General features: G+C 38.3%; 5 protein-coding genes across 9 annotated transcripts; 2 read left to right on the forward strand and 3 right to left on the reverse strand.

The window, feature by feature from the left end:
* Window positions 1-2,622: 2,622 nt before the first annotated feature.
* On the reverse strand, window positions 2,623-49,463 carry LOC308565226 (uncharacterized protein). The gene is given in 18 exon segments (XM_081154145.1): window positions 2,623-3,827; window positions 6,219-6,357; window positions 7,199-7,334; window positions 10,095-10,355; window positions 12,267-12,486; window positions 12,582-12,669; window positions 14,341-14,479; window positions 16,062-16,163; window positions 18,378-18,410; window positions 18,414-18,525; window positions 33,979-34,117; window positions 36,969-37,104; window positions 38,528-38,788; window positions 43,241-43,457; window positions 43,556-43,643; window positions 43,956-44,094; window positions 44,961-45,062; window positions 49,373-49,463. Coding segments are annotated over 18 exon segments (2,355 nt in total). The 5' UTR covers window positions 49,391-49,463; the 3' UTR covers window positions 2,623-3,802.
* A 38,008-nt stretch (window positions 49,464-87,471) lies between these two features.
* On the forward strand, window positions 87,472-108,732 carry LOC308565296 (uncharacterized protein C4orf17; the record flags this gene model as incomplete). Its single annotated transcript, XM_081154269.1, has 8 exons — window positions 87,472-87,598; window positions 91,348-91,566; window positions 97,021-97,085; window positions 99,053-99,193; window positions 104,448-104,529; window positions 105,586-105,778; window positions 107,001-107,044; window positions 108,533-108,732. The coding sequence occupies 8 exons, from the start codon at window positions 87,472-87,474 to the stop codon at window positions 108,730-108,732; spliced, it is 1,071 nt and encodes a 356-aa protein (XP_081010395.1).
* Window positions 108,733-118,331: 9,599 nt separating this feature from the next.
* TRMT10A (tRNA methyltransferase 10A) lies at window positions 118,332-131,320 on the reverse strand. 3 transcript variants are annotated; one of them, XM_081147802.1, is made up of 8 exons: window positions 131,237-131,320; window positions 127,750-127,946; window positions 126,570-126,732; window positions 125,795-125,866; window positions 124,761-124,835; window positions 122,740-122,889; window positions 120,593-120,698; window positions 118,332-119,421 (listed from the first exon to the last, which is right to left on the reverse strand). In XM_081147802.1, the coding sequence occupies exons 2-8, from the start codon at window positions 127,932-127,934 to the stop codon at window positions 119,156-119,158; spliced, it is 1,017 nt and encodes a 338-aa protein (XP_081003928.1). In that variant the 5' UTR covers window positions 127,935-127,946; window positions 131,237-131,320; the 3' UTR covers window positions 118,332-119,155. The 3 variants fall into 3 exon arrangements, with proteins under 3 accessions (XP_081003928.1, XP_081003927.1, XP_081003929.1); XM_081147801.1 differs by lacking the exon at window positions 131,237-131,320 and adding an exon at window positions 129,949-131,003; XM_081147803.1 differs by lacking the exon at window positions 120,593-120,698.
* MTTP (microsomal triglyceride transfer protein) lies at window positions 131,088-186,207 on the forward strand. 3 transcript variants are annotated; one of them, XM_081147770.1, is made up of 20 exons: window positions 131,131-131,200; window positions 131,839-131,903; window positions 140,199-140,356; window positions 146,413-146,600; window positions 147,900-148,043; window positions 154,063-154,170; window positions 155,538-155,654; window positions 155,953-156,092; window positions 157,773-157,923; window positions 160,047-160,204; window positions 163,122-163,290; window positions 164,049-164,156; window positions 167,535-167,747; window positions 170,061-170,272; window positions 172,411-172,508; window positions 172,622-172,743; window positions 174,171-174,398; window positions 179,769-179,893; window positions 183,274-183,444; window positions 184,931-186,207. In XM_081147770.1, the coding sequence occupies exons 3-20, from the start codon at window positions 140,275-140,277 to the stop codon at window positions 185,106-185,108; spliced, it is 2,712 nt and encodes a 903-aa protein (XP_081003896.1). In that variant the 5' UTR covers window positions 131,131-131,200; window positions 131,839-131,903; window positions 140,199-140,274; the 3' UTR covers window positions 185,109-186,207. The 3 variants fall into 3 exon arrangements, with proteins under 3 accessions (XP_081003897.1, XP_081003896.1, XP_081003895.1); XM_081147769.1 differs by lacking the exon at window positions 131,131-131,200 and adding an exon at window positions 131,249-131,339; XM_081147771.1 differs by lacking the exon at window positions 131,839-131,903 and having other exon boundaries at window positions 131,088-131,339.
* Window positions 186,208-202,341: 16,134 nt separating this feature from the next.
* Window positions 202,342-220,634, reverse strand: LOC308565353 (uncharacterized protein C4orf54; the record flags this gene model as incomplete). Its single annotated transcript, XM_081154399.1, has 3 exons — window positions 202,342-206,820; window positions 214,275-219,699; window positions 220,525-220,634. The coding sequence occupies 2 exons, from the start codon at window positions 220,632-220,634 to the stop codon at window positions 214,311-214,313; spliced, it is 5,499 nt and encodes a 1,832-aa protein (XP_081010525.1). The 3' UTR covers window positions 202,342-206,820; window positions 214,275-214,310.
* Window positions 220,635-288,358: the final 67,724 nt, after the last annotated feature.

A 288,358-nucleotide genomic window follows, 5' to 3' on the forward strand; every position in this document is an offset into this window, starting at 1 on the left:
CAGTATCCTGTTTTTGAATGTCCCTGAAGGAGGGGAAGGAAGCAAATGAAAAATAAAGGGTTACTAACAGCTGTAAATAATTTCTGCTATTCATTATAGTTTGAAGATTTTGAAAAGATAAAACAAATGCCATAGTATTTCCTTCCATTAATGAAGGAATTTACTTTACTCCAGCTTTTTTTCACTTCTAATTTACTGAATTTGAATTGAAGTTCAAAAGAAGTACTCAATTGCCTAGTTATTTCCCAATTTCTTTCTCCTATCTGCTCTTGTAACCAGAACTAAGATTTGACTGCTTGCAGTTCTGAAAGCCAAACTCATAAGACAGATACTGGTGAAAAAGGAAAGTGGTTTATTCAAGTGCCAGACACCTGAGAAGATGGGTGACTTTTGTTGCAAAGCCCATCTCTACATCTCAGTGCAGGCAGAAGTTTTTATAAGGAGGGAGAGGGAAAGTAGAACAAAGAGATCAAGGGGAGGGAGCTGAAAAGTTCTCTATGTGCAGGCCAGCACAGTCCATCCCAATAAGAATCTTAAAACTGGTCAAGTGATGGTCTGGTGTATGTCATCCTGATCTTTGTCATCCTAGTTTTATGGTTGAAGGTCAGCAAATCTCCCAGAACTGGGATGACTGAAATGACTGAAGGTTGGAGTCTGCATCTTTAGTTCCTAGGATTCTTATACAAACAGGCTGTTTATCTACAAGTTACATATTAGTCAGAGTCAGTATTTACAGAAACAATGTCAAAAGAATGGTGGGGTGGGTTACAATTCCTCATTGTTATACTCTGAAATATGAAATTAGCTGGGGAATATTTATTATTTAAATTTAGAATGAACTAAAATTCTCCGTCTCAAAACTATATGATGACTCATCCTTAAAGCAACTAGATATCTCCAGAAACACTGTAAATGATTGGCTTCTGGGTAAGTGTAGTGTATAAACAGCATATTTAGATAAGTATTATCTGACAATCTCTCTGAGCTTGTTTTCTCTCAAAATAAATCTACTGACTTCTTTGTTGACACACCAGATACTTTAAAGAGCAAGCCTGGACAAAGAAACCAGATGTTTTATCTCTCTAGTTATCTTTTCTCCCGAGTTAGCTTTACTTGTGAATACTTAAGCAACTTCTGGGTTCTCTTGATGATTGTGACAGGGCTGTGTAGATGGGCTTCCAGACCCTGGGTCATGAATGAAAGGAGCTAACCAAGTCCACACATCTGACCATTAATCTCATGAATAGTGTTTGGCCTACACTATAGTGCCCCCATTCTATGTTTATTCTTGCCCCACTAATATTAATTTCTCTTTTTATGCAATGGCCCATTTCATGAAAATTGCTAGGTATTTGACAGACAAATAGAATTTAATGTCCTTCAGTAAAATTCTTACTTTAGAATTTTCATAGAATATGTATTGAGGTTATTTGTACAATATTCATTTGCTAACAGAATTAAGTAGTCAGGTATCTAAGAATGTAATTATTAAATACAGGGTTACTCTCACTCTACTTTAACTTCTAATTAATTTTCTAATGATTCTGTCACAATGACTTTCTAATCTTAGAGTAGCTTGTGTGATTTGTAAAGCAACAAAGGGTTAATTCCGAGTTCAATTATATTACCACTTTCTGTTTATTTACAATTTCTGGAGGAGCTAAGTCATTGTATTAGAGCTATTAGTTAAATCATCAACATGAAATTCTTTTTCTTCAAACTGAAAAATTTTTTTCATTTTGACTAAACTTTTTGCAGCTAGCTAAAACTGAGTGCAAGCCATGTACATTTATAGTTACATTTTTAAAAAAAGAAAACTAATAAACAAATATGGAAATTCTTGACTCTAGAATCAGAATTTTCATTGCTAGAGGCCAGCAGGACACCCTGACCATGTGCTCATTATAGGCCTATCAGGATACCAACCGCTCTGTAGTTCCATTTTTATATGTTGAGTTCAGCTGCCTCCTTCCTCACCAATGTCAATGGATACAGAGAGCCAGTGTTGGGTGCAGAAAGCATCCACCCTGAACCTCCACACACACCCTATGGAGGAGCACTGTGCCACTCTGTGACAGCACTGACATGCCCACCCACATCCTGCTCTCCACTTGCTCCCCGCAACCTGAGAGGAAGGAGAGATGAAGCTGGATTTAGGCCTTTGTGCAACCAGCAGAATTTTAGGCTCACTATTGTGACGTGAGTATTTAGAACCATCACCTTTTTCTCTCAGTCTCAAATCATCAGCACCAATATAAGAACACTGGAGCACCCAGCAGTATGGATCCATAGTGTTCCATGATGTTTTCATAGGGATATTCTGAAGCTGCCTGGGCAATTAATATCTCCTTCAGCCTCTTACCAAAACATTTAAGGGATTCCCTACATTTTCATGGCACTTCATAGTTGATAAATCCCTCTCACTAGCATCATCTCATCTAATCTTTCTGAAGCTGTAATGGGTTGGTAGGATAATTTTTTAAAACAAAGGATGAAATGGGCTCAGGGAGGTTGAGCAACTTACAGGAGGTCACAAATAAGTGGGACATCACTTGCTCTAAGTCTAGATTCCTTTCCACAATACCAAACAAATTATAGACATGGAAACAAAACACTTTTGGAGACAGCTAAAATTCCTTTAAAGGGATATGTTTTCATTACACATTTAGAGATAGAGCCAAAATGCAAATCTTTCCCTAATTGTGGGAAGGCATTAAGAAATGTACCACATGCTTTCACATATTTTAAAAAAACTAAACTAATTCCAGGGTTGTAGGCTTGATTTAAGACATGGTAGTTAATAGAAAAGTTCTAGATTGAAAATAATTTTTGCAAAAATGTACATTTGGATATGTATGTCTACTTAGAAAACATTCCTTTAGATGTTTGTGCCATTTCTTTGTTACCATTTTACAGGCTGTGTCCACATCTTCTTCATCCCTACACTTTAAGCCATAATAATACTTTTTAATTACCTATGACTTATTTTCAATTCATTGTAATAATCAAGGTGGTTTAACCAATAAAACACTTTCATGAGTAAAAATTCTAGATTTTAAAAATGTTTCCAGAAATAGTTCAGTTTTCACATTTTAATATTTGAACCTCTCATTTATCACAGGTAGCATGAAATTTTTTTTTTAAAAAAGGACAATTATATATTCAGTGCAAAGCATATAAGAGCAATAAATACACTTCCCTGCATCATATACAAATGTGTGTGCAACATTTCCCTAAGAAATTTCCTGCATTTAGGCATTCTGGACCTTCTTCACTTAAAAGTCTGAGTGTATCTTTTCCCAGACATAGTTTTTACTTTCAGGCTTTGGTACATTTCATAAAAAGGAAAATACAGATAGTGGAAGTAGAGGCAAAAGTAGAAGACTTCAAGCACAAGAGCAGCCCATCATGTGTATGTTGGAGACATGTATCATGAGTACCTCTCTCACTGGGCTTCAGTGACTAAGGGTGCCAAAGATACAAAAAGTGCAAGAAGTAAAAAGAAATACTTTTCCTTGAAGGGAAAGATCACATGATTCAATATGAGCAGAGTAATTAAGAAGGAATGTTTATTGGACTCAGTTACTTAGCTGGTGGTTCATCTAGCTTTCATTTGAATTTTAAACATTTGCTTGAAAAATGATTTCACATCAATTTTTGTTTCTTGCTTTCACATGAAAATCTCACATATGTAATTTATTGGTGGTATCTCTAAAGAACAGAATTATTGATGTTGTTTGGCTGATGCGCCAGATGATGAAGGAGCCAGAAGACTGCTGCAAGTGAAGGCATTTGTATGGTCTCAAAATGTCAGGATGGTACGGAAACTGAAACAGAAAATAAAAGATATTAATTGTTTTAATGTTTATGTAATTTGCACTTTTCCATGTGAGAGTCCAAGGAGCATTCCATGAGTCTCAGTGAATAGCTGTCCTTGTTTCCTGCCATTCTCTTCCCATCCCTATGCATTCAAGTAAAATCAGAGCTGTTCACCCTTTCCAGGTTCAGTCTTGTGCTTTCTCCAACCTTAAACCCAAGCATAATATCCTGAACATGCCTGTCATTTAGGCTTTATTATGTACTAGCATCCTCAAAAAACATTTTTGGGAGCCTACGTGCCTGGCATAATAATGAATTCAAAATAACAACAGGTAATAAGTTCTTGCTGTTTGTCACATATTCCATAGATGATTTTTGTGCATTTTATCATTTAATCTCAACTCAACAATGCTATGAGGCAGGTTCTAATGTTATTTCCATTTTAGAGATTAAAAATACTGAAGTTTTGCCCAGCCAGTGTGGCTCAGTGGTTGAGTGTTGAACTATGAACCAAGAGGTCACTGGTTTGATTCTCAGTCAGGGAACATGCCCAGGTTGCTGGCTTCATCCCGAGTAGGAGGCGTGCAGCTGATTGATATTTCTACTTCTCTACACCTCTCCCTTCCTCTCTCTCTAAAATCAATAAAAACATATTAAAAAAAAAATACTGAGGCTTAGAAAATATTGTAACTTGTTCTAAGTCACACATCTAGTGTGAAGTGCTGGGATTTAAGTCCAAAGATAAAATTGCACAAATGACAAGATGACAGACAACTTGCCTGAAGGAAGCAATGATGTAATAGTTAAGATTATGTTGAAGGCTTAATAGAGCTTTGATAAAGTGGTGCTTAAGGAGCCTTAAAAAGTAGATAGAGTTGATTTGTATTTAGAGGGACTCCATTCTTGGGAAAATCAGAAAGGTGACATTTACACTGGAACTCATGTTCCTTCTCAAAACCATCTTCTGATGGATAAACACTTTTAGAAAAAGAAGGTCTTTATGCCTTTAAAAATTATATATTTGTATCTATGTATATACAATAAAAATTTAGATAATTTAGAAACTCAAGGACAGTGTAAATAAAGTAAAAATAACCTGTCATCCCATAATTTAGAGATAATCACTGTTAATATTTTCTTGAATTTTGGTCAACTTTTCTCTAGACATATGTATTTTTTTTATTGTGCTTGTTGAGAACTCAGGATCATATTGTATATATAAGTTTATATTCTCTATTCTATAACATAAAATAATATCATGAGAACTTCTCAATTTAGTGAAATCATTTCTTTTTAATGACTTCATTGATTTCTAGTACATGGTTGGAATTTGAAACCATCTCCTTAATGTTGGACTTTTAGGATATTCCCAGTTTTTGACATTATAGATAATAGATGAACATGCTTAAATAGATGTGTTTGCATATCTGATTATTTCTGTAGAACTGATTCACAGAAATGGAATTTCTAGGACAAAGGATCTAAGGTGTTTTTTTCTGATACAAATTACCAAATTGCTTTCTAGAAAGGATATAATCTGGTGTTCTTTGCTGCTAGTTTCTTTCCTTCTTCAGGAATATTTATCAGATAAGTGTCTAGTATAATACGTTATGTGTGTGGGTGCTTAAGAAATTATTAAACTTTCAACTTGAAGTTGAAACCTCATGAGAAATATGAGAAAGCAGAAAAAGCATGGGCTGTGGAACTAGAAGATGGAAGTTAGATATAAGTGTCTATTACTAGTTGTGCCTCATCTACAAATGCAAATGACATAATTCTTCTTTTTAGGTGGTTGTAAAAGTTAAATGTTAGGGGTAGGAAATGAAATTGGCTTATTTTGCTAAGCTTTGAAGAAAATGTGAGACTTAAACATTTAAAACAGCATTCCCCTTTACAACCATTTTTATTTGTGAAATATTCTTTGTAAACTAAAAAAAATAAAAGAAATAATAGCAGTCAGCGTTTTAAAGGAAACAATAGTGATGTCTGTATAGAAAACAATCCCAAAGCACCTCCACCTACTCCCATATATAATTCAAATTTATAGCCATTAATGGTCAACCTTTTTAGGTGGCTGGGCAGAGGCTACAGTGACTCCATGTTATGATTATGATTGTGTGACTCTGATTCTTTTTGTTAGAAAGGGTGAGTGTTCTCTTGTAAATAAAGAATGGCTTTGATCATTTAGACTCATTGTAACAAACATATGTAATTTCATTACAGCAGAATAGGACGTGAAAAACAACTGTTCCTAGTTTCTCACAATATGATCTGAAGTGTTCTGCATGCAAAGACTGGACTAGTAATGGACAACCAAGGCACTCCAATGGTTTTCTCATACTTTCGCCTTTTTTCTCTGTTAACCAAACACCTACTATAAAAGGAAACTTAAAAACTACCTCTTTCCAGAGTGAAGTAGGTCAAATCCTTCATTTATTTTTTCAAAAGGTAAAACATCGCTTATTAATGGATCCAATGTAAACTTCTTAGCCATAAAATCATCCACAAGTTTGGGGACAGAATCTTTACTCTTAAAGCCTGAAAAGAAAATTACATCACTGTTAGATGCAGCCAGAGGCAGCAGAGTTGGAGAGGAGATTTTCTGAATAGAATGGAAAGGAAAGTTCTACAGTGGCACCTCGGTTTTCAAATGTAATCCATTCTGGAAGACCGTTTGAGTTCTGAAATGTTCAAAAACTGAGGTATCAATAGCGGACAGCTGGGCCTCAGGATCTTGCCCTCAGTGGAAGCTGTGTGGCATGTTCGACTTCCGAGGTGTGTTCAAAAACCGAAGCATTTACTTCTGGGTTTAAGGCATTAGTAAACCGAAATGTTCATCAATGGAGATGGTCGAAAACCAAGGCACCACTGTACTACTATTTACTACTCAGACGACCATTACTGAGGTTGATAAGAGACAGAGAGCTTCACTGTCCTCTTGCAGTGGTTAGACTTTTTTTTTTAACTTAAAAATTCTGCCCAGATAAACTAGGGTTCTTAGCTCTCTCACAGAGAAATTGTAGTATGGATGGCTATTCCTGAAGTAAAGGAGCAAATTGTGCAGCTGTTTAAATTTGGGCAATGAGAGCAGACATGAATTATTGCTCAGGATTCCTTGGGTCCTACTAGGTATATTCAATGCCTTGTGCAGTCACATGTATAAAAAGAAGTGGCGCTGAAAGAACCTAGTTTATGGGGACACCAGAAAAGTCTATCTTCAGAACTTGAGCATTAGTTCTACATCTAGTTGATTTGGAGTTTATAGATATAAAGGACTTTTATTTTAACCACGTGATTTTTAAAACCTGGCCTTGGCGAGTGATAAAAGGAAGAAATCCTGAGGTTAATAAGAATTCAGCCCCCAAGCCTAACTACATACCACCAAATATTGTTCCTTTCCAGGTACGTCCACTCAGTAACAGCATGGGGTTCATGGAGAGATTATGGGAACCAGGAGGCACTCCTACAATGACACTTATGCCATATGCCTCTTGACAGCATGCCAAAGCAGCCACCTGGAATAAAGTTAATAGATGGCATCATTAAAGTAGACTCTCTGATAGTCCTCACTCATGATATGTGGTATTATGTAATATTGATTGAGCTAGATTGTGAATGTGTGGAGGGAAGAGATTAGCTTCTTCATTCCCCATTACACCTAGGGTAGTGCTGTAGCTTTAGGAAATTCCCAGAAAATACTTTTTGAATGAGACAATAGATGAATACATTTGTGTACACTTAATTTTTCTTTGTAAAGCAATGAAGAGGCAAACATCATTACAAAGATATCTATATAAAGTCTGATTCCTCAAATAGAAGTAACATTTTGTCATCACATGACTCTCAGGCAATCTGTGAGTTGGTTAACTCATTTTTTCTTTGTTTATTAAATAGATATTTTGAATTCAGTGCTTTAATCCAGGTGTTTTGATGGTGAACAAGATATAAGGTCAATTATATCATCACAATTTGTCTCCTGTCTACTTGATGGTCTCCCTTTTTAATGGTTCCCTTTACTACTGTCCATTTATAATATGGACACTTTTTCTGATTTCTGTATTTTTTTCCAGCTTCGTTGAGGTATAATTTCCAAATAAAATTGTATAAACTTAGGTTATCCAATGTGATTTTTGAGTGTGCAATATGATGATTTAATATACATATGCAATATGAAATGATTATCACAATCAAGTTGACATGTCCATTACCTCAGATGGTTACCATTTTCTTTTTTTCAGTGAGAACACTTAAGATCTATTCCCTTAGCAAACTTGAAGTATAGAATACAATATTATTGACTGTAATCACTATGTTGTACATTAGATCCTCAGAATTTACTTATCTTATACTGAACGTTTGTACCCTTTACCAACATCTCCCCATTTCCTATCCTAACCCCAGCCCTGGCAACCAACCACCATTGTACTCAATGGTTCTAAGACTTCAACTTTATTTCACATATAAGGGAGGTCATAAAGTATTTGTATGTCTGTGTCTGGCTTATTTAACTTAGCATTATGTCCCCAGATTTATTTGTGTTGTTGCAAATGGCAGGATTTTCCTCTTTTTAATGGCTAAATAATATTCCACAATACATATCACAATTTCTATATTCAATCATCAGTTGCCAAACACTTAGACATAGGGGTGCAGATATCTATTTGAAGTAGTGATTTCATTTCCTTTGTATATATACCTAGAAGTGGGATTGCTAGATCATATAGCAGTTCTATTTTTAATTTTTAAAAACCCTCTATACTACTTTTCATAAAGCTTGAACCAATTTACATTCCCACCAACAGTGCACAAGTTGCCTTGTCTCCACACCCTTGCCAACACCATTTCTTCACCTTTTTATAGCAGACATCCTAACAGAAGTGGTGAGGTGTTATCATTGCCCTGATGATTAATGATGGTGAGCACCTTTTAACATACCTGCTGGACTGAAATGAACATGTTTTAAATGGGCTTTTGCCTCCCAAAAAGGTATATTGGTCTTACTTTAAACTATACCTATTATTCTGGAACTTCTAAAGAAAGCCTCCCCCTTCCAGTCAGGGTTTTAAAGATGTCTATAGGAGGGAATTTTTTTTTAGGATTCCCCAGCAATATGTAACGATTAGTCCTTTGATTTTGGAGTATGACATTTGGGAAACCAGATAACCTCAGAACCTGTGGCTATCAGACATTTGGTGTCTTCAAATAAAGTAACAATCCAATTCCACCTGAGGAACTGGAAGGAATATAGCAGGAGATGTCTTCTCCATGGTAATTAATAATGTTTGTAATTATTTGAAAGAATATTATGTATATTGTAGAGATGATGTAAGCACTGCATCAGTGGAAACAGTATTTCCTATCAGTAACACCAACTAATATTTATTAAGGGATTACTATTTGACAAGTGGCACTGTGCTAAGTATTTTACACTCATTATCTCATATAATCCATAATGTGAGATATATATCTCTTAAATTTCTTTGGTGGAAAAATCTGTTGACTTTTAAAAGTATTCAATCTAATGCATAGATTTGGGTGCTTAATATGTGTCCTAGGCACTGTGCTGTATGCTGTGATAAAATGTTTTTTGTTTTTTTAAAAAATATATCTTTATTGATTTCAGAGAGAGGAAAGGAGAGGGAGAGAGAGATAGAAACATCAATGATGAGAGAGTCATTGATCGGCTGCAGCCCGCAACCCGGGCATGTGCCCTGACCGGGAATCGAACCCTGATCGCCTGGATCCTAGGTTGACGCTTAACCGCTGAGCCACGCCCGGCCGGGCGGTAAAATGTTTTATGTGGTAACATGTTTTATGTTAATAAAATGATACTTACCTTAAAGTGCTCATTATTTCTTTTGACCAAATTAATGATTTATGAAAAGAATCAGAATTCATTAAAACATATAAAATTCTTAAACCATTTTGTTTAAAAAATGTGAGGGAAAAATGAAAAAATAAAACTTGCCATTTTGAGAACAGAATTTGTGTTATTTATATTTACTTGAGTTTGACTATTTTAACTAAAAATTAACTAAATTTTAATAGCTCAATACTCTAAAGGGAACATGTTAGTTGAGATAGGTTTGCTTAGCAGATGAAACGAGACCTTTCTTATAATAATAAATTAAATGATCTAGATATCAAGTAGGAGATGAATAATCACCATTCATAGTTTGAAAAATATTCTGTACATATAATACTTATATTCTGTTGCCTAAGAACATACTCTGGAGTGCAGAAACACACATTTCAAGGCATTTCGTGGTACATACCATGGTGTCAGGCCGACCAATGGCTTCAAATGAAAAATCCACACCTCCATTGCTCATTTCCTTCAGCACCTCGTGGATGGGTTTCTTGAAGTCCTGTGGGCTGATGCACTCAGTGGCACCCACTTCCTTAGCCTTCTTAAATTTGTCTTTGTTGATGTCAACCCCAATGATCCTCGCTGCTCCAGCTGCTTTACAGCCCATGACAACAGACAGGCCGACTCCTCCAAGGCCAAACACTGCACAGGTGGAGCCTGGGGTCACCTGTGTTTCAGAAAATGCAAAAATGGATGAAGTAATGATTGTTGGAAAGTGCCTAAGCTGTATAAAGTGCTATGCCTTATCTGTTATCAGGATTATTCAGACACTACATCTAACCTGTTGTCAAAGCCTGTTTTGGCTTCAGTTGCTTCATGTTTAAATTGAGGGGTTTGAACTGGATCAGTGGTTCTCAAGCTTTGTCAGACATTAGACTCACCTGGGGAGCTTTAAAACCTCTCAATGCCCAGGTCACAGCCTATAACCAATTATATGAGAATCTCTGCAGGTGGGACCCAGTTCCTAGGTGACTCCAATGGAAAACCCAGGCTGGGAGCGAGTGGATTGGATGGTCCCTGAGCTCTAAATGCCAATGACTCCCATTTTGATGAGAATCTAGTGGCTGAAATCCATTGACAAGCTTCAGTAAACTGCACAGACACAAAAGCAATTTTTGGGAAATAAAATAAGTGGAAGAGGTTATTCTAGGAGACCAAAAAATAATCCAATCAAATCCTCTAAAATTAACTCGTTTCATTAATTTTCAATAGTCATAACAAGTATATTGAGAGCAGAAATTAGCTGTGAGGCAGAAAAGAGTTATTCTCAGCTTAAAGTCAAACCTAACAATGAAGGAAATTTAACTGGAAACTTTAATACGTCTTGAGACCACTGTGATCTTAGTGGGTCTTTATTCTTGCTTTTAAAAATACACTAATGAACAATAATACAATAAAACGTTGGCCTACATTTTAATAATGGATGAAATTCATTATCATGAGCGCTCTTGGCTTCTGCTCTGTGTAGAGGCCCAGTTAGACCACCAGCTCAAACAGATGATGCAATTGCACAAGGGACTTCGTGCTAGAGTCACAGAAATTTGAAAAACATGTGCTTTCAGTTGTTGAAATTCGCTAAGGACTGTTTAATATTCCTAGTCAGCTATAAAAGTCAGCCTTCAGTGTGGGTAAAATATTCCTCCTGTCCCAATTAATCAATCATTCTCTGGGGTACAACATAACTTTTTATTTTACTTAGAAAAATGTGAGGCTTGTGACTGTGATTTTAAAATGCAGTAATTATATATTATGGTCTAAGATTCAGCAGGAGTTTTGAGAAAGACATGCTAGTCGCAGCCGTAAGATTTTGGGCGAATAGTGTATCTATCTGGGCCTACTAGATTTCCAACCTTTTGGGAAGAGAGGCCTTTAAAGAATTTCTCCTTCAAATCTACCACCTCTGAGGGTGTGTGTGTGTGTGTGTGAGTTCATGCAGGGGAGGAGATGCAGCAGTAAAATCCCCTAATTAGTGGAATAAATGCATACTGCATCACTGAAGCTTCATTGCTTTCCTCATAGGGTTCCACAGAGCAGGTATGTTGGTGAAGCTTGGTCTGGAGGTATATCAGGTAAGGCTTTGGAATCTACTGTTGATCCTAATTCTGGGAGTAGAGAATCTATGGGACAGATGCTCCTCAAAGGCAACTCTCTCATTTCGTTTACTTTTGCTGCCTCAGGACCTAGCAGAACTGACTGTGCCTGGTGCATGTTTGTGCTGACTCATGGTAGAATGAATGACTAAGTGAGGTCCTAGCTCTAAAATTTAGTAATTCCATGAAGAACGAATATAGAAAAATAATGATTGAAAATGACATCTTCACTTTTTCTCCCCACTAATTATCAACAGCTTTTTTACTTGTTATAAACAGATTAATTTTGTAGGATATGCTCCTAATTTTTTCTGAGGGCATTTTTCTACTCATAATCAGCAACCTAAATTCTATGGAGTCTATCAATGTTATTGTGATAGCAGGGGGAAAGCTACCAGTAAATCTATGAAGAATTACCTCTTATTCTTGAGAGAAATTGCTTTCCTTTTGGTGCAACTGGTTTTATCATCTATTATTATCATTCCTACCTTGGCAACTTTGACTGCAGAGCCATAACCAGTAGTGAATCCACAGCTAAGTAGACAGACTTTCTCCAGTGGTGATGCTGCATCGATTTTGGCCACTGCCATCTCGTCCACCACTGTGTACTCGGAGAAGGTACTGGTGCCAAGGAAGTGGTTGATGGGCTTCCCTCTGCAGGTGAACCTGGTGGTACCATCCTGCATGGTCCCCCGAAGCATGCTCAGACTGGCCAGTGCAAACACAGACACACAAGGGTATGAGACAGGGCACAAGGACTGTGCAAATTCATTGTCTGTGTAAGAAGAGTAAAGGAAACTTACTCATTTTTCAAGCAGAAGTTGGCTTCTGGGTGTTTACAAACTCTGCATTCTCCACACTGGGGAGTAAAGAGTGGGATGACTTTATCACCTGGAGAGAGATAAAGCAAATTCTTATTCAATTTCTACCAGGAATTAATAGAGTAAGAACTTAAAGCTTACCAGGATGTATTTGAGGTGGTTGTCTTTGAATGATTTCTAAGAAATAGGAACCAATCACCACGATGTCATTAGTCATTGCCTGGCAGCATTGCTATTGGTTTGGGTTTGTACGTGCCTGAAGATTGCCAAAGAAGAAATGCAAATGTGGGAAACAACATGGATTTTAAAGTATTTCCACTGCATTAATAGTTATTTTTTTATTCTGTGCCCTTTCTCTTGGTGGTTTTATAGATATCTCATTTAACCCTTAATAATTAAGCCTTAAATATTCTCACTGTAAGTATATATATATAAATTTTAGCTGTGAGTGACTGCTGTAGTTTCACTAGATGTTGGGGATAGCCAGAATTTTGTAATAGTTTGGGATACAGTAACAATGAGAATTTTGACAACCGTTTTTTGGCTTTTCAAAGTGACTTTATTTTTTCTATAAAATGAGTGCTTGTTTTTAAAATTTTAGGGTTTCTTTTTAAAAAAACAACAAAAATGTGACAAAAAAAGAATTAAACTCCTTTGAAAATCTCAATCCTCAACAATGAGGCACTTTCTTTGAGGATGAGAACTGACTTTCAAATGTTTTTAGCTGATAAATTAATTTGTGAATTTTTTATTTTTCCTGCTATGGTGGAGGGAGCCAGGGTGAAAAGTAAGGGTATCATTTATTATTAATTTATTTCTAAGTAAATAAATTTACTTATAATGAAGTTCACAACTTGGACACGCGCCCTGACCGAGAATCAAACCGAGACCCTGGTTCATAGGTCGATGCTCAACCACTGAGCCACAGCTGGCTGGGACATATTTTTTATTTTTTATTATCTATTATACCTATCCACAATACCCCTAAAAATGGTTGGACCCTAACATTTAATAGAGAAACTTTATATGGAGATGATGGCATGACAATTTTGTATTTATTCACTCTTTACCTCTAAAAATATTTATCTATATTAATGCACAATAAAATTAAGACAAAATAAATATTAAAGATAAACTAGTACTTTTTGGCAGGGTGCCTTTTGTTAGGTCTTTCCTTTCCTTCTAACTAGTCTGTTTCATTCACTCTGTGTTCAAGAAGGGAGGCCATTCAGGGAGAGAAAACAAGTGCATAGGTTCCACTTCCCACCTAAGAGGAGATCATGTTGGTTCAGTCAGAGCCTCAGGGTCCCCATCTTGTGAAGCCAGCACAGAACTGTTTCCATACACTGATCTATAGGCTCAGGACATAGACTTATGTTTTTTCCCATGTCCTGTTTAGAGAAGATAGTGCTCAGCAACACTAAAATGGAATTTATTTGATTATGAACTCAGGCAGTGGGTCTCTTTTGATCCTCATGTATCCCCAGGATCTAACCTGGTGTCTGACATCTAGTAGGTACTCAGCAAATACTTGCTGAAGGTGAGAACAGAGGAATGCATGAATGCGCTCATACCTGAGGCAGGCAGGGAGGCAAAACAGGAGGAGACCTCTGTTCAAGCCCTAGCTCTGCAGCTACCTTCAGCAAGGTCTTTCATCTCTCATTGCTTTAGTTTCATCATCCAGGCTGGATGAGCTTGGGGTCCGGAACAGAGGTACATTCTCCTAGTATGAATTCAGTACCTGGTTTTACTGTAGTCACCCCTTCTCCAATGCTCTCCACAATGCCGGCTGCCTCATGGCCTGGGATCACCGGAAGACGGATGCTGAAGTGTCCACTAACCATGTGGTCATCTGACCCACAGATTCCTGTGGCCACTATCTGCAGGGTAATGGGAAGATTATTAGATTCAGAAAAAATTATGGCCCTTAGATAGACTTCACATGCCCAATTTCCTGAAGTTGGACTTTTAAAGAGTTTTCAAGGGTTTTGCTAGTAATCTCTACTCTTCCCAAATACAAAAGATTTCGTTTGTCTTCAGTATTATTCAGTTTAAAAACCTCCTATACTTTCCTTCCCTGCCTTAAGCAATTTCGAATAATCTGTGAAATAATTGTTTCTCAAATATTTAAGTCTTACATAATAGACAAGAACGCACCCTTTTTGATAGAAGCAGAAGCTGCAGATTAGCACCAAGATTAAGTCAGTTAAGTTCCACCATCTAATGCTAATTGATTTTGAAATCTTGATTTTATATATATATATATATGTATGTATGCGTATATATATATATATATTTCTTTGCAATTTTTTCTGTATAAACACATTAATTCTTTTTTATTTTATTAGTGTGAAAGAATTTCAATCTAAAATGGAACCAGAGGATATAAAAGGGAAAATCTCACACATGTGCCATCAGGAAAACAAAACACAAGAACTGAGAAGCTGATTTCCTGTAAATGCCTGGTTTACAGAAAACTGATAATATTGGAATTTTCCTAAATGATAAAAAACTGGTCAGGAGTTGCCTCATATAACCATGGGAAATTTTGAACTAAAATGACTCCGATGGGATTCATCTCAGAAAATAAGCTGAATTGAGCTCTGTCTGTATGAGTGGACCGGTTTTGTCTCCACAGAGAATTTTCAAAGCTTATTTCTATTTGTTTTTATTTGAAAGATGAAAAAAATACTTGATGAAATAAAAACAATAGAACACATGGCTACAATATTATCATCAAATTTAGCAAAATTCAAGGCCCAAACTAGTTAAATAAGACAAAAAAGGAGTATTATATAATAAAACATACCATCATAAAAAATACAGGCATTTTAACAGACTGTAACTGAACTCTCCCCTCTTTAAATTTCCTGCCCATAAGAAGTCTACCCCAAACCCTCAAGGGACTGGCCTGCTGTAGCTTGCTACAATTTGCACATTCCAAATTGCAATTACTCAGTTATTCTTGAGCAAATTTATCTTTTTGACCATTTTGAGCTTGACTCAGTTTACCTCTTTATTTAGGTCAACATTAGGATTTTACTGTATATACTGTTTTTTCTATTTTAAAAATTTTAGCAATTTGTATTTACATCTTTCTTTCCTTGAGAAGATATGTAATTCCATTGTTTGTATTACCATATAAAATGCCCTTCTTGCCCTGGCTGGGTGGCTCAGTTGGTTGGAGCATAGTCCCGTACACCAAAAACTTGTGGGTTTGTGTCCGATCAGGGCACTTCCCTAGGTTTTGGGTTTGATGTTTCTCTCTCACATAGATGCTTCTCTCTCTCTCACTTTCTCTCTCTAAAATCAATTTAAAAAAAAAAAACTAAAACCAAAAACATATCCTTGGGTGAGGATTTAAAGAAAAATGCTTCTTAATGAATTTTTTGTTATTTACATTTGTACTATTCTCCGCATTTTTAAAACCTAAAATTCAATAGAAGTGGAAAAAAATTTCACCTTTATACGAATTTCATGAGCCTTCGGGGGTGCTACCTCCACCTCCTCAATGGAAAAGGGTTTCTTTATCTCCCATAGCACAGCTGCTTTGCATTTTATTACCTGGAAATTGAACAGAAAGATGACACCAGTGTTTACTCACTCTTGAAGTCAGGGATTGTGACTTTCATCTTTTTATGTGCAACATCTAGCCCCATGTCCAGAACCTAACAAATGTTGTGTAGAAATGGACAATTTCTGATTTGCAAAGAGAATAAAAATACCTTTAAAAAATGTGTAAAGCAATAACATAAGAAAAGAGAATTCGGATTAACTATAATGATACTTTGAGATAAAATGGAATATGTTCCTTTAAGCCATCCTTATGTTTCTTTTTCCAAGGGTTATTGTTTATTCCTGGTATTTCCTAATGCAGCCCTGAAGTTGGTTGTTTGCCCACAACTGTTGGCTTGCACATGAAGTTTAAATCACAGTCATTTCATGCTGATAGAGTTACTATCTGTTCATGTAAGATCTGCTCTCTGCTAAATTCTACGCTTAAGCCCCGAACGATCAGACTTTATGATTCCAGAGCGTACTTGCCTCGTGGCATAGGATGACTTCTCCTTCTCTTTGCCTGTCCTCCTTTGATTGTCTCCCCCCACTACTTCTGTGTGCTACTTGTTTGCATCACTCATTTGAAAGTGAGCTTGGCAGCTCAGTGTTCTTATATAATTTATGTGTAGCTATTCTTTCCAGATTAGATGTGAGCCAAAATTTGCAGAAGTTACAGCTGTGTGTACACACACACAGACATACACACACAAGTACACACATATGTATTTAAAAATGGGATAACTGAGTGTTTGACTTTTTAATCTAGCAGTTTACCCATAGATGTTCTTCAAAATTAAAGTTGAATACATATTTTTAGTACTTGAGAATGTAATATAAAATCTGTCTTCATTGTTAAAAAGCTTATACATTTGAGAGCTTTTTTCTACACAGACACTTCCAGAATAATTGTAATTATGAATTTACAATTCATAATTGTAGGTATGCTTTTAGAAATTCAATTGAAATTTATCCTTTTGCAAATTAATTTTTATTATTTATATGTCAAATTCTCCCACTTTGCTGAGTGTCTGTCATGGTCAGTATCACAATAAGTGTGAGAGTACTTAGAAATAATACATTAATATTATATAGGTCCTGATTATCAGGTGTTTATATAACGGGTAGGGACATTGTGGCCAGTGCTGAATGAGTTACATGCTTCATCTTTAAACCCCACATCACAGTATCATTAAGTTACTGGTCTATTTTACAGATGACAAAGTTGAAGCTCAATTGACTCAGTAACTGACTAATTTTTGCAAAATCCCAGAGTTGGCTGTCTAGAGAATTAAGATCAATTCAACTTTATATTTTCACCATCCATGGTAGTAAAAGATTAACCAAAGTTTAAATAACAACAACAACATAAATAGCAGTGACTAACATTTACTGAATCATTTCTATGTACCAGGCACTATCTCACAACTATCTTATGAAGTAGGTGTTATTATGATTGCCATTTAGCAATTGAGGGAAATATAATGCAGGAAGAATAAACAGATGAAGTGTTACCACAAAGCTGAAAGCTATTAATGTTGCCCTGGAGCGGGGAGAATCAAAAGATCTATGGAAGATGTAGAACCAAATACCCCTGTTTTTACTACTAATAATTTTTGATTCAAACTATATATGTATTAATTTTTGATAAAATCATGTTGAATTTTGTATGAAGAAGATATTTTTCTGTAAGATTTCTACGGAAATTTCCTGGATTGAGTCATAACAGGACCCTTTAAAATCAGAATTTGCATGTTGATGTTGGTTTGCTTAACCTTGATGATTATAATGCTTTGAGATCAATAAAACTTATGTCAGACTTCACTCTCCTCCCATGTTCATAAAAAAAGATGATTACAAAGAATAACATTTAAATTATTGTTTCTTAATGTAAAGATAAATTCTTGATTAAAAACATTTCTAATTTTATATTTTCAAATTACTCATGATTGGCTGTAACTACTGCACATTTATTTAATATAGGAAATAAAGACTTGAATAGGTACAGAAACTATATATTCTTTTAAAGACATTTAGGAACAGCCTAGTTCAAATCTGGTTCAGTATACATTGCATAATAAAGTGTATATTCTATGTTATATTTCAGTATATATTTTATCTAATTCAGTTATAAACTTTAAATTATTCATTAAATACTATATCTCTTTGTGTACTATATAATGAGAATATATTTTCAAAAGTAAAAAAAGAAAAATTGCTTACTTTTCCTGCTGTGCTCATGTTTCTGTTCTCTCTTCAGGCCAGGAGACAGGTCGATTCTTGCAGACTCTTATTTGCTTGAGTACATGAAGCAGGTACATTGCACAGATATTTTATTTGCTTGAGTAATGCCCAGTTCCACACATATGATCTAATGTTTTGAGCCACACCCATGAGCTTATTCTCAAACCATATCAAATCAGAAAGAAAAGGGCACTGATCCTGCACTCAAACCTGGATTTTGTTTGTAATACGCCAATTACAGATAACAGCTTGATTTTTTTGGTTAATATTTCTCTGCACATATATTTAATTTCTCTCTTTTTCCTGGATTCGATATTTATTCTCTACCAAATCTCCTGTTTTCCATTTGTGTGCACTAAACTCTGACTTTTAATCCACGTTGCAGTTAGAAAGAAGGAAGAGTAAGGAAGCAGCACAAATAACACAGGACAGAGGGAACTATGAGCCAGAGGAATGTTTTTGCTCCAGCACTCTCCTCTTCATAACAGAGAAGTCAGATACCAATCGGTCACAGCAAAAAACACCTCCTTATTCCAGGCATTCAGTTGGGTACAGTGGGGTGGCAATGAGGGACAAGAGATGGCCTCTACCTCTGCCAAGAGGCTGTATGAGACAATGCTTATGGCTTGGCCTTAGATTCAGGGCAGACCTCATCTTTACTAGCTGTGTGAATTTGCCCTTAGTTTGTTTATTTGTAAAATAATAGAATAATAGTACCATCTCAAACAGTTTGTTGAACAAATGAGTCAAGTCCTTTATTGCACTTACAAGGAATCCTGGCAAATAAGACAATCTTCAATAAATATTAGCTACAATGATTATCCATATAAGGAAGCTCCCAGTCTATGTTGAAAAAGACACAGACAAACAAGTCAGACCATCTCTCTGTGCTATTTCAAAGGGAGGGCATCTGATTGAAGTACTCAGAGGAGGCTTTGTAGAGAGAAGATATTTAAGTTAAAAATAATGATCTTTTTGGTGGAGTAAAAAACACACACAAAACCTTGTGCATTTCCAGTATCCTTTGGTCAGTGCCATGAATAAAAGAAAGAGAATATGAGTTTGAGTGTTTAAATAAATCTCAAGTCATATACCAACATTTGGAGAGCACAGTGCATTCAACTGTTTAATTAGATATAGTCTGTCAACATGTATACATTAATATAAAGGGTATATTTCCTTAAAATTGTCAGGGGAATGACACTGTTGTCTGTTTCCAACTTTACTTATACAGGTGTAGAGGGTCGTACTGGGCTATACCACATCCACCCAGAACAGAAGACACTGCTTGTAGAGAATGGTCACCACCCTGTTCTCCCTGCCAACCCACCTTCACTTGTGGAGAGCAGTGGGAAGAAAGGGAGTCTGACCACTTTTCAGACATTCTGAATGGCATTAAGGAGCTCATATAGCCTAATGAATTTGAAAGACATATTGGATTTGAATAAGTTCATAGAGTGATGGAGGGAAAAAGTATTAGGATTAATTTGAATTCAATTTATCTTAGTCCATTTGGGTTGCTGTAACAAAAATATCAGTTTAAACAACAAACTGGTTTATACAACAAACCTTTATTTCTCATAGTTCTGGAGACTGGGAAGTCTAACATCAAGGTACTGGTGGATTTAGTGTCTGGTGAGAGCCCAATTCCTGGTATATGGACAACCATCTCTCTGTGTTCTCACATGGTAGAAGGGGAAAGGGAGTTCTCTGGAGTCTCTTTTTATAAAGGTATTAATCTAATTTGTGAGGGTTCTACCCTATGATCTAATCACCTCCAAATACCATCACATTAGGGATTAGGTTTCCACATATGGATTTGAGAGGGCACAAAAATCTATAGCAGGTGTCCAACCATGAAACAATCAACTAAAACCAGACAGTTGAGGTCATGCAACTGGGGAGAGCTCCACATTCCCCACTGGTGTCATGAAGCTGAAAAGTGACAATGTCAGAATCCCATGCCACATCTGTGTAATCAGGAACCCATATTCTTTCCACTACTCTACAAAAATAGAGCAGGGAATAAGAGTTAGAGTAAGACATTCTGCTATCTACCCACAAAGTTAGCCCCCACCTTTTTACAAGGCCCAAGAAAGAACACTGCAACTAGCAAGGAACTCAGAAATTATTCAGTCCAAATTCCTTGTTTAATAGACCAAGTGACGTGGCAAAGCAATGTGGCTAATATTTCCTTAAAAAATACTTGGAAAGGAAAAAAGATGTAACTCTTCTCATGGGTGTATAAATAACCTAATATCTTTTAAATAGCATGGGGTTGATGCAGAGTAAGGAGGGAGGTTAATAATAGCCAAACACTTAATTTGCTAAATCAATATGTTTAATCTATCCAAATCCAACGTCATAAATTGTTTTTGGCAGTTTTTTTATGAGTGCCAAACTAAAATAATCTGAATGTTTAAGTGAAATATTGATAGGGGCACTTATAATTTCCAAAGATTGAGCACCTGAATTAATCTGAAATATAATTATATTACTTATAAAATTGTAGAACACATATACTTATGTAAGCAGGGATTTAAGTTTTTTTTCCCTTAGGCTTCTTTCTCCAAGGCCTTTGTACCCTACACTCCCCTTCAGTCTAAGACTGAAGCAGATAAGGAGGTGGCATAGCAACTGTGAACAATGGGTTAAGATATCACTTTATCAAGACACCCCCAGGCAACCAAGATTAAGAGAATGACTTCCAGGTCAGCAGGTAGCTGCATGTGGAAGGGACCATTCTATCCCTCAGGCCACTCCTTAAAACAGGTTTTGCATGCTCTATACTCCCTGTCTTCTTGGTTGGCTGACCTTCTCAATAAACACCTTATATGATTCAACCCTGGCTCTGTTGAATTGGATACAGCCACTGGCAGCCCTTAGCCCCTCCGGGGTTTCCCTGTGACAATATTATGGGTCAACTTGATAAAGAGCTATGCAAATGATCATTTTTGAGATGATGCAGAAAAAAAATATTGTATAATGATTTTAAAGTATGCAAATGGCATGAATTCCACAATTTTATTAATATAAAAATATCAGGGAAAGGTTGAGGCAGGAACCGCCGCCATTTTAGGAAGATTCCCCATCTCAGGTATCAGATTCCCTGCCTGAATGTACATCTAACCTTATCTGACCTCTGTAACCCCGCCCACTATTTTCACGCCACAAGCAGGCCCAACCTCTGACCCTTTAAAGCTGACCCAAGCCCTTTGTTCGGGGTCCAGAATTTGGAGATGCCTCCTCTGGGACCTCATGCGTTAATAAAGGTCTCCCTTTACCTCCTCCGGTGTACGGCCTGAGTCTTTTCCGCTACAAGGTGAGTAAAAAAGTGGTTCTATGGAAAGTAATCTCACATGTTGATCTGATCATAAATGCCTAAATGAGCAGGTCTTGGTTATTAGTTATGCCCAGGCATATAACTTTTTTAGTAAAAAGATTATCTTTGCCTTAGCAAGTTCTGTCCATTGTTTCAGTGCATCTAGGTTAACACCTCTTTGAAATGCCTCTTTTCAGATACCTCCTTCTAAAATGTGACCGACCTTAAGAGAACATATAATCTTGTTAACTGTCTTGTACTTCAATCCCTTCCTTGCTGTCTCTATGGAATACTATGTCCCCTTAAAAAGGAAGGATATTCTATCATATACAATATCATAGATGAATCTTGAGAATACTATGCTAAGTGAAAGAAGCCAGTCATAAAAGGACAAATACTGTTTGATTCTCCTTATATGAGGTATATAAAATAGTTAAATTCATAATAATAGAAAGTAGAGTGATGGTTACCAATGGGGGAAAAATTGTTACTTAATGGTTATAGGGTTTCAGATGAGCAAAATGAAAAAATTCTGGAGATCTGTTTACAACAATGTAAATATACCTAACACTACTGAACTGTACATTTAAAAATGGTTAAGATGATAAGTTTTATGATATGTGTTTTTTACCACATTAAAAATGATACAAGTCAAACTTTTAAACGTCTTGAATGAAAAACACACTGAATTGGATTAACAACAGATTAGATGTTGCAGAAGAAAAGGTTAATAAATTTGAAAAAAATAGAAACTATCCTAAATTAAGTAGGGAAAAGAAAATAAAGAAAGCATTAGTGAGAGGTGAGATAACTAAAAGAGATCTAAGCTATGTATAGTTATAGTCCCAGGAGAAATAAAAAGGGGGGGAGATATGATATTTGAAAACATAATGGCTGACAATTTTCCATATTTGATGAAAACTATAAACCCACAGATCCAAGAGGTTCAATAAAACCCAAGCACAAGAAACATGGAGAAAATTACTCCAAGGAAAATCACAGTTGCATTGCTCAAAACCAGTGATGAAAAAAATCTTAAAACATCTAAAGAATAGACTAGTCATGTTAAGAAGAACAAAGATAAGCAAGAAAGCAGATTTCTTGTTGGAAACAATACAAGAGAGAAGAAAGTAAAACAACATCTTTAAAATATTAAATAAAAAAACACTTTTCAATCTAGGATTCTAATAAACCAATGAAAATATCTTTCCGAAATGAAAGTGGAATAAAGATTATTCTCAGCAAAGAAAGGCTGAAAGAATTCAATACAATCATACCTCACAGTACAAAAAATATTAAAGAAAATCCTTCAAGCAGGAAGAAAATCTGTCAGGACAGAAACAAGATCACTAGTTGCATTGAGTAGGGGAAGAATGAAGGTGGGTTAGGAAAGGCCTCCTTTAGAGTATTCCATTTTCACATAGACTTGACAGAGCTGAGAGAGACATACATAAGCTGTCTGAGGGAATATCATTCCAGGAAAAAGGCACAGTAGAGGTGAAAGTCTGCCTGGATGACTTGCGGGTCAGTAAGGGAATCATGTGGACTGGGCATAGTGAACAAGACTGGAATAAAGAGGGGAGGTCAGAGAAGCAATGGGTGGCAAAGTCATGGGCGTGTTGAAACTGTTTTGGGAAGATTCCAGCTCTTGTTCTAACTGAGATCGAAAGCCACAGTAAGGTTTTGAGCAGAGACCTGCCCTGGTCTCACATATTTTATTATTTTTATTTTTAAATTAAATTTATTGGGGGTGACATTGGTTAAGAAGACGATGTAGGTTTCAAGTATACAGTTCTATGATACATGTTGTATTGTGTGCCTTGTCCAAAGTCAAGTCTTCAATCACCAGATATTTGACCACTTGTACCCTTTACTATAACCCACCTCTACCCCCTTCTTTCTAGTAACCACCATACTGTGGTCTGTGTCTATGAGTTTCAGTTTTATATCCCATATATGAGTGAAATCATATGGTTCTTAACTCTTTCTGTCTGGCTTATTTTGCCTAGCATATTCTCAAGGTCCAATCAAACTAAAAAGTTTGTGCACAGCAAAAGAAATCGCCAACAAAACGAAAAGGTAACCAATAGAATGGGAGGAGATATTTGCACATAACAGCTCTGACAAAAGGTTAATATCCAACATATATAAGGAACTTATACAACTCAACAGCAAACAAACGATCCAATTAAAAAATGGGCAGAAGACCTGAATAGACACTTCTTCCAAGAAGACATACAAATGATCTGATATATTTTAACAGGATCCATTTGTCTTTTGGTTGAAAATGGAGAATGCAATCTGGTGTAAGAGATGAGTTAGGAAACTTAAAACACAAGAGAGTTGGAGACTGTGACAACTCTGATTCCAATTTTGTGGAAACTCAGAAAAATGAGAAACAAATGTTAACTGGAATGTTCAAAGAGAAGCAGCTGGAGGGGTTGTGAAGAAACAGGGAGCTCTGGCTCTGCAAAGAGGAAACGGAGGAGAGATGAGGGGGCAGCAGAGAGGAACAGAGCATAAGTACTACTTTGACAGGTTGTGATAATCTCTCCCACACAAGGGCCTGCTCTGTGGCAGGCCCTCCTCTCAGCACCCTGCAGACATAATCTTTAATAGCCCACAAAGGTATTATTACCATATTTCATAAATGAGGAAATTCAGACTCAGTAAGGTTAAATAGTTGTTGGAAAAAACACACACACAAAAAAGGAGGACCTTTTCAGTTCCCTTATAGCTAGAAAATCATTACAATGCTTGATTGTAAAAAAATAATTTAAACCTATAACAAATTAAAATTAAATAATATTCTGCTTATTTCTAAATGTATGTTCCATTTGAGACAGCAGGAGAACTCACAGGACGTAGTCTTCGCTGGACCCCAAAGGCAGTGCTGGGATGTTTTGCCGTCTTGCAACTTCTCCACCTAGTCAGAGTGAATTAGTCAGTGATGAAATTGGGGCATTTACTCTGGAGAATAAAAGTGGGGAAGACAGTTTACAGGCACATGGAAAAAAAGATCAGACCTGTTTTCTAGAGCCTATGTGGCAGGGCCAGGGCAAAGCTAAGAGTGAGAAAGAGGCAGTTCAGCCTGATGAACAGCTTCCCTAGTCTGGCTGTTGAGCCGTGAAACACACTTATGAGCGGACCTGGACTGCAGATTGTGTAATTCCAGCAGACAATACAGCCCTTTGTTAAATCACAGTAATTTCGTTCACCTGACAAGTCAAGAAACTGTGACTATTCGGGGTGAGCAGAACTGTGATGAAAATTCTCGGTTCTGGCTTTACTGGGTTAGAAGTTCACCAACATAAAGAGCAATGGGAAGAATATAAATTGAAAATTTTAGCAACCACCAAAGAAAACACTTAGGGGGTCACTGAACTAAACCATTCTTTCAGCCTACGCTTATTTATTTAGAGCTATTACAGGCAAGGACTTGTGTGGGGAATTGGAGGTCTTGTCATGGGAGAATGAGATCAATTCGGTGGGATTAAAGACTAATAAATGTGAATTAAGTATGAACAGGAAGTCCTAAAGTCACAGCAGGGATATAAGCACTATCCCAATAATCCCACAGTCTATGAAGTGGTTTGTAAACTAGAGGCTGATTTGCACGCTGAGTAACAGCATTTCCTCCACATTTCTCTCTCCTTCCTAAAGCAGTTCTGGGTCATTCAAGACAAAAGTGGGGGGATGTGCTTTGTGTAAGTGGCATAGCTGTCCTCGAATGCAGGGTTAGGAGTCTCCCTCAAGCACAAAAATTTCAGCTGTGGCTTCATTTTCCTCAACTCTACTGTGAAAGAAACAAACAAGGCAGCAGGAAAAGGGTCGCAAGGCACATACTAAAGGGAGCAGTGATTTCTGATTCTCCTCCTGCCTATGAACTGGCTCATAACTTTTTGTCCTAGTTAAGTACTGCCATCTGCAGCCCTTTCTAAATCCTGAAGAGGAGACCAGTCCTCATAGGATCAAGAGTCTTTCATTTATGCATTTATTTCAGAAACACTATTGGACTTCTACTCTTGGTAGTCTCTCTGCCAGCAGCTGGAGATAGATGACTACACTCATGAGGAAACAAACATATGCAGAATACTGCAATATGGCATCCTGCACACAGTGACAGCATGATGCCAGGGCACTGAGAGCAGAGGGGCGCTGAGAGCAGAGGAGTAATCTTCTGGGGAGTAAGACTAAACTAAGTCCTAACAGACAAGCAGAAATTTCCTAAGACAAGGGACATGGTGGGAGAATAGTCTAGGAAGAGGAATAGCAAGAGAGAAAGCAAAGAAGAAAAAGAGACCCAGGCATTGTGGGTGCATCGGGAACGCAAGCATTTTTATGTTGCCTGAGCATGGTGGAGAGTGCAGGGTTCAATGGGAGGTCAGCTGGCCTGTGACAAAGGGCCTTTGATTCATCGTCATACCCTGGAGACAAAGTGGAGCCTTTGGACGATTTTTTTGACATGATCAGATTTGTTTTCAAGATGCCTCAACTGGGGACTGTGGAGGAGATAAGTCTGAAGGAAATAGGATGAGAGCATGGTACATGGAATTTTTCAAAGCTCTGTTGTAATTTCCTTGGAGGAAGTAATAGGATACCAAAACTTCTCCTTAAGTACTAACAATTTTCAAAAAAAAGGGGTGGTAGTGGTTTAAGTTATTTGTAAAGACTATGTTTTTGGTGATTAATGAGTAAACTTAAATTTAAAAACTCAGTAGATCTAAATACAAGAATTTTCTGATCCCCAAAGTGTTTGATTGGGGATCATAATTGATTGATGATCAATAGATTGATTCATATTTAAGAGGAAAAACCAAGAGGCCTTGATCATTCACTAGATGTGGAGCCTGGTGCAGAGGGAGGAATCCAGTGTGATGTTCAGCTTTCCAGTTTGAGTGGATAGTGAAATGGAGAACCCACAGGGCACACTGACTTTGGAGGCAGTGTAGTTTGGCCCTGTTAGTTTGAGTTACCTATGGAGCATCCAGGAAGTTATTCCCAGTAGTTGGAGAGTTAATCCATATGGGTAAGATCAAAACGCTAAGTTATTTTTAGGGCAAAGTAGTGGGGCGTGGACTCTGGGATATTTCTATTGTGTAAATTTTGAAGAGGAGAAAAATATTTTTGGTTAAATGTAGAGAGACCTCATATTAGCAATCTCCTAAGTTAGGTGGGGAGACGTTAGGCAATGATTAGATGTTTCCCCTTTTTAGGGACTCCTACTATTTCTACAAGTATTACCTAATGCACTGACATCAAAGGGACATGCCTGACCTCCTCTATAAAAATCAGTCCAGGGGCTAATTAAGCCTCTGAAATAGACCAGTTTTGGGACACAGCTCAATTTCTCCACTTCACCCTTTCTAAATTTAAAAGAAAAAATTTAGAGAAAATGAGAGATTTCCCATGGTTTAATCACTTAATAAAGCAACTGGAGTGAAGAAATGAGAATTTATCTTCAATAAGATAAACCTCAGAATATGGGGAAACTGGGTTTTAAAATAATAACAGACAGTATAATGGTAATTTTTTAAAGTTTCAAATGGACAATAAACCAACCTAGATTAGAATTCTGCCATACCAAGCATCCTAGAAGCAGGTAGGGCCTCCTGATAGTGTTAGAGCCTAGGTCTTAGAGCCCAGTCCTCTCTTTCTGAGTTAGTCCTTGATTAAGCTGACTGACATGAGAGTTTCTCTTGAGTTCAGCCAAGTGCTTCCCAGGACCTCGATAGCTTCCTGCCGAGAGCATATTTTTATGATTCTCATTTGCCAGAATGAAAGCTCTAGCATGGATCTCCAGTTTTGTGAAACTAAATTGTAAGTGCTTTAGCACTTTTCATTCCTAGGGAGACACTCTTCAGTCTTGTTTTCCGAAGTCAAGAGAGACCAAGTTGACAAACATCTCAAGATCTTCCATTCTAATTAGAGCCTTTGAAAGTTGGAGCTGGATGGGACCTCAGGAAACAGGTCCTGAGAGTTCTACGTGTTTTGTTTTTTTAATCCTCAGCTGAGGATATTTTTTCCATTGCTTTTCAGAGAGAGTGGAAGGGAGAGAGAGAGAGAGAATCATCAATGTGAGACAGACACATCGATTGGTTGCCTCCCTCAACTGCCCCAACCAGGGCCTGGGATTGAACCTGCAACTGAGGTACGTGCCCTTGGCCAGAATCGAACCTGGGACACTTCAGTTTACGGGCCGACCCTCTAACCAAGGAGCCAAACCGGCCAGGGCCAGGTGATGAGAGTTTTAAACACAGGCCTTCTGAGCCAGGCCACCATATCATGCTTTTGACGAAAGTTGTAATCCATAATCAGAGTCCAATATTTGCAGTTTATGGGTTTGTTCTTTTTGTAGGAAATTTTAACAAAGGCTCTGTTGAATGAATAGTACTACCTTTGGGGCATGGCAGTTAGTTATGTAAGCATATGATTCTTTGCCAAAACTTGCATTGACATTTATAAAATGCTAGCAAAGTTAAAACACTGTTTTTTCCAAACGTGCAATTGAATATTCACTAAATATTATTTTTCATTAAAATGTTGACTAGAATTTTAAGTGGAAGTCTTGTTTATTCACAGTAGAACAAAATAAATTAAATTTGAAATGAAATGTTGGATTAGCAGAAAGAGCAGTTCCCAAGAACATGCCATGCTGCCTCATTCAATTCTTTGGCTAACATGATGGCGTATTTTGTGCCCTGGACACCTGACACAGCCAGAAATATGCAGTCCTCTTAATTCAATCATTGAATCAGCCAAGAATGCTTGCCTAGTGTCCATTGAATACACATGTTCGACTTGGTACTGTTTTAAGAAAGAACTTGGGGCATAGTCCCTATCATCTGAAACTTCACGTGTAGAATGGGTTGAACTCTCCAGGAGGCAACAGTCACTTCTCTGTAGCCTGTGGGGTGACTGACAATGTCAGAAGAGAAGTGAAAAGAACTGTGGAACCTAAGGCTGGTTGCCTGGGGTAATGGGGATTTTCACTTTCCTTCTTGAAAGTAACCCAACACTATGAGGAACAAAAAGACATAGATGCCTTCTATGTACACAAAGAAGGCAAATACTATGCTCTAGTTTATGTGGCCTGAGTTAGCTAGTTCTTACAGAGAAATATAAAAAATTCTAGATAGAAAGAAGAGTGAGGAACAAGAAAGGAAATGCTGGTGGAAGGAACTTCTGCAGCCTGGAGTTGAGGTCACCAGGAAAGAGCATTCCGGGGAAAGCTCTATAGTATTTTTCTTCCTCTGGGTAAAACACATCTCATATCAGTGATTGAGCATTGACCTGTGATCCAGGAGATTGTGGTTTGGTTCCTGGTGGGGTCACATGCCTGGGTTTTGGGCTTGATCCCCAGTAGGGGGCATGCAGGAGGCAGCTGATCAATGACTCATCATTGCTGTTTCTGTCTCTCTCTCTCCTCCTTCCTTCCTCTCTCTGAAATCAATAAAGATATATTTTTAAAAAAATCATCTCATATCAGTCTTGGTGATAACTAAAGCATGTTCTTCTCTGGACAAGTGTCTGAGGAAGCTGACTATTGAGATAAATAAATACACCAAAATGTTCATAAGGAATTAGTATTTTTCAGCTTCAAGACCTAAACAATTTTATTAATGTTTCTAGGCAAATATTCTGGCCTTTGTATAATTCCCAGTAGGAGATGGTCAGCTTTTCCTAATTACTGGCCTTTGGGCACGTGGTTCCTTCAACTGGGATTTTGCCCCTCTCTTCCCTGAGTCTGCTCTAGCTCATCCTTCAGATGTGAGCTTGAATTGATCTTCTAAGTGGCCTTCCAAGGCACCTTAGAGAAAGATGAAAATGTCTTCCCTTTCTTGTGTTTTTTTCTCTAACAGTGTCTTGGTTCTTGCCCCATTTAACACATCACAAATTTAAGTGATATATATTTATGTTTATTTACTTTCTCATAAATGGATCTCTTAGAACACTGTATGCTCTGTAAAGAGAGGGAAATTCTCAGTTTTATTCACCACTGTGAGCTAGTGTTTTCACACTAGTGTTTCACACCAGTGTTTTCAGATGATCTGAAAAACTTCATAGGCAGGTTTCCTTGGCAAGATGGTTAAAGTTCTTTCTATTCATTATTTGACCATGACAAGCTCAGAAGTAAGAAATGATTCCACAAAGTTTCACAATAAATAGCAAATATGTAAAATTGTGACGTGTAACATTTATAAAATAGGATTTATAGGAAGCTCTAGGTATAAAGCGAGTTCATTTCCAAATCTGTGATCTCAGGATATAAATGTGAATTACTTCTTGGATTTATTTATTTGATGTAACTATATTTGTATATAATTTTAGATATCCTTATTTAATATGTTTTTTGAAATTTGAGACAAGAGACATAAACATGAATTCACTTTATATATTTTTCTAGTTAATAATGGTTTTTTGAGGGGCAGTTTTTCTGTCATTAATGAGATCCTAGGTCTGAACTATACATGTTGCTAACAAATAAGGGAAATGTCTCTCAATGGTTCTCAGGTGGAAGAGAATATATATGTGTACAAACACACACACATATACATATGTACATACATATATATAATTTATTTATATATGTATATATGTATATATTTATAAACTGTGACTATTTATTAGTGCTTTGAAGATTGCCATAGCTAAACCTATCTGATGTTGAAGGTACTTTACAAAAGTATTTGAGCTTTTTAAAAAATAGATGTAGATTAAGCCTAGATTAACAAACTGGTAATGGAAAAGTAACTTTTACTCATTGTGTTCAAGCCAATTTTCATTGGGAAATATTTGTTGTGCAAAATGACTTGTAGTTACCTGGACATTTTGCAATCTACCAAGGCAGGACTGCCCAGTCTATATTGCATCCTTATATTGAAACCCCCACTTCTGCTATGCTTACCTTGCTTGTTTCTCTTATAAAGTATTTCATATGTTTTTCAGGTGCTTTAATACTTTATCCATAGCCAATAAATGTCCAACAACAAAATGAAATCAACTCTTCAGGCAAAATATATCACCACAAAACATCTTGTAAAATACTTAAATTTTAGGAATTTCTAATATGTCATATATAGGTAGAATTGCCAGTGCAGTTGTACCAAATTGAAAACATTTTTGTTAAAAGGAGCCATTGCTAAGTAAACAGTCACTAAAGGATCTATAATTCTACTTTATTGAACTGAATATTAAAATATGTATTACAATTTGATTCTTGCTGCATTTTGATATTTAAGTGGTATTATAAAAGGTATGTTTTCTGAAATATTAATATAGGCTGGCAAAAAGATTCTCAGAGTCACCCAGTTATATAGTGATGATTCTTTTTTCTTTTTTTAATCTTTATTGATTTCAGAGAGGAAGGGAGAAGGAGAGAGAGATAAAAACGTCAATGATGAGAGAGTGGTCATTGATCAGCTGCCCCCTGCGCGCCCCCTGCTGGGGATGGAGCCCGAAACCTGGGCATGTTCCCCTACCGGAAATCGAACCTTGATCTCCTGGGTACTAGGTTGATGCTCAACCACTGAGCCATGCCTGGCTGGGCTATAATGATGATTCTTAAAGTTAATCATTAAAGAATTTCCCTAGTTCTTTCCCAATCTAATTAACTTATACCATGCAATGAATTGATTTTAAAACTAAATTCAAGTTAATTTATAACAAATTTTTTATTTTACATTTGAATCAAAAAGGGAATGTTTATAATATGTTAAAAATCATCCACAAAATGAATATTACTTTAGAAAATACATATGTCATCTTTACATACTAAATCTGCTCCAAGAGGTGGCAGCTGGTTAAAATTCTTCTTTAAAAAAATGTCTATTCCAATTTAAAAATGCAAGTATATTTTTTCAAAATATAAAATTACAGCCTTGGACAATGTAAATCTAAAATATTAATATCGTTGACCCAAATCTCCTGCTAATTCCCAGGTGCTCGGAAGACTCTAATATTTATTTTGTAAAGATTATGTATCTTCACCAAGTCCTCGACTTCTGCTTGTCTGTATGAAGCAGACCCACAACCTCAGCAGAGGGAAGTGTGAAAGGGAAGCTCCAGGTTACCATCACTCAGCGCAGACCTCTTGCCTCTTGGAATCTCAGAATGTCAGGATAGTTCGAATGCTGAAATGTAAAATGATCATTTTTAGTGATTTGTGCCCTTACCTTCCAAACAAGAACAGTTTAAGCAATTATCCTTCCAATCTCTTATAGGAAACTTCAGGTAAACTCTATTGTTGAAAATCCTTCTGGACCTGAGGTCCACACCAATGAATTTTCATTCCCCCAGGTCTCTGATAAGGGTATATGTGCTGAGTCTTAAAGCCTCAGCACAGCTGCAGGAGGCTGACCGGGGAGAGGGATTTTCTGGCTCTAGAGAAAGCATGAAGAAGGCTAGGAAGGAATGAACAGGAAAGGTAATCCATGGTGCTTAGACTTCTGGATGCATGAGAGACTGTGGAAATAGGTGAGACCTACCCCTTCACTTTATCCCCACAGCCTGGCACTGAGGCTGCAGTAGAGCAGGTGCTAAGTTCTTAGCTGTGGAATGACTGCATACATTAATAAATGAATAGTAAAAGCTTTCAAAATCATGAGAAAGCATTGATATTTTGGGCAACTTGAGCTTTAGCAGCTTGGTGAAGGCCTGACCACTATAGTAAAATACAGAAGGCAGGAGACCTGTTCTTACTCTACTGTGTTAACATGCCCAGGGGAGAGATGATTGGACTGAACGAGGTAATGCTCTGGGCAATGAGAGGCAAGCAAAAGAGACCCTGGAGGTGGCATCCTCTGGGCTCAGTGTCAGTTGGCACGTGGTGGGCAAGTGTGAAGAAGAAGCCAAATGTGACACTCCGGCTGCTAGTCTGTAAAAGCAGGGATGTGGCAATATTTGTTGAGATAAGAGGTACTGGTGGAAGGATTACTGGGGCCAAGTTGAAGCCATGCAGGAAGTAGTGAAAACGAAGAGCTTAGGTTTACAAAGGTCAACTGTGATATTGGAAGCAAAATTCCTGAGAGCAGAATTTATGTTTCTTTGGACAACAATTATGTTTCAAACTGGCCATATTAGGCTATTTGTTTTGCTTAACTGAGTAAAGGTTGTTCTGACAGTTTAACCCATTGTTTTCTTGCTTAAAAAGAGTTTGAATGTATGTTCATAATACAATGACCTGGTAGCTAGGCCAAGTGTGGAGACAAGAGACCACACTGAAAAAGCACTCAGGGGGAAATTTAGTGAATTTGGATCTCTGGTTAAGGTACAGTTAGTTCCTTTTGCTAATGAAACCCAAATCCTTGGAATATTGTGGATGCTCAATAAGTATTTACAGACCCAGTGAGTGAAACTGCACTTCATCTTGTAGACAGGCTCTCTGATTGCTGTTTCAAACATCCATGAGCAGACATCGTAGTTGACGCTTAAGTGAATTTTTCGTGTTCTACCTCTACCTTTTTCCAACCCTCAGAAGCAACAGAATAGCGACAAGAATGCTCATGTTTGCCTGGAGCTTGCCAGCTCTGTGGGAGGAATTCAAGGTGTGGTGAAGACAGCACAGGCATTGCATTGAGTTTGCATTCCAGTGCTGCCCCTACAAGGTCTGGCAAGTTTTTTATTTGTCTTTTTTTTACCTTAGTTCAACTGAAAATTGTTATAATTATATTTGACCTGCAAGTGTCTGAAGAAAGCACATTTGAAAAAGCACTTTGAAGGTGTAAAGCAAGAAGATGTGGCATTCCTTGAACAGTCTAGAATCTTTATGATGAAATAAAAATAGCCAGGATGAAATTAATCCAGTGTAGAAAAACCAAAGCCCAGAGGATTTTAAAAAATTGGTTAATACAGGACAATGATATATTAACTATGAAAAAGTAATCAGTTATATCAATCTTGTTAGTTTAAAAAATCAGAAAGAAAATATGAAAGAAACTGATATATTTATAAATATTAAATTTTAAAAGCAGCCTGTGGAATGGAGACAAGATCACCATATAAAAACCAAGTACCTGCCCATCTGGGCATGGCTCAGCGGTTGAGCATCGACCTAGGATCCAGGACATTTCAGTTTGATTCCTGGTCAGGGCACATGCCCAGGTTGCGGGCTCGATTCCTAGCAGGGGGCGTGCAGGAGGCAGCCGATCAATGACGATCCTCCCATCATTGATGTTTCTATCTCTCTGTCTCCCTCTCCCTTCCTCTCTCTGAAATCAATAAAGATATATTTTAAGAAACCGAAAAAACCCCAAGTACCTTTCCCCTGAATAGAGCAGTTCAAATCCTTCTTGGATTTTTTTAAACGGTAAAACATGAGTTATCAACTGGTCCAGGTCAAATTTCTTTGCAAGGAAATCAGTCACTAGTTTTGGAACATCATCTCTGCTTTTCCAACCTGTAAATAAGCACATATTTTCTCTTTAGACTTTGCAAAATAATATTTTATTATGTTTATATCTTGTCTCTTCTGCATTTTTACCACTTCCAATATTGAACTATTCTCAACTGCACAAAAATAAACTATTCTCTCAAAGGCCAACCCCCCCCCCCCAAAAAAAAACCTTTCATGACCCCACATCTCTTTGTAACTATCCCATATCTCTGTTCCTTATATAGAAAAATTTCTTTCCAAAAAAACTCATCTCCAATTCACGGTTTCCAGTCCCACTTCCTGTCCTGCCATCCTCTCCTGAGCCCACTCAGCTCCCTGCTCTTCAGCTCTTGTCAAGGTCACCCGTGACACAGACACGCTCAGTGTGAGGCCAAAGCTTGTTCTCTTCCCTCAACATTATCCGGAGCACAAAAATGAGGGGCTGCTTGGTACAAAGGCGGTTCTTTAGGGCTGGCTTCTTAGAGGAAAGAAGACTTGAACTGACAGACAAACAATAAGAGATTTAAGCTGAGCCTCCTCTCTTTGACTATTTGTGCAGTGTGGGGAGATTACAGATTTTTCAGGAATATTAAAAGTAAAATTCATTCATTCAGTAAGTATCTACTGGGCATAGTACCAGGCACCATTTCAGTGGCTGGAAATATAGAAGAGGCAAAATACACCATGTCCCTGCCCCCCAAGAAGCATGGGAACCCTCTCATTTTACTGCAGAGACTGACAACGAAAAAGCAGGGATGTGATCCAGTGACAGCAGGAGGAGAAAAAGAGAGTGAGGGCCAGAGGCAGTGCCGGAGGGACAGACAAGGTGGGGAGCGGGAGGGAATGCTGTTTTCTAAAGCTCAGGGAGGGCCTGCCTGATTAGGTGACATCGGGCAAAAACATAAAGGAAATGAGCCAGGCAGGAATCTCGGGAAAGAATATTCCAGGGAGAGGGCAGGGTAAATGCAAAGGTGTTAAAGTGGAGTGTTGGCAAGTGAGAAGAGGGAGGAGGCCAGTGTGGCTGGAGCAGAGTGAGAGCAGAAGAATAGTAGCAGCTGGGGTCGGGGGGCCAGATCATACAGAACCTTCTGGCCATTGCATGTTTGGGGCCTTTATTCTGAGGGAGAAAAGAAGCCATCAGAGCAGCGGTTTTCATCCCTTTTCGTCGCATGGCTCACATAAACTAATTATTAAAATTCTGTGGCACACCAAAAAATACATTGTGTTTTTTGTCAATCTGACAACAAAAATAGGTATAATTTTGATTGATTTACAGAAAAATAATAGGAGTAATTACCTACTCTTTTTGTTCCAAAGTGACTTTTTAAAAAAATCAGGTGCCTATACTTTTATATAAGGATTTCTGGTACCAAGAATTAGCCAATTGGATGCAACCTTATCATGGGACATGACCAAAAATATGCAACTCTATTAGAAGACCTACATATGTATGATTCAAGACAGGGCATTCACACTGATGGCTATTGTGTTGGCTGTTGTTATTTTTTAAATTTGACAATTTAAGGGAAAAGAGGTCAGTGCCCCTGACTAAACAGTCAGGTATGGCATGTTTTCAAAAATTCTTGTGGCACACCAGTGTGCCGCAGCACACCGGTTGAAAATCACTGCATTAGAGGGTTTTGAGAGAGGCATGACCAGATCTGACTTCCTTTTTAACAGTCACAGTCTGGTTGCTCTATGGAGAATGCTCTATATAGGGGCCAAGGGCAAGAGCAGGAAGACCATTTAAGAATGCCGAAAGTTGCTGATGGTGGCCTGGACAAGTGATGGCAAGAAATGGTCAGGTCCTGGGAATGCTTTGAAGCTAGAGGCTTCAGGATTTGCTGAAATATTCACTGCATGAGAGAAAATGTGTAATCCAAGGTTTGGGGCCTGATCAACAGGAATTATGGAGCCATCATTTACTGAGATGGGAAGACTGTGGGAAGAGTAGGTTGGGGACTATGGCGGAGGTAGTAGAATCAGGAATGGTTTGGGGCAGGTTAAGTTTTCATGTCTATCAAATATTCAAGTGGATATGTCAGGTAGGCAGTTGGGCATATGAGTCTGTAGCTCAGGTGGTGGTCTAGGCTGAAGATATAAACATAAAGCCATGAGACCAGAGGAGATTACCTTGGAAGTACCTGTAAATAAGGAAAAGGTCTGAGGACTGAGCCCTAGGGGACACCAAAGTTGGAGATCTGAGCATGTGGAGGCTCCAGCAAATATTTCTGGAAGGAGTGACCATTGAGGTAGGACGAGAGGAAACAGAACAAGAACAACAAAAAAAGTAATATCTAGAAGCCAAGTGGACAGAGTGTTGGGGAAAAGGGGAGGCATCAGCTTTATCAAATCCTGCTGATAGTTCACATAAGACCAGGACTGAAAATTGACCATTGTCTGTGTTTATTATTCTGGTATGAATCTCAGTTGTCCCTATAAAATGCACCAATCTCTTTTAGTTTATTTATTTTGGTTTTGGGTCCAGAATTTTTTGCTAATGCTACTGTGGATTGAATAAATTTTATTTTCCATACATCTTCTTGCATATATTTAGAATGATAGATATAATCAGCACTTTCTGTCCAATAAAATCATTCCCATAGAGAGACTGCTGGTGCCCCTCATTCAGGCCTTTGAGGAACCTGAGTTGCAAATGTTAATATTAAAAATGTGCCCACCAATATTAGCCTAAAATCAAGGTGAGGGATGAGCAATCATATTTTGTATCATTGTGGTCACACTCTCATGTCAGATCTCTTCATACCCATCTTTGGAACAGAGACCTTTAAGGTGAGACAGTAAGTTTCTCTCAACTATTAAAGCAACAGAGTTCAAGCCAACCCTCCCAGGCCAGAGGCTCTACTGTCCTTACCTCCAAAAATGCATCCTTTCCATGTGCGTCCAGTGAAGAGCAGCATAGGGTCGTAGGTGAGCATCTTGGCTGATGGAGGAGCACCTACCACCACACTGGTCCCATAGTTCATATGGCAGGATGCGAGGGCATCAACCTAAGTTTAAAATGAAGGAGGCTATTTGTTTGTCTCATAGTATCTTATGGGCTCATAAATGCCCTACATACTCTCACAGTTCTAGTAGTTAGTTCAAGTTTCCAAGTCACAACACTAAATTAGGTCCACATGCCATTTGTTTTCTGCTTGTGTTTTAAAATTCTCAACACAACTCTAGTCTTAATTTAGTCTTTATACATTTGCCCCTTAAGGCAGAAAGCAGAAATTATTGTGATTGGTGTTCATTGCATTTTCTGTGTGCTACGGATCAAAGCATGGGGGAAATTCCTGTGATATTTTCGACCAATATCACCATTTCAGATAAGCCTTGGAAAGTCATTTGACTAAACTAAATTGAATTAACCATACTAAATCAATTAGCTTATTTTTTAAGTTTAGTATGAAAATTAATTAAAATGCTAAAATGTGAGGTTAAAAAGTTTTGTGGGGTTTTTTTTGGTAGCATCCCTGAGACTAACCCCACATTTCCTGGTCATTCACCCATCCGGTTTTTCATTAATAGTTTTTTGAATAGATGCTAGATTGTAGCAATGGATGTTGGCATTTTTCAGAGATCAATGCTCATAAATGTATCATCTGGAAATCAACAGGCCCTAACAATATGTCCAATATTCTATGTTGTTTCTGTAAGCATACCACCTAGAATGATATTTGTTGCTATGGAGTAATTCTAAGTGGCCCTAGGAAAATAATGAGATGACAATGGTAAATTAAAGACTAATTATTAATAAATTACCAACATTTTTAAACTTAATTTATTTTACTACACAATCATGTGCAAGATTGGCTTTGTGTCATATTTCAGAGTCTCCTTACCCTGCCCCAGGCTGGGACTTCCTTACCCAGAAGCTCTGCACCTGTTTCTACATGGAGGGCTGGTGCTACTGGCTGCCACAATGGAGCCATGTTTGAGAAAGTTGAAGGTTCCTATTCTAAGGGAATTCAGATAAGGGAAAAGAAATCTCAGGTGTAAAGAGTAAGAAGTTGGATACATCATAGATTTGGGGGAAGAGACTGCCAAATTTGGAACAGTTCACTTATTTCCTTCTGGATCTCCTCATCTTTCTTCCAGGAGTCACTTTGTGTTGTTTGGCTTGCTGAAGTATAATGGATGGGATCACCTTTACCAATAAATCCACATATTCAAACTAGGAAGAGAACACAGGAATTTGTTTAGACGGTTGACTACCATGCACTCCAGTCACTTGAGAGTGGTGTGATGTGATACTTCAGTCATGCAGACCTGCTCATATGCTTATGGCTGTTTAAGAAAATTGCTTCATGGTTATCAGCTTTTACCTAACAAGTATTTCCATTGCCATTTGTTAATAAAGCTGTGGAAAATACCTTGTGCAATCAAATAGCTTGCGTATTGTGTGGCTCCCCTAATCTTGGCTCTTACCATCGTTTCAAGACGCCCAATAACTTCAAAACTGTAGCCCACAGTGTTGCCTGTCATTTCTGACAGCACCTCACTGATGGGCTTGGTAGAGTCCTTGGGGCTGATGCAGTCAGTGGCTCCTACAGCCTTGGCCTTCTCAAATTTGTCTTTGTTGAGGTCAATTCCAATGATCCTGGATGCACCAGCTGACTTACAGCCCATGATGACTGAAAGGCCAACTCCTCCCAGGCCAAAGACAGCACAAGTGGAACCTGGGGTGACCTGTGGAGAGAAAACTTCCTGTAAGTGCTAGAGGTAGGATAAAAAAGTTAAACCTATAAAGTATTTCCAGTATTAGGAACCCCAAATTCAGAGGGTGTTAGGTTTGGATCGCTTATTCTGATGATAATGCCACAAAGAGGACTAGAAATGGAAAGTCTGAGAACAGAAAAGGAACAAAAACAGCATTTGCCAAGTAAAATAAAAATCCTTTATAAAAGGTTACATCATACAAAAGGTTTTTGTTATAGGAGTTTTTGTAGCCTTCTAACCTCACCTAACCTCATAGCAGAATTAAATAAGCACTAAGATCTCTATTATTTCTTCTCCACAAAACTATGCTAAATCTGTTTGAGATTTAGGCATCACTAACATTTACTTAATAACCATAGCTCAGTCATCTTTAAATTAACTGGTTTTTCAAGGTCAAACCTTTATGTTTCAATAGATGATCCATGTGTAGCTCCAAGAAGGAAATGTACTTAAATCATTTTATTTTATTTTATTTTATTTTATATTTTTACCCTGTACTATGCTATATTAAAAGAGGTTCTGGCCAAAAGTAGTTTTCCTGCTAGAAGAGACCTAATCATCAGGTAGCAGGGAGACCCGAACACAGGGAAACCCACAGAATGGGTACAGCACTCATTGTGATAATTGCTTCTTCTTCCCTTTCTTCTGTCTTCTTCCCTTCCCCTTCCTTTCTTTGTTTCCTCCCCCCTCCCTCCCTTTTCTCTCCCCCTCTTTCTCTGCCCCCCATCTCTCTCTCCCTTCCTCTTTTTTCCTTTTTAACCTCCTGGTTCTTTGGCTTTATTGTCTCTTGTAGAATTACCTGAAGAAGTAGCTTTTGTGTGTATATGTATGTGTGTATTTTGAATGTTTGCCCCTATAAGCAGAGATTTATAGAGAACTGCAGATGTGTTGTACCCTCTCCATGAGTTTTAATTTCAGCTATAGAATCCTAATCCTTCAATTTAGTTACTGAATTTAGAGCTTTGAAATCAGTGCTGTCATTTTCTCAAATATCATTCATTCATTCATTCTCTACTCAACAAACTTTATTAATGGCTTCCTTGATGGTCAACATTTTACAATTTTACACCAGAAACTAAACCAGAATTCTCTGTCTTCCAGTTTATCTGTTAGCTTAATTATCTAGATTTGAGATGGAATTTTTTGTGGATGGTTGAATTTCAGGTTCTAGTTTTAGTTTACAGAGCTTATGATTCTGGCTTTGTTTGCTGGGAACTCATTCAGCCTTCCTTATTAAGTCTCTAGTAAGCCTTAGACTCTTGGTGGCCCTGAAGTATGATCTTTCTGATCATTAAGGTACTGTAGCACTAAACACTTCTCCCTAGGTCCTTGTTTCTTGACTCTCCTTGTCACCCTGCCCCTGAGCCTTTAGGTGGATCATGGTTCCAACCTCTGATAACTTCATATTGCTTCCTCTACACATCCCCCGCTCCCCCCAAAACACCCCCTAACAACTTCTCTCACTTTTCCAACTTTCCTGTTCTAAGGAATGGGAACTGGAGATTAATATTTATAGAAATTATCTACATCATTACTATGAAAGAAACCATAGGCTAAAATAAAAGTGTTAAATATACATAATTTTAAAATATTTTAGTAATTTAAAATATTATATGGTTCTACTTTTTGCTATTGTTTTTCTTCACTGCTCTGATCCCCTTAGTATTATTTAATAAAAATATGTATCTGACCATTCCAGAGGTCTTCAGGACTGGCTCTTGATCAGCTCCTGGGAGATAACTTTTGAATCTTTGGAATATCCTGCCTGATATGAGTGTCTTTGTACCTGAGACCTTGGGCTATGCCAGATAGTTTATGCTAACACTGTGGTTTATGGTAAATGCCTGTTTCTGAGTGCCTGGGGCTTTGAGCCATCAGCTTGACCTCTGGTGGTGCTGGAGTCTGAGTAGCTGAAGTTAGTCATTTGAGTGCTGCATGCCTATGTTCCCCAGTAGAAACCTGGACACCAAGACCTGAGTGAACTTCCCTGGTTGACACACTCATGTTGTCACAGATTGTTTCTGGGAGAATTAAGCTCTTGTCCATGGGACACCACTGGGAGAAGACAATCAGAATTTTGCACCTGGTCTTTATTGGACTCTGCCTTAGGTGCCTTTTTCTTTGCTGGTTTTAACCTGTATCCTTTCACTGTAATAATGTAAAACCGTAATAACTTTTCTGAGTTATGTAAATTCTTCTAGTGAATCATCAAACTAAAGGGAGACTTGGGGGACACTCAACACACCCTCATATTGTAAGTTTGACCTCTTTTCAAATAGGCAAAAGCAAGAACATATGTTCCTTCAAGTGATTTGACTTACTATATAGATTTCTAGGAAAAAAATATACTTAAAAGTAGAGAATGTCTTGGTTAATAGTATATTACCTAAGTAATAATGTGGTACTAATATATCAAGTGCTATAAAAAAGTTTTAAGTACTAATAGAAAACTATATCCAATGTCTCTCTTTTCACCTCTATCTTGGTATGAAATTCTTGAGAAAATTCTTCAGAAAAATTCTTAAGGAAAACCTCAAGGACACCCTTGGGAAAAAATGTCCTATCTCCAATATTTTCCAAGGAAATCTAGAAGCAAGTGGTAACTAAAATATGTCATTGATATGTACATGGATGCTAATTTATACATTCATAGACCTCAGACCCATCTTGAACCTGTGTCTGGGATAAATCTACCTCCCTGAAGTTTATCGTCCAATAAGTAAAACTAAAGACATAATGAGGCTTTGATATTTGGGACACACACTATTCATGAAGCAATTATACCCTTTAATAATGGGAAGGAGTTTCTGCTTAGATGGAATAGACAGGAAAACAAGAACTTCTCTGAGCAAGCAGATGATTTTAATCTGATGTTAAGGAACCATCCACATGAGGGCTCTGGAGATGCATGTTTCAGATAATCAGAATTGTATGTGTAAATGTCTCCATGTAGGAGCAGCTCAGCAAGCCTGAGGATCCTAAAAGAGGTAGGTGTGGCTGGGTCACAGTGAGTGAGATGAGATTGTTCCAAGTATGAAACCTACTGAAGGATTTTTGGCCAAAATTAATGTGGTCCAATTTACGTTTTATGAAATTACTCTGGCTTATAAAAGGAAATGGTCAAGAAGAGTAATGAGGACAACAGATGGAAGGCCATTACATCTGTCCAGTTGAGGTATAATGATGATAGTACATTGAAGAAAATGGAGAGACTTAAAATATACCTTGTATGTAAGTTAACAGGACTTGCTGTTGGATTTCATCTAAGCTGGTGGAGAGGGAAGATAAAGAATGAAGAAAATTGGAGTGGGAAAAATACGTTTGAGGGGCAGGGAGTAAGAAAATTAAGAATTTAGTTTTATACCTACTCAGTTTGAAATCCCCATGAGACATTTAAATGGAAATGTCAGGTAGGAAGTTGGATAAAAGAATTTGGAGAGAGTTTGAGTTATAAATTTGCACTTAATTGACATATATAGTTTTATTAAAGACCTTTGGAGTTGATGAGAACACCACAGTATGGGAGTTGCTTGGATTGCTTGTGGAATGGCTGTCCTATTATAAATTCATGTTATTCTACTTACTTCTTAGTCTCATTAAAGGTAACATAAATTTAGTTCAAATAAGCATACTTCAAAACTCACTTATATACAAAAAACCCAATAAACTGAAATTTTATTTTGCTGAGTTGTTCTAGAAAAAAAAAATCATTTTTGTTTTCATATTATATACCAGCTATTATGGATTGAATTGTGTTCCCTCCAAACTCGGATGTTGAAGTCTTAACCCCAGTACCTCAGAATGTTATCTTATTTGGAGATAGGGTCATTGCAGAGGTAACCAAGTTAAAATAAGCTCATTAGGATGGGCCCAAATCCAATATGACTTGTGTCTTTCTGAAAAAGGGGAAATTTGGGAGCAAAGACTGGCATAGGTAGAAGATGATATGAAGGCGACATAGTGAGAAGACAGCCAAGGAGAACTGCCTGGAACAGATCCTTCACTCACAGCCCTCAAAGAAATCCAACCCTGCCAGCACCTTGACTCTAGTCTCCAGAATGTGAGACAAATTTCTGCATAGGCCACCCAGTCGTTGGTACTTTGCTATGACAGCCCTAGCACACAAATAAACCAGCACCGATACCTATTTTGTGAAAGACAAAAAAATGAGTTTCAGAATCTAAATTTTAAAATTTAAAAGTAAACCTGAAGGAAATGTAGAGGAAACACAATTAAATCTAGAAATTTTATTTTCACTTATTTAGAAGTAAAATGTTTAATCTGAGTTTTTTATTTTTACTCCAGTTGATTCGGCATTGTGTAGAACTAACCTACATATGAAATGTTTTCAAAAATCTTTAGGATTCCAAGAAAATCATTAAAATATAAAAAAGGAAGAAATTAGCCCTTCCAGCTTCTTACCTTGCCAATTTTAATAGCAGCCCCATATCCCGTGGAAAATGCACATCCAATTAAACAGACTTTCTCCAGAGGAGCTGCGTCATCAATCTTAGCGACGGAAAATTCATTCACCACTGTGTACTCAGTAAACGTACTGGTGTTCAAGAAGTTGTAGACTGGTTTGCCCTTGCATGAAAATCTGGTAGTGCCATCATCCAATACTCCGCGACCAGTAATGCTATTTGATATATCAAATATACATGTCAGTTAATTCCATTAAACAATTAGCACAGGCACAATTTAAATGGCATTAGAGTAAAGATGACTGAAACCTACTCTATCTTAATGCAAAGGTTTCCATCTGGATTGCGGCAAGCATTGCATTCTCTACACTGAGGCAGAAAGAGGGGGATGACTTTGTCACCTAGGGGGAAAACATCATGATATGAGATGTTGGTCATTAACATTAAAATATGAAAAAACAAATGTGAATTGAACCCATGCCACATGCAAAAATTTCTCAAAAGTATTCTAAAGTTTATGAGCATCATAAAGTTTGTTTGCTAAAGGTTGAGACTGCCAAATTAAATTTCACTCTTTATCATCCATTCTCCTTCTACCCTTTTATTCTCCTACCTTGTGTTAAGACTCTCTCTATTAATCCTTAGTTGTGCTGTTTCCTGATAGGATAATTAGACCCTACTTATCTCAAACTTGTGACTGGACATCTGCACACCTGGTTTCACTGTAGTGACTCCTTCACCAATGCTCTCCACAATCCCAGCTGCTTCATGTCCCAAAATCACTGGAAACTTAGTCACCATCACTCCTTTAATCACATGGTCATCTGTGCGACAGACTCCTGTGGCCAAAATCTGTGCTCAAAGACAAGAACCAGCACACTGGTCACTTCACAGTTGGGAGGATATTTAACTCACTCTTGAAAAGATTATAATTGTTTATTCAGTGTGATTGCCTAATATAATGGTGTTGACTTGTGGGAGAGTCTGAGCCTAATATCAACCATCAGACGTGATCCCTTTCATCAAGGAATTTATAATATTGCTTCCTTTGGCCTTACTTTGAATCTCAGTGCCTGTCAATAGTAAATTGGTACTCTTATGAGGGGTGCAGATGTTACCACGTGGTTAGCACAAAAGTAGATTTTTATAGCCAGGCCCTCTTAGGACTCTTAATGAAAGGTAAAGGGAATAGCATGCATGAAGGTAAGTGAGGGGAAAAATCTTACTGTTACTATAATGCTTAGGTAACAGGAGAAGGCCAAAGAAAGACTGGCAGCAACACCTACTCAACAACCTGGTGTCCAAACCAATGGTTAGGCTCTGTCCAAAGGAATGGGGGAAACACTCCAGGCAGTTGTCATTTCTCTAGGCACAAATTAGTTTCTCATTCTTTGGAAACTACCTGACTTCCAAATGATTTTAAAAGAAGTCATTAGTCATGATTACTAACCATTTTTTAAAAGCAGAATAATGTCAATAAAAATTCAACAAATAAAAGTTTTAATAGAGCAGATTCGTAGTGTTATTTTTAATGAATAATTGCCATTAATTTCATATCCAGTATGACAAGATCTTTAACAATAAACAAGAACCAGTAAGAGAATTAATATACAACATTTAGGAAACATCTCCTTATTTAAGAATCCAACCTCACAGCAATGATTTACTCAATATAGGTGTGATAACGTTTTAGGCTTATGTACTCTAAGGCTCATTACCTTGATCCGAACTTCTTTAGCCTTTGGTGGGGCAACTTCTATTTCCTCAATGGAAAAGGGTTTGTTTGGCTCCCATAACACAGCTGCTTTGCATTTAATAACCTAAGAAATTAGTGAGAGTTATAATGGGTTGTAATTATGTCTATACATATATAGATTCCCCAAATAATAAAAATATGAACAAAAGATTTTATATAACATTTTAATTTGCCCAGGATGATTGTCATTGGAACTAGAATTGTAATTCTTAGAGATCACCTTGTGAGCACCTGTTTTGATGTATGAGAAATGTAGCCCACATGATGGATCCATGGCCACATAGCACATGAGAAGCAAGGCTGGACTAGATCTGAGCTACAGCCTCTCCAGCCCTTTGCTTTTTTTGCTTGTAGTCACATAATATTTCACTAAGTTAGATTCTTGTACTACAATTTCAAATTAACAAAATTGTCATCTTTGCTTCCCTTATCCACAAGGGAAATTTATAAAACAGAAATTGCTGCTGATTTCTCTGCAAGAATTTAAACTACTATTTAATTTCTCTATAGTCATGTAGCAATGGGGAAAAATTATAAAATTAGCATGGTAGAGATGAAGGGAACCACAGACATTGTGAAGTATATAGACTGTGAGTTCCTGGATGATTCAATCTGGGACTTAGTATCTCTGTACCCCTTTTTTTGCACCTAGCCCAGTTTTTGCATCTAATTGGATCTTAAATACTTAAAGCAAAAAATGACAATAGTAAATATTTTTGATGCATACAATGCTTAATCAAATTTATAAGAAAAGCATGAAGACATCCATCCACTCCTACTACTCCTGTCCTCCCACATGCCATACTCACATCCAGAGATATATGCAAAGGATGTAAGGAGGAAAATACAAGTTAATAAATATATTGTGCAGTATTTGATCTCCTCAGTTATAAAAAGGTTTTTATGTTAATAAAAATAATTAAATATAATTCTATTTTATTTCCATAATAACTTTTTATTTAATGAGAATACACAGTATTATAGAAGGGATGGCAAAATGGGCATTTCTTTTATGTCAACACCTTTGGAAAATAATATGTAGTACACATCAGGATATTTAAGAACTTTTTTCTTGTAGATGGTCACATTTTGCTTTTTGGCAATTTTATTGAGATATCTTTGACATATAAAAATGAAATATATTTAAGTACTATAACTTAATGTTATATGTATCACCACAGTCAAGCAAAGTGACTTATCCATTATCTCTACACAGTTACTAGGGTGTGTGTGTGTGTGTGTGTGTGTGTGTATGCGTTGAGAATATTTAAGATCTATCCTTTTAGAAAATTTCACCTATTCAGTGGAATATAGTTAACTATTATCACCGTGCTGTATGTTACATGTCCAGAACTTGTTCATCTTGCATAACCAAAACTTTGTACTCACTCTACTTAAGAGTATCTTGACCTTAGACACACAGAACTGACTGGTGGACACCAGAGGGGAAGGGGATTGGGGAATTGGATGAAAGAGGTGAAGGGATTAAAAAGTACAAATTGGTCATTACAAAATAGTCATAGGGATGTAAAGTACAGCATGGGAAATATAGTCAGTCATGCTGTGATGACTGTGTGTGGTGCCAGGTGGGGGCTGGTGGTGTTGCGGGGAACACTTTGTGAGGTATGTGACTGTATACTTGTGCTGTATACTGGAAACCAACAAGAAATAATGTTGAAGATAGACTGTAGTTGGACAAAAAAGAAACATTAGAATTCCTGATATATTAAGTATCAAGCCAAGTAGAAGACAATGACAATGGTCACCTCATTTCACTGACAAAAAGTGCTTCACTCTTTAATTGTTCTATACAGCACAGTTTTTGGAGTTCATCAATATCAGTTTCACTCATGAATTAAAGAACTATTTAAAGTTTATTTAAAAAAGGAGTTTCTTGACCTTTCACCCTATAATTTTATTTAAAAAATCTACCTTAAAAAGGCTAAATTCTACTCAGAATACTGCCTTTGAACTCCACTCAAGTTATTTTGTATATTATTAATTTGTCCCTTTTTACTGCTATTCCACGGTATGAATATACCACATTCTGTTTAAACATTCACCTACTGAGGAAGATTTGCCTCATTTCCAGTTATTCACTATTACCAGTAAATTCCCTTGATTCTTTTAAAAAAAAACAACTAAATTCAGAAAAAACTTAATATATATTAGAAGTTAATTACAGCACTGCTTATAAAGAGGACTATATAACCAATATATGTGAACAAACTATGTAAACAATAATGGAAAAATGATGAAATAGATTGTGATAAATTTAAAAATTAGAGTTGGAAATTTAAAACATGTTTACAAATTTAAGTAGGAACAATAGGATAAGATATTTGTAAATGGTGTGAGTACAACTACATAAAATATGGGTGAAAAATGTAAGGAGGGAAATGAAATCAGCCCTGGCAGGCGTGGCTCTGTGGGTTAGGAGTCGTCCTGTGCACTGAAAGGTTGATGATTTGATTCCCTGTCAGGGCACATGCCCAGGTTGTGGGCTCAATCCCCAGGAGGGGGCCTGCAGGAGGCAGCCTATCACGTTTCCCTCTCACACTGATGTTCCTCTCTCTCCTTCATATTAATCCAACATGACCAGTGTCTGTCTAAGGACACAGACATGTGCAGAGACAAGACCATGTGAAAACAGAAAGAAGATGGTCATTTACAAGATAAGGAGAGAGGCCTCAGAAGAAACCAACCTTGCTGACACCTTGATCTCAGACTTCTAGCTTGCAGAACTGTGAGAAAATAAATGTCCACTGTTTAAGCCACCCAGTCTGTGGTACTTGGCTATGGCAACCCTACCGAACTAAACACTTGGTATAAAAAGGGAAAAAGCGATCCCCAATGTAAAGGGAGCTCCTGCTCTCATGAGGTACACTGAAACACTGGAGCAACTTGGGATATATATGACCCTTATGCAAACCACACTGTTGCATAACTATCTCTAATCAGAATTACAAGTTTTATGCTATATCTTAAATTATACACTGTATTATTTATTATAATGAGAAAGTGCCCTCTTGAGCATGAGTTCTCCAGCACTGGAAATGTTGTAGCAATGGCTAGATATCTACTTTATAGAGGTGGCATAGCTAGAACTCGAGCGTCTGTTGGTTGGATGGAGTTACAAATTTTAAAGATACCTCCCAACCACAAAATTCATTAGAGTTACTAGCTTCTACAGTGCAAAATTAATTCCCCAATTAATCTAGTTGTGCTGGGTTCCTTACCCAAACTCGGATGCTTTCATTTTACTTCTATTCAATTCCAGAAATAGTGATTTCTAGTTCTAACAGCCTATGGCCTCCTCACTTGTCACACTACCCAGACTTCAAAGTCACCTTCATTTTTAGGAACCTTAAGTTAGGCTAAAGGCAGAGTTGTTTAAATAAAAGCAAACAAACAAATAAAACAAACAAAAGCACCTAACACTATAAACAATTGCCTACCATTTATTTTTTATTTTATTTTAAAAAAATAAATGTGAACTTTTTATATACTTTTGTTGATTTCAGAGAGAGGAAGGAAGAGGGAGAGAAATAGAAACATAAATGATGAGAGAGAGTCTTTGATTGGCTGCCTCCTGCACACCCCCTATTGGGGATCGAGACCGAAACCCAGGCATGTGCCCTGACCGGGAATCAAACCCTGACCTCCTGGTTCATAGGTCGATGCTCAGCCACTGAGCCACGCCAGCTGGCTGTCTACCATTTAAAGCAAGGAACTATACTGACCAATTTTGCAATGAAAAAAAAAATGCTAAAGCTATTTCTAAAGTTATTGTCAACTCTGTTTTTTAAATAATAAACATACTTTACTACAATGTATTCTTGTTTCTAAGGATTTTTTTAAACTTATATTTTGATGAAAACTACATCCCTAACAAATCTTAAAAGCATGATACTTTGTTGTCTACTTTGCATTCCAGAATTAGCATTTTTTCATAGTTAACAGCAGGAAAATCTTTTCCCAGCAGCTGAGAATGAGCCCTGGTCTTCCACTGAACCAGAGCTGAATTCAATGCATGTAAATGAGACTATGGAAAGTCTCTTTATGGAAACATTTTGTTTCCCAGGGCAAATGCCTAACTATCCTGAAATTAAGTTATTAATAATGTCAGTATAAGCCACAATATAAATCATTTCTCCATTTTCCATCAATGTCTTACTAAAAAGCTTTCCATATACTGTTTTATCACATTTTTATTGGCACTCTGGTACTCCCTTCCCAGTGTCTCCTCCCCAGGCATTTAATTCCTCAAGAAATATCCCCAAGTACTTAATTACTTTATGTATTCAAAGTTCAGAGTAATCAACCCCACATTATTAGACCAAGATCATGAGGATACAGAAAGGTTCTGCTTACTTTTCCAGAAGTGCCCATCCTGTCTTCCTCCTGGTTCTGTATTTCTGTAAATAGAGGCTATTTCTCACCTATGTTCTGCTCACTCTGCTGTAAATAACTGCATCTTTTACCCTCAGATAAATAGTCCAGCTCAAATCTGCCTTCAGCAGTATGACTCACATCCTCCAAGACTTTCCAATGGTCCATCAGCTCCACCCTTTGCAGAGCAAGTCATGAAAATAAATACAGCGAATTATGATCATACCAACGGTAGAGATCTAACAAAGACAGAGTAATCAAACCTACTGAAAAGGGCTGAAAGCATTCTTATTTGCCTTATAGTTGGGGATATAAAAACAGGTCAGGTTAGTTGAGTACAACACAATTCATTAAAAATGTGCATGTATATCTGTATTTGTGCTCTACTTCATTCTGCAAAAGCTTGATGTAGTTTGTGGACATAAATGACAATAGGGTCACAGATATGTAATAAAATTATGATAGAAGGTATGGGTTAGGAGAGTGGGGGCGTGCATAGAACATAAGATGTGGACAACTATGGCTTGTAGGTGTTTGGGGGGTAGAAAAAAGAGTACAGCTTGTTGCCCCTGCATGTAAACAGATTACAACCTGAACCCAAATCACTGTTATCCACAAAGTTGTCTCACTGGGTTGTATAGTTTGTGCAGGTCACAAGGGTACGCTGTGCGGGGCAGAAGGTAAGCTGAAACACAGCCTGCACGCTGGCTCTCAGAGGCCAAAGGGCTTTCACTTACTTAGGCAAGTGCTCAACTCTCTTGAAGTAGCTGTTTAACCATTTCACACCACTATTTCTTCATATAGATGCAATGACATTGGAATCTCCTAGATTTACTGACTGTATTGCTGGGAGAGTGTCCAAGGCAGATTTTATTAATTATAGTATTTGGATCACATTGGCTCACTCACCTCCAAGTAAATTCATTCTACACAAAGGAGATTTGACTCTTGTGGGTCGAAAGGACAGGAGAGGTTTTCTAAGTCTTCAGACAAAGCTGTTTCAACTAAAGTATTTTTCAGATAACAGCTATGAACAAGACTTTATTCTGAAAAATTATTATAAGCTTTACCTCAGAGATCCCTCTCAATGTATTATAGTAAGTATTGTAGGTCCAATTTAAAATATATTTATGCCAAATTCAGAATCAGCAATTAGGATGAGCCTCGTAGTCAAATTAAACCCACCAGGTAAAAGCCCCACCAGTCAATCAGGCTTGCGTGTGAGCCATTGTTTTAGCTGCAGACACTGAAGAAACCAGGCATGTCTTGCAGGTATCATCACACAAAGTTAAGCAGGTGTGGACAAAATGGGCTTTCTGAGTTTCAGCCTTCAAACCAAAGAAACCAAACTTTATCTCAGCAATGAAAGGTTGCTTACTCATGAACAAAGGCAAAGGATTACCAACATGGGTGGTGCCAGTTCAAATACAAAAATACTCATTTGGTAAACTCCCTCTTAAGGCCTTGGCACAACCTTATATGACATATTAATCTAAAAAACCCAAAATTTTATTTAAAAAAGTGTTATTGAGTGAAGTTTAATGTCTGTATAATCTTTATGGTCCTAATCCCTTCTCCAGGAGAACTGATTAGATGACAAAATGTCAAAAGCTGCAATGTGGAAGGTAACCTATTTAAAAAAAGTTGAGCTAAAAGAGTTCACAGTAGGCTTGGGTAATATAGCACATCAGTCCTAATTTTAGGTTTGGAGAAGTTGCAGCTGACTCTCTCCTGCAAACCTTTTCACAGTATTTCTGTGAAACTCTGGTGTCATATCTCTCAGGGTCCTGAATCTCCTAAATGCTGTGAGCCTCATGCTGCTCCAAGAGCCTCCAAAGAAACGTGTGTATCTCTAAGTACCCGTGCAACTCTAATTTTTTCAGGACAGAATATACCAGGAAGGACTTTGAGAAGTGTGCTGCAGGAGTAAGGGCTTTGGTGTCAGATACACCTGGTTGAGGACCTGGAGCCTTGCTGGAATGGGCACGACCTCGGCTATTACATTCCTAAAATTGGAATAACCATTAATACGTTGCAGGCCTGTCCTGGGGATCAGTGGGGAGGATTGTAAGGCACTTTCTATACTGCCCGGATCATAATCAGTAGCAAATGGGATTATTATCAGCTTGGTTCCCATTGGTAACCAAAGGTTTAGATTTTTAAAATACTTAAAATGTAACTACTTGGAACAAAATGACCTGGAGTCCAGGTTCAGTAAAACTGTCTTGCAGAAATCAACTGTGCGGACCCAGAAGCCTCCGCTGAGAGCTTGGAGCTCAGAATCTTCTCCTTCTGGAGGTGCTACCAGATATTCAGGTGGAATCAAGGGGGCAGAATATGACCCACATGTGTGTTTGCCCAGGACTGAGGGGGTTCCCAGGATGCAGGAAAGTTGGTGCTAACCCCAGGAGAGTCCCAGGCAAATGAGGGCTGTCACCTGTGCACACCCTGAATCACCTCAAGTCCATAAGTGTGTGGGGTCCACGAGGTCATGTCAGCTTCCGAGCGTCAGCCCTCCTCTCTAACAGCCCTGATCCTTCACCCTTCAGTGACAGCCTCTGTCATGGTCACCGACCAGGACTCTGATCACCCCAGTCTCAGAGGACAGCAGGGAAGAGAAAATGGTCACTGCAGTCAGAAGAAGTAGATGAAATACCAGCTCCAGCAGCGACTGGTAATTGCTAGTGCAACACACTCAATGCTCTGAACTTCACTTCAAGTTGTGTCGTGAACCTAAGTGAGGTTGTGTGTGGAAGTGTTTATTACACTGTCAAACACTCAGAAAACGAAAATCACAATAAGTAGTATCTCTAAGGCTGAGCAAGTAAGAGAAGGGCCTTTGTGTGCACGGGGAAATGGCCACTAGTTTTTTGCTGAATCATTCTTACTAGCAGAAATAGTTATGCAATTTTAACGTTGAGCAGCACTCAACTGCTATCATCAGGAATCACCATGAACACTAACTTGCTCTGCCTTAGCCAACGCCAAACATTCTGGGTGAGGTTTCATTTGTTCCTAAAGTTTTCCCTCGCCAACACTTCAACACAGGTGGCTGCAGGCTGGAACCCATCCTTTGATCCTTGAGCTCTGCCAAGCCCTGTGAGAACCAGGCCTTGCTGGAAAGCAGGGTCAGGTGGGGATTCCGCAGCTCTGCCCAGATTTGGCAAACCTTTTCCAGGCTCGTTGGGCCAGCTCCCAGAACTGCTGTGTGAGATGGTGCTGGGCAGTCTCAGAAATTTTCTTCTGCATGCACGCGTGCCCATGAAAAGAATCCAACGCAGATTTTTCATAAGGCAAGGGCTGCACCTCTGCTCCACATGAACTCTCCATTGTTCTGAGCTCACCAACGAACTACGCTGGCTGACCAGAGTTTCCATTCAAGGAGATCGGGAATTGTGCAAAAGTATCAATAAATAAATGAAAAAGCCCACAGAGAAATCGGTTGTGCCATGTGTCTGGCTGAGTACGACAGGAAAATAAGTCAGGGCACCAAGGCCTGGCCATCCTTCACCACACAGAGGAGCCCAGGGGCTGTTCCTCACAGAGACGGTCAGGCCACAAACTGTCCCAGCAACTGGAAGCGAGTGTGGCTGAGAACTGGAAGCAGAAGCCTTGGGGGGGAAGGAAGGCATGGCTCCGGAAGGCATTGCGTGCACAGTCAAGTTCAGGGATTTGTTCTCTCTCGGCATCTATATCCAGAGCTCCCCACAGGGCTTCTCAGTAAACACAGGAGGATTCCAGAATGTCAGCTCCAGAAGTGGCTGCAGACCTTCTCCACTGCAGAGTCCACTGCAGACGTCCCGGGGGCCAGGGCAGGCGGGTGAGGAGGCTCATCAGCCTCATGCCATCTCAACTCCCAGAGTCCTGCTTTAACCTGTTTTGTGTTGGCAAGCCTGTGGGGAAAAGTTTTCTCTGGGCCTGTGTGGGAGGGGGAAAGAACTGCCTTGTGTTTTCTAGAGCGCAGAAGTGAAACTCTTAAGACTGTTTGATCTCAGTCTAAGGAAGAATTTTCCAATATTTAATGGGTTAACTAAGTTTTTGAGCTGCTCACCATTAAAAGGGCAGAGACACCTGCAAGTAAGAGTACAGAGCAAACTCCTGCATTGTTGGGGAGGTCAGACTAGCCTTAGTATCATCTAAGACAGGAACATACGAACTGATCATGGGAAAGGCAAGGACCAGAAGAGACAGCACACTCGTGGGTGTGAGCCCATGGAGGTCACTGTGAACTCCTTCCTTCGCTCAATGCACTGCTGTTTCTGCTCCTGGAAATGGGAAGCCTAGCCTGAGTCAACATATCTCAGCAGGTAAACGGCAGGGCCGTTGGGGTCTAAGTCTTATAAAACAATCATATAATGTTAACCTTGAAATGTAGGCTTGTTTGCAAGGAGTGGTGAGGAAAGTGAGAGAGAGGAAGATGAAGTACAAACAAACTTAAATTGTATAAAAACAACACCACTCTTAAACTTCTCAGCTGTTTCTTTCATCTACCTGAACCAGTGAAAGCTTCTCCAGGTACAATGGGAATGCTGCTCTCACAGTGAATCAGCTATTTCTGTGTGTGCTGCTCCACCCAGCCCCTCCTTGTGTGTTATATTATCTTTAGATGGTTAGAGAGTAGATACAGGATAATGTTGAATCCCAGCTACATAGGATTCTGTAATAGGATGAGGTTATCTGGGGTCTAGAAATGTCTCTGCTTTGCAAGTTCAAGAACTTAATTTTATGAGTATGCCTAAATTTGATTAGATCCTGAAGGCTGATTCTCATGCATCACACTCATGAAAAATGGATAAACTAGATACCAATTTATTAATTTATAATTTACTAATTTATAATGCCTGGAACTATAACTTTGAACAGATTCTGCCCAAGGAACATGGTGGACAGATGTAACATTCAAAATATTTATCAGCCTGAAAGTCATGGGCATCCATTAATCAGAATGGATCCACAATTCATTGCAATAGATGTCAGTTGGTTTGTTATTTCAGGTCCTATTAGGGAGATGTTAGCCCTGGAAATGGGGGCAAGAGTTAATATTTGAGTAACTCTAATATCTGCCAGACATAAATATATAATCAATTTATAATTTTTCATTGAAAATTTACAATGACCCTTTGAGGAAGGCATTTAAGAAACTAGGGCCTAGAGACTTTAGAGAACGTGTCCTTGGTCCCACAGGTAGTAAATGTAGAGTCTGATTATTAAATGTAGGTTCATGTGGAGAGGAAAGTTCTCCCCTGGTAAAATCACATAGCAGACAAGTTTAGATCAGATGGTCAGCCAGTGTTGATATGATAAATACAAAGGATGCCATGATTTCTTAAAGGAACTCTTTAAATTCTTAAAGAATTTTTCTTATGAATGCCAAAACTATCACTAAAAAATAAGAGCTAGACAATTATTTTATTTTGGTAAGACTGGGCTCCAATGTCCAAGCTCCCTGGACCTTTAGGGTTATTCTTCATGTGGCAAAGCTGCCTGTTGGTCAGTGTTTGACAGACACAAAGTTGAAATAAAAGTGAGGCATTTTATTCTAGAGTGACGATTCTCAACTTTGGGTGCACATTAGGAATACCTGGGAAGCTTTTAAAAAACACGGTATCAGACCAACTGCCACATTCCCCCCCCCCCACTTCAATTAAAAACAATGTTGGGACATCTTCCCAGGTGATTCTAGTGTGAAGCCTGTATGGAACTACTATTCTACCAGTCTAGTGGTGCCACTCAATGTGTGGTCAATGTGCCGTCAATCCTCTGTCAGATGCTTGTCCATGATGAGATAAGTACCAACACTGAGAGTGTTTAGAAACTTTTATAGCAATCTGACAAATTGAGAATATGTCTGTTGAATCCAATAATAAAAAATATGGGCTAGTATATTTATGTTTTTGATATTTATTTTACTTTTTCTAGTAATTCATTTATATTTTACAAAAGCATCAGTCCATGATGGAGTTGGGGAGGGGAGAAAGAGATCTTCACCACAGATGGTTTGGGAAGCTCAGCTCAACACCAGGTATGAGGATTATCTTGCTTCATCCCAAAGACCACACTTTGTGGGAAATGCCACCTGGACTGCTTCCCTTTTAATGCTGCTACTGAACCCTTTATCATTTATTGTTTCATTATCAGGGTCAAATATAGCCTCTCAAGGGTTGGCTTCTCTGCCAGTTTTTCTCTGAGGACATAGTTGCAGCACTTTCTCACTTCTGTAATGTACCTGATAAAAATGGAAATGTGTGAGTGTAAAACACAAACTGCCTCTAAGTAAAAACTGTGACATGAAGAGCTCAATTGCACTTTGAGATGAAGAAGTGGGTGACTGACTTATAGTAAACACGAGGCTCCTCAGCCAAACACACTTCGGGGGAAAGAAGAGACTTGGGTGTTGTTGAAGACCTGTGGTATTGCAGAATTGTGGCCTTGCTTTTCTTTTCTGGTCCTAGGAATGAAGTTATCTGATAGGATCGAGCTGTATGGTGGTGTTCACAGAGAACAACACCTGGGATTGCATCACGTGGGAGAGCTAGTGTCTACATTGAGGGCTGAGTTATAATCCTGTAGGCGATGACTAAAAAAACAAGTCTATGACTTGTCCTGCATTACTTCAAAACAAAGAACTTCTAATTTTAAGAAAAGATTTGCTGGGTCGGCATGGTTCAGCTGTTGAGCATTGACCTATGATCCAGGAGATCACGGTTTGATTCCCAGTCAGGGCACATGCCGGGGTTGCGGGCTCGATCCCCAGTAGGGTGTATGTAGGAGGCAGCTGATCAACGACTCTCTCTTATCGCTGTTGTTTCTCTCTCTCTCTCCCCCTCTCTCTTCCTCTCTCTGAAATCAATTAAGACATATTTTAAAAAATTAATAAATAAGTAAAAATTTTAAAAAAGGTTTAATTATGCCTAAAATATAGTGAATTTATTTTCCTAATTAAAAACAATGGTTTTGATGTTGTTGGTGTCACTTCCTTTCAGATTTGACTTCATTTTGTGCATGTAATTTGGACATTCAAATGTTCGTGAAACATTTCAATGCCTCATGGAAAAAGTGGAACAGAATATTTTACATCAGAACATACTTGAAAATCAGAGATCTGGCCAGATTTATGCCCATTTGAAATGAGAGTAGATGGCCTCCTTCAGTCTGAAATTATGGGCTTTAATATGCTAGAAAATACCTTGGTCAAATCATGCTCTGAATCTTTTTCTTCGTAACTGAATTACTAGTAACTCATGTTTATTGGCTCATTAAATCATCTCATTCAATGGTCATAAAACCCTTGCAAAACAGATGATATTATGCCCACTTTAGAGATAACGGATGAAGGTACAATTTAAATAAACCTCAAAGGTAATCTCGAAAGGGAAATGATATGCTACTAGAGTGACATGAGAATTGAGTCACTTGTGGAAATGTTCATAAAATGGCTGAACAGAGGGGAGGAAGAAGAGAAGAAAAAACAGGGTAGGAAATGAGCTAGAGGCAGAGCAAGTGTTCTGCATCCTAACCAACTGTGTGTGCAGCTGTCATTAACGGCACGAAGTGCCCTATATGGCAATTCCCACGGCCCTAAATCCAAGGAGTGGAGAGTAGTATGAATCCTTAGTGTCTTGCCCCCACCCCCCACCCTCCAACACACAGAATCAGCCTCAAGAAGGAAAAAGGGGCTTGTGAACACAAAGCACCAGGCACAGCCAGGCTAGTGTGGATTGAACAAACTCTTGGGTAAACACACCAGCTTATTATCGTTTCTTCTTCCTTGTTTTTAATCAACTGGATCCTCAAAGAGCCAGCTACCTTCTTTGTTCCATTGCAATCATCACCCAAACTGCTCACAGGCAGGTGCTGTAAAAGAAATTTAGATTGAGGCCAAACAGACTAGGATTTGCATTTCAGATTTACTGGCTATGATGATTCAGGCAGGTGACTTAATTTCTTATATGCCCATGTTTCTCATCTGCCAACTGGCAATGATAACGTCTTTCTTCTAGGGAGACTATAATAAACAGGGTTTAAGGGTTCAATCTCTGGACTGTGACATCCATTTGAGAATGTTTTTACCACTGATAAATAACTAATTTCTACAAGCCTTAATTTCTTCATCTGTTACATAAGGATAACACTGATAGCACTTGTTTCACAGGATTGTTATGAGAATTGAATGAGATACTATATATTAAACACTTGGCATGTTCCCTGATAAATGATTAACAACTATTAGCTTTTATTACTATGACTGAAGATCAGTGATAAGCCTGGCCCATGTAGCTGCCCAATGCACTGTAACTACCCTTATTAGGGTCCGCATGGCAAGCTTTGAATAATTGATATGTAGATTATCTTCTCGGAGCTGCCACTCAAATGTGTACCTAATGATGAAAGGCTAGTTTCCTAGGTCTTGTCTTTTTAGATAAATAAGCCTCATGCAGAGATATAGGTTCAAAGTGTGGATAAAATCTCAAGCAAGCTTGAATGCTGCCTCAAGCTTTTGTAAAATCTAGCTGGGAAGAAAGGAGTGGGTTAACTGTTGCCCCTCAACAGTTAATGTCCAACAGAACCTCAAAATGTGACCTTATTTGAAAATAGGGTCTTTTCAGATGTGATGGACGTAGTTAATATTAGGTCATATTGGACAAGGGTGGGCCCTAAACCTAAAGACTAGTGTCCTCATACAAAGGCCATGTGAAGACACAGACACACAGAAGAGAATGCCATTTAACCACAGAGACAAAAATTGGAGTGATGCAACTACAAGCCAAGGAAATCCAGAGATTGCTGGCAATCGCCGGAAGCCATGAGAGAGGCATGGGACAGGTTTTGCCTCAGAGGCTCCAGGACTCAACCCTGACAATACTTTCTTTGATTTTGAACTTCTGGCATACAGAAACTGTGACATAATAAATGTCTGTTGTTTTAAGCTACCATGTTTGTGTAATTTGTTAGGGCAGCCCTAAGAAACTAAAACATGAAGGATCTCTAACCAAAAGGGAGTAAATGTTACAACAGCTCTCCTTTTCAGGCAGGGTCAGAAAAGAGGGGTGAAGATGTATGTATGATGTCCTGAACATATCTAAACATAGGACCTCAGTTGTTTACAGCAAGGGGGACAGCTGAAGGTAGTCCTGTATCATCAAGAGTAGGTGGCCAGGAAGGAAGAAGCAAGCGTAATTGCATTAAAAGGGACTAGATATGCAAACATTGGGCTGCTCAAGTGTTTTAAGAGTGACCACCAGACAGATTCAGGGTCTGGGGCACCCCAGGCGACACTAAGTCACAAATCGCTTTAAGTATATAGCCAAAAGCTGATTACCTTCTTATTAGGCAAAGACAACACTGATACTAAACTACTGTATTAAAGCAAGTTATGTCAGCCAGTTTTTTAAAATTGATTTTTAGAGAGAGAGGGGGAGGAAGAGAAAGAAACATCAATGTGAGAACAGCACATTGATCAGCTGCCTCCTACACGTTCTCTACCAAGGATTAAGCCCAAAACCCAGGTATGTGCTCTGAATGGAACTGAACCAGCAACCTTTTGATGCACAGGACTGAGCCACACCAACTGAGCCACACCAGCCAGAGCTATGCCAGCCAGTTTTATTTTATTTATTTATTTATTTATTTATTTATTTATTTATTTATTTATAATATATCTTTATTGATTTCAGAGAGAGGAAGGGAGAGGGAGAGAGAGATAGAAACATCAATGGTGAGAGTCATTGATTGGCTGCCTCCTGCATGCCCCTGACTGGGGATCCAGCCCGCAACCCCGGCATGTGCCTTGACCGGGAATCGAACCGTGATCTCCTGGATCCTAGGTCAATGCTCAACCTCTGAGCCACGCCTGGCTGGGCCAGCCAGTTTTAAATATAATATTTACAAATTTTAATGCAGGAATAGCCCAATAACAAAACATCTTTAGAACATTGTTTTTTTAAATGAAATGTTTTGCTTCAGATGTTCCAGGCCTCAGGATGGATATTGTCCAGAGACACCCTACCAAGACCTCATTTTAAGACCACCTGGGAAACCTTTCCTACCAAACTGAAATAGAAAATTTATTCAACAAGTAGCTCATCAAACAAGCATTGGAAAAGAGCTAAGTCATGGTGAGAGTGGAACTTCCCTCTGGCAGCAGGAAGCCAAAGTATGTGAACAACTACTTGCGTAGTTCTCCACTATCAAAGGTCACAATGTGACTAAGAAAGCTTGACTGGGTGTATGTAAAAGGAAATAACTGAATCCAATCAGAATCTGAGAACCTCAGTTCAACTGGATCTCCTAAAAATCACAAATGCTATTGTTGTCATAATTAGCTAGCTAATAATAACAGGAAGAGAGCAAAGGGGAAGCCAGACATTATAAGCATAGTCACCTGGGAAGCCTCACCAGAAAGCTACAACTTCACACAGCATTGTTCCTCCAAGGGGATTAACACACCTCCCTTCCCCAATCTGGTACTGAATTGTTGGGGGGGAGGGGGATTTGGATGCATGCGCAGTGAAGTTGGGGTAACATATGAAAGGTGCTTGCCTGTTAGTCTGACCTGGGAAAACAGTAATTGACTAGAGGGTTAGAGCCACTACAAGCATGTGAAACCCTGAAGGGTTAATTGGTTAAACTCTTAGTTATAATCCCCAAAGAGTTATCTTGCTCTTGTGTTCCTGTTTCTCGCTTGTTCCATGACCTGCACTTGCCCGAGTTCTAACCCTCGATGTGGCCTTAGGCGGCTGCATAGCGCATGGCATGTGGACCCCACATGTAACAGACTGCAGCTGGGAACACGGGCTGAGCTAGCCAGGCGCTGGACTGGATTGTACTTTAATATGGAGGGAAGACTCTGGGCAATGGCTTTAATTCTTGCCCTGCTGAAGACAAAATTGGACTTTTTCCACGATGCGAAGAAGGGAAATGTGACATTGAAAACCTAGCAGTTTAATTCCATAAAAATAAAAATTATTTATTCTTCCTTGTGAGACTCAGAAAATTCCTTTCCTTGAGACATCACACAAATTGCACTTCCACTGGTAACAGGTGGGGACATAGAGGGCACCCCACTGATAACATTACTAGTGTAAATGCTCATTCATTTATTCAATCACTCAGTGAATCTTCCATTCATTCAACAAGATTTTACCAGTTTCTACTATGGGTATAGGTGCTAGGATATTGGTGGTGAGGTCAGGCACTAAAATGACTATGAGGTAGCTTCTGTTACAAGAAACTTAGAATATAACAGATTCTCAGTAATCTTTTGTTTCAGCTAAACAACCCTAAATATGTTTTTGGTTGTTTGTTTTTTTTAAAGAAGGGTAAAGATAAAATATGGGCAACAAAGCATGGCCATCCTGTAATCATGTCTGGACATGGATTCACGTGGATGCACACATACACACACACCACACACCACACACCAAGAGCATTGTCCAAATAATAAAAAAGACCTAACGTCCTATTTTCTTAATGTGGTCATTTAAAAAATATGTCCTTAAATTTTTGGATACTCTTCCCTTGAGGGAGAGGGCTTCCCCTATCCTTTAGTGGGCTGGACTCACTGACTTGATCCTAAGAGAATAAGGTGGAGGTGATGATGCATAGTTCTGAGACTAGATCATAAAGTCATTGGAACTTATTTCTTCCATGTTCACTCTCTCTTGGATCAGTCACACTGAGATAAGTCATGTCCTGAACAGCTCTGGGGAGAAAACTGAAGACTTCTGCCAACAGCCATACAAGTGAGATTGAAAGTTGAACTTTGGCTCCAGCGTCTTTAGGCACTGCAGCCCTAGCTGACAGGTTGAATGAGTCCTCATGAGGGACCCTGAGCCAGAACCATCAACCTCAGCCTTCCTTGATTCATAACCCTCAAAAACTGTTCAAGATAAATAATAGTTGTTTTAAACTGCTAAATGCTGAGATGATTTGTCACACGGCAAAGATAACTGAGATATCCAGTAAAAATGGGACTCTACTGCTTCTTTACCAATTACAAGTTCATTTCTTTTTCTTCCTTGATAAATGTTATCTTGATATATATTATTCTTGACAAATGTTATTAAAATTTACAATCAGAATTGCCTCTGCTTCCTAACAGTGTTCAACCCAGAGCAAAGCCCCACTTCCTTAAACCCTCCCTTGACTCACCTAACACAAGAGCAAAGCTCCTAAATTTTTTCGACACCCTCTTTTTGAGTTGGCTCATGCTTCCTGATGTTGTGCTCTCTTGTTGCAACAGGAAAATAAACCCAAACTTTGATTACCCAGACTTAGACTGAAGGTGTCAACAATATTTTGAAGACGTATTGGGCAGTAGGCTTCCTGTACTGTGCATGGTTGAAAATAAATTTAAGTTGTCAATAGATATAATTATAAAAATATTAGCTAATATTTATTGAATGTTCACCACATGCCAGATATAGTGCTAAGTGCTTCACATATATCATTTTATTCTATTAAATTAACTTTATGAAGTGATTAATGTTATTATCTCCATATTAGAGATGAGTAAACTGAGATGTTGATAGGTTAAGTAAGTAACCCAATGTCTCACAGCTAGGAAGCAGTGAAATTTGAATGCAACTTCATCCAGACCAGCACTCCCATCATTCATGGATTACCCCAACCAATGTGAACCATAACATCTACTTAATTCTAAAAGCCAGTGATTCCAAATATCTCCTTCAGCCTGATTGTCAGCTATCCCACTAACTGGCACTGTGTCTAGAGTCTTACCTTTTCCAATCATCTAAAATCAGATTTCAAATACTCTTTATTAAGTCCTCTTAGAGACAGCCAAAGGGAAGCTGGGGGAGGGCGGGGGTTCCACGGCTTAAAGAAAATTTGGGAACCATGAATCTAACATTTTCTTCAATAATAGTCACAAACCTGGACACCAATTCCCCACGGAGTCTTATTCTTAGAAGATTTAAGGGCAAGAAAATGGTGCTTGGAAATAAAGTGAATGTTCTACTTTTTTCCAACCCAGTAAACTATTGGAAGAAGGAATAACAAGCACACTGAGAAATTTCTTAAGCAGTTATTCCCTGTTCTCCATCTGTTCCTATATATTGCTTCTCAGAAAGAAGAATAATTTTAGCCCAGCCGGCGTGGCTCAGCGGTTGAGCACTGACCTAGGATCCAGGAGATTGAGGCTCGATTCCTGGTCAGGGCACATGCTGGGGGCTGTGGGCTCCATCTCCAGTAGGGGGCACATGGGAGGCAGCCGATCAATGACTCTCTCATCATTGAGGTTTCTATCTCTCTCTCTCTCCCTTCGTCTCTCTGAAACCAATAAAGATATATATATTTTTTAAATAATAATTTTAGAGCTAGAAAAATAAAGTGTCAAGAGACCTGGGAATATTGGCATGACAGAGAAACAAGGAAAGATGGCAGCCTTGGAGTCAAGGAGGAGATGAGGTACTTCTAGTGAGTAGGCTCTGAGAATCACATGCATTTTGACCTAGAAAAGAAAACTAATAATTAGAGCTGTCTGGATGAGCAATCATTCTTAAAGGAGCTCAGAAGTGAGACACAATCACTGTCTCAGGCTCCCCTCACACCTCTGCCCTTGTCTGCAAAGACTCTTCACCTGTATCCCTTCACTTTGCTCACTCATTTAGGTGAATACTCTTAACATTGGCTCAGCATCAGACTACGTGCAAAATAAAAAACACATTTACAGTGTAGTAAAAAACATAAAGCATAGTCACATGAAAAGTTTGGTCAGAATATAAGCATCCACTGTTAAATTAAAGAAAGAGCATTGCATTAATCCAGAGGACAAGGGCATTGGAGTTCAGCATAAGCTTGGAGACAAGAAATCCCACAGAATGACCCTTGCCTGTGCCTCATTCCAGGTATAATTATGCATATTTAGTCATGAATCTCCTCTATTTCATCAGTGTTTGTTTTGTCTCCCCCCCAGATTGCCACACACAGCTCAGGGTCCCAAAAGTAGAGCTCCCTTCTTGAAATGTTTTTAGGTCTGGGCCTTTCCTACCTCCATCTCCCCAGACTTGTCCCCTTCTTTCTAGTCTGGCTTTGCTCTGTGGGAGGAGGGAGCTCACCAACCTAACTAGCTAATTTGGGCTCATAAATTAAAATGGTAGTATGCCTAGGAAATTTATCCCACCGCTGGGACTTTCAGAAAGGTATCAAGTCATTTTGGGGGCAGCCTGAGGCTCCATGATCATCCTATATTCTACCTATTTGGTTCCTTTTGGGACCTCAGCTTCAAGAACCCAACCTGAGTTCATGCTAAAATACAGCCACTGTGTAAATGCGGATTCTGTTCCTTCCCTCTGTCCACCCACTGTAGTGGAGATGTGAATGTCAATAAAACAAATTAGGAGAATCTAAAATTATTCATTAGGATAAATTATTAACTTTTTCAAGTGCTATTAGGTTGAAATAGTGCCTTTGAAGAGAAGAATGAGAGAAGACAGCAACAGAAATGTTTTGTTTATTTAAATAATTATTTTATTAAATACTAATGATTCATCTAAAAGTTAATAACCATGTTTTTTTCTTCCCACCATTTTAGGTAATTCTAGATAAAATGATTTGCTTAGTCATTTTCAGTTTGGTGCATTTTCAGTGTTTTATGGTGAAAAAATTTTTTTGCAGTTGAAGAGTCTCTTCTTGGCCAGGTACTTGCCATATATCTTGAACAAGTTCCTACATTTTTCAGAGCCTCAGTAAATGAGGCATGTCTTGAAGGGGTGTTTTAAAGATTAAATAAGATAATGTAATTAAAATACACATTGTAATAAGTATCTATTATGTTAGTTTTATTTATATGTGATTGTTAATCATTATTTTGGAGTTTAATACTCTTCCACTTTTCAACCCAAATGCCTACAGACATATTTTAAGTTCAAACTAGTCTTTTTAAATATCACTTGTTTACTCTCCAAGTTCTCCTTTCTACCTTGATCTGTCCCCAGGGGAGGCTACCTAGATGGAGTAGTCAATGGGTTGTCTTGCCCCCTGGCTGGGCTTTGGTCAAGGTGGGAAGGGTCACAGGCAGGGGATCAGGAGGCAGAAGAATGAGGTAAAGAGTCAGGTTGAGTATTTATTTCTGAGGTGCCTCTCTACGGGTCCCTCCACCAGAGGCCACAAATAGTCGCCATGAGGCTCTCCATGTAGCTCTCTCTTGGTTCCAGTAAATGCTTCCCTCTCCCACCACTTACAAGCTCCATGGCACTACACCACTTTTTGTTGCTTTTTAAAAATCTTGCCCACAACTTTATAAATAATCTATTAAAGTCCTCTCAGTAACTCAGCTTGGAGATGCCATCTATTTCCTGCTACAGCTAGAAATGACAAAAATTATTACACTTTCCAATACTATTGCTTCCAAACTTAAATTAGATTTTGTTTCAATGTCAGATTATATTTAGTTTAATCAGGTTCTTCCATGAGGCCTTCTATTATTGCTAACAGAAATGTGTGTTCTTGAGGGGGTTTGGCTGAAAAGAAGCTTTGGTTTTAAATAACTGGGTGTTGGTCATGACTGCCACTTCTAAGCTATGTGTCTATCCCAAACTTCTCTTTAAGCCTCAATTTTCTCATCTGTAAAACAAAGATAACAATAGTTCCTACCTCATAGGATGGTTGGAACACATGCATATACATTTCTTAGCCCAGTCTAGAACATGGTAATCATTCAATTAATGTTAGCTAATAATATATTATGCCAAGAACAAGTAAAGGATGCCTGTAAAGGCTGACCATAAATGAGCAGTTGAACTATCAAGTCTTCCTTCAATCCTATAACATTTCAGGCCATGGTGGAGATACTGAAAAAGCAGGCATCATGTAAACTCAGTGTGAAAGGGAACAGGGCAGCTAGGTGCTTTAGGCACAGTCAGCAACATGTGGCTGCAGAGCAAGTCTCAGGCTATAGAGCTGGAGGCCTGGCTCCACAGCTGTTTCTCTCAACACTGGCTCTACATCAACCTACCATGGCAGGTTTTTTAACACACAAATTGCAGGCCCTATTTCAGAGCGCCAGAATTTTTGCAAAGCTTCTCAGGTGTTTCTGATGCTCAGCCTGGGCCATGAGCCCTTACTCCTTTAGCTCTAGGGCACTGGTACCATCCTAGAAGATGTCGCCCTAAGCTTACACCTTGTGACAATCCTCTGGTTCATAGCCACACAGGGACCAATCACATCAGCTTTCAAAGAAAGCAAATACATTTAGAAAATCCTCGGAGTAGGCTGATGGCATTTATCCTATGGTTACCAGCCATAGATTAGAGATAGGAGCTGTCTCTTCAACTTGGGGATAGAGTCCTGGAAACAGGTATTAACTAACTTAGTATTCTCAGAGGGGAACCCTCAATCTGCGGAGTGCTGCACATGGTCTGTCAGGGTCCAGGTCCTTCAGGGTTAATGAAACTGCCCAACTTGCAACTTACCTGGAAGCACAGTGGCTATCACTGCAGGGAGCATCCATACACTTTCCCCCCACCAGCATATGGGCCAGCCAAAAGAGTCTGTCCCTGGGCAGCACCCCTCATCCTTGCTAACTCCATATTTGGCCCGTGACTTAATTCATTCATTAAGTATTTATTGAGCTATCACAGAGGGTGAATTCTACCCACATATGTGGAGCACCTACCAGAAAAAAACATCCCAAGTCATTCTTTGGCACAACCAGGATTGAGGATCATGCTTCTAAATACTGTCATCCTGGAATTATAGCTTCAGAGTCAGTGGAGACCTCTGGTCAAGGTGGCAGTGTAGGTAATCAAAATTATAACTAAGTGATAGAACAACCCTCAATGAGAACTGTTACAGGATAGTGAGAAGCTAGAAAAATTCCAAGACTGGAGGAATAGGGAAACTGAGACAAGAAAATTAAACAAGGCCAAACAATTTGGACAATTTACAACTGGCTTGTAAATAACAAGCCATTATCTTCCCCAAGCCAAGGACACTTGAGAGTAAATGGTTAAAAGCCCTCCTAAATAGGGAATACAGGAAAGGAGAGGGCCGGGGAAAGGAAAAAGGGTTAATTTTATTTTTCACTCCCTAAACAGAAAAGCCAGATCTGGGGCTTGGCAAGATAAAACTGCCAGGTGCTTCTCACAAATTCTGTGAAAGCCACCACAAAGTGAAAGGAGGACCTTAAAAATTAATCGGTACCAAGATATTCAGCAGAGGAATTTAAAAATCTATAGATAAAAGGGTATGTAAGGCAGAAGCCCTCCACCCCACTCGCTCTTCAGATTAGATGAGAGCCCATCAGTGCTTCATGAGCCAGATGGTAGAGTTGCTTGCTTTGCTCCTTTAATAAATTTGCATGTTTTACTTTCTTAATAAATTACTTTCTTAATAAACTCATTTTAACACAATACACTTATCTAGAGTCACTTATTAGAATTCATTCTACGAGTATGACAAGAATTGAGGTGGGGACAATCCTCTCCCTCGAACTCAAGAGGCTGTCCAATAATACCGCCTCTTTGGTTTCTGAAAAGTGCCTGTAATAGAACCACCTGAAATCTTATAACTGAACAGAATTCTTATAGCTGAACAGAATTTTTATAACTAAGGATATAAAGGAGAAGCCACATCGAGACTGGTAGGAAGGATGAAGCCACTGAATGGGCAAGTTCCACACCCATGGTGTGGCAATGAAAAAGTGGGAGGAATATCTTGGCTGCACAGGTCCCCCATAAGGGGGATAGAGAACTTGAATAGAACCTGTATGTCCAAAAAGGACATACAGATGGTCAATAGACACACAAAAATATGTACAATACCACTAATCATCAGTGGAATGCAAGTTAAAACCACAATGAGATGCCCCTCACACCTGTCAGAATGGCTGCCATCAATAAATCAATAAACAAGTGTTGGTGAGAGTGTGGAGTAAAGGGAGAAGCTTCAAGCACTTTTGGTGGGATTGCAAATTGGTGTAGTGGTTGTGGAAAACAGTATGGAGATTCCTCAAAAAATTAAACAATAGAACAAGCACATGACCCAGCAATTCCACTTCTGAATATTTATCCAAAGAAATCCATATGTGCACCCCTATGTTCATTAAAGCATTTATAATAGCCAAGGTAGGGAAGCAACCTAAGTGTCCATCGACAGATGAATGGATAAAAATGTGGTACATATATACAATGGAATATTATTTGGCTATAAAAAAGAGGAACCCTTACCATTTGCAACAACATGGATGGACCTAAAGGGTATTATGCTGAGTGGTATAAGACAGACAGAGAAAGAGAAACACCAGATGATTCTACTTATGTGTGGAACCTGAAAAACAAAAAAAAATGAACAAACAAAACAGAAACAGACTCATAGATACAGAGAGTAAACTGATGGTTGCCAGATGGGAGGGGTATGGAGGGTTGGTTAAAAGGGCAAAAGGAATTAAGAAGTACAAATTGTCAGTTATAAAAATAGTCATGGGGATGTAAAGTACAGCATAGAGAATATAATCAATGATATTGTACTATGCATGGTGTCAGATGGGGTGATCACTTCAATAAGATATATAAATGTCTAATCACTATGTTGTATCCTGAAACTAAAATAATATTATGTTATATATATGTTATAATATATTGTATGTTATATATATGTTGTTATATATATGTTATATATATTATACATTAACTGTAATTGAAAAATAAATTTAATAGTTAATGTTAGCCCATATTTCTCTAGCACACTTGAGTTTGTAAGGTGTATTTGTAGGAATTATTTTACTTGTTAACTCTGCTTATCTTGGGATGTAATATAACTATTTATAGCTCATTTGTAATGAAGAGAAAACTGAAGATTATTGTTAGTAAACGGCCATGTCAATTTGCAGAATATCAGTTCCACTAGTGAAAGAAACCTATTGAAGATGCTCAAATTTATCAAGAGTATCTTACTGAAAGGGCTCTACAATAAGCTTTCATTGATTTTTACTTTCTAATGGGTTTATTCGGTTTAAGAAACTGTCCAGGGTGCTGGGAGGCTGGGTTCTGCGACCAGCCCTGAGGGTGTCCTCCCGCCCTGAGCTCCCGGGTGCCAAGAGGCTGGGATCTGTGACCGGCCCTGAGGGGCCCCGTGGTGGCACGTGAAGCCGCTCCAACTTTGCTCAGACCAGAGGTGTGGAGAGCTGCGTGGAGCTGACTTTGGGTTCCCTCCCGCTGGGTGCCTTGGAGCAAAGGCGGCGGGATCTTGCAGGGAGGACTCTCTGCCTGTGTGTTACTTTGTGCTTTTGCGAGTTTGATTGCGGAACTGGTTCCTACCTTCCCGGCGTGCACCGCACAGACAGACCAGCAGAGGCTGCCACTGGGGTCTGCGCAGTAGACGGTCTGAGGGGCGGGACTAGTGCGAACAGCCAACCAGAGCTGAGCAGGGAGGGGCGGAGCTGGCCGGCCTCTCCTGCAGCCGGGAGCACCACCCCCAACAGGAAAGGGGTGGGTCCTGCTCACTGAAGCCCCAGACACACCCGAAGGGCACAGTCCTGAGGGGGAAGGGAGAGCAGCTCATAGGAGGACTCTGCAAGAATAAGACTCTTGGGGACTGTTGTTTGGGAGCTGGAGGAAATGCTGAAAACCCCTGCTGGGGGCTGGGCAGGCAAAGGGCCCACCAGAACGTGTTCTGAATCGAACCCACTGGGCCCTGGCTGCTGAAACGGCCCGGACAGAAGAGGCAACAGGCTGAAATCAATCTGAAGCTGAAGCAGGACAGAGCCTGGGGAACTAGAATCAGAGGACAGGGTAGGGACTGAGGAGCTGGCGGTGGAACAGAGACTAACTCCAGCACAGTGAGTGCCTGACAGTGACACCTCTAACGGGAGTGATACCCTGGACTACACTAGCCACCCTGTAACCTAAAGACTCTACAGAAGACTCTGGAGCAAGACCAGACAACTACAGGGTTGCAAAATAGCTGACAAGAGGAGGTGGCCCACGGAGAGCCTCAGATCAACCATCTACCTAAGGACACCAGAGCCAAACCTAGACGGCTCCTCACATTGGGTGATACACAAGTACCTCCCAGGAGAACTGAAACCACAAAAAACAGTGACCCTCAGACAACATAAGTTGCCCAGAAAAAACTCACCTGATTGACTACCTTTTTTCTCTGCTGAATTTTTGTTTTTTTTTTTGGTTTTTTTTTTTTTTTGGTTTTGGGTTTTTTTGTTTGTTTGTTTGTTTTTTGTTTGTGGGTTTATTTTTTCTCTTTTTTCCTTAGGAAGAAGAGAAAGGGGAGAAAATTTGTTTTTTCTTCTTTTTTAAATTTTATAAAAATCTTTTTTTTTTTTCTTTTTAAAATTTTTTTTAAACTTTTTTTTAACTAACTTTTTTTTTTTTATAAAATAATTTTGTCTTGCTTAGCTTGTTTTTGGTTTTGTTTTCATTATTTGCTTTGTTTTGTTTTATCCTTGCTTGTACTATAAAGACTTTCTTGATATCCCTGCTTAACGACTGGGACTTTATCATTATAACCAAGTTTACTGCTTTCCTCTATAGTTTCTCCCAAATCTCCTACCAGACTCCCTGCCTGCCTGGGCTTTATCTCTCTCTCCTCTCAATCCATTGGCATAACTTTTTTCTTCTTTTTCTTCTTTCTTTTTCTACTTTTCTATCATTCTTTCATTTTGCCCCCTTCAGTTTTCCTGTCCAATTGTTAGTTTCTCTTATTCTCTTTATTGTATTTTTGTTTTCTCATTTTCAACTATTATCCTATTCCTATTCTCTCCCTTAATTTTGTGCTGGCCCTTCTTTGAGAATCTTTTCTCCGCTTCTGTTATCTCCCAGTAGCTTCTCTATTTTTTATATTTTAGTTTATTATTATTTTCTAAATTTTCACCAGTATTAACAACAACATACACCTCTGGGCTCCACTGGACCCACAAGACAAAATCCCATGCCACAAGACTGGGACACAGCAAATATATCTAATATATAAATATAAGCACTAAGACCTACCAAAATGGGGAGACAAAGAAACAACCCCCAAATTAAAGAAAAGGAAACATCGCCAGGAAAAGACGTTGATGAGATGGAATTGATCAAGTTATCAGAAACGGAGTTCAGAGTATTGATGATGAAGATGTTCAAGGAACTTAAGAAGACTATAGATGATAAGATCGAGAACCTTAGTGAAAACATGAAAAAAGAGATACATACCATAAATACAACTCAGACAGAGATAAAGAATGCTGTATCTGATATTAAGAATGCACTGGAAGGAATTAAAAGCAGGCTCAATGAAGCAGAGGATAGAATAAGTGACTTGGAAGACAAAGTAGGGAAAATCACACAATCAGAGCAACAAAAAGAAAAAACACTTAAAAAGCATGAGGACAGTCTAAGGGAACTTTGGGACAACATGAAGTGAAACAACATTCGCATTATAGGAGTGCCAGAGGGGGAGGAAAGAGAGCAAGGGATAGAGAACTTGGTGGAAGAAATAATTATAGAAAACTTCTTTAGGCTGGTGAAGGAGAGAGCCACACAAGTTCAGGAAGCACAGAGGGTTCCAAACAAGAGGGACTCAAAGAGACCCACTCCGAGACACATCATAATTAAAATGGCAAATGTCAAGGACAAAGAGAAAATATTAAGGGCTGCAAGAGAGAGACAAGCAGTGACTTACAAGGGAACCCCATAAGGCAGACAGCAGATTTCTCAACAGAGACTCTTCAGGCCAGAAGGGAGTGGCATAAAGTTCTGCAAGTAATGAAGAGCAAGAACATGCAACCAAGATTGCTTTATCTAGCAAGGTTATCATTTAAATTTGAAGGTGGAATAAAGAGCTTCCCAGACAAAAAAAGACTAAAAGAGTTCAGTACCACCAAACCAGCATTGCAAGAAATGTTAAAAGGACTGCTTTAAGAAAAAAAAGGAATAGTGAGAGAAAGGTACATCAGCATAAAGGGGAAAAATGGCATTAAATAAGTTATCAATAGTAACTTTAAATGTAAATGGAATAAATGGGCCAATCAAAAGACAAAGCGTCACTGAATGGATAAGAAAACAGGACCCAAATATATGCTGTCTACAAGAGACCCACCTGAGAGCAAAAGACTCACACAGGCTAAAAGTGAAGGGGTGGAGTAAAATATTCCATGCAAATGGAAAGGAAAAGAAAGCTGGAGCAGCAATTCTTATTTCTGACAAAACAGACTTCAAAATAAAGACCATAATGAGAGACAAAGATGGTCACTACATATTACTAAAGGGATCAATCCAACAGGAGGAAATAACCCTTATGAACATTTATGTACCCAATACAGGAGCACCTAAATATATAAAAAATCTCTTGGGGGACTTCAAAGGGGAGATTGACAGCAACACAATCATAGTGGGGAACTTTAACACCTCACTGTCAGCATTGGACAGATCATCAAGACAAAAAATCAACAGGGAAACGCAGACCTTAAATGAATCACTAGACCTAATGGATTTAATTGACATTTACAGAACATTTCACCCCAAAGCAGCAGAATATACATTCTTCTCAAGTGCACATGGAACATTCTCAAAAATAGACCACATGTTAGGGCACAAGGCAAGCCTCTACAAATGTAAGAAGATTGAAATCATATCAAGCATCTTTTCAGATCACAATGCCATGAAACTAGAAATCAACCACTATAAAAAAACTCAAAAATATTCAAACACATGGAGGCTAAATAGCATGTTATTAAACAATGAATGGGTTACCAAGGAGATCAAGGAAGAAATCAAACACTTCATGGAAAGTAACGAAAATGAACAGACAACAACTCAAAACCTATGGGACACAGCGAAAGCAGTCTTGAGAGGAAAATTCATATCGTTACAGGCCTATCTCAAGAAACAAGAAAAAGATCTAATGAATCATCTAATACAACAACTAAAAGAACTAGAACAAGAACAGCAAGAAAAGCCCCGAGGAAGTAGAAGGAAGGAAATAATAAAAATCAGAGCAGAGATTAATGACATAGAAACTAAAGAAACAATACAAAAAATCAATGAAACCAAGAGCTGGTTCTTTGAAAAGGTAAATAAGATTGATGCACCTTTAGCCAGACTCACTAACAAACAAAGAGAGAGGACCCAAATAAATAAAATCAGAAATGAAAGAGGCGATATAACAACTGATCCAACAGAAATACAAAGGATTGTAAGAAAATATTATGAGCAACTGTATGCCAACAAATTGGACAACACAGGGGAAATGGACAAATTCCTAGAAGCATACAGCCTTCCAAAGCTGAATCAAGAAGAGGCAGAAAACCTGAATAGACTGATAACAACTAATGAAATTGAAGCAGTAATCAAAAAACTCCCAGCAAACAAAAGTCCTGGACCAGATGGATTTATAGGCGAGTTTTTCCAAACATTCAAAGAAGAATTAACACCTATTCTATTCAAACTATTCCAGAAAATTCAAGAGGAGGGAAAACTCCCAAACTCTTTTTATGAGGCCAGCATCACCCTAATCCCAAAACCAGATAAAGACACTACAAAGAAAGAAAATTACAGGCCAATATCCCTGATGAACATAGATGCTAAAATCCTCACTAAAATACTAGCAAATCGGATCCAGCAATACATTAAAAAGATCATACATCATGACCAAGTGGGATTTATTCCGGGGATGCAAGGCTGGTACAACATTCGCAAATCAATAAATGTGATACATCACATAAACAAAATGAAGGACAAAAATCATATGATCATATCAATAGATGCAGAAAAAGCATTTGAAAAAATCCAGCACCCATTTCTGATAAAAACTATCAGCAAAGTGGGAATAGAAGGATCATACCTCAACATAATAAAGGCCATATACAACAGACCTACAGCCACCATCATACTCAATGGGCAAAAACTAAAACCATTTCCATTAAAAACCGGAACAAGACACGGATGTCCACTTTCACCACTCTTATTCAACATAGTACTGGAAGTCCTCGCCATAGCCATCAGACAGGAGGAAAACATAAAAGGTATCCAAATTGGAAAGGAGAAAGTAAAACTGTCATTATTTGCAGATGACATGATACTGTACATAGAAAACCCTAAAGACTCCATCAAAGTACTACTAGATTTGATAAACGAATTTGGCAAGGTAGCTGGATACAAAATCAACATCTGGAAATCAATGGCATTCTTATACACCAACAATGAACTTTCAGAGAGAGAAACTAAAAAAGCAACACCATTTACCATTGCAACTAAAAAAATAAGATACCTAGGAATAAACTTAACCAAGGATGTAAAAGACCTGTACTCAGAAAACTACGTGACACTGAAAAAAGAAATAGAGGAAGATTTAAACAGGTGGAAGAAGATACCATGCTCATGGATTGGGAAAATTAATATCATTAAAATGTCCATACTACCCAAAGCAATTTATAAATTTAATGCAATTCCTATGAAAATACCAACAGCATATTTCACAGACCTAGAACAAACATTTTGAAAATTTATATGGAACCAAAAAAGACCCCAAATAGCTGCAGCCATCTTGAGAAAAAAGGAGGGAGTGGGAGGGATCACATTACCAGACTTCAAACTATATTACAAAGCCACTGTAATCAAAATGGCCTGGTATTGGTACAACAACAGGCTTATAGATCAATGGAACAGAACAGAGACCCCAGAAATAGACCCACGCCACTATGGTCAGTTAATATTTGACAAAGGAGGCAAGAGTATCCAATGGAGTAAGGACAGTCTCTTCAATAAGTGGTGCTGGGAAAATTGGACAGATACATGCAAAAAAAATGAAACTAGACCACCAACTTTCACCATACACAAAAATAAACTCAAAATGGATAAAAGACTTAAATGTAAGTCACGAAACCATAAAAATCCTGGAAGAAAACATAGGCAGTAAAGTCACAGACATCCCACGTAGTGGACTTTTCACTGATACATCTCCTAGGGCAAGAGAAACAAAGGAAAAAATAAACATATGGGACTACATCAAACTAAAAAGCTTCTTCACAGCAAAAGAAAACAGCCTCAAAATACAAAGGAACCTTATGGTCTGGGAAAACATATTTGTCAAGGATACATCTGATAAGGGGCTAATTTCCAAAGTGTACAAAGAACTCATAGCACTCAGCAAGAGGAAGACAAACAACCCAATTAAGAAATGGGCAAAGGACTTAAATAGACACTTCTCCAAAGAGGACATACGGATGGCCAAGAGACACATGAGAAAATGCTCCACGTCGCTAATCATCAGAGAGATGCAAACTAAAACCACAATGAGGTATCACTTCACACCTGTCAGAATGGCACCATCAATAAATCAACAAACAACATGTGCTGGCGAGGGTGTGGAGAAAGGGGAACCCTAGTACACTGCTGATGGGAGTGCAGACTGGTGCAACCACTATGGAAAACATTATGGAGGTTCCTCAAAAAGTTAAAAATGGAGCTGCCATTCGACCCAGTGATTCCACTCCTAGGACTGTATCCTAAGAATCCTGAAACATTCATCAGAAAGGATATATGTACCCCAACGTTCATAGCAGCACAGTTTACAATAGCTAAAATCTGGAAACAGCCCAAGTGCCCATCAGTAGATGAGTGGATAAAAAAGCTGTGGGACATTTACATCATGGAATACTACGCAGCTGTAAAGAAGAAGAATCTCGTACCCTTTGGGACAGTACGGATGGACCTGGAGAATATTATGCTAAATGAAATAAGCCAGGCAGCGAAAGACAAATATCACATGATCTCGCTTATCTGTGGAATCTAAAGAACTTAATAAACTGATGAACAGAATAGATTCAATGACATGGAAGCACAGATGAGACTGATGAATGTCAGAGGGATGTAGGAGGGTGGGTGGGTGGAGGGGGAGAGAGTAACCAAAGAACTTATACACATGTATGCACAACCCAAGGACATGAACAATGGTGGAGAGAGGGACTGGGGAGGGGGAAGGAACGGGGTGGAACGGGTCATTGGGGAGAAAAAGTGACATCTGTAATATTTTAAACAATAAATAAATAAGTAAATAAATAAATAAATAAATAAATAAATAAATAAATAAAACCACAAAAAAAGAAAGAAAAAAGAAAGAAACTGTCCATATAAGTTCCATCCTCCAAAGGCTCCTCCCTACCTCGGCTGAGCTGAGCACAGAAAGCCTGTGTATAGCATGTTGCTGCCACCTAGTGGTAAATATAACACTTAAACCTTGCAACTGGAATAAAAATCTCTGAGAGAACAGAAAGAAGTGGATTAGCAACATCAATTTGTAAACAATCTTGAATCCTCACTTACCCTACACACACACACCCCGGGTATATCCTTTTAACAAGATTAGATATTACATAATCAGCTATTTTTAACATGGGCATGCCAATGCTCCTTTTCTCTATTCATATCCTATGGTAGTTTTCCTTAAATTAAAATAATGAAAAGAACAGAAACAATCATTCCAACCTCTCAATATCTGAAATACCTAATGGATATGCAAATACAGAGAATGCTCTTTCAAGCTTTTTGAATGAACACTTAAACGTCAAACATAGAGCACTTCTCTCAGTGGGCAAAATATCTCTTCTCAGAGCCGGGAGAACAATTCGGAAGCCTCCACTCTAGGTTCTAATGGAGAAGAGTCGCAGTTAGAGAGGTCACATAATAGGAATGGATAGGAATTAGATCCACCACCTGGAAAAAGTAAATGTGTCAACTGCCCTTTTCTGTTTGCTGATTGGTGATCTTGCACATCAAATCAGCTATGGAAATTTTCAAAACAGGTATCTTCAAGTTCAAATGCTGTTTAAAAATCCTTGTTGTTAAGTGAAATAAGTCAGTCAGAGAAAGACAAATACCATATGATTTCACTTACGTGTGGAATCTAATGAACCTAATAAACAAACAGAATAGAAGCAGACTCATAGATACAGAAAACAGGCTGACAGCTGTCAGAGGGGAGGGGGAGGCTGGGTGAAAAAGGTGAAAGGATTAAGAAAAAAATTCATAGACACAGAAAACAATAGAATGGTTACTACAGGGAAAGGGGGTGGGGGAGGTAGAGCAGGGTAAAGGGAGGGTAAACGGTGACAAAGGAGACTTGACTTTGGGTGGTGAACGCACAATACAATATGCAGATGATGTACCATAGAATTGTACACTTGAAACCTATATACTTTTATTAACAAATGTCACCCCATTAAATTCAATAATTTTTTTAAAAAAATCCTGGAGCTATGGTTCAGGAAGATTTACCTGGTAATTAAGACTTTTCTGCATTCCAGACTTATCTTCCTTTTGTTTCCTAGGCGAGAAGATAAAAGGAGCATCTCAAGGTACTAAAGAAGTGAGTTACTAGAAGAGTATCTAAGCATTGTTTATGTAATTTTACGGTGCATGTGGAGAATGAAAATATATTCACCTGAAGAGGTATTACACTTGGATCCCTTAATTTGAACATTCTGTATTAGAAATACATAAATCCAGAGGAGATAGAAAAAAACTTTATTCAGGTATAAAATGGAAAGAAAACAGAAATAAGACACCACCACCCGGTCAACCCACAGAATCATGAAAAAAAAAAAAAGGCAAAAGAACCACTGTTTCTGTTTTAAGCCACTAAGCTTTAGGGCAGTTTGTTAAACAGCAGTAAATAACCAAAACATGTTATACCCCTAATAAGTGCAGGAAGCAGATTGCATAATATTGATAATATAATCCCCATTTATGGGGAAAGAGCATATTTTGTATATGTTTCAAGGAGCCAAGTGCATAGAAAAAATAGAGAATACCACTAAACCACTAATAGTCATGACACCTGGGAGGAGAGTGCCATGGTAGCCAGAAGAGTAATATTTATACCTGCACCATCCAACAAAAATATATGATCCACAAATCCAACCCTTGTCTTTAATCTGTAACTTTCTAGCAGCTGAATGAAGAAAAGTAAAAAGGAACAAGTGAAATTAATTTTAATAGTATGTTTAATCAAACGAGATATATAAAAAATATTATTTCAACATATAATTGAGATAAAGAACACTGTTAATCAGGTATTTTACATTACACTTACAATGGACTGTTTCAAGTGTGCAATAGCTACCCGTGGCTAGTTGCTACCACAATGGATAATCTCTATAGTTTCTATATACTCAATAGCCATTTCTGAAAGTTTTTTACAACTAAAATGCATTCTTATATTACTATTATAAATAAAAATAGTATAAATTGAAAAAGAAAAAGTGGTTTATGCTGTTCAATATGAAAATGAATTTTTAAAAACTATAATATACTCACTGAGGAAAGTTAAGAAATCAAAGACTAGAAGAAAAAAAAAATCAAGATCATCTGTCATTACTATATCCAGAAAAATACACTTTTAACATTTTGGAGACTTTTCTTACAGACCTTTCCCATAAGTTATAGGTTATGTGTAATATCAACTTTATTTTGAGGGGTTTTATTGCTTCCATTTGTAGGAAAGTGCTATATCTGTCTGTGTTATGTGTCCTTTGGTGCCCTGCCTTTAGAAAATTGGTTACAGAACTTTGAAGGTTGAAAGAAAACGATGAACTCAAGTTTCTCTGACTAGAAGAGATTTAGAAAGTATGTGTGAAAATGACCCTCTTTTGCTTTTCTCTGATTTTTAAGACATCAACATTGATTTTATGTTCCCCCTTGGACTGCTGATTGGTTATTTCCGTTCATTTAATTTTTAGGGGTGTGCTATTTAATAATTCTTAGGAGGACTGTTTAAACCACTGTACTGACATGTCATGGAGATGGGAGTTGAATAGGAATTCTCTGAACTTTGAGCGCAGCCTAGGGTGAAGGTGTGTGGGACTCACCACCAAAACCTCTCCTTCACTTTTCAGTGTTCTTCTGTTTGTTGTTTACTTTTTGTGAGGCAGAACTACGATATGCTTTTTGCAGAGACATTAATTATGCAGGGCTAGGTTCAGCAAATATTATTGTCTCCTGATGTCCTTACCTCAAAAACAAAAAGCCTTCCCATTTTTGTCCATAAAAGAGCAATATTGGATGAAATGAAACTCATGTTCCAAAAAGAACTGTTCCCAGCATCACATCACACATTTGCCACAACTCTTATTGCAGGATTCGGGGCAGAGAAGTTAAAGGCAGAGAAGGCAGGGAGACCCTTTCCTATAAAGACGGTATTTAAATAGGCGGTCAGGTTTGCTCCTTCGCTGAGAGCTCTGGCAACCCCCAGCCCCCAATTAAAACGACCTCGTTTTGTCAGGAAATTACTTACAAATAGAATAAATGTTCTATGCCTCTAAAAGATTCCCACGAAATTTCAGTGACTGAGTTCAAGTGCAGAGAAAAAGCACTTGGACAAAGAATCAAAAGGCAAAAGAAACCACAGAAATAAGGCTCACATTACCGAGGGAAGTGCTGGAAGTGCAAGTCCCTGAATAGGGACTGGAAGGTTTCTTTTTGCTTTTCCTTTGCTAATAGTTGCATCTTACAACCAGTTCAGAGAGCAATGAAGAGAACTACTTCTTTTGACTTAACTCTGGCTATATGAAAAGATTTTCTTGGGGTTATGGGTGTACAATGCAGTGTGCAGATAATGTTTTTTTAAAAATTTATTTTTATTGTTGAAAGTATAACACATGTTCCTTTTCCCAAATTGATCTCCTCCAACTGGCAACGTCCCTCCCCCCGCCCCCCAGGCCTTCTCCACACTATTGTCAGTGCTGAGTTGTACCCTTGGAACCTGTATGGTTTTGTGAGCCAATGTCACCCCAATAAATTCAATTAATTAATTAACTTTTAAAAATAAATAGGAAAAGTTATTTGGTGAGACAGTGATGAGAGAGAGTGACGGTACTTTCTTAGATGATTCCTTCCTTACCATCAAGAAAGTAACCATAAGCACAATTAGACTTCTATTCAAGCTTTAGAAGGGTTGATTTTATTTTAGATTTAAAAACAGTAAGTTAGAATCTATAACTATGTATCCCAAAAAAGAAGTTTAAGAGGGGAGGAATGCTTTAAATATAAACCTCTGACAGTGAAGTTCACAGTGAGCTTTGTGGGGGAGAGTGGGACGCGCACCTAATGGTTCCAAAGTGGGTGCACCGGGCTCCAAAAACTGCCTCGTCAGAGAACAGAACCACCAGTGAGAGGGGAGCCCTGCGAGCAAGGCAGTCGGAGAGAATCTCAGGGCTTACAAGACAGGGTCTCAGAGCTGAAGGTGAGAATATTAACTTGCGGCTTATTTAAAAATAAAAAAGCACTAAGGACTAATAAGCAGGTCTTTAATGTTTTGGTGCTGTATCTATGAGCCTGTTTCTGTTTTGTTGGTTAATTTATATTGTTCTTTAGATTCCACATACAAGTGAAATCACGTGGTATTTGTCTTTCTTTGACTGACTTATTTCACTGAGCATAATAACCTCTGGGTTCACAGGACCTTTCTTTCTTCTGTGTGTGCCTGGAAAGAGAGAGAGAGAGAAAGACAGAGAGAGATAGTGTTTCTTCCTCTTCTTATAAGGACACCAGTCCTATCAGATTAGGACCCACCCTTATGACCTCTTGGAACCTGAATTACCTCCTTCAGGTCCTATCTCAAAATACAGTCACATTTGGGGGTAAATGCTGCAACATATGAATTTGGAGGACACAATTCGGTCCATACAATAATCAAAATGCCTGTGGAAGATGAATAGCCTGTGGAGTGTCCTGCTTATAACTACCCAGTGTTTTAAAAATCACTAATTACCTTGATAAATTTATGCACATATTCTAAGAAATCTCTCCATCTATTTTCTATCTTTGCTAAAAATAAAAGTGTCTTGGGCTGGTAGTCTGTTACCAAGGCAACGAGGATACATGGGCTGCCCTGAGCAGTGCCCCAGAGCAACCTCTCTACCTTGTTTCTGACAGAATTACTGCAAACTCTGCCCAACCAAGCCAGTTGTATCATTTTCTTTTCTAGCAATGAGATGAGAAAGTCCCCCATAAGTTTTCATACAGTAAATATAACAAAACCGTAGCTGCACAGCCAGGGGTGTCTCTCTGTAACGGCTTCAGCCCTGTCTAAGGAAAGGTGCGACCACAGAGAGCGTAGGTGCCTCCTACACAGGGGTTAGGTACGAACGTCAGGATCTGCAGGAGGGACTGTTTAGAACCTAGTACATGTTTTCTCCCTCTTTGGTTAGTAACTACCCTCACCCCTACTCCCATGAGAAGGTACATTTTCTACCCTTCCTTGCTACAAGAAGAGACCAGTGCACCTAGATTACTGCCTGGGGCTCATGGAAATGGCATTATGGAGGCAGCACATGGCTAGCATGTGCCCTCATCTACCTCACCCCCTTTCCTCTCGTTTTCGGCCTGGATTATGGATTTGATGTCTGGAAATATAGCAGCCATTTGAATGACTAGAACTTCAAGAACCGCCTTGGGCAAGAGATAACTTCAAGAAGGGAAGCCACATATTAAGGAAGATGGAACTAAAATGTGGAACAAGCCTAGGTCCATAATGACTCCGCAGAGCTTCCATACCAACCCTGGGTTGCCGAACTCTTTCATGTGAGGGAGAAATAAGTCTCTTACTGGCTGTGTAAGACGAATTCCCAAGTGATACAAAGTGTAGAATAAAAATCTCAAAATGCCAAAATTCCCTTAGAAAATCCTTTAAATCCCCCATAAAATACAGTAGAGTGGCTTAGATCCTGAATGGGTTATAGACATGCATAGATCTTGAGCCTTTAATTCTTGGGGCCAGTCAAGAAAATAGACAGAGTCTATCCTTGCATTGTTTTAAATTAGTATTTGTCCATCAGAAATTATCTACATTGCTTTCAGAGACTGTAATTCAGAAATTAAAAATCATGTGTGGTCTGAAAAGAAAAATGTCGGGAAGCACCGGTATATATAATCCTGATAGCTGACAACATAATGTTTATGTACTATATGTGCGTGTATGTGCATATAAGGAATTACTATGTACGATCCCATCTTCACTTTTCACAGGCAATGTTATCACTTTAACTGTATTACTTAATGTTTATGACTTTTAATTAACATCTGTTTTTTTAAACCTGTTGAACAAGTCATCAGCATGGACATCCTGACTACTAGAGCAGGATGAATGGGATATCTTTAAAATCATTCATACTTTCTTGCCATAGGTTTTTGGAGGAAATAAGTTTGATTACATCTGCATGGTAGGTATGTGTTCTTTAAGCAGAATTGTGGGGAGAATTATCAATACAATTAAAATTGCTTTCTTTTCTCTTCTTTCTCTCTCCTGCATTTGATTCAACTCTATTACACGTCTAAAACCACTGCTGCCACGTGGTTTTGCCAAGCTGTGGGTAAACGGGGCTCTGAGAATGACAAATGCAGAAGTTCTGGAACTCAGATTTCTCTAAGGAATGTTATCATGTTGCTAAGCTATGTAGTGTATCTTAACAACCAGGGAGCCACGTAGGGTCCTTGGAGCAAGAGTGGGAGAAACTGAAGGGAGGTAGCTATATTCTCTTGGAAGCATTAGACATTAGGCTGTCTCTGCCAATTAAAAACTCCCAGCTCACGTGCAAACATTTAAGGAAATTAAGGACAACTCAGTATAGATCGATTATGAGGCTTCAAGGATATCAACAGCCTTGAGTTCCTGTCAACCAGACCACCTTCTTTTAAAACTGTTCTCAGGTACAATTTTAAATTCACTGTTTACAAATAATCTTCAAAAATTTTAGGTATTATTTAGTTAATGGACCTCAGGTTATTCTTCTTTTCAAGGCTATGTAAAAACCAAATAAGTCTGTTTTGAGGAAATAAGGTATTATCTTTGAAAGTAAACCACCTATTTTGAGGAGATCATACAAATAAAATATGTGGGATAAAGACACTTACTATGTGGGAAACATTTAACTTCATTTAATAAATACTTATTGAGCATCTACCACGTGATAGGTACTGGGAATAGAGGTGGAAAATTGGACTAGATCACTGCCTGCCTGATCTTCCTACTGAGAAAAGCAGAAAATAAATGAAGAAATGTAAAACAATGTCAGGGAGTGACACACTGTGAAGACAGCTTAAGGAGGGCCAGGATAGAGAGCGACTGAGGCTGGGATGATGGTGGGAGCTGCTTTAGAGGAGAGTAAGGAAGCCTGCGGAGAAAGTCTCCTTAGAGCAAAGGTTGAAGTGAGTGGGGAAGGGAGCCAAGGGAAGATCTCACTGGCCTGCATTCTAGGCTAGGGACCTGCAAATGCAAATGGTTCAGCTTTCACCACCCTATTAGTAATCTTTACATCCCTAGGCATTCATAGTAACTTTCTGCTGTTCATTGATCAGATATAGTATTCTCCTTTTGTAAGCATAATACTTACATATGTGCTATTTTGAACCTAGAATTTTAATATTTAATGCAGATTTGTGTGGTCTTTTTCTAAGTAACAATGGCTAGAGTTAGGACTAGAGTGATTAATAATGCTTCAAAAACCACCTATTTTGAGGATTTTGAAGTCTAAATAGAATTCAATAATTTACTAATAAATATATATGTATATATAGGTAAATTCAAGCGGCTATATGAAAGGAAATATTGCTTAGAGAAGCAGTTAAACAATTCTCTGAATGGTGAATGGCAATTTTAATTAGCTCTTGCCACAGAGTTACCTTTAAATAGGTTTTTCTTTTCCTCTTCAGAGTGAAAGCAGAGCGTTAGCATCACAATTAAAATAGAATTATAAATGGAACTCAGCTACTTTCACTCAGCAAATCTTCTGGATGTATTTTCGAAGTCAGGAGGTCTCAGCCTAGGTTTTGCAACACACAGGTAGAGAGCTGAGACTAGATATTTATTAATAATAACCAAAATATTTATGTTCACAATTTGTTTAGTTTTTAAAAGGAATTATTAATACAAAGAAGGGTAATTCTCTAAGAGTATCTTTGGCATTGGTTGCAATGCCATGTCTTACCTAATTGGAAAGATTGGAGTTAGAACCTACTTATACAGCTCTTCTGAGCAGCAGTTACGGACACACCAGAGTTGTGGTTGATTGAAACTTTGTTTTTAGTACTTTGCTTCCCCATAATTTTGGGATGTGTTCTTTAAAATCTGAACATGTGATGGGAATTTACCTTTTATGTGAACATCATCTGCTATGTTTATCATGGTGGGGAAAATAGGCTGAGAATTGTTGCTCTTTATTATAAAGCAAATGCCTATTAAGCTAAAATACTGGAAACAAGTGCACGTTTTTGGTTTTGTGTGTGTGTGTGTGTTTTAATATACCTATTGTTTATCACAAAACTGTCTTTGGGCCATCAAACTAAGCCATGGCCCATTTGTAGAAATAACTATAACTGATTTAGTCTGCAGAATCCATCCATAACATACACTGACCAATTTTGCACTGATGGGTTTCTCTAATTTGGTTTAGGAAAATTTTTAGTCACATCATTACAAAGTAAATAAGATTTCTGATTTGCCAATAAGGATAATATTTATCAATTAATAAATAATGTATTTTCTGGTATATACTTCTCTTAATTCTTTATTTTTAAATTATTTTTTATTTTAATAATATGTCCTTTTCATATTTCTTTTGTCTTTTGGGGAGAAAAGCTACCCTTCTGTATGAGAACAAATAATTCATTAATTTCTTCTGAGTTTATAAGTCATAAAAATTACAGTCTAAAATTAATGCTTGTTATACAGAGAAATCTAATTGAAAATATTATTCCATGGTAATTCATGGACTTTGTAAAGATATCCATGAAAAGCACTGGATAATAAATTATCAGTCAATTAAAGTGTTGAAATCAGTATAGGCAAGAGGTAAAAGAGAAAGATGTAGTCCATTATTAGTAGTAACCAAAATAGTTTTGCTTTTCTTCAGGCTGTGAAGATAGATTTTAAAAAAATCAATAGACTACTTTTTTAGAGTAGTTTTTAAGCTTATAGAAAAATTGAACAGATAGTATAAGGAGTTCCATATATGTATATATCCTCCTGCCCAGTTTCACCTATTATTAACATTTGCATTAGTGGGGTACATTTGTTACAATTGCTGAACCAATATTATTATTATTAACTAAAGTCCATAGTTTACATTAGAGTTCACTCTGTTTTGTTCTATGGATTTCAACAAATGCGTAATGTCCTATATCCACTATTACAGTATAGAACAGTATAGTATAGGTTAGTTTTACTGCCCAAAAAATCCCCTGTGCTCCACCTGTTCATTACTCACCCATTTCCTTTGGAACTCCTGGCAACCACGGAGATTTTTACACTCTCCATTGTTTTTTTTTTTTTTCCAGAATGTCACATAGTTGAAATCATACAGCAAGTAGCCTTTTCAAATTGGCTTCTTTCATTTAACAGTATGCCTTTAAGTTTCCTCCATGTCTTTTAATGGCTTCATAGCTCATTTCTTTGTAGCGCTGAATAGTATTCCATTGTGTGGATGTACCACAGTTTATTTATCCATTCACTGTTGAAGGACACCTTGGTTGCTTTCAATTTTGGCAATTAGGATTAAAATTCACATGTAGGATTCTGTGTGGACATAAGTTTTCAGCTCCTTTGGGTAGACACGATTGCTGGATTATATGGTAAAACTATGTTTAGCTTTGTAAGAAGCTGCCGATATGTCTCAAAGTGGCTGTGCCGTTTTACAATTCCCCTAACAATGAGTGCGAGTTCCCGATTCTCCACGTTCTGGCCAGCATTTGACGTTGTCAGTGTTTGGATTTTAGCCTTTCTGATAGGTATATAGTGGTATCTCTTGTTGTTTTAATTTTTTTATTCCCTAATGGCAAACGATGTTGAGTATCTTTTTCATATGCATGCATATTTGCCATCTGATGATTTTTGATGAGGTGTTTGTTCAGATCTTTGCCCAGTTTTTAATTGGGCTATGTGTTTTCTTATTGTTCAGTTTTAAGTGTTCTTTGTATACTTTGGATACAAGTCCTTTATCAGATATGTGTTCTGCAAATATTTCCTGGTCTGTGGCTTAATTTTCATTCTTTTAATGGTGTCTTCCACAGAGCAAAATGTAGTTTTGCTTTCCCTCAGGTTTGAGGTAGTTTCATTTTATTGTCATTATATCACTTTCTAGAACAAATCAAAGTACAACTTTGTCCTGAGTTATTCACTTACTTCACTTGTGAAAATTTAAGTTTAAATAAGACTTTCAATAGTACATAATGTATATTTTGGATTTTATAGACTTTTAAATGATGTATGAGAAAAAAATATTTATACATTGCCTTTATTCCTTTAACATTATTTTGAAGTTTTCAATAGAAACAATAAAAACAATAACATCAGATTGTTAAATTTTCCATAATCCAAGAGTAAGCACTGTACACCTTTGAAATATAAGAGCACAATGAATTTCAGACTCCACTGCCATTTTCATAAGAGGAGGAAGAATAATTTTCTGCATTGTTTGCTTGATGACCTTTTATACCAGAATTTAAGGTATTTCACAATCCTCCAAATAAACCTAAGAGAATTGATGTGGGAAAGACACACATAGTAGAATAGCTAAACATTCTAGCAGACATAGACTGACTGACAGGTTTCATAACAGCAAGCCAACATCTAGGACATTAAGCAATCCACCCATGGTCACTTTGCTCATTAATGGCAAAGTTGGGACCGTAAATCCCACTTTTAAATTCCAGTTCAACATCCTTTTCATTCTCCAAACTGCCTACTATACCATTTTCCCCTCAATACAAATGAAAAATTAATTCACTGACCTGATTGTGCAAAAGGGCTCACACAGAAAAATGAGAAAGTCTAAGGTCTGATTTTTGCAGATGTTAGGATTCTCTCCTATTTACTCATAAGGAACAGTAAGAAAATATATTTTATCATTAGATAATATTTTATGAATTTAAAATAGTAAAATAGATTTTATTCAGCTTAGAATAATTTTAGAATTTATGAAAATCAGATGTTTTGTGACAGCAGGGCTGGTAATTACTATACTGTACACTCTGAATATATAATTTGAAAAACTTGAATATAGATTGCTCTAGTCTAAAATATAGTCAATGAACTAAATATATCCGCCCCAACAAATTCTTGAAATCAATTTCTAGAATATGGAAATATTTTGACACTAGGAATTATTCTGACTAGAAAAACTCCCTGATGTGGTTAGAAATAAAATGTATATTTCCTAATACTGTTGTGATAAATAAGATTTCCATATAAGATAGAAAATATACAATAAATGCCAGGAAAAAATCCTTCTTAAATTTTAAGACCAGTATACCATCTTCAAGAAAGTTTATATGCTTTTCTATGTTCCTAATCCAGAAATTTTCTTTCCCAAATAATTGTGAATTCCCCAAGAGCCATAACATTATCTTTTATCCCTTAGGACTATGACATTGTAGGTGTCTAATAAGTGACTGCAGAGTGATTGAGGGAATATCATTAAATCTTGCTAAATATTGCAAATAATAACATGCCAAAGGTTCTCCAGCTTATCATCTGTAAATGTAATATCACTCTTTTGCTATTGGATGTTTTTTCATGTTCAGATTTTACCAACTTCTCAGAAGATGACACAAATTTAAGACGCTGATTTTATTAAAGTACAATAGGAAAGGTCCTTATTTAAAGTTAATTTAATGTAAAGCACATTTGTGGGTATTGTATTTTAAAGCTACCATTTTAATTTACTATATCAAAATTGATAATAACCATGTAATCTATTTTTATGTTGGAAAGCCAACAAAGTGACCTTAAATGCAATTAAATATAGAATATACTTTAAGTTTCTCACAAATGTTTTGATTTTCCCAAGGAAAAATATTTCTTCTCTGCTCAAGCCTAGATTGATTTCAATGTTTGCAAAAAATTTGATCTGAAAATAAAATACCCTCACACTGCTTTGATACGAGGAATAATTCAGCACAAACGAAGAAGTTGGAGAAATGTTCACTGTGCAAGGAAATGTCGAGAACCCCTTGTCAAACGATTGTCATTCTGTGATTTCAGGGTATGATCATCTCTGGAAGTGGGAGCCAGGCTAAGGAGGTAGACCCCAAGGCATTGTGTGGCAACAGTGGAGAGGGGCAAACCAACATTCTGTGAACATGAGCCTCAAATCCCCAACCTCTGCTCCTCAGCTTGAGAGCAAAGGCAGCCATAGTATGGCAAGAAATGGAAGTTGTTTTCTAGTCAGGCACACCCCTCACCCCAGAAGGGTCTGCCACATCAAAGGTAAGGTGACGCAAGGTCCTAGAAAGTGTCTCCTCTACACGGGCTACTCCACTATTCTGGTGGATGAACACAGGGGTGCTATTCAAAGGATTTGATCGCTGCTGAGGCACAGGCATTGACTATTGAGACCCAATGCCAGCACTGGAGTTAGAGCAGAGGCCAGCAGGCACCCCCTGTGCCAGGCATTCACGTTTGGATTACTCCATTGTTAGGAAGGGGGCCACTCAGGGAGCTCAGGGTAGCAATGGCCAAATGGTATGAAAATGTTTCAATATTTTAACAACTTGCACAGCTATGCTAGCATCTACATGCTAAATACCAGCCCCGGAGAAGCATGTATTTTACCCACCCCCACCCCTTCTCGCTCTCTCCTTTCTTCCCCCCTCCCTATCTTCCTCCTTCCAACTTCCTTCCTAAGTTCCGCCATCTCTTCTCCCATCTTTCCCTCTATTCTTTCTCTTTCTTTCTTTCTTTCTTTCTTTCTTTCTTTCTTTCTTTCTTTCTTTCTTTCTTTCTTTCTTTCTTTCTTTCTTTCTTTCTTTCTTTCTTTCTTTCTTTCTTCCTCCCTCCTCCCTCCCTCCCTCCCTCCCTCCCTCCCTCCCTCCCTCCCTCCCTCCCTCCCTCCCTCCCTCCCTCCCTCCCTCCCTTCTTTCTTTTTCTTTCTTCTCTCTCTTTCTTTCTTTCTTTCTTTCTTTCTTTCTTTCTTTCTTTCTTTCTTTCTTTCTTTCTTTCTTTCTTTCTTTCTTTCTCTTTCTTTCTTTCTTTCTTTCTTTCTTTCTTTCTTTCTTTCTTTCTCTCTTTCTCTCTTTCTCTCTTTCTCTCTTTCTCTCTTCTCTCTCTCTCTCTCTCTCTCTCTCTCTCTCTCTCTCTCTTCCTTCCTTCCTTCCTTCCTTCCTTCCTTCCTTCCTTCCTTCCTTCCTTCCTTCCTTCCTTCTTCTTTCTTCTCTCTCTCTCTCTTACATTTTTTAAAATTTAGTTTCTGTCACTCATCTATCCACCTGCCAGGTGTGTCAGCTACTGATGGCTTACACTGAGTCCCTCTCTGGCAATTGCTGTCAGCTGAAGGGAGGTCTCATGCACAATGGGAGTTTGAACAATGAGTGGTTGATGGGGGTTGGAAAGGCCTGACCCCCTTGCCTTGAGTTGAGACACGACTCCAGAGCCATCCATTGCTCCTTGTGGAACTGACTGAGGCCTCTATGGTATCTGTACTGCGGTTCATCTTTTGCCCAACTCTGCTTCTCTGGCTTTCTTATATGTTGTTCCCAAGAACACTCGCCAATAAATTTCCTTCACACAAATTTCCATCCCAGCTTCTATTTCCAGAGAATGTGATATAAGACAATTTCCCTAAAAGAAAATACAGAATAATATGAGAATATACCAACAGGAAGCCTAATTTAGATTTAGAATGTAGAGCCTGGAATGTCTCTCTTAATTATTGATTTTTTTTTTTTTTTGAGAGAGAAAAAAACATTGATTTGTTGTTCTACTTATTTATGCATTCATTGGTTGACTCTTGTATTTTCCCTGACCAGAGATTAAACCTGAACCTTGGCATATTGGGATGATGCTCTAAACAATGTCTCTTTTAAGTGACACTTAAACCAATACTTAAAAAACGAGAAACAGCAAGTAACGGGGGAGAGTTATTTTATGACTAGAGGTAATAGCACGTGTGAAAATTCAGAGGTGGGAAAGGTCTTGTTACATGTTCAAGGGATTTAGACAAATCCGGTGTGGCATATGTACAATGAGGGGTGGGAGGTTACTGATATGAGTATAAAGGCATCACTAGAGGGGAAGCTGGTCTTTCTTGGGCCTAAGACCTAATTCTCCTGTATATTCAAGGAAGTAAATGAAGCTCCCACTGAGACTGTTTTAACATCCTTCACTGCTGGATCGAATTTCACATTTCCATGACTAGCTTTAAATCATTTAATATTGTCCCATTGGACTCTGAAGCCACTTTAATGGCATTCCCTTTGACCCGTCACACATTTTTATATAATTCTTTCTTAACTCTTGGATAGATGCAATCTGAATTTTACACACACACACATACATCCCCCAAAATGTATACATACTTTAACAGCTGATAGCTCAATTTTGAAAATGAGATGTATTTTAATAAACACTGCCTTTATAATTATTTAAAGTGTATGTATACATTTTGGGGGGACACCCTGCATATATGTCTGTATGTATGTGTGTGTGTGTGTGTGTATATATACATATATATATATGACCCATAACACACACACATATATATGTATATGTGTATGGAAAAATGTATGAATGAACAAGAAAAACAAAACTGAAAAAATATAGGGATGGAAAGAAAAAAAGGCCCTCCAACACGCACACACACACACACACACACACACACACACACACACCACACACATCTTTTATAATTAAAAGAGGTAATAGAGAAAACAGAATTTTTTTCCATTAATTGTCTCTGTGTTAAGTGATATATTTCATTTGATAAGCAATTTTCCACTATGCACCTGGGCCAATCACTAACCCAGGTGTTTAAGATAAAATGATAAGTGATGCTGTCTTCAAAAATTTTATTCTCATTTCTATTTGGAACCAGTTACTATCAGCGAAGTTCAAAGTATTAGATTAAATAAAAGCTTTGTATTTGGCTATGTTATCCATTCACTTAACAAATAATCTTAGAGCACCTACTTTGTGCCAGGCAGTATTCCAGACACTGGGAGAAGGGCAGAAAATGAAATAGACAAAGTCCATGCTTCATGAAGTTGATATTCTGGGGCAGCTCAGTCTAGCAGAATGCAAAAAGATATGACAAGTGACAAATGCTATGGGAATAATAAAAGAGCACAAGGAGATAGAGAGTGATGGGCTGTATTTCAGAAAGGGTTGTCAGCAAAGACATTTTTTAGGTCATTTGAGCAGATAAATAAGAAGAGCATGGACCAATTGTACCAGAGGGAGATTCGGAAGAATGACAAATACGAAAAACACTATTGAGATGATTCCTGTGAAACAAAGCAGCCATCTATTGCTACCTCTCATAATTCACTGATTAACGTACAGCAATGCCCCACACGTCCCCATTTCCTAAGCTGTCCAATTCGACATGGCATAGCATTGCACTGAAAAAAACGACCTGTCTTAAATCAATATTTGAGCCAAAAGCAAATAGCTGAGAGGGAATGAACCCAGAACTGTGACATGACGAAGGAGGTTCTTTTGCATCACATTCCCCATCGTTCCTTCCCTCACAATCCACCTTATCCTGTCTCTATTTCTAGCTCCCACAGCTTTTCACCTTCTGCCAGTACAAAAGGAGAGTCAGTGAATGTCTTTTAGGATGCCTTTCTACATTGAGACATCCTAGATGCTTTCAAACAACCTCAATCTGGTATTCATGAAGAGGGCTAACATAATCCCTCTTAGTCATTATAGAAACTTGGGAAATGAGAGGTCTGTCTGGAACAGAGGCAGATCTACCCCACTTGGCTCTCAGACCAAGATCAAAGATGTGGATCTGGTTCTCAGGCTAACAAGATGGCAGAACATTTTAAGGAAGCATGTATTGCAAATATAATTTGCAACAGTGATTTTCAAGGACTAGCAAGGGTTCATACAGTTTGAAGTCAGACATCTTACCTGCACTTAAGAACATCTGGTTGGATGGAACATTGCTGATCACGCAAAGAAAACCTGCCCCAAACCTAATCTGGAGCTTCGATCTTTTTATCCTGACTACCTAGGTTTGAATAACATCCCGATCTGTACTGTGAATGATGATGATAACTCACTGGGAACGTTGTGGGATGTTGGCCAGTTCAACCACTCAGAGAGGGACGAAATACCATTTGCCAAATGCAGTCACCCGCCCAGCACCGCAGCCCTGGAGAGCCCAGTCAGAGGAGTCTCACCGGCTCCAAACAGTGTCCAAGGGCATCCCCCACCCCCGCGGCCTCATTCTGGTGAGTCCCACTCAGCTGATGAAACCTTTCCTGAGGCCTCCTGCAAACTATTGGGAATGGCGGGGGGTGGGGAAGTGGAAAGCTATATGATTGCTAATCCAGCTGCAGTGATTTTTAAATAGCCATGAAATTTTCTCACTGAGAAATAGGTTATTCATTATAAAAGTGTTTCACTCATCTAATTTTAATTCAGTAGTTCAAAAATGTTAACAAATATTATAATTATTATTAATTGTGTCCAAGACATATTTGGTGTGGTTCTAATCTCTAGTTCCTACAAAAGTAGCCTAAGAGATACCAAAAATGAATTGTTAGCAGCATTGATCGGGAAACTATTTCAGAAATAGAGTTGGAGAAATGCAATAGGCATGAAATTTCATGTTGACATCTTCCTCTCTGGATGGCAAAGACCTTAAGATCAGGGCTCTGTGTTTTTGCTATTCTTGATAGCTCCCCTGCTTCCAGCACAGTGCCTGGTCTTCTGTAAACAATTCAATGAATTAATGTTTACTGAATTGAAATGAAGTGAGACTAATAAAAAATACAGCATAGTTATAGTTAACAATACTATATTGTATATTTGAAAGTTAAGAGTTTAGATCTTCAAATTTCTCATGACAAAAAAATTTGTAACTGGCCCACCCAGGTGTGGCTCAGAGGTTGAGCATTGATGTAGGATCTTGGAGACTGAGGTTCGATTCCCAGTCAGGGCACATGCCTGGGCTGTGGGCTCAACTCCCAGTCGGGGGCGTGCAGGAGAGAGCCGATCAATGATGACTCTCTCATCACTGATGTTTCTCTCTCTCCCTCTCTCCCTTTTCTTTCCTCTCTCTGAAATCAATAAAGGTATATTTTTTTAAAAAGGAATTTGTAACTGTGAGGTGATGGATGTTAACTAAATCTATCATGATAATCATTTTGTAATATATGAGATCATTATGTTATACATTTTAAACTAATATGAGAAAAGCACAGTGTGGCAAAATCTAGAGATCAAGGTAAAATGGAAGGGATTCTGGATGGTAGAAATTATATTCTGTTCTCTTTATCCTGCCCTGTACAATTACATGCTGTTACAAAGAGTTTCAGGGCACATGAAAATTATTTTGGTATAATATGGTAAAATATATATCTTTCCAAAGATAATGAGGGATCACTAATAGAGCATTTACTATGTGATTCCATTCTAAGGTCTTCATACTTGTTAACTCATTTCATTTTTCATTTAGGAGTTCCTCTTCCCACCTTTCCACTGGCAATGAAGAATCAAAGCCCACTTATTCTACCTTCTTTCTGGTGTCCCTTCTTATACTGTAAAACATAGGAACTTAAAAATTACATTAGCAGGAGTCCTTTGAAGGGAATTGGGTGTTGCCATCTGGTAAAATTTATATCGCATATGTGGGGTCGAGGGCATCTTTTTGGTTGATGCTTACTATCAAGTGTGACTGGACACATGGGTCTTCTTAGTTTTTTGGCTACAACATCTCAGTGTTCAGATTCTGGATTTATAGGTGTCAAAAGGCAAAGTCAGCAGACATGAGGGCTCTTGTATTGCAGGGGCAATCCAGTGCCTAATCTTTAGCCTCATGGATGTTGTGACAGCACCTAAAGTGGCCATGACTTCCTGACTCCTTTCCGTCTGCTTGTGATAAAGGCTGTGCCCTCCTGTGTGGGCGGGGTACACGGTGTGGTTCTTGAAATGAAGAGTCAAGGCCAGAGTTCACTGTTCTAGCCCTTCCAATAATATTAGAAATATTTTTCCTTAGAATAACAACAGTGGTTTCTGTTTCCCACAAGCGTTCTCTTAATAGACTCACACCCATAACTTTGTTCTCCCTAAATAATGAATTCAGTTACTATTGGGTATATACGTGAAATTTTTTCACCTTCAAAAGAACTGTTGTGTTTACTGTGGCTTCAGTAAAAAAGGCAGCATCATTTAAACATTATATCTTTAATACAAAGAAAATTAATACAAAGAAAAATTAAGCAAATGTTTAAGTGGTTTTAGGGTAATTTAGGGGGATTTAGATACATGATTTTATGAAATGGGATGAAACAATAAATAAAATAAAGAGTGTAATTATAACTCAGCATACATCTTTGCTTTCTGTCCACAGAGCAAACAGCACACATAGTCTCTGTAATTAGAGAAAGTGACAGTTATGAGTAGGAACCAGAGAAAAACATGCTTACACCAGAATATGTACTTTTTAAAAGTTTACCACATCCAGAAAGCTCTTGCAGTGTTTTTAAAAATCATCTTTCTGGCCATATAATTTGTTTTGTAATATAAATATGCTTTTATTATGTTATTGTAGTACAATTCTTCCAGCAAGTTTCCTAATATTTATGAACAGATCACAGGCTTGGTTTTTTTAAAAAATTAATCTTTATTGTTGAAAGTATTACAGATGTCTCCTTTTCCCCCCCATTGATCCCCTCCACCCCGCATCCACCCCACTCCCAGGCCTTTCCCATTACAATGTTTGTGTCCATGGGTTATGCTTATAGACATATAAGTTCTTTGATTACTCTCTCCCTACCCACTCCCCCACCCCCCGCCTTTCTTCTGAGATCCCTCAGTCTGTTCCATGCTTCTATGTCTCTGGATCTATTTTGTTCATCACTTTATTTTGTTTATTATATTCCACATATAAGTGAGATCATGTGGTATCTGTGTTTCTCTGACTGGCTTATTTTGCTAAGCATAATACTCTCCAGTTCCCTCCATGCTGTCCCAAAGGATAAGTGATCCTTCTCTTTTATAGCTGCATAGTATTCCATGGTGTAAATGTACCACCAGAGCTTTTTTATCCACCATCTACTGATGTGAATTTGAGAAGAATGTATATTCTGCAGCTTTGGAGTGTAATGTTCTGTAAATGTCAATTAAATCAATATGACCTAGTGTGTCATTTAGGGTCACTGTTTCCTTGTTGATTTTTTGTCTGGAAGACTTATCCAGTGAAATCAGTGTGGTGTTAAAAGCCCCCTAGTATGACTGTCTTGCTGTCGATCTCTCCCTTAAAGTCCTCTAGAAGTTTTTTTTATAAATTTAGGTGCTCCTATATTGGGTGCATATATGTTTATCAGGTTATATCCTCTTGTTGGATATGTAGTGACCTTTCTTGTCTCTCGTTACGGTCTTTATTTTGACGTCTATTTTGTCTGATACCAGTATTGCTACCACAGCTTTTTTTTTTCATTTCCATTTGCATGGAAAATTTTTTTCCATCCCTTCACTCTCATCCTGTGTGAGTCTTTTGTTTTGAGGTGGGTTTCTTGTAGACAGCATATATTGGGGTCATGTTTTCTTATCCATTCAGCCACCCTATGTCTTTTTATTGGAGCATTTAATCCATTTACATTTAAGGTTATTATTGAGAGGTACTTATCTATTGCCATTTTAATTCTTTATGCCTATGTTTCTTTTTCTCTCTATTTCTACTTCTAATTATAGCAGTCTCTTTAACGTTTCCTGCAATGCTAGTTTGGCGGTGATAAACTCCTTTAGCCTTTTTTTTGGTCTGGGAAGCTCCTTATTTCACCATCTATCTTGAATGATAGTCTTGCTGGATAGAGTAATCTTGGTTTCAGATCCTTGTTTTGCATTACCTTGAATACTTCATATCATTTCCTTCTGGCCTGTACAGTTTCTGATGAGAAGTCAGCTGACAACCTTATGGGAGCTTCTTTGTAGGTAACAGATTGCTTTTCTCTAGCTGCCTTTAAGATTCTCTCTTTGTCTTGAATTCTTGGCATTTTAATTATGATGTGTCTGGGCATGGGACTCTTTGGATTCTTCTTGTTTGGGACTCTCTGTGCCTCCTGAACTTGTGTGACTTCTTCCTTCACCAGGTTAGGGAAGTTTTCTGCCGTTATTTCTTCAAACAGGTTCTTTAACCCTTGCTTACTTTTGACCTCTCCTAGTATTCCTAAAATGTGAATATTGTTACATTTTATGTTGTCCCACAGCTCCCTTAAAGTGTCCTCCTGTTTTTAAATTGTTTTTTCTCTTTGGATCCTTGATTAAGGAATTTTTTTCTATTCTGTCTTCTAATTGGCTGATCTGATCCTCAGCTTCCTCTAATCTGCTGTTTATTTCTTCCAATGTTTTCTTTATTTCTGCTATGTCATTCTTAGTTCCTTCATAGTTTCCATATATTTTTTCATGCTGTTGAGCATCCTTACAATCAGTATTCTGAACTCTATATCTGATAGATTGCTTATCTCCATTTCATTTAGCTCTTTTTCTGGAAACTTCTCTTGTTCTCTCATTTGGGGCTTATTTTTTTTGCCTCCCCATTTTGGCTGCCTGTTTGGGTTTGTTTTTATGTATTGGGTAGATCTGCTGGACTCTCAGTCTTTTTGGAGGGTCTCTGGTGCAGGACAATGCCAGACACAGTTTGTGATTGGCCTTGAGTACCATGTTTGGAGCTATCAACAACCCTCAGCTTGAGGTCTCCTCTGCTGGGGTTGGGTGCATTTGGAAAGGACCAAGATGCCCACCAAAGTCTGCTTTACCAAAGCCTAGGTCCAGAAGCAGATCAGGCAAAGACTGAAAGCACTCTGAGGTCTGCCTCTGCCTGCAAGCTGATTAATCTGATCTCTTAATGAGCCTCAGGCTCTAGAAACTCCACTGGGTAGGGCGAGAGGTTTTCCAGCAGGGTGGGGCAATTGCTTCCCTCCCCCAGGCATAAGTAGCAAATTGTCTGCCCGAGAAAAATGTCCTCTGCAGTACAGGAGAATGACTTGGTACAGAAATCCAGAGGGGTGCCCTCCTGAGCTCTATCTCCAGAGCCCACAACCCTAGGTTCTCCTCATACAACTCCAGTCCACTCTGCCCTCCCTCTACTGGATCCCAGTGTGAGTGGCTGCACACAAAACTTTGTGCATTGGCTCTTTAAGAGGGTGCCTGCATTCCCAACCTTCTCTCCCTGGCAGACAGAAACCCAGCTGCTTTTCATAGCCAGATGTTATGTGGGCACCTTTCTCAGTTCTGGTGCTCTGGGCTGGGGAACCCAGCCTGGGGTTTAGTCCCCAGAGTCCTCAGTGGGAACCCTCTACAGCTGAGATATCCCTCTGACCTTCAGCTGCTGTCCGTAGGAGCCCAGCCAGCCCTCTCGCACCTCAGCACTTCCTACCAGTCTATGCAGTCTCCACTTTTCCTCCTTATGAGGGTGCTCTCCTGCTAGTCTTCAGTTGCAGTTGATTATTCAGGATGGTTTTTCTATATTTTAGTTGTAATTCCAGTTTGGTCCCGGGAGATTGTCAGTGTAGCTTCCACTCAGTCCACTGCCATCTTTAATCTCATCTCTCACACCCCCAGGGTTGATCTTAACTGATATTCAAATGTACTCCCATCCGTTTCAGAAACCAATATACATGGCATGTGATAGACATTTTTTTTGTTTGATCTAAGTATATTTTTCCTCAATATCATTTCAGAGCCCTGTAGAAAAGTCAAGGAGTGCTTCAAAACTTCCAATGACAATCCCTTTGTAATTAAAAAGGTAAAGAAACAACTATTACAGCTACCTATTTAGTTTGACTTTTATCATTTCCTCTTCTCTTTCTTCTTCACATACTTTTCTGAAAAGATGCCATGTTTCACAATATTTTTTACAGTTTCATTTAAGTGCAATTAACATGATATAAAATGCACATACCAGGTGGGGCAAAAGTAGGTTTACAGTTATTCATATGGAAAATAATATAATAATTAATAAATAATAATCCAAGAATAAACTGTGTTTTGTGTACTCATAACTGTAAACCTACTTTTTCCTCATCTTGTACTTGAAGTGCAGAGTTTGACGAGTTTTGACAAATATATCTCCATACCATGGAAGCCTCCACAGAAATCAAGAAAATAAATATACCCATTACTTCTAAACGTTTTCTCATGATCCTGGTCCTCCCATAGGCAAACATTTATCTGCTGCCACTAAACATTTAGCATGCAATTTTCAGGAATTTATATAAATGAAACAATATAGCAAGTTCTCTTCTTTTAAATCTGGGATTTGTTAAACTCAGCATAATTATTTTAAGATTCATCCATGTTGTTATGTGCCAGTAAAAAGGGTAGTTCATTCCTTTTTGTTGCTGAGGAGTATTCCCACAATTTGTTTATCCATTCACCTGCTGGTAGACATTTAGCTTGTTTCCAATTTTTCACAAAGGTGATATGGACATTTGTGTACAAGCCTTTGTATAGAGATGCATTTTCTTTTCTCTTGGGTAAAAAAAATCTAGTAGTAGAATGATTCAGTCTTATAGTAGGTGAATGTTAAGTTTTTTAAGAAGCTGCCAAACTGTTTTTCAAAGTGGCTTTACCACTTTGTATTGCCTGCCAGCAGTGCATAAGACTTTCTTTTCCTCTACATCCTTAGTATGGTCAGTACTTTTATTTTAGCCAATCTAGTGGGTAGTAGTGGTTATTTCTTTGTGGTTTTAATGTACATTTCCCTAATGACTAATGAAGTTGACATGTTTTCATGTTCTTACTTGCCATACATATATCCTTGTATGAAAAGTATGTGTTCAAATCTTTTGCCCACATTTTAAATTGGGTTGTTTTATTATGAAGTTGTAAACATTTTTATATATTCTAGGTATAAATCTTTTGTCACATATCTATTTTGCAAATATTTACTTTCAGTCTGAGGCTTCTGTTTTTTTGTAGTTATATCTTTTGAAGAAGCAAAATTTATAATTTTGATAAAGCCAAAATTTAAAATTCTTCTATTATAGTTTCAAACGCACATGCTCTTTCTCTCTGTTATGCCTTATTGCAATGGCTAGGAACTCTAGTACAATGTTAAATGGAACTGATGAGAGCAGACATCTCTGACCTACTAAGTCACTGGGAGAAAGCATTCAGACTTTCGCCACTAAGTATGATGATAGTTTACTTTATTCATAAATGTCCTTTATATGGCTGAGGAGATTCTTTTTCATTCTTATTGTTCTGAGAGTCTTTCTTTTTTCTTTTCTTTTCTTTCTTTCTTTCTTTCTTTTTTTTAAATAGGTCTTTACTGATTTCAGTGAGAGGAAGGGAGAGGGAGAGAGAGAGAGAAACAGACACACCATAAAATCTCTTGGCTATCTTTTCTGATCATAAAAGAGAAATGTTCCCAACTCAACAGAAAATCTTATTATGTGTCATGAGTTGGTTCTTATCTGAAGCGGCAATGTAAGTAAAATTTACATATTAAACATCTAAAAATTATTATGCTGATGTTTAACCAAGGGTTTTAAATGGTTTCACAAAAGTAAATGATGTATTACTATTTGTTCTGTCTCCAAAAGCAAATATTTGAAAATTAGATATTTAAGGGAGGATTAAAACTAACCTTTTGCTTTTATGTATGTTTCTCATTTACCTACAGTATTTCTAATTCACTTTACATTGAATTTTTATACAAAATATAAGTGGATTCAAATGTATATTGATTATATTGTATCTCTGATTTAGGAAATTAAGGTAAAAAATCCACCCTCACCTCCAAAGGCATGCTCTACTGCGGGCTCTTGTTCTTCAGGGGTGATGAGTGCCAAGCCTAACGTCAAAAACAACACTGTATGCATACCAAACTACCTGGATCAGGAAATCAAAGTAAGGGGCATGTTTATTTAATCCATAACTTGGGTACAGCATGAACCGACAAACAAAAATTCATATTACTTAGGATCCTTGAAGTCTTACTTTTCTCTGGAATCTTGTCACTCTTTAAAAAACACAGCATTTGACAGCTATCAGTCTGTTTTCTTTCTCTATGAGGGTGTTTCTATTTTGTTTGTTTGCTTAAGGTGAAGGGATTAAAAAAGCCCCTCATAGACACAGACAACATCATGGAGATTACCAGAGGGAAAGGGGATAGAGGGAGTTAGAAGAAGGTAAGGGGCGGATAGTGACTGAAGGAGACTTGACTTTGAGTAGTGAACACACAATGCAATATACAGATGATGTATTATAGAATTGTACACCCGAAACCTATATAATTTTATTAACAAATGTCACCCCAACAAATTTAATGAAAATTAAAACAAAACAACAAAAATAACCCACAGTGTTTGGTTTAGACGCAATGAAAAGCTTGGCATTTGCCCAGCAACCTTGGCCCTATTTTTCCCATATCTTTCTTTATTATCTTCCTAATGCTTAAGAGGCACTATCTCCAAATTCTAACCTTTACCAATACATTTCCTTCACACATATATATATTTTGGAGGTTGGTTTACTTTATTATTTTTTCTCTCTAAAATTTATTATTATTTTTTAAATTTATCTTTATTGTTGAAAGTACTACAGCTGTCCTCATTTTTCCCCATTGACCCCTTCTTCCTCATACCCCCCACCTGGGCCTTCACCCCACTATTGTCTGTGTTCATGGGTTATGTATATATGCAAATAAATTCTTTGGTTAATCTCTGCCCCCCACCTTCACATATTTTAAAGCAGAGATTCCTCTAATCAACATTCATCTCTCTTTCTCTTATTTGTGGAAAACTGTTTCCTCAAACCTTTTCTTCCTGGGATTATAAACTGAGTTAAATTAATAGTAATATGTCATATCAGACTACTGGATAGTTCTCTCCAGCTACAGTTATTTCTGAGAATGACATATAACCAGGAATAAATCAATCAGCTGATATTTGTCATCTGCCATTCTTTGTTTACTTTCTTTAGATCCTTTTGGTAACCTCCACCTTGCCTCATTTTAAGACTCCCTACAGTGAATTAAGGGTCAAAATATTGTAATGATGACTGACAGAATTTTAAAATATCAGTAGTGGCAATTGCAAATAACAGAGCATGTTGTAAGGGTTGTTACTGAATAGTCCTCATAAGGAGCTGTGTTAAAAGTAAAGGATGACAGTTTTATTGGGCATAGTACTTAATGTTGATGATCAAATTGGGAGAGAGCATAAAAAGAAAGGAGGACAAGAAGGGAGAATATCTACAGATATGACTTGTGTTTACACATGATTTCCTGATGATTCTGGCTAAAGACTTTCTATTACAGAGTTTTCGAATCACTGTCTGCCTCAACCACTGCATTCTGACACCACTGATCTTTCTATAATTTTCTTATTCCTTCCATGAGGGGTTTTCCTCTGCTAGAAATTATCTTCTCTTTAATCATTTCAGTGGTCACCTTCTTCTCATTAAGGTTTTAGGTTAAACATCACTTACTCAGAAGTACTTTCCCTGACCATCCAATCGAAGGCAGCTACCCAGACACTCTCTATCCCATTAGCCTTTGTTTTTGTGTGTGATTTTTTTCTATAACACATGCCATATCTATTATGTTCATATTTATTTATTTTTCAATATTGTCTCTGCCTCCCTACCCCACTCACACTAAAATTTAAGTCTTATAAGATCTCATACTTATGTGTCTTGGTTATTGCTTTGTCTTCAATGCCTCGATAAGTGATAGGCACCTAGTAATTATTAAATAAGTATTTATTGAATGTTGAATATATAAATTAAAAAGAAAAGTTCTATCAAGGTCAAAGCGGAATTGTAGAAAATCAGCTAACCAAATAGGACCTCAGCTATACTAAACCATGAGCTGTGCACAGTTTTAGTGAGGCTATCTTGCTTCCGTGAGCACATCAATAGATCAGCATGATCCTATAAAACTGGCCTTGTGGGAATCTATTAAAGAACCCTTCTCTCAAAAACATCTTACACCTCACAGGTATTGACTTAACTGGACATCAATTGATACAAAATCCACTAAAATGTAAATTCTTTGACGGAGCGGATCTCATCCATCTTGTTCACAACAGATTCCTCAGCACTTACCAGCTTGCAAATTATTAACTGACCCACAGAGCATGGCATTTTAGCAAATAATTGTTGACTATTTGTTAAATAAATTAAAAGAAAAGGAGTAAAGTGAGAAAATAGGTCATTAAAATGTTTTGACTTGTTTCATAAGAACCCTAAAAAGAGAGTTCATCTTGGTGGTATCCCATCCTTCTGTGCCTTCTACAAAAAATCTGAACTATATTCCAATCTCCTACTATTTAGGCTGGTAAGTCTGAATGGGTTGTGAAATCAAGAAATGTCTGTGCAGGGGAGCATATGAAAAAGTATGTAGTTTCACAATTATTACTTTAAAGGAAAACAGAATTCTGTATCTATTAAGATCTTGTTTTTAGTGTTCCTCTCAAAGATCTTGAATTTATAGAAATAAATCTCTTTATTAATGACACCAAAAAGTCTGCCAAACACATTCACTTATTCTATACATATTTAATATCAAATGACAAAATATTATATATAGTTGGAAGATACAGTTGGTTCCTTCATTCACATAGCTTATGAGAGGGATTATACAAGTGTTGTAGGATCATATAGGAGGAAATTTTGGAGCTAAGAGAGCCTTCAAGGAGAAAAAAACCCTAAAGAATGTTTAGGTATAATTACAAGATAAAGAGAAGTAAGAAAATGGTTACTCCTAGCCAAGAGAACTTTTATGTAAAGGTTAAGAGGTGAGAGCATTGTTTATTCAAGAACTAAAAGCATCAATATGGCTATTGCAGAAAGTGAAGGGAAAACATTGCAAATGCTGGGGTTGGAGACTGAGCAGATACCAGGTAATAAAGTATTTTATAAGCTATCCCAAGGGCCGTGGGAAGTCGGTGAAGAATTTTAAGTAGTGAATGATACTGAATTACTTTGTAAGTACAAGAATTACATGATTAGAGTTGTACTTTAGAAAAATTACTCTAGATACAATATGTAGAATTAATTTGGGAGGAGGAAGCAAAATTGCAGGCAAGGTACCCTGCTTCCAAAATGGTAGATTAGGTTCAAGACTTATCCTCCTACTGTAAACAACCATATAACTGTGAAATATATACATAGAAACTGTTTTCAGGCACTGGAAAGCAGACAGTACAAATATACGACCACTGAGAAAAAAAGATAACAATTGGGATGATTTACATGTTTCTGTCTGGGGCACATTCCTAATCATGGTACAGAAAAGTAGAGCCCAAACAGAAAGTAACAACCTCACCAGGTAGAGAAAACGGAGTTCAGATTTTGGGGATGCTGAAGTGGCCAGAATTTGTAAATTTAGATTCTGAAGAAGAGGGATCTATGGAGAGAATGAGCTCCAAAAATCTGCACAGGGTTTCATGAATCTTTAGTCTAGTATAAGCTGCACATGGAGAGGATGAGATTCTGAGACCTGGCAGAAGGAAGCTAATGGAAGGTAGCACATTGCTTAGAGATGCTGGACTTCTGATCTGCCAGATTGAAGAGACCTTGTTGAACACACCAAGAATTCAGTTGAGACCCCAGAAAAGTCAAACTTTAAAAAAAAAGTGTAGGGTACTCTATAGGGGCTACTAGAGACCTATACTCCCAAATCCTAAAATCGAGTTTCAACAGATCAAACTCACCTGCCAATATATTGACTTCCTTCTGGAACAAAACTTAATGAAAAGAAGGGAGGGCATATTCTACTTCCTCTCACTAAAAGGATAATTATATTCTCTCAAAGCTGACCAATGAGTTATTTATGAGTTAAAGAAGCTGGAAGTAATGTGCAATCATCATATTGATGAAAATACCATTAGAGGCAAGAGTGGTCTAGAGAATACCAGAGGGTTCTTTTTCCCGTTTTTGCCATGGCCATTGATTTATTGTGAAATTAGGAGCATATTTAATTTGCTGTCTTCATGGTATGACATTATCAAGGGCAAGAATTTATAATATAACAAAGCTCAATATAGGGCAGAGGATTTTTCTGCCCTTTAATTTCAATTCTATATCTCCAGCATCTAGATCAATGACAGACAGAAATATTTTGTGAATTAATAGTATTTTAAGAAAAGGTTTCAGGCAGAGAGACTAGGAAAAAGATGCTGCAGTAGCTCAAAGAATTGATGATGGTTTAGACTGGGTCAAGGCTGTGCCAACAGAGAGAAATGGAGAGGTTTGAGAAATATTTAGAAGGAAGAATTTACTAAAGTTGTTGTTTGGCATTGTCTAGGACGAATCCTAGATTCTGGTTTGGACATACATTCATGTATGCTGGTGCTGTCCACTGAGACAGGGGAAGCAGGAAGAACAGCGAGTTTGGTGCAGTTTTAGTTTTAGATAGTTTGGTTCAAAGTAACTATAGTATATTTAAGTGGATACATCTAGAAGGCTGATGGTTATATAGGACTGAAGTTCAGGAGACAGGAATGAATTTCAGATATATCTAAATTCTAATAGCAGATAGAGTTAGGGTCAAACTGGAAACATCATGTGCTTAATACTTTGCACTTTAATGCTTATTAGAGTCCATTTTTATTATAACTAATTATTTCATATATTAATCTTCTCTATCATCCACACTTCAGGCCTTAGCTCCAGATAAAAATTCTCAAAGAAGGATTTTGATTGACAAATGAGAATTAGATTCCTATCCCATTGGGCTAATCACTACATTCAGAGAACTGAGGAACAATGAGGAATCCAGCTAGATTCACCCACTATAGAGGGGAGCAGTACAGATAGAGGGACAGTTCTGTGACAGGAAGATCTCCATTAGAACCCCATGGGACAGAGGGAAAGGATCAATTCCCTAAGAGAAGAAAAATTAATGGCTCCTCCAGATAATGTTGGTACTGAACAGACAAAACAAGAAAAACTGCATCGCCTAACCTAAACTATTACTACTTGCATTGGAGATATTTTTTTAAAGATTCCGCTGGCTCCCAAGCTAAAATCCCAATTGATTGAATTGTGCACTGTGTACAGGGTGCATTTGGGAAGATGAGACTGGAGAAAGTAAAGGGAACTTTATAGCCTTATACCACTTACTTGCTCACTATATAACTCCAATATTCTCTGTCAGATTCTGGAAAAACTCTGTAACATTTTACGTACTGATTCTCTGGCCGAAGTTCTACAGTGGCTGCTTCATGCAAGTTCAAAAGGTGAGATGAACACAGAGCCTGTTTCTTCCTTTGGTATGGATGGCAGGAGCTAGGCTTCCAAGTTCCAGATTCTAACAGCTCTGCCAATTCCCCACCAAAACCATCAACTCAGTCATCTCCTAGCCTCCTTTAGGCCCATCTTGGCCTGTTCCATGAAAATACATGCCAGTCTTAATGGGACAACCATAAAAAGCATAGAGCATCTATCCTTAAACCTAGCTGGTCATCAGACTGACAGAGGCCAGGCTTCTGGGGTGGGTGAAACCTGAGAATTTGCATCTCTAACAAGGCCCCAGATGCTGCTGATGATGCTGGTCTGAGACAACCCTTTGAGAACCATTGCACTAATCAAAGTTAGGAAATACCGATGTGCCAGGAATAGGCTAATGTTTTAAATGGGAGCATTTTGGAAACACATAGTTCCTTACCCCAGGAATTCTGGACTACTTGGCAGACAATTGAGGAAGTATTATTTTGGGGTGAGAAAACTTTATTCTCTAAATTTTTTCCTTTTTAAAAATATAACTTAAAAAAATTACACAAGAAATAAGTGCTTATTGTTGGAGGGTGGGGGGAGGGGGAGAACCAGAAAAAAATAAAAGAAGACCAATAACAATAAATAAAATGATCACAGACACCATTTCAGTGAATACTTTAGTGTATACTCTTCTAGATATGCTTGTAATTATTATTTAAGTATCAGTTTGTATTTAATAAGATCATATTGTACTTATTTTTTGTGGGTGTACTTTTTTTTCTTTTCTTTTTTCATTTGGCAGTGGCCTGTAAGGCTGAGTTTTGTTTTCAACATTTGAAAACAATTCCACTGCCATTCACGGACAAGTACCTCAGTGAGTTAGCTACTCTGGGCACTCTACAGTATCACAGGTCAACAGAAACTTTTCTGCAGAAACCTTGAGTCATACACAGGTGCCTACCCAGAAAACAGATTAGCAGCATTTTATACTGGAGTGCTGGGTAAAAAAACTAATTCAGTGTTTCCAGACAATGATAATTACAACCTTCATGCCCTTCCCACCCCTTTTGTTAAATCAGAAAAAGAATGGATCTCAGCTTTGATTCATGCTGAGCTGGCTGAGGTCAACATGTTGGCTCGCCCTTGGAGAAGCAGAGCCTCAGCAGAACCAGCAGCAGTGACTGGGAAGCCGACCAAAGTTAAATCGCCCTCATATTCACCCTCAAAATCAAAAGTGCTGACCAGACCTACAGAAGGACATCAACTGACTAGGTAATGAGACACCATGGCCACCTAGAGGGCATATGGTACATAAAGACTTCCAATTCTCTTCTCATTATCTTTCAAAACACTAATCATGCTGAGGTTTTTAAGTCTCCTCTTTACTCAATAAATGACAACAATGTGTATTTTTTAAAATTTTCATAAATGTAAGAGGATCACTCTAAATCTTATTTTTCAGAGCATTTTTGCAGGGGCTGTGTCCTCCTTACCCAATAACCTTTCTTTCTGAGGAAAGTTCCCTTTCCACTAAGGGCAAGAGAAGCCATCCAGAAATCTAAGAAAATATAGTGGTTTTAATTTTTTTTTACTTTACTTAAAAATAAAAGCTATAAAGGAAATCTAAATTGTATTGTTATTGTATATTTTGTTAAATGCATATCATAGAGGTATCACTTTTTTTTTTTGGTATAGAACAATGCAAGTTTAAGCTAAATTGCTCCACTTGATTATCTTTGACATACTCCTGGGGGTTGTCAGAGGGAAAAAACTATTAAGGGAATTGGGAAATATTTCAGTAGAAATTCTTCCTAAACCTTGTAATTTCAATGACAGAAGAAAATGCATATTTATGTATAAACAACGCGGTGAAAGAATGTGGTAAGATGATGTTTAAGCTGGGAGTTAAAAATCTTGTTGCTTTAAAATTAAAAGTTGAGTAAAGTTTAAATTAAGAGAAAATAAATATTCAAAACACATAATAGATAACTTTAAAAAGCATTAAGACAGTGGGTAATTTTGTAGTAGTGCAATTTGTCTCCACCTTAGAGTTTCCATAAAATTAGAAGTTGGCGTGCCCTAGCCAGTGTTCCTCAGTGGTTAGAGCATTGTCCTGTGCACCCAAGGGCCGAGGGTTTGATTCCTGGTGGAGTTTCTCTCTCTCCCTCTCTCTCCTTATCTCCCTTTCACTCTCTGTCTCATCAATGAAAAAAAACATATCCTTAGGTGAGGATTAAAAAAAAAAATTAGGATCTGGGAGGTAGTCAGGGTTGGTCTCTCTGCCCGAGTATAATGTACTGTTTAGATATTTACTCAAAGTCAGAAAAATTTTTCATTGGAAAATACATTTAATACACTCTATTTTGAAACACCAAGAATTTGAATAGGATATTTAAGACACACATATACTTAGTTTATATGATGATAATGCAGTCTATAGAAAATACTTGTTGGTATCTGTGAATTTAATTTTCTCTTTCTCCAATTGATTTAGAGTATCAAGTCAAGGATCTGAAGACAATAAAGCGGTACCAAAAGGTTAAGTACAGTTTGTGATAATTACTGAGTTGTTATAAGGAAACCAGTAAGTAACTAACTAGTTAGGGACACAGATATTAAGGATATCTGGTTTTAAATGCAGTAAAATGCAATAGTGATTTCCAGCTATTCTAAGGGGCAGCACCTGATGAATTTCTCATAGAGATACATTTGACAGAAATTTAACTTTGTATTGAAAAGTAAAGTGCCCCAGGGACAGACACTCTTTAGAAGCAAGACAGGAGGACACAGGGGGAACTATAGGTTTGGTCATGCCAGTTCAGTGACGGGAAACCCTGCATTGACTTAACAAAAAGACAATGATCTCAGAATTTTGGTTCTTCACAGTTTGTCATTGAGCCAGATAATTTTTACTAGAAACAAAGTCACCAGAGAAAATAATAAAATGTCAGCCAGCCAGCAGATGTCCCATGAGACATCTGAAATATGAAAGGGAGGAGCAGTTTTGTGTCCCTACCAGAAGCCCAGCCTCAGCCTATGATTTGGACCAAGAAGGATCAAGGATTGTGGAAAGTCTTACATTGCTGCAGAATAGCCCAACTGAAACATCCCTGTTGGACTGGGGGCCCCTAGCCTTAAACAAGCACAGCAACAATGACTATAGAGCAATGACTATAGAGCAACGACTATGAAGTATGTCTAGTAGCCTCAAACAAAAGCCTACCTTATTATTTCTACAAGTTCCCCTTATACCAGGAATGATACGGTAATCAATTAGAGTTCCTGGAGGTTACTCTAAACCCCAGCAGGGTCTGTTTGACTTAACCAACCCAAAAGGGGCTCTATCTGCTAATAGACAATAATAAGTGTAATTTAGAAATTAGAAAATATCCCCTTATTCTGACACTCCAAGGATTGTCTATTGCATCTGTCTTCTTCTACAAAACTCTTCACCCCAGGATTACAAAATCCTGACAGTGATGTTTCTATTACTCAATTTTATGTCTTACCTGTTGGCCCCAAATGTATTTTACCCCATCTAGATATTTGGAAAATTTTTGTATAAGAATCCCCAAATCATACCCCTTTGTCTCCAGTGTTGATATTTAGCATCTCCTCAAATCCGTATTCCTCCTTGGATGTGACCATGTAGGCCTTATGAAGGTCTCCTGAGTACAAATGACTTGTTTTAACCAGCTTGTCTATTTATTTTTTTGTCTATCAGGATCAGAGATCCTTCTCCTTTCTCTCACTGGCCTCACTGTGCCCTTCACCAGCCCTAATTCATTCTTACCAAAAACATTTGATTCCAAGAGTAAAGAACATCTATATGTTATAGAACAAATAACTCGTTAAGATGAGCAGATGACATGAAAGATGAGATTAGATTATTTTATGAATTTGGGGTGTATTTGGTTCACCTAAACTTCATGTTGTTTTTTTGTATGTAATTTGCTTCTAAAACATGACAGAAGTTATGTTCGATGCCTCAAATATGGCCTTATTTAGATTTTTTTTCTATTTCAGAGGCTGAGCACAAGCCTCCAATGTTTATAAGAAGAAATAAGATGACAATACCTGTTACAGAATATTTCAGCAAATCAAATTCTCCTCCTAGGCCTAAAACTCAGCAGAGCATATCAACAAAACCAATGTCAGCAAGGAGTATACAAGGATACAATCTCTCTCCCCAAAGAACATTTTCTCCTCTAACATACCAAAAGTAGAAAATCTAGACTGGGCTAATTTTCTCACAGACATGAGGTTCACTTGTTACATCAAATTATTATTTTTTATATATTTTGGTATCAAGGAATCAATAGGCCCTCGATCTGGTGGCACCTGTAAATCTCAAAGCTCCTGCATATAATGCTACCAAACAAATATTATTGGAGACAGTATTCCTATTTGTAGTTAATTTGAATGCCATGTGTAAAAAAATGTTTCTTTATATACTATACTTCAAATCTTTCATTATTAGTATTATTACATAAGTATAGGGCCCTGATACTAGAAAAATCATCCATAATCAGATTTAAGCAGTTATAATTCGATACCTGCTCAAAACTCTGACAGAGAAACAAACAGAATTTTAACACCTCACCTAATTTTCACAACCTACGGTGTTAAAATGTTGTTGGGATATTATGAAAAACATGCTCACCTCCCTCCAACAAAGAAAAGCTATAAAAATTATCCCTAACTTATGAGCCAGAAAGGAACTAGTTTCCACTCATTACTAATTGTGAATGATATTAACAAATTTCCTAATATTGAACATTTTGTATTTTTCCTTAAAATAAACCACTCTTGGGCCATGGCTATTATTCTTTCAGTGTACTGCTGGATTCTTTCTACCAATCAGCCAATCTTTTATCTAGGGTGTTTGCTCAATATTCAGAAGAGATGCTATAAATTGTGTGTTTGTGTGTGTACATGCGTGCACGCATATGTGCAATCTTAATAATATTTACATTGCACTTACTGTGTGTTAGGAATCATTCTAAACACTTTAGATATAGTAACATTTAATTTTCACAATAATTATTTGAGGTAGCTACTATTGTTATTCTCACTTATTTTTAAATAAGAAAACTGAGGAACAGAGAGTTCTACTCATTGGGATGGGATATGCAGTTGTAGCAAGTGTCATCTTTCATATACAATAGAAGTTTACATCTTACCTAAGAGTCCAAAGTGTGTGTTTTTAGTCAGCAGATGACTTTGGTTTATTCGTGATTCAGAGGCCTGGGATCCTTTCCTCTTGAATCTCAACCATTGCCTACGGTTTCATTGTCAACTACATCCTGCTGGCAAAAGAGGAAAAGGAGAGTGGAGGAAAGTTTTAATTTCCTAACGCTGCTGTAATACATTACCACAAACTTAGTGCCTTAACCAAACACAAATTTGATTTCTTACAATTCTGGGAGCAGAGGTCCGAAATGGGTCTCAATGGGCTAAAATCAAAGGGTTGGCAGGGTTACATTCCTTCTGGAGGCCTTAGGGGAGAATACGTTTTCTTTGCTTTTTCCAACTTCTAGAGGTTACCCACACTCCTTGGCTCATGGCTCCTTTCTATCTTTAATGCCGACAATGGCTGGTTGATTCTTCTCATAGCACATTGCTCTGACATTGACTCTTCTGCCCCCCTCTTCCTGTGATTACATTGGGCCTGAATGTTATCTAGGTTATCCAAGGTAATCTTATCTTAAGGTTGGATGGTTAGCAATTTAATTCTCCCTTACCAAGTAGCATCACAGGCTCCAGGGATTAGAATCTTTGGGGGATGTTATTCTGACTTCCACAATGAAAGTACCTCTGCTTAAAGTCTTGGCTTTGAAATGGTAAACATCACTTCTATTCATATTCTGTGATTAAGAAATAGTCTGGCTGCTAGGGGGTTGATAAAATTCTTAAGTAGCAATCATATTCCAGTACTACACTATATTCTATGGAAAGGAAAATTGGACTGTGGTGGACAGTTAACTCTTTCTGAGACAAAGGTTTAGTGAGTGGTTCAAAATGTGGCTGGAATCTATGTGCTTAACCACTAGTCACTACTGATGCATATCAAGACCATACCCCATAAAATTAATATCAAAGCTTTCTCCCTCTCCTTATCGTTTTCCTGTTATAGAGAGGTTGCAATAGCATTGCAGATCCCTTTTCTGTGAAAACTTGGTAAAATTCACCTATCAGACCATGTAGGTTGGATGTTTTAGGAAGCGCTAGCCCTTGGACAATGTTATTTCTTCTATGACAACTGACCTGTTTATATTTTATATATTTTAAAGGATCAATTTTGGAGATTTTTATTTTCTTAAAAATTAATTATTTTATCCAAGTTTCCAAATTTATTTTCATAGAATTGAGACAGATTTGTCCCACAATTCTCTAAATTCCTTTCTATGTTTATCCTGAAATCTTATTTTTATATATTTGTAATTTTTTTATTCATTTGGATAATAGCTTTTTACATTTTACTATCACCTTGAAAAACAGATCTTGTATAATCTTATTTTTTATTTCATTAATATTTCCTTTCACTCTAAATCTTTTAGTTTCTTTAGGTTCACTATTGTTCTAATGTCTTCAGTTGAATATTATTAATATAGTTATATTCAGTCATTTTTATTTATTAGCATAAGTTTTTAAGGTGGGATTTGTACCTGGATGTAATGACGGATGAATATATGAAAATCAGTCAATATAACACACCACATTAACAAAATGAATAACAAAAATCACACCATCATCTCAATCAATGCAGAAAAAGCATTTGACAAAATTCAACACCCTTTCAGGATAAAAATACTGAATAAACCAGAAATAGAAGGAAACGACCCCAGCATAATAAAAGCCATGTGTGAAAAACCCACAGCTAATATTGTATTCAACAAGGGAAAGACTGAAAGCTTGTCTTCTAAGATCAGGAACAAGGCAAAGATGCCCACTCTCACCACTTCTATTCAACAAAGTACTGGAAGTTCTAGCCAGAGCAGTCAGACAAGAAAAAAAGGCATACAAATTGGAGAAGGGAAAGAAAATAATTAGTGTCCATACTACCCAAAGAGATCTACAAATTCACTGTAATCCCTATCAAAATCCCAATGACATTTCTTGCAGAAATAGAAAAGCCATCGTAAAATTTGTATGGACTCTCAAGGGACAATGAATTAAAAAAATTTTTTGGAAGCTTCATACTCCCCAATTTCAAGACATACTATAAAGCAACAGTAATTAACATTGTGTGCTACTGTCATATAAACCTATAAGTCAATAGAACAGAATTGAGAGCCCAGAAATAAACTGTTGCATAGATGGCCAAATGATTTTCAACATGGGTGCCAAGACTACACAATGGAGAAAGAACACTCTTTTTCAACAGATGGTGCTGGAAAAACTGGATTCCATATGCAAAAGAATGAAGTTATCTTACATTATATACAAAATTAACTCAAACTTGATTACAGATCTAAATGTAAGACCTAAATATTAAATTCCTAGAAGAAAACATAGTGGAAAACTTCAGAACATTAAATTAGGCAGTGATTTCTTAGCTATGACACCAAAACACAAGCAAAAACAAAAAAAATAGATAAATGGGACTCTACAAAACTTTAAAACTTCCTGTCATACACACACACCACACAAAAACAAACTCACAATCAACATCGTGAAAAGGCAATCTATGGAATAGGAGAAAATTTGCAAATCTTATTATTTGACATCTAGAATATATAGTCAAACCTTGGTTCTTGAATGTCTCCCATCTTGAACAATTCAGTTCTCAACCAAGTTGTTCATGGAAAAAATGTCTTGGTTGTGGAACAAAACTTCAGTTCTTGACCCGACAACCCTTTCATGCTGATATATCAGCATTACAAAAAGCATCTCTCAGGCCACAAACAAAAAGAGAGAATGTGTCAGTATCAGTCAGTTTACAGCTAAACCTCGCTTTGTTAACAGCTCAGGAAATTGTGCTGTGAATGTTTTTGTGGGTTTCTTTCTGTTTTTTTTTTTTTTGATTTTGTTGCTGGTGAAATGGACAATTAGCACAATTTTAAAACATAAAAAGGCCAAGAGTGCTAATGTTGCAAAGGGTATAAAAGAAACAATGATCACAGGCAATTGAAGAGCAGAAAAACTGTTGTTGCTGGGGATAAACGAAAAGCAGCTGGTGATAATGAGAAAAGGCGAAGGTGTAGCATGCTGAATTCTGAAAGGCACCCCTGAAACAAGTGCTGACAATGATTCATTTAAGGCCAGTAGGGGGTGGTTTGATAAATTAAGAAGTGTTTGGTTATAGATTAAACACTACATTAGACTTGTACTGTATATAAGAAAGGTTAAAACAGGGAATCATTTTGGGGTCTGGAACACATTAATTCAACTTACATTATTTCTAATGGGAAAACATGATTCAGTTTTCAAACAAATCGATTCTTGAACAGCCTTCTGAAATGAATTAAGTTTGAGAACCACTGTAGAAGGTTCCACTGTATAAAAAACTTCCACAACTCAATGACAGAAAACAACCCAATTTAAAAACAACTTGAATAGACATTTCTACAAAGGAGACATACAAATAGCCAAGAAGCGCATAAGATGCTCGACACCACTAGTCACTAGGGAAATGCAATCAAAACCACAATGATATATCATTTCACACCCATTAGGATAGCCACTATCAAAAGAACAGAACATAATTGTTGGCAAGGATGTGAAGTTGAAGCCCCACTCATTTTTGGTGGGAATGTAAAATGGTACAGCCATTGTGAAAAACAGTATAGAGGTTCCACAAAAAATTAAAAATAGAATGCCCATATGATCCAGCAGTCCCACTTCTGGGTATATATCCAAAGGAACTGAAAGCAGGATCTCAGAAATATTTACACACCTGTGTCCACTGCAGCATTGTTAAAAATAGCCCAGAGGTTGAAGCATTCCAAATGTCCATGGACAGATGAATAAAGAAAGAAAATGTGGTATATACATACAATGGAATATTATGCAGCCTTAAAATAAAAGAAAAATCCCATCACATGCTAAAACATGGATGAAACTTGAGGATAATATGCTAAGAAGTAAGCCAGTCAGAAAAGAACAAATACTGTATGATTCCACCATATGAAATATCTAAAGTAGTCAAAATCACAGAAACAGAAAGTAGAACGGTGGTTACTAAGGGCTGGTGAGCGGGGGGAGGGGAATTAGTTTCATGGGTACAGAGTTTCCGTGCTGCATGATAAATGAGTTTTACATATCTGCTGTACAACAGTGTGAATAAATACACTTTGTACTACTGAACTGTACACTGAAAATGGTTAGGATGGTAAATTTAATGTTACATGATTTTTACGATAATTAACAAAACAAGAAACCACAAGTGGAAAAATATATGTGACTTGAATAGCACAGTTAATAAGCTTCATACAATAATGGCTCCCTCATTTTTAGTTCTCCACAAAGAGTCCGGGTAAAATAATTTATTTGCATTTGGTATGTCTCACAGATAGGCCCATAAGACATTTGGTCCCAGATTTTAAAATACTAAATCAATTTACTTAAGAGTTATAAAACTCTTTGGGGTTGTAAAGTTTTTTGAGTTTTTGGCAATTTTTATTTTTATAACTTAGTCATTTCATATAACCTTTCAAATGTGTTGACATATTATTTTATAGTATTCATTTGTTTCCAATTTAATATCTCCATTATTCATTTTTATATTATGGGCCCCCTCTCTCCCTTTTTTTCTTAATGTCTATTTTATTAGTGTTTTCGAATAGTCCATTTTTGCTCTGGTCCTCTTTACTGCATGTTCATTTTAGTTTTAATTATTGCTGCCGGTATTTCTCCTTCAACTTTGGATATACTGTTCTTTTCTTAACTTGTTAAATTAAATGGATAGTTCAATTATGCTAACCCCTTTTTTTCTAACTTAAACAATATAAGCTATAAAATTTCCTCTAGATGTTGCTTTAGCTATATTCTACAAGTTTTAATAGTTTCATTAAATTTACTTCTATATATTTTCTAATTTTCATTGTTTTCTTTTGTAACCCATAAGCTGTTTAGAAGAGGTTTTTAAAATTCCCAAATGTATGTTTTTCAAACATATTTTAAATGATTTATAATTTAATTGTATTGTAGCTGATGTGATCTGTAAAAATGACAAATCATTTGATTTTCTTGAGGAAGCTTTGAGGTTTAGCATATGGTAAATTTCATAAATGTTCCATATAATTCAAAAGAATGTAAATTTTAAAACTGTTGGACACAAAGTTGTAGATATATTAAAACTTGTGTTGCTCAAATCTTATATATTCTAATTTTTGCCCTTGAGATTGATTAATCAATTATAAAGGTGTGTACAAAATTTTTCCAACTATTATGATAAATGTGTTCAGTGATCTTTGTAATTTTGTCCATTTTTATTTATATATTTTGAAGTGATGTGTAAATATAGTTTAGAATTTTATAATTGTCATGACCAACTTTATCTCTAACAGTGCTTTTTACAACAGACATCTGACATTAAATAAAAAAGTTCTAGGTGGTAATGCTTTCCTCCTGTCCCACAAATTTTTTTCTATCTTAATGTATTATCATAGAAGCTACTTATATTATTTCTACTTCTGGAACTTATTTTCCATTGTGGAATACACATATACACATTTTTATGAACATTCTTTCGGCACTGGAAAACTACTTTTAGCCTATAGAACTTGATATGTATCAATTATATGTCTTATTAATTATAGCACTTACATCTCCCATATATTTATCTTTTGTCATGGGTTGGAAAGCATGAATCAGTTTCCTCATACTAATGCATTTCTTATTATTTCATATAATTCCTTAAGTTTTTCTTGAATTTGAATACTATGCTACCTGATGCATAGATACTCGTAACTGTCAGATCTTCACTAAGGATTGCTTTCTTGAATATTACATGCCTTTCTTTCCCGTTTGCAGTGTGAAAATTGTGACTTGTCTTTTTCTCTTGTTAGCCCAATATGCTTTTCTGTATTCTTTGATTTTCACAATTGCTGAGTAACTTTATTTAAAAATAGCATGTTTAGGCTTTGGGTATTTAAAATCCAATTTCAGTGATTTTAGAACATTTATACTTGCTGATTTGGCTTTGTGTGGTCGTGTTTTATCTTAGCATTTGGTTTTTATTGCTATTTAAAATGTTTCACTAAATGGTCTGTGATTTCCACATTTTATCCAATGAGCATTCATTCTGGTAATGTAGCAAGTTCACATTTTAAAAATTTCATCTAAGCCTGGGTTCCTCAAAAGGCAGAGCCTGAAATAAAGCATAGTACTATTTTTTTTTTTTTCAGTCAGGCAATGTCAAAAAGGAAGTGAGAAACAAGGGAAATGAGGCAAGTAAAGAAATGTCAATACAAAACTATTATTAAGTTAGCTGCTTGGTCTCAGACCAACTGATTTCTCAATCCTAAGAGAGGACAAATGGGATGGCATTCCCATTTTACAAATAAGGACTCTGAGACACACACAAGTTGAGAAAGTTGCCCCAAGTGACATGACTAACAAGCAGAGTGCCAAGATTTAAGACTACTCTTTCCACTAACAGTATTATCTTTTGATTCTGTCACTGGTTCCTTTCTTCACCTTTGTTAAGTGCCTACTCTCTGTGTCTGACAAGGTGCTAGGAAAAGATGAATATCTCTATGCTAATTTAATCGCTTTAATGAGCACAACAGGCCACTGCTGTCATTGGTTCTAACCCCTGCCATTCCTTTTTCCTTTTTCCAACTGCGGTCTGTACAAGTTCTCAGTGCTCTATGGACAACTCTTGCATTTTACCAATATAATCTATGACCCTTTCCACATATAAAGTGAAATGATACATCACTTTACTTTGTAATTGTCAGTAAAAAGCTCCCTTTAGAATTGCTTCCTGTTTTCCTTTTTCAGTTTCTACTATTTTCAAATGCTCCAAGATGGCAACACAGTGCTCTCTGGAGAATGTCTAAAGCAGTGATTTTCAACTGGCGTGCCATAGGAATTTTTAAAACATGCAATACCTACTATATTTAGTCAGGGGCACTGACCTCTTTTCCCTTAGATTGCCAAATAAAAAAAATGACAGCCAACATAACAATAGCTTTCTGGTGTGAATGAATCAAAATTATACTTTTTTTGGTCAGGTTGGCAAAAGTATTTTTTGGTGTGTCACAGAATTTTAGTAAGTAGTTTATGTGTCATGAGATGAAAAAGGTTGAAAAATCGCCGGTCTAAAGAATGTCCCTTCCCTTAAGAATGAGCTTGCTTTATGATGACCACAGATTTTTAAGACATGAAATGAGAGAAAATCATATTATTTCAGCAGACATATCTCCATTTGGCATATTTATTTAAATACTAACTGAATTTCCTACCTTCATTATGTTCCAATACAAGTGACTTTAATATTACTGAATTTTAATAAGCTACCTCAATAAACCAAAACAGTGTTGAGAGAATACATTAAGAAAAAAGATTACTATTACTTAAAAAACCAAAATTTTAAATATCTCAGAAGTTATTTCTAATTGCAATCTTCATCTTCTTGTCATGAACAGCCTAAATAAGATATGGCCTTGTAGTGGATAGAACTGTGTCCACCTGAAAGATGTGTTCAAGTCTTATATCTAATACTTGTGTATGTAACCTTATTTGGAAATAGGGTCTTTGTAGATGCAATCAAGTTAAGATGAGGTCATACTGAAGTAGGGTAAAACCTAATCCAATGATTGGTATCCTTACAAGAAGAGGGACACAGGCACAGGAGACAGAGGGTGAAAGGTCATGTGATGACAAAGCAGAGATTGGAGCGACACAGCTGCAAGCTGAGGAACACCAGAGATTGCTGACAACCAACACAAGCTAGGAACAGCTACAAATAATTCTTTAGCCTCCAGGACTGTAAGAGAATAAATTTCTGTTGTTTTAAGCCATCCAATTTGTGGAAATTTGTTATGGCAGTCATAGGAGACTAATATAGGGCTTTTACAATTAGTGAAAATTAAACTACATAGTGCCTGTAACAATTTTTCCCACCTTTCAAAATTAAACTGTGCCTATTCCCTATGGAACAATTTAAGTAAAAGGTATAGTATTTCATGCTACTAAACCCTATTTACTCAGAAAAACATGAACCTTTGAAAAATACAACTTAAGACATAAGCTTTGTTCTTCTAGAATTGTAGGAGCTTTTTATTTACATACCTTGCTCACAGACCTTACTTTAAATGGATAACTATAATAGATTACTAAGAATAAAGCAGCAAAAAATAAGGGACAGAGAACACCTATATTAAATCCAATAAACTTTCTACCAAATGTGTGCATAATTTAAGATGCCAATTAGTAAAAAGAACAGAAACTTCACTTATCCGCTCGAAGGCTTCTGACATCTTGCTACAGCTGTGGCAAAGAAGAATCACTTACTTTAAACATAACTGCTCTACAGGAAACTAAACATCTCATTCAGCCCCATATTCCCTTGCCAATGTCCTTATACAAATGTTTAATTATAGATTTTGCACTTTATGAAATTTAAATTCCTTAGTGTTGTTGAACACTACCATTCACACAAATAATACACATATACAGCAACTGAATCCTGCTTATTAAATAAGAATCACACATGATGTGGACACACATGTATCTACAGTTATATGCATATATTCATACATGCTTATATTATTTACAGAAATATACATTTACATTAGTTTGCTTATATGATAGGCAGATGCACATATAAAGTTAACTTTATTTACTTTAAGAACCAACTTTTTTTTTTTTTAAAAAATAAAAGCATATATGGAATGAAAAGATAGCTGCTGAGAGCTATTTCTTTCTAGGTAAAGACAAAATTGATCCTTCAACAGCCTTTTGAAATAATCTAGCCTGAAAAATTAAGTTTTGTAATTGAAATAATTTACCACCATTATTTGAATTAAGGAAATATATTTAAAAAAATAAAATAAAAATATATTAAAGAGATCAACTCTTCAGTGATTGCATTAGAACAACTAAAAGGCATCAAAAGGAGAAACAGACAGATCCATAGTCCAAAAGAAATAAGTTGCTGAGTTTATCAATCTGATACTTCTTCCTTAAATCACTATGTTCGTTCCTTTGAAGCTATTATATTGAATATAAAAGCTGCAAATAGAAGGTAACCTCCCATACTGAAAATTTTGGTACAGTTATAGGTGATTTATGAAATCTGCCTCCACAAATAAGTAGGCAATAAGTCAGAAAAACACTGATATAAACATAAAATAATAAAACTAAAGATTCAGAAGGCACACTCTGAAGTATATAACCCAGTAAATAAGACAATGAAGGTTTATTATTAAAGTAAAATTCCTCAAAAACTCTTATTTGAGGCTTAGAAAACTATTTTTAAAAATTACATATTGAAATCTTATGCAAAAACAGAAAGTGCTTTCTTACAAGGACTTTTTATTGCTGTATAAGTTTTAAAAAAAAATCATAAAAAGTAAAATAAAGTTTTCTTCCAACTTGAATATTCTATGAAGCACCTCATTTTCTCCTAGTTTTTCCTTAATCAAAAAAAACCACACACACTAAAAAACAACAAAACAAAAAACCCAGATGACATTACTATGGTATAGAGTTCACTGTAGACTCAGTGCTATTTTCTTTATCCTGCTTTTCTTCTTCAGGTGGTGAATCTAGTTCATTTCTGCTAGTTTCTTCCTCACTGGAATCACTGTCCAATCCACCTTCAACCCTGGAAGACTTCTTGTCATGGGCAGAACTTTCACTGGTTTTGTCTGTGGGAACAGCTCCTTTCCTTTGGGGTAAAACAGTAAAGAATGCTTCTTGCCAGTCTCTTGTGTCCAGGTATTCCAGAATAATCTCAAACACTGAAACAAAGAAAAACTCCATACATTTCTGAGCCAAGTTCATCACTATGTTGCATCCTATATTTTAAAATACATTGCTTTTGTGTTAGGAGTGCCAGTATGACCTTACCATTACTTTGTTCCTATCGCTTTCTTCTCCTATTCACTGTCAGAGCCAATTTGCTGCACAGCTCTCAAGCCTGTTACCCCTTCTTTAGCTTTTCCTCAATTGAGTTCTTAGGCACTCAGAAGTTTTCCATTATTCCTTGTTGATAATAATCAATAGACAGAGAATTGTTTTGCTTCCTTCCTATTTTTTATCCCTTTCACTTCTTTATCCTGTATGTGCTAATGTAAAACTAGAAGAAAACAAGGTTAGGAGTAATCTAAATTCTATCTTTCCTATAAAGAGCCACTCTGGGAAGCATCTTGCCTGCTTCCCCCCCCCCCCCCGAATTAGGAGTTAAAACTTAATACTGTCTCCAAAGTATCTTCACATTAATATATTGCTGATGGGTTAAGCTGGATTGCTTCATGAGAAAGTAATTTCCACCATCTATCAAAGGTCTTAGAAGTTCAGTCCTTGAATCAGTAAACTCATTTCTATAACTCCCTAGAGCCTACTATACAGAAAGTTCTTAGCACATAAAAAAGAGCCCAACAAACAGTTGTGTACCAACAAAAATCTCTACTAAAAAAACTCCAGGCAAATATTATAATGTTATTTACAAGGGCAAAAAAAAAAAATCAACAAGAAAATGGTTACATTACTGTATACTCAGGTGATGAAATATTACATAGCCATTAATTATAATTCAATGACATAGAAAAATGTAATTATAAATGAGGGGAAAACACCCAGATTGATAATATTTTATATAATAGAGTAAGAATCCAATTATGTCACAAATAATATTATATATGCATAGGAAACGAACTGGAAGGAAACACACAAAAAAGTTGATATTAAGTATCTCTGGGTAGTGAAATTACAGCTTATTTTTCTTTCTTTTTTTGCATTTTCAAAATATGCATGTATTATTTCTATATTAAAACAATTTATAAATCATTACATTTTATAATTCTGTCTTCAGCAAAGTCTACATTTTCTATTTGTCCAAAACGAAAATGTAATGTTATTCTTCACAATGTTCACTCAGGTATATTTTCAGTTCATCCCCTTATAGCTTACCATGATTAATTGCCAAAACTTTTCTACTATTCATCTTCACAAAATTTCCAAGGGGTAGCTGTGCATGATCAATTCCATGATCTGATGCTTGTTTATATGTGAGACCCTAAAACAAAGACACTATAACTTGGACTAGAACATTAAATTATTTTAACTTAAAGTCTACGACAGAACAAATCATTTTTAGGAAAGATTTTAGTTCAGAGAACATTATCTGAAGTGTGTGTGTTTGTGTGTGTGTGTGTGTTTAACAGCTAGTTTGGAAACATTCTCTTGACAATACGGATAGTCAGAATGTTTAGGGCATTTGTTTTAACCAATTTTAAAGTGAGGAAACCAAAGACATTCCTTCCCTGCTCTGTCACAAAGCTCCTCAGTGGCAAAACCATAGGAAAAACTTGGCCCATGCTTCAAAATACCTTTTCACCATTCCACACTGCCTCTCTCTTAGTTTAAAATACTCAAACAGAATTCCTAGAGAAGCACCATCACTCTTCCCATGAATACAAAAGACATATAGATAAAACTATGTTTCAATTACATAACACTAAGAGGCACAAATGACAAAAACAAATTCTATGAAAAGCTGAACTGAAAATATTTTGAAATTGCCTACAAATTTAATTTTTACCTTTCTGTCAATTTAAATAATACTGAATATGAATTTTCTCTCTTCTCAAAATTAAAATCCGTAAAGCCTGGGTCTAACCAGAACTAAAATAGCTAAAAGACAAAGTACAGGAGAAAGAAGACGTGAATTTCCCAACCAGTAGTTTGCATATTTTAGAGACAAATAATTAATGATTGAGGCGGGTGCTTTTGAAAACAAATTGTTTTAGTTCAAAGACACATGAAAGATAAAAATTTGGTTCTACATAAATAACAAAATAGAGTATTTCCACTAAGAAAACAATAAAAAGGCTAAAGATCATTCTGATAAAATTCTGTGATGTTATAGAGATGCACTGTTCAAGTAGAGCCACATGTGACTACTTAAATTGAAATTGATTATAATTTTTAAAAATTCTATTTCTCAATTATACTGTACACGTTTCATGTGCTCAGTGGCCACAGGGCTACCACACTGGACAGAATGATATAAATATTTCCAACATTAGAGAAAGTTCTACTGCACAGTGGTACTAAAAATAATGAATTTGTATCATTCTGTTGACAATATTTCCTCAGACACGTAGTAAACATGCTTTTTCTTTAGTTGGTTTGAATTTAGCATATTGCAAAGTAGCTGGCAAAGTAGAAAATTATGTTTTTGTTTTTTTAATATATCTTTATTGATTTCAGAGAGAGGAAAGGAGAGGGAGAGAGAGAGATAGAAACATCAATGAGGAGAGAGTCATTGATCAAGCCCGCAACCCGGGCATGTGCCCTGACTGGGAATCGAATCCTGATTGCCTGGATCCTAGGCCGACGCTTAACCACTGAGCCACGCCCACCTGGGCGAAAATTATGTTTTTTTGTTAGAAAGTCTATTTTGGTAATTTTTCATTTGAATGAGGATAAGGAGATGGAAAGAGACAAAAGGAGAAATTATAACATGAGAACAGAAAACACATCCCATGAAAATCACATAATTAATATATAAATTTATCAGTTTTGTTATAAATTTTACCAGTGGCCTAGAAACTGATTAGCAGCAGCATCTTCTATCAATACAGTATATTGTTTAAGCATCTGGGACCCAGAACAATCTGCCTGGTTTCAAGTATCTGCTTTACCTACTACTACTGATTTTAGACTTAGTTTCTCTAGGCTTCCAGTTCCTAAGCTCTAAAATGCAGATAATAATAGCAATGACCTCACTGGTTTATAGTGGGGATTAAGCCTACTAATATGCAGGATGGGGCAAAATCAGGTTTACAGTAGTGAGTAAGTGGAACACAGAGTTTATTCTTGTATTATAATTTATTATTGTATTATTTTCCATACGAACAACTGCAAAACTACTTTTGCCCCACCTTGTATGTGAAATGCTTTGCTTAGCTGGAAAGGTGACTGAGTTACAGCAGGTACTCAATAGAAATCAACTTTCATCAGCATTATTGCTACTCTCAAGAAGTGTTAGTTAATTGAGAAAACTGACATATCAATTTTAAGTACAAGCAAAAGCAAAAATAAAAACTTAGTACCTTGTGATGGTTGTGATCTACTAATCCTCCAATCACATAAGCCTTTGATTCATCTAAGTCCTTCAGTACATTAGGTGAATCTGACGTAAGATAAATCAGGTCTTCTTTCTTTATGAATTCAATATAGTGTTCTGGTTTAATGTGGATATCCTTTAAGACACATAGGGACAGATGTGATAAATTAATAAAATTTTGTGAAAATTGGCTAACAATCATTTTGAAAGGAAGTAAATCATATGGAAGGAAGTTTGAAAGAATGTTACAATGCATTATTTATAACCTACTACTTTAATTCCTTATCACCTCACACCTCAATTATTTAAGTGGCCTCTTAATGCTATTTCCATTTCTAGCCTCAGATCCCAATTTACTTCCATACACTAATGGCAGACTCATTTTCTAAAAACACTACTTTCAATGTTTATCTTCATTTGTAGGATAAAATTGAAACTCCTTACCTTAGTAACCTTTTCCTGAATATGGCACTAATCTACTCTTTCTAACTTTATCTCCGCTCCTACAAAACAAACACATTTTGTCACATATTTGCTCACACTGTTTTCTGGTTAAAGAATGTCTTCTCCAATTACCTCCTCTCTGTCTACATGAACTGTCAAAAGGAAATGGCTTATATAGTTAATAAATTCCATGCATCCATTTCTACAAAGATGCACATTTGAAATCTTCACCGAAATTGTTAGGTCACAGGCACAAAACTGAACATTTGGCAGTCAGAATTTTGCAAACTATATTGCTAGAATAAAAGAAAATACATCGCCAAGCTCAGGTGACATTCAACCAGTGATTTTTAAGGAAACCAAAAATGAAGCAGGACTTGTCTAACCTAAAATGTATAACCTACTGATTAATAAACAGCCACTTTTCTGGAAAATTTATATTATAAATTTGGCCCCTATGCTTAATAAGGGCCCCCAGGAGAACTTGAAATTAGAGACCAGTGAACTAACATTTTTCTGGAAAGTGGGTGGTATAAATAATAAATTTAACAAGGCACAAAATAACTGAATGTATGCCTACTCTAACTTATTACATTATTTCTTAGGAAAATAGGCACTATCATAAAATTTGGTATATTGTACTTTAAAACTTAAGCCTTTAAAAATGTTTTACACTATAGGCTATTAATTAAATAAATGCAATCATTATGGGATTAGTGAGTATAAGAGGAAAAGTATGTCACGGAGAGAACTGGCTTTGAGAAAGAGAAAAAATTCCGAAAAAAAGTTACTTCTCTGAATAAAATAGGATTCCTCATGGATTTGTACTAAACCCAATCTATTAGTCATTTTTGCAAATGACTGAGAATAGTTTAGTCCTATAAAAAATGTGAGCCACATATGTAATTTTAAATCTTCTAGTAGTCACATTAAAAAAAAGTGACAAGAAGTGAAATTAATTTCAATAATACATTGCATTGTATTGTGTTGCATTCAACACAATATACCCCAAATGTTATCATTTCAACATATGATATTTTTTAAAATTTCAAGGAGATATTTTATATTCTATCTTTTTTTGTTTTTGGTACTAAGTTTTTGAAATCCAATGTATATTTCACATTTATAGCACATATCAATTCAGACCAGTCACATTTCAAGAGTTCAATAGCCACATGTGGACATGGGAGAACACAGATTTAGAAGAAACAATGCAAATACATTTTTAAATTTTAGAGTGAATTCACTCTTATAAATAATGCACAGCCAGTTTGATAGGCAGAGATTGAATAAACACTTTAAAAATTTTTCCTTTTTTAAAAATATGTTTTAAAGTTGGAGGCAAAATAGCAAGTGAGATTTAATGAGAGCAAGTACAAACAGATATCTCAGTCTCTTTAGCGTCTCCCATTAGTACCCTTAAATTTGGGTACAGTGATACACAGGGTTTGGAGACTGGTGATTCTTGTATTTATTAACATTATGTAGAACTTAGATAAAAAATGTAGACCTTTAAGCTTAAAACTACTTGGAATTATGGGAGAGTTAATGTACTTTAATTACCTTCCAGTTGACCCATCCTTTGTCATTTTCATCCATGTTCTTTTTCAACTGGCCTCCATGGCTTGTCAAATAAAACTGATAAAGATTCATAGGCACAGAAAGAGAGAGTAAATGACTATTAAAATATAGTATTTTATTTTCTTCATACACTAACCAGATCATCAATGAAACACAAAATATTTTCATTCTAGTAAAAACTAAATTTTTAGCATGCTTTAAACATACAAGAATTAGTGGCAGAAATGACATATTTTGTGTATTTCATAACCCATTATCTTCCTTATTCCACCTAAATTTTTATCCCATTTTTTCGAGCAGTTATAATCTTTCACTTAATGATCACTTGTCTACAAACTCCCTGCTCCCATGTCAAGTTTCCATTCCCTTTCTTTTGCCACCACTGTTGTTTTTTACCAAACGAAAGTCTCCATAATTCTTTGATCCTAAAACCTGACACCTATTTCAAGTCTAAGCAAGGGTGAGAAGAATATAAAACGCATAAATATATAATTACTATCCCTTGATAAGAAGAAAATATCTAACCAAAAATACATTAAAAATTTCTAGTTCTCAATGTCAGTGAGCCAATGTTATTAGGTCACCTAGAATTCAAACAGCAGGCAACTCAGTATCAGGCAGCTAGTCTACAAAGCACTCCCTCCCTCTAGCTAAGGAAATACTTTTCAAAATTATCAGTGGCTCAAAATCTTTTAAGTAGAATAAACCTACCAAAAGGTAACACGGCACACATCGGTTCCCCCTACTCCCCAGAATGGAAGGATGAAAGCTAAGAAACTAGTAAGAAAATATGTGTATATCCTTGAATGAAGATGTTCAACTACACAGAAATGAGCAGATCAATGTGTACAAGACTGATGATGATTGGGCAGTGTATCTAAGAATGACACTTGAAAAAATGTTTGAAATATTTTACTTTATCTTTATAAAAACATGTTTCGAATAGGCATTTTGTTCTCTAAGAAGGAAAATATAAGAAAGGAAACTTAAGTCTCTTTTAAATCTCTTAAACATACCTGTACAGGATGCAGTGCTCGTCGATTTTCTGCATAACATCGTTGAATCTGCTTATGAAGTTTCTTAATGTCCTATAAAAGAGTGCAATTTTTAAAGCAGCATTTTCAAAATCATCCATGACCATTCCACAATCTTAGTGGAACAGAATAAGCAGAAGGGATGATTAGACAGGTTCATTTTTTTCTTTTGAAATACAAGTCCTTTCTGATAAATTCCATGCTATTTCCTTACATAACAAATAAAATAATTACTATAAGTAAAGTTAATACTCTGTAAGTGAACCATTATTTCACATTTTGTATCCATTTAGAATGCTGGTTTATGAAAACATTTACTTTCTTAAGAGTCAGCAAAAAACTCTTAGTGACATACTATTACTATTTTCATAATTTACCAATGGCTTAGAAATTAAAGCATGGTCTCTTTACTAGCATTGTTTAAACAGCCAGGCTTCTCAAACTATTAAGAAACAATTCTATTCAGACAATCATATTTCTTATTTTGTTAATTTTGATTAGGACAAATAAAAACAGATCTTTATGATTAATATGCAGTTATTGAGTTTTATAATCCAATCATGGTGTTTGTCTCTCCTTCTGTCAACACACATACATATACATAAAAGAAATTTTAATTTAGGGGGCATAGAGTTTGAAAAACTTGATTTAAGATGTATTTTAGTACATAAACATATCAAAGTGATATTACATATTAAAGCAAGAATTATTTAGCCTAGTTTACCTACAGGATTTCTCTGACAATGATTCATGATACCTTTAATATCATCAAGCTGTCAAAACTGCAATCAATGACAAGGCGAAGCGTGCTGTGAACAACACCTCTTCGAATTCGTTTTCTATCATTTCCATCCGAGTTTGATTCCAGTTGACACTGTCGCTCTAATTGCTTTCTCTTGCGTTTTTCCTTCCGCTTTTGTCTAAAATTAGTAATTGAAATAACTTTTTGTTGTTATTTATATACTCAGGTATTTACAAAACTCCTCTAAATAGACAAAGGAACAATTAGTTTTTTAAATCAGCCGGCTGAACAATAAGAAATTCCCACTTCCATGGATCAAAACTGGTCAAATATCAGCAATTTTACATAGTCCATCTAAAAGTTTTAGAAAGGAAGAAAAGGGTTTGTAAAAACAATATAATGCTTTTTACACAAATCCTAACTATACTGCTAATAAATTCATTTGTTGTTTTAGTATAATATTATAATAAAACTATAAATACTTAATTTGAGAGCTGTGATAAATTTTACTTTTATCATTCTTCCCCTACATGATTTTCAAGCAACATTTATATGGTGTAGGAAAAAAGCAAAGTAAAATTGTTAGTGGGAAAAAAAAAATCTTACATACTTTTTTCTCTAATCTGCATCAACTATAGTTTATTTTCTCCCAGTAAGTTTTGGTATTATACAGGGGTGGGAAAAAATAGGTTTACAATTGTAATACAAAAAAGACAATAATAAATAAATAATAATACAAGAATAAACTGTTTTGCATACTCACAACTGTAAACCTCCTTTTGCCCACCCCTGTACAAGAACAGCTTCAGTCTCTGTTCTCAACAAAACCTGCAATAGTTTTAGCAAAATCAACGTTAGGCCCAAATTTGATCTCTCCGAGGTGGTTATTTTTGCTTCATATCTAGGACATGGATGCTAATTATATCCCTTTCCTAACTTAGTTATTTCAGAAATTGTGCTGCTACTCACAATAGATTTTGGGTGAGGAAAAAGTGTGCAGTGTAAATTCATAAACATTGCTAAACAAAATAATTCAAAACATACAGTTTTAACAGCCAACTGACAGTATTAGCTAACAATATGCATAGCCCCAATTTTAATTAACACAATTACTTTTAATGCGTCAAAGGACTATGAAAGGTCCAACATTCCATATTTCTGAATAGGGGTAGAATACATGTATTTTGAAACATACTTGCGGAGTTCTCGCTGTTCTTCCCATTGTTTCTGTTTTATTAGCTTCTTCATTTGTCGTTTAGATATTTGTTCAAACTCTTCACCTAATCTTAGCTTCTTGCTCTCCTCCTGATCTTCACTTAAGTCTTGCTTGCTTTTAACATTAGAAGTCTCAACAAATGCTGGCACCATTTCAGATGACATTATTTGATGCCTCTGAAAAAGTAAAAAGCAACTTTTGACATAGATAATTCACACACAAAAAAGTAAACACCAAATGGCCAATAAATGTGATTAAAATTAAACCATATCAGAAATGAACAAAAATGAAAATTTAGCCCTGGCCGGGTGGCTCAGTTGGTTGAAGTGTCATCCCATACACCAAAAAGTTGCACGTTTGATTCTGGTCAGGGCATATACCTAGGTTGCAGGTTCGATCCAGGTTGAAGTGCATGGAAGGCAACCAATCAATGTTTCTCTCACCTCAGTTTTTTTCTCTCTCTTTCTCTTCCTCGCTCTAAAAATCAGTAAACATATCCTAGGGTGAGGATTAAAAAAAAATGAAAATTTAGACAATTAAATGTCACTTACTGGCAAAGAAAATATGATGAAAAGGGGTAATTTCAGATACTATTGGTAGTCATGGCACAATTTTTCCAGACGGCTATACAGATCTATGTTTCAAAAGCTTTAAAAGATTGATACCCTTGACTCAGTAATTTATTTCCTTAGAATAAATTCCTGTAAATGAATCATAAATATGCACAAAATTAATGCAAAAAGGTATGCAGTAGTTCCCCCTTATTTGCAATGGATACATTCTAAGATCCCCAGCAGATGCTGGAAAAAGGCAGATAGTACTGAACCCTATATATACTATGTTTTTTCCTATACATACATATACTAAAGTTTAATTTATAAATATTATACTTATAATATAAATATTATAATTAATACAAAAGCAAATAAAAATCTATGAAAAAGAACCGATTTAGAAACCAGGAAATGAAGATATAAAAATTTCAATAAGTGAGACAAACTCCAGATTACCTGGAGTCCAAGAGATAATTGATGGATTAGAAGACATCCTGACAATCTGACTCAGAATTCAGACAGAAATAGAATGAAAAAATATGTCAGAGCAGTTAAAAGACCTGAATTACAGAATGAGAGAAACAGAGGCCAAAAGGTAGAGATAAATGTATAACCTTGAGTGTATTCATTAGTATTTTTTTTAAAGCTGGAAAATAAAAGTAAGCATTCAACTTAAGAACTGAGAGAGGAAACTCAGTAAACCTGAAAATATTAGAAGATAATTTTAAAATAATGCGATCTTCAGGATCACTTTTATTTTACTTCTTGTAGGGTGGAGAAAAAAAAAGCTAAACCTGACCATTAAGCTAAACATGCAAACTTAAAAGCACAATTAAAATTCACAGGAAAGGAATTGCTCTCTTCATAAAACAATAATGAATATTTTAAGAGAGACTATTTCCATTATCATTGGCATTGTTTTTTGCTAGTTCTCTATTATGTTCAAAAACTGCAAGTGTTGATTGGCTCTATAATATGAAAATTTAAAAAGCAATTTATAACAATATTTTACAGTTCACGTACACCAGGGGGAGCTTTTGTCTTTCCTATCTAAGAAGTCTGAGTTAAATTTAACTATCACTGAATAGAAACATTTTTAAACACCCTGTCAAATACATAGGAAGATCATAAGCTAGTCAACATCATTATCATTATTATTCTTAAAGCTCTTCCCAATTAAGAAAATGCACTGTAGTAAGTGAATTTTTTATAGCTTTGAATAAGCTAGATACATTGTGGCATAGAATACAACCAAAATGCTGGCTTGAGATCCTGCATATTATTGCTTACAGCACACAGTGCAAACAAGGATATGAACCAACTCCCACTGCCTATACTTACAATAAGCAGTTCACTATGAACTAGCTTGTTCAGATTATATATTTTTTTCAATTTATCTTTATTGTTGATAATATTACAGATGCCCCCTTTCCCCCCCCCATTGGCCTCCTCCACATTGCAACCCCTTCCCCCAGGCCTCCCGGACTATTGTCTGTGTCCAGGGGTTATCCATATATGCATATAAATTCTTTGGTTAATCTCTTCCCGCCCCCCCTTCCCCCTTTCCCTCTGAGAGTTCAGTAAAATACAAGTATATGTTTACTAGGCACACGTGATTTCTTACTTTAGTTTTGTCTGCAGTTTATAAGCTCCATGGCAGAGTTCTGCATTCCTCCCGTGTTCAGTGATGCTCTGCTCTCACGGTACATTTTCATTAATTCAGCCACGTGCCACAAACATTTAAGAATGGTATTGTGTACCAATTATAGAAATATTTGTGTGAAATTCTGTTTAGCATACAATTTTCTTAAATTGTTCATTTATTTACAGAAATATATTATCAGGTGGTCTAATGAAACTAAGAACTGAATACATATGACTAAGGCCTTTGGTGTGGGATGAATACATAAAGTGTTTCAATATTTCTTGTATTTCTACTTCCTCAGCACAGGTTTCGGCAAGAACACATTAAAAAAAAAAAAAAAATCCAGTGAATGGCCAAAGTTTTTAAAAAACCTGCGTTCATGGATATTATTGATTGAGCTAAAATAAACTTCATAAATTATAACACAGGCTCCCCTCCTGAAAAATCCAAACGAATGCTGAAATAATTGCGGAATGGAGTTAACTGATCTGACAGCGACAGGGAAGGAAAACCCTTTGTAAAACGCGCGGGCCAAATCTGCAGCAGCCAAAGCGTTCAACTGTCAGGTGCCCTGGATGGGAGGTTGGGATGGGATGGGGAGCGGGGAGGATTTAGAAAACAAAAAGTGAGAAAATCGTCTGCGGCTATCCTCTCTACCTCTCTACAAAAGGGTCCGAATTTTAACACTTAAAATATTCCCGTGAAATCAAGTAACACCTCGGTCTTCTTAAAATCGTCCTGAGCGCACCACGATGGGGCCTAAAAGCACCTTCAACTTTCCCCGGGGCGCTCTACATTTCCGAGCGCTCTGCTACGTCAGCCTCTCACTGGAGAAATGCGGTAACTCGTTTTCCTGCCTTCAGGCTCCGGATTTCCCTCTCCCTTCGCTGTTTGGAAACTCACACTCTTCATAAACCAGGGATCGGATCCCGACCCCCAGACAGATACCGACAGCTGGCGCCCCACCGTGGGTGGACGGAGCCTCGCCCCACTCTCCCCTCCACGCCAGACGCCAACGGACACACTCCAGAGGCGGGATTAAGCTGAAACCAGCCAATCAGGAAGCTTCTTGGCGGGCCTCGGGGCGCGCTCTACCGACGTCACTTCCTTCGAGAACTGGGTCGCGGCAGCCACTTCCACAACCCCAATCCCCTCTTCCCCGGAAGCCCTTATTGCTAATGGAGGGCGGCATTGGCTTAGCGCCCCTTTTGTGTCCGGAGGCTACCAAAGGGTAGGGCAGCGCGAGTCTCAGTCCCAGGGGACTTACCGAGCTGAGGAGTTTTCGGGGAACCTGAGAGCACGCCCAGAAAGCCTTTCTGGAGTGGTCTTGATAACGCTCACAAGTCCTCCGGAAACTTCAACTCCCAGAGGTAGGGACGGTAGCTACACGTTGGAGGCTTCGGCGGTTACGTCTTACGTCATGTAACTGCGCCAACTCCGGACCGGCTATAGGAGAAAAGGGGAGGAGGGTGATGTGGGGCGGGGTCAGGAGTTAGGGTTTTCAGAGTGTCAGGTAGTCACAGTGATGCTTGTTTTTCCACTTAAAGGCACGTGTGTACGACCCACGAGCATGTATTCACTCATATTTTCTTGGGATTTTGGCGGCCGGGGGGGAGGCGGGGGGTGCTTAAGACAGTCCTACCCTTGAAAGTTAAATATGCGAAACAGTGACGAAGGGCTCTTCATTCTTTGTTGGATATGAGAGGAGAGCATCTCTTGCATAAACGAATCATAATTTATATAGAAGAAGGTTTTCAGTATCATATGATGGTACATAATTAAAATGGAAAATCAAATTTTAAAAGTGAGTCAAATTCCCAATAATACGCATTTAAAGCAGAATGTTTAGGCCGTTTCTCTTGCTTACAGCCGGAAATCCTACTACCCATTCATTCCTGGAGTTATTTTTCCTCTGCTGTTTCGCAAAACATCAGGTGACACTTCATTGTTTATAATTCTTGACCTTATGTAACCTTTTTGCTATATATAGACCAAGTCAACTGAGAGAGAACTGAAACATAATCCTGTAGATTGTTGTCTTCTGTTTAGTTGTTTTTATTTGCTCCTACTTTTAACGAGTGGTTATTGCAGAATTTGAAGTTAAGAATAAAGTTTGAATGAAATAGAAGGCTGCTATCAGTATGGGAACAATTCGGAAGTAAATTATCCTTGATACTTGAAAACATATCTGAACATGTTTAAAGGTTCCAGTGAATAAAAATCAAATTAAGAATTTGAGTTTTCTAAAAGAATTGAAATTTATCTAAATTTACAAAAGTGAGGTTTCCCTTGCTTTAAACCCTCAAATATTTCTTGAAAAACATGTCAGCTATAACACGGTTGTGGGTCACTCTGTGTTTCTTTCTCATCTCAAATCTAAAAGATCTCTTAATTGAGCGTTGGATCCATTTCTCATTTGTTAGTAGGGCATCTTTTTTCAGCTGCCTCCATATGAGGGCAAAGAGTAGCGGAGGGAGGATTAGTAATTGGATATGCAGCCCTTCACATGTAGGTCATTAAACTCAGGCTGGCTGATGTACCAGATCTTTTAACAGCTGCTCAGTTGTTCCTCAGGGATCTGTTTTATGAGTAATTATAATTTTTTTTTTTCTTCAAAATTAATACCTGGCATCCTTAGATATTTTAAAAAATTTGATACTTTAAAACCCCTCATACTTAATAGTGGAGTCAATAAGTTTTCTTTTGACAAAGCCATTTAACTTTATAGTCATGGTACAAAATTTCAAATGATTCTATTATCAATCCAAAGCAAGCACTAAAAAAAGTACCAGAAAAAAAAAAACCACACCAAAATACAATAAAGGAAATAATCTCATTTTTTATTGATTTGTAAAATTCATGTGTTTGACACATTTATTGAGTTCCATATTTTTTGTCTTGGTACCCTTGATACAAAGATAACTAAATCATGATTCGTATCCCTAAGGAATCCCTAGTCTAGTGAGAGAAACAGCATCAAATAAATACAATATAACATAATATACTTGAGATAGTTGTACATGGAAAGGAGCAACTAAATGCTCCTGGAAGCAGGAGATATAGTTTCCGTTGATTCAGTTTGTTCTATCTTGGAAAGTAACTAGGGATTTTCTAGATTTGAAGAAGAGAAAGGTATTTAAAATATTGGAAACTGTGAAAGCAAAGACATGTCATAGTTTGGTACTTGACTGAAAAGTTTTGGGTAGGGAGAGGAAGAAGGAAGAGAATAGCCCCAGGGTTTTTTATAATTTGGACAACTGTAGGAATGTAATTTTGTCAACTGGATCATTTAGAGATAGTAGAAGAAGAATAGGTTTTGAAAAAAAAGTGATTTTGAATATATGAGTTCTGGGGAGTCTGCAGCACATCTAAGTAGAAATAGATTTAGAAATCACATATTTGGTAATTGAAGCCAACATATTTGGTAGTTGAAGCCAATGCGATGAAATAAAAAAGATATTAGTCCATGGTTACAAACCTCTAAGGTTATGTGACCGAAAGGTAAGAAAGGAGGAGAGCTTTCTGGGAGACCAGTGTCAAACATGAGAGCACATTATTTAATCAGAGTACAAGTTCCAAGTAGGAATGTGGGCCTAATGACATCAGATATCAATTTTTTAAGAGCAGCTAGAAATCTGAACCTTTATGTGAAACCTGGTTTTTAAGTGTTGTCAACAATTTTTTCTTTTTAGTACTGAGTAGGCTAAACAAAACATGTCTGTGAAACCACATTCCAATAATTGGTAGCCAGTTTGTTAAATTGGACTGTAGATTGTAGAGTGAGAAGGGGGCTACAGATAGAACCAGAATTTTAAGACATGAAGACATAGTAATAAATACAGTTATGAGCTCCTCCAAATGTTTGGCCTGAGAACATTGGGTAATCATCACAAATTTCATTATTTTAAGCCTAATTCTGATATCCCATTAAGTTTGAGAGTACTCTGCAGCAAGTTGGGAGTAGAGAGGTGTGAGAATAGAGCAACACTTGTGATTACAGTCGACCCTGCAGATCAGCAGGTTTCGCATTCTCAGATTCAACCAATGGAGGGCTGAAAATATTTTGTTAAAAAAAGTTACATTGTTGCTGATGTGTCCTAGAAGGTGGGGTAAAAGGAGGTTTACAGTTGTGAGTATTTATTCTTGTATTATTTATTAATTGTATTTTTCATAGGTACAACTAAACCTACTATTGCCTCACCCTGTATGTAGTTAGACCTGTGATAGTTGTGCTGTGATAAACATGTACAGATTATTTTTCTTGTGATTATTCCCTAACAATACAGTATAACAACTATTTACATTATATTAGGTATAAATAATCTAGAGATGATTTAAAGTATATGGGAGGATGCGCATTGGTTATATGCAAATGCTACCTCATTTTACGTAAGGGACTTGAGTAACCTTGGATTTTGGTATCTGTGGAGTGCCCTGGAACTAATCCCCTATGGATACCAAGGGACAACTGTACATTAATTTCTAGCTAGGAAAACCAAATATAAACTAATTTTTAAAAATGACTTGAAAGGTATATAAAAACAGAATTAACCTATCATTTATAATTATTTCAACTTGCATTTTTGATTGACTTCAAAAGTATAGAAGTGTTTAAAATGTTTGTTTTTTAATTCACTCCCCTCCCAAGTAATATATGAATATTGGAGACTTTAGGAATGTGCCTATAGAGATGGTATAGTCTGAACCTCCTCATAAAAAGCTAGGATAGAAAAACAACACTAATGGCAACATGCTCAGATCATAGCTACAACATAACTACGTGAAAAAGAATTCTTATAAAGCTCAAAATGTGGGTGGGTGGGAACAAACCATCAACTCAGTATCAACATCTGTGTAGGAGAAAATAGTAGGAAGACAACATAGCATCTGAAGGATATGAGAATGGGAGGACCCCCAAACTGCCAACTGGTATTCACTGAAAAGCAAGGGAAACCAATGTGAAATCAGCAAAACTGGCAGACTGTAATTTCACGGTGAGAGCAAAGGGATGAGCAGGAAGATTTGAAAGTGCTTAGAAGGGTGTGTGGGGGTGAGGGGGCTATGGACTCTCAAAACTTAAACCTGAACTCCCTTCTTGGACAAAGCCCAACACTAAGGAAAAACTTCTGGGAGGAGAATTCAAATTGATCAGGACATGGACAATGGAGGCAAAGGAAAAAAAACAGGTCCAGATAAACATGGGAGAGAAGAGGAGACAGCTCAGAAATAACAGGAGAACGCCAGAAGAGGAAGCTCTACAACCATGAGACTAGAAAAGCTATTCTACTCATCCCTCCCTCTTAAAAGTACAGAATAACTTATTTAGCCTAAAAATATACCACGAAGTAGGATCATAGTTGAGTCTTACTAAAAGTTGTTATAATAGAAATGAATATGAAGCAGGAAAAAAAGATGAAAAGTATAACTCAGTATTTCAAAATGAGAATTTTTTTAAATGATAGAAAATGGAAAGAACAATGTAAAGCTGAAAAACTCATAAAGTAATTGGATTAAAGATTTGAAGAGAAGTGACAGAGCTCAGAAAAGTATATGACAAGTACACAAATATATTCAACATCACATTGGAAGTCCTGGCTAGTGCAATAAGACAAGAAAAGGAAATGAAAAGAAGTAAAACTGTTCTCAAATGACATGATTGTCTTAGTAAAAAAATTCCCCCAAATCAACAACAACAAATCCTTATGGAACGAATAAGTGATTATAGCAAGGTCATTGGATACAAGGTTAACATACAAAAGTCAATTCATCTCCTATCTACCATCAACGAACAATAGGAATTTGAAATAAAAAAAATTAGAACCCAAAATAGAAATACTTAGGTATAAATCTAACAAAATATATGCAGGGTCTTACAAGAGTGAAACTACGGAACTCTGATGTAGGAAATAAAGATCTAAATAAATGTAGAGATATCCTGTGTCCGTGGGTTGGAAGACCTGGTGTAGAAATAGCGCACTTTGTGCCCAGATCTTGGTTTCTAATACCAATTCTTCAATAAAAGGGGAAATAAAGTGAAAATGTACAAGATGAAATGAACATTTTGTAGTGCCAAAAATTAAGGAATTGCTTTCACACACACAAAACGGATGGGATATGTCAAAGGAACACAGGAGCCAACTGATAGAGCTCCCAATGACCAAAGCTGTAACAATTGTAGAAACATTAAATAAAGTAGTACTGAATTATAACCCAAAATGTAAAATAAATACAAATCCATACTAATAGAAATGATAAGTAAATGGAGGAGAAGAGACAAATCTGTCATGCAGAGAGGAATTCCAAATAATTTATATATAAAGATACTCCACCCTCAAGAAGGAGGAATATAACTCCCTAATCCTTAATATTGGCTGCACATAGTACTTCCTTCCAAAGAGTACAGTATCGAAAGAAAGTGAAAAATAGTAACTTTACAGTGGAGAAGGCTGACAACACTGCTTAGCCAGGTGATCAAGGTCAACATCAACAGTAATAAATCATGTTGATGGTATGCACCTTTTACAGGATGTGATGGAAATGGCACCTCTGTGGTCTTCCTCACCCAAACCTCTGAGCCCAGTCAAATCATGAGAAAAACATCCCACAAATTCCAGTAAAAGAGCATCCTACAAATAACTGTCAAAACCAAGAGGCAAATAAGGACATATGACAACTAAGTGTAGTGTTGTATTCTGGATGGGATCTTGGAAGAGGAAAAAAAGCATTAAATAAGAACTAAGGAAATCTAAGTAATATATAGATTTTAGTTAATAGATCGATATTGGTTTCTTAATAATGAATCTACTATGCTAATGTAAGATATTAATAATAAGGGTAACTGGGTGCAGGCTATATGGGAAATCTCTGGACTGTCTTTATACATAAAATTACTCTGATCAAAATTTAAATTTTGCTTTCTTTAACAAAACAGAGAAAGAGCCATCTTGTTCACCTACTGAAAGAGCCATCAATTCTCTCCTTTAAATGCTAGACATTCAGTTTTGTGTGGCTAAAGATAATATAAAGTTAGATTCTTTTTAGAGTGACTGTTATTGACCCATGAGATATTTTTGGTTGTTGGAAAAATGACTATCTTTTCTGGAGAGTCTTAGATTCCAAGTGTTTCAGATCTAAGTTCTTAAGTTCACCCTTGTTAAGGAAATGTATTTAGTGGGTATTTTCTCAAACAGAATTCTTAAACAATATTTTTAAAATAGTATGTGTATTCTATAACTTTGCCATGGTATAAAAGATTTCATCACATCATAAGAATATTCTTAGCCTAACACTTATTTTTTGCAGAATTCCTTAAAAATACTAACTTCCTCACTAAATTGAAACTAATAGATGTTGTTGAGACCACTTAAGGATAACTTGAAGTTCCCTTCTAAAGTTTTTTTTAATTGATTCTTCATAAGAACAAGGTGGTTCTGATGCTGTAAAGGCTTTTTATTACTGTATTACTGTCATACATCCTGACTTTATCTATATCTAGTTGGGTAATACATTTTCTTCCACCTTTAGTGGGGTGAAATTCATTTATCTTCTAATCAAGGAAAATGAGTTAACTCCTAACAACCTCTGATACTTGACAGAAATACAGCTGTACTTTGGAATTAGTCATCCATCTTTGTTTCATGGTCTCTTATTTATCACTGCAATATAGTAGTATAGCAGTATCCCACAGTCTCATGTACTACCAGTAGAATTTCACTGTAATAGCATTGTTTTATTTGATTTTGACCTGGCTAGCACAGATCAGTATTTTCCCTGTAATTTCAGCAAGGCCCATCTAACCACAGCAGCCAAGTGCTCTGTTAGCCTCCATACAAAATTGTGATGGACTTATTAAAGGACAGTCCCAATTAATAATTCTATGCCATCCATAAGAAATCAATTTTCTATTTTCTATCTCTAAGATTTTTAAGTAAAGGAGAATATTGGGCCTGGATTTCAAGGTTTGTTTCTCTATGCTCCTCAAATCACTTTACTAAATTAATCTGAGTCTCATTTTTCTAATCTGTAAAATGATTATTTTTAGGATATACTATAAGCAATGTAAAGCGCTTAGCATAGTGTATTCCATAGATGGCAGCTCTTGTTATTTTATTCTGTGCTGCGCTTCTGTATTGCTTCACATGCCATGTAAAATAGCTGATGTGTTTTGGGAGGTATCTCCCACATATATTGTTTAATGTTTGTTCTGCTTGATCAACAAGGCAACAGAGGAGAATGCCTCTTCTTTGATATATAAAATTCACTGAATATGGAAAGTGTGTGGCATTCTTATTTTTATTTCTGGTAAAATGATCCTAACTCAAGTGTCTTCGTAACTAGGAAAAGTTATAAGCAAAACATAAAAGGGTGATGTTATTTATCACCAACAGAGGCAGCCTGATTGGAGCAATCTTTGTTGAAATGACTAATACAGTGACTTACAGGAGCTTTCCAGTGGAAAGCTAATGCTCAAGTGAAACAGTATTAGGCAACAGTGATATGCCTTTTATTGGTTGGACTCTGGTACCTGACAACAAATGGTACTTTTACCCGAGAGACACGTGTCATGCACCACTTAGTCTAACCACAGACATTAGAGGTCCATGAAACTATGAGCCTCAAATGGAAATACAAAAGACAGTTCTCACAGAATCACATAAGATTCAAACTAGTTATTAATTCAAATAAATAAGAATGTAAAGTTTAAGTGACTATAATGGCTTCATATCCATATGTATGTAATGCAGAAATTGTGGAAACACATAGACATCTATTCAAATGTAAAGCAATAAAGGACTTGCACATTACCTTGTATTTGTAATACCTACTATTCATCAAAACTTGTATTTCTCCAACAAGGGTATTTTTCTAAGAATGGTCTCGTCTGTTTACCCCAGGAAGACTTACTATTTATAACTTTAACTTACTATTTTTAACTTTTATAACAACCAAACGTTTTATTTTTGTATAGGTACTTTAGCCATAATTTATATACAAAACTTATGATAGCAAATGATGTTCTAACCTCAATAGATGAGAAAGAGGAACAATTTTTAACTTTCAGTTTTTTATATAAACTTTGTAGATTTAAAATTTTATATTTTATTTTGTGACGCTATCAAGTTGGCTATCTTTAACCTGGGTTGTCTAAACTTAAGGTTAGGAATATAGAAAAGGGCTTTGAGAAAGATGAAGGTAGATTTAAGAACCCATTTTATAATTAAACATGGCCTTAAGTATTTTCAAGTTCATTCAAATAGCCTTTCACCAGTACTTTATTCCCCCTTTGCCAAAACCACCCTGCATGCCACCTAAACCACCTCATTTTAGTAGATTTGTCCATATCAGGTCTCTCTTGTGGGAGTTTCCAAGATAGAAGTTGGTTCAGTTAGTGTGGCCTTAGCCATACTAGGTATTTGCTTTGATTTTAAAGATGTTTCATAATTAATATTCTGTAGCAAAAGTGCTAAGGGCTGGAATTCCCCCTCTGAATTTCTTCCTAGAAATGAGATTCAGAAAGCATGAGGGGCTCCATCCAGCACATTTGGGGACTTGGACAACTAACTGTTTCTTGTCATAGCTAGAAGTCTACTATGATATATATAATCAATTGGCCTGCTAGCATGTTAATAATAGACAGTGCTGATTTACTACAACCCCATGTAGTTTCACACATAAGGAGAATTACCTAGGTTTCAGAAATGAAAGTTTTGTCTACTCTAACATTTTGAAGTGATTGGTGGTGGGTACATCTTCAAATTTTTTAATTTAAGCCCTAAAATTCAGAGTGATTTCTTCTAATAGCATGCACATATGTGGTATAAAATAATTCAAAGATGGACATACAACATAATAAAATTCAGTTAAGTTTGGCTGAGTTTGAGAATCCTCAATATCCTCCCACATAAAGTGGTAAAACATGAAGACAGGTATTTAATATCATAGGCATGATGATAATTATTGAGCAGAAAAGTACCACCACAATTTTTTCTCAAATGTGCCTAAGTGTTTCTGAACTTACAAGAAAATAGACTGGTTTAGTTTTCCTTTCAAAAGCGAAAATTTTCTTGATCTTCCTTATTGAGTAAAAAAATTAGAGTGGAAAAAAAACAGGCTGAAAACTACAGCCCACCTATGTTTAATCATTAATAGTGAGCCCTTTGGTGAACTTAGGTCCTGATTTTGGAGTTTGGAATCTGACCTTTCCCCAGAGATAAACATTATCATTGCAGGTTCTAAGGAGGGACGTTCCCTTGCTGCCATCAGAAGAGTCCACTTCTTAGCTACTCCTTGCTGGGTACTGGATGCATGAGAGGGTGGCTAGTCAATATGATTCTTCTTGCTGTGCTTTTTCTCTGCTTCATTTCCTCATATTCAGCTTCTGTTAAAGGTAAGTTTGTGTTGCCTTTTACTAAACTTTAATTTTAATCATTGAGGGGAAAGTGTGTGTGTGTGAGTGTGTGTCTGTGTGAATAGAGAAAGAGTTTCTAACTAAACCATCTTCAAAACCATGTAACTATGGGGTGTTTGTGAAGGCATAACTGGGTTAGAATGAAAACCAAATTCAAATTCCTCCATACATTAAGAAAACAGAGGTCCCTTTTAGTTTCAGTTCTTCAGATTAGTGTGGTGCTTGCTTCAATTTCTCATTCATGGTCGGTTTTTAAAAGGGAGAAGAAAGATGCCAGCTGTTGTTACCTGCTGCTGTTGGTCGCTCACTGAATGCAGCTCCTTCATTTGAATTGTAAAAGAGGATTTAAAATACACCACTTCTTAAATTTCCTTCTAGTTGCTTAGCAATGTGACATCAAGAAGAATTAGACCCAATGAAAAAGCATGCGATTTACCAAAGAATTGTGAATGAAATGCTAAAGCATGTATTTAATTTCATTACTCTTTAGAAGTGATAGGATTATCATAGTTGGTGGATTACAGAAAATAAAACTACATGATACAGGTTTAAGAAAGAGGACCTATTATTTTTGGAAGAATGATGTTGATAGTTATCATTTCTGCTTCAAGATAAAATTGATTTTTAAAAACACCTATGCATTGATACCCTTGAGAGAAAAAGAGCATGACCTTTAGTTTCAAAGAGAAGTATGAATTGTATTAATATAGAATCTTGTTTTAAATCAGCTAGTTCATACACTCCTTGGATTTCTAAATATTAGGCCTGTGAAATTATCACTTTTTTAGAGTCTCTTAAGAGGGTGCACTGTCAAAACTAATTGGCCTGACACACAACTTAGCTTGATAAGGTTCAATTTTAATAACTATGTACTCTAAGTAATTGGTATAAAACAGTTCATTTGCAAACTTCTAAAACACTTTTGGGATAACTGTGGCTTTTGATGATAAAATTTTTCTCAAGATTTTTTTATATGGAAAATTTCCTCATGAGGAAAAGACAATCTTTGTTATTGGAACAATAAATGGAGGGCTAAATTTAAATTATTTCACGTAAGCAAGTGACACTTTATGTTCTTGAACTAAAGACAGTATTTCTCACCAGTTTCTAATATGTTTGGTATTTAGAGATATGTCCTTACTTGGATGAAAAAAATTTTTTGAGAAAAAAGTAAAGGTTTGTAAATTATATCTAAGAATTTGAGCTTATTGTTTTATTATCTGTCAAGTAAACTCTTGTGTATTTGAAGTATGAGTGATTTTTACAACATAATATCAAACCTAATACCATGATTATTTTGAGAAAAATAATTGAGATATAGTAGTTATTGTGGGTTTCTCTTTTCCTCCCACCTAGTAAATAAGAAAATTGGATAACTTGATATTTTCAAATACATGCACTTATAAAGATTTAAAAATACACACAGGCAACAATAACATACAGGTTTAAGAGATGACAGAGAGCTACAAATTGTATACAAGTTCAGTGGTAAATCCAGATTTTTAGAACCTGAAGATATGCAACTTAGGGGCCGTCTTTGAGAAAAGATTGTAAAAATATCCTACTTTTGCAAATGTTACTAAAAAAAAAGATATGGCATGTGTACACATTGCTGAGGTACTTCCAAGATCTTGAAATGAACCTGGGCAAGTGAGTTCCCCAAATCTTAAGTGTCATTAGCTTCATGGTACAAGCTGCTTATGCCAAATATCATAAATAAAAAGTACAGGCCTTGACAGCTCTCTCTCTACCTAGATGTGATAACCTTTTGTATTATAGTACTATGATTTAATAATAAATTCCTTGCTCCCTGTAGTGATTTACATTTAACAAGCAAACTACTTGTGAAGAATTTACTTTAAAATCATACCATTATAAATTTTTGGGATCCCATGCATCACCTCAAAACTCATCTCAGATTTAATCGTCATTGCAGCTGTTCAGCAAATCCCCAGATTTGGGTGGATTTTGAGTGCAGGTTGGACGGACTGTGAGGGGAATAGAGGAGGGGATTCAGGTTAAAATGAAAGAGGGTCTCTTTAGAAGAGAGATGCTGAGTGTGAACATTCTGAAAACTCCAGTTTCCCTACTTCTTCTGAATCACTTTTTGTAATGGTGGATCTATTCTCAGTGCCTGCCTTGGGTTTTCTTTATAGTACTTTTACTTTCGATAACCCACACGTAAACTTTCTATTTAATCTCGTCACTCTAAACCTGAACTATTTCTTCACATCTGGTCTTTCTCTTAGTCCCTGACCTTACCCATACTTTTAATTCATGCACATTAATCATCTTCCATTTTCCTCTCCTTATCCTTCATCCTACTCTTACTTCCAGCCTTACAGTTTTCTGTTGGAATCCTGAATCCCATGACCTATCCTTATCACTATTGCATGTCTCTTCAAACCTCACCTTTATTTCTACTTTGTGTTCTTGCTTAAACCAATTATATTATGCTACTGTATTCATCTAAGTTTAATAAATGAGTATTTTGAGATATTTCCTAAAAGGTTTGAAACTAAGTTTTGTTGCTTTTAAGGCACTTGAAAATTCTAGATGCACTTGAAGGGGAACATTGAAGAGGCACTGACTCTCTCATCTGTGTTTAGCTAATCTCAGCTTCAAAAAATGCCATTTTGTATACTCTAAAGAGCAACACCTTAAGTAAGAAGTTAAGTCAACAATATAAGTAGAACATATCCGTATTGCCCAGTGTTGCCAGATCTCTGAACAAATAAACAGAGAAATATTTATCAAAGAGGAGAGGGTAGCAGGGACAACACTACAGCACAATGCACTTATTGCTTGAACCATTTTAGGTTTATCTCCTGTTGAAAGAGGTAGGAAAAAGTTCTAGGAGAACAAGGCTTGTTCTTTCCTGTGATTTATCTCTTCTGAGTCCTAGTCAAAAACTGATCTATTACATGTGATCCCTTTTCACATTCTATTGACCAGTAAAGTAAAAGTAAGAAAAAATGGTCAACATGATAGTTTGGAAAGCTTCAGAATTTAAGGGAGCCTCCCTTTCTACAAACTTTTCGCAGTAACAATCAGAAGACACCTTCATGTAGTCCACAAAACTTGGATCTCAATAAATATTAATGTCAATTTCCTCATTGTATCTGTATGTTGAGGTGAACGCAGAGCAGAGTCAGCTCTTTTTGGCTGTCATATAATGCTTATCTTTCAGAATTACTGTGAGGCCCGGCCGGGCGTGGCTTAGCTGTTGATAGTCGACCTAGGATCCAGGCCATCGGGGTTCGATTCCTGGTCAGGGCACATGCCTGGGTTGTGGGCTCGGTCAGTGACTCTCTCATCATTGATGTTTCTGTCTCTCTCTCTCCTTCTCCTTTCCCCTCTCTGAAATCAATAAAGACATATTTTAAAAACACACACACACAAAACAGAATTACTGTGAGGATTAGATAAGAAAACATTTATTTCCTTTATGCCTTATTTGGAATTCGATAGGTGTCATTAAAATAAGACCTCTTGGGCCAAAATATCTTTCCTGGCCACAAAACCAATGTTTGAACCTGCAACAGTGTCCTTAGTTAAAATATAAAAGAAGTGGAGGTAGGGGAGGCTAGGGAGTCGCATACTTCATTCATCTCCTTCAAGGCTTTTCCTGACCTTTTCTGCCTTCTGTATCTCATACCTGAGATTCTGCCTGGCTTGTTGCTTGGACACAGTCTGTTTCTGTGTTCATATGCTTGGATACCCACCTCCACGCTTCCTTCTCCTGGCTTTTCCAGATTCCTAGTTCTCAGTTCCTTATCCCCTTTCTTTGAAGGTTTGTCCAGTCATACAACTTTACCACACATCTACTTAGAGTCAGATTCTAAGTCTATGCAGAGGCCCCCCCAGGTCTCCCTGCTACCCATAGGTACCTATTTGACCTCACCTCCTTCTGCTGTCTTTCCCTTAACTCCAGCCTTTTTGGCCTCCCTGCTGTTCCTCCATTGTACCTGCATGAACTCTCCTCAGAGCGTTTGAACTTGCTATTCCTTCTGTAGGGATGCCTTTCCACTGATATCCATGTGGCTAGCCTAAAGCCTTTGCCCAGAATATTACCATCTCACAGAAGTCTCTCTCTCAGCATCTCCATTCCATTTTCTGTTCCATTTTTCTTTATATACGTATATAAGTATGTAAGCTTATTGCCCATCTCTTCCTCATGAACTCTACAAAGGTAGACATTTTGTCTACTTGTTAACTGGTATAGCCCCAGAGTCTAGAAAGGTGCCCACCACCCAGTGGGTGCTCAGTACATTCTTGTTGAGTGAATGAATGCATGCATGCATGAATGAATGAATGAATGAATGCATGAATGAATTCCAGCTCACTCCCTAGAAATAGAGAAGAGTTCAACCTAAAGGTGTAGATGTATATGGTACAGATAAGAGCATGATCTCTAAAGTCAGACAGCCTGGGTTCACATCCTGACAACACCACTAACTATCTGGGTGACCTTGTATAGTCTCTGTGCCCCTCAGTTTCCTTATCTGTGAAATGGGATTAATAATGATACCTACCCCATTAAGTTTTTGTGAGGATTAAATATAGGTGTCCCCAAAAATGTATACACACACTTTTGAATAATTATAAAGGCAGTGTTTATTAAAATACATTTCATTTTCAAAATTGAGCTATTAGCTGTTAAAGTATGTATACATTTTTGGGACACTCTGTATATTAATGAACATAAAACTCTTAGTTTATTAGAGAATATATTTTGACCATTTTTCCCTCTGGACAGTAGGTGCTGTGGTAGGTGATAGAAATAGTAGATGGTAAAGAATTTTCACAGGTTTTCTTAATATTTTGACTCTGCAAAGTAATTTTACTGTTTTTCTCAACTGTCTTACTTCTAGCCTACTCATCTCAACCTCCTTTCCTGACCTCCCTCATATGCATATTTCCTGAGGAGAGGAAAAGTTATGGTTGCCTATTATAGTTAAATAGGTAATACAGCTTCATGAGCACTGAAGAAAAATGTATATTGAAATATTTTTTTACTACCTCCTAAGAGCTAGAGATAGAAAATATGCAAAGAAAACAGTTTGCAAAACTGTAAACTTCAGGCCATCTCTAAGAAAGACTTGATCCCACTCCCATACATTTCTTTGGGTTAAATTGTATACTATTTGACATTAAGTTGCCCCTGTCAGATTAAAGACTGTGCTAAGGTTTTATGTAATGTAACATCATTTTATTCAGAAACAGCTAATTTAAACTTACATGGGTGTAACCTTGAAATGTACCTTTGTATTAAAAGTTTACTAATTAAATGAACAGAGTAAATTGCATTGGAGGGATATTCTTTAAATATTCAAAATACCCAATTTAAGGAACTGTCTTCTGACTCCTAAAATAACATTGGCAATGATCCATTGCATTTATTTACAATTTTTTTTTAAACACATCTTTATTGATTTCAGAGAGAGGAAAGGAGGGGGAGAGAGAGAGCTAGAAACATCAACGATGAGAGAGTCACTGATCGGCTGCCTCGCCCGCAACCCGGACATGTGCCCTGACCAGGAATCGAACCCGGAACTCCTGGATCCTAGGTCGATGCTCAACCTCTGAGCCACACCCGGCCGGGCTTTACAAATGTTTTTTATTAATTTTATAAAACAATTCCAGAGCTGAACCTCTACTTGAAATCATATTATACCTTAATAAAGCTGGGGTGGTGGGAGAGATTTATATAATTTAAAGTAACACAATGACATTTCTTTAACAATATTCTATAGTTCAACCAGGGCAATATTTAGATAATCTGATTATTGATTAGGGATACAAACTAAGGTTTATGACATGGAAGCTTATTTGTTTATTGTTTTTGTTATTGTTGTTCAAGCCAATGATTTTAGCAGATGAAGTAGAACTGTCTTTTACTTAGCAAATATTCACTGAACTTCCTCTGGGCACCACTCTGCTAGATCGGAATGCATCCATGTAAAGACAGCAAAATCCTGGCCTGATGGATGCTTTATGACTAATACGTGACTCGTGTCATTATCTTTATTCAGGTCACACAACTGGTCTCTCTTTAAATAATGACCGACTGTACAAACTCACATACTCCACTGAAGTTTATGTTAATCAGGGCAAAGGAAAACTCCAAGACAGTGTGGGTTACCGAATTTCATCCAATGTGGATGTCATCTTACTGTGGAGGAATCCGGACGGTGATGATGACCAGCTGATCCAAATCACGGTGGGCATTTTCTATCAGAGAGATGCAGACATCAGATGTCAGCAAAGTCTTTGAGAAGTGTACCATTTGATAGTGCTTGTTTTGTGTGCTTGGTTGTATAACCATGTAGTTTGTTTTCTATCACCAAAACATGTACATCTACAGTTTTGAAGTTTTTGCTAATCAAAAGCAATCTGAACCTTTCCAAATTGTTGAAGTAAGCAAAAAAAGGCCTATGCTGGTGAGTAACTGGAGTATGATGTCCAGTTCTATGTGTCGTATTAATAGACACATTAAACTAGAATCCATTTGAAATCTTCTGGGAGTCAGGGATCTAGAATTAGTATCATGTGAAAAACAATTGAGACTACTGTAACTGAAGGAGCAGATAAATTTGACCTCTCAGTTTTCCTGAGTTCCTTGATATAGCAGGTGGAATTACCAATGAGGGAATAAATCTATTGTGTGTTCTTTCTAAGGAAAAATCCAGGTGCTTCTCTGCATGGCAGTGTTTGGTCAATTATAATGCTTTAGATTTATGGTTTGAGAAAGGAGGTCAAGGTAGATAGTCTCTGGGGTTTCTCCCAGTTTTAATATATGGTGATTCCATATTTACTTTTCAAGGACCTAAAGGCAATAGATTTCTTTAGTAAAGTCAGCTAATACTTCACATGTTAATATGAAACAGATAAACACAACCAAAGTTTGCTTCATTGTAACTGATAAGTAGTTGCTGTTATACTTTACAATGAGGTGTCATTGCCATATATTTATTAAGTGATCTTTGCTTCTTTGGATGTCTCTAACAGCTGTTGTGTCTTCCAAGTTGGATCAAAACTTCATCATCCATCTCTGAGCCATTTCTCAATACAACAGTATTCTGCAGAAAATATTATGTACCTCTTGTTCAGCAATTACACTTTTCATCTTTAATTTTGTATATGCAGATGAAGTATAATGGGGCAGGACTCCTTCCAAACAGATGGTACAGGAAGTGAAAAGTTGGGGCAGATAACAACAGTTCAAAATGAATGAATGACAATGACATAAAAGACCGATCTTCTAGTCATAATTATTATGAACCTGAAGTCACAGATTTCTTTAAGTATTGGTATTTTTACCTAATTAAAAAACCTAATTGTTGAATACCTTCTCCATTGTTTTAAAGTTAATGGCTAGGTCCGATGAATCATGAATTGAAAAAACAACAGAAGAAATTATGGCCAACCCTATTTATTTCTTTACCATTTTATTTTCCAAGAGAATCTGATGAAAACAGATATAGAAAGTTTTCTAATAGGTTACTTTCCATGATTCCAGATTAAAGATGTAAATGTTGAAAATGTGAATCAGAAGAGGGGAGAGAAGAGCATTTTCAAAGGAAAAAATCCATCCAAAATCATAAGAAAAGGAAACTTGGAAGCTTTACAAAGACCTATGCTCCTTCATCTAGTCCATGGGAAGGTAAAAGTGATTTTGGGGGGGGTGTCCCCCATCTTTTCTCTCCAACTTCATATTTTTCTTCCCCTTTGTAGATACTATTCTTAGGTGATTATGGTGTCATTACTTTTATGGTAAATGAAATTTTTCAAGAAGTAATAAACAGGTTGCAAATTAAATGTTTCAGAAGTAAATCAAGGCATTGAATTCATTTATATTTTCTAGACATCTGTGTTCCCTATTTTATAAAAATCTTCATAGTTGAATCAAATACTTGTTTATTAATGAGAGATTATTTAAAGGTGCATTCTTTATTGCATTAAGGAAGATTAGAAAGATATTGTAATGCAGAAGTTCACAGATAGATTGAATAAATTCAAGAAAGTGGACAAATGAGAAAGAAGTGATCTAACTTAGATATGTGATATTAACTTGTTATGAGAATATCAATATCTGACTTAAGTACAAAATTGAAGCTTTTGAAAGGATATGGCATTTCTAAGGTAATGTTGATGATTATTTAAAAATTATGATTTTGAAAAGCAATTTATGTATAATGAATAGACACTATAATATCTATTTGAAAATTTGTTCAGATAATTTTGTAAGTATACATTACTTGTGGTTTGATTCTAGTGTATTAAAATGGTCTTAATATGTTTGGGATTGAGAACCAATTGTAATCAGTGAATTATTAGGGAATTCATGTGGGTTTATGAAAAGTATAGGTATTACATTGATGTGCATAAAAATGCATTAATAAAGATGAAAGCTCAATTTTAGGAACTAAAGTAGAAAAAATAGAAAAGAACCCTTATAGTTACAACTCTACACATCTCTAAAATTTCTCTAGATTCAAAATAAAGATGAAAACAAATACTTTAAAATATAAATTTTAGACATGCAATATTTTTCTAATCATGGTGCATGTTTTTATATAAAGTATTAAAAATGAACTCACAAGAAAGATTCTTGTATGGCCACCTCTCCTACAACCAAATGTGAATCAACATCTCAAGAAAGCTTCTCTTTCTTCTCCACTTGTTAAAATACTTAACCATGCTTAGGTTTTGCTCAGGGGCCTTTCTTTTATAAAGCCCACATAATTCTAGCCAGCTGGAAATAACCAGTCCTCTTTAGCATCCTCTTAGCACTTTGTAGCTCACTCATGGCTCTTATCACTTTCTTTGGGTCATTTGTGTTCATTGCTAGATTATGGGTTTTCGTAGAGAAAATTCCCATTCTTTACATTCCAGCCCTCTTCTCACCTTTGAGCCCTTTGACTCCCTTCTTCCAAGAAGCACCCAGAACCATGCCTTGCACTGACTGACTTGATGTTCCAGGAAGCCTTTCCCAACATTCTCTCAAACCCCCTTTTCCCCTGGGCTTATTTCTATGAAAACATTGATCACAGTGTATTCATTGTAATCCTCTCTTTATTTGTCTGCCATCCACATTAAGAGTAGGCTTCTTGTGGGCAGCATAAATGATGTCTTTATCTCTATATACCCAGTGCTTTGCTCATATTGGGAATGCAATAAATGCTTGTAAATTAAAGGAATGAACAAACCAGGTTATATGGGGCTAAAATGAGTCGGACTTTGAGCAAGGCTAAGCTTATTGTTTGCTTAATAATAGCTAAAAGTACTGAGCACTCAAAGCCTGCACTGGCTGAAGGCATTACATGAATTATCTCCTTTATCCTCAGGACAGCCCTAGGAAGCAGGTGCTGCTTTGCAATTCTCTTGTAATAGATGAGAAAACCAAAGTTAAGAGAAGTAAAGAAATTTGCCTAGGGTCACATAACTGGCAAATGGTGAAGCTGGAATTTAAAACAGAGGGTCTATTTTTATTTTTATTTTAAATATGTCTTTATTGATTTCAGAGAGAGGAAGGGAGAGAGAGATAGAAACATCAGTGATGAGAGATTTATTGATCGGCTGCCTCCTACATACCTCTTATTGAGGATTAAGCCCGCAACCCGGGCATGTGCCCTGACCGGAAATTGAACCCTAATCTCCTGGATCATAGGTCAATGCTCAACCGCTTAGCTATACCAGCTGGGCAGAGGGTCTATTTTTAGAATCTAAGCTGGGAACCACGGTGTTATACTATCTTCTAGCCTGGAAAACATTTGGGAAAATATCACCTGTTTTGTTGATTTGTAGCATTCCTATTGCATTCTTCATCGTATCTATTAACTCACTTGATTTTCACATACCACAACTTTGTTAGTAATATGAAATACTGTTATTTTCTTCTCTGGCCTTCCAATGTGGCAAAGCACTTGAACCCATAAAATATTAATTGCATTTTATAGTCTTAATGACAACCAATCATTTTATAGCCCCTTGGATAGCAGTTGAGTACAAAGTCTTTCGTTACACACAGGAAGGAACTCAGTGCTCTCACTGTTCAAAGGCTGGGATGGAGCTGCCACATCATTATTCCAGTGATTCCACCATGCCAGTTCTGTAGGAGCTATGACTTGGGATGATTTACTGTAGCCACAGGTTAAAGTACATTGTGCTATCTTTCAATTATAACGATAAAGTACTTACTGGGGGGAGAAAAACCCATGACCCTGAAGACGAGGAAGCTATGTGAAATTTTCAGTCACATCACTGTCAGAAAGATCATTATTTTAAATTCTCGCTTCAGCTTACTATGAGAGAAATTGTGAAAGGGAAGATTGAACTGTTGATTGACAGTTTTCTTAAAGAGTATTTTCTACCCCAGGCTCAAATTAAATTTTACTCTCTGAAATTTCTGTGATTTCAAGGATGCTCCTTAGTATGTATTTTTTGTCTTTCCTGAGCCCCCTGTTTGAAGCTCTCATGTTGACATTATATAAGAGAATCCTGGGGGTGGGGTGGATTCGGGGTGGAGGGGACCAATGCGGGAAAAGAGGGAGACATCTGTAATACTTTTAACAATAAAGATAAATAAAAAAAATAAAAAATAAAAGAGAGCTGATTAAAATACTTAGATACATATTTTTTGCACATCTTTTTTTCATGCCCAGTCATCTCATCTACGTAAGTGTTTGGGCATGACTCTAGTTTTGTCTACAAATCATAAATGAAGTTGGAAATATGATAGTTTTCTGGTTAACTTGATTAACAGTGATAAGCAAAAGATATCTCAAGTTATAGCACGGATTTTTTCTTTGCCTGAAATGCTAATCCAGTGAACTGGATAATTACCAAATTTCCATTTCTGGTTTTTGCTGTCAGTATTGATTAAATTAATCACGTGGCTGCTGAGTTGGCCCTTTATGTTGTGCTGTTTCTAGGCATCGACTAGCTCTCTGAAACTAGCAGTGTGGCTCTTGTACACACATTGAGCCTCTCAAATAAATTGACACCTTGAAAATCTAATTCTTCATATACTTCTTCACTTGTCCATTTTCCAATGTGCTGTTTCCTACTTATGCTCCATCTTAGATATATATCAAAGATATGTTTAGAGACGTAACTCCAGCTAAGTAGAAAAAATAAAATGACTAACCTCTGTTTCCTGGGGTCCTTTTTTAAAATTTTTGCTGGTTAGCCAATTAGTAGAATTTTGCTTTCTTTTATTTTTAAAGAATGTATAAATTAAAGGGATGTACAGAAGCATTTTTTTCCCCTAAGAAAAAAATATGAATAATCCTTACTGATTCCAAGGGAAAACTGACCCTCAAAATTTGTCAGGGAGAGGCACTTCATCTCCTCCCCAGACCCCCATATTTGGTTTCCTTGGGTTAAAGACTTAGTTTGTCACTAGACTGTGCCACTGCTGCCCTCTGGAAGCTCTGGGGACTGTGAATTTAGATAAGAGTCCTGTGCTCTCAGATTCTCAGAGCTCATTTCAAAACTGAGTGGAGAAATCAGTTTTATGGCCTGAATATAATAAAACCTGCTTAGTTCCTGCTGTGAAATAATAAATGTAAGATTACTGCTGTGATAGCCACATGGATTGAACTGCAAAGTTCTGACTTAATTACTTTTTTTAAAATTATCAAAACCTGCTTAATTCTGATAGTTTTGACATTTAGCTAGTGTGGATACCAGTGCTGTCTGTTTAGTCCTCAGTGGTCTGCACTAAGAGAACAGAATTTAGGCCCCCAAAGTAGCAGTCAGACAAGGAAAAAGAGACTTGACCACTTTTGTAGTAATAAAAAGTAAAAGAAAGAATTAAAAAAATACTCTCTATTCTCACAGTTTACATCATTTAGCCTTCCAGGAAAATAAAAATGTCTGCAACACCATTTTATTAGGGAGGTAGCCTACGGTCAAGATCAAATCTTGATACACAGAAGGGGGTTAGTAACAGAAGAGCACTTAACCTTATGCATAGTCCAGAGATTAAATCTGAGAACTGGGTTTCCTGGAATTTTAGGTCAAACTTTATAAATAGTTCAGGCACATTTTTTAGCCTGGAATGAAAGTGAGGCTACTGATGACAAGTAAAAGTACTTTTCCCACTTAATGGCTCCTCTTGCTTTCTAAAGTATTTAAAACTCAGGCCATAGGCGTGTGAGCATTGCCACCCAATGAGCCCTCTGACTGTATCTGGGCTCAAACAATCCAGTTATGAACCTATAGTAGTCATGATATCTGGCGATATCATACTCTGAAATATTTGAAAAGGAAGTTGCACTATAATTCTTAAAAATAAAAAAAGGTCCATTTACAAAATAGAACATCAGAAACTCAGCTTGGGTCCAAGAAATTGTCAGTGATTTGTTTGAGAATATGATACCACAGATTTTCAGACACCGAGGTCACTATTCCAGTTTCCTTTTAACCTGGACAAACACAATCCCCACACTTACAGGTTTGTCCATTGTAATGTCTAAAATTGATTATTAGTCAGATAAAGTACCTAGTAAATCTGTCACTAGGTGGAGTATATGTAGAAAATAACAGAGATTTGAGGCACTTGTTTGGCTAATTCTGGCAAAATATTCTCTTCTAAATTATGGAGATTTTCACATAGGCTGAATTGTTCAGATTGGATTCATTTCACTTGAGAAGTCATGGTTGGCTTTAAAGAAAAATAGAAAGGTATTCAGGATATATTTAGTAGAAGTTCTCAACTATAATTGCCATAGACCTTGGGAATTTTTACAGGGAAGCTATATCCATCCTCTAGTTCTAAATACTGTGAAATGTTTGGAGTAAATACAGGGTGAAAAATGACAGCCTGGTTTTCAGAAAGTTTTCTTTGTATTTCTATCCTTGTTTCTTAAACATGAGCTACATTATTGAAATGGTATGAGACATTGTCATCACCCCCATGCCTATAATATCAAGGATGAAACAAAGCTAAGTAAGCCATTCACTACTGCAGCCAAATCACAGTCCCTCTCCTCATGCCACGCTCTTTTCCCTGCCTTCTAAAGGGAAACTCAAAGCAGGGCCTGGAGCAGGCCATGCAGTAACAACAGTCTCAGCCTGAGATTTTCCAACCTTCTACATCTGCTTATTCTGAAGGCCAACGTAAATGCTGTGCAGGGCCAGGCAGAGAAACTCAGCCCTGTGGAATTTTGTCCATGGGTATTATGGCTCTGTCTGGCCCTTATCATAGCTCTTGGTGGCTGTGCTCTCTCAGTTGTCTCAAGAGCGGTGATTGCCATTCTCTTCTAAAAACCTATTTCTTTGCTGTTATTTTAACCTTGGTTAGTTTTTGTTTCAAGCAGAATTATGAGTAGAGAATATGTTGACATGTTCAAAGAGAATGTTCCTGATTCTTCTTCCTTGGGCACCCCTTGTTTTCACAGAAATCCCAGCCTGTATCTGCATTCTCTTTCCTTCTGCTATGCTATGCTTGTGTTCAGAGCCTTCATTATCAATCTCTTGCAAGTTCATATTCTGATGGTCTAGCTTCTTAGAAATTTAAATAGTTTCTTTTCACAACAAAAGAAATCCCAGTCATAGATCTTTTTCTCCTAGAATTTAGAGGTTTAAGAATCTGAACCTTTTCTTCCACTTATTTAACCAAGTATGATAAACAATGCATTTTTGCTTCATTTACATTTGTCCTTTTTCCCCCTTAGGTCAAAAACTTCTACTCATATGAAAATGAGCCAGTGGCCATAGAAAATCTCAAGAGAGGCCTGGCTAGCCTATTTCAGATGCAGTTAAGCTCTGGAACCACCAATGAGGTACTTACTAATATTATTAAAAATCCAGACTCTTTTTTTTTAAAATATATTTTTATTGATTTCAGAGAGAGGAAGAGAGAGGGAGAGAAGAGAGAGTCATTGATCAGCTGCCTCCTGCCCTGCCCCTGCTGGGGATCGAGCCCGCAACCCGGGCATGTGCCCTGACCGGAAATCAAACTTTGATCTCATGGATGTAGGCCGATGTTCAACCACTGAGCCATGCTGGCCAGGCAAAATCCAAACTCTTATTTGTCAGTGGAGTTGTCTAAATTGTTTGTATCAACTTCTATTTGTAGAAATTAATATGGTATTATTCAGAAAAGGTGAGCTGGGTGGTCAAGTCCTGTTTACATATGAAACAAATTGACATTTACACCTATGTGTGCTCAAATACAGGGTAAAGTAAATTCTATTCAGTTATACTAAAGAGACATAGAAAGACTGAAAGACAGATGCAGAAAAACTTGGGGAGCTGTTCTAGTGGTATCACTTTGTATCACTATCCTATGGGGAGCTTATTAAAAATATAGATTCTCAGGATTTACTGCAGAGATTCTGATTCACTAGATTACGGAGGACCTTAGCATGTATATTTTAACAATTTTCTCACATAATTTGAATGCACTGTCAGTTGGGGATCCACTGGTCTATACCAACCCCCTTCATTTTACAGATGAAGGAACTGAGATTAAACTGGAGAAGTTAAGTATCTTCCCCAATATCACACCTGGAGTCAAAAGCAGAGCTGAGTCCAAGTTTCCTACTCTGAATTCAGACAGCCCAGGAGTAAGTGAGAAAATCTGATGGCAGGGCTGGGCCAAGAGAATGTTGGTTTGTTAGAGTGGAGGCTGGATGTGGTGTTGGCAGAGGCCTTCTGAAAGGCCAAGAGACGCTAAAGAGTTTATATTGGAATATATTTGCCTATACTCAATTTGCTGATGTGACTTATAATGAATTGAATTAATCCAACAGGTTTTTAGAGATTTCTAATCATACTTAGCTGGTCAAAGGGCACACACACACACACACACACACACACACACACACAGCCTAGAGAAAACACTGAAATTCAGCTCCCCTTGCCACATAATTATCCATTTACCAGACACTGATTTTGACCAGGCCATTTGTCCAATTCTTATTAGACATTAGAGAGAAGTAGGAAATTCTTTATTATTCCTTGGGCATTAAGAAGGCACTAACAAGACTCGACCAAAGAGTTCTTCCTATCTTCCTAACTTGTTGACCTGGACAAAAAGGCAACCCCCCATGACATATTGGAGACCCCAGTTTTTAAGCCAATTCCCACTGGAATTCATATGGTCTATGTAAAAATCCTAAACACTGTATTTTGATTTTATTTTTAGGTAGATATCTCTGGGGATTGTAAAGTGACCTACCAGGGTCATCAAGACAAAGTGACCAAAATTAAGGCCTTGGATTCATGCAAAATAGAAAGGCCTGGATTTACAACCACAAACCAGGTATGATTGACACCACTTTTCTGAAGTATCTAAATAATTACATTTTTTAGAATTCAGTTTAAAATAATAGAAGAATAAGGTAATGATATAATTTGGGATCATTTATAATTTTTAGTTTAGGGTATAATTTTACATGTTATGAAATGAATAGTTTTATTTTAACATGTTTTCAGTTTTACTGATGGGGGAGGTGTGAAGGGGAAACTCCTTTGAAGATTAAAAGACAGTTTGGCATTTAATTTAATTCAAAGACAAAAAGCTGATTAAGTGTTGTAACTACAAATATTTACCTTTTTAGGTCTTGGGTGTCTCTTCGAAAGCCACATCAGTCACTACCTATAAGATAGAAGACAGCTTTGTTATAGCTGTGCTTGCAGAAGAGACACATGCTTTTGGGCTGAATTTTCTACGAACCATTGCAGGCAAAATAGTGTCAAAGTAAGACAATGCTGAAATTGTATATTTTCTTTATTCTTCTTTTATATGTTATTATACTTGATTTTCAAGTATATATAGTGCTTCCTTATTGACTGTGAGCTCCTGAAAATGGTAATTATATCTTGCACATATTTTATTTTTCACATTATCTACAATAATTATTGCATGTATTAAATACTATTTTAAAATAGAATTTCATTAAAAAATTAACTGTTTATTGAATTGAACTTTAATTTTACAGTCTGTTTGATTTATTCTAGTTTATTTTCTAGTTTCTCAGTCAAATGTCTTCAGTATTAGGATTAAAAAGATGGTGGCATTTGCATGTTCTCTCTTTAAGATTTTTTTTTCATTACTGATGTTAAGAAACACATAAGATTTTTCATAGTAAAGTGATGTGACAGAATTTTTTATATGATTTATGCTACTTACATATTCAAGCTTATTTCAGTTTGAGAAAAGTTCTGACCAGACAACTTAGGTCTTAAGAACTGGAATTTCAAACCTAAGAATATGTGTTATTTTCAAATTTTAATTTAGAAGAATATTATTTTAGCATTAAATGTATTATATTTTTTGCCATTGCTTCACAAATGTTTCCTTTAAAGTAGCCATCATGTCAGAGATGAATGGATGCAAAATCTTGGGAGTGGTGCCTCAAATTCTTGAAATTTTACTGATGTCTCTTCTGGAGTACAATTTTGCATATTATTGTTTTCATATCTTTTCATATAAATTAATATTTTAAATTACTAATCAGGTATATCAGGTTTCCATTACTTTATAATAAACGACCCCAAATTTAGTGGTGTAAAAAGCAACATTCATGTTATTATTCTCCCTAAGTCTGGGGCTTGCCTTGGCCCACTGGGCATGCCTTGCTTGGTGTCTGTTATGCAGGTGCAGATAGTCACTGACCAGAGGTGGTTCAAAGGTTGCGCTCTTCCCTCTCTAGTATCTGGGCTGGAAAGACACAAATTATTGAGGCTCCTCATGCATCTCTCTTTATCTCCATGTGACTTCTCAACATGGCAGCTTCAGGTAGACAGACTTCTCACATGGCAATTAAGTCTACAAAGGTACACATGCTGCTAGCATGCCAGACAAAAGCTGAATTCCCTTTTATGACTTAGTCTTAGTAGTCATGCACTATCACTTCTACTATTGTCTATTAGTTGGGACAGTCACAGACCCTGCCCAGACTCAAGGAGAGGGACGTAGACTCTACTTCTTGATGGGAGAGAGACAAGGTTCTGAAAGAGCATATTAGACAAAAATAGTATTGAGGCCATTTTTGGAAAATAAAGATTTCCTAATTGTCTAATAAATGACAAGTGGTTGTATTGAAGATACCATTTTCAGAAAGCTGGGCTAAATTCACAAGAGGTGACATTACATATCTTATTAAGTATCCATGTGAATTTTCTTCTCTGTATTCTCTTGTCATTATATTTTGAAAATCCACCCTTAAATTTTTCAATCCTTGAATAAAATTATTGCTCCGAAAGATTTCATAATTATCTTGAGGTTTGTGTTACTGCAAGAGACATTGCAGCTTGAAAGACATGGTCTTAGGCAACTTGAATAAATTATTATCTTGTGTGCCCCCCCAAATGGCAATTAGCTTGTTCACTCAAAAGAATTCTGCTAATGTGATATTTATCTTTCTTTGTTATTCAGGCAGAAATTAGAGCTGAAGACGACCGAAGCAGGCCCAAGATTAATGTCTGGAAAGCATGTAGCAGACATAATTAAAGCAGTTGATTCAAAGTACAAGGCTGTTCCCATTGTGGGGCAGGTCTTCCAGAGCGAGTGTAAAGGATGCCCTTCTGTAAGTGTGAGCAATTGCATTGTGCAGCCAAATATGGGAATAATCATGGCTTAAAATCCTATTTTACTTTTGTCTCTGATGGAAGCTTCAACTAATTTTGTGAAGAGAGTTATAAAGAACTACCAGCCACCACTGAGTTATAATGGCAGTAGTCTAATAATATGCATCTGAGATGATGCATAACACAATAATAACAAATAATTACCATCTACTCATCTCAAATAAAGAATGTTATGACCTAAGGACAGCTTCTTAAAAGTAACACCTAGTATTAAAGGGTAATAATGCCCTACTGAAGTTAGGGGCAAGCATATGGTATCAAGAGCATAGATGGGGTCTGAATCCTGAAAATCCTTCCACTTGGTAACAGTATGTCCACAGGTGAAATGTATTACTGAGTTAGTTCAATGTTCCAGGTATTGCTGTGAGGACAAAAAGAGGATACCTAGCCCTCTGCCCAAATTGAGGAATACTTCTTTACCACACTCCAGCCTCCCCTGCAATTACAGCCGGAAATGAGACAGCACATCCCCAAGGCAAAGGGTAGCTCATCCTGTAACATTTTTAAGTGAACAGAGAGAAATTTCATTTATTACATAAATTAGTTGTGGTGTATGGGCACAGAAGTGACTTTAAGGTCTAGCATTTCCTAACAACTTAACCTGCTGTCAGGAGAGCAAACCCTTGGCTTCAGGCTCTGTTCATAGGTTCCGCATGCTACACTTCCCTTGGATATTATTAGTGTTCAGTAAAGTAGACTCATCAAGAACTAATAAGATAATTCACTTAATTCACAAGACACCAATTCCTTACTAGTTTCTCCTATATCCCAAAGTTGAATAAAAGGAAAACAAAACAGAAAATCATCTCAAACTTTGTTTTTTCTTTTATTTGTTTTTCTTCCATATATCATTTACTGTTCCAGTGTAATTTTCTAATATCATATGAGATTAAAACTATTTAGGAAAGTGAGTAATGAAACCAATCAGTTTTTCTTATGTTGTGAGCTATTAGTTTCTCCCCCCTAGTTATCAAACATTATGAACCATCTAAGATTTTTGATAAGTATTTTTTCATTATTGTAGGAAAGATTTATGTCTTTGAGGCATTTGGTTTTCCAAATTCAGTATAATGTCACCATTGCAACTTTCTAAAGAAAAAAAAATCTGGCTTCACATTGACATGCTCTCTGCTCTCAGAAATGACCCAGTAAATCTTCAGCTAAGTACAGCTGGAATTTTTCTTTGCAATATTCTCTTAAGATTGGGTAACCAAGAGGGATTTGGAAAAGAGCAAAACATGTCTATTGCTTATTAGAAGGAATGAATAATTTAGAAACTGGAAGCATGCTGATTATCCCAGAGTTAGAGTTAAGGTCACTAATGGGATTTAACACATTCTTTACAACTAGGGGGGAAGTGGTAAACTATGAAAAATAAATTCTTTAGCTTATTTCAAAGTCAAATAATGTCATTAAATAAAATTCTTTACTGTTTTTAAAGCCACAGTAGCATAACAATAGTGTATGTAAAGGTAATGTGAGAATTAGCTTTATGTAAATACTAGTCTACTTACCGTAAATATGAGTAATGAACAGTTCAGACCTTAGCAGTAGTAAAATATGGCATTTCATACAAACAATAAAATAGAGATTAGGGAGCTCAAATTATTACAAAAACTGACTTTCAGTGAGGTCCCAGTATATAAGAGACCTGACACGATTCTTAAGCTCTAATATTTTTGCCCTCCAAAATATTCTGTTGTTAATGAAAATTCTGCTCTGTTTCACTGTGGTGGTCAAAGCCTGGCCTCAGCTATAAATCCTTTGTTGTAACAATGGAATGACCTATATGCCTAGAAGCCCAAGGTCCTTTGAGCTAAATTCTAACAGAAAAAAACAGTCCTCCTATAGGAAAACCACACACAAGGTCAGCAGACCTCTATATCTGCCTCTGAGTGTCACAGGAATGGGCCGGGGGCAATCAGGTATATTGAGGTAAGATACCAAATGCTTCTTTTGCTTGTCAGATACAAGGAAAAATTTATTTCTGGGGAGAACATCTCTTGTAAATGTGAATGTTCTAAATTATGAATGGGTATGAGCCTGCAGCCCTGTTTTGCAGCTCTCGGAGCACTGGCAGTCCATCAAAAACCACCTGGAGCCCGACAACCTTTCCAAGGCTGAGGCTATCAGGAACTTCCTGGTCTTCATTCAGCACCTCAGGACTGCGAAGAAAGAAGAGATCCTCCAGATCTTAAAGACGGAAAAGAAGGAAGTTCTGTAAGTTCCCTGAACGCTGTGTGAGGTTGTCTGTAGGAAAGTATTTCTGGGTTATTGTTTTTTTAATTAAGCAAGAAAAACCTCTTTAAAACCAACTGCCCCACCTCCAAATCAATTGTTTTGTTGTTTTGCATTTTCTTCGAACAGTTTTGCCACAATGCAGTAATTTAATGGTGACTTAACCAGAAATGCAATAACAATTTTTCAGCAGTGACTCAGAATGAACTTTTTCCCCCCTGAGTGTTTATGAGTAAATCAGGTCTAGATTGGTACATAGATAGGGGAGAGCAGGGGAGGTCATCATAACACCTGCTCCACATGTTGCCACACTGTTTTTGAAATTTTGTTCTGGGAGCCATTAATTTGCACTTGAAAAGATTTCAGAGTTGGTTATAAAAACATTAAAGTATGAATTTGTCCACTGAAAAATGTGCTTTTATTAAAGATACAGTGATCATCCCAGTCAAAGCCATGTTTTATATGGATTAGTGAAAACTGAGGTAAAAAGCTGAAAGAATCTAGAGAAAAGAAATGCATACATAATTTGGATATTTGATGCAAGAGTGATTCATTTTACATGCATAATTAAGAGAGTTGACTTAATTCTCAAATTTACTTGATCTATAAATACCAGTGTTTTTGGTAGGTAAGAGAATTTTTCTGTAAATACAAATTCAGCTGTATGATGCTAATTGTCCTAATAGAACATGGCTCAACTAATTCGACAAACATTGAAAACTAGCCATTAACATAATCAAAAGTGGAAATTGGCCAAGTTACACACATGCACAGAGAAGCAGTAGTCACTGAGTTCAAAGGACTCAAGAAGAAGGGAATTTAGCTTTTTTCCTGAGAAGTCTGTTTATTCTTGATTGTATATGTTATTTACTTGCCTTTAGGACATTAAAAAAAATTGATAGGAATTCCATATAACTAACCACAAGTTGGTTGCTGTTTTCAAAAATATTTAAAACAGAAGTTAAAAATATACAAAATCATAAATTTTCAGACTCTGTTTTAATGATAGAGCTTTAAAATATTTTGGCAGGGAATTTGTCTTTATATCAAAGACCAAAAATACTAACAAGAAAGTGCAAAATTAACTCTAACTTATAAAAGGGATTAAACTAAACCTTAACCTTATTTGTATCCTAAAAATCTTAAAGCAGCAATAATTTGGATGACTTCATAGTGCATTTTCTAAGTCATATTATTTACACAGTATTGTTCCATATCATATGTAACACACATGTAGCATAGGGTAGTAGAAAGGCATGAGGAAGAACTTCAATCAGAAGACCTGGTTTTAAATTTGACCTCTAACAGTGCATAACATTTAAGCAAGTCATTTACATTTAGACCCTCTGAGGCTCACTTTCAACATCAGTAAAAAACAGAGAATAATTCCTCTTATTTATTGTAACATAGTGAAAGGCAGGGTGGTGGAATGTAGCATTTCCCAAAGTGTCTATTGTATGGGTCTTGTAATTTGCACAATATTAACAACTTTGCCAAGAGAAAAGGATTCTGTGAGCAACTGAATTTGAAAAATTCTGGGTGAAACCAAGTCAAATGGTTCTCTTTGCTGCAGACATTTGTAACAATCTTCAATCTGATAATTTTATGTGTAAGCTTCCTTAAACATTTCTTAAACTTACATGACCTTGAAAATACCTTTTCTTAAAGCATTTTCTAGGACTAGTATTACATAGAAATCACTTTGGGAAACATCAATATAATTAAAGGACTGTGAATTCCAGAGTCCAAAAAACCTGAGTTCCAATCCTTCCTATAGGTTTATCAGCTTATTGAACAAATGACTTGATATCTCTAAGTCTGTTTCCTTATATATGAGGCGGAATATTAGAACTGAGTTGACAGAGGTATTCAGTGAGGTGATCATATTAATAAGAGCATGTGTTTATATAGCATTTATAATGTGCCAAGCACTATTCTAAGTGTTTTACATAGATTATGTAATTCAATCCTCCGAACAATCCTAAGGTAACTACTATTTTTAGCTCTGTGTTATAGATGAAGAAATTAAAGCAAAGAGAGGTTGCATATCTAAAACTTCTAGTGCAGTGCTTGTATAATAGACACTTAACAAGTATTTCTCTTTCAGCCTCTGCTTCATTCACTGGGTTTTTGTTGGGTTCAAAATGATATAGTATAAGTATGTCTTTTTTTTAAAGTATAAAGCAGTAAACACATGTATGGTGTGTTTATATAGATGTGGAATAAAATATTTACAAACTACTATGTTCATTAGTATGACAAGTTTCTGAAATTTTACCATCCCAGACTCAATAAACCAAAGATTCTTGATGGCTGGAATATGTAACTAGAACTTTCCTGTAGGACTTTTGCTCTGTACATACATGGTCATATGACTGAACACTGAACTATGCCATGAGGCTTTTTATATTTTAAAAAAATGAGGAAAACTTTCTCTCTTGGACATAAAAGAATTTCCAAGCTTTATAGTAAATAATTCTGCCATAGTTAAATTAGGTATTTGAAAAATGAGTATATTTACAAAGCTAATTAGAGAAAGAATCAGCTTTGGGGGATTTTATGTATTACTCATATAGAAAAGAATTTGAAACTAATTTATAATTTTATTTATTTAATTTTTATTTACAAATCTCCAAATTATATTTGGCTTAGGTTAAAATAGTAAAGTTGGTTTGTATTTTCTGAGTATACATTGAATGAGAGAGAGGGGAATTAAAAGAAAGGTTTAAAATAAAATGGGGGTGGTTTTTTTGAGATAGTTATTCTTTTGTTCAAGTAAAAAAAAAATTCACTTCTTTAGGAAATTCAAAACAATGGAGAGTCTGTAAATGGTAGCGATTTTAAATGGTTCCTTAAGCACCCTAAACATTGATATCCTAACTATGCCTTTTTTTAATAGACCTCAGCTGGTGGATGCTGTCACCTCTGCTCAGACCCCAGACTCATTAGATGCCATTTTGGACTTTTTGGATTTCAAAAGTGACAGTAGTGTTATCCTCCAGGAGAGGTTCCTGTATGCCTGTGGTTTTGCCTCCCATCCCGATGAAGAACTCCTGAGAACTCTCATTGTAAGTCAGATAGACACTGGGAAAATAGGGGCTCTCACCACTAAAAGGCTCTCAGGTATCTAAGCAGCAACTAGAAGTTGTTTGCATCAGAATGAAGGCTGACCAAGAGCCTTCTGATTATTTGTACTAGAATTCTATTTAACTTTTCCATCCATCAGTTATTAACCCTATAGTAAATTATTTCACATAGTGTCCTCTTTGCAATTCCTCTAAATAACAAAGTATACTTTACAGAAATTTAAAGATTGTGTTTACCTATCATATAATCACAAAGGACAAAATTTCAGAGGGGAGAAGTCTTGGTTATGTTTCAAAAGTTGATTTTAAAATATTTGTTTTGTTTTCAAAGATCTTCATGGTATTTAATACACTATGTTGAAGAGATACAGTTCTTCCAATATTAAACAATTTATATCGGAAACAAAAGCTAGACTTCTCTTGGGTCCAAGATTTTTTTTTTAAAAAGTACATTTATCCACTTATGATCTAATCAAAGAATTCATAATCTTCTTGGAAAGTGGGCCCCATACATAAAATTTTACAGAACCTTTTTTTTGGTTCACTGACCCAATGAATCCAATCCATAAACCTCTAGGGAGTTCATAGACCAATGTTAAGAATATCTGAAAACGGGAGTCTGCAATCTAGGAACATAACAGTTTCCTCGGGCACTGGTTACTTTGCTTCTTAATTTAAAAATACCCCCTGGAAACGTTTAAACAGTTTGGTAACTTATTTTATCCCTTATTGGCTAACAGAGTAAGTTCAGAGGTTCCTTTGCAAGCAATGACATCAGAGAATCTGTTATGATCATCATTGGGGCCCTTGTCAGGAAGCTGTGTCAGAACGAAGGCTGCAAACTCAAAGTAAGTGTGAATCCAATCTCATGTATTATATATGTAGTTCCAGACCATCCTATTTAACACTTACCATGCTGCCCATCACTGGTACTCCTAATCCCCCTAACCCTACTCTACTTTTTCTGTTTGCATAGCAATTATTGCCATCTAACATACTTTATAATTCAGTTATTCATTATGTTTATTGGTTACTTCTGCCTCCCACTGAAGTGTAAGCTCCATGCAGAATTGGATCTTCCTTTTTTCAACACCATTTGCTTAAAATGGTGTCTTGTACATAGATAATGTTCAATAAATGCTTGCTAAAAAGCAAATAGTTTATTAATCCCCTATCAATATATATTTATTCTGTGCCCACTGTGTACTCAGTTTTGAATGGTGTGTTTGGTTTAGTTCTAGTTATTAGAAAAATATTAGACTCTAGGGCTACCTCCTAGAGCAGACCTTCATCTACAGTGATTGTGGTTTGCAGTTTTGAGTTTTGATGGTGGAAATTATTTACTTCTTTTTACTTAGGACTTTACATTTTATTTTTAATTTCTTGTTCTCAAAGTTTCTCCACTTGCCTGAGTAGACAATCAATTTTAACATTTCTCATTAAAATAAAACACTTTGTAAGCTTAACTAAATATGGAAAATCTAAATGGATTAATGTCCATCATAACCCATCTGTCTGTAATTCCAATAGATTAAAGATGCTGAATACATAAAAACATAGTATTTTTTCTGTCCACATTTATTAGATAGCTTTCTGTCAGTATTTTCCTTCTATCTTCAGAAGATATCACTATATTATTTTGCTTGCTGAGTACTTGCTATTAAAAACAATAGAAAAAGAACCTTCTTGAAACCAAATAGTTCCAAAAGAGACAACTCATAACTAAAATGTAAACTAAGTATAAAAAAGATCACTAGCCCGGCAGGGAGTGGCTCAGCGGTTGAGCGTTAACCTAGGATCCAGGGGATCAGGGTTCGATTCCCGGTCAGGGCACATGCCCGGTTGCGGGCTTGATCAATGACTCTCTCATCATTGATGTTTCTGTCTCTCTCTCTACCTCTCCTCTCTCTGAAATCAATAAAGATATATTTAAAAAATAAATAAATAAAATAAAAAATAAAAAAGATCACTAAAAAATGGTGTTGAAAATGTTTGGTTATCAGCTTATTAAGACCTGGCAGAAATCAAATTTGTATAACTTTTACCGTATTAAAGAACTGTGACTTCTTGTATTACCATAATTATTTGAATAGCTGGTATACTTCAGCAATAATATATCACTTACCCTGTCTAAAGATAAAACTCACATATAAAAACATCCATTCAGCAGTTTTTGATGAGCACTCATTCCATGCTAGTCCCCTAATATAAAGATACATAAAATATTCTACCATTCTTAAAGAACTGGTTTGTTTATCAAACATAAGAAGATAAATACAAGAATATTGAAATATAGCCCCGCCGGGCGTGGCTCAGTGGTTGAACATCGACCTAGGATCCAGGCGATCAGGGTTCGATTCCCGGTCAGGGCACATGCCGAGTTGCGGGCTTGATCCCCAGTCGGGGGCGTGCAGGAGGCGGCCGATCAATGACTCTCTCATCATTGATGTTTCTGTCTTTCTCTCTTCCTCTCCTTTCCTCTCTCTGAAATCAATAAAGATATATTAAAAAAAAGAGAGAGAAAGAGATAAAAAGAGCGCTCTGAGGATACAGAAGATGTAGCAAACTATTCTGTTTGGGGTGCTGGGGAAGGTTCCACTGAAAAGGCAGTGTTTAAAGAAGAGCTTTGTAGGTGAAGAGATGATAGTATAGAATGAAGGACATTCTAGGAGGAATACAACAGTGTATGAAAAGGCCCAAAGTAAAAATGTGCCTGGTATGCTTGGAAACAGTGAGAATTCTGTGGAGCTGGAGCATAAAATATGTATGTTTCATCCCCTTCCACCCTTTCTCACCTACCTCTCTACCTAAGTAGTATCATTAGTTTTTTATTTCTCCTTCCTGTGTTTCTTTGTGCAACAGTAAGCAGATGTACATACACGTTCTTATTTCCTTTTTCTTGCACAAAATATAGCACTCTTATACACTTTCTTGTAGCTTATTATTTTTTGACTTAACAACATACCCTGAAAGCCACCCTATGCTGGTTTAGAGAGACCTTCCTCATTCTTTTTACAACTGACTAGCACACACTGTATTGATGTAGCACAGTTTATGCAGCGTCTCCTATGTGTGGTCATTAGGTGGTTTCCACTCTTTTGCAATTACAAATGATGTTAAAATGAATAATCTTAGGTACATTTTTTTCTTAGTGTTGGAGCTGTAGCTTCAGGGTTAGAGTTACTGGATCAAAATGCAGATTTGTTAGCTTTTTCCAAATTACCCTCCATAAGAATCATACTATTTTATGCTTCTACCAGCAAAGTATGAGAATACTTATTTCCCTATAACCTCAAAGTATGTTATCAAACTTGAATGTTTTTTATCAAACTGATACTTGGCACTATTAGAGAAAATAAAGTGTAGTATCTTTCCTTCTAGTCAGAAACCTTTCATATCTCCCCAACCCCTCACTTCCTGTCCCCACCCTGGTGTGTGTGTGTGTGTGTGTTTAGTGTGCCTGCAGCTTAATTTAGAGTTTACAATCCTATAGATGAAATAGATTTTAAGAATCTATTTTAATGATGAAACGGAAGCCCCTAAAACATATGTAGTGGCAAAGATAAAACCAGAACCCAGATGTCCCTATTTCTAATTTGTTTTTCCATTAAACTATTAACTTGTGCTTAATTCCTATTTTTCTAGGCCAGGAAAAAGGGAATTTTCTGATTAAAGAACATATTTGAAAAGTACCTGGCAAAATATATACCACATAGAAGGCATTCAATAAATATTTTTAACTGTATGGCAGCATTAATAAAATTTGAAATCAAGTGGAAACAAGCACTTTTTAAACATTTAGAAGACCTTAGGGTCAAGTTATACTTTGACCAATGTTGTTACTTAAAGAAAACTGTTACCACTTAGGGACCATCTAATTGTTACTTTAGAAATTCAATAAGTGGGCAGTTTTATGAATAATCAATCACAAGGGATTTTTTTAAAATGACTTTATACATTCAGAATGTGTTGAAAAGTGATTATGTACATAATTATACCCATTGCTTCCTAAAAATGTGTTAATGTATGCATTAAAAAAAACCTGCAGCACCTTCATCAAGCTTTACTTGTTCATTTTCATTGTGTGCCTCAGTCATGCAACGAATACAAAACTTTCTAAAACTTAACTTTGTTTTCTTGGGCCCAAGAGTGAAGCCAGTCATGCCCAAGCCTTGTTTAATGTATGGATATGCATATGTCTGAGGGAGTATGTGATTTATTTTTAGGCTGTGGTAGAAGCCAAGAAATTAATCCTGGGAGGACTTGAAAAAGCAGAGAAAAAAGAGGACGTCATGATGTACCTGCTGGCTCTGAAGAATGCCCTGCTTCCAGAAGGCATCCCACTCCTCCTGAAGTATGCAGAGACGGGAGAAGGGCCCATCAGCCACCTGGCTACCACCAGTCTCCAGAGATACGATGTCCCTTTCATAACAGATGAGGTAAATTCCCTGAGAATATTTGCAAAATTCACAAAAGGAAAAAAGCTAGCCTAAACATGAGTCAAATGCAAACGCCTTTGCCTGGCTGGGCGTGGCTCAGTGGTTGAGCATCGACCTAGGATCCAGGCGATCGGGATTCAATTCCTGGTCAGGGAACATGCCCCAGTTGCGGGCTCGATCCCCAGTAGGGGACGTGCAGGAGGCAGCCAATCAATGATGACTCTCTCATCATTGATGTTTCTGTCTCTCTCTCTCCCTCTCCTTTCCTCTCTCTGAAATCAATAAAGATATATTTTTTAAAAAATGCAAATGCCTTTGAAGTCATCCTATTTTTTTCTGAACTACTAATTTCTCTTTTCTGTTTAGAAATAACTCTTAATTGGACTTAAGGCTATTCTGAAACAGCCTCTCCTTTTGAATAGAAAATGCCCTATATCCTGAAGCATAAAGATGAAAGCATATTCTTTTACTTTAAGAAACAAAGTATTTCCCTGGGCAGGTGGCTCAGTTGGTTGAAGCATGGTCCCATGCACCAATAGATTGCTGGTTCAATCCCTGGTCAGGGCACATACAGGGGGCAATGCATCGATGTTTCTCTCTCATGTCTATGTTTCTCTCTCTCTCTCTCTCTCTCTCTCTGTTCCTGTCTCTCTGGAAATCAATAAAAAAAACATGTCCTCAGGTGAGGATTAAAAAAAGAAAGAAAAAGAAATAGAATATTTTCAGAAATATCTTTATTTCTATAAATTTTAAGATGCTGCTAAATTTTTTTACACTGAAATATCTTGGCTTGAGTATTACTGTATTGGTGTCTACAACTACATTTTCAGGAAGCTATTTCAATTAAGCTTTTATTAAGGCAAAGAATGTTTGTAAACCTCAAGCTAAACTGCCTGTTGAGAATGATGTTTCCAGTTTGCAGATAAACACCTTTCCATCGGTTTTGTGTCATAAGCTGCGAAAACATGATGGTTAGGGTCAGGGGCTTTTGAGACATGCAGGCCTACATATAAATTCTGGCTTTATCCATTCCCAGTCATTGGTGTTTAAGTGAGTCCCTTAACTCCTGTAGACCCAAGAGTAAGGGCAACATTTGGGGGAGATAGAAAAAGGCAGAAGGAAGTAGAAATGAAAGAAATATTTATAAATGCCTAGTACTGAACACCACACACAGTGTATTGTTGGGCAATGATTATAACCAATAGAATTATTGGTTGCTACAGAATGCATTTATATTGGCAAATTTTCTTTGGTGTTAATGTTTTACTTTTTTTTAAGTCCCCCAGTATAAGCTATGTACTTTCAGTGATAATGATGTTTCAATATAGGTTCATCAAATGTAACAAATGACCACTGAGCCATGCCTGGCTGGACTAAAATTGCTCTAAAAATAAACACTATTAATTTAAAAAAAGGAGAAGGGAAAATTCTAAGGTACTTCATTGTAAGGAAATACTGGTTCATATAGTCATCTCTCCCCAGAGCCCCATTGCCACATGGCAGTAGTATCTTTTAAAAATATCTGTATTACCCAGCCGGGTGTGGCTCAGCGGTTGAGCATCGACCTAGGATCCAGGTGATCAGGGTTCGATTCCCGGTCAGGGCACATGCCCGGGTTGCGGGCTGCAGCCGATCAATGACTCTCTCATCACTGATGTTTCTATCTCTCTCTCTCCCTCTCCTTTCCTCTCTCTGAAATCAATAAAGATATATTTAAAAAAATAAAAATAAAAATATCTGTATTAGTTAGGTGACATCATGATCTGCTACAATAACAAATGATCCTCGAAATCTCAGCTATTAAAAATGTATTTCTCACTTATGCTATGCCTAATGTATATAAGGGAAATTGTGGCCCTAAATTCACTACAGTAGTGAAAGAAAGAGATGGGGAATGCATACCAGTTATTAACCGCCTCAGCCCAGAAGCTACCCAAAGCAATTCTGTTTATGATTCATTAGCCAGAACTGTGGTCTCTACCTAATTGCAAACGAACCTGGAAAATAAAGGAATGTGTATTTTTTTTTAATTATTTTTAATCCTCACCCTAGGATATGTTTTTATTGATTTTAGAGAGAGAGGAAGGGAGAGGAAGAGAGAGAGAAACATTAATGTGAGGGAGAAACATTGATGGGCTGCCTCCCATACACACCCCAACCAGGGATCGGACCCACAACCCTTGGGGTACGGGAGGATGCTCCAACCAACTAAGCCACCCAGCAGGGCTAGGAATGTGTATTTTAAGAGCACTAACTATGTTTGCCACAATATTAATTTTAAAAATCTAACAAGTTTGAACATCTTATGAACAGGTGAAGAAGACTTTGAACAGGATATACCATCAGAATCGTAAAGTTCATGAAAAGACCGTGCGAACTACTGCAGCTACTATCATTTTAAATAACAATCCATCCTACATGGAAGTAAAAAACATCCTGCTCTCTATCGGGGAACTTCCCAAAGAAATGAATAAGTACATGCTTTCCATTATTCAAGACATCCTACGTTTTGAAATGCCTGCAAGGTATGTTACAGCGCACCTGTCTCTCTGCTTACTCAGGCTTACCTGTATATTTGTGTGGTACACATATGGATAATGATAATGGTGTGGTCACTATGCTGGGTTGTGTTACATAATCAAAGTGTCTGCCAAATTTCCCATAAGGGAACTGTTTAGTGGACCAACTGAAACAACTTTCCTTTGGCACTATGGTTTGGAATTCCTGGGTATAATTTTACTCTAGGTCTCCTGCTCAGTCTGATAACTATATATTGCCAAATGTTAGTCATGTTTTAAAGTCCAACTATATTCTCAATAGAACTCTTTTTTATAAATAGTACTACAAAAGGATGTTAAGCTCTCACAAAACGGTCTCTTATCTTAACTTTCTAAATGTTAGAAATCTTTGAAGCCTCCTAGCACAGATCAAAAGAATTTACCATTTAAATTTAAAACCTCAGGCATGGCCCATGTTTAAGGGCACTCCAGGCAACGAAGAAGTCAGCAGACTTCACAGCTCTCAGTACTCTCACTGGATTCATCTTCCTGCTGCCTCCCAAGTCTCTTGTGAATTCACTGATGTCCCTCTTCAAAGTGGCTCCCCCGAAACCCTCTCCACCTCCTCCCTAAAACAGAGGGCCAGAAAAGGAATTTCCATTTCCCCTGAGTTACATGCAGAGCACTGCCCCAGGAAAGAGCAAATCTGAGCATTACCAGTTGAAAGGGAAAACAGACATGGAGAGGGAGGAAAATAAAGAGAAATGGAAAAAAATAAAAAGGCAGTAAAAGACTGAAGGAAGGAAAAACAAGATCTAAGAAGGATGAGGGAAGAGAAACGGGGTAGAGTAGAACAGAGGAAAGAGCAGGACAAATAATAAGAGCCTGATTGGGAGGGAGGAGGCCAGGCATTACTGCAAGACCTGACGTCTCCTGTTGCTGTTTCCTCTTATGGGACTCATGGAAGAGATTCGGGGTGGAATTGCTGCCCTTGTCTTGTGAACCTCATGAGTCAGGGACAGTAAAGAGGAAGCAGTGGGGTGGAGAGCAGCCTAGGATAGGCGAGGAGGCCATCACAAACACCGCAGGTCAGATTCTCAGAACCAAACACATGGGAGTCGGAAGAGATATTAAAGGCTCTCTGCTTTTAAGGTGTCTCTCTCTAGTGTGGGGCCTGGCCTCCTGGCAGGTGGTGACCAGACTTTGCCTGCACCTCTCCAGTGGCGGGAGGATCACCTCCTCTGAGGGAACTTGTGTCATTGTTCAGAGACTCACCATTACTTTTTTGTATAACTGAAATCATCCTATTGGCCCTGGGCTTTATCCCTGGAGCAAAACAGAACAGGTCTAATAATTTATCCATATGCAGGCCCTTTGAATATTTGAGGAAAGCTGTCACGATCCTCCTCATCTTTCCTTTTCCAGGCTAAAATCTTATAACTTAGTGATTATTGGGGGAAAAAGACTATAAAGTAACCATTCTCTCCTCTCAATAATTTTCTACCTCAATTCTAGGTCCAGATCTCTGTAGTCGATTTTTTTTTTTCTGCATTGTTACAATTTTATAATTACTGATATGATTTGTACTAAGTAGATAAGAATGGAAAGATCTTAACACTAATTTGATAAGTAGACAAGTTAGAGGCATGGGGTAAGGTTCAAGACTTACTTTAGAGGAGACAATGGTTTATATATAGATGTAGCTGAGATTTTTAAAAATTGATAACTGCATAAATATGAAAGAAATTCCTGGAAGTTTACTATTATGTATATATATATATAATTAGTCACTGATAACATTAGAGGGTGCAGGAAAATGTTTAAGGAAATATTGGCAACCTCTCCAGTTCAGTACAGCTTTCTTTAAAAGTATATACTATTTAGCAGTGTGACCCAGATGATTGGAAGAACCTGTGTTTTCCACTCCTGAGGTGTGTCCATCAGCCAGCTCCAGCCAGCTCACAGCTGGTGTCCTCTTGCTGAGGAATAAAGGGGAAAGCCCTAATCCTGGCGCTGGCACTCCAGCTGGCACTGCCCAGTCCTAGAGTAGCATGAGGAAAATATGGCCCCCTGTTTTTTCACTGAGGATTTGGGTTTTTTCCAAATCTGGCTTGGGAAACAACCATTACAATGAATGTCCAACTTTTTCCTTTTACATGTTGCAGCAAAATGATCCGTCGAGTTCTGAAGGAAATGGTTGCTCATAATTACGACCGTTTCGCCAAGAGTGGATCCTCTTCCGCCTACACTGGCTACATAGATCGTATGTAACCCTAAAGGGCTGCTCCCTCCGTACCCCTCCCTAGCTTGGGTTTGCTGGAACTGTTATTAAATTACAGGGTTGGTTTTTATTTTTCTTTCTTTTTTTGCCATTAGGTAGTCCCCACTCGGCATCTACTTACAGTCTTGACATTCTTTACTCTGGTTCTGGCATTCTAAGGAGAAGTAACCTGAACATCTTTCAGCACATTGGGAAGGGTAGTCTTCATGGTAGCCAGGTAATTCATTTTCCATTAATTCTGCTGGATAAAGTATGTAAAAAATTAGTCTGGGGTAAAATAGGATATATACTGATGATAACACTATATAGAATGCAGAAGTTAAAGGTGGCTTCTGCCATATGCCACCCAAGATTCCATCATCTGCAAGAGGCTGTATGGTTTATAGTCCCAGAGAGAGTTTCAAACATGAACTTGAAATCTAAGTATTAGATTCACTGGGCTTGCCAAAAATCCATTTGTCTTTTCAAAGGTATATACATAAGCACAGAATTGAAATTGTGCCAATATTTCTCACATGTGTTTTTAAAAATATTTTATTTTTATTCATAGATATATTTCTTGGAGCTCCCGATATTTAATTCTAGAATATATTTTCCTTCTCTGGGTGTTTCTATGAAGAGATTCATCCTCCACAATAAAAATCTTTCATAGCAGAACATGGCTCTCTAGAGAGTCCATCTATGTTTTTCCAATACTGCTAGGAGAGAAAGGAAGAAAGTGCAGGCATCTGACAGCTGGCTGACTTTTATCCCTTTCGTTTTATCTAAAATTTGCTGACACTCTGTAAAGGCTTTCTAAATTTGAAATATGCTTTCTTTTTAGTTTTCACGCATATCAAATTATAACCTTCTAAATAAGATTATTTAGGCTTAAAAATGATCCAGTGCTATAAAAACTCGAGTTCCTATCAGTATTATATTACTACACCCTTTGATAGAGCTCTAGTCAGAATGCTATGCACTTCTGTCCTGAGGAATCACCATCTGTTTTCTGATATGCACTCTGAAATGCCAAATACCCCGTGGTAAAGGGGCTCGGTAGGGAGGAAAAGGCATATGTAGGATTCCTATGTATGATAGAGATCAGGATATGAGCCCCCTCATGGTGTTCATTGTGTTTCCTTTGAGTTAGATAGAAAAGCTTAAACCTGAAAGGCGTGAGTCATGGCCTAGAGAATTCCACATCCTCTCATAGAAGCAGGCGACTGTCCCAACACCTCTCTACATCCTTTCCGGGGCTCTACACAATGGCTGATCTCTTGTGTATGACAGTTCTGGAGAGACTAAGAGTCCCTGGGATGACACCATAAAATGGAAAGCTAATGGCCTTTGTAGTTAAGCAGAGGGGTTTGAATCCTGCCTCGGCCATTTGAGCATTTACTTTTTTGTCTCATCTACAAAATAGATCAAATCGTATGCACCTTGAAGGGTGGTTGTGAGGATTAAATGAAGAAAACTAACAAACCTTGTATTTAGGCATAAAGTGTTTTTTTGTTTTGTTTCTCCCTAGCTGCGGCAGATTTTTGAATTATTAACCCCTAGGAAAGTTCTAGCTGTAGCTCACCATCACAGAACAGGCAGGGAGCTTATATTATGTTATGTTTGTTATGTTATGTTATGAATGTTATATCCATTTCTCCCCAGGTGGTCATTGAAGCCCAAGGACTGGAGGCCTTAATTGCTGCCACTCCTGATGAGGGGGAGGAGAACCTTGACTCCTATGCTGGCCTGTCAGCCATTCTCTTTGATGTTCAGCTCAGACCTGTCACTTTTTTCAACGGATACAGTGATTTGATGTCCAAAATGCTGTCAGCATCTAGTGACCCTGTCAGTGTGGTGAAAGGACTTATTCTGCTGATAGATCATTCCCAGGTAATTCATTCATTCTGTAAATATTTATTGAATTCCTAAAATGTGCTCTGTGCTTGGAGAATGGAAGACAAAGTTCCCCACATCTTGGAGCTCACATGCTAGGCATTCAGCCTCTCGATATTGTTGCCCTTTCTCCTTTGCTATAGGTAAACAGGTTTTTCTTTTGCCTTTATTAGCTGATTAAGCTATCTCCTCACTGTTGAGGCAAAAGAGAAAATAGTATAATATGAGTATAGTATAATGTCAATTATATCACAATACAACTGAAAAAAAATATTGATGCTAACGTAGACAAGAAGTTATGGAGGAAATAGCCTAAGACAAAACAGAGCAGACATGGCATTATCTATTCACTTGGCTTTCCTGGGCATGAGGGCTTAGATATTTATTCTAAAGGCAGGAGCTAAACCACATGGCTTCATAAATTAACTGATGACATTTGTCATGACAACAGTTATCAAAAATCCATATAGTATATCATTTTGACCCTGCCAGATTAGTAGAGGCACCACCAATCATTGACACCAATCACGTTTCATGGAGACTTTTTGCCCCAAACTCTCATGTTCACAGAATCATACAAAGATCTAACCATTTATTAGTAGAGAATAGGAGAACTTTAATTCACTTGAACTGCATTCTTCAGAATGGTTTTCAATTTTCCTCACCCCCAAATCTTACATTACTGTGATGAGGAATGACAATACTCTCTTCTGTGCAGTAAGACTTAGGTGACCAAGATACTATGATCAGGTGTGGTCTGCCTCAGTGAATTTTCTGGAAAACAGAAGAGGGTTAATCTGAATAGCCTTTGAGTTCAAATGCTTGATGCTTAAAAAAAAAATAAATTTTTATTGGCTTGACTTATTTCCAGCCTTACTAATCATAGCAATGTAAAAACTGGGATATTTGTTAAATAAGGATACTATAGGAAATCCTTAAAGTGATCACTTACTACTCTCATACTTATGATATGAGGAGATTGGATTAAAATGTACAGACTATAAGACTTGCTTGGGAAGTTTGCTTTTGTGGTTTAGTAAATTCATGAGTAATAACCTAGATTTGAAATTTGCCCCTATTAGTTACTTTCTGTGTGCTCTTGGGCAGGTACTTAATAGCTTTAAACCAAGATTTCCTACTAATAAAGTAAGGCATTTGGAACAGATGATCCAAAGTTCTTACCAGCTTTGTTCTTTGCCAGATAATTTGAGGATTCTGATTTGTTGGTTCTGGTTATGGAATCACAGATTTTAAGACCTGGGAGAGACCTTGAATATCAGATTTTACTAAAACTACTTTAAAACATCATAGGTTAAAACTAAATGTTAATTTTCTATCTTTATTATTGCTCATAACAGTTCAGGATTGCTATTGTATATAACAAAAAATAATAATTTAGGATAGTATAGCCAAATAGTTTTATTTTTATCATGTAACAAATATTTAGAAGTAGAAATTCAGTAGGTAATGTGTTAATATAGAAATCCTAAGTTATTGTCAGGATCCAGGCTCTGTTTCCCTCAGCTCAGCCATTGTTACTTGTGGCTTTTAACTTCAGTCTTGTCACCTCATGATTATCAGATGGCTGCTGCCCTGCTAGCACTACTACCTCAATCCAAGAAGGAAGAAGAGAAGGGGAAAGGGGCAATAGAGTCTGACTCTTTTTCAGGAACTTTCCTGTAAGCCCTATCTATTCCTACAAAAGCTAAGTATCTACAAAAGGAAGCCCTTTTGTTATTGACCAAAAGTATATCATGTGGATGTCTCTAGCTGCAAGATAAACTGGTAATTACAGTTTTTCAGTGGTTTAATAGACACTCTGGACAAAAGTGTGCTTCTGTTAATATGAGTGTAAAGAAGGAAAACCAGCAGAGCTTCTCACATCCCTTAATCCTCAAGGTCACACGTGAAAAAACAATTCTCATCTTATGTCAGAATTATACACTGTACATTTCCTTTGCAGTATTACCTCTGGGAGATTCATTCTTAATGAAAGAATCTCTGAAGAAGGTGTAAGAGTGCTGAGGATGTAGTTTATATTTTAAGACACAGAAATAATAATAGTTCAATACCATCTCTGTGTTCTCAGCTACCCAGCAACAATGCCTAATGGTCTAAATCCAGATAATAAAACTTGATGTAAACATAAGTAGTAATCTAGATCAAGGTTGGCAAACTTTTTACGTAAACGACAGAAAGTAAATATTTTAAGCTTTGTGGACATGTGGTCTCTGTTGTAACCACTCAGCTCTGCCATTGTAGAGTGAAAATAGCTATCAGTGATATATTAACAAATGAGTGTAGCAGAGTTCCAAAAACTTTTATTTACAAAAAGCCAGTGGACCAAATTTGCCTGCAGGCCATAGTTCGCCAACTCTTGATCTAGATTATTTTATAAGGTTTAGGGCATCTAAGGCATATTCTAAGAGAAAGATCATCCCCAAGCTATTAAACCTAACCCAATGTCTATATATTTTAGATCGGAGTATTTGGCAGACTGTGGTTATTATACAAATAAACTATTTGTGACTCCCAGCTCTGCAAGGCACCCAGTAATGTCATCGCAGCTTCAGAGGCACATACCACTTTAGGTCAAGTGCTGACATTGAAGGAAATTTTGGCAGTGAGTGGCCTGTCACAGCCACCAGGGAAGATGGAATTACTCTGTGCTCACTCTCTGTTTTCAGCTAATTGAATTACCTTCAGAGAAGGATATCTGATAAAGTCAGCTTAATGGGGGGTGGAGAGGACCCTCTTTAGTTAGCAAAGAACATATTTTCCTGAATGGAAGCAGTAAAATAAATTGTGAAAATATCACTGTTTGAGCTATAAAAAAACCCTTTGGGACCAAAATTAAAAGATCAAGGGGGTCACATTAGCTACAAACCCAAAGCTTCAGTATCTTATTCCTCTAGTTCATAGGCAAAAATTTAAATAAATATGCACTCTGGGACAAACAAGGACATAAACCTATGCTCTAACATTTTTGGAGTATTTCTCACAACAGACTTCCTTGCACACCAGGAGACAAGACAGTTATGATTTTGTGATAGCCATCACGGGAGTAGAATAGACTCCCCAACTAGAGATAGGGTGCTCATTCTGGCTCCACATGTAGCCTCAAAGCCTGATTTTTCTTTTCAATCCTTAGATTTAATGCCTACCATGGAAGATTAGTATGGGAATTACATGAGATGTCAAATGTAGAGGTATTAGGACATGGTGCTTAAAAATTGTTAATTCCACTTATTTTATACCCCTCAAAAATGAGAACCACTGTACTATGTGGTTTAGTACCTTTCATGAAATAAAGAGTGGTTTGTCCTTCTACAGGGGTCAGTGGTATGTCCTTCTATGGGGTCCAAGAAAATTCCTCTGTGACTGCACATGAGTTCTTCCATGATCCCTTTACATGAGAGAAATGGAGCCTTCCCAAAGAGCCAAGGCACTCCTCAAAATCCACATTGCAATGGAAATGTTCTCTCCCCACAAAAGGCACATTGTCTAATCACTGTGAAATGTTCTTTTCTATGGCACTTGGTGTGTTTTGATATCTACCTAATGTATGGTCAGTAGGAAAGCCAAAGTCCACATCACAGACCTCTGCTGGGTTGGGTGGACTAACAAGATGGTAATTTTTCAAATTGATAACCAAGAAGAAAATAGAAAGAAAGAAATACTTCTGAAGCAGGGCACACAGTAGGGTTCATTTAGGAACAAACACAATTACAATGCAAATGCAGAACTCTGATATTTTGGTTCAGCAGTTCATAGGCATAGGTTCAACTTAGGACATAATTATTGTGGTTTTATCAGGGTAATTTCTGTTCCTTTATATTAGTGTTTTTAGCTCTATGTTGAGAATATCATTCTTTCGTCTAAGTGTCTTTCAGACTAAAGGTAGCTTCATGCCACAACCAGGAATTTTTAGTATACCTGGTTGTAAACCAAGTCCTTTCACTGATATTCCCTGACACATTTTTTGGAAAGTGGAGGTAATTCAGGGAGATCAACAGGATCCTTTCTAGAAAGCAAAATTATGTAATTTATAGTTGGTGGAAACACAGCTTGTTTGATCTCAGTAGGGCAATGACATAAAGTTGGTCATGCTGCCAGTTGCCATAAACCTAAGATTTTTTTTTTTTTTAAACATATCTTTATTGATTTCAGAGAGAGGAAAGGAGGGGGAGAAAGAGAGATAGAAACATCAATGATGAGAGAGTCACTGATTGGCTGCCCAGCCCGCAACCCGGGCATGTGCCCTGACCAGGAATCGAACCCCGATTGCCTGGATCCTAGGTCGATGCTCAACCGCTGAGCCACACCCAGCTGGGCAAACCTAAGATCTTTGAAGGAATATCAAAATTAAGGATACTGAACCTTTTCCCCCAAACCATTATTTCCAACACTGTCCCCAGGCAATCTGATTCCAATCCAGCTGAAGACGTTTTCAGCCAACATCACCAGAGCTAATGTAAACAGGAACTGCAAGACTTAAAGGCTAAATGCTGGCACAAACAGGACAAAACAATGAATTTTAGACAACTATAAAATCACTTAGGAGGGACTATGTTTGTCAATGAGTACTGTCCCTCTGGAATATGCTGTTGAGTTCATGTTGGACTCAACATGTTAATTTGATGCCATTCAAAAATGTCAAACAACAGGATATTAAGGCTTAGTTTAATTGCCTTCCCTTCCTTCCCAGCTTGATCTAGGCAATTCCTGAAACTTTAATATTGTACTGGCAGTTTTTGTCATGCTTCTCAAATTTGCCAGCAGGATGCAGTTGTCTATATTTTACACAACATATAACTAGAAAAGTGGTAAATGACTTAAAGAGATTATCTAGCCCAACCCCTCCCCCCCCCATCCCCCAAAGCCACAGCTGGATTCCTGATGGAGATGCCTTCGTTTTCCCTAATCTAGTGGTTCTCAAGTTTGAATGAATCAGAATCACATGAGGACTTATTACAACATAGATTGCAGGGCCCCACCCTCAGAGTTTCTAATTAAGTAGGTATGGAACTTGCATTTCTAACAAGTTTCTGGGATGCTGATGTTATTTGTCAGGAGATCACACTTTGAAAACTATTTCCCCTCCCAAATTGAGGCAGTGATTGAAAGAAAACACCCTTGTTAATTGTCACTTCCCTTTTCTAGTATTTTAATTGACTACATAATTTAGCAAAGCAATAATCTACTTCTGGTGATCAGAATTAGAATGTGTTTCCAAGCTTAGAGAAATACTCCAACATTAACACAGTTCAAATGGTATTATCTACAGCAAGAGATTGAATGTGCCTTTGGAAAGGAGTTGGCTAAATTGTGATTATTATCACTATTATTATATATCTTTGCTTCTAGGAGCTTCAACTGCAATCTGGAATGAAGGCCAATATAGACATCCAGGGTGGTCTAGCCATTGATATTTCGGGTGCAATGGAGTTTAGTCTGTGGTACCGTGAGTCAAAAACCCGAGTGAAAAATCTGTAAGTATATGTATAATACTCTATGGAAAGAACTTCAGAAATTAGTTTTTGGAATTGTTTAACCTTCTGACTTTTCAAGAATCTATACTTTCTTTTCCCCACTCTTATTTATTTATTTATTTATATATTGGGGTTACGTTGGTTAATAAAATTATGTAGGTTTCAGGTGTACAGTTCTATAATGCATCATCTGTATATTGGTTGTGTGTTCACCATCTCAAGTCAACACACATTTATCCCCCTTTACCCTCTTCTAAATTCCCCCGTTCCCCTTTCCCTCTAGTAATCAGCATACTGTTATCTGTGTCTATGAGTTGTTGTTGGTTTGTTGTTTTTTTGCGTAATCCCTTCACCGTTTTCACCTAGCCCCACCACCTCTCTCTCCTCTGACAGCTCTCAGTCTGTTCTCTAGTTATGAGTCTGTTTCTGTTTTGTTTGCTAGTTTATTTTGTTCATTACATTTCACAAATGAGTGAAGTTATATGGTGCTGATCTTTCTCTGACTGGCTTACTTCACTTAGTATAATGTTCTCCAAGTCCATCCAGCTGTCACAAAGGGTAAGGTTTTCTTCTTTTTTATGGCTGGGTAGTATTCCATTGTGTAAATGTACCACAGCTTTTTTATCCACTCCTCTACTGATGGGCACTTGGGCTGCTTTCAAGGGGACCACACTTGAAAACTATTTGTCCTCTTGGCTATTGTAAATAACACTGCAATAAATATAGGGGTGCATATATTCTTTCAAATTAGTGTTTCAGGTTTCTTCAGATATATTCCCAGAAATGGAATCGCTGGGTCATAAGGCAGCTCCATTTTTAATTTTTTGACGTAACTCCATATTGCTTTCCACAGTGGCTACATCAGTCTGCATTCCCTCTAGCAGTACACTAACGTTCCCTTTTCTCCGCACCCTCACCAACCCTTATTTATTGATTTATTGATGGCAGCCATTCTGACAGGTGTGAGGTGATATCTCATTGTGGTTTTAATTTGCATCTCCCTGATGATTATTTGACGTTGAGCATCTTTTCATATGTCTCTTGGCCATCTGTATGTCCTCTTTGGAGAAATGTATATTCAGGTTCTTTGCCCATTTTTAATTGGATTGTTTGTTTTTCTGGTGTTGAGTTATATAAGTTCTTTACAAATTTTGGATATTAACCCTTTATCAGATGTATCATTGACGAATATGTTATCCATTCGGTGGGTTGTCTTTTCATTTTGTTGATGGTTTTCTTTGCTGTGAAAAAAACATTGTAGTTGGATATAGTCCTGTTTATTTATCAAAATCTATACCTTCTATTTGTAATCATTAAATCATAGAGTAGGAAGTAACCATGGGAAGTAATTCTTTCCATAGCTTCTTATGCACAGGTCAGTACCTAATACAACTCAGCCAAGAATCTTGATTTTTAAAGACATCCATAGACAGCATGCCCAATGGATGAGAGGTTCATCTTCTCTTGGTATTCCACTTCAATAGCTGACAATGCTCTTAGGAAATTTTTCTCTAAGGCAAACTGTTTTAGTTTATCCCTCTACTTGGGATTTCACATCTTTTCTCTTTTGCTGTCTTCAGTGGAGAAAAATTTTAAAAAGGTCACTTTTATGCAGAATCTAACTATTAAACACTTAGTCCTTAAGTTTTCTGTTACTGTTCATTTTTCTAAACAAAATGTTCTCAGCTCCTTTAGTTTTTCTAATCTACCTGTCAGATTAAATGAAAATGTTTTATTTTGATTTTGATTATTTTAAATTTATCTTTATTGTTGAAAGTATTACTGATGTCCTCTTTTTCCCCCAACGACCCCTTTACCCCACCTGCCTCCCAGCCCACCCCCTACCCCCCACCCCTGGCCTTCACCACACTATTATCTGTGTCCATGGGTTATGCATATATGCATATAAGTTCTTTGGTTAATCTCTTCCCACCCACCCACCCAAAATGTTTTATTTTGAACATAAAACAGTGTCTCTGAGCCAGTGTAATAATCAAAAGAATTATTCTGTTTTTTATAACATTGAAGGGAAGGAAGTTGAAATGCAATTGATTTTTTTAATATATATTTAAAAAATGGTGAGGCATAAGTGAGATAGGAGTGATAAAGTTAAATTTTTTGGTTTATTTTGAACTACAGATGAAGGAATTGAGAACAATTAAAAGGTGGCACATTTGTGGCCTACAGTGTTACTAAAAGGAAGCAAAGAATGGGAAGTAGAGCAGGCCATCAGAGGGATCAGCAATATAGTTTAGGGCTTCCCATTGAATCAGTCATCTGTTTCCTCTTTCTGAAGTATTTCTAGATAGAAGTTTCCCCAAATTACACTGAACTGAATTTTTTGCAGAAAGAAATCAATAGCAACAACAACAACAAATTTGGATTTTTAAAAAGGACACTGTAACCCTAAGAACCTATCAGTATCCATGTTCCAGCCAATCTGTCTTCAGTTTTTCATTTAAAAAGTACCTCTTAAGCCTTTGTTGAGTGTAAGATATTAGAAGGTGCAGTGAGGTATTCAGGGATTTAAATGGAACACCTCTGACCTACTTTTACACTGACAGCAGCGGCAGCCAATGTGCTTTTAAGGTGCACAGCAAAAAAGAGTGCCTCCATCAGAAAAGCGTGGACACACAACTCTGATTTAATTGTGGGAGTAACTTCCCACAAGATCACTGAAAGTGTACGATTAAATAGTGTTCCTAGAGGTAAGCCTTCTACTGAGATTGTTTTTCCTCTTCATTTTCATCCAAGCCACTCTCCCTAGACAATCCAATGTGTCTATCTAGTCCTCTGGGTGTTTGTTGGTGAACCCACCATATCTGTCATTCCTGGGCCACCCATTGAACACGCCCCACTATAGGAATGGTTTTTTGTGACACAACATTTTTTCAAATAGATGTCTCTCTCTAGAGACCCTTTGGAGAAAGTAATAAAATGGAATTGAAATAGCTACATAGAAACCAACAGAGAAACCAAGAAAGTAAGAAAATGGTTTTAAACATCAGCTGCCTTCCTGCTGAGCCAATTCTTGTATTTCCGACTTCCTGACAAGACCAGGTTCCAGGCATATTTTCATCTTGTCCCTTGGCACACCCACACCAAACAGTAGTAGCTGATAGACATTTCATTCCCACATCTAGAATTGAAGGCTGGGGAAGGATTCAGGGGAAGAGCAAACCTTAACTGCTCAATCCCTGGGACCAACCGGGCCCTGGTTATCAACAAAATCCTAAACACATCTAGATTACGTATTAGCTCCCTAAGTGGTTCCTTATAGTCCTCAGCATCATATGTTCAGATCCTGTGAAATTACAGCTGTTAGTCCAGCTTAGTTAAATGTGATATTAATAGGTTTCTTTTCTCCCCCAAATCTTTAGGTTGGCTGTGGTAATATCTGGTGACATCACTGTGGACTCCTCTTTTGTGAAAGCTGGCCTGGAAATCAGTGCAGAAACAGAAGCCAGCATGGAGTTTATCTCCACGGTACAGTTTTCTCAGTACCCATTCTTAGTCTGCCTGCAGATGGACAAGGCCGAGGCTCCATTCAGGTAAGAAGCAGTGCTTGGGGAATGTTCCAAGGCCACCCCCAGTTCACCAGGAACTCACACCCAGTTTTGAACATTCAGTTTCAGAAATTAAAAGAAAATGGTAAAAATCCAGTGAAATGAATTATCTTTAAATTAGTAACAGAATTATTGATAAGGCTAAAAATTAAGTCAGTTCCTAGGATACCAATAAACTGTAATTACTAGTAGTTCATTTGATTCAGGAGATACCATATTCTACTTAGAAATAATTTATCAAGAAAACAAAGGGATTTGATTTACTCTAAGAGTTGCCCTGTAGTTTCAGCAAAAATACTGGATGCATATTTACTATCAGCTATCTTCACAGTTGTCTCCTGGACAGAGAGTTCAAAACAAAACATCTAATCATTTACCATGTTTTAGGAGCCCAAATGAGTTCACAGTATATAGGTAATCTATTCAATAGCAACTTGACTGTGTTTTGGCTAAAGCTTGAGAGTTTGAGATTTTGAATTCCTTTTTAATGTTTGTCAGTAGAATTTTTAGTGTCTCAAAAACCGAATTTATAATTGTCCATGTAACTTTCCCAGCACCTCTCCCACTCTAGAGATTCTCATTTACACTGGGTCCTTTGAATCTTGTAACCATATTTATAACAATACTATCATGTGGAAGTAGCATGCTTTTGGTCTAGGGTAATACTGTGAGTTGTAGAGGTTTCCTTGGCACACACTATTAACCATGAAAGCAATTTGTATGCTTAAAACAGCAAGCCATATCTTCCACCATCTCCTTTGATAAGTAGGCTAGAATTGAGAACCTTATTTATATTCCTGGCATTTCATGATCCATATAAAAATGCATAAATGATATAAGTATAAATATGGGTTGGTTATATTTTTGTAGAATAAAATATAGTGGATTATAGTCAGAATATTAAACTGTTGCTAATGTATACTAACTTATGTGTACAATAAATCTCCATTAATGCATTAAAAAATATCAACCTTCCAATGGGTAAAATGCAGTAACCACCAATCCAGGCACAGGGCTAACTGGTTTGGTTCCACATTTCATCTTGGCCACAGCTTTGGGAATGTTTACCTGTCAGCGTTCTCATCTTAAATCCAGTTAAACTTGCTACTTCCTCAAAAGAGAACTGAGCCCAAGGTGGGGCTCCTGGAATGCGGGGAGTGAGACATAGCAAGGTTTGCAAAGCTTAACAGCATCTCCAAAGAGCTGAGCGGAATTTAGTACTCCATTCCAGAAAAATGTCTGGCAGACTCCAGTATTCCAAGCATTTGAACTGTATCTGGTTGTGTAAAAAGAAAGGAGAAGAAAAAAAATCACCCATTCATGGGAATGGAAGCGGGTAGTCTTTGGCACTCAGATCCTTTCTCAAATTGCTTTGAAACAAAAACTTCAGGTGGACACTCATAGCTTGGCTCTTACAGGCTTGAGGTAACTTTAATATGTGTGTAATTTTGTTGTTTTTGTTGTTATGCAGGCAATTTGAGACAAAGTATGAAAGGCTGTCCACAGGCAGAGGATACGTCATGCGGAAAAGAAAAGAAAGGCTAGTACCAGGATCTGAATTTCCTCTCCACCCAGAGAACGCTGAGATGTGTAAGGTGGTGTTTCCCCCTCAGCCTGAGAGTGCTTCCAGCGGTGGTGGCTGGTTTTGAAACTGATTGATGTTTCACTTGAATTCATTTCCCCAGGAGGGATACAATGTGACATGCCTAAACTTGCTCTCTGAGAGCACAATGTTTACATATTTACCTGTATTTAAGATTTTTGTAAAAACCTATGAAAAACCTCAAATGATCAAATTTGGGCCTATTCACTCTGCTAACCACAGTGTCAATTTTGAGCCAAAATGTGTGATACTTTTATCAAATCCTATTTGATATAGTGAAAATTGTTCTTACCTAAAAAGAAACTATTGTTTATTAAAATAAAAACACACACACACAGAGAAGATCCCAATTTTGTTTCAGTAATTTTCAGTGTGTACATAGCCCTTGATGGTACCTGAAACATGGATTGTTTCTACCAAACATATTCCCCGATCAGGAAAAAACAGACCTTTTTCATGGGGGGTGGGGGTGGAGGGTTTAGGGGGGCAAGACTTTTTGAATACTTTTTTCAGCCAGCTTCATGAATTAATATTTATCTGTTCTGTTAGTTTTACTGAGCATTTAGGGAGAAGGCACATATTAAAATACCATCTCATCTTTCTGCTGACCATGTAGTCAGTCCTCTGCCTTCTGCCCTGCAAAAATGTTGGACTTAGCACATAAGAATTAGAAATATTAATTTCAGAAACTCCATTTGATTTTTTTGTGTGCTCTGTCTCTTTGAGACTGTAATGTGGTACACTGGCTTTCATAAGGGACCTTTTCATATAGTCATCATTTTATCTTTCATTCAGTTGTTTTTTGGTGAAAGTTCCAGTCTGTTTGACTACAGTCTGTGCAAAAGCCACAATGGCTGAGAGAATTTAATAGTGCTTTGAGAAACTGATGGATTTGACTTCTAAAATATAAAATCAAGAGAAGATTTTTACTTGTACAAATTAAAAGAGGCATGTTAAACATTTTAAAATATTTATTAATGAAACACATGTTTATAGTAATAAACCCAAAAGAGATAACAGATGTTCATTTGTCCATTAAATATACACAAATGCACACGCACACACACATGGAAGTTTATGTAGTCCATCACTGACTGTAAATTTGAAATGATGTGTGATGAAATAAATATGTGGAACTCCTATTGAATTCCTTTGGTCTTCTGTTACTTCAAACCCCATATTGCTCTGTTCTTGCCAATTTCTGAGCCCAGACACATACAAGAGTAGCCTTTGCAGCCGTGCAGAACAGGCCAGACTCTAAAGGGAGGTCAGAGCCCTTTGGAAAATGGGCTACTGAAAATAATAGCAGTCAGAACCTCTTGAGGACCTGTAATGTTGAAAACAAGCTATAAGCCCAGTTTTCTTTTCTTTTTTTCCTCCTTTTTTTTTTTTTATTGTTCAAAATATTACAGATGTTTCCTTTTCTCTGCATTGACCCCTGCTATCCACCACCCTCCCCAGTCCTTCTCCCCACCATTGTCTGTGTCCTTGGATTGTGCATATATGCATATAAATTCTTTGGTTAATCTCTCCCCACCCACCCATCCACCCCCACCTTCCCTCTTAGATTCGTCAGTCTGATCCATGCTTCCATGTCACTGCATCTGTTTTGTTCATGTTTATTAAGTTCTTTAGATTCCACATATAAGTGAGATCATATGATGTTTGTCTTTCTCTGCCTGGCTTATTTCGCTTAGCATAATATTCTCCAGGTCCATCCACACTGTCCCAAAGGGTAGGAGATCCTTTTTCTTTATGACTGCATAGTATTCCATGGTGTAAATGTCCCACAGCTTTTTTATCCACTCAGCTACTGATGGGCACTTGGGCTGTTTCCAGATCTTAGCTATTGTAAATTGCACTGCTATGAACATAAGGGTGCATATATTCTTTCTGATTAGTGTTTCAGGATTCTTAGGATACATTCCTAGAAGTGGGATCACTGGGTCAAAAGGCAGCTCCATTTTTAATTTTTTGAGGAACCTCCACACTGTTTCCCATAGTGGCTGCACCAGTCTGCATTCCCACCAGCAGTGTACCAGGGTTCCCCTTTCTCCACACCCTCGCCAGCACATGTCGTTTGTTGATTTGTTGATGGTGCCATTCTGACAGGTATGAAGTGATACCTCATTGTGGTTTTAATTTGCATTTCTCTGATGATTAGTGATGTTGAGCATTTTTTCATGTGTCTCTTGGCCATCTGTATGTCCTCTTTGGAGAAGTGTCTATTCAGGTCCTTTGCCCATTTTTTAATTGGATTGTTTGTCTTCCTCTTGTTGAGTTGTATGAGTTCTTCTCTCCATGCAGTACTTAGTGCCCATGACAAGTTGCTCCCTGCTTTTCTGAACCTAACACCTTTAAAATTTTTTTTAATGCTATACTTATTTAGTGTTCATTATAGGCCAGGTGTTTTAAAGGATGTTACTAAGCAATTTTATTAGTAATTAATAAAAATGAAAATAAATTAAAAATTAGTTATTTTATAATTTTATTTACTTAGTACTAAATACATTTAATAAAAAGGATTTTATTAAATAATTCTCACAACAATGGTATTTAACAGGTAGCATTATTATTTTCATGTTATAAATCAGCGCTGTGCATAGGAATGTAATGTGAGCCACATGGGTAATTTTAAATATCTAGTAGCTATAGTTATAAAAATAAACAGAAAAAAGTGAATTAAACTTTAATAATATATTTTTTAATTAAGTTATCCAAAATACTACCATATCATGTAATGAATGTAAAATTATTAATGGGATATTTTATTTTGGTGGGGGAGGATTGGGCCTTTGAAATATGATACATATTTTGCACATCTAGCACCTACCAGTTAGGATTAGCCACATTTCAAGTGTTCAATAGCCATATGTGGCTAGTGGTTACTAAACTAGAAAGCACAATTATAGATAGAGAAACTGGGGTACAGAAGACATTTAACTTACTCCACAGAAGACATTTTCTCAACTAGGAAGTGATAAAACTGGAATTCAAATCTGTTATCTGGGGAAACTGGTTCTTCAGTGGTGTCATGGGAAAAGAATTTCAGGGACACTCACTAGGAGGATTTTAAGTGATAGTGGCAAGATTTATCAGAGCAAAAAGCGATAGTACACTCTCAGAGAGGCAGAGAGCAGGCCGGCTAAGGGGCAGCACATGCCCTGAGGTCCTTGCCAAGCTTCCTATATTTCCTTGGCTTTGGGAAAGAGCAGGCTTGCTTTCAAACTATCCATTCTCTTTTCTGGATTTCCCAGGGCCTGTGCCCTTCCCCTATCTGATCTTTACCCCAGATTTTCCCAGGCTTTGCCTTCCCCCTTCTTATGGTCCCCATTTTGGCTCCTCCTGTGCATGACAATAGTTGTGCTTCATCATTTGGCTCCTACCTCCCATGTGCTCAGTAAAAGGAATCCGCCTCTCTGTTTTCCCCTCCACCCCACCCACGGAATGATGCTGGTTACCCCTCAGGGTGACTGTGAAGTTCACTTTCTTCTCGTTTGTTAATTATCTAAGTAACTGCCTACTTTAACAACCCCAGAAACTGCTTTCTGAATCTACTATTCTGTATTTTCCAGATCGTTTTGGTTTTAAAATTTTGTGGATAAAAGAATGCAGGCAGTAGTTATGAAAATGACAGACATGGGAAAGCAGCTATAAAGCTGTAAGCTATAATACAAATTTCTAAGAGTCATTGCCCTTTTTCTGTGATTCTTGTGTGTCTTTCTCTGGTAGTATGAGAAGACCTTGTCCACCTGTAGACCTCTCTTTTTTTCTTTGTCAAGTGTCCCTTCCTCCCTACATTCCTGGAGGCAGGTCTGAATGTGCAATAATAAATGTGCATTTTTTGTATAGTGGCTTTATTGAGATATAATTCACATATCACACATATCATATATTTCACCCATTTATAGCATAGAATCCAATTTTATATTATATATAAATATAGTACATACATTTACAAAGTTGTACAAGTATCATTTCAATTATTTGGAACATTTTCGTCATTATAAAAAGAAATCCATACCCTTTAGCTACTATCCCCAATCTCATCTCCCAGCCTGAGGCAATCACTAAGCCACTTGCTATCTCCATATATTTATTCATATAAATGGAATCATTTAATACGTGGTCTTTTGTGACTTACTTTTTTCTTTTAGCATTATGTTTTAAGGTTCATCCGTGTTGAAGCATGTATCAGTACTTCTTTTTTTCCATGGTTGAATAATATCCCATTACATAGATGGCCCATTCATCAGTTGACAGACATTTGGGTGCTTTCACCTTTGGCTATTATGAATAATTCTGCTATGATCTTTTGTGTATAAATTCTTGAGTGGGTATAATTTTCAATTCTCTTGGGGATATACCTAAGAGTAGAATTGCTGGTCAAATGGTGACTCTATGTTTAACTCTTCAAGAATTGCCAGATTGTTTTCCAAAGTCACTATACCGCTTTGCATTCCCACAAGCAGAGTATGACGGCTCTAATATTTCTACATTTTCTACAACACTTGTAATTACCTTTCTTTATGACTATAGCCAGTCTAGTGAACGTGGAGTGCTACTTTCATTATGGTGTGCGTTGCATTTCCCTAATCACTAGTAATGCTGAGTATCTTTCAAAGAACTTATTAGCCTTTGCATGTTATTGCATCTTCTTTATCTGTTTATTCAGATCTTTTGCTCTTTTAAAAATCAGGTTATTTTTCTTTTTATTAATGATTTGTAAGAATTCTTTATATGTTTTAGGTATAAACCCCTTATCAGATACATGATTTGCAAATATTTTATCCCATTCTGTGAGATATCTTTTAACCTTCTTGATAGTGTCCTTTGAAGCACAATAGTTTTTAATTTGGGCAAAATCCAATGTATCTATTTTTTCTTTTGTTGTTTGTACTTTTGCTGATATCTAAGAAGCCATTGCAAATCCAAGGACACACAAAAATTTACCCTTATATTTATCCAAAGAACTTTAGCTTTAAATTTATGTATTTGATACACTTTGAATTAATTTTGTATATTGTATGCAGTAGGGGTCTCAAATTTATTCCTTTGTACGTGAATATCTGACTGTTCCAGTAGCATTTGTTGAAAGATGATTCTTTCCCCATTAAGTTATTTTGGCACCCTATTGAAAATCAAATGACTATAAATGCGAAGATTCATTTCTGAATGACCAGTTTTATTCCATTAATCTATATGTCTATCTTTATGCTACTACCACACTGTATTAATTACTGTTGTTTTGTAATAAGTTTTGAAATTGGGAAGTGTGAATCTACCTTTTTCCCCCCTCCCAAGATTATTTTGGTTATTCTGAGTCCCTTGAGTTTTCTTGTAAATTTCAGGATTAGTTTGTCATTTTCTACAAAGCCACCTGGGATTCCAATAGGTATTGCATTGAACCTGTGCATCAGTATTAGGAATATTGCCATTTTAATATTAAGTCTCCTGATCCATAAACATGGGGCATCTTTCCACTTACTTAAATCTTCTTTACTTTCTTTCAATAATATTTTGTAATTTTCAGGTAAAAGTTTTGCACTTCTTTTTAAAAACTTATTCCAAGTGTTTCATTATGTTTGATGTTATTATAAATGAAGCTGTTCTCTTATTTTCATTTTTGGACTGTTCATTGTTGCAAGTGTATAGAAATATAATTGATTTTTGTATATTGATCAAGGATCCTGCAACCCCACTGAACTCATTTAATAGTGCTAATATCTTTTGGTAGATTCCTTAGGACTTTCTGTATAAACAATCATGTCACCAATAAACAGAGTTGTTTTACTTCTTCCTTTCCAATCTGAATGTATTTAATTTCATTTTATTGCTTAACTCCCTGGCTAGAACCTCTAGGACAATGTTCAGGAGGAGTGGTGAGAGTGGACTTAGCAAAGATAATGATGCTGGTGAAGATGGCTGTGAGGGTGATAGCAGTAATGGACAGTAATGACCACAGAACAAGAAAGGAAGGCTCAGATCATTTTTCCTTGGTTCTAGTTTTATTTTCACTAAGTAGCACACTTGAAAATTAATAAAATGTTATTTGAAAGCTTAAAACATTTAAACAGTCTAAATTCCCTCCTATGCAGGGAAGGGAAGGGGAATTTGAAGTGCCCATTCCAGCATTAAGAATCTGTTACTGATTCAGGTTGAAGCTTCCCTGCTCCTCATCAGTTTCATTGTCAAATAAGAGGCAGTGGGGAGCAGGTGACTGAGACAGGGAGGCCTGGCTTGGAATTCCAGTTCCACTGGGTACTGGTTGAATGATCTTGGGCATGTGAGTCAATCATCATCTCTAAAATTGGTATGATAGGAAGAAACAAGCTGGCTGCGTAGGTAACAGCCGCGCCCGCCGCCTCCCGCAACCACATCACAATGACAACTAAAATGCAGAACCACCATCACTCAGAGCCCCCTGAAATCTGGCTGCACAGAAGCCCCACAACCAGGGAACTCAAGAAGCACCGAGACCAGTAGGAGGGGCGGAGACGTGGGCGGATCGGGGCTGGATCACGGAGAAGGGGCCGCGGAGAAGGGGCCGCAGGCCCACACCTGGTGCACACATCTCCGAGGTGGAGGTTTCCCGGAGGAGCGAGGGGTCCCAGCCCCACATTGGGCTCCCAGCCCAGGGCTTCAGGGCCAGGAAGAGACGTCCCCACAACTTCGGGCTGTGAAACCAGCGGGGACTGTTGCTACGGGTCGCGGAGGGTGAGGAAGTCCCAGGCTCTCCTCTTAAAGGGCCCATGCACAGGCTCACTCAGACGTGCTCCCTCTGAGCCCCAGCACTGGGCTCAGCTTGAAAGGACCTGGGACACTTGGGGAGGAACTAACCTGCCTAAAATTGGGGTGACAGCTGGAGAGGCAGCTTCCTCCCAGACAGAAGAGCTGGCAGAGGCCATGGCTCCTTTGGTGAGTCCTCCCCACACAGCCGGCAGGCAGGCGCCATATTTGAACTTCCAGCACCTGACTCACACCTTTGGCCCCGCCCCGTGATTCCTGGAGGCCCCGCCCCTCCCCACCTGCAGGCTCATCCAGGCCATTTCCAGGGGCTTTTCTGTGCAAGTGGCCTCTTGAGCCTTATGCTTAGTACTTTCTTAAATCTCTCAAACAAACAGCAGCAGGCCCCATACGTCTTGATAAGGGGCCCCAGGCCTGGCACTAGCGGCAGCCTGCATTGCTTCATAGCTTGGCCTTTCCTGGACACCTCCAAGCCCAGCACAAGTAGCAACCAACTATGATTTGCTGTGTAGCTCATGCTGGGTGGCCCTGGGCAAGGCACTGGCAGAGGCTGACTTTGCACCTCCTGGGAGGCCCCAGAGACAGTGCATCCGATGGTCAGACTTGACCACGCTGGATTACAACCCTTCCACATCCATGAGTGACACACTCAAGGGGTGCACTTGGTGAACACCAAAGCCCCACTGAAGTAAATTCTGATCCATAAGGGTGTCTACAGCATAGCAGCTCTCTGGCTATAGTTGCAGCTGGTCCTCACAGCTGATTGGTCTGGGGGTCAATTCCTCCCAGTGATGCCAACAGCAACCAAAGCTCAACTACAACAGGACAGTGCACACAGCCCATACAGGGGAGCACCTAGAAGGCTCAGCTCAGGTCACTGGGGAGGCTGAGCCACTGGACCCTACAGGACACTTACTACACAAAGCCACTCTACCAATTCCAGGAGACATAGCAGCTCTACCTAATACATAGAAACAAACACTTGGAAGCAGCCAAAATGTGGAGGCAAAGAAACATGGCACAAAGGAAAGAACAGAAGAAATCTCTAGAAGAGGAACTAAATGAAATAGATCCAAACAAGCTAACAGATACAGAGTTCAGAATTTTTTTTATAAGGATGCTCAACCATATTAGTAAGAGTTTTACAAAAATAACTGAGAAAATTGATGACATAATGAAGTACCAATTTGAAATGAAGGCTACATGAACTGCAATGAAGAATCATTTACAGGGAATCAACAGTAGAGTAGAGGACACTGAGAATCAAATCAGCAATTTGGAACATGAGGAAACAAAAAACACCCAACTGGAAGAGCAAAAAGAAAAAAGAATCCAGAAATATGAAGATAGTATAAGTAGCCTCTGGGACAACTTCAAGAGGCCCAACATTAGTATTACTGGGGTGTCAGAAGGAGAAGAAAGAGACCAAGAAATTGAAAACCTATTATTTGAAAAAATAATTACAGAAAACTTCCCCTACCTGGAGAAAGAAATAGACTTTCAAGTCCAGGAAGCACAGAGGGTCCCAAACAAGAGGAACCCAAAGAGGCCCACAGCAAGAAACATCATAATTAAAATGCCAAAGGTTAAAGGCAAAGAGAGAATCTTAAAAGCAGCAAGAGAAAGGCAATTAGTTACCTACAAGGGAGCACCCATACGACTGTCAGCTGATTTCTCAACAGAAACTTTGCAGGCCAGAAGGGAGTGGCAAGAAATATATAAAGTGATGAAAAACATGGAACTACAACCAAGATAGCTCTACCCAGCAAAGCTATCATTTAGAATTGAAGGTCAGATAAAGAGCTTCTCAGACAAGGAAAAGCTAAGAGTTCATCACTACCAGACCAGCACTACATAAAATGTTGAAGCGTCTTCTTTAAGAAGAAGCTAATGAACAAAAAAATCTGATGAACTAAATAGATCCAGAGACATTGACACAGGCAACAGACAATCACATTTCAGAGGAAAGAGGGAAGGGGGGGTGCAGGATGGGAAGAGATTAACCAAAGAAGTTATATGCATATAAACATAACCCATGGACACAGTCAATAATGGGGTGAAGGCCTGGGGAGGGAGTAGGAGTGAGGTGGAGGGGGTCAATTGGGGGGGGGGGAAATAGGACACCTGTAATACTTCCAATAATAAAGAAAAATTAAAAATAAATAAATAAATAAATAAATAAATATAAGTCTGCTTCAATAGAAAAATAAAATAAAATAAAATTGGTATGATAATCTCTATTTCACTAGGTTGTTTTAAAGATTCATTGAGATAATCCATGTAAAGTACAATGCCAAAGCACACAGTATCTTTAATAAATGTTATTTCCGCCATCATTAATATTGTTCTCAATATTAGAGGTATAGTAAACAGTGTTCTTATTTATCAATGATCAGCTTTGATCTTATTTATCAGCAAAGAAGTTCTTTTGCATTTTTTTTCTACCTCTACTTTGCAACTAGTTGAAGAACACAGTGGCATTTCCTCTCTAACTCTCAGGCTTGGTACAGTATGACTTGGATATCTCAACCTTTCACACGTAGCCTGCAGGAAGGTGAGAAATGGGGGAGTACAACAGTGAGAACGATTTGGAGTAAGATACTCCTGCATATCTGAAATCTTATCTTGTCCACATATTGCTGCTATATAAACCTCCAAGCCTCTTTGTTTCCACAGCTATAAAATGAGCAGCCTGCATAGTGTTTTTGTGAGAATGGAGTTAGGTAATGGGCTAGTGCCTGGCACATAGCAAACACTTAATAAGTATTCACTAACAGGAGCATTTTATGTTTGGTCCTACAGAACTCCAGAATAAACCAACATTTCATGTTCTGACTTCATGGAGTGAATGTATTTTCTGGACTTTCACCCATGAGCACTATGGGTTTTAGGGAGATTACCAAGTTTGCTTAATTGCCTATCATAAAAATACTTTCACATTTTAAAAATTATTTTCATATTTTATAGAAACATGACTTTCACCCATTTCTCTATATCCCCAAGTTGACTTCAGATTTTACAAATCCTTTCTTTACCAAATTCCTTTGCATTTGTTCCTTGTAAATGTGATACTTATCAAGAAGAAAGAATAAATAGTTTCATGAGGAAGGATGGAATGAATTTAAAATTCAACCATAAAATAAGCAGTAGAAAGTCCTTGGAAAAAATAGTAAGAGGACTTCACATCATAAGTGAAATGGATAGCATTTTTAGAGGGAAGAAAATGCTTGAAGACTGCATCCCATCTCAGTAATTATCCTGCCTCAGGACTTGAGCAGAATATCATAGCTGTGTCTAAACTTCTGCCTCTTTCTTAGTCACCATCTTCCTCACTGTCAGATTCTCTTTCTTCATCAGGTTCCTGCAGGAAACAGGATCTCTGCATGAAACTGACAGCACATTGGAACTGGGTAATTTGAGAAGATCTTGCTCAATAAACATCATAAAGATAAGGGCATGATATAGGGAAACAGGGGTGGTGCAGCACCCTGAGACTCATAACAACAGGGAGACTAAAAGATCAAGGGAGAGAGTGACCGTTGGAAGCCAGAGAACATAAGCTCTGTGCAGCAATGGCCTTGGATCAAGGGACAAAGCAGCCCATAACACCTTCCCCTGGAGGGAACCATGGAAATAAACACCCTGACTTCACTTTCTTTTCTGCCTCTGATCATCTGTCTATGGTTCTTATTGATGGAAACCAACCAGAAGCCAGAGGGCAACAGTGCCTACTGATTCAGATTATCTACAGAGGTGGAAAGGGTAGTGAGGGGTTTGGAAGGGGGAATGGAAGAAACCCAACCCCAGCTTGTACGGTAAGTCCTCCCTTACAATTTATTAATTGATTTAATCAGTTATCTTACTCAACATGGGGGGTTAATTAGGATCAAGAAATGTACTAAGTTTAAAAAAAATAAGATAGATTATCTCCTCTCAAGAAACTCAGTGAAGCCCTGGCTGGGTAGCTCAGTTGGTTAGAGCATCCTCCTGAAGGTTTCCGGTTTGCTCTCCAGTCAGGGCACATAGAAGAAACAACCAATGAATGCATACATAAGTGGAACAACAAATCAGTGTCTCTCTCTCTCTCTCTCTCTCTCTCTCTCTCTCTCTCTCTCTCTCTCTCTCTCTCCCCCTTCTCTCTCTCTTAAATCAATCAATAAAAAGTGATAATTTAAAAAAAAGAATCTCAGTGAAGTGAGGGCAGCAATACAACAAAAAATAATTTTAGTACAATGATATAACTATTATAAAAAAATGTGTTTTAAAAAATCCTAAGAGGGCATAAAGGGGAGAAAGATAAAAAAAAAAAAAAATCTTCAAGGAGGTGAAATTTGAATTAGGCCACATGATTTTTTTACCTCTGTCTGAGTGACTATTTAACCAAAATTGGCCCCTTCCTTTGGCTGTGTAGCAGATTTCTTCACTATCTATTATCTTTAAAACCCCAAAGTGAAGTGTGGTTGGTTTGCCTTCAGCTTGAGTGTGCAGACAAATGATTCTCACTCTCAGAGAGCATCCTGCACAATAGGGTGTTCTATTTTATAAGATTATAAAATAACATAATAATGTAAATCAATAAGAAGTCCACCATCGGAGGTACATTAGCTAATCCTTTACCTTCCATAAAGGGATTGTGGTTAATCTAGAATGAATTAGCAATGCTTTGCTACCCTCCTATTAAAAAAAGTTTAATGTAGTCACAGTTGACTTGGAACATCACATAAACCTGAGAGCTATTTTCACCATTCTGTTTTTACTAGAAAGATTCCTGCCACAATCATCTAAGGTTACACGTAAAAGTTTGGATGTTCTCTTTCCAGAATAGGCTTTAGGTCTGAATTACCCGATTCTTTTTGTTAGCAAAAGTGACTCACCTCCATTGTTTTGATGTACCAATCACCACGTTTTTTATACTTCTCCCACTCACCTTGCCTGAATATTAAATATGTAAACATAGTCATGGAGTAAGATTTCAGTATGAGATGAATCTTTCAAATTATTGAGATGTGAAGAATGCTTAAGAGTGGAGGTGTTCTAATATATTTCTCAGTTAGGTTATTTATTAGAGCTAATTCATTAGCTCCTTAATGAAAACTGAGGGGTGTGTGGTGAATACAAAGCAGTTATTGAATGAACAGACAATTCCTAAGCTACAATTATTTACTCTTAACCAAAATCTTCCAAATTTTCCTCTACTTATATTACTTATCAGACACTTTATATCATACTTGTTAGGTGCCATGCACTTGCTCTAGTCACATCATGGGTATCCAGATATTTTGTTCTCCTAACAACTGTCTAAAAAGTCAGAACTATTACTATACACCCTTTGTAGTGACTTGTCCAAGATCTCACAGCTTGTGAAGGGCAGAGTTGGGATTTAACCCAGGAATCTTCCTCCAGAGTTCAAGAACCTAACCATTGCAGAGTAAGTCCTCACTTAACTTTGGATGATAGGTTCCTGGAAACTACAACTTGAAGTGAAAAAAATGTACAAAGAAACCAACAATACCACAGGCTAATTGATATAAACAAGAGTTAAGCTCATATGGCATATTTCTGATCACAAAATAATCACCAAGCTTCTAAATAAAGACCCAAAATATTTCCAATATTAAACATTGAAATAAATATGAGCTATACATACATTTAAGAAAGATTAATAAACACAACTAAGATTATTATTTTCCAACCAGCTTAGTCCAGTTCCAGGTGGTGAGTGGCTGGAGCCTCTGCAGGTAGCTCAGGGCACAAGGTGGGACCCACACTGGACAGGACTCCCTTCCATCTCAGGATGCTCCCCCCCCCCATTCACACTGGTAAGATCTAGACATGCCAACCTATCTTTGGGGTGTGGGAGGAAACCAGAGTCCCTGGAGAAAACTCATGCAGAGATGGGGAGACTGTTCAAACTCCAGACAGTGGTCCAGGCTGAAAATCAGGTTTTTCCCCCCATTATAACGAATCAACAGTGAATGAAAGGATGTTATTCAAGGACCTGCTGTACTCTGCTACCTATCCAAGATGAAGTCTGAGCTCCTAAATCTGGAAGTCAATGCCCTCTCCACACTCAGGTTCAACATTGCATCCCAGCCCCATGTGTGCTACTCTTCTCAAACAACATCCCTCCTGTCCTGGCAATATGCACTCTCCAAACACACCAACATTCGGCTTTCCAGTTTCTCTGCTCTCATTCTTCTTCCAGCCCTTCTGCCCAGAAGAACCTTACCAAGCCCAGCTCCCATTATATTTCTTGCACATAGAAGCTGCCAGCTACTGAGTGTACCTGCTTCCCAGGAAGCTTATTACATGCACCACCCACTTGGGAATTAACCATACTAACCTGGACGACTTTCTCCATTGCCTCATGTCATTATAAATTACTTTCATTATGTAAATAGCTCATCTTCCCAAATAAAGTGTGAGCTTCTCAAGCTCGGGACCATGTATATAGTCCTTAGTAGCCCCCACGCAGTGCATAGTTAGTGTCCAGTAACTATGGAGCTATTCCCTGTGGATGTCAGAGCACAGCTTTCAGGATGTCCTGGGAGCCATTTGAAGCAGACGGACCTCTGTCAGGGCCTCCATAGCAAAGCAGTTTACTCTCCCTCATGGCCCAGTGCTCTTACACTTCCCTCAAAAGAAAAAAAAGAAAAGCTAGATTAATTTTGCCAAAAAGGAAGGAAAGCAATATTTCTTAAGCACTCTTTTTAAAATGTTCACAAAACCCCTGAAACAAGCATTTTTTATTGTTGACAGTATTATAGATGTTCCCCAATTTCCCCCCATTAGTTCTGCTCCTCCCAGATGAAACAAGCATTTGTTGTCTCCATTAAAAAAAATCATCGAGGGAAATGAGGATCCGAAAGCAGATTTCTCACTGGGGACTGGTACTCTAACATGATGAGTCAAGAGCAAGAGTTCTCTACTCAGGAGCATCAGCCTTCTTGTTTCCCTCCAAGAAAGTGGTCACCTTGTGGTTGCTAGTGCTCTGTGGTCCAGAGCAGTGGTTCTCAAAATTGTGTCTGTGAGAATCACCTAGAGTGCTTTTTTAAACAGATGGCTGCAGCTCCCCTCCACTTTGGATTCAGCAGGCCTGAGGCGGGCTGAGGATTTGCACTGAAAACAGGTGAAGTTTCCCAGGTGAAGCCCGTGCAGTTGGTATGGGGACCACACTTGGAGAGTCTTGCCCTAGAGAAAAAGGAAGACACTCAGAAGACCATTGGTCTCTCCTGATGTTTGTAATCTCTCTCTCTCTCTATCTGTGTGTGTGTGTAAAGAGTTTGTACTTTCTGCAGTAAAATATGTATTCCAATAAATCACTAGGAGCCTCTTATTCCTCCATCTTCAGGATAATTTTAAACAAGTGCTAAACTATGATGTTTCTAAATAGTGTGTTTGCATGCGTGAGGGTGGCAGACTTGGGATATGGGAGGTAGGGAGATATCTCAAAATCTCATGTGTGAAAAGTTTTAAGAATGTTTATATCCTTTTACTCACTAATTCTACTTAGAGGCCTTTATCTCAAGGAAATACTCAGAGGTGCCTGGAAAGATTTGTGTTCAGAGATGCTTGTTGCAGCATTATTTTTATAGCCCCAAGTGATAAAAACTAAATACTTAAAAATATGAGATTGATTAAACATATTATGATACAACAATATGAGGAAATAAGATATAGCTGTTAAAATCATTCCTCTAAGACTATTGGAAGGGGGTAGGTTTACAACTTCATGAAGTAAATAAGTAGTCTGCAATGACAAGTATTTATTTTTAAAGGTAATTTGTTCAGTGGGTCCCTCTGGGTGATTAAGAATTTGCCCTACTTTTCAGTTTTTAGAATATTTTAACATTTCCTAAATTTCCTTCAAAGAACATGCCAATAAATGTATCTTTAAGCAACCTCTGTAACAGTGGATTTGAATTTTCAAGAAGTATAAATGCTGTAATGGAGAGGTAGTATAGGAATTACTATTTCTTAAATGCCAACTACAGGTCAAGGGTAATGTTATGATTCTTACATTATAATAATCCATATAGTATAATATTATTCTGCGATACTGTATCTAGTGTGCGTTTGTGTATATATGCGTATGTGTATAATAAAACCTGTCCTTCCTCTATCCAATAGTACTGAAGGTGTATAAACTTTCAGAGAACAATTCACTCAAGGGACAATCTGTTGATTAGTTGTAACTTCAAGGGGCAGAAAGAAATATCAGTTTTTTGCTACGTCTTTGATGACTGTCTTTTCACAACACTTCTGTTGGATAAACTTCTTATCAAAAGGCTTTGGCCATGCTTCTTCTGTCTACACTCCTCCCTTGTCATCCCTCTAGTAGCTCCCCTGCTCCCGGGACAACGAAACAGCTTCTTTACTTGCAGTGTCTTGCTTTTGTTCTGTCCTTCTGGGTTCTCTTCACACTTAGCCCTCTTTGCTCCCTGCCTGCCCCATGCTGGGTCATTGGCATGGATCCTTTCTTTGTGGCCATTAACCAGTTTCCTCTTGCAATCTCTGTGCCTTTGACAAGGCTTAGACTAGCCAGCTTCATCAGCATATCAGGCATTCTCACCACATTTAAAGACTTCCTGAAATCCTAACCTCTTCATGAATCAGAGCACCTGGCATATAGTAGGCTTTTTTAAAATTATTATTCCTAAAGGACATTGATATCTTTCATATTGGAAATACAAGAGTGATTTTTGCTCTATGAGACTCCAACATATGTCCAACATACAAAAAAAAGCATGCTCATCAAACCTTGTATACCTTAGATTTTTTTCCAGACTCTTTGACCGAGCCTACAGTAATCTAAGAATTGACTTTAAAATTCCTTTTAAAAAATGTAACTGTATAAAAACACCCCTTAATGAGGATGGTGGTTTTAAAATATGTCCCCAAATTATTTACAGTATTCCCACTGAGAGATGGGGTCTGTGTTCCTGCCCATTGAACCTGGATTCTGTGACTGCTTGTCAAATAGAGAATGGTGACAGTGATGCTGTGTCACTTTCTGAGCTAGGCCTTAAATAACTGGCAGCATTCACTTCCTGTCTCTTGGGATACTCATTGTTGGAACCCACCCACCATGTTTTGAGGAAGCCCAAGCAGTTGAAGAGAACTGAGGTCCCCAGCTGGCCTGGCTGATGGCTAACATTGGCTCTCCAGTCGTGTGAGTGAGCCATTTTGGAAGTAGCTTCCCCAGTCCCTTGTCAAGCTCATATGTGAAGCAGAGCCAAACCTTCTATGACAAGCCCTGTCCAACCTGCAGATTTATGAGCTAAACAAATAATTTTTGTGGCTTTTAAGCCACAAGTTTTGAGGTGGATTGTTCCTCAGCAGTACACAACTAGAACAATGGCCATGCTTGGTTATGAAGATGAGGTCTTCTGGACATAGTGTAGTGGGTCTGCATTAGCAAGGATTCATTAGGTGGCTAAATTGCCCTATGTAATAAATAGGAAATTAGAGGATCCTGAGCCAGCAAGCTATGGAATAGAGGAAGCAAAGGATGAAGAGAGGGAGAGGGCTCTAGCAATAGGGAGCGTGGCTGAAACACAAACGAACTCAACAACCAGTGAAAATTTTCTAGTGTCAGAGATGGCACAGGGCTATTTAAGGACAGGTATGTAAGTGGTTTAAATTTAAAGTTTGCTAATGTAGCTGGCTGCCATATGATGGAGCACCTGTAAACCTCTATCCCATGTACCCTAAACCTTCAGCAAAATCCTGCCACACATGAAGGCTTGAGTCAGGAATGCTTAGGGTTGGAAGGGTGTACTGCGATGAAGTCTGGCAGGGTAATGCAATGCAAAGTATAACAGCGCATGGTTGAGATAAGATGGAGAATGAAATATGAGAATTCACTGGAAACAAGAGCTGGAAGCCAGAGTTGACTTAGGAAAATATAAGGCCTGAGACTGCCCTCAATTTTCTTTCTTGCCTGATCACCCTTAACCCTGGACATATGTGAGGAATCCTGGAAGTCCCTCTTGGTGAAATGTGGGTTCAAGTCTTTTGGGGGCTTCAATCTTAAGGTCTGTAGTGACTTCAGTTAACTGTGGTTGACTTAAGGGACATGTTACACATTGATCCTCACTGTGCAGTAGGTCTCCAAAATGTGTGCCTCTTTTATTCAGGTTTTGAGGGGGAAAACTACAACTACTTTCCTGGGCCTCCAAGTGGGCCCTCAGGGACATTGTTGTTTAGGTTGCTCTTTGGTGCCAGCATCACACACCTTGGTAGGCACTCCTCGCAGGCAGTGAGATTCTTTGGGTTGGACAGGTGAAATACTATGGGTTCAGGGAAAGACCCATCCTAGACTCCTGACCTCCAGAACTACAAGATAATAAATGTGCTTCACCTTAAGCAGTTAAGTTTGCGGTTAATGCAACAATAGAAAACAAATACAACCTGGATGTGAAACATTAGAGTATTTTAGTTAAATGAAGGATTTAAGTTAGAAGAAAATGAAAATGTCCAAAGCTTATTTTTGAGTTAAAATAAAGACAAACAATGCATGTTTTCTTCGCAGTGACTTTTACTGGAAAAACAACACATTTTTTTTCAAGAGTCAAAATAAAAGAGCAATACACAAGATTGCACAATCACCTACAAATGCTGGCAATTAAGGTCAGTAAGCTAGCCTCACAGAGTCCTTGTCTAAGTAGTTTTCTCCATATGCAAATACACTATCATGTAATTCTCAGAGCTGTTGGGCTGGATTCAGTCCCACTGGCCAAGCTCAGTACATTCTATAACTGAGTCGTATCAGACCTAAGGTAGGAACTCTTCCACCAAGATTTCTATCTTGAAAGCAGTCCAAAATTTCACATTCTTTCCATTTACCACTGGCTTTTTTCATAGCCGAGGGTATCATTCAGCATTACCCAATGTCTTTCTTCATTCATCACACAATTTACTCTTCTCTTTTTGGGACATAACTTCCTCAGTCTTCACATTCTTTTCAACCACCACTGTCTTTACTGTACAATAATATGATTTAAATGTAAATATAGAAACTTACATCTTCAAAGGGGGAGGGGAAAAAAGGACCATCTACTAGAAAATAGATACAGGTACGATAGGTAATTCCAAAGAGCCCTGGAAATGACTTTTTGCCATTAACACTAGCTTGTAAAAAGCAATTATGAAACTTAAAAAAAGAAATCAAATTAGATGTGTTGTGTGTGTTTTATTCTGCACCATTGTGAATTAAACAGGAATAAATCTAGTAATATGCTCTAGTTGCAACACAAAACAAGAATATTAACAGCTTACTAATACTGCTGTGACCATTCAGTTCTCTTCTGAGACACGGGGCATACAAACAAGTCCATTTTTCAGAATCCTCCCCTGGGCCTTGTAATCACACGTGCCACAGATAAACCCGCTTCCCCCACCCCCACCCCAGAGTCTACAATTCTGATTAGATTCAAGTTCAAGGTATAATTTAGCAAGGTATAATAAAGCATGCTACATGCTTTATTAATGATTTTATGCACCTGTGAGGCCTACTGAGAACCCAGAAGTTAGTTAAGAATGTAGAAACAGTCTCTTGAAAATATATATCATATCTATATGTATATCTCCTTAGAAATTCTATAAAAGCCTAACATATTTTATGAATTTGATTTGTCTAAAACAAACCTATACATAATTTATAATTTCCCCCCTCAACAGTACTGATAAAGTACAGGGCACCTTTTTCTTTCAAGTATTTGGGTAAAATAGCATACCCTGAGAATTTGGGGTGCAAACCTACACCTTGTAAACTGTAGAATGAAACTCCTCAAGCACCACATAAGAAAAAGTATACCATGATAGTTTTTAAACACAGAGAATATCATTGAATATGTTTTCTCATGCACATATATATATTTGAATATATATATGTATCACAAGATTATAGTCAATCTACTTAAGAATCAATACTGTCCTGCAGTCCAAAGTATTATTTCAGGTAGCATGAGTATTCAATTTGTAGTAAACACATTGAGTATGAAAATAATTTAGCACATTAAATCTCTTTAAGAGGCAAAGATAAAGTCAAATCTGAAATTAAAGAACATTTATGTAACTAGGCATTTCCTAGTGATCTAAGGATGAATTTGAGATGTATGTTAACAATTGAGACTTATCATGGAGATTTCAAGATGTAATTAGTTTTAACTTATTTAGTCAATGATATACAGAGAGCCATAAACACAGAGACATATACAGACATATGCATATCTGGGCTTTACTCAACTCTGAGGGCAAGTTCAGTGAGTGATTTTTAAGAAAAAACATTCTGGTGAATTTAATTTTCATAATGGTTACAAATGTGTTCAGTTTTCCAAAAACAATTTAAATAGAGCATATTTCAACCTGACCATTTAACCAACAGGAAAAAAGAGGAAATGGGTCAAGATTTCTACACACAATGCACTGTGGTTCCTCTGGAAAACCAAGTCATACTTGTAACCTTAAGAGAAAATGATAAAAGCCAGACTCTGCAAATCTAATTAGATTTGAGCTCAAGGCACTATTTAGGAAATCTACATGCTTCACAAATAGTTTTGTGTATCAAAAGTAAGAGAGTAGTTCTGTGGCTAAAGGGATGGTGTTAGGGTGATAGTTTTATGGGTTGGAAGGTGCATAGGCTCTTCTTCTACTTAACTTTGGTTGAAAAAGGAAGGGCACCACCACTTCATTCAAACATCAATGCAACCTCAAGAAGTGATAAAACATTGCAACAAGGATTTAGATTTACCTCAAATCTTCTAAAATGTTCCTCACTATCATTTGAGGTAGTAAATGGCCTAGCAGCTTTGTGTGGTCTGAGGAAATAGAAAACCACAAAATTATCAATTGACAATGTCATATTCATAGAATATTATTTTAAAGTTACATTCTTAATCTCTTAGACATTTACTACAACTTTACAGCTCCTCAGAGGACTTGGCCTCTCTGATAGAACCAACAAATGCAAAGTTCTCCTTTCATTCCTAGTGTTGTCTTGGTTTACCTCAATGTGAGGATTTAAGGCTCAGATCTGCTGTTGATAAATCATGATAAGTAGCTTATGGGGCCCCAGACCCTTGGTAGATAAGAACTTGACCACATATTCTAGGAAAGAAGAGTCTTTCTGGAGAGCTGGCAAGCAGTTGACTAACTCAGCATGACCACTGGGTTTTCCTCAAAGTCACACATAGTTTAAAAAAAATCTTTAATCCAAAGTGACTTCATATCCAGCCAATCTCTATTGAAAATGAGGAAGGACTGACGCTGTAACTAGTTCCCCAGTGGTGAAAAAAATCAGTAAATTCTGGGGTGAATCTATTGATGACAAAGATGTAACACTTCCCCTAATATTGTACAAGGGCATCTTTCCCATACTCAGAGGCTGCTTCATGTTTCATGTTTCATGTCTCATAGAGCCTATAACTGCATTTCACAGCTCATCAGCCCAATGATTGACTGAATTGTGAGCAGAGCTGATTATTCCTCCCTCAAACCTTCCCTTTTATCCAACATATATATATTTTTTTTTGAAAAAATATCCCTTTAAGGAAGGCCTTGAAAGTGAAATTGAGTTATTTTTAAGAGTCTGAGATAGGAAGCCTAAGTACAAAATAATGAGATTACATGAATCATACAACAATCAGCCTCATCCTTTTTCACTCACACCTTCACTCAGGAATAGCATAAAATTATATGGCTTCAAGAAGCATCTTTAAGCAGAAACCAAATACTGATGACTTTTAAAATCAAAATAAGTCTTTTAAAAAAATTACCAGAATGCTTTATCTTTGAACAAATCAGTAAAGAAGAGGAGATTCTTTAAATTAGAAAGCCTGGGAAAACCTTCAAGGTATTCTTTTAAACAGTAATAAATATTCCAATGTAACATTTGTCGAATATATATTGACACACTTACTAATTCTGATCAATCAACTCTTCAAGACTCACTGTGAACACTCACTAAAATAACGTTCAGAACTGGGTTACAACTGAGGCAGTATTGAATGTTGATGAAAGATTCTGTGATTTGGACTCTCGTTGTCTCTTACAACCACAAAGAGCAAGCGATGTAACCCTAGGTCACTGCTCTTGGTATGGCTGGAGAGACTCAGAGCCACTGAATAGGAGCTTCCATTCTGCTCTATCACCCCAAACCGGTCACTCTTCGGACTCCAAACAATCCGTGAGAGCCAGGAGTATGCAACTATGGAGGGAATCATTGAAGAAGAAAAAAAAAAAAGGTAGGCACTCATAACAAAGTTTGGGTTACTAGAGAGAAAGAGATATTTTATACCTTCCTGAGACTAAGAACTTAATTTTAAATATAATCAATGGCTTTCAGTATTTTAAGCCATTCTATTTTAAGGCAACATATAGGGTCATGACATTGTACATGGGAAAATTAAAACAAAGCACAAAAGTTAAAACCACTATTTTTCACAATCACATCTGAAATCATGCTAAACCCAATAAAAGAACGTGTAGTTTATAACCAAGAGAATGACTAGGCATGACTGGTATATGATTCAAAGTGAGGAGCCATCATATTTAAAATCCAAGCATGTGCTGCAATTCTGCCAGCTAGTCCTCATGTATTCCAAGAACCTACAAGGAAATTTGGAATCCAAGTTATTGATTTACTGGTTTGGTTTACAACAGAACAAATACCATTCTCTTGTATGGTTTGAAATGTGAAAATACGTAAGGTATTTTTTTTTGTCTAGCCAAATGGAGGAAAAGGTAAATAGATAGCTTATGTCCTGTATTAAAGTATAAAAAGAAATAATTTTATAGGGGAAAAATGCAACCATTCAATCAGCCTAGTAAAACTAAAATAACACAAACTGTCTTAACAGGGTTGTTCAGGAAAATATAGAAACTTACACACTCGGTTTATAAGAGCAAAACTAAGAATAACACATGTAGAGGAAGTTTTCAGGTGAATTCTTAGTGCTGTTACAATGCAACCTTCATATTAAAGAATAGTCCATCTTTCTGTCTTGTTCCTATAAACAAGCATAGATAAGAACAGATGGTTAGTTCTAGAGGTAAAATTCACTTTTAAAGAAACAAGAAAATGTCAAAATACATTTCATTTAACTATTTGTCTGATTTCAATATTAATAATGATGAAGTTCACATTTCAAAATGTGTTTGACAAATGTGTTTCTGAACTTTCTAGACATTATACTCCCTTCAAGAAAGTACCCAAAGGGGAACGTCTCTTTGAAAATTGAATTAAATCCAATGAACTAAACAAAAAAAATTTTAGAGTGAAATGTTTGGTTTCATTGAAATCATTCACAGCTGAGATAAAACAGTGTAATAGATATGTTCCCAGAATATCATACATAAACTGAATTCATCACGAGTTAGTAATCTAGTTAAAAGAGTAAACTCTATACTGAGAATTTTTGTAAACAAATGATCACTACCTAAATTATGTGTAATTTCATCTAATACATTTTGTTTAAAATGAGATATACCAGTTAGAGCCTGTAACTTAGAATGGAGTTAAATCCATTCTAAAACAAGCAACTGACATGTTCAAAAGCTTACTGAAAATTATCCCTTTTTGTAGTGTATCTACCAGAACTTTGCCTAAAGAACTTTTTTAACATTTGAGAGTTGATATTTGAACATAATATTATGAAGACAGAAACAGAGTGGCCTACAGGTAATATTTAGAGGGATTAAGAAGGCTCTCGTGTGAAAGGTAACCTCCTAAAAGTATCAAATAACAGTTATCTAATCAATTAATGCAATCACACTAGCCATCAAGGGACATTTTAATCCTTCTATCTAGAAACTGACCTGTCAAATATATGCTTAAAAAAAGAAATCTGTATGAATAATTATGATTTCATATGTATAATATTTCATGTTTGAAAATTTTTATTCTTTTGTGTTTTATAATAGGGAATGGCCTTCAAGATGAAAGGGACCTTTGTGAATTTGGAGACTTTTCATTTGCTAAATTTAAGTTTTTCTACCTGACGACATATGAAGTAGCAACAAGAAAGGGAAATATAATTACAAAAGGAGAAGAAAATAGAAGACCCCAAAGAATCATTTCTATGGGAATCAAAGGGGACATGAGCACTCCAGAATATTGAGAAATAGAGGGAAACTCTGCTTATACAATCTACTGAGATGTTTTCAGGGATCCATAGTCCAGACACTGCCTTTTCATTCATTCATAACTCAAGAGGAATTTTATTAGAAATCTGAAAAGTAATAAAGATCTGATTCTTATTAAGGATAAAACAATAAAATCACCAGTTTAACTGCTCAGAAGATTGTGAAGAAGTCAGCAAAGATGAGAGGTGTGACTATACTGTGTTGACAGGCAGTTTGGCCTGGGTGACTCCCGTGATTATAGGACTAGAACACATGACAAGAGTTCAGAAGGGATGCTGGGTCAGAGTTTCCCTTGCTCCACACATTTGTGCCCAGACAGAGAGGAAAATCACCACCATGCAGCTGGCAATCTAGGCCCAGGGTTATATAACATTCTGGAAAGCTTGGGGCATACTAGAGTACCTTGACCCACAGCCAACTGACCTGTCCCAAGAGATCAGCCAGCTCTGACTGCAGAGCTGTGGACATTGCCTCCAGTTTGCAGAAATATAAAACAAGGGTAAGGCCAGATTTTTTGCTCCCATGAGTGCCCCTGAGAGATGAGGGGTCTCTAAGGCATTTGTGAGGTTACAATTTCCAAGGCAGCTAGAACTCCTGCTATATACCGTGAGCTATCTGATGTGTCCAGAGCAGTAAGAGTATTAGAATTAGCGCACAGGGCTCCAGGACTTCAAGGTGGATATACTTGGGCTTTAGTCAAACCACGCAGCTCCCCTCCAACTAAAATGCATGAACTCGTTGGCATCCATGGGTGATCCACTCTCAGGTGGACATCCCCCACCTGCCCCTCCCCACATACACACAGAATTATCCACCACTGAGATCCACAGCTCTTAGAAATGCTGACACTGGCTCAGATTCCTCGCTGGGGCATAAAAATAACAAAGGACAGCTAATTTTTTAATCAAAAGAATAATACACATGGAGGTTTGATATATGCTAGACATGAACAGATTCAGGGTCAATTTTTGACCTTTTTTTCTTTTTTTCTCAGATGACAAAAGAGGGACAATTCACAAGAAAGACCTGAGATCTGGAAGGCAGAAAGTTAGCGAAGGGCAAACAAGGGCCCACCTACAAGAACATGGCCATGAAGCATGAAAGGCCTGGGTTTCAACTGATCTGTTCATTTGAGACAAGCTATTTCTTCGTTTATCAAATAGAGATTAAAATAGTAAGTACTTGTTTTAATAATCAGACAGTGTGATGTTAAATGATTAAAACACATTAGCTATTACTTTTAATTTTTATTAACTTTATAGAAGGTAGAGAAGAAAATAAAAAGGGCAATAAAAATGTGGAGAGAGGCACAAAATTAAAAGCAAGAGGGAAGCTATAATCCAAGAAGAGAAAGGGAGAAAAGAAAGGAGCAAAAAAGACACTAAGAAGCTAATAAAATAAAACAACAGACATAATAATAATTGGGAGGGGAAGTCACAACCAAACCAGAGAAAAATACAAATAAACAAATTGATTCAGGAAGGTAATTATGGAGTGAAGTGAAAATGGAGTGTTGAGCTTGCAGCCGCCTGGCCCCCTGCAAAAGCTGCAAAGAATGTGCTGGTGAGGGAGCTGGCAGGGGGGCGCTGGCCCTTTAGGCTATTCAGTCTGGGTTTAAAAACAAATTACAAACAAAAATGTGAGAGGAGAAGAAGCAAGGTGAGGCATTAAACTAAATCAGCTTGAAGTGAATGGAAAGGAAAACCCACAATAAGGAATAAAATCACCCCCATCCCTGCAAAAAAAAAAAAAAAAAAAGGCAAAGAACAAAAAGTAAGTTCTCAAACAAATAACAAAGGAAAAAAGGAGGGAAAGTGAACTAGTGGGGCAGATGCCAGGAAGGAGGACCACCAAAGAAGAGTGCCCTTAGGGAGAAAAAGAGGAGGGGACTGAAGAGCAATAGGAAAGAAGTAAACTAAAAAAAAGGCTCTGGTATGGGGGCATTTGGTGTTTGGGTCTCAACTCTGCCCCAAAGGGATACTGTGACTGAAGAAGGGTCACTTAACCTCTCTGAAGCCCAATTTCCTCCTGCAATTTTAACACAAGGGGACAGGGTTTGATGATCTAAGGACCTCTCTAGGGCCTCCTTAGAACCCTCTACAAAAATAGCTCCCCTAAATCCAGCCCCTTTCTCTTTCCACTTCAGCTGCTGACCTGAGGGGCTCCACCCGGAGGGTAGAAATAACTCCGAGGAAGTGAAGAAAAAAGAAAGACCAACTTGTAGGAGCCACATAAGGCACAATCAGAAATGCAGAAGCAGTTTGACAGCTATAGAGGGGCAGGGGGAGGTGGGGACTGGATGAAAGAAAGTGAAGGGATTTAGCCAAAGAACACATATGCATAACCCATGGACACAGACAACAGTGTCGAGATGGCCAGAGGGGGGTGCTAGGTGGAGGGAGGCAAAAGGAGGGGGGGGGGAATGAGACATCTGTAATAGTGTCAACAATAAAAAGAAAGAAAAAAAAGAAATGAAGAAATAAATAGATAAAATCTTACAAAAAAAAAAAAGACATTCGAATATAACAAAATAAATGCAACGCCCAATGCATAGCAGATATAGTGCCAATTAAAATTTTCTTTTGATATATTACATATTTATTTTATCTTTATGCCCTTGCAAATGATATTTAGTATCAAGTCTCAATAAAAATTTAAAAACAAAAATATGGCATCTAAGTGGGTGGCCAGGAGAAAGCATGAGAGTGAACATGTCAGAGAAGGAAAAATACAGCTACGTGCCTCTAATGATAGAAAATGAAAAACAAAAATAACCTCATTGGAAAAGGCATCAAAGACCCTGTGGAACTGGGACTTAAAAAAAAAAAAAAATCAACAAACAACAAGGGTCTAAAAGAGAAAAGGGAGAAAGTAGTGAAGTTTTGCAACCGCTGTGCCTTGCATGCTGGTATGTTACAAGTTGGTTCCCATTGCAACTATCTGGCCACTGGGCTACCGGATATACACAGCTTCATCTATTTCTCACAATCTGTGATGCTATTACTATTTTAAATAATAATAAAATAAATAGCATTACTAATTATCTTCTTAGAAGTGGGAAAGACCCACCTATAAAAGCAAAACTAAAGAGAAATTCATAACAGAATAACTAGAAAGAAATAACAGCAGCTGGTTATGCTCAAATATATACAGGCAGAGAAAGCAAAGCTCCCTGTTACAATGTGCAGCTAAAAACAGATGGTGAAATTCTTATTATTTGAGCTGGAAGGCATCTTAAAGGTTAAGACAGGACTTGAAGCTGGTTTTGCAGTTCTGTGTGTCTGGTGTGTGTCCTGCTGGAGTGCAGGTTCTTGGCTGATGGAACCACACTAGGTCACATGGGGGTTCAGAGTCACCGCATAGTACATTGGCTGGTAGAGTGTAAACATATAATTCATGTTTGTTAAATGAATGAGGGTTTTAGTGCATTTCATTCAAACAATCATTTTGCAAATGTCCAGAGAGGCAGAGAGTAGGTCCCAGGTGTCCCTGCCAGTTCAGATCTCATTTCACTCTTTTGCCTCCGTTCCTTTGCTCCATGCCTCCAACCAAGGAGCAAACTCGCAGAGCAGCTCCTGGAAGAGCTGAACATAAGTGTGGTCCAGGGGCTAAGAGCCCTCCACAGGTCCTGGCTCTCTTACTCTCTTGAGACTTGAGCAAAACAAATTTTTTTCTAGGCCCCAGTTTTCTTCTCTGTGAAATGTTGTGATTGGATCAAATCATTTAAGATACTTCATTGAAAAGGGTACACAAAACCAAATCCTATCTCAAGGAAAATCTCTGGGACAAGGCTGGTTTTCAAAGGAAATCTTGAACTGAAACCAGCTTCCAAGACTTCTCACAAGGACCATTTCTATGAGCACCAGGTGATAAATTGGGTGTGTACAATGTAATTTTTGATATAGCTGAACAATGTTTAAATTTGTTTTACCCTAAGGAAAAGAACTACACATTTATGTGTCTGACTTTTCTTTTCAGAGTGGTATAGAACTCTCAGGAAGGTGAGTTTTGAAGGATTTTTGTTAGTTATCTGAATATTAATAATTAGATTTTTGCCTGTACACAGCAAAGCTAATTGTTAGTTCCTCACCAGTCTTCTTAAATGGTGAAGCCAGCTTTTGATTTCTGTCTATCTTCAGGGCTGTGAACTAACATAAATATTGTGCTTTCAAAAAGAAATAAATTTTCAAAATAATCATGTTCAAATCTTGAATACTAAAAACTCTGATTTATATTTGTGTCTGACAGAAACAACTCCAAACCTAACCTCTCTGGACTCAGCAGACAGGAGAAAGGCCAAAGGCAGCTGCCAAGGGGACTACAGGAGCATGTGTGCCTGGTTCCACCCTCTGCCCCTGTCCTCCCTTCCCCTTGGTTCTGCACCTCCACAGCTCACACAAAGGCCTTGCAGGATTAGCTGCTCCAAAATAGCCTTAGGTAAATGCACCACCTGTCCAGAAGATTAAAACGCTTTTGTCTAGAGGCTACTCTTTTCCTTCGGCAAAACTAACTCTCTAATTCTGAGTCTCCTCCACATGCATACTGAATTTTTCCTCCATTTTCTACATCAGACAAAAGATGCATCCTTTATCTTTAATCTTCCCCTTCCCTCTTTATTTATGATCATCACAGAGTGCCTGTTGCAAACTCTTGAAGAGAAAGATTTTGAATCATCTGTTTCCAGATTGCAAGTAAAATGAGGCTTGCATTTTCACCTTAATTCTTTGAGAAAGACCCAAGGATTTTTGAACAGTGGCCTAATGTTGTCTTGTGGTCCAATATATGTAATAACCCTGTACTTTGAAAGGATTTTTTTTAGTTTGCAATATGCTGTTGTATCATCTGACATTCAGATACGTTTATTGTATTTTTTCCATCACCATTTGTCCCCTCTATGCCCTCTTCCACCTCCACCCCCAACCCCGGCAATACATTTTGAGGAGTAGATGTTTTTGACACATGAGAGCCATGAGTGTGTGAGAGTTTGCAGCCCAAGAACACACAGCTGGTGAGAAGAAGCTGTGACTCTAATCTAATGATCCTACTTCTTAATTTAGGGCTCTTTCATTTCACTGCCCAATGAAACAAAGTTCTTCTGTTCTTTTTCAGTTCAGAAAAGAGAGAAATGGCTTATTTCTTTTATATACACACAGAAAGGGTTTCTCTCCTCTCCATTCCCTTTTTGGTTTGGTATAATCTTACCAAGGAGTGAAAGTTGAAGAAACATTTATAATGTCAACCCTTCCTAATCCGAAGAGAACAGGAGAATGAGGGGCAATTCGTCCCCACAGTGCTACCATCTCTGTGCTCCTATCTGAAGTTTGCCACTGTCTTTCTCATGTGTGTGACCTGAAGTGTCCTGATTCAGCCTCACTTTCCCTATCAAGTTTCCTGGACTGTATTTACAGCAAAGATTCCAGTCTATGAATTTGGATTAACATAGGTGTTAGGAATCTATCTGATTTCCTTTAGAGGGGGGCAAGTGGAAGGTGCTTCTTTTCTGAAGGGAAAGAAAGCAGATATGAAAATGAGCACCTTGTAGGACTGGCAGCTGAGACTAGTGGATTCAGTCTTAGCTACTGGATCAAACACAGCAGCCCCTCCAAGGAGCCACAGTTTGGTAATCTCCCCTCTCATAGAGGTCAAGTGTGTGTGTATGTGTGTGTGTGTGTGTGTGAGTGTGTGTAAGATAACTTAAAGACCTTGGATTCATCTAAGAAAAAGTATTCTGATTATCTGAAAACAGAAACACAAGCGCTTAAAAAATACAGCCTCTTTGTATAAGAAACTGCAAGAGAAAGATGTGAAGCAGGGAGAGTTTTCTGCAGATTTCAGAAAAACGCCTCGCAAGGAAACGTCAGCCTTTGACTCTCCTTACTTCTGAGGAGCAAGCCCATTAACAGTGCTCCCAATGATCTCTCAGGATGTTCTGCCTTCTGCCACTGGGGTTGCCAGGAATAGAGGCTCACTCCATGACACCTGGACCAGGTTTTTGTTTCTCTCCTCTGTCAACCTTCTCCAAAGGCTAACTTGACAGGTCCAAGGTTCACTTCCCTGCTACTCAGAGATGAGAAACACAAACACACACAGACAATTTGAAAAGGTCAAAGGGGAAAGGCCACAGAGACTGGAGAGTGTGGAGAGGAGGAAGCTTGGAAGACAATTAGCTCCTTAATAATTTGGGTGGGGTTTTGCTCTCTTCTCCCACAATGCCCACTTCTAGACAGCTTCCTTTACTGTAAACCTGCCACTTCAAACACCAAGAAACAGGGTTGCTCTTAATTCCTTAAACCTGATTATCAAAGTCACACTCACTCACCAGCAGTGTCTCCATCTGCTTCCTGGTGACTGTTCATCATCTGTGCTCCACCACAAAGCTCATGGTGGTGCCATCGAAGGAGGGTGGTGCAATGATCCTGGGCCCCAGGGGCTGGGAAGTGATGCTGATGACAGGTTTGCCGTGCAGCTGGGCAAAGCCCTTGGCCCCCACGAGCTGGGATGTGGCTGCTGGGGTGGAGGAGGAAGCCGAGGTGGGAGACTGACCAGAGGCCATAAAGTATGGGGCCTCGGTGAACTTGGCAGCTGCCTCTTTGCTGGGGGTCTCCGCCACCATCTGGGAGAGCTCACTGCCCCCTGGAGTGTGAGCAAGTGGCGGGGGCTGCAGGGCACTGGTAGGCAACACTGTGGGCAGAAACCCAGGGTAGATCATGTAGGTGGGTCCATAGGCCCCAGGACTCAGGGCCAAAGGAGGCACAGGGAGGGACATGGGAGCCACAGCTTGCTGCTGGGAGGTCATGGGCACATCCACATACTGCCCTGTCTCGGGGTCAAACAGTCTCCGGGTCATGGGCTGTACTGGTGTGTCCACCAGGTAGTACTGGCCAGTTGTCACATCCAGGAGCATCTTACGCTGGGTCTGCTGAGGCTGTGGCTGCTGGAAGGCATCTGTGGGGACTGGAGCTGAGCCTGCGGGTGTTGGGGCAGGCATGCCAGGTGGGGAGAAGCACAGGACCTGAGGCTGGGCCCCCTGCAGGGTGAAGGGTAGTGGCTGCTGGTGGTAGATGGCAGTGGGAGGATGCTCAGGGCTCTGGGGTCCGGCAGGGGCAGCAACTGCCTGCCGTGGGTTGTCAGGTTTGGTAGGCCAAGCCGGCCGGCTGGTACCGCTGACCTGGGAACCTTTGGGGCAACCAGGGACCTGACTGCGAGCGCTCAGCGGGGGCAAGCTGCAGAGAGTGGCCGCTGAGGAGGCTGCGGGACCCTCCCTCCCAGCCCCAGGCCTGCCTGGAAGCTCCCCAGCGGCAGAGCTTCCTTTAAGGGGGATGGTCAGGTAATTTTCACAGTCACTATTGCTCTTTTCCAGATTGCTGCCATTTTTCCTGTTGGTCACCTCATCAAGAGGTGCCCGGGTGGCTGGAGAGATCTTGAGGGAACGGAGTCCCTGAGACTTGCTGCCCTTTGCTGCTGAAGGGCTCTCTGGAGAAAGCCCTTGTGGGAACTTGCCAGCCACACCCCCAGTCTTCTGGGTGCTGCTGGCACTGACTGTGAACACCCTGCGGCTGCTGGGCAGCGGGGGGAGGGGCTGCAGGGGCTGGGCTCTCTCCGCATCTCTGTGGACGGGGGGAATGTAGAGGGACCGGGGCCTCTCCCTGGCCAGGCTCTCAAAGGCGGCTGCGCGGGCAGACACGCTCTCGGAGGTGGGGTTGGAGTTTCTCCGCTGCAGGCGCTCCAGGGGCGCCCCTCGCAGGACCACTCCGTCTCTGACTCCCGCGGCGCGCTCTCCCGCCTCACCCAGCCGTTTGGCCAGCTTCTCGGGGTCCCCCTCGGGCCCCCCGGCCCCTCCTCTCTCCTCGCTAGCAATGAGCGACAGGACGTGGCTGTCGGTCATCACGGGCAGGGGGTCGCTTTTGCGCTTCCACTCGTTCCTGTTGAAGCTGTACAGCTCCTCCATGGACCTCACGGCGGCCGTCAGCTTCTCCAGCGCGTTGCGCGACGGCCCCGCGCCTTTCCCCTCCTCCCTGACCTCGTCGTCCTTGGCCTTCTCCGGGGTCTTCTGAGCAGAAGCCTTGGAGATGATCTTGAGCACAGGCAGGTACGAACCCTGCTCGGGCTTATTGGGGGCGATGGTGGCCACGGGCAGCCTGCCAGATGCCCTGTGAACCAAGACCGTCCCTTCTGGCGAGGAGGGGTTCAAGCCGCTGCCGCCGCCGCCCCTGCCCACGCTCTCCCTCAGCTCTCCGTCCGCGCCGTCCTCCCTCTGGCTGACCAGGGCCTGGCACGTGATCACCATGGGGGACAGGGGTCTGGAGCCCCCCGCCGCAGCCGCCAGCTGCCTGGGTTTGGGGCCGCTCAGCCCCTGCTCCGGGGTCACACTGCCCTTGTCGCCGCTCTCGGCCGACCCTTTGATCAGCTTCCTGACGTCTCGCACCTGGTGGAGGGGGCCCTGCGCCTTGGACTTGTCTCTGACGTCCCGCACCTGGAACTGGGGCACCTTCTCCAGGCTGTCGCCGCGGAAGAGCTTCTGCTGCGCCCTGGCGCCGTCCTCCGCGGCCCTGAGCAGGCCGGAGGCGCTGCCGGCCGCCAGCTTGGGCGTGAGCAGCTTGGCGATGCTGAAGTCCGAGCTCGGCTGCTGCACGCTCCCCAGCCGGATCTTGATCTCCGGGGCCTTGGGCCGGATCACCGCCGTGGAGGTGGCCTGCGCCGCCGGGTACTTGGTGGCCTTCTTCCCCGGCTGCTTCTCCTTCGGAGTTTGCTGGATGTTGGGGACAAAGAGACGAGACATGATGGTGGACTTGCTGGCCGACACCTCCCCGAGATCAGCCCTCCAGTCACCGCCTTTGGGGAGTTTCAGCTTCCCAATGGGGGCTTTTTCTTCCCGCTTCTCGGCCTCTTTCTCCTTCCAGGACCGGAACGCGCTGTTCTGACTGCGGAGGAAGATGCCTTTGACGGTCTCCGAGGCGCTCTTTTTAATCTCACACACTTCCTCTGCGTGTCCGTCGGGGCCCGGGCGGCCGGAGCCCGCATGGCTCTCCCGGGGAGCGCTGGCTTTGAAGATTGGGGACCTGGACCCCACCACGGACCCTTCCCCGCCCGCATCCGACGCGCTGAGCACCGTGTACTCCGAGCTGGCCTCCGAGTGGCGCGAGCTCTGCCTCTGCAGGCCCCTCTCCCGCTGCCTGTCGCCCCCCGAGGGGCCCTCGGGCTCCCTGCTCGCGCTGGGGGGGTTGGGGTGCGAGGTGTCCGTGACCTCGCCCCTCTCCATTTTGAACTCATGCTCCCGCTGCATCTTCTTGGAGATGACATTTTTGAGCAGACTAGACGCAAACTTGGACTTCTTCTGGGGGGCAGGCTTGCTGCTCTCGGGGGCCTCGGAGCCGTCGTCGGTGTACACAGACCCCGGGCCCTTGCTGGAGCCTTTGGCGGCCCTGCAGGGCCCGGGGGTCGGGCTGGCTTTGCTCTCACTGCGTAAATTCAGAGGCTCGAGGAGGGTGACCACGCGGGAGCCTGTCTGAACCTGCTTCTGGAAACACAGGGGCGTCTCCACATGTTTGATCTCGCCCTCGACTTTGCTGACCACGAACTCCAAGGCCTTGGTCTGGGACCTCCTGGAGTGGATGCGGAGCTGGTCCGCGGCTGTCCTGGCCGCGCCGCCCTTCCTCAGGCCCGCCGCCACCGAGGCCGCGCTGCTGCGCAGCAGGCTCTGCTCCACCCTGGCTCCAACACCCCCGCATTTCAGGTCTAGGAATGTGGACCAGCGCCCGAAGCCGACTTCCGAGAGCGTGGAGGACTCCCGGGAGCTGATGTTCAGGGCCTCAAAGTAGGGGTACGCGAGGCTCCGGAAGGCGCGCGAGGTCAGGTTACCCACCTCTTTGTCCGCATCGTCCAGCTCGCTGACGGCGCTGGAGGCCCCGCTGGAGTGGTCCACCAGCTCCTTGGCGCGCACGGCCCCGCACCGCGTCTGCAGGCGAGCAGGCACAGCGATGAACTTCTTCGCAGGGTCCTGAGCCACGGCTGCAGCCGGGTCGCGCTCGAGCGAACCTGAGCTGTGTTCAGCAGCTGCGGAGACGCGGAGGCTCATGTCGCCTTCATGCTTGGCAGCGGAGAGAATGTTTTGCTTTGCACGCACGTTGCTAGGCTCCTTTATAGCTCGGGAGGCCGGGTTGATTGATAGGAGGATCTGGCTCGCTGCGCTCCCACAGCTGCTGGCGGCCGCGGCCCCCGGGGCTGCGTCCGGGGGCTCGGGCGAGGGCTCAGGCCCGGCGGCAGTGCCAGGCCTGGCGGGCGGGGGAGCGGGGCCGCCGTCAGCAGGGCCGCTGCCCACTTCCGTGCTGCTGGTGTCGCCGCCGCCCGCGCCGGGACGCGGGGGGTCGCTGCTGCAGGGGCTGGGCGTCCGCGTGGCGCTGGTGCTGGGAGTGGTGCTGAGGTAGCAGCTGTTGTCCTCCTCCTCGGTTGGGGTGCTGATGTCCCCAGGGGTCTCGTCACTGCCACCAAAGGAAGCGTAGTCCACGAATGAGTAGATCACGTTGTTGTCCTCGAAATCCCAGTGGGAGGCCAGCCCTACGTCAAAATCCATGTCCTGCTCCACCTCGCTCAGCTGGATCTCGTGGGTGGTGATGTAGTGAGCCTCCTCGCGTTTGGGGGGCCCCCTGCCGCCCTGAGACTTGGCAACGATGTCCCCGCAGTCGGTCCCGTCGCCTCCCCGCGCTGCCCCTCTCCCTGCCTGCGCCCCGCCTGCCCTCTCCTCTGCGCCTGCTCCCCCGGGCTGGCGGCTCGCTGCGCTCTCACCGCTGTCGCTCTCGAAGCCTAACGAAGACGACGAGGTGGCCGGAGCCCCTGGGGATGCGGTGGTTTCATCCAGCTTGAAGAGGCCACCTTCTGCTCCGTCCGCGGGCGAGGGGGCGGCGGAGGAGGAGTCGCCCTGCTCGGGGCCGGGGAGCCGGGCTGGGGCGCCCTCCAGAGAAGCAGGGTTCCCCCGGGGGGCCGGAGCCTGGCCCTCCTGGCTGCTGGCTTCACCTGGGGCTTTCTCCCCGGCAGCCCCGGAGGCCCTCTGACGCCCAGGTGAGCCCTCCAGAGTGAGCCCCGTGGCCCCGGGCCTCTCCCTCTGCGCTCCGGCTGAGGCGCACATCCCCGCATACTTCGCCTCTTGCTGGGAGGAGGCCGGCGGCTTGGGCAGCGGCCGCAGCTGCTGCCTGAGCTCCTGGCTGTCTGGGGCTGCGCTCGCCCCGTGCCCCACCTCCCTCGGCCTGGCCCGCGCGTTCGGCTCGGCGGCCGCGGCTTCCAGGCTGAGCCCTCGCCTAGACGTCAGCGACAAGGCGAGACAGCGGTGAGCGCCGGGGCCGCCCCGGGTCCCTGCCCGGCGCTGGAGAGGCCGCAGGGTGGCCCGAAGCAGGGTCCTGCGCGCCTGGACGGGGCCCCAGGCTGCGGACGCCGCCGCCCCCGTTGCCACCACCTCCCAGGTCTTCAGCCCCTGCGGCGGGGCCGGGGCAAGGCTGAAGGAGGCGGGAAGGCGCCCGGACGGGGCGGCAGGGGTGGCCCGGGGCTGGGGGGCTGCTGCCCTGGCCGAGACCGCGGCCGCCTGCCTGTGGCTGAGCCGTCCCGCCCAGCTGTTTGCCGGGCACCGTCGGCAGCTGGGAGTCCGGACGCCATCGGCCATGGACGGGCATGGAGCAGCATCCGTAGGTCGACCCTGGGACTCCCAGAAATGGAAGGAAAGTATGTGCTGTTTCTGGTGAAGGCTTCTCCTTTTCCTGGATGGGGCGAGAGTGGGTCACGTCATTCCAGAAATATTTTTAGTGTCTATTCCCTAGTCATAGTGAAGCCACACTTGAGGGTACAGAGGAGCCTCTAAGATGACAGGAGAAGGTTGAGGGTGGAGGAGGCAGGTGGGTTCTGATTCGAATCAACCAAATGTCCCACGCATCGGTTATAATGGTGTCTGAGAAGTGTGAAATTACTCTTCACTCGCTGCCACTTTCACTCCCGAGTCTGATTAAGTGGGATTTCCCCCTCACTCTTAAATAAAATCCAAATTCTGCATTGCATTTCAAATCCACTTAAGGACAATCCATAACAATTTCAAAATCTCCCTTGGACATATGGTAAGCTTTATGCTTGCCTCAAAAGCTAAGCATTTCCTTCTCTCTTACCTAAAGTCAGATGAATTCTGATAATAAAATTTTTTATAGGAATAAAACATTCTATCCCATTTTCCCCAAAGTTTCACTGCATGAAACCTAATCCGTTTGTTTCAAAATAGGAAGAGTCCCTTCTAGAATCCTCACTGAAAGGGCAATTTTCAAAGACTTAAAACATAATGCTTTAAATAAACTTTTAATTATAGTCACTAAAAAGGAGCACCTGGGATCAAAATTGACACTACTTCAATTCCCAACAATATCCAATCAATATTAAAAAAAAAAAAAGTTCTCTAAACTTCTAAAACCGTGACAAGACAATAAACCTCCAATTAAATATAGCCCGAGCTGCAGCCTCCTGATTCGGTTACGCTGGCTGAGTTCCAGACCTGCAGGGCACCGAGTCAAGAGGCGTGAAAGAAGAGCGAACACACTTACCCCTCATGAGTACAGTGCTGCCTGGAGGGAGGTTCAGGGAGGAAATGTGACCCACTGGCATGCCCCGTGGACACGAAGCCAAAAGCCAGTTCACTGGCTCCGAGGTCCATCCATGTCAAACAATTCGGTGGCTGTGCCGGTGAATTCGCCAGGCAGCCCACGATGGGGGCTCTGTGCTGGCCGTCCTCAGGAAGGTCCCTTGGGTGTTATCAGTGGAGATACATGACTCTTGGTTTTGGTGAGATCTGGCCCTCATCACCTGCCCAGTTCCACCACTATACATAGTCTATGTGTCACTTACGCCGATTGAATAAGCACTATTTTAAACATCCACATTTGTGGGGAACAAAAATAACACCATCAACCGTTCCCTTCCAACATGAAAGCCACCTCCACACAGAAAAATGTTCCTTCCTCTGTTAGGCATGGGGGGGTGTATGGAGTGGGAGCCCCTAACAACTGAAGCATTTACCTTCCCATACTTGAGATGTGGGCACCACAGCCCTGCCACTGTCCCCACAAAAACTCAGATCTGCCCACATCATAGGGAAAGACTGGAAATATCAAGTATCGCAATGTGGACATGCAGCCAGAGTACCAGGTGAAGAGAGGAAAAGAGAAGTCAAGAGAGAGAAACAGAGAGAGGGAGGGAGAAAGGGAATGAAAGAATAGAGAGAGAATTTGGCAAATTTGCAATCAACTTTTCCATTATAGAGAACCACATTTAGTGGGGCAAAATCCTAGATTCTTAATGATAGTAAAAATTTTAAAATAATAATTATAACTAAGACTTATATAGCACCTACTATATGCAAGGCACTATTTGAAGCACTTTTAAATGTGTATATTAATTTATTTAATTCTCATAACAACCTGGTGAGTTAGGTACAATGACTATAGTGATTTTATCGACAGGAATGCTGAGGCACAGAGATGTTAAGGAATTATGGAGCAGAATTCAAACACAGGCTCTAGAGGCTGAACCTTAAGCATTATGCTACAGAGCCTTGCTGACTTCCATGCTCAAATATTCTACATGGTGCCCCAATGCTCAGTTAGAAGGGAGCAACACATCCACTGGGCAATTTCATCTACATGACCATAGATAAATCATGTAACTGTATCTTGTTTTTGTTTTGTTTTTTTATATCATCAACCTGTGTACACATTATGTACTCAGGGATTAAGGAACCTGACACTATGAAAAAAATGAAATAAAATATAATTGGCTCCTTCAAGCAAACAGTATTTTTAGCATCCCATTTTAATTTTGTTTTGTGGCCTAAAACAATAAACCCTGAGCACTGCCTCAAGCACTGTGGGCCATACACATACCACAGCTGATGGAAGGCAGAGTTTCTGCCCATCAAGGCAATTATAGTCTAAGGAGGAATTTTTCCAGCACTTTCCATATGGCCCTGTCTGTCATGACAACTCGAACAGATTTCATTAGTTTCCCCCTGCATTTGGCAAAGTACAACACTGGAAGGTCAGACGCCCTGGGTATAATGCACACTTGCTTAATGCCCCAGTTCTGGAAACTTACTTCCAGAGTCTTGATTCTTCCAGAGTTCATAGCCCTAGCCAAAGCTCCCCAGGAGACAAAGAGAGAGGTTATTCTAAAAGAGCTACTTACCTCCAAATTACCTGTGTGGCTCCTTTTCTCTTCTCTGTCTCAATGAGTGCCAGTGTAGGAAAAAAATGTAGGGAAATCTTTTCCAGATAAAGTCAATTTTCAAAAAGCAGGATTTAATTCAAACCACAAATTCTATTTAAAAATCAAACAAGCAGAGCAGTTGGAGTAAGACAGAAGCTATTAAACTATATTTTTTTAAAAAAAGAAACTCATAAATGGAAAACAATGACTTATTGAAGGGTAAAGTAAGACAATTATCCAGACTGCCTGCCCTCTGGCATTTTCAGAGTCTGGGGCAGTATATGTTTCTATGAAATACTCTCAAATCTGTTGAAATAATTTGCAGTCATTTGGTAGCCATGGGGCCTTTTATTCCTTAACACTACTATAGTCATGTTTTTTTTTACAGATGAACTCAGTGATTGCCTACCTGATCTCAACTCTTGAGCAATTCACGGTGACTAATATCACAAGCATTAACCCATGTTAAGCAGGCACACTTGGTACCAGGCAAGGTATATTTGGTAGATAACTTTATATGGGAATTCGAAGAGCAATGAAGGAAATGACTTCGTATCATTATTTTTATCTGTGCAGAGCAAGTTTCTTAGCATTCTCTGAAAGTCTTGTGAGATGGAATCATAGTATGGAAAACTTTAACATGATTAAAGAAATTAAGAATGAAGGCCAGACTATCCACCAACTGGTAAAAGGGTATGGTTATATTTTAGGCCTCTGTCAGTGGCACAGTATAATAGACAAATATATCATTCAAAAGGAAGAACAGTTGATCAGAGGTAGACAACTAAACTAGAAATGAAGAGAGAGGTTTAAACTCTAACTCAAACTAGGAGTCAGACAAAAAACTGTACTAAACACAGACATTCTCAGGATTCTCTGGGGTGCAATCAAAGATATTCTCTGATTGCTTTAAGTTTTGTGTTAGGCTTTCCATAAACACCTGCACACCTATTTTTGCACACTGATGTGAAGGAGGCTTTTCTCTTGGCCCATGCTTAATGTTCAAGGCGTGGCCAACTACTTCTTAGGTAGACACACCTATGAATTACATCCAAAGGAAAGATGCCATATTATTTATGTTTTACTTGGGAGTGCCAAAGAGTGTCTGTTTAATTATTGAGGTAAATGTTTTAAATATTTTAGCTCATTTAATCTTCTCAAAAACACTTGAGAGAGCAATTATTATTCCCATTTTATAGATAACAAGTTGAGGTTAAGTGAAGACATGTACACTGCATGACTCTTCACAATTAATCAGTGCTGGAGCCCCGACCATCCAGCTCTGAGTGACTGAAGCCCACACTCCGGTGATGATTGAGCACTCAATCCATGAGGTGGAGGTCACAGGCTCATTCCTACTGCTGGCCAATTAGCTGTTCCACAGGCAGAACCAGCTGCCTGCACATGGGACCAGCTGGTCACCATGGAATCCAAGGAAACGGAGTGGCAGGATTAGTGTAAAACTATCCGTCAGTAGAAAACAGCATGAATCACGAAGACGAATAAGTAGCGCTATCTTCTTGTGCAAAGAAGAGCACGTTACTGTAGAACCGTGCCGTGGGTATTGCGGACACAGCCCCTTGGCTATGCCCTTAAAACTTGGAAGGACAGGAAGAAACTGTTCCCCACCAGAAATAAAACTTTGACTCTCAAGCCCGCACTCCGAGGGCAGAGGCGGTGCACCAAACTTTCTTTCCTTTTCCCCTGAAGTCGGGATGTGTGTGAAGGGGTTCCTCTCTCCAGTCTCCGTCCCTCCCTCTCTCCTTCTCTCATTGATTTCCTAGGCACTTTGCCCTTTCTTTCCCCATGGCCATCGCTCCTCTTGATTGTAGTTTTCACCTGGTTCTCTCTTGAGAGAGTGGTGGAGATTTTGGAGTTTCAGATTTTACTGGATAAAGGAAAATGATCTCTTCCAGGCCAGCCTCAAAGTGAAACACTGACCGAACAAATACATCTTCCTCTGTGGAATACTGCCAATTCCAAGAGCCTAATTGTAACTTTTGTTCCTCTCTCGCAAGCTGACTGTTATCCTACCTTGCAGGAGGCAGGGCCCCAAGAGGGGCGTGGGAAGGGTGCCTCCTGGGTCTGCGACAGCAGGCCAAGGAAGATGCCTCCATAGGCTTTAACAAGATACTGTAAGTTTTTCAAGGTTGGTATTGAAACAGAATTTAAATAACCAGCTGACTCAGCTGACTATTTACAGAATAACACGAATGAATTATTTCGGTGATTATAGAAGGAAATTTTTCCTTTGCCTTTTAATTCTTGATACTGCATTTGGGGGCTATAGTCATGTTTCTGTTTTGTTACTTGGGAAAATATTTCTTTTTCCCACATTTCTGATTTCAGACTTCAGTCATTTCAAATATAAGCCTTTTGGTTATACTCAATACTTTATTTTTCAGCTTTCTATTTTCTATGGATATTTGGAATCATTATGAAAAATGTTTAAGATCTCATTTCTATTCTTGCTTCAAATCTCACATTCAAATATGCTGAAAATTCAAGTATTAAGATGAAAGTTAAGCAACTTTTTAGAAAGCAATCAGTTTCTGTCTTGCATACAGAAAAAGAAAATTAGGGTTTACAATATATGTACAGGGATGTTCATTGCAGCATGTTGTGACAGCAAAAATTTAGAAACCACCCTGGCCTGAGTGGCTCGGTGGTTGAGAGTCATCTCATGCACCAAGAAGTCACTGGTTCTATTCCTGGTCAGGGCACATGCCTAGGTTGCAGGCTTGATTCCCAGTAGGGGGCATGCAGGAGGCAACCAACTGATGGCTCTCTCTCATCAAGATTTCTATCTCTTTCTCTCTCTCCTGCTTCCTCTCTCTCTCTAAAAAAAATAAAATAAAATAAAAATTCAATAAAAACATATTTAAAAAAATTAGAAACCACCTAAATATCAATCAAGAGAAATAGTTGATTGGTTACAGTGCATGGATGCTTTATCACTTCTGGCAGACATTAATTCTGCAGACATTAAATGAACAGGAACATATATTACAATATTGAAAGAATTCCCATGAAAAGAAAATTACAGAATAAAATGTATTAGTGTGATTGCATTTCAAAAACAACAATAATAAAGCTCATTAAGTCAACATATAATTGTATCAATAGAAAATATCTAGAAGTAGCAACACCAAACTAACATTGTTTTTGTATATGTGGGAAAGTAAGATCGAAGAATTATTATTAACTTTTCCTTTATGCACTTCAGTGTTGCTTGAACTGTTACAGTAAATATGTTTTTCTTTTATAATAGAAGCAATAATTTTATTTTGGAAAATTTTGTTTCCTCTATAAATTTTTCTTAAGTTAAGCAAATTCCACTTAGAATCGAAGCAAAGGGAACTCATACTGGGGCAGACCAAAGAGAACTTTGATCTTTTCTTCCTTATTTTATTAATGTGGGAAAGAGAGTTCAGAGAATTTCAGTGACTTACTGAAGGTCACACAGCTATGAGTACTGGAGGACTAGAATTCATTTCTCCTGACCCCCAGTTCAGTGCTGTGCCTGTGTTGCTCAAACTTTGTCATCAAAGTGACCAAAGGGAAAAGGAGACTAAATTGCTTTCTCAAAAACTGTGCATATATTCTCTAAAAAGGCAAATAATTTTGTCGTGGCATTATGTTTTACCTTAAAAACTAATATGACTTAAATAAACAAACTACAGACACATGCAACAATATAGATGAATCTCACAAATGTAATGTTTGGAAAAGAAGACAGCTGCAAAGAGAACATATTAAATAATTTTATTTATATGAAAATCTAAAACAGGACAAACTAATCATTAGTGTTGGAAGTCAGGAGAGTGGTTACTCTTGCTGATGGTATCAGAGATAGGGCAAATGGGGGCTCTGCAGTGCTGGAATGTTCTGCGTCTTCATCTCAGAGATGGTTACATGGATGTGTTCACTTTGTAAAAGTATGTTGAGCTTTATGCTTATGATTGTTCACTTTCTGAGTATCTGTTATAAAATATGCTCATTAAAAATTAATGTGTTTTTTTTTATAACCATGAATTCCTATGCCTATTTTCATATATATTTTTCTCAAATCTTGAAATAAAGTTGATAATATGCAACAGTTATTTTGTGACTTCACATCCCACTTGGTAAACTCCAGAGGTGTCCGTAGCCCTGTTTTTGACGAGAAGCTTGGTGCCATGGCCATCTCTGGCTGCAGCAGTAAGTCAGGATATTTCGAGGCTGTCAACAGAGCTTGGGCGCTGGAGTTACACTGCAGGAGGTTGAATAACGACTCCACTTTTCCTAGCTTTATAACTGAGGACAAGTAATTTAACTTCCCTTACTCCGGTAGGGTTCATCTCAACAGGGTTGTGAGGATTAAATTGGATAACCCATTTAAAGCACTTTGCACAGGGCCTGGCCCATTGTAAGCCAGGAATAAATGTTAATTATTGCTACCTATTGTTATTCTATGCGGAAATTTTAACCCTTTCCCCCTACACGTGCATCACACTTTCTACCACTGCAACTAGGATACCACACATTGTTTTATATGTATCAGATGCTCACTATTTTTAATTGAATTGAATCCAGTGATTCCTCATGGTCTCTAAGAGAAAGTCCAAGTCCTTAGTTTGAATTTAGGTTTGTCTTCCGTTTTAGTCCCCTCCTATTTTCCAGCTTCAGTTTCTTCACTGTTCTGCATTAATACCCATCCCAATCACACAAGTCCACAACCGTTTCCAAGCATGCCTCGCATGTTTCCTTCTCATAATGGTTCTTTGCTTATGTCGTGCACTCTCCCCACCTGCAGAAAATCTTTCCTCCTTCTCTGTACTTCCATAATTTAACCACTCTTTTTAAGGTCATGATTAAATCGATCTCCTATGGCAACATTTCTAATCTATTTTGATTCACAAAACCCTTTGAGAATTCAACAATTTCAATTTGACACTTTTCTCTCTTAGAAAAAAAAATAGATACAGATATGCAAACCATCCACTTTTGAAGGTTTCACAGTCTCCCTGGATCTTGGTCGGTCCCCCACCTACGGTCTTAAGCTACCATCACCTTGACAAAGCGACTCATTATCAATGCTCATAGTAATTCCTCTCTAGATTAGGAAAGTATTCCCCCACCTTTTTTTTTGACATTTACTTTCACTTACATGTGTCTTATCTCACACCCAGAATGTAAGTATCTTGAGAATAAAGGCTTTGACTTTATATGTCTGTTTGCCCGCAATGACTAAGCAGTATGCCTTGTACATTAGTGAGTCTACAATTTTTTAAAAAAGCGCTGTCCCCTTTCATCTAGTCTTTCCTCAGTCTGATCTCATCCTGGCCTATGGTTTTAAATGCTTTGCATTTGCTGGTGGTGTCAACATTACGTCTTCAGCCTAGACATTGTCCTTCAATTCCAGATTCAAGTATCCCATAGGCCTTATGACACTTTCATGTGGATGTCCAATAGACGTCACACATGTAACATGTCAAGAAGTGAACTCATGGTTGTTCACAACACCCTTTTCTTTCCCCAGCCAACCTTATTTCCATCCCAGTATTTTTTCCATCTCAATATTTGATCAATTGAGGCCTGTTTCTTCCCTTTTACTCTGCCCATTCCCATCCCATTCTTAAATAAGTCCTCTCAAATCAACCTCCAAAATATACTCGAAAGCCACTACCTACTCTTCATTTCCCAAGCCACCACTGGTTCAAATCCTCACCATTTTTACACAGCCTCCAAACTTCTTTCCTTGCTCCCTCTTTGCCTCTCTGCCATCCATTCTCCAGTTGTCAGAATGACTTTTTGCAAATACAAATTAGTGTTACCACTCCCTTTCTTAAAACCCTTCCCTTTGCACTTAGCATAAAGTTCAAATCATGGGTGACCTCCCTCTCACCAGTGACTCCAGGGCTGCTCACAGTAAACTCTGGTCTTAGCAGTTCTCTCTCTGTCTTTCTCTTTCTCTCAGCAAACTCTTCCTTACCTTGGGCTATCAATCTGTCTGAAAAACTCTTCCTCCCTTATCCCGGTTTATTATCCTTCCTCTTTTAGCTTAATCTGATTTCCTCAGGAGATCTTCCCTGACCACTCTGTCTAAAGTGGACCTCAGAATGACCATATACTCCATCACCCTGTATATTACTTTGTATTAGAATCCAATTACCTTTATAAAATTGTTTTCCTGATTTATTGCCCATCTTTACCACCAGAATTTAAACTCTCTGCAGGCAGGGGTCATGTCTGAGTTGTTTATTGTTTTAATTCCAACATCTAGGAAAATATAAGCTCTGTAAAAGCAGGAAAAATTTTTCTTTCTTTTTTTCTTCTTGTTCTCTGATATCACCCCCAGTACAAAAGGGCCTGCCACACAGTAGGCACACAACGAATCTTTGTTGACTATTGAATGAAGGGTAAGAACCCAGTAAATGCTATTTTGTCTATATTATTCAATCAATAGTTTAAATATTACTTTTGGATAACCAGAAAGAAGCTAGCAAATTTATTTAGGGAGAATTCTCTGTAAATGATAGCTAAAAATGATTTATAACTAATGCATCAAAGCATTGCAATCTATGAGTATTATTATTATATTGTTTATAAATAGTCATATCCAAAGTCCTTAGAAACACTTAGCACTCAAAACTTAACAAACCATTCCCCTGTTATCTCATTAACCTTACAAATTTGCTTAGTAACAAACTTAAAAATTAGCGCAAAGATAAACTTCAAAATACGTTGTTATAGAATAATACAAATTCAGAATGAATAAATCCTAAAACAATGACTTTTGCTTACAATTCCACTCAATAGTCAATGAGGTGAATTCAGAACAGGCCTCTTTGGCATATGCCACAGCATTTCATTAAATCAGTTACTGTCTCCACCACAACTCTTTGCTGTCTATAGATTGGCCCATTATATCATGCAAGAGCTTCCTGGGCCAAAAAAGAAGTCTCTGAATACATAGTCTTTTAAAGGTCTGGGGTCATTAGTCAATAAAGACTGTTTACTTTAAGCTCAGAAAGCTGACCAATTTTACTGGCAGCCATGGGTGACAAAGGGTGCAAGGACATCTGACTTTCATTGCTGAGCTTTTAGGCTTAGTGGGATTACAAAGGAAGGAGAAGTCAGGCAGATACATTTCAGGCCTGCAGACCCTTCTTATATTTACAACAAGATGTTTTCCTAGTAACAGTTTATTTTGCTGAAAACATTTAAATAAAAACTTCCAGAGCCTCTTTTGAATAGATGGGTTTGCATTCCCTAGTCAAACACCTGCCTGACTTTAATGTGCTTCTATTTTAGTCCCTGTAAAGATATATCCCCTTCCATTAAGACTTGTTCTCTGTATAATTAACACACACACAGCCTCTAAGAAGAGAGTAGGTACGGAGGACTTTTCTGGCTAACTCTGGTGATCTGTCCTCTCTGTATGCCCTCAGCAGCTAATGAAGCCAACTCATGGGCATGAAAACCATTTTTAACTCAGCACAACACACTTCTAATATGATAGCTCACCAAACACTTTCTCACTGACTTTAGAGTATGTTCCCCTAGTTTTGAAAGCTCTTCTCACCTAAGTTTTCTCCCAATTGTCTTAGTGTGACTAAAGCAACCTTTGGACAATTCTAGATGCTATAAAAAATGCTCCTGAGTCACTCTGACCTCATTTCCTTCTCTATTCCTGGTGAATTTCAGTATCTGACAGAGAGACTCCACCTTAGTAATAATCAGACCTGAATTAGTACTTGGAACCAGGAGACATTTATCCCATGGGCAGTTTTACTCATTGAGGGCCATTTTTAAAAAAATCTTTTCTCTTTTAATCTCTCCCCACCCACTCCCCCATCCCCACTTTCCCTCTGAGATCCCTCAGTCTGTTCAATTTGAGGGCCATTTTAATTCACATTGGACTCACAGGCTGGTTGGGTTTCTAAGACTGGGCTCAAGGCAAATGGCAAGTAAGGTCAAAATTATCCTTGGAAATCCCTTAAAATTGCCCATAAGTCTTATTTCAGGGTTTTGAGTATACAGCCCTGTATAATATGGCATGTGGATGTTTGTAATTATGTACAATATCTAATGTATAAGTGCACATGCTTATTCAGTATAAAATAAAGGACATATATGTAAAATAATATTTTGTAACATTTTATTTTCCAGTCTCCCATTCCCACAAACAGAGTGGTTAAATTGGCATTAACCAAATGCATTGGAAATCGAGGCTCTCTGCTTCAGAGGTGATAGGCACCACTTGGCCTCTAAGTTCTCTATTAAAACTTTGTTTCCTGTTCTATGCTTGAAACAAGCCCTTTTGAAACCAGTGTGTACCTTGGATATTGTTTCCATGGAAAAAACTTTAATGAATATTAATTGCCTTAATTAGATAAATAATCACAAGAAACCCATATCTAAGCACCCACCAATACATCTGATTATTTGGAAAGTCAGGTGGGTTTTTATTTTCTAGACAGAGCCCTGATCTTTCCAAATTTCTATCTGTTATTTGCTGCCTGCCTTCTCTAAAATGATTCATTCACCTGATTGATTTTTGGTGTGAGACTTGAGGTTTTTTAAAAAGCCAGTAAACATAAGAGATGTTCCATTTCTGATATTGTAGTATGCAATCAAACTGAAGATATTTAAAATGGCTGAAACAAATACCTTGTATATGTGTGTATTGTATGTGGGGTGGGCATGGAGGGTGGGGAGGACTGTATTTTAAGACTTCCAAGCAAAGCATTGTAACTCTCAAAATGTGCTTCTAGACCACATCACATGTTTACCCCTTTGATATGAACATTGTGTCTTACTCAGTTCTCACTTTGAAGAATTGCACTTTTTAAAGTTCAGCTCCTGCCTGGCCAGCATGGCTCAAAGGTTGAGCATTGACCTATGATCCAGGAGATCATAGTTTGATTCTTAGTCAGGGCACATGCCCAGTTGGGGGCATGCAAGAGGTAGCTGATCAATGACTCTCTCTCATCATTGATGTTTTTATTTCTCTCTCCCTCTCCCTTCCTCTCTCTGAAATCAATAAAATAATACTTAAATAAATAATAATAAATAAATAAAGTTCAGCTCCCACTGTTACTGGCAGGAAGAAGGCTGTGTTGATGACTCCATGGAGAAGGTAAGAATGCTCTCCCCCTTTCTGGTGAGTGGAGAATGTAGAGTACTCTTAATGAGGTACCAAGCAACGCTGTAAACTGGGAGAAACAATAGCTAATAGGGTTAAGGTAAGGATTAAAGGAGGTAAAACACATGAGTTGTTGAAAATGTTGCTCAGCGTTCAGGGAGCCCTCCATTGTTGTTGATAATGTTTTTAGTGCTGGTGTCATGACAAGAGGTATCCTGGAAATATATTTAGATAGATCTTTTTGGAACTATCTAGTGAAGTTTTTTGACTTCCTGACTGAAGATACTCCATAGGTATATAAAAGGCAGGTAGAGTCACCTTTAAGACTAGATAGTCATTTAGAAATAAAGGTTCAGCCAAGCTTTTCATCTTTAGTAGCTGTTGGAGGGGAAAAAGTGAGCTTATGAGTTCCCCAACAGAGAATAAATAGAAATCTGAAAGAAAAAAAAAGATGACTCTGTAAGTCATTTAGTTCAATCCAATTACTTTTTAAAAAAAATATATATCTTTATTGATTTCAGAGATAGGAAAGGAGAGGGAGAGAGAGAGAGATAGAAACACCAATGATGAAAGTCATTGATTGGCTGCCTCCTGCAGGCCCCCTGCTGGGGATCAAGCCTGAAACCCGGGCATGTGCCCTGACAGGGAATCGAACCCTGATCGCCTGGATCCTAGGTCGATGCTCAACCGCTGAGCCACGCCCGGCCGGGCTCAATCCAATTACTTTAAACTTGATAAAACTGAGAACAAAATGGAGGCACCATGGTAGCAGCTACTTGTCACTATTAGTAGGTCTATACTACAAGTAGGTCTTCTTTCTTAATTTGTCAAATTCCATTAAGAAAAGAAAACCAATTACATTTAATCATGAAATGGGAACATAACCTAGTCTTCTTTAAATAAAGAAACTCTATATAATTTTTAAAATTAATCCTATTATAGATATTTATTTAACTTGCCCAACAAAGCTATAGTTATATGTCTCTACAGATAGTTGAATAGTTGAACAATTTGTGCATTTTCACCTATCTGTAAAAAGAGTAAGCAATAGAAACATAAATATCCATCAAAATGAAATGTATTGGTAAAATTAGGCTTTAATTGACTGAGTAGTATGTGCTTCTATCATGTAACATGCTTGCTTTATTGTGGGCTATAGAAAAGGGAATGAACAATTAGAGAAATATGGATGTTGCAAAATTAAATAACGATTATTATAGATGTAATTATATGTGTGCAGGAAGAAGTAGAGGATAATCCCTGAGACCACTATATAGAATTGCAAAGGTTCTTTTACCTCATAACACATTTACCTGCAAATTGAAAACAAGGAGCTTTTTACCTTCTCCATCACCTTCATCCTCATCCTCATATCATCACTGTCATCATCATCATCATCATCATCATCATCACTAGTTTTTATGATCCAGAAATATGCTAAGTGCTTACATATACAGATATTATCTAATTAATCCTTATATCAGTCTTTTGGGTTGTTTTTATTATTATAATGATGCTGACAAGAAAACTGAGGTACATCTTTCCACAGGTGACACTGCTAATGAGTGGTGACAGGACAATGATTTAACTAAAGTCTGTTAACTCCAAAGTCCAGTTTCTGAATCACTAAGCTCTACCACTAAATGTTGAAAAATATCAAGGTAAAGGGGCAAAATGTCCAGAACTCTGGAAACATTTTCAAGTGGAAATTAAGTTGTGCATTGGGAGATCAGGTAGATGAAGTTGATTTTAGCACCATAGGATTTGAGGGAGAATAGTACCTTCAAAATTTCCATATGACACTGTATTTGCTACCAATTGCTGCATAACATATTACACTAAAACTTAAAATAAGAAACATTACTTCACACGATTTATGTGGGTCAAGAGTTTGGGAGGTGCTTAGTTAAAGGGCTCTGGCTCAAGAACGCTCATGAGGTTGCAGTGAAGATGTTAGAGGGGCTGAAGATACGTAAAGAATTAGATGGGGCTGGAGAATCTACTTTCGAAATGGCTTCCTCACTAGGTTCCTTACTGGAAGTTGGTAGGAGGCCTCAGCTCCTGACCATGTGGGCCTCGCCATAAGGCTGTTTGAGTGCCTTCCTAACATGACATCTGGCTTCCCCAGTGAGCGATCCAAGAAAGAGAGCATCACCAATCCAGGATGACTTTTATGACCTAGCTTTGAAAGTCACATATCATCATTTCTGCCTCATTCTATTGATCTCAATGGTGGGGGGCTGTAGGGGAGTGTGAATAAGGGAGAGATCATTGGGGGCATCTTGGAGGCTGGCTACCACAAACACTTTCCAAAATTCTCCATCTTTGTCAACTTAAGTAAATGGTAAAGTTTACACATAGTTTCTATGAGGATGCCTAACCTAATCACATGGTCATTCTAAAGCATTATTGCGTTTATTTTCAGGAAACTTTCATAAAATATTTAGACTACAGAACATGGACAGAGATAATTAATTTGAATTTTCTATGTGGATAGTATCCTTTAGCAATTATTATTCAACAACCTTCTATTCTTATCCCATTGTTCCTTTATTTTTTGCAATCTATTACCATCATCATCATTATGGCCCCAGGTTAGTATCAAATGGAGCCATAACATAAGGGTCAATATAAGTCCCTGAAGAATACTCCTTATCATGTTTATTTGGATGACAAATATCTATCAGGAATCCTCTGACCTTTATATCTGTGTGTTCCTAATATTCAGCATAGTCTGGCATATACTGATGCAAATAAGAGGAATATTAATGCATCTCTTGATAATAAGAACTTAGTGGAAGTTCACATACGGGATGATCTTTGAAAGAAAAAGTTCAAAAATAGCTTCAAAGGAATTCAGAAGAAGACAGGCTACTAGGGAGACAGAGCTCTTCATGAAAGTCACATGGTCACTAAGAGAAACTAGGTCTTCTGGTCAGCTCAAGAAATGAAGGGTCTCTGCCTCAGGAAAAAATGAAGAAGACTGAGTTAAGGGAAGAAAGAAACTTGGTAGGATCTGTGCACCAGGAAAGCTTTGCCAACCACCCAATCTGTGGTAAGCTTTTTGATACTTGTACCTGGTCCTTTCTAAAGCCAGGATAAATCCAGTAATAATAAACCATGAAGGTAATGTCAGAGTAGAAGGGGTCAGGGTAGGAGACAGCTGGAATGAATTTGTGTTTAAGGGATCTGAAGCAATGTGACTGGAACACATAGTTTTTTTTTAAGGAAGTCAAAGTTATAACCATGGAAATGGGGCCAAGAAACAAATCCAAACCTGATATGAAGATAGACATGAGAAAACTGCAAGGTAAAAATGCAGGACAGTAAGATGCAGGGCAAAAACAGGAATAGGTTGGGAAACATGGTTCTGAAACAGACTGCAAATGATTTAATCCGATCAAGCTTTACCCTCACCACGCCATCAAAACTACTCCTGTAAGAGTAACCAGTGAGTCCCTGGGATTAACCATAAGCTGTACATTGTTAAATACAAAGCCCAGTCCTCTACCTTTCTTCAGCAGTATTGGACACAGTTGGCCGTTCTTTCTTCCTTGACGGTAACTTTCCTCACGTGGCTTCCAGGAAACTACATTGCCTGGTGTTCCTCCTACCTCAGCGGTTGCTCCTTCATCAAGTGAGTACCTCTCTCACAAACTCAGATTCAAGTCTCTGTGGGATAGTTAATAAACACCTCAAACATCACACGTCCAGCCTCTAACTCTTTATCTTATCCCCAAATCTGTTTTATCTGCAGCCTTTCCCATTTTAGCTGATGGAAACTCTATCCTTCCAGATGCTCAGATCAAAATCCTTGATGTCAACTTTGAATCCTCTCATTTGTTCTCTCACCTCACGGTCAATCCATCAGCAAATCCTCTGGGCTTTGCCCTCAAAACATATCCAGAACCCTACCTCTCCTTATCACGTCACCTGCTTGTTCACTTCTTGCAATCCCCTCTTCTCCCTCATGGGCTACTGAGGCAGCCTCCCAGGCTTTCTTCCTGTTTCAACATTTCCCCCTACGGTCTATCCTCCACGCAGCAACCACATTGTTGTTTTTTTTTTATGTACAGTCATTCCAGTGCTCATGACCCATTTCCCACAGAGTAAAAACCAGATTCCTTAGGAAACCCAAACAAACTCTTCATGAGATGAACCCTCATTACTTCTCTGATTCATCCCTATTTCTCTCCCTTGCTCTCTGCTCCAACCAAAACGGCCTCTTTGCAGTTCCACTTTTGCTATTTACATTGGCTGTTCCCACTGCCTACAACACTCTTCCCCAATCATCCACATGGCTAACTGCTCCCACTTAAGTTTTTGCTTAAATGTCAATTCCTCAGTGAGGTCTACCTTGGCCCCCCCTATTTAAAGGTTCAACCTGCTCCCACTCCACTACTTCCTGTCTCTGCTCAATTAAAAAAACAAACAAACAATGCTTACCTCTTTCTAATATATTCTAAAACTTATTTACACTTATCATTACGTGACTGTCTCCTGCTACTAGAAAATAAGCTCAACAAAGACAGGGATTTCTGCCTGTTTTGTTGACTCACCTATTCCAGGTGTCTAGCAGAGTGCCTGACATACAGCAGGTGCCTGTAAATACATGTTAAGGAAAGAGTCATCATATTAAAGGGATACATCTTTATGTTCTGCTGAGAAAATACTACTATGGAAGGGTGAGAAGTGAAGCAAGAAGACCAGTTAGGAGCCTAGTGTTCCAGGTCAGGTGAGAGCTCATGGGGACTTGAAGTAGATAGTAGCAGCTGAGGAATCCTGTCTCTGGCCCCGCTGCCTTGTCTGAACAGAGGCGGGCTTGCTTTTTGGCAGTGTTAAACAATATGTCCCCATCCAGCCCTGGCTGTACTCCTAAATCTTGTTGGATAGTATCTCTTTAAAGCCCAGCTTAAAATTAATATCCATATGAAGCTGTAACAAACTTCTGCTCCACTCCAAATGTATTGCCCTGTCTCCTTGTTTCCACATCTTGCCCACATTTTTTATATAATACTTATCACCCTGTATGAAAATTAAAATATATATCTTTACATAGTCATGAATTTGTCCTTCACTTGCTAGACTGTGAGCCCCTGAGAACAGTGAATATGTTTTATTGGTCTTTATCTTTGTAACTAAACCTAGATTAATCCCTGCCCATGATAAACAGTGAGCAAATAAATAAATGACAATTGCTTTAGATCCAGCTTGATGAATTTCATTTTAAAGAGGGATATCTTTTTGTCTTAAACAGTTTTAATTTCATTATATAGTAACAACAGATGCAAAATAATTCTTCCTTAGAGAAGTCATGCATTTTAACAACAAAATTTTAAGTAAAAATAGGGATCGCCATTTTTAAATGCAGAACAGTTAACAATTAATAGCTTGTTTTGGGTTTTGCTTTTGCTTTTTTTTACCACCCCCCCCCCCCAAAAAAAAAATCAGCATTTCAGGCGATCACTCATGAAGCCCCAGGTTTCTGGCCTGGAAAGTTAAGCATGCCTTCAGCAGCTCTAAAGCAGATTAAACCAGTTGTGCTGTCAGCTTGAAGATTTGGCAGCTGGCCAGACTGCCTAAGAATCTGTTTTCCTTTTTATTTTCTTCCTTTCTGCCAGGCTCACTTGGTGAGTTTATTTGCAGAATCAAATGAAAATCAATCCCTTTTATGCAAACCTTCCTGAAGCAGCAGGGCTATGTTTGGTCACAAGAGCGGAGGTTCGTGCAGTGGAAGCCCTGGTGGTGATTTCTCCCTGCCCAGGGCTCGCCAGGGCCCTTTCCACCACGCAGCAGTGAAAGGGAGAATCAAACAGCTCCCTCAAAGCCAAGCTTCAACAGACTTGCCTTTTCTAAATATAGTGCACTTCAGTAAACACCGCTGTGAATCTGCAGCTTGCTGGCTTCGGAATATAGTGCCGCCTCCACCAAGATTTTATGCATGCATGTATATATGTAAGTCTTATTGGACCCCTTTATATCAACTAAAATACTAAGAAAATTCCCTTTTTATTTTAAAATTTGACATTCAATCAGTTTCTCCTCTGCACTTTAGATAAATTAACTTGAGGAAAGGGGTTCTGAATCAGAAAAGGTTGAATGAATGAAGTTTAACCAAAGACAAGGTTAAGGTCTCTGAAATTTTTGAAATTACCACCAGGCTGCTAAGGGCCACTGCCCTATGTCTGTGATGTGACACTGCCACCAGTTAAACAAAGACTAGGTTGATCAAATTAGGACAGCGCATTGCTTTAGACAAATTTTCCTGAGCAGTGTCTGCTGCTATAATTATAAAACTGTCTTCTGATTTATGTCTGAAAGACCCTGAAAGTGAAGGTGCTCTCCTGACTTTTGATTTATGTTCACCTTTGATCTTGATGGAAACGAAACATCTCTGTTGTGCAGCCAACACCTGATCCTTGGGCTTCTATTCACCCTCACCTAAAAAAAGATCAGGAGAGAGAGCACACAAAGTGTGCAAAGCTCAACGAAGATTAAGGACAGGAACCAAGAACATGATCTCCAGCGGGAGCCATGGAGATGTGAAGTTTCGAACTCACTTTGACCCACGAAACCCACGCACAGGTGGGAGAGACATGGAAACCTGAGTCACCACACACGGCAGAGCCCATTCTCTGGGGTAGCTCTGAGAGGCGAGACTTTCTGAGATCAGCTTCTCTCACCACTGAGGTCAACTGTTTCAGTTTTTACATAGAAGAAATCTGGGAGCCCCAATGATCGTGACTCTTTCCATCTATAGTTTTCCATACTTGTGGTTTTGTGGGGGAGGTTTTTCATTACTCTATAGACCAATTTCTACTAAAATTAGTTTATCAAGTTAACGCAACAAATTAGATTCCCAAATTTAGAAAATAAATCTTCCATTCCTGAATCAGACAGAGTAAACACATAAAACATTATATGATGCTAGCTAAATATGAGAGAAGTAGATTCTGACAGGACAAAAAAGAGGAAAAAATATATATGTTTTTTGCATACTGATTTTTTCTTTTTGTAGCCACCAGCCATTTGTGTATCTTTTTATGTGCCTCAGATACTCCATTTTCAAAATGAATGTGAACTAGGGATTTATGCATTTACAAAATGAGAGCCCCTCTCTAGGAATATCCAAAATATTACCCCAAAAAATGACTTACAAAATATACATTTAACATGGTTTTCTTTTTCACAAGAGGATTTCCTGGTAGGTTCCTTTAAATCAGATTTATGCAGACCAAAGCTTTTACAAGCAGCTATTAAGTAGTGGAAAGAACCAAAGATCTCAATTAATGTTCTAGCTACACTATTTATTATCTGTATGACCTTGAGCCCTTAAGTAAGTTAACCTTTTCGAGCTTCTGTTTTCTCCTCTATAAAACCAAGATCATAACACCTATTTCACAGATTTGCTAAGATCAAATGAGCTCATATGTATAGAAGAGCTTGGTTAACATAGCCCATTAATTTGTGATTTCAGTGAACATTCATAGAGCATCTACTATGTGCTAGGCACTGTTAGGCACTGATATTATGATCTGTGCAGCATGTGCTGCTTTCATTTGCAATTTTCATCTCTTAGAGACTTCCAATTTGTGTTTAAATGTGAGTGTATAGGGAAGGACAATTACACACGTTCATTTGCTTCATATATTTAATATGCACCATGAATTGTAAACAAAGGCTCTAGGAGACTGACCATCTTTATTGGCTAATGTGAAGCAAAGAACCGTGCATGAACCTCAGCCTTTCCCAAACATAGAATGGAAAGAAAATGCCTCTTGGTATGTGGGTGCAGATGCTACTGAGAGGCTTGGCACTGTAAACACTATTCCAAGTTCTTCTGCAGACCATACCCTGAGCCCTTGAATTGGGCATCATGGCCAGGTGTCCTTGGTGGGAATGGTTACTATGTTTCAGAGGTGTACCATACTGGTGGAAGTTCTTCCAGAGTCTGTTCTGATGCCAAGTGATTTGCATGACCTCCGTGAGTCCTTCCCCAACTGCCTGAGAGCCTCCCTGCCATCTCCACTCCTCTCCTCTCTCAGCACCTGTGTGAAGCAAAGACTGTGTCAGTCTTGCTAGATTCTAGAAGCTACCATTAGTAATCTTGCCCTACCATACCACTTCTATTTAGTGGGCTTAAATACCCCACATAACATTTCTCAAGAAGCTGTATAGACTATCTCTGGAAACTTTCGCTTGTGCAACCATAGGGAGCAGGATGCTAGCATTGCACATCTTGAAGGGGTTTCAGATACATTGCAGTCTATGTCAGTAGCATCTTCTGGAGTTGAGCTGATGCCATTAGCCCTGATAGGAAAACTAGAAGCTCTGGAATATTTCCTGAAGTTCATTCTGAGGCTTGATCACATGTGAAATCTGCACTCTCTTTTTTGCTCCCCAAATTGTTTTTGCCACTTTAATTTAGCTTTTTATTCAGCATTGAAAAGTGTTCTAAGTACAGGCATTCTTAATGCCTTGGAATCTTTGGTTTCCACTCTATCAAAATATGATAGACCAGAATCATGAAGGGTCTTATACCCAGCCCTCTATCATTTTTCTCCTGAATCACTGTAGCCACCTCCTATTCGGTCTTCCTACTTTCAGTCCAAACTCTCACTACCTTCCCTTTTCTAGGGTTGAGAGGACGACCCCTTTAAATCACAAATATGGTCATATCATTACCCTGCTTGCAATCCTTTAACAACTTTCCATTGCCTTCAGGATAACATCCAGACTCATTAGCATGGGTATGAGACCCTTCATGATTCTGGTCCCTGATCACACCGTCTCCCTCTGATACATTGTACCAGTTCAAGCCAAGTCAAGGCCTTTGCATTTGAGATTCACTCTGCCTACAATGCCTTCCATTCCTCTTCCCCTTCTCCTGACCAAACCCAGCTGAGATGTTACCTCCCCTGGGAACAATTTGAAGGCAAATGAGGGGGCTATGTACTTAGCAATGAAAATTGCTAAACAATAAAAATCTTTGGTCCACAAAGTGTTGAACAGTAACAGTCTTGAAGAAAGGTCAGAAAGAAAGTCATGCCTGGCACACCTCTTACTGATTCACAGGGATTCGATGCTGGTGTCTACAAGTTCAGGAAGCTCTACAGAGAGTAAGGGCCACAGTGAACATGTTCCAATATGTTCCTTCCTGGCCTCTGGGCTGTGACACAGGTATAATCAGATGGCAGAAAGGCCCCAAGAGGGGCATCCTCAAGTTGCCTGGGAAGTAAAAGACAGAAAATGTAGCAAAAAAGTTTAAGCTTAGGAATCAAAAAAACTAAGTTCTGGTTATAATATCTTTAGATATCAGCTTATCATTTTATTATGCAAGGACTGGATTCTATCAGAGATTTTCATATTGTGTTTCACACAGCCCAAGGCATTCCAGATGTTCTTCAAGAGCCACCTCAGGGGAAGAGGAAGACTATAGAGGGGATGAATCCCCCAGATTAATAAACAGCAGGTGTTCCATGAACTGACCTATGCTTCACCTTCTTCCAGAATTAAGAACTGTTGACCGATGCCATCGGTGGCTAAATGGGCATTTCTTATGGCTGCTTCCCCAGTCACCTATCTCCCCAGTCACCTCCCTCCCTCAGGTCTCTCTAGCTGACCTGATCACTGTCCAAGGATCATTTGGATTTTGTCCCCAAACCAGTCAATTCCAGTTGTACTTGTTATTTTGATTACATTCTTTTAATTACATATTATATAAGCCAGTGAAATACAGCAAAATGAGAGTCTTTTCTTTCTATGACTACTACAGAGAATGCTTTGTAAAGACAATAAAAAGAAGTCACTAAAAATATTGCTGTGAGATTATGTATGGCTGAATTAACTCTTTAGGGAAAGATTAAAAATCTAACTAGGATCTACGCTCTCATTGTTTCAGAAGTATCTTGGAGTTCTAATTCCCCTTTAAAGGAATCTAACCTGGAAATTGTACATAGTGTGTCAGAAAGTGTGGTTCACCCCAAAGAGGCAACAACACAATTCCAGTGTGCCCACACTCACAGTAAGCCTTGGCCCTTCATTAGGCATTGGAAAATAGGTGTTTATGTTTTCAGATAAAACAAAATATTTAAATACATGTTATTTTTAAGATTCCCCACTTGACTTTTTCAATTAACTGCTAGTTTAACCATCAACATGTTTATGTGAGTGTGTATATATAGACAGGCCAAAAACTATTTTTTCTGCAAAAACAAACAAGACTGCAGCAACAGCCCAGGATCTGAGGTTCTGCTGGCATTTTTCTTCCTAACAGAGAAGGCGCTTATATCGAAGTGGACCTGACTGGGTTGCTTTGTGCCGCGGTCAGGCTCAATGGTCACTATAACACAGACAACACGGTCATTTCCAACTACAACAGGTGTCTCTGATTTTTAGTCTTAAATTTCAGCAGAGACTGCAGTATGATCATGGAAAAAAGTTGGACAAGAAGAAAAACAGTCGGGGATGCAGAGTGAATGGCGTGACCAGGAGGCTCTCTCTCTTAACAGCTCAGTACATGTGTGATGCCAGAGAGCTCTGCTTGGCAAGCCCAACATTACAGTGATTTACTGATTCTGCTTTCAACTGTAATCAGTCACTGAATGATTTAGTCTTGTTTTTGTTGGGTAGTGACAAGACACTGACCATACAAAGCCATCTTTGCCCAGTGATAGTTGCAGCTGTTTACAAAAAAATCACCACTGCCAGGGGTCAACAGAAATGTGTCAACCAGGTGGACATTGACCTAAAAAGAATAATACATCAGTGCATGGAAGATGTATTAGACTTCTTGGTGGAAGGTACAGCCATTCTAAAATCTGAGTGTGGGTTCCTGGTGTGTAAAGCAGTTTTGTAAAAGATTAACAATTTATTTTATTAGGAGTCATTATGACCTGACATTAAAGACAAACTTTAGTAAACAAACAAAGAGTTTAATGCCTTAAATTATAGATAAGGCATGAGATTTTTAAGTGGTATCTTGTCACCTGTAGAATTCCACATAGGATGACTAGGTCTTAAAAACCTCCAAGCAAACATCTACATCTCCCCACTCTCTGACCTCTTCAGCCCTCTTCCCTGTGAGAGCCATTGTCTCAGTCCAGACATATTTTATGCATATGGGAATATATTTTCTTTTTATGGCACATTTAAAATCACATCCTATATAATGTCCTGCAACTTGCCTTTTGCATCTTTTTTTTTTTTTTTTTTAAGCTATATCATAGTGCACAATTCTATGTACTTAGTAAAGATTACTTAGCTAGCTAGCTCATGTTTTACTTTATAGAGGGAATATGGGCATAATGGGGAAAAGTTAAAACACGACAGATGGATATATTTTTTAAACTGATGAAAATCTGGGAGATACAGTGGAATTTACAATAGTTAAGATTTGGAAACAGCTCAAGTGCCCATCAGTAGATGAGTGGATAAAAAAGCTGTGGCACATTTATACCATGGAATACTATGCAGCTGTAAAAAGGAAGGACCTTTTGGCCTTTGGCACAGCATGGAGGGAACTAGAAAGTATTATGCTAAGTGAAATAAGCCAGTCAGAGAAAGACAAGTACCAAATGATTTCACTTATATGTGGAATATAATAAATAAAATAAACTGATGAACAAAGTGGATCCAGAGACAAAGAAGCTTGGAACAAACTGAGGGATCTCAGAGGGAAGGCGGGGAGGGGGGTGTGGGTGGGGAGGGATTAATCAGGGAACTTGTATGTTTATGCGCATGGCCCATGGACGCGGACATTGGTGTGGGGAGGGCCTGGGGGTGGGATGGATGTGGGGTGGAGGGAATCAGTGGGGTTAAAAGGGGGACATTTGTAATGGTCTCAACAATAAAGATAAAGAAAATAAATAAATAAAAAATAAAAGTGATCTAGAAAAAAAAAGAAATTTAGTTAGGCAACTGTGCTGGTCAGTAAGGTGGCAGTTTGAAATTAGTCATTACTTGGGTTCCCTATAGGAAAAAGACTATTTAAATGTCAAATTGGGTAATGTAAGCTATATTTATTTCTGCCTGAAGTAATTAGAGTAAACTAAAGAGAAAAAATAGAGATAAAAAAAGAAGAAGAAAAAAGAAGAAAATCTGGGAGATACAAAAGGTATTCTGAAGGGTGGGGAAAGGGTTGCATCTGAGGATTAGCAATTAAAGAGCAGGAAAAGGCCTGCTGATGATGAGCCTTGCCTTCTGTGAAATTCAGGGCTGACCTCAGGCTTAATGGGAATTTGTTTAATTTCCTAGGGTGCAGTCTGTAGAATAGAGCTTGAATAATATCAGGACATTTCCTCCAACACTGTCATTATCCCTTACTGATATCTGCTAGTTTAAAGGACCCCAACTAAGGTATGAATTAAGTAGGAGTCAAAATTTCAAAAGCTAGCCTTTCTGGTGAGAGTCAAGTCATTATAAGGATTCTTTGTTCCCTTGGTTAATATATTTCCTTTCATCTAGGACTGTGCTTACTTCTTTGGGGGAAGCTGAGTGAGTTTAATAAAATCCCTCAAACTAAAAGTATCAGCTAGAGCAGAGTTCTTAATGGGATAAAGAGTTTTGATCCTCAGCTTTCATTAATAGGGAGGGAATCATCGAGTTCTACAAGAAGGGCATTGGCTTTGAGGCCAGACCATGTGCTTAGGTTCAAATTCACAGTCTACTGTAGACTAGCCATCTGACCTAGGCATGACTCAACCCTCCAAGCCTCTATTTACTCATGTGTAAGATGAGATATATTAATCCTGTTATTATAGGGCTATTGGGTGAAGTAAGTAAAGTAATATATGTGCTCATGAGCCAGGTTCCTATAGGCATTGGGTCAGGTACTGTGCAGGATTTCCAGAGACTGGACACAGGCTAAGCACATGGTAGATTATGTCAACTCAGCAAGTGATGACTTGCTGAGTTGACTTAATCTCATAACGTAATTGGGAGGCTAAAAAAAATAAACAAAATGGCTCAGCCAGTGTGGCTAGGTGGTTGAGCATTGACCTATGATCCAGAAGATCAGGGATCGATTCCAGATCAGGGCACATGCCCGGGTTTCAGGCTCCCCAGTAGGGGGCGTGCTGGAAGCAGCTGATCAATGACTCATCATTGATATTTCTATCTCTCTCTCTCTCCCTCTCTTTTCTTCTCTTTAAAATCAATAAAACATATTTAAAAATAAATAAACAAAACAAATAAAAGAGTGTAGTTGACAAGGCTTTGGACCTGTGCTATGAGATAGGAGATTAAATAACTCCACATAAGCTTCCCAAGACTTTTCCCCAAGAAATAAAAATAGAAGAATCAGGGAGAAGAAAAATAAGATATTTCTTGAGACTAAAACAGATTCACAAAAACAATGAATACAATATGTACACTGCAGCATGATTATAATGAAAAATTCTGTTGTGAGGAGTTACAGCTTGAACCCTAGCCCCATTCACTTCCAGGATGCAGACATTAAAGGCAGTATATCTCAACCTGTGCATTATTGACATTATGGGATGATGCTTTGTTGTGGGATCTGTCCCATACATTTTAGTGTGTTTAGCAGCAACCTTGATCTCTGCCCACTAGATGCCAGCAGCACCCTCCACCAAATTGTAACAATCAAAAATGTCTCCAGACCACTAAAAAACTGTTAGAACTAATAAATAAGTTCAGTGAAGTTGCAGGATACAAACTCAACATACAGAAATCTGTGGCATTTTATACATTAATAACAAACTATGAGAAAGTAAAATTAAGAAAACAATCCCATTTACAATGGCACCCAAAAGAATAAAATACCTATGAATAAATTTAACCAAGAAGGTGAAAGACCTGTACACTCAAAACCATAAGGCACTGATGAAAGACATTGATGAAGACACAAATAAATGGAAAGATATTTCATGTTCACGAATTAAAGAATTAATATTGCTAAAATGTTCATACTATCCAAAGCAATCTATAGGCTTACTGCAATCCCCATCAAAGGAGCCAAAAGCAAACCATTTCTCGTCAACAAATGGTGTTGGGAAAACTGGATCACTACATGAAGAAGAATGAAACTATATCACCATCTTACACCATACACAAAAATTAACTCAAAATGGGTCAAAGACTTGAACATGAGACCTAAAGCCAAAAAAATTCTTAGAAGAAAATATAAGCAATAAGCTCTTTGGCATTAATCTTAATGATGTTTTTGTGGATCTGACTCCAAAGGCAAGGTAAATAAAAGCAAAAATAAACAAATGAGACAGTATCAAACTAAAAAGCTTCTGCACAGTGAAGGAAACCATCATCAAAACCAAATGGCAACCTACTGAATGGGAGAAGATATTTGTAAATCATACATTTGTTAAGGGATTAATATCCAAAATATATAAAGAACACATACAACTCAACAACAACAACAAAACAACCTAATTGAAAAATGGGCAGAGAATCTGAATAGACACTTTTCCAAAGAAGACATATAGATGACCAACAGACACATGAAAGCATGGCCATAATTACTAATTATTATGAAAATGCAAATTAAAAACACCATAAAATATCACTTCATATCTGTTAGAATGACCATTATCAAAAAGACAAGAAATAACAAGAGAGGATATGAAGAAAAGGGAATCTGTTTATACTACTGATGGGAATATAAATTGATATAGCCACTATAAACGGCACGAAGCTTCCTCAAAACACTAATACTAACATGCGTTAGTATTTCAGAAATATTATCCTTCCTCACATCAGTATTATTGAAACAGGTTCCAGACCAGACTAAACTGGATTCACCCGCTTGAGTGATTGACACACTGGCCTTTGCAAGTAAGGCTAAGTTATAAAAATTCTACCCTCCTGGGACTTAGCCAGGCTGACATGACCTCTCTTTCATCAGGTTGAGGATTTATTGTCAAATGGAGATAGAATCCTCTTTACCTAGAAAGGGTGATCACATCAGGTCACGCTGGAGCTAACAAAACGAGTACATTGGCGCCTAAGCTGGCAGCTGCGTTTGCCTCTTAAGTAGTCTTTCTACTCTAGGGCAGATGGCATTGGCAGTGGCACATAAGTCACCCGCAAAGACACAAATACATTAAAGAGTTGGCTTTGACTTTCCACGCACACTATATATAAAACTTCACTAGTATTTATATATTTACTTTGCAGGCTGGTCTGTCAGTGCATTTTCAATGTTCGCCTCACCCAGTGCGTGGTGGTGTGCCAGGGACACAGAGCCACAGCAGAGTCAACCTCAAGTTCAGTTTATCTTGTGATTCAGGAGAGCCTCAGGTACAATGGCATTCCCTAGATATCCAAGGCCAGCCAGTGGTACACAGGTAGGGAGATGGTAACTCCTTGTGGTGGCTACAGAGTGTATGGGGTCGTCTAAACCTAGTATTGAGTCAGCCAAGAATCCAATTGCAAATAAATATCCCATAATCAATTTGGGAATTTGGGAATTTTGAACTCGGTGCCTGGTGGCACCCTGTTTCCATTATTATTGTCATGATCATTAACTTGGCAATTACCTTTAGTTGAACACCTATACACCGGGCACTATGCCAAGTACTTTGTTTCTAACTGTTATAACCTCTCTGGAAAGTATTATTATCTCCATGTTAGAGGAGAAAATGAGCCCCAGAGAGGCTAAATAACTTTCTCAAGGCTCCCAGCTAAGAAAAGCCTTGCCTTCTCAGCTCAGAAATTCATGAATGACTCCCCATTACCTAAGGTTGCCATTTGTTTGTATATTTCAAAGAACCCTAGGGATTGTAACAGAGCGACCTCAATCAAGTGGTAAACTGCAAGGTCCCTCCTAGCAGCTTACATTTTGACGAAGCTTCTCTGATTTTATCTATTTTCAATACTAGTCAGCCATGTAAGATTTAATTTGGTTTCTTTAGGGCTCTGCTCTGATATTTGGGGACAAAAATAAGAGAAAGGAAGAAAATGATTGAAATAGGAAGTGAAGAAGGAAGGAAAAGAATTAAAAACCATTGGCCTAAAGCAGAAAATCCAAACTTCATAATTTTGGCTTTTCTGGACCTTTAGAAACTTTCCCCAAGATATCATCCCTTATGTAACCCCAATCCCTGTTCTCCCATCACATTTGTGCTCCCATCATACTGATGTTTCTGTTTCTTGAACACTCCTCTTGTCTCTTTGCCTTTCTGTCTCTTTTCTTCAGTGTCCCAGGCTCATGCTGTTCTTTTCTACTCTTTTTTCCCAGCTGTCTCACAGCCTCTGCCTCCTGAAGACTTTGCTAGCTTCCCCTGCCTGGAAGTTACCTAGAAGGGCAGAGAAGTGAGGGAGGGGGTTGCTATGGGCATTTAGAAGGTAGAGGTCAAGGATGTTAACTGAACGTTTTACAATGCACGGTATAGGCCCAACTTGTCAATGGTGCCAAGGTTGGGAAACCCTCCAACAGGGCATGGAAACTAAATAAAATACCATAAAAAAATGAAAAGAAAAAAATAAAACGATCATTATCCTCAGATGACATGATTGCTAGTGTAGAAAATCCTAAGAAATCCAAAAACACTACTAAGACTAATAAATGAATTTATAAAGGTCATAGGATGTGAGATCAATATACCAAAAATTTAAAAAAATTATTTTTATGTACTTGCAGAAAACAATTAGGAAATATTTTTTAAATCATAGTAATAAATACATAAAATATTTCAGAGTAAACTTAACAAAAGACATGCAACACTTCTACATTGAAAACTATAAACATTGCTGAAATAGAAAAGTTCTAAACAAAGGGAGATATATGGAATAATCATTGATCAGAAGACACAATATTGTTATGATGCCAATTTTCCCCAAATTGATCTATACATTAAATACAATCCCAATCAAAACACTAACATTTTTTAAGAAACTGACTCAAATATGAATCCAGCATGATTCCACAAAACCTTGGAGGAATCACATATTTTAAGGTGATTTAAAGGCATTATAAAGCTATAGTAATCAATATAATGTGGAATTCTCATAAGTATAGCCAAATAAATTGACAGAACAGATTAGAAAGTTGGGAAATAGACCCATACATATAGAGTCAATTGATTTTCTACAAAGGTGTCAAGACAATTCAATAGGTAAAGAAAAGCATTTTAAACAAATGCAGCTGGAAAAAGTAGAATAAATATATGGGAAAAATGAACTTAATCTCTACCTCACACCTTGATTAAAAATTAATTCAAGATGAGTTATAGACCTAAATGTAAATGCTAAAGCTGCCAGAAGAAAGCATAGAAGAATATCTTTGGAAACTTGGAAGGCAAAGATTTCTTAGAGGTGATACAAAAAGCACTAATTATATAAGATATATATAAAGTATCTTATATAATATATCTATGTCTATACACACACACATATATAATCACAAAGGATTTGTGTCCAAGCTATAGACTAAAAAGAAAAATGAAACCCTATTAAAAACTGGGGAAATGAACATACCTTAAAATAAACTTTAATCCACAGGGAAATTAGCACACACAAAAATAACTTTTATACTTCTCACCTCTATTACCTTTTACCACCAACCAGAAAATTTAGAATTTTACTGTCAAAGATGGGCTATATTCTTTCTTTACACTATGTGAGAAATCTAAGATACGAGTTCAAGTTAAGGTAGGCTCGGATGTTGTTGTTCCCAGTGAAGAGGGAGACAAATTTGAAAATTCTATTCTTCATGCAGTAGCCTTGACTTTTGGTTAGACATGACGATTAAGCACAGATATTGATCTCTCCTTCCAATATCCATTAAAACAACAGTACAAAAATACAAATATTCCAAAACCACAAGAAAAGAGAATAGATGACAGGAGATGAGGAATGTCAACAAATTTGGGGAAGATGAAAAAAAGAAGATAAGTGATAACTGACTTTTAGGCTGGGTAGAGAAAGATGAAACCCAGTGTTTAAGATGCAGAGGGAGATGCCAAGGGAAAGAAAGTCATTTCACTTAGCAGAACCATGGAGAGTCTTGGTTCTTGAAAGTAATTCACCAATTACTATGGAAAGTGAGGGTGAGAAATGAGAAGAGAGATAGTAAAAATACATATAAGGAGCATGTGGACCCCCATGTCCCTTCATAGCTGGGTGAGTGCTTCTGCTCTACCTTAGCAAGGGCTGGGAAGTTTAGAAAAGTTGCATCGAAGAGTTTATGGGCTCAAGAAGACCAGGCAAGCTGAGGATGAACGATGGTCTACATGACACCTGTGTCAAAATCAGCTGGGATATAAATTTAAGATGTAGTAAAAGAGTAAGGGCATAAAGTTTTTAAAAGTTTAATGTACTTTTCTCTTTCTGTTTACTGAATATAACTTTTGCCTTATTGTGTACTAAGCAGTGTTTATTGTCAATGACAAGATTCAAGTTCAAGCTTTTAGACAAAATTTAGAATTTTAGAAAACTTTTATCTGTACATAAAAAGAACAGCTGCTAAATACTTAACATTTTCTGATTAGGTTGGTAATATAATAACTGATGTGTTTATTTGATATTGTAAGATAAGAAGTGTCAATGTTTTGAAAATCTGCAAATCTCAGTGATGTAATATTTTTCAAATGACCAATGTTACAAAACTATGAATGGGTGAAAAAATCTGTTTCAAGTCCAAGACAGATCAATAGCTTTTAATGTAATAGAGTAAGAAGACTTTAGTGATGTCATTCCAGGTTCCACATTGCAACAAATCTTTAGGAAACTGCCACTTGCCAAGTTTGGGTAAAGTACCAGAGAATATCACAATTATATGAAAAGGCTATTAATGTTCTCTTTCCTTTTCCAACTACATAGTTTTTATCTTGCCAGACTTTCTTCATATATTTGAACAAAATAATAAATGTAAGTCTGGAAACCATAAAATCCTCGAAGAAAACATAGACAGTAAAGTCACAGAATCCTCACTTTGGAATTTTCAATGATACATCTCCTAGGACAAGAGGAACAAGAGAAAAAATAAATAAATGGGACTACATCAAACTAAAAAGCTTCTGCACAGCAAAAGAAATTAGCCTCAAAATACAAAGGAACCCCACGGTATGGGAGAACATATTTGCCAAGGATACATCTGATAAGGGGCTAATTTCCAAAGTGTACAAAGAACTCATACAACTCAACAAGAGGAAGACAAACAATCCAATTAAAAAATAGGCAAAGGAACTGAATAGACACTTCTCCAAAGTTGACATACAGATGGCCAAGAGACATATGAAAAAATGTTCAACGTCACTAATCATCAGAGAGATGCAAATTAAAACCACAATGAGATATTACTCCACACCTGTCAGAATGGCTCCATCAACAAATCAACAAAGGACATGTGCTGGCGAGGGTGTGGAGAAAGAGGAACCCTGGTACATCGCTGGTGGGAATGCAGACTGGTGCAGCCAGTATGGAAAACAGTATGGAGGTTCCTCAAAAAATTAAAAATGGAGCTGCCTTTTGACCCAGTGATCCCACTTCTAGGAATATATCCTAAGAATCCTGAAACACCAATCAGAAAGAATATATGCACCCCTATGTTCATAGCAGTGCAGTTCACAATGGCCAAGATCTGGAAACAGCCCAAGTGCCCATCAGTAGATGAGTGGGTAAAAAAGCTGTGGGACATTTACACCATGGAATACTATGCAGCTATAAAGAAGGATCTCCTACCCTTTGGGACAGTGTGGATGGACCTGGAGAATATTATGCTAAGCGAAATAAGCCAGGCAGAGAAAGACAAACATCACATGATCTCAGTTATATGTGGAATCTAAAGAACTTAATAAACTGATGAACAAAACAGATTCAGTGATGAGGAAGCATGGATCAGATTGATGAATCTCAGAGGGAAGGTGGGGGTGGATGGGTGGGGAGAAATTAACCAAAGAATCTATATGCATATACGCATAACACATGGACACAGACAATAGTGTGGTAAAGGCATGGGGAAGGGAGTGAGTGTGGGGTGGAAAGGGTCAATGGGGAAAAAGGGGGACACTAATATTTTGAACAATAAAAAAACCAACAAAATCTCCCCATAAGTAACAAAATAACATAAAACAGAAAATCTAGCTGTCTTCTATTAAGCTAGACATTTTTAAAAATTTCCAAAAGTATAATTCCACTAATTGTTTTTTGTTTTGAAAAGCATAATTATTTTTTATTAAAATGCTTTTTATGTTAACATGTAATGGATTTATTATGGTTATTATAAATAAATTAATAAAATATTTTTAAACCTCTCAGTTTGGATTTTTAATACTATACATATTAATAATATCAAAAGCTCTTTCAGGTCCTCAGTAACTTTGAAGCTATAAGGGGTCCTGAAACTAAAAAGCTTGACAACACTTCTCTAGGCAACCTTCTAAATATCCTAGAAGTGATCAATATACTAGGATAAATGATCCTAGAATTGATGCTGTGCTCTTCTCTTTGCATCCTAATAGATGGTACATGATTTTGATTTGCCCCATTCCCGGTTATGATAACTTTGATCAGTTGATCAAGCTGATATCTACCAGCTTTCTCCACTGTAAAATTACTCTTTTTCCTTTGGATTCAATAAAAATTTTGTGGAAAGATATGATGCTATGTAAATATTCTGTTCTTAATAAAACTTTTACCTCCATTAAAGTTTCTTGCCTGATTTATTACTAGGTGTTTGCTAAAGAATGATATTTTAATTTCATCCTTAATTAGGTGTCATGTTATTGCAGGAAACATTGGAAGAATTTTTCTCTTCTCATAATTTATTCATTCATTCATTTATTTATACCGGTATAGACTCATGGATTCCAACTTAAATCAGTAGGCTGTAATTCATTACTATCATTATTTACTGAATGCTTAAATTATCCCAGATTTGGCTGAGAGGAGACCCTTCAGGTTAGCTTCTTGTCCTTTTTATGTGTGTTTACCATGGTGGGTGGTATTTATAAACCAAGATGTGGATGATGGGTGTGCCTGTTGCTATTGGGGTGCTGCTGCTTCCGAGCCTTTCAGCAGCCAGAGCTAGGAAATGAATATATGTATGTATACAAAGAGAGAGACATGCACACATCTACACACACTTATATACACATATTTATTTATTTTTATGGTCTTCTCTCCATGTTGTGAACTACAAAGCTAATTTTAGTTGTCCCTCTTTCTATAATTGTAAATTATTTCTCCAACTTTGAGAAATCTGGCTCCCATTTTCCTTAATACACTTACTTATATGGTCATTCCTCATATGAAAGCTAGGCTGCCACATGACTAGGTGACCAGGTACCTTTCTCATGAGAACTCCCAACACATCTCCGAGGGGCTGCCACCTTTGCAAGATAGGTCTTCCTATCTCAGGCTTCTGATCCTAACAATTTTTGAGATGCATTATTATGGAAGGGAGGGATGAATGGAGAGAGCAAAGGAGGTGGGAGGAAAGGGGGGAAGGAGGAAAAGTTCTTGTATTTAATGTAGATGAATTTATCAATATTTTCCTTCATGGCTTGGATTTCTTTTATCTAAGAAATCCATACTTCAACTTTATAAAGATATTATAATGTATGTTATTCTAAAAGTTTTATAATTTTCCTTCCTCATTTAACTCTTTAGTCTATTTGAGATAGTTTTTTATTTGTGGTGTGTGGTAGGCATTCAACATTTTTCTTTGTTTCTTTTTTCCCCTTCTTTTTCTTATTATTTTATAACATGGAAAACACTTGTCTCAATACTACTGATTGAAGTGTATTTCTTCCTCATGAAACATATTTTTTAAAATTGCAAAGGGAAAATAATTAGTTTGAAAAAGCACAGAAGAATTCTGTGCCACGAATGAGCTTCAACACATCATGTACCTTTATCTTCAGTTACAGTTTGGTTTATATCATAATGCTTCCTGAGAAGAAAATGCAAATGCTAAAGCAAGATAGGCAGTAGAACTAAAGGATTATTGCTACTGCTTCCTCTAGTAAAACTAAAGAATTATTCTGATTGTACTGCCAATCAGCTATAATATATTGTAGCAGAAATAAAAGAACTACTGATGTACTATGTCATTAAAAGGCATATCCAATCCTATGCATACCACACATTTCCTTTGATTAATATTATGCCCCACAAATGCTCATGGCTGTCCTTTGACATGAAAACTTGTCAGTGCTGACACTGATGGACACAGAAATTTCTGACTGGCCAACTGGCTATATTGATTCATCAGAACAAGGATCCTCTCATATTTCTTAAGAAAATAGTGTAGCAGTACAGAGTGTTCTTTGATTAAAACAATTGCAAAGACATAAGAAATTATGGAAATAAATTTTCCAATAGAAAAAATATCTAAGAAGTATATAGTATGCTTATGGGTCAATTAAAACCCCTTATACTGAATGAAGTGCAGTGTCTGTCTAAATGATGCCAACAATGTGAGCCAGAGATCTAATCTATGCTGAAATAACTTTCTATTTTCCTGAATCAGGGTATGATGACTTTAATTGTTCAAATTCTCTGAACTACAGATTACATGTAGTCAATAATTGTTAAAACACTGTATGAGGCCAGCCATGCTCATATGTTTGTGGATCAAGAAAGCCACTTTTAGAATCAAGACTGTGGGCTTTTTCCAATATTAATCTTAGGAGTAATTTATACTTTAGATTTGTCAGTTACTAATTCTTCTTTTCCCATGATGGAAACCATATCTGTTACATTTATAGTCAGTGAAAAATAGTTTTGCCATTGTAAAACAAGTGGGAGGTATGGGATTCCTGAAAATGACATCTCAGAGTTTCCTCACAGGTGAGTCACCCTGCAGAACCTGGGCAAAGAGTGAAGCTGCTTACATTAGCTTGGTTACTCACTAAGGGCCTATCTGTTCTGAATATGAGCTAAGATTTAAAGGCCTCATTTAGAGAGGAACTTGGTGGGAGACCCAGATGAAAATGGATACTTTCCAAAAGAAAAGACTGGGGCTCTGTTTCTCATAGTTAAAAGTAATGGACAGAGATTAGAAATGAGGATAGATGAGATCTGTCATCAAAGACAGATAATGATAAGATTAAAACCTGACCCTAACTTAGAATAGTGGGTGAGACAGCTAAGCTTATTTTGATGTTGAAATGAACCTTAGTCTTTCACTAGCTAGTGAACATATGTCAAGTAAATCATGCAAGTTGGACAGAAATGGATGAGGGCTTAAGACTGAGCATTCAGGGCCCCATGTCAGAGAGCCCTCCAGGAATGGAGTTAATGAAATGATGATGGCTTAAAATAGAAAGACTGAGCACACTCAGACACATTGAGAAATGGCTTTCTCCGTGAGGGCCAGTGAGGGAGGCAGAGCTCAGGACGCAGTGACTGAGCAGCCTGGGGCCCAGATTTGGAGATGACATTCAGAATCTATTTTGGGTAAGACTGCTACCATATTTTTTAACAGTGCTCACCCAAATCTACTTAATTTAGTCTAGAAAACACAGAGTAAGATCAATAACAAGGAACCAAGGTGGATTTTTTTGTAAGATACATGTGATTAGGTTGAGTCAGATTAGGTGACAAAGTCTATGCTTTCTGTGTTAGCCAATTCTATGCTAGAGTCAAAGATTAACCCTACCTCAGATGAACTAAGAGATGAAATAATTTTCCTAAATTGGTGACAATGAGGATGGGGTCAGGGGTGCAGCATTTGGCTGAGGAAACTCTGTGGGAATGCCAGGGGCTATCCTAGTTTGGGATGCTGTCAGAGACAGTAGTATTGGCAAAGCAAAATGTGAAATATGGGAAGGAAAGAATCAGGACAGCTTGAGAATCCTTAACCTCATTCAATCTGGAATTTTCCCTTATAGATATGTGGATATATTTGGTATGGTCATTCAGGAGCTGGTGGGAAATTTTAAAGCTCACAGAGGTTATTAGTGGTTACTTCTGCCATCACTTAGCAATGAAAAGAGAATTTATATAAGCTATAGCTTTGTGAATACAGCAGTGACCCTTAATACTCAATATTACTCAGTTTCTTAACTCTATATCAAGACTCAGAAAAGATGTAAGAGTTGATTTAATTTATGGTAAAAATCTCAAAATTCAACAATATCTTGTGCAGATGAGTACAGAGTAGAAATAGCAAGCCTTTCTTAACTGCCTGCTAAGGCCTCTCCTTCTCTGTCCTTGATACTTGAAGAAACAGAGGTTTTTCCTGGGCTAATTTTCTGAACTCAGTCTCTGGATTTTGACTTTTGAAAATGAAACTCCCTTTTTTCAACTTCCTAATATTCCCCATTCCCTTTCTCACTTCCTACACCCATAAACTTCTCCAGAGCTCCAATGCATATATGGCCCTTACCTGCCCCCATGCCTTTAACTCAGTGTTCTTCCCATCTTGGTTTTCATAGCAGAGTGCCTCAGCCCAGTCTCTGTCCCTAGACCTGCTCTATTGGGTCTGTCTTGAATAAACTCACAATACCAATGGCTTTCAGAAATGAGTTGCTGACAACAGTCATTCATACTTACTACATGACGCAGCATATATACTCAGCACCACAGAAAGACATGAAAGGAACATCCACCCTACACTGGATGGTCTCATCTCTGGTCCCAGAGGATTTCTAGGCTGATGAAGCTACTTTCCTTTAAGTTTGAGAAGATCTTGGGACAAGCAAATTGTACTCAAGACATATGAATTTGTATACCACATTTCCAGTCATCATCTTAATAAGGAAGCACTACTGGCAAGAAGACTAAACTCCTATGTCAATTTGTTTACAAGTTGTATTTCCCATTAGAAAAACTGTCTGGAAAAGTGACCAGTGATGTATTTAGTGACTAAAAAGCCAAAAATTAAGGGAACTGGACAGCTCTTATGCGATGTTCTGTGAGATTAAGACAGAACCTAATGACTTTCCTTTGCCTCTGGAACTCCTGTCTCCAGTAATCTGTATTTGTCGTGTGCTACAAACTTGAGTTCTTTTCATCTCTATAGGCAGTGAGGATTAGGTCCTAAAACTGAAGCTTTTGAACCTAGTACCTCTTGTTAGTGAAATTTTGTTTCTCTGAACACTTACTAATGATGTATCTGTAATAAAGTAATTTGGGGATTTAAGTATAACTATTTTGCTTTGGATATCACACTATTTATACAAAATTCTATTGTGCCTGAAGATAGTAGGTACTCAATAAGTATGAGAAATAAGTGATGAATGAATGAATATAGGAAAGTCAAGACCTACTAAGTATTCCTGAAGAACTCTATGACAAATGGATTTGAAAGTAGCCATTGTTTGGTTCAAATTCTTTTAAGAAGAAAATAGTTTATATAATTACATACGAGTAGCAATTTATAAATCTTTTATTCAAATGCTTCATATGTAAGGGACCATTTGATAAAGTGGGAGAATGCTGTGTTGTTCACTTGGAGTCTAATTTGCAAGGATTTCTGTTCAGGAAAGCCAGGTGTGCTTCAGATGTTCAAATATAAGTGTGTCATTTCAATAAGAATCAAATGTCTTTTTCAGACATAACTCTTATTAAGGGTATTGGCCAGTTTTATGAAAAGTGCACTCCAAGTGAAGCCATAAACACAGACCTTTTTTGAATGAAATGATCCTTTGTGAAATGACCCTTACTGTGCTTTGTATCACATGAGGGTGTTATCATGAACACAACAAAACTGCAAACTTGAGTTCTTTTCATCTCTATAGGCAGTGAGGATTAAGTCCTGAAACTGAAGCTTTTGAACCTAGTGACCTCTTGTTAGTGAAATTATGTTTCTCTGAACACTTATCTACTGATGTATCTGTAATAAAGTAATTTGGGGATTTAAGTATAACTATTTTGCTTTGGATATCATACTATTTATACAAAATTCTATTGTGCCTGAGATAGTAGGTACTCAATAAGTATGAGAAATAAGTGATGAATGAATATAGGAAAGTCAAGACCTACTAAGTATTCCTGAAGAACTCTATGACAAATGGATTTGAAAGTAGCCATTGAACAAGGCTACTATTGAAAGTAGTAATTGAACAAGGGCAGGCCCTTGAGCCAAAGGCAGACATCTATAGTCTGGCTAGCAGCTTATGGGTTGGCTAGAGCCATGAAAATGCATAATAAGGATGCCGCGTAGGCACTGGATGCATATTGCAGTCAGATTCTCTCTCTCTCAGGGAGTTTAACTCAGAGATGCAGCTGGTGGAAAAGTGGAGAACCTGATGGATGCAGCAATAAGGCAGTAAACAGAAGTCTGAGACAGGAAGGTGATAAAGGTTGTTTCTGTGGGAGCAGGGAGGTAAGAGCAGTAGAGACAAAGTGCTAAGTCACCGAAATGATGGCACACTAGAGAGAGAATGATGGGCATCAACCATTGAGGGCAAGAAAGACTATTTATTCTGAACTTTCTGTAGAGAGAGAATCTGACACTCATTTTGACAGAGACTCAAAGGCAAACAGAGGAATGGGAAAACTGTATAGAAGAAGAAAGGGGAGGCTGTGTGTGCCCTGATTGAGGCTGTTGGCATGGGGGCACTACAAGTGGGCTAACTAGAAGCAGGGCATCCTAGGTGTTTGGTTAAGGGTGAATATTTGGCTTTCTCTGGTTGGTCTTAAGCTAGAAGCATGGACAAAAATTAGGGACACTGTCAATTATTAATTAAGCCCTGTCCATTTGGGGCTGATTGTTACAGAAGTCGTTGCTTAGCTTCCTGGGTTGCCATCAGAGACAGAAATCTGGCTTCCTGAAATTGTGACTTACAGTAGGCTGGCTTCCTGGGCTGTTTATTGCAGACAAGGGACTGATTTCCTGGGCAGGTTGCTGCAGGTTGTTGGTCAAAGGTCTATTTTTATATATGGTCTGTCCATTGTCCATTCATATGTTCAATCCCTCAAGAGCCTCTAGCTATTACACCTCAACTGAAAATCCTGTTCTCCATGGGGCCTGACTCTGGCTGTTGAGACTGCTTCCTATATTTTCTGCTTCTGTTTCTAAATCTGTGATTGTCTCAGGATTAACACAAAAACTTCCATATCCTGAGAAAGCCCTCAGTTCCAAGCAAAGGCAGTGTTTATTAAAATACATTTCATTTTCAAAGTGTGTATACATTTTTTTGGGACTTTCTGTATATTTAAATGTCTCAGATTAGTGGTTTTCTAAAGATGTGAATGAAATTACATTTTTTGAGCTACATAAATCCTAAAGTCACCTACTGATTTATATCTTTTCATAAATAGCTGATTCTTAATGTCAACAAATAGGAAAATGGGTGTTTCAGAGAGCTGTTTGCACACACCATGAGAATATGCTGTGACAGCCAGCCAAGCAGGAAAGCGCCTCTTAGAAGAAATAGGTGTTGTCAAGGATTCCCTCTTCCCTCTGCATCACCCTCAGTTCCAGGACTACACCCTGGCCACCAGTACAATTGGGAATCTTCAGGTGCTGATGAGCTCCAGTGGATTAATGTCCACACAGTGGAGTCCTCCATCCAGGGAGCTGCTGGAGAGGGCCAGGGGAGGCCATGGCCTGAATCTGTCATGCCTGTGATAGGACAGCTTTTAATAAAAACACCCAGTTAAGGGAAGGACAGTTTTAAAAAAAGGACCTCATAGTATAATGAGTTCAAGTTGTAGCCTTAACCTTTGAACCGGAACCATGGAAATGTCCTGACCTCCCTTAACAGACACAGGTTATCTGCCAATGCCTGGCTAGTTTTGAAAGAGACTGAGGTTGCTCCATTTCCTACATTCCCAGAGTGAGCGGACTCTCACTCAAGTATCGACTATCAGCCTGGCTTAGGTGTAAATTTCCTCAAAAGAGACAGGAGCAGCACAAAAGAAAAAATAAATAATAAAATAAAACAGGAAATCTTGTCTTGCCAAGTTGCAGCCACAACTAAAAAAAGTAACACCACAGCAGATAGGCTGTAAAACATAGGAAGCACCTGCTTTCCAGAAAAGTCATGATAACTGCTGATGCCTCTCATGTGGAACAGAGAGCTTTGAAAAACAAAAACTTAAGACATCCAGACCGCCGGAGGTTTTAAAAAAACAAAACAGAAAAAACAACAACCCAGCAACATGGAGTATCCAGGAAGAAATAAAATACTAGTGTACACAAAGTGACAAAGTCCTGCATCGATATCATTTTAAGCCCTGATTGAGTCAGTCATCTGCAAGCCGACCTGCAACATCTCCTGAAACATCAACCTCCATGTGACTTCTGAGCGTGAGTCTCTTCGGCTCCCCTGATGATGGCTGGGAGAAACTATGAGAGGGGAAGCTGACAGGCAGAATCGCTTCTCAGGCCATCAGCTGTTCTGTTCAGCAGGCACTGAATTTCAGCCTGAAGATTTTTGTCACGAGGCTTTTTACATCCTTTCCAATCATGTCTTATCTCATAATTTTAGGATTTGACCACACCTTGTCTTAGCATTTAGGGCCTTGTTCAACAAATATATATAATTTACAGTGTTAGAGGCTGGAACTGTAGCAGTCATTGCTGTTTTTCTACCCCAAACTCAGTCCCTGCCCCCGCCACTGCCATTTCCTTAGTAACGATGTGCTGGGCTAAAATCTCAGCTTCCGAGACTCTGTCAGAGTTGGGGGTGGCAAATAAAATACAAACTGAGGGTTTTGGGGGAACCATCCTTCTGAATGGAAGCCATTCTGGGAACAGTGCTCTGTTACTTGCAGCTGAATAAATTTCTGACCGTACCGTAAAAGGCAAACCCAAGCACCATTGAAGTAGAGCAGTTATCTGCCAGAGGAGTGACAGGGCTTAAATGTTGACATCTTCTATCCTGAACTTTTCATTTATAGACGAATCTGAAACTTTCCCAGCAGGTGGATGAATGAGAAGAATTGAGGAAATACACCTTCCTCTGTTTTAGGGAGGGAAGAGGGTTACGGGCCAGGTTATTACCAGTAGGCCTGAGGTACAGTGTGGGTGTCGGCTGCTAGCCGCGCGATAATGACTCCGTTTGGAGTTTGTGTTCTGTGGAGGGTAGAAAAGCAAAGTTGTAAGTGCGGCGAAGGATCCATTCCCACAGGGCTATGAAACTTCTCCTGGACAACAGCCTGGCCGTTTCAGGGGAGGCAGCATGATCATTATAGGAAGGCACAGAGGCACTTTCTATTCTCTAAATTCAGATTTCCTTACAGACACTGCCACTTCATGCCCTTGAAGAGAGAGAAGTCAGTCCAAGGCAAGAATTTTCTTAGTAGCAAACAAACTGTGAGCAAAAACCAAAGTGAAAAGCAGAGGAATATTTGGTTTGGGGCAAGGGGGTGATGCTAAATGAATTGAAGTAGAGATATAGTCCTGCTTTCTTTCCCAGTCATCTTAGTCCTTAGATCATCTTTTTAATAATCATTCACCTTTGGCTGGAAAAGCAAAGTCACCCCCACTGGTCACGGGTAAATATAGTAAGACACTTGAAATGCATTGCCTTTGAGAAGCTGGCTCCTCTAGAGGCAGCAACCTCTCTTGATAACAAAGAGATGATAAAAGGCCATCAGGCTGGCTGATGGGTGTCCTGGAACCAAACAGCGGCTTCCGCATGTACCATTCCCACCTGTCAGCCTTTCAGGGGAAATATTTACTGGCTCACTCACGAAATAGAAAATCTTTCCAAATAAGCAAGTTGGTGTAAAGGCACAAGGTGGGGAGTTGGCGAAGTTTGCTGGTGGATCCCACCTCACCTCGAAGGGCAGCCTGAGTCCATGCTGGGTGAGGGTGGTTCTGAGCACATCAGAGTCCTTTAGTCATGGACATAGGATGGGGTGCCCAGCACGGGGTCCTTCTCATTTTTTTGGTATTATCTCATTTCTGGTGTTAGATTCTTTAATGTCTTCAAGCCACAACCATAAATACTCCGCAAGCAGTCGTGTGCATGCATGCGTATGTGCGTGTGTGTGTGTGTGTGTGTGTGTGTGTGTGTGTGTGAGTAACCTTGCACCTATATATGTTTGGAGAGAAGGGAAAGTGGGAGAGGAGAAAGAGCCTCCTTCCCCCCCCTCCCTGGAGACTAAAATATTTGCAATTACTCAAGACATTTATAAGTAAAAATATTTGTAGTACTGCCTGAATGGATCAAATATAAGAAATATAGAAAAGAATGGAATGGACTAAAATAAAAAGTGAGTCTTAGGAAAGGGCCTTGCTGTTTAGTTTAAAGAACAGGTTTTTTTCTCCTTCTATCACCTGCCTTCAAGGTCCCAGCCAACTCATCCTGCCAAGGCCAGTGACTCAGCAGAGCGCACATCCAGCAGCCACTGAATGACACCCTCAGAGCACTTCCTGTGGGTCTCTCCCACCCTATGGGCAATGTAGTGACCAATGAGGCACTAGATCTTTACTCTTACTATTTCCATCTTGAAAGGCATGCCCACCACTGTGTGCATGTTCTGCATTGCCTCAGTATTATAAAGTAATGCAGTAAAGGGCTGCTGGAGAGGCCTCCTGTAGTCTTCAGTCTCGAGCCTGCAATTTTCTTATCTGACTTGGCATTTAGAACAGCTGGATGGCTCTAACCCCTCACAAAGATTCCTCTGATCTGTGCACTGGGGTATGTTGCTTTGTGATATGATTAAGTGAAAGCATTACTCTTTTGTTGACTTTCTCTGTGCCCAGGACTGAAATCAATGCAATCAGTAAAATCCTGATGCAGCAAATGATAACCCCCAGGGCTTACTGCTGTTACTGAGAAAAACCCAAACTCAGCTTCCTGGATGCCCCTGAGGGAGTTTACCAGGTAAAGGGTAAACTCCATGAATTCCTCTCGTTTGAAAAACATGAAATTGTCATTAGATGGAGCTCAATGAAAGAAAGAACAGAGAATGGGCGCATTCTGGGTTAGAAAGAGGTTTTTCCTGGAAAAGTCTATTGGAACTTTAAAGGGGCAAGTTTTATTCTGGTATGTGAGTTTGCAGTTTAAGCCTCCATATATCCAGTAGACATCCCTCTGACTTTGCTGTTTTCACTGCAAACCCCTAAGCATAAACATCAGAGAGAAAACTGGCAAGTAGGAAATATAAGGCCATAGGAAATGATACCAAAACCAAATAGAATAACCTAGTTTATAGTACATTAAAGTACAAAACCCAAGTGAGATCGATCTTGTTTCCATTTCTCTGCTCCTCAATCATCCACACCACCAGGAAATGTTTTGGTGTGTACACATGGGGAAAGCTGGCACCAAAGAGATGTGCAGCCTGGGAAGAAAAGGCAACTTAGTGTTTATGGTTAGAAGAAAGTTTCCAGTCTGGCTTTGGGTGATGGTGGGTGTGATGGCTGAGCCAACTGCTGCAACCAGGCAAGATTATCTTTTGTTTTATGGGTAGGGTCAAATCAGAAGGTGCATGATCCTGTGTAATGGGTGGAAATGTATGTGTTTTGGGAAAAATACATTCTTTCTGAGTATCGCAGGAGGGGGAAAAATTGAAATTTTTGTTAACACCCAGCCAGTAATATAATTTCATCGTATCATATCCATTTATATTCCATTGAGTGGCATGGGAATTTGTGAAAAATGTTTCATTTAAGAACTTCTGTACACTGAGTTTATGTTACCATAAAACTCAAAACAGCAAGGGAATGGCAATAAAAATAAATCATTTAACTGTTCATTTATACCCACATTAAACCATAGAATGAAATTTGTAGGCTATAAGCAATGAAGAGACTATGGATTTAAAAAGTGAATTTGGTTCTAGTAAGTAATCTGTACTAATCAATTTTTGAAAGAATATATTTTCCTTTTCTTTTCTAATTATACCTGTATGATTCTTCCATCAGTGAGGTGATTGCCCATTTGTGCTTTCCTTTCCACTCGATGTCTATTACTTGACATATTAGAAGAGATGTGTCTTTGAAACATTTGTTTGTAAATCAAGATATGTTTTAATTGCACTGGAAGAGTCTTTGTTACACTATTAGGAACAATTTCACAAACAAAACATCTTTTAGAGAGTAAATTTTTAAACGATAATAAATCTTTTCACATAAATTGGAGTTCATATGCAAAGTGTGCGTAACGCAAAATACCCCACACAAAGTAGTAAATTGTTGTACCAACTACATATATGGCAGGTGTTCCCACTTTGGCCAGTTAGCTCATGCTTTCCAGAAAGATGTCCCAGAGGTTCTCAGAGATGCCGAGGATCTGAGCTCCTCCACGAGGCTCAAATGACGACTTCACAGACCTTCCCTTACATCCTGATTTCCATTCTGAAAATGACTGTTCACCTGGTCTTGAGTGTATTTATTTCCAAAAACAAAGGCAGTAAGGTATCAGCAGCAATGTATGTGTTTCTGAGTCTCCAGGAAGATATTTTTTCCCCCAAAATAAGGGAAGAAGTCTCAAGAGGTAAGATGACAAGATGCAAGAAGAGGTAGTGACATAGCATAATTAAAGTGTCGTGACATCTGCCTGTGACTCAACATCTGATTCATCAGTGAGTGTGTGGGGGGAATATTAATTTCGATTTCTATTCCTGCCTTCACCCCCTTTAGAAAAGAAAAAAATGTAGATTCCCTGGGACTCAGTGGGAGAGAGAGAGAAAGTAAAGGGCCAAGGGGGATGTGGTGTTCCCAACTTGGACCACCAGTGGGTAATGGTGTTGTTCACTGAGGTCAGGGTGGGTACTCCCACAAGTTCAGTGCTAGGTTAATGGATGCAGAACATGTCTGTCTGTATTTTGTGAAAGACAGTTATAATAAATGGCAACACATATTATATTTGTATAATGCTTTATAGTTCTCACAATATTTTCGAAAACACTATCTCCTTTGATACTCACAGCAGTACAATAAAATATATAGGTTAGTTATCATTAACCTTGTTTTAGAGATAAGAAAACTGAGGCCCCAAATGCTTAAGTGATTTTCCAAAGGTCACAGGAAATAAGTGGCAGTGTGGGGCTTGACCTTTGGCCTTCTGACTCTAAATCTGTAGACCACTAAGTTTAGTACTTAACTCCTAACTTCCAAACTTCATGAATGTTTGTTAGGTTGCTGTTTTGTGATTAGAGTATCTAGTCTCTGAAGAAGACAATGGTGTCCCAGAGTTTCTTGATCTTAGCACTATTGCCCTTTTGGGCCAGGGTTGTCCTGTGCATTGTGGGGTGTTTAGTAGCACCCCTGGCCTCTACCTACTACATGCTAGTAGCATGCCCCAAGTTGTGACAGGTAAATATACTTCAGTCATTGCCAATTATTCCCTGAAAGACAAAATCACCCCTCGTTGAAAATCACTGATCTAGTCCCTTCATAATCCTGGGCACATAGAAGCCCAGCAAATTCCTAGTGACAATTGAAAACTAATATGCATTCGGAAGTGATTTTAACAGAAATTCATCAAAAGATGAAGTTAAATTGGAGTATGAGGTCTAGGACTGCCTTTTTAGGGTTTGAAATGGTGCCTGACAACCTGGGGAGATTGTGATGGTGACTGTCCTCATGCTGATTAGTAGACGGTTTTATAAGGATCAATTTTGGAAAAGAAAAGGGACACTGTTTCTTTCAAAAATAGGTGTGTACACAGTTTTGTGTCTCCCTCCACACTGAAATAGTGAGTCTTTAGTAAAGGACACACTCAAGTCCATTTCACTTGTTTAGAAATCCCAGCCACTGGAAAGAGCTCATTATAGGCTGTGAGTAGAAGAAGCGCAGGAACTGAGCACCTGGGGACTGGAGTCTATTTCTATCTCTGCTACTAACCGAGTAGCAAGACCTTTGGCAGGTCACTGCACCTCTCTGGACTCTGCGTGCTCATTCATAAAACAAGGAGGTTGGAATACTTGTATTATCTCTTAGGCACCTTCCAACTTGAACCTCTGTTTATGACTCTATGATACCTGTCCTCAATCCCTCATTTGAAAATGTTGAGATTGTGTCTGTTACTGACATCACAACTTTTAAGTTCTTTCAAAGGTAATAAAGTACATAAACTATTTTTTGTAACACTTCCAGTGGGGCCTTGGCAACACCCCAAAATCAAATATATTAGTATTGCTGCAGTAAAATGTTCACAGTCAGCAAAACAAATAAAGTTAATCAAAAGCCTTGCCTCAGTTCAGGTTAGATTTTGTTGCCAAATGAGTTTGCTACGAAAGCAAATAAACAAAAACCCTTTTGGTTTTCAGACCACTTTAAACTTCAGAATTGTCGATACACAATTGTGTATGTATACTCATTTCTGATTGTTGATAATTCATTCATAAATCTCGTTATAAGTAAAGTTTGTTAAATAAGCCTAGGGTATATTTTTTAACCCTTTGGGAAACAGTTTCTTTAAACAAATAAAAAGCCTTTTCTTAATATTTATTCTCTTGGTTTCCAAGTTTCAAAGCTAACACAATAAGCAGTTTCTCAAGCTTTGACTTTTATTCTAATATTTCATCATTATGCAAAAAATTATTATCCCAAGTAAAACAGGTGTGTATGTATGGGAAAAATATGAATGAAAATGAAAATTAAATAATTTTTTTATCTTAATATAAAAGCATATAATTAATTTCAGGAAAATAGTAACAAAATGAAAGCTTATCAAAATAAATATAACACAAAACAATTTAACAGATAAAATATTATTTTTGTTTTATTTTATATGAATTAGGGCCATGTTGACCTGTAGCTTGTTAAAATAAAAAGGGAGGTGGAGGATTGGTAAATACTGTTTACAGCTCAGTGCTACCAGAAAGCTCTGGTCATTCCTGGCCCACACAGGCATCAAGTTCTCAGGCTGAACTTGAGTCCTGCTCCTGTAGATCTCAGTTTCCCAAATTGCTATTAATAGCGCTGCCAACCATGGCACTTTTCTTCACTCCCTCAGCACTTTCTGTCACCATTAATACTCCTCAACATAAAAACACCATTAAGCTAAATATGTTAAAAAGTCTTTACCAAATAGAGAATACATGCTCACTATACTGAAAGAGAGAATCGGGTAAATAGTGAGCCAACCGTTAAACTCATATGATCTTTCAGGCAGGAGCTAAGGACAGAATATAATCATTTTACACTCTCTGTGAGCAGCAAAGTATATTTTAAGCCACAGAGAAACCAAGAGAGAGAAGGTGTTGGGAGAGGAACAAAGAAGGAAGGAAAAGACCTCAGTGAGGAAAGTTTGTGAAATGGCATAGGTTGTGGGAATTTTTTATGAAATATCCGGCAGTTCAGCTGTCTATCTTATCTCATTCATTATGATGATGATGATGATGAAGAAAATAATGTTAGTCACTGTGCTAGGTGTTGGGAGTACAATGATTTAAAAGACATCTGAAACTTACAGATTAGTGATATAAACAGACAATAAACAAGTAAGGAAATATATGTAATTTAAGGTAATGATCAATGCTGTGAAGGAAAGCCACCATGTCATCAAATAGCAGGCCACTTGTGTAGGACGCTTCCGACAAGATGGTGAGTGAAGGCCTTCCTGGGAGGTGAGAGTCAGACTGCCACCTGAAGGAGAAGGGGTCAGCCTCAGGAGCTCTGCCAGGCCAGAGCCAGGGGTCTGGGAAGCCTGCTGGGAAGGACATTCACACCATGGAATACTACGCAGCTGTAAAGAAGAAGAATCTCATACCCTTTGGGACAGTATGGATGGACCTGGAGAATATTATGCTAAGTGAAATAAGCCAGGCAGAGAAAGACAAACATCACATGATCTCGCTTATACGAGGAATCTAAAGAACTTAATAAACTGATGAACAGAATAGATTCAATGACATGGAAGCATAGATGAGACTGATGAATGTCAGAGGGATGGAGGGGGGTGGGGGGGTGGAGGGAAAGAGAGTAACCAAAGAATTTATATGCATATATGCACAACCCAAGGACACAGACAATGGTAGGGAGAGGGACTGGGGAGGGGGAAGGAACGGGGTGGAACGGGTCTTTGGGGAGAAAAAGGGTCATCTGTAATATTTTAAACAATAATAAAATTAAAAAAAAAAAAAAGAAAGAAAGAAAGAAAGGAGGCAGGGCAATGAGGCAGGATCCAGGGGCAGGGCCTGTTAAATCATGCATGGTAAGGAGGCTGTACTTTACATCGAAGACAATGAGAAGGCCCTCAAGGCCTTAAGCAAAAGGGGGATAATCTTTTTTATATATTAAAACAAACATGCCAACTGCCTTGTGGAAAATAGATTGGGAAAGGGCACAAGCGAAAGTAAGAACGCTAGTTAGAGAGTTGATGTGTATGAAGCAATTGCAAGAATTTAAGACTAAAGGCTGCTTAATGAGAGGATGGGATGTTACCTTTTCATGTTATCTCTGAAGCCTATGGTTTTTATAAGCTTTACACCTATCTGCTTATATTTCAACCTTCAATTTCTACATGATTAAAAAAAAAAAGGTTTATATTTCCCAATGTGGTGGTGGTGGTGGTAATAGTGTGTGTGTGTGTGTGTGTGTGTGTGTGTGTGTGTGTGTGTGTGTGTGTGTGTGTTGGCTTTAATTACCATACTGTTAAATTTTTAGTCAGGTTTTCAATTATCTATGTAGACTTTTGTCATTGGTTAAGACTGTGCCTTCATGGTAGGCTGAGTGGTCTCAATGATCTCACTGGTGAAATTAGGTCAAGTAAGAGATTTAATTAGTTACATGTTGTTGGGTAATAAATTTCCAAACCTAGCAAGTGAAAATAACAATAAATATTTATTATTTCACAGTTTCTATAGTTCCAGAATTCAGGAGCATCTTAGCTGGTTGGTTCTGGCTCAAGATCATTCATGAAGTTGCAATAGGAATGTCTGTTAGGGCTGCAGTCATCTGAAAGCCTGAAAGGAGCTAAAAGGTCTGCTTCTGAGATGGCTCATTCACATGTTTACAAATTGAAGCTGGTTCTTGGCAGGAGGCCTCAGTTCCTCCTCAGGGTTGCTTTTATGTCTTCATGACATGGCAGCTGACTCCCCACCAAACCAGGAATTCAAGAGAGGATGAGGTAGAAGCCTCAATATCTTTTATGACCAACCTTGGAAGTCACATTGCAGCATTTCTGCCACATCCTATTGGTTACACAGGTCAGCTCTACTCAGTGTATGCACAGGCATGAACACCAAGAGGTGAGAAACAACTGAGGGCTGTCTTGGAGGCTGCCCACCAGAGGATGGAAATTTGAATGAGGAGGGGCAGGTCGGGCAGGAGAAGGCCATGGAAACACACACACACCATGGCAAGGACACCAACTGTTTTTCCTCTGGGGAAGTCCCACTGGACAAATTCAGTATCTGGAAGTGTAGCAACAAATGCCACCACTAGAATATAGAGGGTCAAGTAAAGTTTACAAGGGTGTGGATCAGGCATTAGAACATGGCATTGATTCATGTGAGAGCAGTCGGTATTCTGATTCAAACAGGCACTTAGCCAGCATCTGGGAAAATATTTATTATTCACTTATTTAGTAAATACTTACTAACAACTACTGTGCATAAAGCACCAAGGATACAGTGGGAAGATGCATTCTGTGTCATCATAAAGCTTAGCATCTAGGAGGGACTATGTGTACGTATAAAGCTAATGTCCATAAAATGTGATGAGTTCTGGTAGGAGAAGTGTGGGATGGTAGGGATTTCATAAGAGGAACATTTGACCAAGAAGTGAGAGGTCAAGAGAGGTTCCAGGAGGAAGCAATATTAGAACCAAAGCTTAAAATGGAATTGGTAGGCGAAAGATAGGGAAGCAGAGAGTATTCCAGACCAAGAGAATAACACATGGAGCAAGAATAACCCTGGAGCAAGAAAAAAACAAGCCCTCCTATAGCAACTGAAAGTGTGTCTGGAGCTAAGCATGCAACACTGAGTATGGAGTGGCAATCCAACAGCAGAATTCAGATGGGGTTAAGGAGCTGAACCACAATCCCAGAAGGGAGGGGAAGCTCATGGCCTAGCCCTGGAGGCATAGAGACTCCTCGGAATTCTGGAGACCGGAACTGTGAAGCTGAAACAAATACCTCATGGGAGGTTCCACCGACTCAGGCAGTATCCAAGCTGGAAGGTCTCTTGTGATTGTTCACGTCAGAAGCAGTCACCCTCATGTAAGTGCTGGGACAGGGTGACTGGGAATGTACAAGAGAGGAGCCCTGAGATGCAGGATGGCATGTGAAATGAAATGATGAGCCTGGAGACGCACATAGGTGTCCTCAGAAAAGTGTCAAGAAAATGTAGATATGGGGCAGATTAGGGTTAGTTGCTAAACCCCACAAATTCTGGGCCCTACCGAGCCATGTGTGTCTTGCTAGGAAAAGGGTAGCTCCTTAGAAAGCCACCTAAGATCAGACAAGATAAATAGGAGGAACTAAAATCTGGCAATATCAAGTGCACACCATACCTGCTCTTCATTGGTGCTTAGGTATTAGACACAACAACAAGGCCTGACCTCTGAGTAGCTACAGGGAAGGCAAAGATGATGACAAATGCCACCTCTGTAATTCTCAGCCATTTCCTCTACAGGAACACAATGCAGATAATTACTGCCCCTATTTTTTGATGAGGAAGTAAGAGCTCCAAAAGTTTACATGGCTAATATAAAAGTCAGGATTCCAACCCAGGTCTTCAAATGCAGTATAGTTGTTGTTGTTTTTAACCTACTACAGTGTTTTTCTATACAATAAAAGAAGAGGTTACTAAAAATAACATTCTAGCTAGAGATTAGAGTAGGACAAAGAGAGAGAAAAGGAAAATAATACACTAATAATGCACACATGGAATAGTAAGCTAGTGATATCCAAGTCTAAATGTTTAGGTACCCTTACTTGGGGGTTATGTATGACACATTTAATACCTATACGTATAAAACCTATGCAATTAAAATGACTTTGAGCTGTACAGGTATGCAAAAGTAAAATTTATGCAGTTGTTGAAGTTAATAGAGTAACGTGCTATATGTGGGGTTGTTAAATGGTCACAGGGAAACACTGACAAAGTATATTTTTACACCTGCTTTTGAGAACATGTAAGAGAACCATACTCAGTACTATCTATTGAGCACCTGCTCTCTACTAGGAATTTTAAAGAGGTTATATCATGTATCTCTGAAAACAACCAGTAGAGGTAGGAATTGGCTCCCATATTATTAGAAGAGTAACAGACTTAGAGTAGTTTGCTCAGTGGGGCAGGATCTGTAAGTGATGGAGAGTTGCTACTTGAACCCAGATCTGTCTGACTCCAGTCCACACGTTCTTGCTCCTACACAAGCTGCTGCAAGTTAATGAAACCAAAATAATTCTCATTGCTTTCTCGCCTGATTCTTTAATGCCAAGTCTGCTAAAACCTATTCTTGTTCACTGACATTTCTCCCAAATCTGCTTCTTCTCGTGTGTTTTCTCTCGGTGACTCCCTAGCAATCATTCCAATCAGCCAGGCCTGATACTTCTCCTGTTCATCACCACCCCCTCCCCCATTCAATCTGTTTGTTTGAAAGTCCTGGAAATTCTAATCCTCTCTTCATTTTCACATGATTCCTCTCTGTCTGCCCAACAGGAACTGCCTACTGCAATGCCTCACTACTTCCAGTTTACTAGGCCGAAATAACTTCCAAAAGGCCTTCGATGGTCCCACCCACAAATACTTGCACCTTTGATTAATCCCTTCACCTTGCCTGTGGACTGGCCTTGGCAACTCTCTTTGAATGAACACAATAAGGCACCATGACTAGAAAACAGAACATGCAATGGGATATCACTTCTGAGACTAGGTTACAAGAAGACATCTTGGTTGCCATTTCTTATCTCTCACTTGTTGGCTCTGATGGAAGCCAGCTGCCAAGCTATGAGCTGCCCACGGAAAGGCTGACCTGTTGAGGAAGTGAGGGAGCCTCTGGCTAATGGCCATGGAAGAACTTAGGGTCACAGTCCAATAGCCAGTGAAGAGCTGAATTCTGTCAATAACGACACCCACATTTCTGACCTACAGAAACTGTGAGATAATGAATGCTGGTTGTTTTAAACTACTAAATTTTGGAATTATGTAGCAATAGGTAATTAGCATACTTCCTAATGGGTATTCCCAAATCCAGAAACAGCATTGTTCATTAGCCAATTAAACATCTAGAAATGTGCTTTTGATTATGTCATTCCCATATTCAAAAACTTCATCTGACTCCTCATTTGCCTTTAGAAAATGTCTAAGCTTCTTAGCTTGGCCATGACGATACTTTATCACCAAGTCCCAGCATACCAGTGAATAATTAATTAAGGATTATTTCATAGTTGAAGGCGATAATGTGTAATTCATCTATCAACTGAGTCCACTCTGTCCCTTATAGGCTAAATAAGATTGGATCCAACAACCACTACACATTTTGTATGGGAAATCCAACACTGTTCCCAAGATTTCTATGAATTCCTGGTGAGTTTATGTCCTCATAACCAACTCTGGCTCTATTTTGCTTCTGCTAAATTAATTCAGTGTATGAATTCTCTCTCCATCTCACACATGTTACTGGTCCCTTCCCAACTCAGTCCTGCTCCTTGACACACACATACACATGACCACACACATACATACTTTATACAAGTCTGTGTGAAGCAGATTTGAAGATTTGTCTCATATCTCACATAATTTAAATTAAATATTGGAATCACTATTAAAATATTTTTGGAAAGTGGAAAATAAAAATGCAAATTAATTTTGGTTTGTATTTGCATAAATACTGAAAACATGCCGTAGAAACTAAAAAGAAGTTACTTGGGGTTGGGGAAGGGATGATTGGGACAAAACTTGGACTAAAACATTTTACTATATTCCTATAGATTATTTTAGTTTATGAAATGTGTATTTCAGAAAATTAAAAATTAAATTGAATTTAAAAATCATTTAGACCCCCTTAATTGAGAATTTCTCAGTGGCTGTGCCATCCTAGTGGATTCTGAATCCCCCTCTCCCTTCCATTCTCTTCCTTATACACTCCCTCCAGGGCTGAGTCCTTTCCTGCTCCAGTCTAGGTTTTCTCACTCCCAATTCAATTAAACACTCCTTGATACCTACTCTCAAATTCAGCTCCCTTCCTAAGTAGGGCAGCAGGAATGGGGCAGAAGAGCTGCCTCTATTTGTCTCATGTTGGTCTCCTATTCCTCTCTGGCCTCCTGGGTGTAACAGATGCAAAAGAAATGCTTTACACAGTTAAGCCAGGAGAACCATTAACTTTCATTAGTTGCTAACTATCTTCTGCAGGTTGTTTCTAAATTAGGTCCTGTAGGTTAGTGACCTTCAGTCTTTCCGTGCATGAAGCAGACTGTTCTTGCTCCTGTGAGTAATCCCCTAAGGAAGTCATCGCAGTGATGATCCATGTGGGGGCAAGAGCTAAGCTCAAGACCAGAGGGGTTCTTAGGGTAATAGATTGTGTGTGTGCGTGTGCGTGTGTATGTGTGATTTTCGGTTAGGAATGTAACATAATGAAGTGGAATTCTGGTCAATGAAAATGCAGGTATCTTTCAAACAAGAGTCTTTACAAAATGATTTACAAAGAGAAGACAGGTGTGTCTGTTGTGCTCTAAGAAAATTATGATGCTTGGCAATCAGCCATAAGGACCAGGGAGATAAACTGAGAAACTTGTTCCTTGCTTCGCTCAGATTTCACTCTATCTGGAAAGATAAATGTCAGATGTCTTGTTCCAGGTGAAATTTCCTTGCTTCACAGCAGAACTTTATCTTGCTGCGAATCTTAGTTATATTGTCAAGGATGAAGAAGGATAAGTAGTTGGATATTTTGCCAAATTTGTTCAAAGGCACCTCAATTTTGAGTTCAGCCTTACTGGAAAGCAATCTAAAAATATGTATTCAAAGTTTCAAAATGTGCCTGTTTTTTAACCAAGAAATTGCACTTCTAGGAATTTAACCTAAAGAAACTGTTAAGGATTTGTTCCAAATATGTAACTGTAAGAATATTTGTAAGAGAACTATTTGGAACAGTGAGAAAGTGGAAATAACCTAAACGTCCAACAGCAGAGGATGGTTTAAATCATTAAGGCCCAGTCATATGCTTGAGTACTGTTCAACTCTTTAGAGTAATGTTTTAGAAAAAGTTTCTATTGAAATAAAAAGGTATTCACTATATATGTTTACCTTAAAAAATAATATGTAAAAAAAACTAAACAGTTAAAATGTGCTGAATATTAACTACGTACTGACTACCCTTTATATGCATCTTCATATTTCATTCTAAAACAGTTCTATGAAGTAAGTATTGTTATTACCTTCCTTTTACAAAGGATAGCTGTTCTCAAGGTCATAAGTATAGTAAATGTCAATGCCATAGAAAAGAGAGAAAGAGAGATGCTGGGAAATGAAAGTAGAGTTGATAGACAAAGGAATTACATTGATAATGATCTGCTGTAAATGTTAAAGAGCTGTTATTTCTTATTGTATGGGTTTGTGAACATTGTTGTTTTCTTTTTTGTGTGTGTATACTGTATTTTTTTTCTATAATCAACCTGAACTTGTTTCATAATTAGAATTGTTTAGTCTCTTGAGTGTCTTTACTTCTTGATACTTTTCAAAATGGCCTCATACATATGGGACAGAGCTCTGGCTAATCATGACCTCATAGTTAGGAGAGTGGTGGGGAAGACATGAATCCATGCAGAGTTCTCTAGATTTTGCCAAGCTCTGCCACAGAGTGGCTGGTCTCAGCTGTTGAAGGGACTGGTGGATATTGGAACCACTGCTAATGACCATGTGGTCTTTGCTCATTGGGCTCCCCATTCTCAGAGTTCTTCTCTTCCCATCCTCAGGCTTTACAGATCAATGATGCTCTAAGAACCGCTGGGCTCCTGTAAGTCAGCATCTGGGCACATCTGTGTAAACTGAGATAGTACCTCTTTTTTTATTGTATTAAAAAGAGGTAACATGAGAGCTACCCTCTTAATAGTTGTGCAGCAGACTTCTAGAACTTATTCATCTTGCATAACTAAAACTTTATACTCATTGAACGTATGAGCCCTGACAATCACCATTCTGCTTTCTGCCTCTGTGAGTTTGACTATTTTAGATCAGAGATATGATCTCTTAAGCTCACCCCTGCTGGTACCTCTCTACCATCTCTCTGAATCTTATTGGAAATTCCCACAAGTCTGGCTTCTCTTAGAGCTGTGCAGTATTTCTCCAGTCACTCAGGCAAGTAGAATTCCTCTGGGTGGTTCTCCCCCATCTGAAGTCTCCCTTCTTCCCCATAGACCATCCCCACCAGAAGGAGAATGGCTTTCCTCCCTTATTCTCTCTGTCAAGTCAGGACTTTCCTTAAATCAGTCTTTATGAACAAGTACACCAGGCCCAGTCCTCAACGAGCTAAAGGTAAAGATAAAGGAACTTTATAATTTTCTCTCCTGAAAATGCTTAGATTTCAAAACTACCATTGCAAAATCATATTTTGCAGAAGAGGAATATTAACCCTTTATTTCTTGTATTTCTGCTGCAACAATTTGAAGCCTTCCTCAGTGAATCAGTCAGAGGAATCAAAGGTATTCCTTTGGAAGACATAGGGAAAGTCAGTTCAAGAAAAATTCGAAAGCATAATATTTATATTTTCCTAGTATGTTGCTACCAAAGATTAAATTTTGGCATAAAGATTGTATAATTAGAGAACAGGACAAATTATAGGGGCCCTCAGAGTTATGGAAAAGATCTAAATTAGTGAAGGCTTGAGAAAAACGGTGAGATATCTTGCCTTTCTATAAAGCTCTGGGAAAAATATTTTGAGAACATTCTCTGAGAATGCTAGGTTGTGGTGTACTCTAAATGTAAGTTGGAACAGAAAGGCAGATTTGGAAATGGCTACACAAAAGTACCAGTGAAATACATAGGATACTTTGAAAGAAAAGTCAATGAGGCTAACTCAGAAGGGGAACTAAGAGACCACAGTGGCGAACTACATGCAACCGCTTGCAACAAAAGTTGTCAAGTAGAAGGAACTGAGCTTTGGGGTCAAACAGAACACAAATTAAATGCAGTGTTGCCTGTTCCTGATGATATGACAACTGGAAGTGATCAAATCTCTCTCTCTCACCATCAGTTTCTTCATCCAAAAGAAAATCCTCACAAACGATGATAATACCTAACTCAATGAGTTATATAGAGAAGAAACATCAGATAATGAGTGAGAGTATATAAATAACATCTGTAAATTTCTCACAGGAGAGTGTGGCACAAAATAGATGTCCAGTAAAGAGTGGCTAAGCAAAGCACACTGTCCTGTTCATCTTCACCATCATTAGAAAGGGCAGAGAGTGTTCGAAAAACAGATAAGAGCTCATGATCCAGGCCTAGAGGAAACCATTAGCGATCCTCACAAGAATGACAAGTGAGAGCCGGAAAAGAAAAGGGGAGGTATACCAGACACTGAAAGAACTCTGGCCCGGCGGGCATGGCTCAGCGGTTGAGTGTCGACCTAGTATCCAGGCGATCAGGGTTCGATTCCCGGTCGGGGCACATGCCAGGGTTGCGGACTCGATTCATGACTCTCTCATCATTGATGTTTCTATCTCTCTATCCCTCTCCTTTCGTCTCTCTGAAATCAATAAAGATATATTTAAAAAAAAAAAAAAGGAACTCTGAGGGAAGGCAAAAGGAAATTAGGGATATATATGAGTTCCCTACAGATATGGGACCAGAAGTGGAAGTAAAATCAGACTCCACGCAGCTGAGTTTAGAAAGGTCATCTTGCTTCTTCTGATGAACCACAAGACTCTGAAACAGAGTGAAGGAAGGGGAAGTAGAAAGGGAGAAAAGCAGCATTTGCTATATTTATCCTGACCATGATAAGGGCCATGAAATCCTACACTCGTCCTCCACACACACAGCCTCAGTACCCAGGGCAGAAAGCTCCTTCTGAGCACAGGACATGCTGCAACCTGAGTGTTCTCTTGTAGCTTCTACACGCAGCCTCCCATACCCCTTCTTTGTCTTCATTTTCTCTCTTCTTGGGAAAGAAAGTGTTCACTACAGTAGTCCCCCCTTCTCTACGTTTTCTCTTTCTGTGGTTCCAGTTACCCATGGGCAACCACAGTCTGAAAAGATCAAATGGAAAATTCCAGAAGTAAGCAATTCGTTTGTGTGCCATCCTGAGTAACATGCTGAAATCTTGTGCCATCCTGCTCCTTCCTGCGGGGTACCTGAATCATCCCTTTGTCCAGCACATCCACACTGCATACTCTCCCCCACCCCTTAGGGTTTGCTACTCTCTGTGGTTTCAGGCATCCACTGGGGGTCTGGGAACGTGTCCTCCGTGGATAAGCAGGGGGCGACTGTATTGGAAACTTTTATTGATTGTTATGCCTGATGCTGTGCTGGGGAAAAGGCTCCTGACATACACGGGTGAGCAAGATTGCTAATGCTTGGGGTTGGCATTTCAAGGAATGGGGAGGATGCCACAGAGAGGCTTTCTCTGTGAGAGGCCTCCACTGGACACAGTATCCAGGAGAGGCATTCAATTTGTGCCCCCTGTACAAGCCGTCTATTTGTTGTTTCACTGAAGTTCCTCGAATTCATGGAGTTGTCACTGCTTCTGGCCTGCAGTGTGGCAGGCTCTGGCCCCAGGACCACTGCGATGATGAACTGCTGCGTTCCTCTTCAGGCTCTCTTCTCTATGGGCCCCACGCAACTATGTGACCAATTAGCAGATGCTGTCTGCTGGCCGGTTTGTTGTCTGCATCTCCTCCAGGCAGGAGAGCTTTATTTGGAAACATTCTGTCCTGGCATAAATAAAAGTTTGCTTACCTCCCCTCCGTGCCAACAGCCCAATATATATGTCTGTTCCCACACCACATATAGCTTCACAGCTGAGTTACTATAATAAGGATGGAGATTTTTTTTTACCTAAGCTACTATTTGTCTGCAGTCTTCTCAGTGAGTTGCTTTTTAGGAGAAGGGCACTGACATATGTCCTCTTCATTTGTGTAGATCTGTACGTAAGGAGGGGATTCAGGAAAAAACAATTTTGCACATTCAGAAAACTTGGAAATGGAAGTTTGCATTATTTATACTATAAAAATGCTTTTCTCCCACAATACAACTCCAGAAATCCTTTACTCAAATCATTACCTGTGACATAAATATTGTGGCTAAAAGTACTAGCTTTGGCTTATTCTATCCTTTAATTCTCAAAGCTAATTGTTCATTTAATTAACGCTTTATGCCTCAATTCATATTTATTAACAGATGGAGATACTAGCCGGGCTCAAATCCCCCAAAGACTTCTGAACTTCACCCACAACTATGAAACCCAAAGTCAGTTTAATTGATTAGTGATCAGTACTTGCTAAGAACCTGCTAGTTTTATTCCATTCCATTCACTTCAGTTCAGTTAACAAAATGCACCAGGCCAGGCAGAAGGGAGACAAAGAGGCCTCAAATCCTTGAAGGTGTCCTGGGGACTGTAGCACAAACAGGTCATTGGATAATTTCAGCCCGATACCTAAGTGCTCTGGCTGGCCTTGGCGGTAGATGCTACGGAAACACAGAGGAAACATTTTACCAGCTGGCAGTTTGGAGACATCTGAAGTAATGTCCACCAGCATTGAGATGGGCCCGATGTGTAGAAATCGATCAGGCCAATGAGAAGATGGGCATTACCCCTTGTGAGGTGTGAATGAGGGAATGGCAGTAGGGCAGGCCAGTGACATTTTAGGTCAGCCAGGCAGCATTACTATATTTAACCACTTCGGCCTACAGAAAACAAATGGTTTGACCTAATCAGTGGGGGTCAGTTACAGACAACTTCATGTCAGTTCCTGGTTGAGGAACTTGTGCTTTGTCTTGCAGGGGGTGAGAGATGAAAGGATTTTAACTAGGTAAGTTCCTAGCTCAGATCTGTATGGACAGAAAATTCTCACAGTGAAGAGTAGCCAATATCAGTTTATCCCTCATCTCCAGTTTTCTCTTGTATTTTCTCTCGTCTGGTAATGGCCCAGATGAGAGCTACGGGAGGCCTAAACAAGGACAGAGGCACCAATGCAGAGGAGGGAACAACTGGAACATGTAAGCACAAGAGAAAATCTGTCGGACCCTGTGACTGACGTTCAGTGGAGATGAAGAGTGGAGATGAAGTGTGGAGAAAGCCTCAGATTTCTAGTTTGTGTCACTATAGGGAATTTGGGATCATTAACTCAAATGGAAAAAGAGAAGCAGGTTTGAGGGAAAAAATGAGTAGCACTTTGAATATATGGATTACGAAGGGCCTATGGAACATTCCAGCCAGCATAGTTACTCAGAAGGAAACGGAATATAGGAGTCTCATCCAGGGAGGATTCTGAACTGGAACTGAAGACCTAGAAATATCAGATCATCAGGGTGGGGGTAAGTAGGGGGGTTAGAGGGGGGAAGGGGCAGGTGGGCCAAACCCTGAGAGTGGTTGATATTACTTAGAAGCACACCATTTTCAAGGGGACTTTAGAGATCCAGTGTTTTCTTTACATGCTTTTTAACTGAAGAACCTTTAAAAATAGTCTTATTTGGAAGTCCAAAACATAGAAATGAGTTGCTCTGGTTGAAATGAGGGTGGGAGCTGCAGAACCTGACTTGCTCAGTCTTTCTACTTTTCTTCCTTCCCTAAGGCAACCCCTGACACCTCTGAAGAACGGTTGGAAAATGAGTTGTTTTGTACCAACTGTCAGAAACCTATGGCCCATGGGCCAAATCTGGCCTGCCACCTGTTTTGTAAGTAAAGTTATATTGGAACACAGCTATACATATTCCTATTCCCGTTGTCTACTTTCATGCGGTAGCAGCAGAATTGAGTTGTGACAGAGACTGTGTAGACCAAGAACCTAAAATGTTTACTCTCTGGACCTTTACAGAAAAACTTTGCTGACCCCTGGTCTAGGCTAAACCTTTTATTTTACAAATGAGAAAGCTGAGGTCCAGAGAATTTAATAACATCAGGGAAACCCCTCAGGCTAGAATCCAAATCTTGGGATACAGTTCCCACTGTTCTTCTTTTAAAAAGGAGAATTAGCAATCAGTTGCCAAAGAATGAACTGGATACATTTCCTCATAAGAACAGCAAAGTAATAGCTCTGAATGAACTTCCTTTTACTGTTGAATAAAACACAGATTTTAGCATTTTGTTGTTGCTATTATCTCTGAAATAAACTCCCTTTGTCCTGTATTATTTATTATTCTATTACTAATTATTCTTCCTTAATTCAACAACCAATTTTATGTTAGCTTGTGAGGCACTGTGTATTCTCTTTCCTATCGTAAGTAATGTGGGTTGAAAAATCAGTTCTCCAAGGCAATCACTTGGGTGGTTCACAGATGTGTCCCACCTGCTGTTCCAGGTCACATGGTACACACTCTCATTTGATCACCCAGCCAGAAGCTCTCAACCCTTCCCCCATCTGGCTCCTTTCATGCATTGCTCCTACTAGTAGACGCTGTGGAAGAACTGGGCCAGAAACGGGCTGGGGAAGACAAGTACAGAGCCTGCATAGCTGGAGAGCTGGACGTGAGGAGTGAGAGGCAGGGGAGGATCCACAGGGACCTGCCATTCCGACAGGTGCAGGCGCCGTAGTCCTGCCTCTGTGTCTCCCTCTCCCTTCAATCCAACTTTTCCACATTTGGGCAGAGAAAAGAAACACAAGGCAAGAGGCACACATTGCAGAGTTCTAAATGTAGTTCAGGCAGCACCAACTGGGAGGGGAGAAATCTCCCACAGTTCACCAGAAGGATTATAATGTAGTAAATTAGAGATGTGGAGTGGAGGAGACATGAATTTGGTCCTGGTTCATCTGCTAACAAAGCAATAATAAAACACACACTCTATTTTCTTCAATCCAAAAACTTTTTTCCCTAGAGCAATAAAGTGTATAAAGAAACATGAATGATAAACTTATTTGTCATGTTTCTTTTAAGGATGGTAAGGGGTTTTGTAATCAGTCACAAATGAAAAGGAAAAGGTATTTTTATAGGTAGATAAGACCTAAGGTGTTTAAAAGCGTCAGAATAAAATTCCCATTGTGTTAGTTAAGACTTTTTAGATCACACAAGGCAGGGAAGAGAAATGTGAGGGAGGAGCATAGAATAAAGAAGATCTTTATAAGAAAATGGGATATTTAATCTTTTGTAAATAAAAGTACTAACCCACTTAACACACCAATCTCCACTGGTTTTGTAAATCATTAGTTCCATTTCATGTTGTTAGCCGTGTTGATTTCAAGTATAATAAAGAAAAGCGTGTGTAAGGTTAAATTCAGATCATGCATTGATTTACCAAATATTTATATAGTTGCTTACTATATGCCAGGAAATGTCTTAAGAGCCTCATAAATATAAACTCTTTTTTGAGTAGTTATGTAGTACATCTGAGAAAGAACTCAACACTAGAGCATGAAAGTTGGTACAGGATTAAAAAAAGCAAAATATTACTAGAAGCAAGATTTAGGGGGGAAAGTGCAAGCAATATGTTTGACAGCTGGAACTTTCTTTTGCTCTATCTTGCTTCTGCAGAGCGACTCCTCTTCTGAACATTTCACTGCTGTACTGAGAGTATTTCTGTGAAAGAAAATCCCATGCCTGAAGGCTCTGCTGCCAAGGGCACTTCATCTGCCCCAAAGGGATGCATGAATGAATTAATGATTAAGTTTCCTCACTGCTGGGATTTAAAAAAAATTGCTAACATTCATAAAATGCTTTTTAAAGTTATTCTATGCATATCATTCCATAGATTTCTATTAAAGTAGGTACTTAAATATGTAAATTTTAATACCTCTAATTTTATTTCATCACAAAATTTGTACATTTCCCAATTACCAAGAACTTCCCATAGATGTATGACAGCCATTTCCTATAACTGTGATATCCTCAAGTTTTCATTCTTTTCCTTTCATATGTTAGAATCTTCTCTTTACAAGAATGTGCCCTGTCCTTCCATTGGATCTTCTGGATTGTTTTTGCATGTCTCCGACACGCATTTCTGCTAGATCAATAACTTCATCCACGAAAATGTGGCTCTGTGTGTGTCCTTTCTTCCTTCAATTTGCCCATACCTAGCCAATTTTATTCAAAGAATTCAGAGATCCAGTATCATTGTCTTTCTCCAGCCTCCTCTGTCTTTTGGTTAGAAGTGTGCTATTGGCCCTGCATGCTCCATTACTCACAGCCAACAGTGGGAGTTTTCCATGTATTACTGCTGACTGAGCTTGTCTGTTCCCTGAGCTCATGCCTCATCCTCAGGTCCACTCCTTTCTAAAGCTCTTCTTTATATTATATAAAACAGGTGTGTGGATCTCCACTCATCCATTCATCTGACACATACTGTGTTTGTTGAGTTTCTAGTTTGTGCCAGGCACAGGTGTATTAGCTCTACGTCATCAGTGATGAAATCAACAGACAAAGTCCCAGTTCTCATGAGCAATAAGGAAGCAGACAACGTTACAATTGCGCTAAGTGCCACAAAGGAAACAACCAAGGTCTCTGAAGAGAATGAAAGAGAGACCTACTTAGAGTGGTCGAGAAAGCTTCTGTAGTGAAGTGTGGTTACTGCTGTGATCCTAAATATTTTTTATGATACATTTCTCTGATTTTCTCTTTGGTGACTTTTACCCTTGTCCTTCAGCCATCTCCGAGCATCGTTTCACAGAGTGGACTTTCTCCCTTAGCATAACTCCCAGATTAACACACCCTTCCCTGCACCTTTGTTTGTTGCTTTCCTTGTTGTCATCTCTTGCCTTAAAAACAAAAGAGCTCTATTTTCTGTCCATGGGGACACGAGCCACTAGCTGTGTTTTATTACAGGGTCAAAATAAGATCCCCTCAGTACATGGCTATCCCCACCGCCTAGCCAAACTTGGCCATTGGGAGAGAGATTTGGCACCAGGAGCCATGTGACCATTTTTATCTTGAGGATTTTTTCTGATCCAATCCCTTCCCATCCCAAAATATTTTTTCCACATTTTACTTTTTTATTTCTGAATTTCTTCTCTTGCCTTCATCCCCTCTTAGTGGTATCAAGATTCTCTAAATTGTCCTCCACTCTTACCTCATTAATGGATTTTCTCCTTTGGTCCTGCCTCTTATAATTCTAACAGCTTACAATTACATAACACTTATGATGTTCCAGGCACTGTTTTAAGTACTTTACCTATAATAAGCTAACTAATTTACTATACACAACCATATAATGAGATAGCTACTTTCATTATAATCATTTTAAGGATGGAAAAGAAGAAAGAGAAAACTGAAGTACAGACAGGTTAAATCACTCACCTAAGGCCACACAGCTAATAAGAGATGGAGTTGGAATTGAAATCCAAGAATCCATATTCTTAAGTATCCTGTTATATTGCCACTTTTATATTTTTATATCTTCTTGTTCAAACATTTTTCTTTATTTATGATTTTTTTTCATCTCTCATTCACTCTGCTTAAATTACCATTTTTTGAGAAACTAATTTCTTCTATTAACATAAGCAAGATCAGAAAAGAAAACAGCATCTCTCAATCTCTATTCTTCTAGGCACATAATTGCCATAAATTCTATTGGTGGTTACTCTCTTTTTGCAAGAATATACCTCTTTCCTTTTCTCTATACCACACTGAGATCTTGTCTCCAACTTCTGTTGGAGAATCTGTTATTCTTCCCTTCTTTATTTTCTCATCATGAATTTCTGTAAACTGGAGCACATTCAAATGCCTACCCAGGACCCAAGCAAGTAACAAAAGGGAGAGAAAAAAAAGCCATGTGTCAAAAACACAATGGTGTGAGTTAAATGGAAGGGGCAGCTGATCCTAGACTTCAGTATCCCAAGGACAGAAGTGATTGTGAGCTGTGTCCATGCACAAACAAAGGTTAAGAAACCCGGCATTCATGAGTGACTGGGGTGGGCTGAGGGCTCAGGAGCTGTGGAGCCCCTGGGCACCATTTCTATGAGGGAACACCACCCCGTGTGCCAGTTCTTCAGATTTTTCCAGACTGGACAGAAAGGTATACTTTAAGTTACAGTTGCTAATGTTTCAGTGATGCCCATTAATCCAACTCTTTGCTCTTGGGCCTCTGGTTTGGGATCTCTGCTCTACGTGCTCCCGTGTTCCATTTTATTGACTTCACCTTAACTTTCCCACTTTTCCCATAACTTCATGTATTTCTTCTTATTTTCTATTGCCTCTTTTTCAACAAATATTTCATTTCTACCTTTTAATACTACCTTTATTACACAGTCCTCTGTAAGCCAAGGGGAGAAGCTTCGAACAGATCTTTTCTTCACAGCCCTCAGGAAGAACCAACTACGCCCTCACCTTATTTTCAGACTTCTAACCTCAGGAACTGTGAGAAATTAAATTTCTGTTTTTGGGGGTTTTTTCCCCTCACTTATATGTGGAATCTAAAGAACTTAATAAACTGATGAACAGAATAGATTCAATGACATGGAAGCAAAGATCAGACTGATGAATGTCAGAGGGATGGAGGAGGGCCGGTGGGTGGAGGGGGAGAGAGTAACCAAAGAATTTATGTGCATATATGCACAACCCAAGGACACGGACAATGGTGGGGAGAGGGACTGGGGAGGCGGATGGGATGGTGTGGAATGGTTCATTGGGGAGAAAAAGGGACATCTGTAATATTTTAAGCAAAAATAAAAAAATAAAATAAAATAAATAAAAAATAAAAAATTCTGTTTTTTAAGGTATCCAGTCTATGGTATGCTGTTGCTGCAGTGGGAGCAGACTAGCATCCTTCACTCTCTGTTCAATCCACCGGCCATAACGACACTGATAAAACCTGAGTCAAATCACACCCATTCTGTTAAACTCCCCGGAGCAAAGTCCTTCCACAGACCCCCAGTGATCCGCCCGCCCTCTGTCTGCTCTGCGCTCACTGCTGCTCCAGCTGCCCCAGCCTGCCTGCTGTCGCCCCCCACCAGGCACTGGCCCTGCCTCAGGGCGCCTGCCCTGCTGGGCCTCCTGCCCTGAATACTCACTTGGTTCTCACCTCTCCCTTCCTTCAGGCCTTGGTTCAGGCACAGCATTTTCTGCCAGACCTTTCCTGGTCATTTTATCTAAAATTATAATGTCCACAGCCGACTTTCTATCTCCCTTGCCCGAATTCCGATTCTCCTTAGCCTATATTACTATCTGATATAGGGTATATTTTATTTATCGCTTAATATTTTCTGTCACCCTGCTAGAATATAAATCCCCCTGGAGACAAGGTGTTCACACTGTTTTGTTCATCCCTTTATCCACAGGGCCTGACACACCATCAATAATAAATAGTTCTTGAGTGACTAAGTAAACTGGTGAATGGAGAATTCGCTATACCCGTTAGGAACTCTTTCTTCTTCCTAAATGAAAAGCCTTGATCGTATTATTTTCATCTTTCCCTCTCCACAAGTTTACAACACACTGTCACATGAAACCTTATCTGATAGTTTTTCTGGTGTTTTTAACTTACCACGCCATGTTTAATCATGACATAAAATTATTTAAAATTATGACTAATTAGTTATAAAAGAGAGTAAGAAGTCCTTTTTTCTTCATAACTGCCAATGTCTCTTTTTTTAATCATCTTTTTCCCTGGTGAAATAAATCTAATAAATCTTAAATAAATCTAATTTCTTTGCAGTGTCAAAGTTCCCTGCACACCCATTCACGAGGTTTCTTCTCCATCATTTCATGCACCTATTTTTACTTTTCAGTATCTGAATTGCTACAACTATGTTCTTTGGTTTTATCTCTATGGAATAAATAATTGAAGGTCTCAGAGCCTCGCTGTCACAAATGTACAATGTCTGCTTCCCTAATAAAGCTGCAGATTCACGCTTTCTACAAGAAAAAGAAATGCCGAACATTACTAAAACCATGGTAGCTTTCATAGGATGCTGATTAAATAATAATAAATTATTAATTTCCAAAGGTTGAACCACATTCTAAACTTGACGAGAGAGAGTGTGAATTAAAAACCCTGTGGTTTTCAAAATTTGGCCTGGAAAAGTCTCAATGATTGTAAGTACCCACTGGGGCAAATTGCAGCTTCCTGTCTCTTCTGTTTGAATATATCAGCCCTCGAGCTAATCCTGGCCTTTTTGAAGGACTTCCTTGACTGCTGCTTTCCTTTCCACCAGGTGACTCACTGCTTAAAAACAGTTGCCTTCCCTATGTTCCCTTCCACTGAGACTCTACAAATGTTATTCATGCTGGGCAAGGGACGACTCACAAATTATTTGAGCTGTCATCAGGGTAAGATTCCTTGTTGAAATGTTTTTGGTCTTTAGGGAAATATGTTTTTAAGCAACCATTCAGTCTGCTTTTCAGCTTCTAAAGGGGAATCAGGTTATCAAGAATGCTCTAGCAGTTGAAGCTTCATTTACATTATATTCTTCAACTTGATTTCAGTGGCTTCCAAAACATATTTACCAAGTGAGGCCGTGGTGGGGAGCAAAAGAGATGCATAATCTCAGCCCTAAAAATGCTTTCTTTCTGGCTGGGAAGATGAAATTAACATCTTTAAAACTGTGAGAAGCCAAAATATGCCAATTGGGTAGAACTGATCAGATGTGCAGGAGCAGTGCAGAGAAAGGCTAGAAATGTGGTCCGCACGCACAGGTAAGGTCTCAAGGAGAGAAGGGAGCTTCCTACCTGAAACTGCAGGGTGAATAAGATTGGGGTTGATAGGGTAGGAAGAAAGACACTGCAGTCAAGAGAAATAGCCTAGGCAAAGCCATGGGCATCTTTCCTGAGGAGTTCTCAATGGAGAACAAATTTTCAGCCTCCGGCCTTTCCTCTCTCTCTGCAAAATGCATGGTAACCCTGTGGAGTTATGAAAATATTCCCAGACTGAAGCCCATATGTATCAGGTGAGAAAACGTGGACACCCATCCCTGGAATACTAGTGAGTAGTCTCGGTTTCTCCACTAGATTATGGAGAAAATAAATAAGCAAATGTCAGATTCAAATAGATCCCTCAAGAAGGATAATTTTAGTTGACTGGGACTGGAAGCCTGTCTGGGCACGTACAAGTACACAGATATCAGTTACCTTCAGTTACTGAGGAGGAGCAGATGTCTAAACAAAGCTGCTGCTAGCCAACCCGATTGCAAATGACACTGAGCTCCTCCACAGTCCCAGGGATCAGTGAGCGTGCAGCGGGCCCAAGATCACCTTCTTCACAGATGGCTTTTGAGGACACCTGTGTTTAATTAACTGTCATAGTCAAAGGCTATATCTGAGCCTGACATTTTGTCCCCAAAGGATCATGAAGTTAAAATAATATAATATTCTTGAGCTGAGAACCTGGAGAAAGTGTCTCCCAGCTAGTTGTCCCAGGTACAGTGACTCCAGGAACATTGCTGGGTCTCTCTGAGCTCCCATTTAACTCTAAGTTAGGCTAAGTTGCAACATACTATTCTTCCTTATTTTTGTGCTAATTACTTTTCCATTTGTCAAAGCATGTTTGCTGAACATTGACTCTGTGCAAAGCTCTCTGCCAAATGTTCAAGGGAAGAAGAGAAACAAAGATGAATGAGGCAATTTATGTCTTCAAATAGGGTAAAATTTTCTCTGATAACTAAATAGGGTCGAGTGAGACTGAGGCTATAAGAGGTCCAGAATATGCCAAAGGGAGGCCAGGCGAAGAGAGATTAATTTCGAGAGAAGTTTCCTGTGATGACTCTGAGAGGTATCTTCCGAGTCCTGTTTTGAAGAACAGACACTGTTATGATTGGGAAGGGAAACATTCCATGATCACAGAAGAGCAGAAACAAAGGCACATAATATGAAAATGTGTGACGTGTGTGGGCCATGATCAAGATCCCAGTGTGGATGGAGGAATATAATGAAAAATATATTTTCAAAGGTAGGTTGAAGCTAGATGATGGAGAAGTTGAATGCCAGACTGAGGAGATGCTTTTTCTTTCTCTATAGGGTGGGGCAAAAGTAGGTTTACAGTTGTTTGTATGGAAATAATACAATAATTAATAAATAGTAATACAAGAATAAACTCTGTGTTTCCCATACTCACGTCCATAAACCTACTTTTACACCACCTTGTATTGGATAACTATCACCTCTGTCGGTCCCACAATCTTTTCATCACCCCAAAATCCATACCCATTAAGCAGTCGCTCCCCATTCATCTCTCCCGTAGATCTGTGGCTACCACCAATCTGCTGTCTGTTTCTGTGGATTTACTATGCTGGATATTTTGAATAAATGGGAACAAAATATGCAACCTTTTATGTCTGGCTCCTTTCACTTGGGATAATGTTTTTGAGGTTCAGCCACATTGTAACCCAAACTAGCATGTCATTTTTTTATGTCTAAATTACATTCTGTCTTATGTATATACTACAATTTGTTCATTCATTGACAGGCACTTGGGTTTTTCATCTCTGGCTGTTGTGAATCACGCTGCTATGAATATGCTTGCACAAGTACTTGTTTGAGTCCCTGCTTTTAATTACTTTGGATACATACCTGGGGTGAAATTGGTGGGCCATATAAGTCTACTTAGCTTTTTGGGGAATTGCCAAATTGTTTTCCATAGCAGCTGGACCATTTTACATTCCCAATAACAACATATGAGGATTCCAATTCTGGCACATCCTCACAAGCACTTGTTGTTTTTCATTTTTTAACTTATTGGGATCCCAGTGGGTATGAGGTGGCATCTCACTGTGAGTTTGCTTTGCTTTACCCTAATAATGAATAATGTCGAAGGTCTTTTCATATGTTGTTGGCCGTTTGTAGACCTTCATGGAAAAGTGTCTACTCAAGTCCTCTGCTCATTTTTTAAATAGGTTGTTTGTCTTTTTTCCATGTTGAGTTGTAAAAGAGTTCTTTACACAGGGTGTGACAAACACAGGCTTACGGTTGCGAGTACACATAACACAGAGGTTATTTTTGTACTATTATTTATTAATTATTGTATTATTTTCCATACATACAATTGTAAACCTACTGTGGCCCCACCCTGTACACACAAATAATAGTTACTCAGAGTTTGAGCAGGAGGATGCAGCATGATCACGTGTAAGTGTTGGTATGTGAAGGATGGCAGAATAAGCCATTCCAAAATATGCCACTTTGGCTTATGGATTATTTTGAGCTGAAGGCAATTGGGAAGCAACAGAAACAAGAAAAGCCCTTGGCCTTCCCCCTGT

The sequence above is a fragment of the Miniopterus schreibersii genome (assembly GCF_964146895.1).
Source record: "Miniopterus schreibersii genome assembly, chromosome: 1".
In the NCBI taxonomy this organism is placed as follows: domain Eukaryota; kingdom Metazoa; phylum Chordata; class Mammalia; order Chiroptera; family Miniopteridae; genus Miniopterus; species Miniopterus schreibersii.

Coding starts and splice junctions, on each gene's coding strand:
- MTTP (XM_081147771.1), top strand. CDS start 140,275: ATGAGAGGGTGGCTAGTCAATATGATTCTTCTTGCTGTGCTTTTTCTC. Junction 154,171..155,537: donor GCTCTGGAACCACCAATGAG/GTACTTACTAAT, acceptor TTTTATTTTTAG/GTAGATATCTCTGGGGATTG. Junction 179,894..183,273: donor AAAACCCGAGTGAAAAATCT/GTAAGTATATGT, acceptor CCAAATCTTTAG/GTTGGCTGTGGTAATATCTG.
- TRMT10A (XM_081147802.1), bottom strand. CDS start 127,934: ATGTCATCTGAAATGGTGCCAGCATTTGTTGAGACTTCTAATGTTAAA. Junction 126,733..127,749: donor GAACAGCGAGAACTCCGCAA/GTATGTTTCAAA, acceptor TACTAATTTTAG/ACAAAAGCGGAAGGAAAAAC. Junction 120,699..122,739: donor TAGATCACAACCATCACAAG/GTACTAAGTTTT, acceptor TCTTTGTTTTAG/GGTCTCACATATAAACAAGC.